Raw genomic sequence first — 288,358 nt, 5'->3', positions numbered from 1 at the left:
CAACAAAGGCCAATTATGTTCTTTTTTCTCTTATTCACACAAAGAACACTTTAAAAGGTGAATTGCTGACTGAGGCACCACTCCAGCTGGGATGAGGATAATTTGGGGTTGGTAACTGTAATAGCTTCTAAGTGAAATTCATTTGCTGCCAGTAGTGCTCTAACTGATTTTCATCTGCACTTTTAATAAAGCAATTACAAAACAGCATAGTCTCCGGTATGTGAAAGTGTCCAAAGCTGGGACAGAAATTAATAATGTAATAGGCAAGGTACCTAGGGTCTGGATAAGTGTCCTGGAATTAGAAATGCTAATGGCTTGTCTCACAGATAACTGAGTTGGTGAAACAGTGGGCACAGCAGCCTGCCACAAAGCCCAGTCTGCACTTAAGTTGCTCCAGAGCCTGGGAGCCAGCTCTGCTGCACATCCAAGTCTGCCTAGCATCACCCACACTTTTACAGACATGCCAGAAGTAGGACTGCCGCAGCCACTTCCCGAGGTTGATACTCCTGATGCATCTCACCAAAAAGATGGGTTGTGATAAGGAAAATCTTTTCTGCCTGCTTTTGAAAGGATTTGTTGATTCAGGACTAGACCTAACATTTGAGCTGAGACTTCCAGTATCTCAGAAAGGCTGAAAAATCTGAATACAGCTGAGGGGAATGGGGGAAGATTTCAAAAAGCCTTGCAAATTTCAGGAGTGTTTTGTTGATCAGGAAGCACTCTTTCAGCAGTCCATAATTCCATGCAAAATACTCATTTACAAGGAGGAAGAATAGGTCAGAAGGAAGGCGTAAATGAATCATCACCTAGGAAGTTTCCGCTGTGACTTAACATTTCTGGAGAGATCTTTAACTTAACTTCTAATAAACTTCAGTTCTTGGAGTACCCTTCCACTGTTTCAAAGAACATACATTCACTTATTCAGATATACTGGGCAAGTATCTTAATTTTGCTGTGCTATAGAGTACTTATTTGTACAAGCATCCTGCTTGCCTTACACGAAGTTTGCAACTAAATGCCCAGGTGTTTGCGGAGCATTTAAAATACTTGGATGTCAGCGAGTCAGAAACTAAGAGCATTTGGTATTAGTTATAGCCTATGTTCTTTCTGAACATATTTTAGTCATATAACATACATGTAAAAGAATAAAAGCAACTAGCATTGCTTTCCTTAAGACAAGTAGGACAAGCTCACAATCCGGCCCTGCAGCTTTGGCTGTCTGCCAGACAAGTTAGGGCTGGTATCACGTAGGCTAATGTAACTCTTGAATCACTCGACTAAATTTAGCTGCTTGCCTCAGAATTGCCTCCAAACATTTAAACAGACCTCACAAAGATGCTTTTCAGGTTTTGTGGGGTTTTGTTCTTTAAATCAGACACATGCTTTTAATTTAGCTTTTTTTATTTCTTCAGTAAAAATAAGTTATTATTCATAGTTACTAATTCACAAATATTAGTTCTGAATAGTTGAGAGGTGCTCTCCTAGCACGGCATGTGTTCAGCAACACAGATGCCTGAGTGCCTAGGTGCAGGAGCAACATGCAGAGCGGCTGGTTTGTTCTCTCCTCTGGCAGCCCCCGGGAGAAGTGCGCAGGGTGAAAACTGTGCAACTCAGCATTATATAACCCAAACCACAATGGCTGCAGTGGTATTGTCTCTTCAGGGCACATGCTCATCAGGAGAGTGACTTCAGACCTAAGGGAAATCAAAGGGACCTGTCTGGGTTCTCTCCCCTCTATCCTTCCCCTTCTGAAGGTGTGGGAGGTGTCGGAAGGAGGAAGAGTCCAGTGAGGCAGGTTTGCAGTCACACCTCACCACCCACTTTGACTGACCCCACACTTGGTCTTTGAGCTGCCTTTCTGAGTAGTTGATGGTATGGTTGTGTTACGATGAACTGTAACTGTGAGCAGTGTAAAATCAAGCAAGTTAGCCATTATGAGTGGATCCCTGGCAGAGATGCGCCAATTCACTTTTGGGTGGCAGTCAGGCCTGGTGACATGTCTGATGAGCAGTCAGAGACTGAAGCTTGATTGGCACGACCCACTCACTGGTGTGAAACTGTAAGCTAACAGAAAGTCCCACAGACTCACATGAACCACTGGGGAAAAGACATGACTCCAGGGCATTTCTGAGCCTCTGGGAAAGAAACCCCATTTTCTGAGCTAAGCCACGTACCATCACTTTTTCTTTAAGGGACATTAAAACAAAGCTGTCCAACAGAGGATAAGCTCATGGATGTTTTGGAGTTCATTATGCACTGTGTGTAATGGTATCTGGTTGTCAGTGTACAGAAACTTCCCTGCTGCAGAGTTTCAGAAACTGAAAGCAAAGGCTGTAACTAACTGGCATGTTTGAGAAACACCACAGAGAAGAATTGGGTAAGCGACCAGCAGAATGAGATTTATGAGAATATATGTGAAAGCTTCAGTTTTAAACAGCTAGCTATACCATGACCATGCAGAGACAAACAACCCTGCAGTTTAATTAGTGACAGGGGTGTGCAGTCCCTGCTGCCATACTGAGGCAAATGATATGTCTGTGTGAGAAGCAGAAGCAGAAAGTTAGGAGTGAGCTGGAAACTGTGTTGACCTGCTCAAACTCCCTAAATCACTCAGGGTGGTAACAGCTGACTCCACTCATGTTTTGTGTTTTTACAATGCATGGTTAATATTCACTCACTAACTGTGGCAGCTACGTTTGGTTTATTCTGTATAATTAACGAGTTTATTCCAGAAATAAGTACCGTAGCATCCCTTACATTTTTCTCTGAAGCATCTGATATTGGCCAGGGTCAGATCCTGTATTTTTTTGGACCAGCTTGGAAATTCTTCCTTGCTTTATTAAACAAAGTCGTAACATTTTCCTTGCATATGGCAAATAGCCACACTTGAAGCTTAGAAAACAGAATGTCAGCAGCATTTACCCCAAAAGAATCTGAACAAGCTGTAATATATATTTATACATATATATACAGATGTGTATGTACATAAATATGTATCTATTTATACATAAATATATACCTGTAGGAAGCACTGTCTGAAATACCGCTCTCCCGGAGGAAAAGCATAGCAGTCAGCTGGTGCTGAACTCACCCGATAGCAGCAGAAGGAAGGAGAATTTTGGCCCATGTCTACAAAGGCGAACCCCTACAAAAACAGACTTCACATTCGTAGTGTTCATGCACAGCCTCTATCTTGCATCAGGCCTCGGCCAACAGTGTGCAGCATCCCATAGAGCAGCACCCCTAAGTGAGTGCCTTAGAGTTGAGAATGACTGAATTTGCACCAAAAGACTGAAGTGTTGATTCACAGCCAGAATCCACAGAAAGCTTGCGATGAAAGGCATGCGGTGGAAGGCATAACTAGAGGAGCAAGGAGTCAGTGAGTACAAAAGGACAAAACTAGGTCCAGAGATGTCTGACAAACCGATCTCTCAAATTTGCCAGTGTCCATCAGTGTAGCACCTGGGCTTTCTGGGTAGTGAGAAAGTCTCAGTGATGTGGTATGCTTCAGGAAACAGAGGTGAAATGGATTACTAAGGGTAAAGTAGTGGCTTTGTCAGTGACCAGAGGCTTCAAGCATGTTGCCTGAAAACAGCCAGAACGTCAAAGAGAGAGTCATTGGCTTTCTCTGCTTAACTCTATTAATTCTTTAATTACATAATTCATTAATCTTCCTCCTTTCAAGATGAGAAGGTAGAGTATTTAGCTAGAGATGAATGTGAACTTGGACCTCATTTTGAACACACACATTTTACTGAAAAGTGTTAATTTCAATTTGGATCTGAATTTTACTTCCTATCACCTTTAGCGTTTAAAAATACTTAGACGGCTGGAAGAAAGACCTTTACGACTGGCAATGTTTACATGTGGATCTGAATTTAAAATCATAGATGACATGTACCCATAGTCTATGCAGACACTATACAATTACACTTTTCAGGGATGTAGACTTTCCTTTTCCCCATGTGGTCTGTGGTCCAGGCTACAACATAGTGTTTTCCACGTCCCAGAGCCGAACTGTCAGCTTTAATAGTAATTTCACCAGCAAAGTCATTGAACTGGCCAATGTCATTCAAGGTTACTTTCTACCATGACATTCTGTCTCAGATTGAATTTGGTTACCTAAAGCTTTATTGCCAAAGTGAAACAAATCACTCTAATACTGCAAGCTGAATGCTAGCTGAATGTGATGGGTTGACCCTGGCTGGACGCCAGGTGCCCACCAAAGCTATTCTATCACTCCCCCTCCTCAGCTGGACAGGGGAGAGAAAATATAACAAAGAGCTTGTGCGTCGGGATAAGGACAGGAGAGATCACTCACCAGTTACCGTCACGGGCAAAACAGACTCAGCTTGGGGAAAATTAACTCAATTTATTACCAGTCAACCAGAGTAGGGTAATGAGAAATAAAACCAAATCTCAGAACACCTTCCCTCCACCCCTCCCTTCTTCCCCGGCACAGCTTCACTCCCGGATTCTCCACCAACCCCCACCAGCAGCACAGAGGGATGGGGAATGGGGTTTACGGTCAGTTCATCACACGTTATTTTTCTGCCGCTTCATCCTCCTCAGGGGGAGGACTCATCACACTCTTCCCCTGCTCCAGCGTGGGGTCCCTTCCATGGGAGACAGTCCTCCACGAACTTCTCCAACGTGCGTCCTTCCCACGGGCTGCAGTTCTTCACGAACTGTTCCAGCGTGGGTCCCTTCCACAACGTGCAGTCCTTCAGGAGCACAGACTGCTCCAGCGTGGGTCCCCCACGGGGTCACAAGTCCTGCCAGAAAACCTGCTCCAGCGTGGGCTCCTCTCTCCACAGGTCCTGCCAGGAGCCTGCTCCAGCACGGGCTTCCCACGGGGTCACAGCCTCCTTCAGGAACCCACCTGCTCTGGCGTGGGGTCCTCCTCAGGCTGCAGGTGGATATCTGCTCCACCGTGGACCTCCATGGGCTGCAGGGGGACAGCCTGCCTCACCATGGTCTTCCCCACGGGCTGCAGGGGAATCTCTGCTCCGGTGCCTGGAGCACCTCCTCCCCCTCCTTCTTCACTGACCTGGGTGTCTGCAGGGTTGTTTCTCTTACATGTTCTCACTCCTCTCTCCGGCTGCTGTTTCCGTCCGTCCCAACTTTTTTTCCCTTCTTAAAAATGTTATCACAGAGGCGCTACCACTATTGCTGATTGGCTCGGCCTTGGCCGGCGGTGGGTCCGTCTTGGAGCCGGCTGGTATTGGCTCTGTCGGACACAGGGGAAGCTTCCAGCAGCTTCTTACAGAAGCCACCCCTGTAGCCCCCCGCTACCAAAACCTTGCCACACAAAGCCAATACACTGAAGCATGGTCACTTTTTGTTCTTTCAGTAAAGCCTATCTCTTTGGCTACCATAAATATCCTTATAGCATGGTTTGAGATCATCTATACCAGCTGAAGTCACTATTAAAATTATCCTTTATTCAGGCAGTTTCAGGGAGCATCCAATTGTAACTTCGATACACTTCATCTTTAAGCCATGGAGAGGGACAAAAGAGTCCAAAGGAAGACCTAAAAATCCTTGTTTCAGAGGTGAGAAGGATTCTTGCTGACCAGGAGCTGAAGAGACAACTGTAGGGTGTTGTTTGATGGCCTTTCACAAAGTGAACAGTAGAAGGCATAGCATGGCATTGCTGATGATTGGAGACAGGCATATTAGGCTAATTAAGCTACATTGCTGGCAGAAGCCCAAAGTTAAGAGGGCATAAAGTTGGAATTCCTGCAAAGCAAGGTAGAAATGAGGCAAAAAGCTTTTATGATACACCTACCCATCAAGAACAATTGCAATTAACTAAAGATGAGAGCAAGGGACTAAAAATAATCTTTTAAATTTCAGTTAATTTTCTCACAGTATTTTTTCTATTGAACTTCATTCTCCACTACTCCTAAGCTGGGAAGCGACATTCTCCCTATAGATCTTTCTTAGTATCAGTTTCTGGGTAGTGGCTCAGTGTATGAGCTATTATTCCCCTCTGCACTGCCATTTACTGTCCTTTCCTTGAAGATTAGTCAAAACATCTGCCCTAACAGTTTGAATTACCCAACTTTGGAAGATACTGCTGTGTACACAGCATCAAGTATGCACATACTCTTTACAAAGCACATTGAGAATGAACAACTCACTATCTTGCTTGCAGAATGTGATGCACAGACCAGTTATTGTTGGTGAAGAAATCTCACAATTTTTCTTTTCAATGGTAGAGTGTTTTAAGGGAAGATTGAAAGAGATGAATGGTGCTTATAATCTGCAAAGTAGTGGCCTGTTCTAAGTAGAGGTGTGATATAAAAAGAAGTGCAAGTCATAAGTGGGAGAAGATGACAAAAGAAGTAGGCAGCAGAAAATGTGTAGAACAGATTAGGGTTGACTCATACGGCTTTCAAGTCTGTTTATTTCTTTGGAGGACTACACAGAAATCTGTTTGCCTTGTGGACAATTGACTCCTGCACACAGCCTTGCTCTCTGGTTTTCTGCCGTTCTCTAGGTATAGACCTTCCTCATACACAGGCCCTATAAACAATCTGTGAATGTGCGAGGAAGGAGAAGGGTGTTAAGAGACTTCTGTCACTTCCCTGATCTGCAGAAAATTGGAATTAAGCACTCCATCCCTGTGCTTCTCTATTCTTTAACCATATCGATATCAGTGTTCTCCCCACCTTTACAATATCCCCTCGCTACTGAGAGTGAAATCCCTAGAGGACCCAGTACTGGCAGGATCCATATACAAGGAGCAGGGAAACGATAATCCTCTGCAGTTGATGGTCTTTCAGGGACAACTCCTCATCAACCACAATTCAGATGCCTTTAAGATATCACATGGAGAGAGAGTAGGTAGAGTTCGGGGTTAGGTAGCCAAAACCAAAAAGAGCTTTCAGGAGAGTGCTTAGACTGAACTTTTTACAGCCTGGAAACTTTGACATCTGCAGAATGCAATGCTTAGTTATTCAGCCTCTGTTTACATCTCCTTCAGATCTAGCCATCTGCTACACTTCAGCTGTTGTGTTTTGATGCCAACCTCCCTGTAAGCAGGCCTGCATTGATTAGATTCCATCTAGCAGTGTAGCTGCTCCTCTGTGAAAGCCTAGCTTAGTGGTTCCTTTCTTACTTCTGCTTGGATGTGTGAATATTGCTTTCTCATCAGAATCAAACTGACATGTCATACATCTATTAATTTCCCACATCCATTCTTGTAAGTCCATTCATTCACCGGAAATTCCTACTATGTCACTTCATGTTGCACTGCTGCAGAGTATGAAAGTAGAGGCATTCCATACATGCATCGATATGACAGATCTAGCAATTAGAAGGTCACTTTCTTGCACCTTTCACTGGCATCTGTTATATTCTAAGCAAAAGGAACTGTTCAATATATTAAGAGTGGGTCATTTTTAGAGGCTGTACTCATGGGCCTGAGTTGGCTGAGATGCAAAGATATACTTAGACTTTATTTTTTTCTCTGCTTTTCTACTTCTTGTTGTCCTTAAATCTGGGAATAATTTTAGATAATATTTACCAAATGCATGGATAGTAGAGGAACCATTCAGTAAGCTACTAAATAATAGCTATGCAATGAAGTCTAAGGAGTGGGAAGATGAAGGGTAGAAAACCTGAAAAAAAGAAGCAAGTATAATAGGTATAGATCAGTGGGAGTAAAAACTTTGTTCTTCTAAGATAGTTAATGATGCCTTCAAATAATATCTTTTTTAGCTGAGGTTCTGAGTCTTTTCTTGCATACCTTGAAACTGTTATTTTTTCATAGTCAGAAGCGTTCTGCGATAGTTTCCCTAGTTTGCCAGAGCAAAAGGAACAGCAAGTATTGGAAGACTGGAACTGTGTCTAGCTTTAATTTTATGTTTCATCTGCCTTCCTTCCTTACCCTGCATCCCTTGTTTCATTCCTTTTCAGACTATTACACTTTGTAGGAGGCGCTGTGTCTTCTAAGGCCAGCATTTAGTACATTGTGAGCACACCAATAACATAAGCAATCAATAATAATTCTACCATGGTGCAGCTAATCAGTAGAGTATGTCCTGCAGCTCATCCATAGTAGATGTAGGGTCTTAATTCTGAAAACATTTCCACAAAGTTGTCTTACATAAATCAGTTAGAAGGTCTATGGTCGTGAAGAGCAGCACATGCATATGTGCTTTTGGGATTAAGGCCCAGTAAGCAACAGGGTACTGTTTGTTTTAAGCCTGCTCATTGCATTCAGTAAGTAGCAAGACACCATGATTTTGCTTTGCTTTGGTTTTGTCATCACAGCAGCTTCCAAGAGTTTAGGAGTGAACTGCTGGTGCTGTTGAATAAACTGCAAGCTTTTATTGACTTCAGCTAGACCTTTTAATCATAGTGTTTCTTACCACTACTGCTCAGAAATACTGAATTTTTCCACACAAGGACAAAGACAAAAGGATTTCTTCAGGTAACTTCCTTTACCCCCAAGACCCCAGGAATTACAATGTGTATTTTTAACATGGTGATTGGAATCTGGGCTCTTGTTATAAAGCAAATGCAGCTCAATATGGACCCCTCCCCTCATTCTCTAAAAGCTGGTTAGATGTACCAATCAATCTTTCTGTTGAACATACAATGGATAATTGTTCCACTTGTTCACAAATACTTGTTCAGAAATGCTTGATCAGATTCTGAAAATACAAATTTTTATTACATGGAGAGAGAAAACCAGAATATTAATTTGGAGATTTGAAGTAATAACCAGTAATTCTCCGTGACTACAGCACTTAACCCACCAGAGTCCTGGGTAGCGGTCCCCCGCCATGGATTCCCTCAGGTATCATTGTTCAAGGCACAGGTCCCACATGCTGTCTTCATATTACTTCCTTCAGCTGTTCTGTCATAGCTGATGCTAAATTATTGTTTTTCAGCATGACACCATTTGCAAATATATCCAGGGTTGTCTAAGGAACCTTTATTTAGGTCAGACATTTCAGCTCAAGGTATGCTAGGCAAAACTGGCCCCTTTTCACGTGCAGTGAACAGTTTTGGCCATCTCTTATTGCAACATCACATACAGTCATGAAGCTCCTTTCATAGTAATTTGAGATCTCTGTAATTGCAGCTGTGGGAAGGCAACATTTGTGAGGAAGAGGTGACGTACCTTATCAAACCAACCGACAGAGTTGCAGGAAAAAAGCGGACAAGCTTTTGGTCCCACAAGGCCTGATCTCAGAAGTCTTATATGGATGGAACGAATTTTGTGCTAAGCAAAGAGTGAGCTGTGTTAGTGCCACATAACAGGGAGGTCTCACAAAAGTCTGTTCATTTCTTGCAGATTGCTACAGCTTCAAAAAAAACCCCCAAACTAATCAGCTTTCTTAAGCATAAAAATCTAGGATTTCAACTACCCTTAAAACATGGAGGAGACATTTAAAAGTTACAAAACGTTAGCTATTTTGAACAGAGTCTGTGCTTATGATGCTATTCACAGTGTAAAAACTTCCCTAGTTCTGTATTTTTTAGGTCATTTCACATTATTCGTAGGTACACAGATGAGGTTTTGCTATGATGAATCAGTTACTCAAGGCATAGTATAGTTTTAGCATAGCATAGCAAGGTTCTTTAGTCCTGCGATGAGGATAATTTCATTTAATCTCCTACAACGCTTGAATGAAGTATAACCAGATTCTTTCCAGTGGTTTATAAGGTGATTGCTAATGCAAATGATATTATCTCGGTTTCTTCCTACAGTTCATCGATATAGATCAGCTAGGTTTTCCTTGATGTCTTATCCCCAACTGTGTAGAAATTCTCTATAGAATTCTCTACAGAAAAATACTCCTTTACAATATTATTCAAGAGAGCTGCCCTCTCAGAGAGAGGGATTTTGAGAGCAACTGTGGAAAGTCAGAAAAGGAAAGATGAAAAAAAGCATTTGTTTTCTAAGGACTGCCTCTACTGATCATAGTCCAGATTTTCTTTGTAACGAAGCTCCCAGTCTGGAAGGCTGTGTGCATGTGCAAAGGTCAGGACAGCATGTGGGAAGTTTGGGGTGTATTTCTTGGAAAGCTTAAGATGAGAGAAGAGGTAATGATGCGGCTCCAGACCTTCCACCTATAGATACTTTATGACCTCGGATTTCTACACAGTGTTTCAGGAGGCTCTATTAGGGTGGTGGAAAAGCAAGAGTTTTGCTGCTTAAGAGTGGAAATAGATAGCTGCGTGGAGGGGCGCTCTCTCTGTTCACAGATTCTCCCCCTTACTTTGTATCATCCTTTTCAATTCACATGTTAGGGTGTACACATGTGTGATGTACACAAATCTGTGTAGCAGATTTCAGAGGGGTTTGTGGTTTCTAAGGCAAATTGGAAAGTATAATCCTGGCTATTTTTTAACAAGTATTCCCTGACTACAAGACTATTGGCAGAGCCTGCACAAAAATATTGCATTTAAATGCCTGTGCTTAGACATAAAGAAGGCATTTTGCCAAAATTAAAATGAAAATCATTGGCCAAATTAGCATCGTGTGATCTTAGCTTTAAAATGACCCTGATACTGTATAAACAAGATTACATAAGGGTTCAGAGGTATATGAAGCAGTTCAGTAGTGCCATCTTGAGGGAAGCTCCTAGATGTCATCTACAATTCCGGATTTCAGATCATCAGCATTTGCCCATGTTTCATTAGTTGGAAAGAAGTCAGTGAACTACCCCAGAAGAATGAGGTACAGCAGATTCAGATATGCATTAAAACATGCCCTTATTTAGCAGAAGAGAAGTCAAAGCCAGCACTAATGCATTTCTATTGCTGCAGAAAATTATAGTCTGGGAAATAGAATTGTAATGTTTTGCACTTTCAGCTGTTTATCGCAAAGCCACTTAGTAATACGAATTAAGCCCTGCAAAACATTAACACTAATTTAGACCATAAGTACCTTTGTGTCAGAAGGGAGCCAGTGGAGGTAAAGAGCTGATGCCAGAGTCTCACAGAATTCTGTTTATTTTCTGTAATCTTTATTTTCATCTGGGATGCAGAACAGGATCCATTTAGCCTAGTCTGTTTTTCAGTAAAATTATAACTATACATAGGAAATCAGACTGATTAATTTATGAAGTGGCAAATGGTCAGAATTACAAAAGAGGATGCTTACAATTATGATCTGCTTTGCTTTCCATCCATTCCTATCCTTCCCATCACATTGGTCTGGAATTGCCATATACCATCTGGTAGACCAAGATCAGTAAATGTCTAAAGTAGTTTTCATTTTTCAGATCTGTCAGCTGGTGACAAGTAGGGCAGTTTAGAGATCATGCAGATATTTTTTTTTTTTTTAACTGGGGAGGGCTCTCTCCTTATTCATAAACATTTCTGCATTTCCTGACCAGAGCCAGAAATGGCAGCAAGTGATGGTTTGTATATGGAGTTTCTTTTTTTTCCCCTCCTGTTTCCTTCTTTTAGTGAGAACAGATTTACAGCTCTTAAACCAACACAAAAATAGTGCACCATCTTTAATAGCTTAGATGTAGATGACTTGTTACTTGACATGCACAATCACCAGAGCTGACATATGATTTATTGATTGTCTATGAAAGGACAGGCAGCTGTGAACTTTGATGCTTCTGTAAATATCAACATCACCCTAGTGCAAATGCATGCAGTGTGTGATCTTACAGCCACGCACAATTCCTCTGGGCCCTGCAGGTGGGACTAAACATACAAATTCAAGTCGCCTCTTCACAAGATCCAAGCACTTTCATTTCTTGCTGAGTTTACCAGGATCAAGGGCATTTTGCGCCTTTAGGAAGCCCTGACAAGTCATAAGACTGTCTTTGGAAGGAGCAGGAACGGAGAAGGAAGGAAGACACCTTTCCTTTCTAGGAAAATTAAAGGGAGAAGTGAACACCCCCTTGAATGTAAGCGCAGATAGCCTCAGAGCAATTGCAGACTGAGATCCTGATATATCAGCAAGATATTCATTTAAAAAAAATGGCTCTTTGAATAAAGAATAAAAGTTGTGGCAAGGTAAATGCCATCATACTGTAGTGGTAAGATACCTTGCTGTGACTTTTTTGTATCTTGTCATTCTTCAGAGCTGGCAGAGTAGTCAGTCCCTGTATGATACTGTATGCGATTATGTTTTACCCGCGTTCTGATGTTAAGTAAATGATTAATCATCAGCTGAAAAAATAACAAAGGCATAGAAAACTGCGGTTCATGAGTCTCCTGGAATCAATTCTTGAAAAACTGCTGAGGAACAATACTTTTGCGTGTATCCTTTTGAAGTATAATTTGCTTGAAAGATATGCAGAAAATGCATATTTCTGATGAATGGGGAACTGTATATTGACTGTGCCCAGGGTATCAGCACATGCCTTCCTTTTTTTCGCTTCCTCCTGCCTTACATCTGTTTCGCTCTTCACCCTGAATCAGATTCTTGGGAATAAAATGTCATTGGTAGCCTCTGAGCTATAGCAGTTTATGAAGGTGAGGACCTGCCTTCTGTCTTCATCGTCTTTTATACCTTATTGTTAATCATTCCAGTGTTTGAAGTTAAATTTTAAAATCAATATTGCCATAACAGTGTGAAACTGAAAATTAAGTGAAAGAAATAAAAATGCTAGTGCTTATTAGAAGTGGATACATTTTTCATTGAGAGATATTTTCCTCATTTTCTGAATTTATTAATAAATCTAATTTTCTCTATTCATTGTTTCTCTGGGAAACTGTCAGAAAAGATGAAAGGACTGTGACTGTGAAAAATATCTAGAACTATATTTCGAAGTCCTTGGTATGTGATGATCACTCATATGTGTCAAATCATTATGAACTAAAAGGCTAATAACGTTTTTGCTAGGATTGAGGTAATGCTTTACTTTTTTCTCTGTGGAACTGAAAATTATTTCCATCGTATACTTCTCCATCAATACAGCATGTGGATAAACAATCATCAAAATTAAAAAACACTAAAACTAAAAAACATTATGTAGTGTTGCTTTTTCACACGGTCCTCACTATAATTAAAAACTCTACTTAATCCTGCACTGGGAATAAGGTTTGAGTGCATATACCCCACACACACATGAAAGGAGGAAATCTATGGGAAGGCTCTGTATTTCTGTACTTGTTCCTAGCTTCCCTATACACATACACATGTGGAAGGAGGCAAGGTAGAGTTAATTTTCTTCATAGTAGCTACTATGGGGCTATGTTTTGGATTTGTGCTGAAAACAGTGTTGATAAATCCACAGGGATGTTTTCGTTACTGCTGAGCAGGGCTTACACAGAGTCAAGGCCTTTTCTGCTTCTCACCCCACCAGTGAGGAGGCTGGGGGGGCACAAGGAGTTGGGAGGGGACACAGCAGGGACAGCTGACCCCAAGTGACCCAAGGGATATCTCAGACTGTATGACATCATGATCAGCATATAAAGCTGGGGGGAAGAAGAAGGAAGGGGAGACGTTCGGAGTGATGGTGTTTGTCTTCCCAAGTCACCGTTAGGCGTGATGGAGCCCTGCTTTCCTGGAGATGGCTGAACACCTGCCTGCCCATGGGTAGTGGTGAATGGATTCCTTGTTTTGCTTTGCTTGCATGTGTGGCTTTTGCTTTACCTATTAAACTGTCTTTATCTCAGCCCACAAGTTTTCTCACTTTTACCCTTCTGATTCTCTCCCCCATCCCATTGGGGGGGGAGTGAGCGAGTGGCTGCATGGTGCTTAGTTGTCAGCTGGGGTTAAACAACAACAGGTCTGTATTTCTGCACTTTTTTGTAGCCTCCCCGTTTCAGAAGACTAAAAATACTGTTCAGAAGATCTTTTGTGCTACACTGGACTGCTGGCCCATCCCTTGGAAGAAGGAAATTTATTGATGGAGAGGGTATGGCAAATTAATATGGTTTACTATGCATATTTTGGAAAACAGTTCATGGATTACAGCAGGATTTCTAGCCCTCCTTACATATGCAGCCCAACCACAGAAGGCTTTCTAGAGGGATGAATAGGGAGGTGCAGTGTACATTGGAGCTGGCCTTCTGTCCTTCTGTGCCCACTGGGGTAAAGCTTTTGTTTACCTCTGGAAACAGGCAATGATTTGCCATTAATGAATAAACTGCCTCTGTTGTTGTTTACACTTGCTTTCTTTTTCTTGTATAAGCAAAGCAAAAAGACCTAAAATGCAGGTGTGAATAGTAGCTGTATGTATTTATTCTATTTCATTTTTTAACTTGCTCTCTTCTCCTTAATCAGGCCCAGTTCTACAGCCCAGATCCTACCAAAGCCTGATACTAGATCTGTGGTGGCCAAGAAAGTATCACAGGGCAGGGGCCACTCATCTCCAGCAGAGCTGTGGAAAATACTTGCAGTGAAACCTCTCAAAGACTTTTCCTGTTTATCATTTTCCTGTTTGTTTTTTTCCTTTTCCTGTTTGTGATTTTGCACTTCTATGTAGATGTGTCTGCATCTGAATAAATGGTCATGACTGAACCCAATCTGCATGCAAAAATGGCTTGCGCTTTGAAAATATATGAAAATTTACATTTTCAATTTATCCTGTCCATAGAAATTACCCAAAAAAAAAAAAAAAGAAAGAAAAGCTTAGGCTGTGGAGATGACACTAAATGCAACAGAAATACTTTTTTAAAAAATACACAGAACAAAGAAGGAGCTTTTCTTCAGTTAAGTATCTTTATGGGTATCCCTCACTGCATTTCCCATTATATGCTATCTATCTGAATAGACTGCTACGAAATTGATATCAAAGGAGTATTTGTATCATCTGAGTTTCCTTTAGAATTTTCTTTCTCTTCAATTTCCAAATAACTGGTTTGTGATTTGGCAGTTTCATTTAACTGCAGTTCTTAAACTCACCAGCCAAGCTAGTAGGTGAAATGAATTTTCTAAACTATAAAACACAAGGTCCCTGTAGTAGGGAGTTCTCTTTATGCTTCTCTTGCCATTTATTTTTAATATTAAATGTCCACTCTCAAAGGAATTGGGTGAAGGATGAATATGCCAATGTGTTTCCCTGACCTACAGTCCAACATCACTGCCTGAAAACTGAGAATCATCTGCTTTACAACGTTAACTGGTCCCACCGTAGCACTGTTTCCCAAAATCAAAGTCTGTCACAGGTTTACTGTTTCAAGCAGCAGTAGGTGTGTTACTGCAACAGTAAAATATCTGAACAAAAATTAAGCTTGCACTGATTTTATGCACGAGAAAGTCATTCTGCATTAGTGCATTAATTTAGGAAAAACATTTTTCGACTGATTTGTCCTACTGAATGTGTGGTTTGCACTCCCCTTCCACAGAATTCCTGTGAAACTTAGGGCACTGCCTGTGGAACCCCTTCGCATCATCTCTCCTCAGCCTGACAGATATTTTTTGGACTCCTTATGCAGGCAAGACAGCCGAGTACATATGCTGGACAAAGTAGCATGTACGCATACTGCTTTTTTTTCAAAAAGGAGCCACAGACCAGCTTATCCCCTTGCTAGACCATCCTTTATCTCAAATGGTCCTACTGCAGGAGGATTACCTCTGTTGTTGGCATGATGTTCTTATATTCAGCATTCAGCACATTTGCAGTTCTATAACAGCTATAAAGACATGAGGTATCTTCAGATTTACTTCAACCAACCTCCTAAACCACTTTTGGCAGCACAGAAAGATAACAGCTAGATGTTACTCATAATTTGCAAAGGGAAAAAAAATACAAACCTTCTTTCAATTTCTACTTTAACTTCCAGGATTTACTTTCCCCCAAAAGAAAAAAAATCAGGTTGCCATTTCATCTTATTCATATATTTATGCTACAGTCAGAAATTCATACACATAGTGGTGATATCTATTTTGTTGGTACCTAAGTATGACTTTCCCTTGCAGCCAAGAAGCTATTTCCCCTAGAAAGGATCCTGTGGCAGCAAATTTGCTGTGCCAGTACTGTGCTTTGCAGCCGTTCAGAAAAGGTGCTGAACAATGTGAGAAGAGAAAGAGAAAGCACAGGGACAAGAAAATATTTAGAGCATATTCTAAAAGTACAATATGATAAATACACCATTTTTCCCGGTGAAATATACAGATTTTTGAATAACCCAGAAAACTTCTTAGGACTTTGTTTATATCTGACTGTATCTGCAAAACATAATATTCAAGATATGAACAGGCACTGTGATTCACTGCAGGGAGGAGTCTACAAGGCTGTACATAAATCTGAACAACAAAATTACACACATGTTTAAATGAAGACTTAATTAGACATAATGTTTTAACTGTCTCCGTGAAATACTGTATTTGATTTGCAATTGCATTTTAACATCAGTTATTTCTGACTCTACGTACATTAAAGCCTTATTCATTCATGACTGGTTGCAAACAATAATCTGATAAATATCAGCTTTAACCCCTTGCATGACAGCCTAAGAAAATAAGACCCCGATCTTGACTAAGGTCTTAGTAGGCTATAATAAGGCAAAATGATACAAGTTTCTCCTATAATTTTTTGTCAGAGGTCATCAATTTCTATTCAACAAAACCATTATTGATATTTAATGTCGATGAGTTCCTAGTTTACTGGCTAAAAAAAAAAATCATATGACACATTAGGCCTATTCTTTTTCTTATGTGAGACCCATAATTAATAGGGCCAAATCATTCTCTACAGATAATTAATTCTCATATAATTCCACAGGGTGACTGACATTTCATGTAAATACTTCTTTGCATAGGAGTATGCAAAGAAAAAGGGCTTAACTGCTGAACACAATATATTTTGCATCTAGCTAAAGCTCCACATCAGTGTGCTGTTGCAGAGATGTACCAGCACACATTTCCCTATTGAGTCCTCCCCCAGTCCCTTTGCATATGGCTGCAGAAACAGTCTGTAATTTGGAAGAGGAAAGGGTTTAAAAATGCTTAAAGAATCAGAATGACCAAAGCCCAAGATTACTGCAGTTTTGAAACCATATCATGAAGTGTAATGTCTGTGTAACCCTCCTGCAGTGATAACATCTCAACACAGTCTGTTGCTGTTTTTAAGCAAGATGGCTGAGCCAATCCTATACACCAGTGCTACCAAAATGTGCAATCCCATTCCCTCTTCCTCTTCTCTGGAGCAAGCTCTGGTATACATCAGACTCTTCACTGAGCTGATTGCGTTCACCAGAGCCATAAAAAGTAACAAAATGCACTTAAAATGTCATGTTAATCAGTTGAAACAGCCCACTGCAGGAGCAGAGGAGCACCGGAGTTTGCCACATACACGGCAGGTGTAAGGAGAAGGGGACAAGGGCTTCCCCTCCTGCCAGCCGTGACCTGGCCACTGAGCCTACCTCCTCCAAACCTGCCCACCAGAACCTAATACCCAGGGAACATGCTGACAACCACCTTTCCCTGCCCCGGAGAAGAAAAGGAGGCTAGAGGGGACGCAAAGCACTCACATGCTTTCTTGTCCCATCTGTCTTCAGAAGCAGATGGCAGCACTTTGTTTGCACGCCCTCATAGAGCAGGCAGCTGTGCAATTAGGCGGTTGCTTTTTCCGCAGAGCAGCTTCAAGTTGAAGTCCTAAAAACTGCAGGAGCATCCCCTGTGAGGCAGTTTATATCAGCTACTCTTGCTGTGGGAGAGAGAGATACTCTGCCTTACCTCCTAGTCATCTGGGGACAGAGAGCTCGTAGGTGCAAATTGCTTTTACTACAGGACCTGCAATGAAATCACAGCACGTGAAAGCTGAGGGTCTGAACCCATCTTAGCCAGTTCTTCTGAAGAAACAATGTTAGCGAGATCATGCAGTATGTGTGCCTGCACGTCTATCTGTACTTCTTTTTACCTTTTTTTGACCACTTCCAACAACATTTGGGCGAGGGACAGTGGTCTCAGGGATGTTAAATTCCCACAGCCTCAGGCTAGCAAGAAACAATAGTGTGGCTATTAACCAAAGGAAGGGCTGAAGAGTGAACATTGTTAGACATGGCTGAGGCCATGTGAAAGCTCAATCTCAAAATACAAATGCAAATATGAGGGTTCATTGGTTCTACTGACTGCACCGAACCAGCTTCAATGTATGTCTTCACAGAGGCTGACTATATAAGGCTGACTGCAATATAAGTCAGCATTTTAGCTCTATAGACCAAGAGGTTTAGTTCCCTGCTTACGGGAAGACAGGCAAACAAAGTAATAAATTATAATATTGTTCACCTTTGCAGACAGGTTCTTTCTTTTCCTATAAGATATATGAATAAAATACCTCATAGATAAAATACAAAAGCTTCATCTCAATTGTGTTTTTACAGAGCCCCCAGGATTCATGCAAAATTATAGCAAAACCCAAGCATAAATCACAGGTTTTGTGATAAGGCTGCCTGATACTTAATGTGTAAATTTTTGGTAACAAAGAATGCTGGATTTAGCACCATCCTGGTCAATATAGAGCTTTACAGTTTTACTAACTGCCTTTTGGAAACTATCTAAAAATTGATGTGAAGTCATGGGAGTAAAAAAGTAAGAATACAACAGACCTATTAGGTCACCAGATCCATCTATGTGACAGACCAGGACAGTTCTCTGTGACAAATCCACCCAGCTGAGTTTTAGCAGTCTTAGGCAATTGGACAACTAGCACTTTCCCTTACATTATAATTTTTTCAGACCGTATGTTGTGTGCTTCATGTCATTAATTCAACCATATTTTTTCCTCTTCCTTTTAAATAAAGATTGCAGCACTCACATGTCAAGCTGAAGAAGACATTATTCTAACAGTAACATCTAACATCTGTTTTGGCAGGCACTATGGGCAGTTGGCAGCAGCTCTGCAGTTCCCTCCTTATGTAAATGATCATGTGCTGGTGGCTGTCTAAGCTAACATTGCTGGAAGACAAAGGAAGAAAAAGTCCTTTTCCTTTTACTTGATGCTCACTGTTTAGCTAGAACATAAGGAGTTTTGCATGTTGAGCAGACAGCTTCATTTTCACTGTATGTGGGCCAGATCTGGCTTCAGGGGAACCAAAGAGAGCCCTGTGCAAGCAGGAATATTCACTGAAATATTTATGAAAGAGAAACAATTTTTAGGGTCTTATTTATGCACAGATTTATTTACTGGGAAGAAGGAATGCTAGGGAACGCTGCCTGACGCAGGGGCAGGGAAGAAATCACAATGTGCACCCTTCAGTCAACACAGCAGATGTATCAAACCATTCCAAGATTCGAATGCATTTCTAAAAGGTAGGATCATTGGATGCACAATGATTGTTCAGACCTTTTTTAATATGCCTGTAAAAGATAGCAAATATACAGCCCCACTTACTGTGAAAAATCTGGCCTTTGCTGGGCATCACATAGGAAGTATATTATTTACAATTCTCCCTCTCATTTTGTGTGTTGACCACTTGGTATATGGAATAAAACCAGGATAACTGGAGAAATTCTGCCCTGTGTTGTACAAGAAGACAAACCAGAGGGTCCCTTCAGTTTATCTCTATAGATCTCTGACATGCAGCCTGTGAGATCTCAGCACTTTAGCTCCTGCAGGGATACAGTTCCTGAAGATACCACCTCTCTGAGGTGTTCTGGGGATTCTGGAAATGCCTCTGCTCACAGACATTGGGACAGTGCTGTCCAGCCTTAATTCAACTGAAATTTTACTGCTGGCTGCGGTGAGAGCTTGAGTAGACCTAAGGGACTACCAGGACTGCACAATGCAGTTGTAAATGAGGTCTTCAGCTCAGGAGCAGGTGTTGGCCTGAGAGCACAGTTTCATGGTCATTAGCCCAAGGTGTTCTGAGGCAATACTTCCATGGTCCTGCCTTCCCCTCTGTCTTGCTGCATCCTACCACCTTGTATTTTTGTACCTGCACTGGCACTTCCTCAGGTGCATTTTAAACTGGGGCAGGCAGCTCAGATGGCCAAACATTGATTCTACAAGAAACATGGGCTCTTTAAGCCTGAGCAAAGCTCTGTGCTAATGTAGCAATACTGCCTGTCCTTAAGTCATTTCAGCAGCTCGCATTTCTTGCCTCAGAACTGCATTGTGCCATGCTGATACACCTCACTTGTATTGAGGAATACACCACTTCGCAGCTTCAGATTCTGGCTAAGTACCTCTAATAAAGACTGTGCTGTCAGCTACAGATGTTTTTCCCCAGCTCTCAGCATACAGCCTTGCCATCACGAAAAGACCTCAAAGCTGTTACAACCATGGCTCTGGGTGGCTCTGTGTAAGTGCTGCCATGCAGTTCAGCCAATCCTGTTTTAAACAAAAACAAGCAATCCTAGTGTTTGATATCTGAGTGACATAAACGTCAGTATGAGAGGCCAGTTGTGATGCTATGTAGTAGTAAGAGCCCCAAAAGAAAGAGGAAACCATAGGCCTTGAAATAGTAGATGAAGGTCTGTTTAGATTTGAGTCTTTCTATGATGCTGCTCTTTGTAAAAAGAAAATAAAAACATTTTACAATCTGGTAAAGTTCATACTTCACCATGTTCATACACGGAAATTTAATCTAATGGTTAAAAAGATAAATTTGATGTAGCTTTAGAGTTGAGGTCTGGGTTCTGTTTTGGCTCAGTTCTAATCTGCAGGTTAATTTTCAACCCCAGATATTCTACATTGCAGGAAACTGAGTTTCTTTGGTTAAGTGGTCAAATTTAAGAGATATAGCTGCTGAGTATGCTGTTCCCTCAAACTTCACTGGTACAGTAAGTATGCCCAGTCACTTGTAGGACTAGGCTTTAACCTGTTTGCAGAAATTAGTTCACCTCTTCAGGTGAAAATGCTGCTAATTTCTCCGTTTTCATGAGGGACGTTAGGACACTGTTGTTGTCTGTGCGTTGGAGAAGCCTGGACATTTCACTGTGAACTTTTTCTGCATGTTTACACCAATCTTTCTATCTTAATGACATCTTAAACTATTCTGAACAATAGTGGGGACATGCTGTGCATACTGCTGCGAGAAAAGAGAAAAGAACGAGCAGAAAGACAGTAGGATGCTGAATGGTATGTGAAAACGAGAATATGACTAAAAGTGACTTACTATTCAAATTGCCTTTTACCAAACAAGTGTAATCAATTCCAGTGCAGTAGGGATGGTTAACATTACAAAGGCTCTAATCATGGATTTGTCCAATATCATCTTTCCCAAGAAGTAGCCTCAGATGCCTGAAAAGCATATGCATGAATTTAGTAACAAAGACTTGAGATTGGACCACTTTGCCTTTATAAAATGGTTTGTATTCCAGATTTTAGGTGTCCCTGCCATAGTGATTTTATTCTCAGGGAGCAAGTGACTTCTTAGTACTTGCATAACTATGCCTACAAATTGGACTGAAGGCAGTTCTTTGCAACAACTGAGATAACAGTACTAAAAGAATTTTGTATTTTATTGCATTTGAGTTTTATATAGAATGTAAAATAATAACACTCACAAGTATGCCTCACAAGGAAATGAAACTGCATTTGGAAAAGTCACCAGGAAAATGATCTATTGCTTTCCAAATTAATTCATGTCCTCTGACAGCACAGAAGACAACCACTTTAGATTTTTTGAGTAAAGGGGAAAATCCCTGTATTCCAGGTTGCACTAAAAATTATAAGCCAAACATTTGTGGCCTTTATATTTAATTTAACAGGGCCAGAAGATCTGTGAGATCTTCACCAGAACTGGTCTAAAATACATTAAATCAGCAACTTTTATTAATTTATAATTTTATAACTACGTATTCTCCCTTTTAGGGAATTTTGTGCTCCCTCAGAAATCCAATTCTCCATTAGTTGTTTCAGCAGAAAAATTCCCACCAGCTCTAGTTCACATCCAGAAATTGCAAACCAGCTCTGAATCACTAAAAGAGGAAGCTTTTTGTGTAATTTCTAATTAAATGTATTTGCATTTCTACCTTGAACTGGAATACTGGAGAAAAAAGCCTCGGGGACATCTAATCTGTCCCAGCTTGTTCCAAGCAAGGAGAAGATGTATATGAGCCTTTAGCTTGCATATAGAATAGTCTATAGAAATGAAAGATGTTTAGAAAATATGCTAGTTTTCTGAAAAACTGAAAAATAGAGGCTCTAAGCACTGAGCAACTATAGGTATTCGGTAACAATCTAGAACAATTCCTTTGAAATTAATGGAGTTTCTCCCTATTTATCACACTACAAAGTAACATCAGAACTTGGCCTAATTTCTGAAGTACTTCCAGTACTCATTGCAGAGGGAAAAATCTGTCATTACAGCTCTTTTAAATGAGTTCAATATAATTACATCACAACCTTAACAACATATGTCTCAATAATTTTCAAGATTAGTGAAAAACATGGACACAAAAAAAGAAACCTGAGCTTCCTTACATAACTCTTCTATTGCCATTTTTCTATTGTCATAAGTAGCTGCTTTTCGTTGCTGCACTACAAAAGAAACCTCTTTAGACAGCTTTCTGCTGACTACTTCTTTTATCTGTAAATGCTTTCAGTGACTTGTTCACATATCTTTTTTTTCTCCAAGCAAAATAATCTTCTATAGCTTCAATGAACCTGACAGTGAAAAGCACTAAAGTTGGACTACACAGGGTCGTATCACAGCTTACAGAGAAACACAGGGCCACCAAAAGGAGGTAACTGTAGACAGCACAAGGGTCCAGGATGGCTCCTGCTTCGGTCCTGCCTCAAGGTAGCATCTCATGAGTACCCACTTTCCATTTCAGTAATCCATCTTTGTATAATATACTTATTGTTTATGGCCATCAAGTAAGGCAGGCAGCCCTCATCCCATTACTATTTTAGCTCCAGGGTAAGGCTTATTTTTCTTATCTACAAAGAGGATATTAAGGAGTGGAATACATACACATACTTCTCCATAGGTTTATTGTGTTCAGCCTACTACCCTGTCAATCATGCTATTTTTGTTTTGTTATCACTTTTCTTAGTTTAGTGCCATAACCTCGGGCTCTGATCTCATCAGATCTCACAAGCTAACTAGGGTCAGGCCAGGTCAGTATTCAGGTGGGAAACTTCCAAGAAAACTCAAATGTTTGCAGGAAGGTGTACTTTCCCACCCCTGCTGTATTTTTAAGTCTCAGTCAGCACCCAGCAGTACTGAATCAGCACCAGTGAATGAAGTTAGAAAGTTACAATAGAAGATTTCAAGACAATTTCAGTGTTGAATAGACTTCATGTCTGGAGTGAAACCCAGCTTGAGTACACTCAGTGTAAAACAACAACAATTATTTCAGTGAGATTTTTCACTTACCCTACAAGTCTGTGGTTGCCCTCATTACCTGTCTGCAGACCTTTCTGTCATTACTGTATTTTCCCTTCATTGATGATGCTCACTGAGAGCTCCTAGCTCTGACCCAGTATCATCCCTCCTTCTCCTCTAGGTCTACCATAACTCCTAATGCTACAGGATCAGGTTCCTCTTCCAATTACGCTAGCAATGACTGCCTCCCTCTCAGGACATTGGCATTTCACTACATTTGCTATACATACTTTTATTCCAGTAGCATATTTTGGTTCTCATTTTATGTCATCACCTGGTGTTCTGTTACTCTGAACTGCTAAAAGCTTTTTGTCCCATTTCTGAGTTGGCTAGATTTATGTGGCAAATAAAATAATTTCCACAGAAGTAGTTGTTAAACTATATTGAGACCTTTCTGAATGGAAGTAAATTACTTCAGTTATTAGTTTAATTGTGGATCTTTTTATCATTAGTAGCTTTTTAACCAACTTTATGTTTTATTTGGTTAGGACACCATCCCATGACAATCTATGGTCGGTAAAACCACTACAAGGTAAGGAGGAATGAAGTGACATCATCTGCCCTCAGTTTTTGCATCACTGATTGTCTTTTATTGCCATTCTGAATATTAAGCTCTACATTTCTTGATCCTGGTTATGACCTTCCCACCTCATCAGCATTAATGTTTGTCTTATTATCATGTAAGATTTTTTTTCCCCCCCAGATGAGAACTATAAGTCAGGAACGGTAAGTCAAGCTCCTTATGACTTGCTGAGGAAACTTGTACAACTCAGTGTTTCCCTTAATGTAGTGGATAAGTCAGTCAGCCCTTTAGTGATTTATTTAAAAGTTAAAGCCATTGTGGATAATTTGGAAAGCATATATCACCTTTATTCACAAAGGGTAGTACTGTCTTCTACACAGGAGTCATGGGAATATTCAGTAAAATATACTTAACGAAGTAAGAGTAATAGAACCTGTGCTTCTGATACCATGACCTGATGCTGCTTATATACATTATTCTCAGTTTGTATTTTCAAAGGATAAATAGATGCATGAACAGTAATGTCACTGTTGTCTTGGACAAATCACTGTTTCAGACTATGACTTCCAGCTTCCGGAGCTTTAGTTACTCACAAGTAGGTAGTCATAGAGTTGGGGAAACAAATGGGCTCATAGACCGTGCTCTTAGGCACATCAGCCTTAGCCAACATCCTCACAACCTTCCTTCAATTACATTTAGACCATCACAAGAGAAGAAGTTATGTAGTGACATAATCTGCCATCAGTTTTTATGTCACTCAATACCCCATCTATAAAATGAGGCTAAATATACTAAACAAATACACGTTGGAAAATCCTGTGAATACCCTAAATCAACAATTCTGTGTAACGTAGTTTGTGCGTACACAATACATCCCTCATAGATAGATCTGATGTGTTCGTGTGCTTATTAGCATCTTACTCTTTGGAAAGCATTACAGACTAAAAATAAGAGAGTGGGGCCAAATACAGAGGAAAGCACTTCCTAAATAGGTCCGAATTTAGATAACATAGGCTAAACAATTTGCCAAGGATTGCAAATAATTTTTAGAAAAGAAGCAGGACTACATTAATTTCTTTTAGAATTGATTCTTTGCTTGATTTAGGTTCTTTCTTTTGAGTATGCAGTAAAACCATGATATTAAAATGTTACATAAATTTTGAAATTTCTGGAGTTATAAACAATGAACAGTGAGTACATCATTTGAAAACAAAGGGGAAAAATGGAAAAAGTACAAAAAGCTTTGTAAAATATTTGCATAGACGTTATGCAAAATGTGCGTTAAAGACGGTGCATGTGATTTGTTTTCTTAATTCAAGTTTTCTCAGTATATAAATCCTGCTAGAGAGCTTATTGTTTGTTTACGTCAAACTTCTGACCCAGTAATGGAACTTTACACAATGCCACAAACAGAAATAGTACTGAAAGGCGTGAAAAGAATGGTTCCACTGGGATTTATATTTATTCTAAATAGTTATATACTTCAGCATCAGTCTAAAGTTACCAGTTTTTATCCATTAATAACCACTGACTGTTAAAATGTGTCACAGATTCTGATAGCTTCCACACTGCAAACATGCTGCCTTCTTTTGTCAAGAACCACTTTTAGATAAGGGCATGTGGCAGATTACTGTTTCTGCTGTTCCTTCCCTGCCATTATGAATCTCAGCATGTAGTCCTCATGACTTACAGAATTTCACAAGATCCTCTGTGTGATTGTCCTGGTTTCAGCTGGGATAGAGTTAACTGTCTTCCTAGTAGCTGGTAGGTGGTGAGCGGTTGCGCTGCGCATCATTTGTACGTTCCAATCCTTTCGTTATTGCTGTTGTCATTTTGTTGGTGTCATTGTTGGTTTCTTCTTTTCTGTTCTATTGGGCCGTTCTTGTCTCGGCCCACGGGTTTTGCTTCTTTTCCCGGTTTTCTCCCCCATCCCACTGGGTGGGGGGGGAGTGGGTGAGCGGCTGCGTGGTGTTTAGTTGCTGGCTGGGGTTAAACCACGACAGTGATGCAAGATTTTCACTTTACACGGACTAAACTACCCCACAACAATTCCCAAGGGACAAACCCTCATCAACTGACAACACTTAAATGTGAGATACAGAATGGATAAAACTAATACAGCTCCCATCTTATTTTCACAGCTAGACTTTTATGAATTTTTGACCTCAGTCTGTTAGACATTAACAGGACTGATTTTTGAGTCAGTGTTTAAGCGTCACTTTGACTTTTTATTCCCACTGCCAGGTGATTACTATCTCTGATCACATATGTAAGTTTACCAGTCAAATCCCTATAATGTGTAACCTTTATACTCCCTTGATTTACATTAATCTGATCTAGCAACAAATGGACTCATCCATTTCATTCTGACAAAGTTGATTTATGTTGACCTGTTGACTTTTGTGCTTTCTAATGCTACATTCCCTTTGTTAGGTTTCTGACTTTGTGTCAGCTAGACAGGGCTGCCTTTCCTGCATTTTTTTATCCATCTGGGAGATATTTCAGTGCTTCTAAAAATTAGGATGCTGAACTACTAAAATCAATACATTTGTTATTAGTGTGGACAGTACAATAAAGTCCCTTTTCACATCCTAATATTTCAGTGGTTTGATTTCCTTCTCACTTTGGTTCATGTAGATCATTAACAATGCAAATAAAATTATTCATATTACAGTGGTGGAAAGGCAGAAAGTTAGAAAGAATTGATGCCTAATTATTTTAAAATATTTAGAGCAAACGTTGGTACCGAGTGGCACCAGAGTGCAAAAAAGAACTCTGCACTCTGTTCAATGCCTGCCTTTGCCAGGACAGGACTCCCAGCTTCCGACAGAAAGCCACGCTTTGTGTCCTGCTTCCACTCCTTCAGAAAGAAGAAACATCTGAGCCAAGGCTCTCACTGGGGAGATCATACCCTGATAATAATCCCAGTTGAGCAGAGATTTATAAGAGAACAGCAGAGGTCTGTACTTGGATATTATCAATGCAGCATCGGGATTGTGTGGCCAGGCCTCCCACAATGGAAAAGGATGAGGCACAAATACCAGAGATATATGCATTTTCACATAAAAGTGAGATAAAGAACAGCTAAAAATACTTTAGTGAGATGAGGACTTCATGAAAGCTTCTATTCCTGGTAGCTAAGTGAGATGCATTTTTCCACAGCTGAGTGATGGAGAGAAGCACAGAGAAACCCAGCTGTCTGTACATTGTGTTGATGACAGCAAAAGCAGTATTTTAATTTCTAAGAACTAAGTACTATACATGGAAAAGGTAGTATGTGTTTTTCAGGCATAACCAAAACAGGCTTTGAACAAGATTTTGTAATACCATGGTCTGGAAAGCATCTCAAGAGATCATCAAGGCCAATGCAATTAAACCAGAGGTTTTGCTCCAAGACCTCGCCTGATGTATGGGCATTCAGTGCACAGGACCAGATTAGAGTAGTCAAAGTAACCTCCCTGAAATTCATTTTGTGTGGACATTGGATCCTTAGCTCCATCCATTTTGCTCTTTTCTCCCAATCCTATTATGTCCCACTAGTTCCTGACATAGGCAGAGGTTAAATGTAACACTTTGCCCTAGGACTATTGAAATTGTGGATTTTTGGTTCGATGATTATCCTGGTTTCAGCTGGGATAGAGTTAACTGTCTTCCTAGTAGCTGGTACAGTGCTATGTTTTGAGTTCAGAGCGAAGAATGTTGATAACACTGATGTTTTCAGTTGTTGCTCAGTAGTGTTTAGACTAATGTCAACGATTTTTCAGCTTCTCATGCCCAGCCAGTGAGAAAGCTGGAGGGGCACAAGAAGTTGGCACAGGACACAGCCAGGGCACCTGACCCAAACTGGCCAACGGTGTATTCCATAACATGGGACGTCCCATCCAGTATAGGAACGGGGAAGTGGGGGGCAGGGATTCGCCGCTGGGGGACTGGCTGGGTGTCGGTCGGCGGGTGGTGAGAAATTGCACTGCGCATCATTTGTACATTCCAATCCTTTCATTATTGTTGTTGTCATTTTATTAGTGTTATCATTATCATTATTAGTTTCTTCTTTTCTGTTCTATTAAACCGTTCTTATGTCAACCCATGGGTTTTGCTTCTTTTCCCGATTTTCTCCCCCATCCCACTGGGTGGGGGGGAGTGAGTGAGCGGCTGCGTGGTGTTTAGTTGCTGGCTGGGGTTAAACCACGACAATGATCAAATCAAGAATTGTCATAAAATAAAGCAAAATTTTTATTTTAATTAAACTGACATGAAGCAATTTATTTTTAGCTTATGTAACCATTTTTAATCCACCAGTATAAGAATAGTAGATGATGGAGATGGAATAGAGGCGGAGGAAAATGTCTGTTGAAAATAGTTTTGCATCCCCTTTCTCATTTTTTTTGATGAATTACTGTTTGCTTAAAAATGTTGCTATTTTTAGTACTCTGCTATCTGCATTCCTGTTTCTCCTCTAATTTTACTCTTTCAGTGAGAGTTTCTTTCCATATTCAGGGATTTCTTGAAAATTTTCAAAATCTGTAGAAAAAAGCAGCTTGGGGAGGATCACAGGACAGAGTTTTCAAAATTACTCTACTAGGATCACCCAGCCGTGCTCTGTAACCTCACCTGCCTTTCTTATTTTAAAACTGCAGAACAGAAGGACCAAACCGGTAAGGCACGTAGGCAACGCCAGGACACGCAGAAGCGGCTGTGATCCTAAAGCCAAGCGTGCCATCTAGTGTTGGGTATGGCTTGTCAAAGGGAAAGCGTTAATTAATCTCCGCAATGTTTACAATATTCGTAATATATCCTTCATCACTTACTGGACAGGCTGCTGATACCACGCTTGGGTATTAAATGTAAGGCTCAACAGTAATAATAATTTTTCACCTCCACGATGTCCGGGCAGTATGTGAGACGAGTGTGTGAACGCCCTGTGTTTGAAAGCTGCCAATCAACATCTGATAACAAGCACATCCAAAGAGTAATGAGTCTTCTGCAGAAACAGCGAAGCGGTACGTTTCAGCGAATAGAGCTGCCCATCATCACAGTAAATTACCTTGAATATACTGTGGACACGCAATGATCACTTATTTCAGTAAACTGCCGGCACTGATAGCCCAGCTTGCTGTGCAACAGACTGTAACAACATGCTATACTGTTCCTGAAACTCCAGTAAGGAGGACAATATAACCCAATTATCACCCTCATACAACAGCAAAATAGGTAATGAAAGTTGAAGACATGCAGGCTGGCATTTTTTGTTCTTTTGGTTCTTGTCAGCTACTCCATATTCAGTGATGAGATAGCAGCAACACAGATATCGACAGCCAAACCCACAGCACCACTTTCATTCTGGCAGTTCTCTCCTAGCACAAATACTGTGTTATCACTGAGGAGCATAAACTTCTAACGTACGTTACCATAAAGTTCTCCTAAACAATTGAGAGAATCTCTCATAGCACAGTAAGGACAAGTATGAACACCTGAAATCTGGTACATTTCCACAAATATCAAAATGTAAATTCTTTGGGATATGGTGTCATTTTTTCTTCAGTTGTTCCATTTTGGGGCCCTCAAATAGAGATGCCAGAAAACATTGGTGGGTGAGCAGGGTTGGAGGCAAGAAGTTGTATCGCAGTCAGAGATGTAAAAAAGATTGTCTGTGAAAATATATGGGAACAGTTATTTTAAGCATCTCTCATCTTCTTGATGTATTGCTAAAATTAAGGCTGATGTGAATGCAGGCACTACACTGGTGGGCAGAATAAGGGGAGAAAAAGGAGGGTAATTCAGAGATACTAAATCACATTTCCCCTGTTTGTTTAGTGTAATAAACCAGCACTTTTACTAACTGCAAAGTGACTTCATGATACATCTTACCCTGTGTAACTTGGACTGTTGCCAAAAAAAGTCACTCAGATTGCCCTCCTGTGGTGCCGTGCTCCCACCACTTTCCTCATGTCAGGTCCAGTGATCCTGCAGCATCAGATTTTGCCTGGTCAGTGAGCTGATCCAACTGAAAACTAACTGGGGGGAAAAAAGTTTTCTATCAATCAGATAGCCACCAAAAATGACACGCTGCAGCAGATACTGGGGCAGGAACAGCAGCTTGATCATTCAAGGAAAATCACCCCTTTTAGCAGCAGCCCACAGTTCAACTGGTTTAAGAACAACTGAAACGACACCCAAGACTGCAGTACTACAGACCAAAGTATTCACTGATGGGCGTGAGGTGTAGCCCCTCAAGAAGCATAAAATATCAAGGCAGGGGAGTAAAGTTTATTTCAATATATCAATACTAAAATTAGAATTATTTATAGTACAGAGAAAGTGATATTTTTAATGTTTAAGCTGCATCCTTTGAAGAAAAAAGCATGCTTCTTTACACTAAGACTAAATCAAAAGACAAAATGTGTGTTTATTCTCAACACACACATTTTTTAATTTCATTATGTGCCTAAAGGTTTCCTTGGTTGTAAAAATGCATAGAATAGTGAAACAATTAGAAGTTTTCTTCAGTGAGGGACATCAGATTTATCATCTTCGGTTCAATAAGTAATCACTCAAGACTCCTGAGTCTGAAGCTGAAAGCAAGCAGACACATTGGGAGACACTGAATCTGCAGTGATCTTCTCTGATTGAAAGAAAACATACCTCCATACAGCTAGGAGAGCACCCACACTAACAACAGCTTTATTCTCCTTCAGGAATAGGCTGGGAGCCCAAATCACTCCCTCAGTAGGTTGGAAGTTTCTGTGTATCCTTTTCCCAGCAGTGATCCAGTTCGGAGTTCCTTACCTGTAGTAAGCCTGCATGCCAAGGTCAAGTAGGCAATGCACAGCAATTTGTAATGTTCCTCCCAGCAACTATTTTTGAAACATGTTACAGCAGGACAACTCTGAGAGCAGCACACCTCCTGTAGGAAGCACTATTTCAGACTTTGATGTGCAGCAAAGATATAGGAGAACTATAATCTCCTTTCTCAATTTCACCACAGATGATCACAGTAGTAATTCAAAGACCAAACTGAGGACTCATTTGCACTGAATATTAATGTAGGTGTAATAGATAAAAAAAACTGGCAGGAGTAGTTTTCAGAACAATGTATCTGCCAGCCACAATCTTTGAAACAAATCCAAGTCTAACAGCAGCTTCTTTCCCTTTCTTGAAAAAGGGACTCAATATGATCAGCTACATCTTCTCAAAAGAAAACATTTGGACTCTTTTCTTTTACAGACTTTGATCCAATGTCAGAATGGCAATGATTTCAGTGGAGGTAAGCTCTTAAATAAGGCTCAGGCATTTAACTGTCTTTGAAGCTAGATGTTTGCTTTTGTGAAGGGACGTACTTGACAGTCTGAAGACGAAAGCCTCTTTTCATGCCAAAAATAGAATAAATGCACCATTTTGGAAAACTGCTCGCAAGGCCCTGCCAGCTTGCCTTGACATTTTGGGGCAGGCATCACCCTGAGTTTCACAAAGGAGCTATTTCCCATGTTGTTCGCCTCCTCAGTTCTGCTAAAAAGGCTAGTGCAGGTGCTTACATTAGGGGGGGGGGGGGGGGGGTATGTGCTTCAGATCTAACTGTTTGCTGGACAGAAAGCAGGCTAGTAAACCATTTGTTAAATATCAACAGTCACTATCGACTTATAACCAGATCCTGCAGAGATATAACTCCACTGAAGTAAATGGAGTTCTGCAAGCAAAACACTTGACCTGAGGACTGATTTCATCAATGATTTTAAAGTAGTCTAGTATCAGCCTTCTGAGTCATTCAATCCACCTGGAAAAAACTGCTTTTAACCCAAAGAAACTATGGAACTAAACCTGCCTACAATTTCGATTTTCATGTGAACATACATGTTCAAAAAGCTACAATGTTTAAATGTGCAATTTCAATGGTAAAATAGTGAGAATTAAATTGCCATTTTTATGCATGGATCCCTTAAGATGATACTTCTAGCAAAACAAGACACCTTTTCCTGTCAATATCCTGAAGTACCCTTTCTCTCTCTCGTTATACTTCGGTGAAAGAACACTTCATGTCCTCTCCATTACTTTCATGCTTAATGGCATTGCAATGAAAGAAATGACACCTTACAGAATTAGGACCCAGACTAGCATCCCTTGGAGGCTGAGTTTGAGATCATTATTTCTGCTGACACCGTGCAGCTGTTGCAGAGGGTTTTTTTCTAGGAGCAACTTGGGGTGTTTTTTCATCTTTTTTTTTTTTTTGCCACAGAAGTCTTTAGTGGGAAGAGGAAGGCATGGCTTGTTGGATCAGTGATGTAACACCAGCTGACAGGTGGGTTTCAGGGAATTCTCTGGGGCCATGGCCTCTTTAGTGGTTTTACTACTCTAAACTCAATTACAGTGGAGTTTCACGCTCCACAGCAAACTCCAGTCCTTTTTTGATAAAAACTCTACAAAGTAAATAAGTCATGATGATGATATGGGTCTACCATTTAATATTCATTGAAGTACATATGTTTGAAAATTGGAAGCAGAGTTTAATCCATTTTCATATTTATATCAACATGAAGCTTTAAAACAGATATCTTTCCTTTTCTCGGAGAATCTTGACAATTTCTGGTCTGACAAGATAAATAAAGATGTACAAAACTCACTTTGAATACAAGGAGAAGACCCAAGGAGATTTAAAATGCAAATCTTAAAGTATATATCCTGAATCTACTCACTTTCAAGAGGGAGCACATCTCCCTTCTGTGTGATTTTCAGTTTGATTGAAATGACATAAAATACTTTAAAGGATCCATAATTCTTGACGCCGTGTGCATAATTTGATCACAATCTACTTATACCTTATTGCACAGTGCACTGATGGTATAACAGGTAATACATTTTATAAAGGGACTTCTACATTTATGACCAATTTCTTCTCTCATTTAGATATATCAGCTTGAAGTAACTTTTCTGTCCTTGATATATGTAAAGTTACAGCAATTATCAGAATTTGGTTGTGTATAGCTATGACAGTTAAATCAAAACATACAAAATGAGTAGTCTATACGAGAACTACATATAAAACTGACAAAATAAACAATATCTCAGTCTCAAATAACTTAAAAAATTCTAATTTGCAAAAACCCACCTCATATAGCATTAAGTTTAATCATTATTTTATAACATCAGACAGGTTTTCCTGCCCATGTTTATGCACTTTAAAGAGAAATTAAAGGAAAGGTGTAGCAAAGTTTTCTTTGTCTTAGGATTTTATTTCAGATCACTGAAAGATAAATGAAGTTGGTGAAAAAAGAGTTAACATAATGATGTCGTCTTTTATTTGACTGAATGTTTAAGCATGGTGTTATGGCTGATGGCACCTTGTTTAATAATGCAGTACATAGCTTCCTAAGGGGACAGGGCTTGATCTGAAAACTGAATATGGTGCACTCTAAATTCTCTTCCCTGAGGAAGGCTGACTAACTGATAAGTGCCATGAGCTAGCGCAGGGACTGATTCTGTCAAATCAACCTCAAATGGAAGGCACAATGTAGACTCTTCTCAAGTCTTAGTGAAGTAATTTGAGCAGACATTTGTGACATTAGACAGTGCATCAACTATGGAATGCTGTAAAAGTTCACTGTCTTACTACAAGGTGGTCTTTAGATGACAGGATAAAGAAATCAGTGCAAATTTGTTAATGTAACAACTTGGAAAAGCATGCTAAAAATGTCACTCTATTGGGATATGTGATAAAATGTATAGGGAAGTGACTGCCAGTTGGGTTTCCTTGTGAATCCTTCATTAGAACTCATGTAAAAGGCATAAAAATAGGGAAATGCAATAAATATAAAATTTGTGTTAGTTGCTATCAGCTAAACTTCTGTTTTTCCTGAGCTAAAAAATTCCAATTGACAGCTAAGGCAAGCAACCAGGAAAATCCATTGTTCAGCTGTTTATTTCTCACTTTGGGATTATGTAGTGCTTCTTTTAATTAAGTCATTCAATTCAAACTTCCGGTACTGAAGTCCTCGAACATCTTGTCTAAATGGAGACTGAAGAATAACAGTCTTTAATGTCAGGAAGAAAATTGAACAGGTTGAGAAGGAGATAAAATCTGTTAATCAGACATAAATAATATGATAGCATGCAAGGACTAAATTTCAGCAAATCAGCAAGAAAGACTGGAAACAAATGGAAATTCCTCAATAAATACAATGGAAAATGGCAGAAAAAAATGATTTTTTCATATTCATGTTTGCCTCACCTTGTTTTTTTTCTTCAAGTAAATAATGGCTTCTGGTTATAAGAAATGAGGAAAATCTCTGCCAGGTTTCCAGTGAAATATTTGACAAATTGGTACCTGTGAAGGAAAACATGTTACATAAGGAACTGATCCAAGAGGATATAATAGCAAACAATGTTGAAAATAAGCATTTCAAGTTGTAGAGAGGTTATTAGTGGGTATCTTCCAGGATAATTTTAAAAACAAACTTTGTCAAATGTTCTGTGACCTTAACAGAGAAATGACAGTGTGCTGATGAGATGTGTTGACAATGCTCAGCTAAAAGGTACAGTAGTACAAAAAGAGTCCACATGTCTCAGAGAAAGACCTGATGACTGGAATAATAAAACTGTGAAGAAATGGTGTATCACAAAATGCAAGACTGTGCATTTGGAGACTAATAACAAAATCTTTGTTGTAAGCTGGGAATCCATCAGCTGGATAAGGAGAAAAATTTTGGTGTAATGAGTGATCACAAGAGGAGTTGCAGGTGATAATCTGATGTCAGCGTGAGAAAGGCAAATGATACCAAGATGGTATCAGATGAGATTTTTCTGTTGAAGAACTACTAATAGCATTGCGCAACACAGCTGGTGAGACCCCACCTGGAAGCTTTAGGTGATACCTTACTACGAAGCTTTCAGGTCGCCTGGTTCAGGAAAGAACTCCTCAAACTGGAACAGTCCTGCAAGAAGAGGCTATCTGATGAGATAATATGAGAAGAGAGTGACCTGTTAAGGCTGATTACAGCTATCATTTCCTTTTAAGAAATATATCAATTGGGTGCAGAAGGAAAAGAATTTCCATTTAACACCACGACAGGCAAATGAATGACTGGCTATACACAAGCCAAGGGGCTGCTGGAGGAAATTCCCATGGCCATCCCGTTCTGGAATGTAGCTTCTCATCTGACTGGTGGAAGCAAAAGGGCTGCTCCCCAGCACGATGAACTTCGGCAGGGTCAGGAAAACAGTTATGTGGTGTGGTATGTGCAGTTGTGTTTGATGTGAAGACCTAGGAGGTCCTTTGCTTACATTATCTTGGGCTGTATGGATCTCTATAACAGCATTTTTATCAGCACTATGCTCACAGGTACACTTTAGGCCAGTATCTCAGAAGTGTCTTCAGCCCAAAGTACTATACAAGTAAATACATTAATAATTTTGTATTAATGGACCATGGGGAGATTTTTCAAAGGCATTCGGCACCTGTAGAACTTTACAACCAGCGATATTAGTGGCATTAAATAAAAAATTTGGAAAAGGGAACCTCAGCCACCTTGTTCTGCAGAGACTGAGTAAAGATCTAAGCATACTTCCAGTGCAGGTGACACTGACAACTTTTGACTCACATTCAAGCTTTAAATCTTTGAATTCTACATCTTCAGTGTGCAAAAATGTCTGGTTTTCACCACTCTAGTGATCCTGACCACTTTTAATCCAGGGAAGAGTCAGTAAATCATACAACCTTTTAGGAACAAGACAGACCTATACCAAATCTACCTTTTCCATTTATAGTAGATATCACCTTACTGTAGACCCATGTGTGTAAAGATACACTGAGAGGTGGGGAGAGAGGCTGAGGGAGTGATGATCCCCTAGCTGAGTCTAATTATTAAAGGTCTAACTCAAAGCACCTACAAGTAGTGATGCTTATAAACGGTAAACTGGAATGCAATACTTTAATTAATATAGATAGCGAGTCACATGAGATAGGGAAATCTTTCTTTCTGCATTGTATTGCAGGATAGTTACTAATATATATTTCATAAATTAACGCAATACATATACACCTATTACACTAATTTTATTTTGTGAAAACAGTTCAACTATACAGCACTTTCAAGATTTCCATAGATTCAACAGATAGTATGATCAGATTAGCCTGGCTAATCTTTTGAAGGGAGTTGCGCTACAAAAACTTTAAATCATTATTTTCAGAATAAGGATTTATATTAAAATTGATCAAGTTTTCATTGCACTCAAAGCCTTCCCGTCACTGAGTCTTAAGGGACAAATACTGAAATGCAATAGCCTTTAAAAAAAAAAACCACCAAGACTCTTCCATCAAGCGTTCTTGTGAACACCTGAAAAACAATTTGATTAAATAACTTTACTATAGGGCTCAAACTCTGCTGCTCAGCTTTTACTTTAATGCCTTCCTCTTCTTAGACCATCAACCCAATGGAACTGAGTCCTGTCCAGCCAGAATGGAGGATACTCAGCAATAGCTTTCTTAGGAAGCTAAGGGAAAAAAACCCACAAGCAGCTTTCTATTTAAGTAGGAAAAGATAAGAAAATTGCAGTACTCTCCAATCAGAGGAATAACAAGGGGGGAAAAAGACATTCTGATTTTTTGGGGACTGAGGTGGTCTCTCTGTGAAGCAATATGAACCAGCTTTTATTCCACATTTTCAGGTTCCGAAGCAGGATTCACCGGAACTGGTTTCACTGTTTCATGAATAACATCTGTCCTGCAAGCCCCACTAGCATTTGCAGCATGGTCTCAATACGAAAAGAATAAAATAGTCCTCAGAGGCCTAATATTTAAGTTAGTAAGATTTCCTACCCCAAAAAGCTGACAGGCCAAGTAATTACATTGACACAGAGCTATTTTTAAGACCACTGAGATTCAAATAAATCAGAATTGGTTCTACACAGACCCCTGCTTTCTATTTTCTTTAATTCATTTACTTTCTTAATTCTGTTCATTCCTTGAGACACAGCGTATCAGTGCTAATGCTCAATTCAAAAGTAAATGCTCAGTTTCAGGTAGAGCATTCTGACTTATATCTGCAGCAAAATGAACTGTAAGTTATGCTGTTACCTAGTGTCAGGATTTCCAAGGTAATTATATTTGGAAGTACCTACATGGCAACTGGTATTAGCTAGGGACCCATTTTGGAATTTGATGTGTGATCATTCTACTGCCAACTAATTTATTTAACTTACTTAGAAATGAATTGTTAAATAGCTGAAATAAGGAGCATATTATAAATCATGAAACAACTCTAATTACTAGATGATAAAATAAGCATGCAATGCACAATAATGACATATTTGTAAAGAACAATTTCTCATGTTTGAAGTAATTTATGAATAACTCGTACATGAAATTTTACTTCGTTGCTTTGCTGCAGAGAAGGATGTCCCATGGAGCACAGGCAGAATTCTAAAGCTGCAAGTCTATAAATGCTAAGTGATGCTATATACGGGAAACCTGAATCAAAGTTTTCTACAATAAGGACATAAGGCAGTGTACCTTCTACAAATGAGATGTATATTTTACACTGATATGTAACTATGCCACAGATACTTTTACTAAGGGCTGCCTTCAGCCCTGACCAATTTTAATATCCATTCTTACACCTTCTATAGCTTATCTATCTCAGACTTTTTGGTACAAAGAAATTGCAGTGGCTTTCTAGTTAATAAACCCCATCGAGACTTTCTTCCACAGCTGGCTGAAGCAGAAGCCAAAAAATCAAGACAGCTAGTACAATCAAGTTATAAATATACCAACCCCATTTAAAGCCAAAGGAACTTCACATTATTGTAAAGATCCATCAGCTTCGATTAGCTTTCTCATATCCATGGCGCAGAGTTTAGATCAAACTTTGGATGCACCTATGGGCTACAGTTATAATAGAGTCCGGTGTGTGATTCTTATTGCTTATTATTCATCAAGACTGCCAAATCTTTTAGCAACTCATGCAATGTCTCTCCTTTGGCTTTTTGCTTATGAAATAAGACTTTTCTTCTTGCACTAGCAAACCTGAATATCTGCAGCAATGGGGAGAACTTTTCTGTACCCTTCTGTTTGTAATATTATGTTGGAGGTATAAGGATACTGACATTTTAAAATATTTCTCTGCCCATTTAAGATAAATGCTTTTAAATGCATATCTAGAAAATTTGGAATGGACTTATCATCAAAACATAAAATGTTCATCATTTATTTTAGAAAGTCATCTAAAAGTTATGTTCACATATAATTGTATGTTATTACAAATTATAAGGGTCATAATATTTAATGCACTACATTACGCAAAAGGTCTGATGATGTTCACATCAGCCCTTTCCAGCTAACCTGAAGTGATTTTCTTTGAAATCCTGAACATCCTCGTAGACTACCACTCATCTTCCAAGGAAAAACAGTGCAGAAGTGATGACAGCATCATAAAAGTTTTTCCTCATACTTTCACCAGTTTGATAATGCAGTGTTTGATAATGTAGTGTCATTTTCTTTCACCAAAATAAAATGGAAGCATCCCAAAGTAATGCCAGTGGCTACCCTTGAGGCATTTTGCTTTAATATCTCTATGCCTCAGTTTTCCTATTTTAAAAAATGTACATAATTTTCATTCACACCAGCAGGGTGTTGTAAAGCTAAATTTATTATTGTTTGTAAAATGCTTTTAGAGCATCCAACTGGAAGAATGAGAGATATGCAAAACAGAACCACTTGTAGCTATTATTCTCATACAATTTCTGTTGAATTTATATAAAAGAAATACTGAATATTCTCAGACAATTATTCTCAAACAATTTGTGTTGAATTTATATAAAATGGCATACTATATTTTTTTAACAATATAAAGAAAACTTGGCCATTAACCATTAAAATAGTATGATGCCCTCAGATTTTTTTGCAAATAAACAATAATAAATTAAACTGAAAATACATCAGATATAAACTCAGCCTCTGTTAAGATGTAGACGCACTGAACATCTGTGTCATACTGACATGTGTTACACAAACACAGGCCCACAGTCATCCTTGCCTCTTCCTGTCAGTAAAACATGTACAAAGCTTTCTAAGCATGTTTTGCTTTGTGCACCTTTCAGCTAAGGAGAAATACAAGACACTGCCCACTAGTTTTTCTTTCTGGCACTTGTTTGTGAATGCTGTCAAATTCACACTTTAAAAGGAGCATCTGAACATAGTTTTCAGAGTGTGAGGAGACCCTCACTTGCTCATTCCAGTCATGTCCGGATCAAATCAAAAGAGACAAGATCTGCTCTGGTATACGGGACTGGAAGTCAAACCAAGTCTGTGCTTAGCGCTGCCATCCACTCTGCAACTTTAGTCACAAAACTCTGAATTTTCATTCCAATGACCATAAATTTACTGCTACAGTTCCCATAAGACAGCGCAACCTCCTCCCATACAAAACAAGAGAGTCCATCCCTCTCCTCAGATGTTGACATTTAGGGTACTGTGAATTAGCCAACACCTGGGCTCTGCATTTTAATCACTTGCACCGTCCATCCTTACCACTCCCAGTTCTGCACAGGCCCAGAATGGCTCCAGTTTGATCAAAACTGAAATTTATATTGAAGTTTTTAGCTCCTTCTAGGCCAATGTGTAAACAGGTCAGACCGATATAGAATATAAACTATTACTGACATTCAGAGTAACACATGAGTTTCTGTAAGGTCTTACCTGAATCAGAGCTACTTGCTACCGTAACGCACATGAACAAAAGGAAATGGCCAGAATGAATATATGCACTCCCAATATTTGCAATAAAAGCTGGTGATCCAAAGGAAAATGTGTTACTCAAGACCAGAATAAGGAGTTGTGACATTTTCAAGAAATCTGAGTTTAGAAAAATCTGAATAGCCTTATATTTATCTATAAATGTAATAATTAATGTAAAAATAAATGGGTGAACAAGACTGATTTTTTTTAACCGATACACCATGATCTCACTACCTGCAGGTCTGAAGATCTGGATCGGCTTTGTCCAAACCACAACCCTTCCGGGACTCTTCATACACTTCACGAGCAAGAGATTCAGTTCTATAAAGCACCAAATCAGCCAGGCAGTAGTAATTATAATGTGATCCAGGATTATCCCTTCCATTCAAGCTCTCACTCTAAGTCATCACCAGGCTGGGTACAAGATGGCGGACACGTGCATGTGGGCACATGTGCGCAGATGCCTCTTCCTGCTCTTTTCTGGAAGACCCGTGTGTGACGCTGGTGGCAGGAGTGGGGAGGAACCTGTGCCAGAGAGACTCTCTCTGCTTGGAGCTGGAGAGAATAACCCCCTGCAAAGTTCTTAATTTAAAGACGTTTGGGGAAAACCAATAATGAATCAGAAGAAAACTAAGAGAGAAACCATATTTCTTAGTCCCCAGTCCTTTTATATATTTACACAGTGGGGACAGGCAGTGGCGGCTCTGAAACCTTGCAATCTAACCCCAGGCTCTATTGACTTGGCACCATACTACTTAGTTTTCCCTAAGACCTAATGAAATGCCTAACGCTTGCCAAAATGTTTATGTTTTTAGCTTCACTCAGTTGTTTTCACATTCAGACCTATTTTCTTCTTCTGCCCTATCCCTCCGATTAGATTACATTCCTCTTAGTTGTGGGAGCTGGGATTACGGCTGAGCTGGGAACTGGAGGGAATACAGTAAAACAGTCTAAAAGGGAAGGGGGAATATTTCTGACATTCCTCCTAGTGAAAGCAAGCAGCAATTGACCAAACACGCTGTACATCCACACTCGGCACTTACACACTGGGTGAAAGGGTCAGCCCTTGATCTCTCTGTGTTGCCTTATTGCATTTCCCACAAGGCATTACCTTTGTTGACAGATTCCATCCTTCTCCTCAATGAGGACTGTCATCGGGTCCCTCAGGCTACACTCTCGACTGCTTCAATTGATCCTTTAGTTTGCTTTTATTTCTGGATGCCATGTTATCACTGTTGCTGGGAGTTTGCATGTGCAACTGAGTATTATTATAAGCCTAAATCATAGGTCCTCAATTTTAAAAAGTAAATACAAATAATTTAAAAAAAGGCCATGCAAAATCCTCTAGCTTTTCTTTTGATTGTGTTTAATGTTTCTAAACATTACATCCCTCATTCTCTTCATTCCCCACCCCCCGCATCAAGTAGCTCTGAGTGACTTTCAACCTCACTGCCAACTACTGCAAAAAGAATAAATCAGGTAGCAACTAGTTTCAGCTGAAGTCTATAGTGATTCTTACTGGCATTGCAAAGCTTACTTGAATTCACAAGGGGCTTAAAAAGCACTGAGATGGCAGAGATTATTGTGGCAGAGGCAACTGGAAAATGTCCTGAGATTGAAACACAGACATATTAACATCACCCTTGTGGACGCTAATGACTTGCACTTTAAAATGCCAGAGGCTCATACTGCCAGCTAAAACAAAGAAAAAAACACATTTTTAGTCTCCAAAGACTTTAGATCTTTCCAAACTCTGAGGGCAAATTCAGCCATAATGTATTTTTGCAGTAGAGCAGGGCAGCTCATGCATGCCACTGGGGGAATCATTGCCTGGAGTTGCTGTAGGCAGTGGAGTCGGTATAGCTAAATAAAACAGCAGCTGAAAACCTTTGAGAGGTTAAACTAGTAATGAAGCATTCTATAATGCAATGCAATCAAACCTAAACAGTTTGAAGGCATATCTTGCCACCACTCGCAACCCTTGTCTTTCTTACTGAAATGCATTTAAGGAAACGACCAGCAAACACAAGGATTTCAACAAGAGCTTTACAATTTAAATTGACACGGAATTAGAAAAATATTTTAATCTTTTGATGAAGTAACAATGTCCTACTTAGATGTTTCTAGATGAGGAATTCTTTTAAGAGCTTAGTAGTAATGGCAGATTGGAAACTTTCTGAAACTGTAAGTGTTTAAAGAGCTCTACTCGAAGAAATGGAAAGGTAACAGGAAAGGAGGAAAAAACAGATGCTTACAATAAAGAAAAGGCTAGGAAAAGGCTTAGAAGCAAATGTTTGGAATAAAAAGTGAAAAAAAGGACTGGTTTGAGTGGGAAAATAATTGTAGGATAGGAAAAATACAGAGGCCAAATTAATCCTCAGTATAAATCTAATGATGAACCAAGCCCAAGAAACTTTAAGTGGACTGGAAAAAAAATGTATTTTTTTCTTTTTTTATTCTTTTTAATTTGTAAAAGAAATAAATGCCAAGTTTTATTTGCTCACATTAGAAATGTGAGCCACATGTGCTTTTTTTCCTTACAGTTTCCATGAATGGCTAAACAACGAGCAGGATAAGATTTGTGTGCTATATGGATTGTGTTGAACCTGAGTAACCAAGAAAGTAATTCATACCTTGCCTAAGTGAAAATAAATTTTCTTCTTAAGGACAAAAAATACTGACTAACTAATGTTTCAGAGTTTCCTTAGGGATCTACTCCTACCTCCAAAAATTAAACAAAACATCCCCTTCTATAAATTTTGTGACAAAGCAAAAGAACTAAAGCAAAAGGGCTTTCTTTCATTTCCAAATTACATTTAAAGTAACAGTAATTCTCATAATAGAATGAATCTGAAAAAAGAATGTTTTGTCAAAGTCAAGTGAGAAACTATTGTAAAAGAGGTGAAAATGCAAAAAGATATAGAAGAAAAACTTTGTATGGTCATCCCTGTATCAAATATTCATAATGGAATTCAGTGTTGGTAAGGGAAAAACATTTGCTCAATGAACTTCTGCGTCTGTGCCCCACAAATGCTTAGGCACGTCTCTATCCTCACATACATCTTAGTAAAGATAGGCACATTTAAGCCAGTGGCTGGAGTTGTCAAGTTAGTAGTTAAAAAGGTGAAATTAAAAGGTGAAATTGTGAAGTGTATAGGCAGAAATGAAAACAAAAACCAAAGCCAGATGAAAACAATTAATTTCCTCCCCAAAATGACAAAATAAAGTGTAGTTCAGGGATAAAAAAAGTAACACATACACAAGACTAAAAATCAGAAGAAAACGGTTAAATTCTGATGGCTAATATTGAGGAAAAAAAAAGAGACGAACTTGCCAAGATCCTTGATACAAGGGACCAGCTCCATTCCTCTTTTGACCTATTCTGCCCACAGGTAAACACCTTCCTATTGGAGTCCTAATGCATTCCAACAAATTCACTGTGCATCTTCTAAATTCAAATTTAGATTTAAGTGTTGGAAGTGGTCTTCTAGGTAAAAAGTTAAGATTCCATTTGTTCTTGTCAAAATCTTTTATAGATGCTTGAGCTTGAATTTTGTCACGTTCAGATAATCTTTACTAAAAACTCTGGGAAGATGGAGAGCCTTGACAAAATAATGGGAGTTAACTGTAAATGAACCTGCAGGAAAGCAGGCATGCTTAACATGGTTGTAATTCTAGTCGGTCTTTAAACTGCGAATGAACAAATTATCCAAGATTTGAACACAACCTGGCCAGAAAAACATATACTAGTACCAAACTGAAGCAAGTGAAGTAATTTAAACAAATATAAATGTTATTGAGCTGATTCATAAGTCCTTGCACACCCTAAAATGCTATTGAAGTCCTTACATTGAAGTTCTACAAGGACCAGAAACACAACTTTGGGCCATGACTGTACAGATTTCTCTGCGTGTTTTAACTTTTTTCAGAACAGAGAATGTAAATTTAAAGCACTGTATATATCACTGAATAAATCTTTGTGGAGTCCCCCTTATTCTCTACAAAGCGTGTTTTTACTCTGAGTTTAAGCTTTGTATACTTCAAGGAATTCTTACTCCAAATTAAAATTTTTAAAATTATATTGAGCTTACCTCCAGAATTGTGTTCATTGCTGAAAGAAGCAAAGTAAGAACTATTAATAAAGATCATGCTGTGTAGCCAGGGAATATCTAACACAGGAACCCTGGGTACAGATAGCTAACAGTCAGCAGTGAGATCCTTCTCTTCAGCTCCCCTTCTGCTCCCTAGCTAAGAGTCAGGAAAATATTCTACTTGGCCTGAGCATTATAAAGCACTGGAACCTGTCAGCAGTATTTGCATCAATTTTAGTATTGTTCTACTAAAATTTGCTCTTAAATAAGGACTACTATCTCACTAGATCATATTTTAAATACTGAATTTAATATCTAACTTTAGTTTCATGAGCACTTCAAGACAGGATAAAACAGCATCATTGCTAAAACAAGACGTCTAGCCACCATCAGTCTCTTAGCTTCCCATGTCTGCACAGGGCCACTCCTTGTCATCACCTTGTGTTGGCACAAACATTTGTGTGGCTGTGGATTGTAAAGGGCTGGGGAGATATCTGGCTTAAAACTAACCCAGACTGATACACCCATCTGGTTCATCAAGCAGCTATGTAAACACTTGTGTCAGCACAAAAGGATGGTGCGGGTGAGGACTCAGAAGCAAAATGCAGGTTGAGGGAAATATTTTTAATATATCCTTCTTGCTACCTGTCTCAGAGGGTTTCTCAGCTCTTGGTGACAGATCGATTCCCGCACAGATATCAGACTGCGTTCACATGACAGCCTCACACTTTGATACATACTCCATTGCCTCAAACAGAGCAACCACTTTTCGATGTATAAAGATCAGGCTAAGCTTATTTATTTGATTAATCAAAATTCTTTCAAACTTTCATATATTGCCCTGACTCCTGCTCTGTCCTTGCCTTTCCTCCATGAATTTTTGGGGCTACACAGTAAAATTGGATGGTAATGTTCATTAAATAAGAAGTGTGTTGAAGAAGGGTTTAAGCAGAGAACTGGGGATAGATGTGGCATGGCAATGTCCTAACACACTCTCTAAGCAAAGCTACAGGAGCTAATACATGCACACGTCAAGCCAATCACAACACATGATGGTGTTCTCAGTGCCAGCAACATCCCCCTCCCCATAACCTAGTGCTGCCCTGACCCACGTGGAGGACAGTCACAGGCAGGTCTCATGGAGGTAACTCCGCATCTCTAGGGAGGGTCCCCTTCCAAGAAAGTCCTCTTGAGCACCGACCACTCATTCCAACACATGTGAATTTACATGTGCTGAAATAACTTGGTTACTGTTCGTCTGTACCAGCTGACAACACGATCCAAGTAATTTTTTATAAGCGAGCCATTTCCATCACTTGGTGCTCCATGATTTTTCTCACTAATTCAGACTGTGAATTAGTTTAGGTTTTAAGCACAGCTTTTTAAGAACAGTTTAGGTTTTAAGTAAAGTACTAAACTGAGAATGATCTTTATGTAACCTCACTAGATTATAATTTATTTTGCTAGCTATTCCTACCAAATACATTTTGAGTATTACTAGTTAACCCATTCTGAACTTACTGTTGTTGAATAGCAATCGTTTTTTAATTGGTGTCACTAAGTCACACGAAGTCACATGCCTTACAAAAGTGTGCCAACACAGTTGTCACCTTTATCAACCAGACTCATAGTCCTGTCGAACAATACCAAATTCATTCAACAAGACTTAATTTCCGTGAAATCATGCTGGTTAACATTAACTGTATTCTCAGCATTTAATTCTCTACTGATGAAGTCCATCATCAGTTGACCTGCTACTTTCTTGAGGCTCCATGCTAAATAGCTGTCTTATATTTCATTTCCTGAGTCAACCGTCTTACCACTTATAACAGTGGCAGATCATTCCCCTGATTCTTTGGAACTTCTCAGATTTTCATTTAAAATCAACATCATTAGTCCAGACAGGGTTGTTAAGAACCTCTTGGGATGACTTGTTTCAACCTGCTTACATAAAAATATTTAATGCTGAAAAGTAATCCTTTTATCCTCTTCACTGTGGGGCAAAAAAGTTTTATTGTTCATATATATATGCAGGCATCCAGGTTTGTTGTACATTACAACCACGACAATACTAAGTACTTCTACATTTTCTGCATTGTAGAAAATTCTGCCTTTTACGCTGAGAAACTGACCTTTTACTAACAGAATTCTTCTTTTTTCATGTAATGAAAAAATTCCTTGTCCCTACTTTTGTGCTTAATGAGAACAGTCTCTGGGATGAGAGTTTTAATATAACAACTGGATCCCAGCCATCAGGTTGTATAAGCAACCTGAAACCTTTTTGGCTAGATAAACCAGAGAAATGTCTTCATTCTGGAGTATAAGTAGTTGAACAAAATCTATGTTTAAACCTGACAGTTATGTTGCTATCATTAGATAGCAGTAAACATACTTCTCTTCCTTGCTTTTTGTTTGCAAATGGTGACTACAGAGTACCTGCATAACAATAAGGCATTACATCAGGTATTGGGCCACTGAGAAATTCTGAATAACTGAAGATTATACAGTGCCTAACCTTCAAACAGGATTCAAGGCAACATAGCATGATTTTCACCAAAGCCGCAATCCTAGCACAGTGCATGTTGGAGAGACATCTGGTTCCTTGGATGGAAGAGAAATTTTCCAGGGATCAGATGTAGCCAGAAGCTCATTTGCATAAAGCAGAAGAGTGGGAAGAATCCTTCAATCTCAGTTTGTCCTGCAAGTTTATATACCTAGCCATACCACTTAAGAACTGCTTATTTTGGGTTTTTTTCCTTGCTAATGTTTATTCAGCTCAAATATCACAAATATGTGGGAAGAAATTCTCACTGTGAAAGATGCAATATGCTCTTCCCTTTGAAAATAAGCAACTTTTACTGGTACTTTCCAAAGAAGAGCAACAATCAAGAAACAAAACAGATGAGGACAAAGCTCTTTTTAAAAATTTTATTTTAAGGCGAATATTCAGTGTATAAAATCAGATTTAGTGGAGCATGAAATTCTTGTCCGAGTCAATGATTTAGTAAAATAATCAAAAAGTGTTTCATGGCTTCATCATGTTTGCCAATAATAAGCAGACGATTTTGAAGAGTGAATCCATGTTTGTAATATTTCTTTCCGCACCACTAAAAATAGCATCTCTTTTGCGTGCTTTTGATTAATGCCTTTAAAACACAAGTTTACAGAAAAACACAAATATTTTCATGCCACAAAGTCATGTGTTTAAAGTAATTTATTAAACAAGTCAAGGAAAAGTGAAAGGGATTTTTTCTTAGGAGATATGTTTAATATGTTAATAACTTTTTCTTCCTTTGCAGGGATCACTTGTGCTGCACCTTGGATAGCCCAATATATTCGACTGCTATTTTATCTTGATTTATCCAGATAGTACCTGCCCTATGGGAAATATTTGAACTTTCCAGCCTTCACACATTGCAGCAATGGGAAAATACTAGCAACACAACCCATGCTGCTGAAACAGGTTACTCTATCCAGTTAAATGATACCCATTCCAGTCATCCTAATTGAAGTTTATGAAAAAAAATGTTTGATACAGTCTGCAGTATTTAATGATAAACATTTATTTTGAGTAGTATAAAAGTGAAATAGCTAGGAAAATATAAAGTACTCAGAAACCACAAAGAGAATTCAAGCTGTTTGTTAAGCAAATTTGGAGTTTGTACTTGGATTTCACTTTCATTTACTGAAAATTTTATTTCAGTTGATCTGACATTTTGTCCCTAACTCACTGTGTGCATGCACAGGTCTAGCTAGAAAGGTGTTTTACTATAAATGTGCACTTCTTGAGAAAAAATGGGGTTTTTCCATGACACAACATAAAAATACAAAACTCATTCAAGGGCCTAAAGCAACACGGACAAGGCCACCACTGAACCCTGCTTATGGAAAGTATATTTACTTGTTTTTTTAAAACTCAGCAGCTCTCACATTCAGGAGGAAATGCTTTCAGAAAACAATTAAAGCCAGGGAAATATACAAATTTCCCCTTAATTTAATCTGCCAAAATTCCTCCTCTTTGAAGACAATGTCTAGCAAGTTGTTCAATTTGTGGAAATTTTCTACATGACTAATGGACACTGGAGTTATAAATTCTGCCTCATAACACAACCAGTACTTGTGTTTAAAAAAAAAGTAAAAACCCAGTTGTTTCTGTCCTGCTTTACAAGTGGAAATATTACTCCTCGGTTAGAGCACAGCCATACCACCATTTAATTTGGCACCAGTGGGGCAGAAATGTCCAGCAGGGATGATGGGAAAATAAGCAGATCAGCTGCCAAAAGAATTGAAAACTTTTTCCATCAGTGGCTGATCTGCTTTAAGAGGTTCTTGCTCTCTGCCCTTCCAAATACTTGTTTATACCTCTCCAGATATTTCTGTTTTCTTGGTCAGTCAGGTTTGTGGCCGTACTCTGAGGGAAGAGAAATAAACAGAAAAATGGGAGTTCTTAAGACAATAGAAGCCAATTTGATTATTGTTCATAAAAACAATCTAGCTATCATTTTAGACAGGCCTATCATATTTGAATAACCTGAATGAAACTAAATCAAGTGTTGTGCAGACAAACGAGCTGTACAAGTTTATTGTAGCATGCTGTATCTGTCCCTGGCATGTATACCAGTGAGATAGATAGACATATGTGAGGTATACATATACTGTATGCATACACCAAGGGACTTCTTAAAATTTGTTTTAACGTTAGTGGATTAGGTTTTGCAGACTCTAAGTGGCCTCTGGATTAACCCTTCTAGATCACCTATAACTAATTGCCCAACTCCTAAAAAAATACTCAGTAACCATTAGGATAAATCAGAACATCTGTAAGAAAACCTCAAATATTTTGAACCAAAGCAGAAGCCTAGACTTTAGATGCTCTCACTTGATCTCTCTTATATCCAGATTTACAAAATTTTTTCATTGTTTGGGATAGGGGGAGATTTGGCAGAAAGAATCAGCCAGCATGCCCACTGATATAAAAACAGCATAATTTACTTATGTAAAGTAAACCCTGTAAGCTTAGGAATCATGTTTTGTTATAATTTCCCAGTCCAGCTAGCAATCTGCATGATCTCTGAATCATTCCATTCTTGTTTCCAACCAAAAGTTAAAGCATGCATCAAAATCTGAAAATGGTTTATTATATATGGGAGCTCCAGGCAGCTGAAATACAGTTTTACCATTCCTGAAATTTGTCTTACTACTTTCTCCCCTGCAACATTCATAATAGCCAAACCCTGGGACATGATATTCTTTGCAGTACAGCATGCCCAAAATTAAACATGTAAAACAAAGGCAACGAGAGAAGAAACTCAACATGTGATGCACATGCATATATATCTTAATTATTACTTCGCTATTATTTAAAAGCAACAGATTTAAGATACTGAAGGACTACCAATCAGTTACAGACATATGACTGTTTTGCAGTTTTCAGTAACAGTACAATATGCAAATCTCTCAATTATATGATTCACTACAGCTCTAAGAATATACCTTCTGACAAAAGCAGCTACCTCAACTTCTCATTTTATGCAGCTTATAGAAAAATTTCAGATGTGACCCAGTTATGTCACAACCATTTTCAAATTGTGATCCTCTGAAAAGTAACTATATAAAAAAAGCACCTTCTTACTCATCATATCTACTCCCCATAGATAGCCAGGATAAGATATGCTGACTTGGTTAGAAAAATAAAGGCTCTACTACTTATTAAATTTTCTACTAACCTTGCAAAACTAACATAGCTGAGGAGAACAGGGAGCTAAATTCTTTTGCATTTTCAGTGGAAATAATTATTTTACACTGCAATACAACTCTAAAAGAACTCATAAAAGATTTTTGGGTGGGATCAAACAACAGCAAAGGCATACTTTTGCCTGCAGAAACATTTTAACTAACAGATACATACAGTAAGGAATTAATTTACCATTTTGTTAGAGATTAAGTCAGTATTGGCCCTTGGAAAGGAATTGTTTTACATGGAAACTGAGCACGATATATGGAAATCAGTAGGACTCTCAAGCAGCAATTTTCCATTTAAATTGTCTATTACCCATCTTTCTCCAGTTCTTGGGTTTGCCTTCTTACTTGTCATTTTGACAAGACACTTAGATATTATCCTACAAATCTTAAGACTTCGCTCTTTGATTTTTTCCTTACTACTGCTTGTTCCTTTTCCAGTACCTCAGTTTGATTTTATCACCCTGCCAGACCCAGAACACAGCAAAACAATATGCCATACCATCAAAGTATGCAGTTAGGCTTCCATAAATTCTGAGATTGGCTTAAATTTAAGCAAACTTAGAGCATGGATAAGGGGAGCTTTTTTTCTTGGGGGGAAGAGGAGAAACAGTTGAAACTTGAAAGACAAACAGCCCCCAAAGGCATCTGAGCAACAAAATTTAATCTTAAAAGTCCACGAAAAACCCCGATGGATCTTCCCACTAACTTCCTGAAAGTGAGCTGTGCTTACTTTCATCTTGTTTCTGGGAGTTGAACAGGAATCCCTTTTTGTCGTGGTTTAACCCCAGCCAGCAACTAAGCACCACACAGCCGCTTGCTCACTCCCCACCTCAAGCAGGATGGGGGGAAGACAACTGGAAGGCAAAAGTGAGAAAGCTCATGGGTTGAGATAAGAACAGCTTAATAACTGAAATAAAATAATAATGATAATAAAAATAATAATAGTAATGAAAATAACAGAGAGAGAAATAAAAACCAAGAAAGATAAGTGATGCAAATGAAAACAATTGCTCACCACCAACTGACCGATGCCCAGACAGTCCCCAAGCAGCAGCCCCCTGGCCAACCTTCCCCCAGCTTTATATGCTGAGCATGATGTCATATGGTCTGGAATATCCCTTGGGTCAGTTGGGGTCAGCTGTCCCGGCTGTGTCCCCTCCCAACTCCTTATGCCCCCCCAGCCTACTCGCTGGTGGGGTGGGGTGAGAAGCAGAAAAGGCCTTGGCTCTGTGGAAGCACTGCTCAGCAGGAACGAAAACGTCTTGGCACTATCAACACTGTTTCCAGCACAAATCCAAAACATAGCCCCATACCAGCTACTATGAAGAAAATTAACTCTACCCCAGCCAAAACCAGCACACTTTTACATCCACAGTCAGCAGCCTTACCAGTCACATAGCTACTCCCATCTCACAGATCTCTCCTTCCTTTCTGTCAAGCTATTCTGTTGTCACCCTTGTCCACTTTCCTTCTGAACAACGTATATATTTGTACCATCTCCACCTCACTTCTATAGCTCTTGAACTTACTTCATTTTCATCCTCTCAAAATGAAGCCTGACCAGTTCAGAAAACTTGTTGACTTCAATCTTATTTGCAACTAGAGAGTTTTCGTGGAGCACCTGCTTTGCTCTATGTTAGGTAACACTGGCCAAATTACAAGACCTGAAAGACACTGAAGTAATAAAAGCTGGAGGCAATTTTGGATCCTGGAAAATGCTCCAAACAAGGAAATCACATTATTGCTAGCATTAAGCAACTCAAGCTCTAAAAATCACACATTTGTTTTAAAAAACACTCTTTTAACATATTTTTTCTCTAAATTCATGAGATGTTCTCAAGTTATGCTGTAAGTTTTTTTGCAAATGAAGCTGAAATACGCATTTTCACAAGGTCTGAGAAATATCAAGAGATTAAGCAGAAAAACATGAGGGTTTGCAATAGCAACCATGAGAGTACTTCAAGCTGATCTCACTTTCTCCTCTCAGAACAAAATGGAAATAAGATATTAAAAGTGTACTAAAACTTCAGCAAGCATGGCTTTAGACTTATGTTTTCTTTGCTGTCACAGAAAAGTATCTGTATATAGATCTATCTATATCCATAAACATACAGAGAACCACATTCATTATTATCCTTCTTTTACTGCCTTGAGAGTCATCTCTTTCAGAGGTGCTATTCCTTCAGCCTGAACTGCATACCTGAGATTAGGCAAGAGGCTTAAGCCAAAGCTTTCAGTCAGGTTTAGAGAAGAAACCATAATTTTCTTTCCTGTGTTCCCTCAAGATATATTAAGAATGTATATTCTTCATACCAGAATCTCTTAAGTACCACATTGTCTGAAATCTAAGGTTGTCCTTACTCAGCCATCAGAAATAAAACCAGTATTGATACTAACAATACAAATATGTGTGTATCTCACCATCTTCCCAATTCCAAGGCCTACCTTCCCCCAAAGTCTCAAGTAAACTCCGCAAATTATTCTCTCCATGGCAGACCTTCCTGATGATAGTCCCATTTCCCAAGATGAATGCAGCCACTAAACGAATGCTGGGAACTATGTTCCCTCTCCCCATTGTGCAACACAGACCATGCACCACACTGAATTATGACCTTGGTGGGAGGATGGATTGCTTACTGCACTGGTGCCATCTGCACAGGGCTGCCTCTAGATGAGGCCATGTTAATTTAAGGAATGGGAGAGAACAGGCAAAAGTATCAGGAGGTTAGGAGCAAGAGGTCCCCCCCTACACACCACAAGATGTTTTGTGCCCACTTTAAAACCTCCTGCCTTGAAAACTCTCGAAATGAGGCCCACCTTTCCAACAGGGATTCAATGGCTCCATCAGACAGCTCAAGCGAGTAAAGGGCATCTCAAAGACCCCTGAAGGAATCATGGCACTCACCCAGACCCCACCACACAGCCTGCAAGCACTGACCACATTTGACTTTTTTGAAGTTTAACATCTCATAAACCTCTTATATGAGATAAAGGCAATTAGCTGCAATCCCCGTTATCACCTTACCCTCTGACACACAGCAGCCCATCTAAACTGCCTAAAGGCAGCAGTCCTAGGCCAACGTTGATTCTCTTCTGCATGTCCTCCTATGTTTCCTCCACTGTTGCAAAGGCAAATGCCTTTGACACAACTTGGATCATTCACTCCGAAAGTTTTTACTGCTCCGATTCTGGGGACGCGTGTATAGTGCAACTTTAACTTTGGATTTCCAAATTTTCCCAAGCCAAATGCAGCACGAGCTACTTTTTTTAGCTGTTTCATACATGGGGGTTTTATTTGAAAGACAGGAGAGTGAGCAAAGAAAACTCTAATTACCGCAGGTTATTTTAAGTCTTGCTTTGGCAATTTCCATGTCACACTTCATTTCAGTTTTAAAAATTATTAAGAAGAAGAAACTCTCAATGAAATTAGCAGAAACCTTATCAGAAATTACAAGTTCCAGCAGAGGTAGCATGCACGTAGGCAATGCTGATCTATTACCTTAAATAACCAGAACCATTCTGTGGTCTTCAAGCTGACCAGGAGAGCTTGGCCAGGGTCCTTACTTTTAAATCCTCCCACCCTCCAGCACAGCATGGCCATCACCAAACCACCTACTGACAACAGGCCTGAGATGACTGATGCAAATTCCTCAAACTATGCCAGGCAATTGTCTGGCATGGTCTGAAACTGTTGTAGAGAATAGAAATTCAGTACTAGAGACACAGCTCCAGAGCCCTGGAACATAACCTGCCACTGCTTAATTATTATCCCCAGGGATAGTCTCCTGGGAATTATTAATGGTACGAGTAAATTCCCAGGGCAGAGTGAATCAGGCCAAGCAGTAACCTTACAAATACTGGCTCACTAGCCATAACTCATGCCTTACAGCTTGACAAGTGTTGAACATCCAGGACTTTCTTACAAATAACAAAAATGGGTGTTTGTAACTTTTAAAAACCGGGCCCGTCGCATTTTGATGAGGAGACTTCACAAGTCTTTCCAAGTAAAGTGTGATCAGAAATGGCTGATTGTAGTCGATTTGATAAAAATCAATCTGTTCCCCAGAGCAAGTATCTGCAATCTATGGGAAAAACAATTCCAGTTTTTGTATGAAAACATGCACTTTAACTTAGATAAGTACTTACAAGTTATGTTTTATGTCATGGGAACCAGCTTAACTTGCATGCTAAAATGAAACATCAATGCAGAGAGCATCTTAGTAGACATAACCAAGCTCAGGCAGAGATTTACCATTAGAGAGTTTTTTTAATCAAGGTCCTTCCCTCTGCCCCCCACTCCCATTTTGTTCCCAGAAGGAAGTAGGGGGTGACAAGATTTCGGAGCCCCCCCCTCCCCTCCCCGTAGCCCAGCGAAGGCTGGCCGCCACCACGGGCTTCCCCCGCCCAACTACGCAAGTATTGCTTTCTTGGAGCGACACGTGCCAGCGCACTAGCGGCACGCTGATGACGGAGTTTTTCTTATTATCGACAGGAGCAGGCCGAGGGATTTTTTGTGTGTGTCGTATTTCCACGCCACCTGCCGCGTTTCTCGTGCCGTCTGACCACCCACAGGCAGCGAGCGGCAGCTCCGTCCCGCCTTAAACCCTGAGCGAGCGGGAGCCGCCGGGAACCGCCTTCCCCGCCCCGGACAGCCGCGGCCGGGCTCCGGGGGGCCAGAGCCCCCGGAGGCGCGGGCCGCCCCTCCCCTCGCCGCTCAGGCCCAGGAGAGGGGCGGCGCAGCGGGACCCGGCTGCCCGGGGCGAGCGCCCCGCCGCGAAAGACAGCGCCGCGCGCCCGCGCGCGCCCCGTCGCCCACGTGACTTCCTTCCGCGAGCAAGGGCGGGCGCTACCCGCCCGCGAGACCCCGCCGGGCCAGCCGGAATTGCGCGGAGGAGCGCGCAAAGCGGTGCCCAACTCCTGGGAGAAGCTGCTGAGAAAGTCGGTGCTTCCCCCCTGCTCCCTTCCGCCTCCAGGAGCGCGGCCAGACGCGCCGAGCCCGCGCACTTCCCGCCCTGCCCCCCCCCCCCAACAGCTAACAGCGCCCTCCCGGCCGCCTTCCGCCGGAGCAATTCCGGGTTGGTTGCCGACCGACCCAACCCGGGGTTGAGGCTGCGCCGCCGGCCTTGCGTGGAATGTCCCACCACTAGCGCGGGGTGGGAATTAGAAGCACGCTGGTGCCTGAGCGGGCCCGTTCCGATAGCGGGGCCGGCGGCCCCCCCCCTGCGGCGAATGGTTCCTCCCGTCACGTGGGCCGGCGGAGGAGGAGCGCCGGCGCCTACCACCTCCTCGCCCCCTGGTGCGCGTGCGCCGTAACGCGTCGTCGACTCACGTGCTCCTCCGCGTCCGGCGGTCATGGCTGCGCTGCTGAGCTCCGCCGGGCGCCTGCGGGCGCTCTGTCCGCGCCTGCTGCCCCTCCTCCGCCCGCCCGCGGTCCCCGCCAGGTGAGACCCTGCGCCGCGGGGCTGCCCGGCGCTCGCCGGTGGCGAGGCGGCGGGAGGCGTGGCGGGGCCGGCTGAGGCGGCAGTCCCCGTGCCCAAGGGCACCGCCGGCGGGGCCGCCTCGCGCGCCCGCGGCCGTTGGCCCCTGCTGCGCCGCCGCCCCACCCCCACTCCGGGGCTGCTGGCGGGAGCCCCGCGGCCCGGCCCGGCCCGGCCCGGCGGCCTCTCGCCGCCTGTGCGCGGCAGGGTTAGGTCAGGGTCGAAGGCCGCGGGCGAGCCGCGCTTCCCTCCGGCGAGGGCGGCCCGCTCCTTCCGCAGCGCCACTTGCCGCGGTCGGGCTCAAACGAAAGCAGAGTGCGCTCCTCTCTGTAAAGAGCAAAGGGCGCTGTCCTCTGGACGGTACCGCTGTCGTGGGACAAACGGTGCAGAGGGGGAGTCGAGGGGGAGACCCGGCGGAGATAATCAGCGCTAGAGTGCAGATAGCCGCACAGCTGGAATCTGGGCTTCTTCCCCGTGCCCGTCAGACTGCGCTGGGTCTGTTATCCGGAGGAATACTTTAACTCCTTTGCTGTGGTTCTCTCTTTTCCATCACGCAGGTAGGGTGGAAAACTCGCCCCACCTGCGTGCATCCCTGTCGTTGTTTTGACCACGCTCGCATGTGGTTGGTGCCCTGCAGGAATTCTGGAGACGCAGCCCTTCCTTAACACGAGTACATCTTTTTTTTTAAATGAAAAAACCGTTAGTTTTGGGAGAATGAGCTTTCTCTCCAGTGGTGGTGCACTGCAGCTCCACATTTGGGATGTGTTTTGTCTTGAGCACATGCTTCTTGGATGCAGAAGTGCAAAAGGTTCAGCCCTGAATACATGAACAAACAGGTCAGAATCCCTGTTTGTAGGAAACATGATATTTCATGGTTTTTTGCCTACGCTTTTTTTTTAATAAATCACCAGGGCGATGTTAGCATTCTGTTATATAGGCAAACTAGTTGCTTCCATGAGTTTTTTCCTTAGTTACTTGTCCTAAGAAGGAGGCACCTTGTGCAGACTATAGCTATGTCAAAGAGTTTGGTATTTATTTTTTGTATTTCGTGTAGCAAGTATGCTGTTACAACTACATGAAGATCTGTGCAAACTTTTTTAACATTAGGGGTTACTTCATTGTCAACAAATTCTCAAACAGTCTATGAATGACAGAAAGGTTTGTTTATGATTTCTGAGCCTTGATGGGGTTAGATTTTTGGTTTCCACCATGTCCAGTTTCTAAGCCTTAAAACAGGGAGTTGGGAATGAGTTGAGATGCTTAGTTTTCATTTATGTTAAGTGACTTGCTGTGATTATAATAACAATTGTTAACTAAAAATTTGTATAAAATTAAACAAAACAATTATAAATAATTGTGAATATAAATGCCTAGCTAAATAGAAGTTTAGATCTGTTTACTCCAAGGATGTGAATGTTTGCTGTATTTCTTCCAGTGTTTGCCAAACTTAGTGAGGATCCAGTGCGAGTAGGTGGGAAGGAGCTTGTGCCTTGTTATAGCTCTGGTGGTCCCACTTAAGTCAATGTAACTTAATGCCTGGTAGAAAACCAGAACAGTGTTCTGCCATTCTAGATAAATAAGTATGTTCAGCAGAGGAATTGGTGAGTTCCAGAGCTGATTCGGGAGAAAGGATGGGAACAGATGAGAGTCAGCAAGAGAACTGCTAGAGGGAAGTCTCACCAGCAAAATAAGGAGGTTATTGCTACCTGCACTAGCTTTAGTGCTTATCGAACCTGTTGTGAGCTGATTTTATGCAGTAGCCTGACAGAAATCTTACCTAAAAAAGTATGTAGTTTTCTGCTGGTTTTAGTGGTTGAAGTGTAACAGATTGTTAAATGATGAAGTTGATGCGAAGGATGCAGCAGACCTGTGCAGGAAGGACCAGGAGCTGGGAAGACATCTGCTGTATGGTTGGCAACAGAGCCACACATATAGTTAGTGGCAAATCATGAATAAACTTTTCTATGTTGTGGTAATTCAGCTGATTTTTGTTTTCTTCTTAATTTCCTAAATTAGCTTAATTTCCTAAATTAGTTTGTTGCAAGATGTAATGTTCACAGAACTTCATGTATGACTTGACGAAGGACTAACAGCACTTTTTTTTTAGAACTGCGTTTCTGGAAAGAACTTGAAAAGTGCTTTATGTGATGATAATTTGGCTCCAACAGCTGGGGTTTGGATTTTAGGTTGATTCCCCCCCAACCCCAATGATACTTTTTTCTTGCAACAAATTATACTCTTCTATATTTTCATGTATAAATGGGGTCATATGTGGGATAGCTTAGTGATCATGCTAAAAACTCTTTTAATTCACAGGCTAGGTTTAGTTAACTCTGAGAAAGGTGCTTGGTAGAGAACACATTCACAGGAAACAGCAGTGGTATTTATTTCATAGCTTTTAGGTTTCAGTCTAAACTGTGAATTATATTGGAGTAAGACTGAGCAGCACACCTAACTTTGTGCATTCTTTCTGTCCAGTAATTTAATTCCTAAGATAATTTTTCATCTAAAATCTTTGTCTTACTCTCACTTTACTGTATGGGTTTAGGCATCCTAGCGCGCAAGTGATGCTCTAGGACCAAAGTGTAAAGCAGAGCTAACATTTATGAACTGAAATTGCACATATAAGCATATACTCTTACTTCATTTTTTTACCTTAAGTAACTATTCATTGGGGTTTTTTTTCTACCTAAGCTTTACCCTCTGGAAATGGACCTCTTTTGAAGAACTAGAACGACATATGGACATCATTGAGACTTGCTGTACTTGCTCTTAAGGTCTCGAGATGGTATTTTGAGAGTGAAATGCAGTACGCTGCAGCAAATTCCAGAGACTATTGAAGAAGTTCTAATTGTAATAGTGGGGAAAAAGCCCCACAGTTTTAAGAGTAAATAAATAACAATGAATAATCCAGCATTTTGCAAGAGAACTGGGTAAATGACTATATGTTTATATGTACTTGATACAGTTGCTTTAGAATACAGTCAGTTCAGAGGCAGATTTGAGACTTTCACAGAAAAGTTGCAAATCTGTTCATTTTTTTAGAGATGTGAAACAGCAACCGTTCACATTCAAGCAGAGATTTTATCAAAGCATTATATTGCTTCAGTTTTTCCAAGGAGGTCCTAAATACCGCTGCTGAACTGTAGAATACAGAAATGATGGTCGGGCTACTTGTAATTTTAGAGGCTGTGTAATTTTAGAGGCTCTCAGAGTATGTTGCTTTTCTGCTCAGAGACAGTATGATATGTGCTGGACAGAGAAGTGGCTCTTCATGCAAATAAGGCTTCAAATTATGTGTCAGTACTTTCAAGTACATCTGTGGTAGAGTGATGACTTTGATCACAGTTGGGCAGAGTGGATATGCTAGAATAAGATAGTCTCCCTGCAGTGACCGATGGTTCCTGTTGCTCTGCTGCGTGTTGCTGCACCGTAGTTGAGCCAATGGAATATACTGTGGGAGTGTTTCCCATTTAATTTTTTGTCAGTTTAATCTAAACTTCTTCTGAAAGTGGGTTAGGACAGTAGATGGAGGTCCAATTGCATTGGGTGGTTGAGTAGCAAATTGGATCTAAGGCAAATTTACTATTTCACTTTTCTGCGTCTAGTATGAAATCTGAAATATGCTGAGCTGTATGACATCACTCTCATGCCATGCAATGATAACAAGATAAATAAGCTATGACAGACCAATACAACAAATTTCAGATCTACAACAGCACGCTTTAGCACTGCGCTGATTTATGTGGTACAAGTTATTTACTGGAACTTTGTTCATAGAAGCTTCACTAAGGGAAGAGATGCTTAAATTTGCTGCTCGTAGCTGTCTGTCAAGAATGCTGTAACAAACCTCTCAGTTGACGAGCGTTCAGAGTAGATTTTGAATTATCAGAATATCTTTTGCGGACTTTATTCTACGTAATCTAGGTGACTATGTTATGATTTGATGTTACAGCTTGCTGCTGTGGTAAAGCTAGTGTTGGGAGGAATGGTATCTGCTCCATTTTTCTCACACTGACCACCTTCCCATTGCTGGCCAGCTTGTCCTGCTCTAAATCAGGGTGCTCCGTGGACCTATTACTGGGCTGATTTCATTTGCTAGACTGTGAGGAAAAAGTTTTCTGGCAGATGGCCAGGTTTTATTGGATCAGGTAAGGAACTGATGAAGTCTAGAAGGGTGGGACCACGGGCAAAAGAAGAGGGAACCCTGCGTGATGACTGTGTGATATTAGATCAATTCAGCTGTATTGCTGAACTGCACTTTCAGATGTATGAGTGCTAGGATACTCATCCTGATGTCAACACCCTATCTGTCCTCAGAGAAAAGGAGAATAATTAGTCTCTTAAGGCATAGATCATAAAAGTATAGCTAAGCAGGAAGATCAAGTGAAATCTCTATTTGCAAGTCTCGCAAGGCATCTTTGGCCTTGCTGTCACTTCTTTAGTTTGAGATTCTCTCCAGTGAGTTTAAATATCAGTTTTGATGTGTTCTGTTCAGAGGAGTGATTGCTGAGGAAGTTGATAAGAGGGTACCATGTACAGTGCTTTTCAAGTTGTCTTTGTAAAGACGGTTGACTTTTGGTACGTTGTGGTGTGTTTGTACAAGACTGAAGCAAGTGGGTGAGATGGGAAGGAGAATACCCTTTTAAAGAGTCCTATTTCAGATCCGAGGGATTTGATTTGAGCTTTGGGTAAGCCATAAATTAAAAACCCCAAATGATTCATGGTTTAAGGCATGGTACTTGTTTTTTTTTAATTGGCTGCAAACAAGTTGCTTTTGGCTATCGATTGTCATACTCAGCAGTCCATCACCAGTGGACAAAAATCTAGAATTGAGTGCTTAATTACTTTATATTAGCAAAATGATAGAATTAATGGGCTTTAAATGCAGAGGAGGCATTGAGTAGACTTGCTTTTGGTAATACTGAAACAATGTTCTGTCATAGTAAAGTTTCACAAGCTGCACTGTTGTTGTAGTTGTATGTGTTTTACCGATGGACATAAAATGTGTAGAGACTTCCTAAGAAATAGCACAAAGCAAGGTTTTTCTGCTTTGCTTCTTGTGAATCACTTAGGCAAAGTTTTTAGATATTCTCCAAGAATATCTAAGTAGATATTCTCAGTCTACATAAAAAGCATAACATTTTCTCTCTTCTTGTAGGATCCTACTGTATCTCATTGGAACAAGGATACAGTGGCCTGAACATTGTGGCCTTTTTTTTTTTTTTTTTTATGTGACCATAGCTAAGTTGGTGGAAATACTGTTTAGCAGTCATGTGAATCATGCTGGGATCTCAGGTGGTATATTTAGTCTTATGTTTAGTAAATTTAATGACTGTTAAGTCTGTAGTGCTTTTATGTATGGTAGTGAATTTTAACTCCTAAGTTTACCATTATTCTACTTAGAGTATGGCTTGTATTTTGAAAACTATTTCCTACACCTTTTGCCTGTTTAGTTTAGAAAGAATGTAACAAAATATTCAGTACTTTTCTTAGAAAAAGTGTAGCAACTACATTAGTGTGGCTCTGATAAAGGGAGGCAAATATCCGTATGGTAGCTCTGTAATCCTTTTTTGAATGTTTGGAATTGGTCAAGTTTTACAGAAAGTAAACTCTCTGCTGCTACCAGGGAGATCACCGAAACCACCTACTTTTTGAGTTTTGGGAAAGATGGGACACTTTTTACTCAGACTGGTGAGTAAGATTTGTTCCTTTAGGGAATCAAAGGCACCGCCTTTAGTCTGCTCTAGAAATATGGAAACCATGTAAATACATGTGAGTATGGTACTGGGATTCTCATAAACTCTTGCAAACATAGAAATATTTTACTAGTTAACTTAGTATAAATTTCCCCATGCACACTTCATCTCAGCATGAGTTTTTTATGAGTTTAGCTTCATCTACTTTCCAGACTTTGTAAGCTAAATTGGAGATCAAAAGTTACGGCTAAATGGCGAGTGGTTCTGTGTTGGGATTACAAACATATAATTGGTTCTTTTCTCCTATGTAGGCAAGGTCTAAATTTTTAATCCTCACAGTTGTAGAGACAAAGCTGAAAATGGTGTAAAGGTACAGTTATGTAAAGGCTCAAATACTGGAAGGCTACTTCTAATCTTGTGATTGTGGGAGTAGGAGAGAGATCACTTTATAGGGCTTAATGTATCCTTTTGAGCTTCTCTGGGTAGGTACAAAGAAACAGAGTTCTGAAGCATAGTAAAGAGAAATTGCATGTGTTGGGGAGGAATCAGGTTGCTAATCCAAACAGATCTGAAGTTTATTGTGCAGCTTCACATGCTTGCAAGTATAATGTTTCACATGGAGAAAATCTTAAAGTACCATTTAATGGTAATTTATGAAAGTAAATACTTGGCACCCATTGCAATCCTTGGAGAATTGTCATGCATTTTGCTGTGTAGCATAGCATTTAATTCTGAACAAAGTTAGTTAAAATAATTGGAAAAATATGGTTACATCATAAGATTATATACTCTAACATCTACCACTGAGGCAGGATCAGCAATGCCAAGGTCATGTGCGATAGTTCCCTCCCCCCCCAACCCAATCTTATTTTATAAGCTTCCAAATGAGAAGATTTGACTGTCAAGGTATCCTGTTCTAATATTTAATTATAATTAATATTAGAACAATTAATATTACCAGTGTGATGTCTGATGGATTAGGCACAGTTGCTTCTTTATTTGGAGAGTGGGATGGGGTAGATAGGTCTTTTAAACTTGTGTTTTTCTGAGTAAACACACCATGACAAGCAGAATCATTCTCTCTGTATTTTATCTATGTTGCTTTTGTTAGGAGTTGAAGAATTGTTTTCTTTTTTGCTATGTGATGTTTCATGTTTATCAGTGGCTCATTTTCAGTACTTTTTTGGTTGGACTGTTGTCTAGCCAATTGTACACCATCTTACATTTCTGCCTTTGTTTTTTGTCCAAAACTTAGAACTTTCTTTGGTCTGTATTGAATTTCCTTTTTGTTGATTTCAGACCATTATGTCAAGTAGTCAAGATGACTCTGAAGTCTGAGGCTCTCCTCCTAAGACTTTGCCACCGTTGTGGTGTTGTCTACAAATTTTATAAGTTTATTAACTCTTCTGTCATCCAAATTGTTAATGAAATTATTGAATGGACATGGGTTGTACCAGTCTCTTCCCAGTTGGGTCAGGAGATAGCTTAATTTAGAATCCTACGAAATATGTTCCCAATTTTGCAACAAACCCTGATCAGCACATTTTATATATTTTTAAAATTTTTTTTATACAACTACTGCACCTATATTTTTATAACTAAAAGTACATTGTATCTCCTTGTTTTGCTTATGAGATCGACAGGTAACATGGTGCCAAAAGCCTATACATCAATCTGTATATTTTATTGATTATGCTTCTGTTTTTCTCAAAAATTTCATGAGTTTTTGAAGGTAATTCCAAAGGACTGGAGGTTGAGTAAGGCCCATTAATGTATCTTAAATATAACATATCTTAATGTTTCCAGAAATTATTTAGTTCATTCATTCTTCCCTATTCTTACCTACACCCACATGTCCTTGTTAAAATTCAGTCATGGCAAAATGGTTAAAATTTACATAGTATGGTTGCAATTAACATTTTTTTGAAAGCTAAACAGTGTATGATCTGTAATTTTTTTCCATTTTAAGAGGTGTGTGTATTTTCTAAAATCATCTTCCTTATATTTAGAAGCCTTTCTTGCTGCCTTTTTGTGTGACTTATGTGACTGAAATGGTTAACATGGCCTTCTTGATTTTATCCTTGGTTTTTTTTTATTCCCCTTAATTGTGTGTGTTTTCTCAACTTCTAAAAATTAAAGAAGAATCGCACAAGGTTGTTGAAGATTCCTGACGCGTGGATAACTGCTTATTTTGTTAGCTTCTTTTTCTGTTTCTTGGGGAGGTTTTGTCATTAGTATAAATTTTCAATAAGTATGTAGTCTACTGCATTCTTCTGTCCTTCACGTGATTGCCTGAATTCAAACCTGATCCTGTGTTACTTAATTTAAGTTTGTGTTTCTTTGAAAGCTGTCTTTCTGGTCTGCTCAGTCTTTCATCTTTTAGCATAGTGAGCTCTTAGCATTTTTTTTTTTTTCTCCCAAGTACCATATTTGATAATATCTGTGTGTGTAATTGGAAATGTCCAATTCTGCTGATCTTTCAGAAGGTTAAGTTAGTGTATGAAAATAACCCTTCATATAAGAGTATAATATTTTACAGTGTACAACTGTAGCAATTGATATAGTATAATATTCTAAACTTATAAACAGCATCATGCTAAACGCTAAGCAGGGAGAGCTTAGGAACAAATGTAAGTGTAGAGTCCTCTCATGCTGTTAACCAGCATATTTGAGCATGCACATACTGTTTTTATCTTCATACTTAATCTGATGGAGCTATGCAAGTACTTTAAAATGTTTGTGACTTTTGACACATGGAGAATCTTAGAAAGATGGCTTTCTTAAAACAGCTCAGGACTTAAGAATTGTAGATACCAATTAATTTATGGTTACAAGTGTGCTATGTGGCATAAGATATAGTTCAATAATCTGCAAGATACTATAAAAGAATAGCAGATTTTTATAGAAAAAGACAATTTTAATCTGAAGCACAGGAGTTTTGTCCACTTGTGCTTTGATTGTTAAGGGAAATCAAAGTATAAATTTCTGTGTCACAAAGACAGTAAGTCCTGTGTTGCTGCTTGCTTCCAAAGAATTTTTCCAACCTGACTTGAAGTACTCTGAAAACCTTTCAAGTAGCTTTTTTTAATGGCTATATAAGAGTGGATGATACTATTTTCTTTCTTTATCTATATCGTTAAGATAAAACAAAGAACTTGCAATCTGTACTGTTTGATTCTTGCAGCTATCCAGTGGTTAGCTCATAGTTGAGTATTGAAGTTATCTAAATTGTAGACATCTCATTTGGTTTTTACACCAAGAGGACTTAAGATTTAGTATTTTACTGTTATTCTTACCTTGTACTACTGGATTTTACTCTAATTAGTCTAATGATTCCTGTTTTAGGGAAAGTACCCTGTCTCTGGTTATATGATGAGGTAGAAGGAGAATTGGAAAAGGAAAGAAAGAATTGGGGAAAATGACACCCTGGGAAATACTTCTAGTGAGAGATGGCATTATTAGTAACAAAAAAAGAAGTTTGATAGCATTAATCTGATGAGCTGCTTACCACCAAAAGTGGTGTTTCAGTTTCTTCTTTTTCTTCCTAGTTCCTCTGATTCTAGCCACCTATTCCTACTCCATTTCTTTTTTTCTGGTCCATTCTGTTGACTTTTGGACATTGTGAGCCCTTTCCACTCTAACTTGATGGAACAGTAATTGCTTTTTTGTAGAAGTGGCTGAATTGGTATTGTGCCAGGTTAGTGAGTTAAATAAGCTCACAGAGGGGTCTGAATAAAATGGGAGCTAGCCCAAAGGAATCAGTGGGAACTTGCATCTAGAAGGAGGTAGAACTCAGACTGAAGGAGGGGATCTCTCCTTTTTTGGCAGTCTTTTTTTCCTCTTCTCCAATTCTTTCTTCCTTGTCCTTTCCCTAGTCGAAATGCAGATAATTTGCTGGCATCTGGAACATTCTTCAGGAGGAAACTTGAGGAGATTAGGCAGTGTAAAACTTGCCTGCTTGTAAAAGATAATGCCAAATGGTAGTAAGGTTCCTCATTATTAAAGAATTTTTTTAATGCCTTCAAAAATAAAACATCTTCTAAACTTTTCACAGCTCTATTAGGAAAGAGATTCTGCTTCAGGCTGGTTTTATTTAAAGAATTTTACTCCTAGAACTTATGGCCTGCTCAGTTATTAAATCAGGATTTCAAACAGCAAGGAAAAAGCTGGTCTTTGGGCTACTTACTACTCACAAGAGGCAACCAGATAGTAAACCACCAGTCTGTTTTCCACCACACTGATATGCATGCACCCCACTGATGATTTTTCTGCCATCTAGCAGCTTGCTGCCAGTGCTGCTGAAACACTGAATTGCCAGCAAGCTTTTTCTCCTCCACTAGGTTTCCTCTCCTAGGGCCTTAAACTAAAACTGGTTGGTGAGAAACCAACCAGCAGACATACCTGTGAAAAAGCTCCAGGTGTGGAAAATAACTTTGTAGAGAGTGCCAGTACTCCTCACTTCTAGGCTGCCATTTCAACAAAATGTGCAGCTGTTACTGCATGGGATTCCTGAAGCATCTGTTAACAGCAGGGAGTACAACTAGGTTTTTTAAAACTAGTCTAGAGACCTTACAGAAATTTAGCTGAAGAGGTGTCTACAGAGCCAGATATGAGGGAGGGCAGTTTCAGAAGTTGCTGAATCTTCCTTTTGCCATCCAGTGTGTATTACTTCCTTCGTATAGGATTCTGGAGGAGGATAGTCTGTTTTATTTTATGCAGTTATAAGGATAATTGAGAAGAGACTTCCAAAAATGCTTGTGTGTAATGATAATTTTACCTGCACAGGCTGTTCACAATTCCATTACGGCACAAATACTATTTTCTTATTCTTATGTACATCAACTTGTTCTTTTAAAAAAAAAAGAAAAAATTGGCAAGCTGTTGTTGTTTTGGTAGGAATAAGAACACTTTCTCATTATGTTTCTGGTTGTCACACTTTATTTTGAGAAAATAAATATTTAAACAAATCCAGTGTTGATGTTTGCTTTACATTGCAGAATGGATGCTTCATGCTCATAATGTAAATTCTGCAGAATGGGGAATGATCTCATTGTTCTTTAAGCCATTGTTTAAAACGCAGGCCTCTCGTTAGTTTTTGTGTATTTTAATTGAAAAGAAAGGTAGTATTTGCTGCCTTGATTTGCTGTGTTCTGGAAGAGATGTCTGTGACTGTTCTTGGAGTGATTTTCAAAAGCACGTGAGAGCTTTTGTGAGAAGCCGTAATGGGACAATAGACTTTCATAGCACTTGGATGACTTCAAAATTTTTATTTTTGCGGGAATAGTATTTGAACCATTTAACTCATGAGGTGAATCCAACTGAAAATCTCAGAGAAATAGTTGTCACTGTGAGAAAATATACATGACTATATCTTTTTAAGTAGAAAGACACAGAAATGAATGACCGGTATTTGTTTGTTTATATCAACATGGAATGTGTTTGAGAAAGTGTTCATCAGCAAGAAGTGCATTTTATCTTTTTGACATTGTGTGACTAGTGTCGTTGCAAGATGACTTACAGAAGTGTAAACTCTGGTTTTTTGTTTGTTTGTTTTTATTCAAGCAGAAACATTATGTACCAAATACGGTTCCTTACAGTTGCACCTCAACAGGAGGGAAGTGTTAAAGAAGAACCAATTTCAGAAATTCAAACCAGACGAACCTGGCAGTTTGACTGGGCATTAAATAAACTGGATAACTCTGTCAGAAAAACTGGCCGCATCCCTAAAGTCCTTCTACTAAAAATCTTCCATGAAATATGCAAGACAGGTAAGTTCCAATTAAAACAAAATAAAAGCTAAATTTAGAGCTGCAATATAATGATTCATCAAACCAAGGAAATTAATTGAAAGAGTTCTGATTTATATTTTGTCTTTGTTGTTTAATCTGCTGCATATGTTGATCAACAGACTTTAAATGCTGTAGAGATGTTATTTTGCTTTGAATGTACATGTTTACTTTTCCAGGTTTTTTGTCTTTGGGAATTTGAAAGTCATGTAAAAATTCAGTGTACTTTTAAGAAATCTTATCATATTGCCTTGCTTATTGTGGATTTTTAATCTGGTAATGTTACACCTTCCTCATATAACTGTATTGTGCACTCTGAACAGGGATCATGTCTATCTATTTTACACAGTGTATTTTGAAAATGTCTGTAATCAACCATGCTGTCCTTAAGAGGTTATTTGTTTTAAAATGGAACTATACAGGGAAATGTGGAGGTGATCCCCAAGTTTCCGCATTCCCAGGTAGCTGTGGTCATTCAGTACAAGAAAGCTGTATTTTTTTTGATACAACAAAAATAAACAGCTGAGGCATTGTTGTCATGGTTTAACCCCAGCCAGCAACTAAACACCACGCAGCCGCTCACTCACTCCCCCCCACCCAGTGGGATGGGGGAGAAAATTGGGAAAAGAAGCAAAACCCGTGGGTTGACATAAGAACGGTTTAATAGAACAGAAAAGAAGAAACCAACAATGACAACGATAACACCAACAAAATGACAACAGCAATAACGAAAGGATTGGAATGTACAAATGATGCACAGTGCAATTGCTCACCACCCGCCGACCAACACCCAGCCAGTCCCCCAGTGGCGAATCCCTGCCCCCACTTCCCAGTTCCTATACTAGATGGGACGTCCCATGGTATGGAATACCCCGTTGGCCAGTTTGGGTCAGGTGCCCTGGCTGTGTCCTGTGCCAACTTCTTGTGCCCCTCCAGCTTTCTCGCTGGCTGGGCATGAGAAGCTGAAAAATCCTTGACTCGAGTCTAAACACTACTGAGCAACAACTGAAAACATCAGTGTTATCAACATTCTTCGCATACTGAACTCAAAACATAGCACTGTACCAGCTACTAGGAAGACAGTTAACTCTATCCCAGCTGAAACCAGGACAATTGTTCATTCTGACAGATTCAATACCCCTTTGGCTAAAAATAGCCAGACTATATTAATATTTTGCAAACCAGCTATCGCAATTGATGAGGTTTGTTACTAGTTAGGATGAATCAATGGAGATATTTGCTAAATATACTCACTAAGTAGTACTGCCAATATTTATCAATGACAGCATGTGTTGTTTTGTTTTAAACTTTGCTATGCATTGCTCTGGACTGTTAATGGCTTGTATGCCTGGGATTGTGCTTTTGCAAGTTTGGTGTTTTACTGTTTATAAACTGAGTCTTCAATTCGTGCTCTCTTTCTGTTGAACTTAGTTTTTTCTCTTTGCTTGTGATATCCTTTCTGATTCTGACTGCTTTGTCTTTTTTGGGTATAAACTTATAATTTGCAAGTGTGGGTTGGCAAGATTTTATGTCTCTAAGCTTATCTGCAAATCACAGTTCTTCATGATCTTTAGTTACAGGTTTTAGGAAGTCATATTAACAAAAAGATTAATTGCTTATAGTGGTTTCCTTTGGCTGTGTAAGTATATTTAAAAAAAAAAAGTGTAGAACTTCACAAGAGATTTAACTAGGATGGTATTAAAATAAATGACAAATATTTCCATATGAAAAATTCAGTCCTTTTTTTATTAATAATGTTGAAAAAATGAAATAATTTAGCAAAAGTGTGGGAGGTTAGTTACTATTGATTTCTTAAAAAGATTTGTCTGTGTTTGTATTGTTCTTCCATTTCTAATTACAACACAAAAAATGCCCAAAGAAGGTTCTCGCTCTAGATCTCGTCCTGCATATTTCCATACTCATACTGCCAAACCTTTTCCTGTTTCTTTTGCCTTTCAAGGTATTCAGTCACTAGTGTACCACTGGCATTGTGAAACTGGAGATGTTGGTGTTTTTATTGCATGAACTAATTGTGTGCAGGGATTTAAAAGTTAGTAGAGTATGACTTATCTCACCACTCTATTATGTCTCCAGAAGTTGAAATCCCCATTTGCAATTTGTACCTATGCCGTCTCAATGTTTTAACTTATTTCTCTTCTTTTCTCATTATTGCTTATTTTTTCCCTCACTACTACCTGTGTCTCTTCCCAGATGAGTTTACTCTGTGTAAGAAAACTTTTCTGCTGTAGAATGTGCTCTTGAAACATAGTTTACAGTAGTCATGTGGTATCCTAGATTTGCTGGTCCTTTTTGGTACCTGAAGATCTAATTCTAGACAGCATATAGCTTTCTGCTGTTGGTTTTTTTTTTTTTTTTTACTTTATTTTGCCATTATTTTACAGCTGTATAGCTGTTTCTACAGCTCTGTATAATTAAAAATTGCACTTACAGTGATCATCACAACTGGAGATATCTTTACTGGCAACAGCTCCCTCTATGCTGGGTTGCACACAACTTTGGAATACTGGCATGATGATTTGGAAGTAACTTACAAAGCATTAGTGATGCTTCAGACTTCAAGTCGTTTTGGAGGTCTTAGTCTTTCAAGTCTGCATGTATGTCTCTGAGATAGAAAACCTTAGAGATTTTTCTTCATCATTTATGTTGTATGTGAGCATTTATCTTGCTCCTTGTTGGATGAAATTACTTATGAAGTTTACCTTTCTCTGTGATAAAGGAATAGAGAACTTTTTTTGCCTTTTTTTTTCTTTACAGTATGCTGCTTTCTAAATAAACTCTCCTTTTTATTAGAAATTGCTGGGTTTGCATATAAAGATGTGATTGAAAAAAATATGTCTTCAGTTTATTGGGTAATCTGTGATAGATGCTGCAGCTCTGTCTTCCTTTGCCTCAGGAGTAGTAGTGAAGTTCAAGAAAGACAGATGAGTTTATAGTTACTTCTTTGACATTCTGGGGTTAGTGCAGAAGTCAGAGAAGGTAGACATTCTTACAGTTTCTTTCACTATTCTCTAGATGTAAATTATCTCATTTATTTTATATTGAGCATGAGCAGAAGTGGAAATGGAAATTTAAATGTGGAATCTCTCTGAATACCAGTTTTGGAGTAGTATGGAATTGGTATGAAGTATTTTGCCATTTTAGAAATTTACCAGAAAGCTATGTCCCTCTTAGGATGAAATGATCTATGGATCTTGGATTGGGAAATTTAAAGTACAAGATCATCTGAGTTTAGTATTTTGTGTTGTACTTGTAAAAAATTTCTGCTCCGCTGAGGTTGTTGTTGTACTGAATGGCATGTTTTATTGTGAATCTTTTTCATGATAGCGCATAATAGTGTCATTGTTTAATCATTTGGGTATCCTGTTCAGTAAGAATCTTCAGTCTTGGAGAAGATTCTATTTTACACAAAATGCTTAAATTCAGTGGGTCAGTCTCAACTCTTTTTTCTAATATTAAATGCATAATTATTGCATAATTACTTATAAAGAAATTTGTGGTTGTGTTCTACTTGCAGGGTGTCCAGGGAGTAACCAGACCTTGCTTTTGTTGCGAAGTTGTGGTGCTCTTTTACCAGAGGTACTGTCACCTGAAAGAACACAACTAGCCCATATGATATGGGACAAGATGAAAGAACTAGGTAGGTTGGTTTTGCTAGTCCCTCTTTCAAGAACAGCTATGTGCTTTAGTTACTTTCTTTGTAATAGAAGACTGAATGTATTTTAATAGTGTTTAAATGTTAGATTATAACAGCAAATATTCATTACTGAATAAACGTTAGGTTTTAGTATTCAGGTGAGAGACCTATTTCCTATTCTGGGAGTTATACTGACATCTAGGGGTGTTAATAATAAATCTAAAGAGTTGGTTTGGTTTTTTTTTTTTTGTAAGATGCTTAAATTGGACTTTTGCTTGATTTTGATTATTGTAAGAATGTATTTTACTTTTCTGTTAGATGTTACCTTGATATCTGGTGGGCTGAGTATTCCTAGTGCTGCCAGCTATTTTAGCAGATGATTTTTTAAAGTTATTTATCTGTAGATGTTGCATAGCTGAACTGCTTCTTGATAGTAATATTGCTGAATCTCTAAAATAAATACAGCTGTAGATGCTGTGGAATAGCATGCACACGAGCATTGATGTTACTGTGCTCTTGTTATGTTTTAGCCTTTTATAAACATGTGTGCTGTTAAATAGATGTCTGATATTTCAAAGGTGGATAAAAGGAAGCAGTCCATTAAGTTCATACGGAATAAAATTGATGTGAAATTAATTACCTGAGCCATAAAATCATGTTGAATTTGGAGAATCTACATTCACTGACCAGTTGAAATATTTTCTTAGGTGCTGTGTATGATACAAGTCATTATAATGCTTTACTTAAAGTCTACCTTCAGAATGAGCACAAATTTTCTCCGACAGAATTCTTGGCTAAAATGGAGGAAGCTAATGTGCAGCCCAATCGAGTAGGTACCCTTTTATGATATCTTCGTTCTTAATAGTAGTATCCATCTATTGGATGGAAATTGTTAACTTCCCCTTTTGTTTTCTGTAGGTTACATACCAGAGGTTGATTGCTGCTTATTGCAATGAGGGTGACATTGAAGGAGCGAGGTATTCTTTTGCATTTATGTTTAAAGGGATTTCCACAAAACCTGTTTCTAATATTCCTTACCATTAATGTTAAGACTCATTTCAGTGTAATTCTTATAAATTGAGCAAAGCAAGGAGGGACTTCAACTATATTTTAACCAAGCACTGAAGAGCAGTTTCTTAGAGACAGATGGAACCTGTACAAGCAAAATAAAAATAAGTGATAGACCAGTGTGTTCAAATCAAATTGTATTCAAGTTGCTCAGAAAATAACTTGTTCTAGAGCCAGTGTGAAAAAGTGTGAGGTTATGAAGGCTTACTGCCTATGTGAGAAAATGGCTACTGGGAAAGGCATTTAAGAACAAAGTGGGCTAAGGAGCAAATAGGAGTAATTCTGGTTTTTGTTATTGTCGTTGTTACTCAGGGCTTGCTGGATATCTGTTTAACATTTTAATTTTAGTAAGGTTAAGTTGCAACAGTGTGATTGTTGGGCATGAGAAATAAGTAAAAGGAAGATAAAAATAAAAAAGCCCAGCCGCACCCTTGCGTCTGCATATTTCAAAGTGACAAATACAATTCATCTGAAAAAATGAAAATGACCAAATTATGAGCATGTTATGCAGCATCCCCAAATGTAATTGCTCGGCGACATCAGGATTTGGTTTTGTTTGATGATATATTACTTGTCCAGCAGCACAGCAATAGGTCAGTAGTTTATCTTTTCAAAAGAAAAAAAATCTCATCATTCATTGTCTTGTATTTTGCAGTAAGATTCTTGGATTTATGAAGACCAAAGATCTCCCCATCACTGAGGCAGTATTCAGTAGCCTTGTGAAAGGTCATGCAAGATCAGGGTAATGTTTAATACCATTTTATTTTGTTTTCTTTTTGTTTTACTACAGTATAAAGTGATACTGTACAGAAAAATTACATGCTGCAGAATAGTGTGATGGTTTTGAATAAAAATGTATAGAAGACTGTCTATACATTTTTGAAGCAAAACAGGGCTATTTAACAAAGGAAGTAGATTTTTCTTGTGTCTAAAAATCTTGAAGTTCAAGATAAATTACTGTACTTTTGTACTGTTTGAAAAAGAAATTTACTGCACTTAGTTTTGAACTTTTTCAGGTGTTGAAAGAGTATGTTAAGTAATACAATCATTAAAGGATTTGCACTCTCACCTTTCAGGATTTGCTTACTTAAAATAAGTTTCTCAATGCTTATTGCAGTCTTTGTTTCCAATTCTAATTAATTTAATGAGGAAATGTGGAAGTCACAATAAACATCATTATGATTAAATCTACCAAAGGTTTTCCATTTGAATTCTTTTAGAGATATGAAGAGTGCAGAAAATATCCTTTCAGTGATGAGGATGGCAGGTGTTGAACCGGGTCCAGACACCTATTTATCACTGCTGAATGTGTATGCTGAAAAGGGTGATGCTGATAGCATCAAAAAGGTATTGCAAGTTTGAGTTTAAATATAACTTGTTTATCTTTTGTTCAATTTAACTTTGGAATGCTTTCTATCCAGGCAGGAGGAATAATACTGAATTTTATAACTTGTTTCCTCCTAGTCTGCAGCAATTAAATAAATTTTTTTTTTACCTGAATAGCTGGTTAACTGAAAGCAGCCTCATACTCTATGAAAAATACTTGTCTTTTGATAGTTGCCTTTCACTCTGAGAAGATAAGTTTGCCAGTGAGTGATTTAATAATTCAGGGTTTTATTAAAGAGGCAAATAATGCATGTGAGATAGTTATATATTTATTTATACAAATAAATAAAAAGTAAACCTTGATTATTTTTCTCCCATTGAGCCATTCTTTGGCTCCCATTGAAGCCACAGAATCTTTCCAGTAAAACTGAATTTTTTTTGAGAGTTCACACCAACAACTTAGGTATTCATGAAGTGCGGATAAGATAATGCTGCCTTACAGCCCTTTGTGTAGCTGATTTTTTTCAAGTATTCTCTCTTACTTTTTTTAAATCACAGAAGCATTCAGAAAGGAATGAGAAAAGAAAATTGGTTTGAGTTTAGTAAGTAGTATCAGATGGAGAGGACTAAATCAAGGAAGAGGATGTGGGAAACGTAATATTGTTCTGTGACTTACAAATTAAACAAATCTTCATCAACCAGCCTTCTTCCAAATACTAACAAAAAGGTTGATTAATAGTTCTCCCTTTTTCAAAGTAATTTCTTTTGAAAGTCATCTCGCAATGGGAATACCTCTGGTGTTTTCATATATTATTAGATATTAAACTATCTATTATATCCCTTTTATCTGTCCCTTTTTTCTTTTTACAGTCTAAAGGTGTTTGAGGCCCTCTTTATAGATCTTGGGTATGCTCTCTACCATATTCCATGTATCTAAATGCATGGTTTTAAAAAAGGAAAAAAAACCCAGGTCTTCGTGATTTTTTTCTTTTTCTTTTTTTTTTTTTTTTTTTTAATTTTAATGTATCCTGTTTTGAGTCACTTTGGGGTTTTTAAAATTAAGTTTATTCTGGTTTACAGACTCTAGAAGAGGTTGAGAAGACTGAAGGGTACCTTATGGATAGGATTTTGATGCAGGTGATTTTTAGCCTTGCGAAGGCTGGATATCCTCAGTACATTGAAGATATTAAAGAACGCATAAGATTTGAAGGGGAATTAATTCCAGGTATGTCCTTGGTTACTACAGCAGTGTTTTGCTACTTGAGGTAGAGAGGGAAAGCATTTTCTTTTTTCCTTTTTTTTTTTCCTCCCAACAATAACTAATGTTATCAAAAATAGTTAATTTTTTACTTTTCTCTTGAATACCTAGGGAAAATACTATTTTTGCCATTAGTTTGTGGATTCATTTGTGCTGCTTTAAATCACATTTTACAAAATTTAAATATAAAACAATTTCAATCATTTACATACAAAAATTAATATATCAATTTTTTTAACTTCTAAAATTCGTTAAAACTTTATAGGAAAGCAGTAAGTGTGGAGTTGTTTCTTCAAACAACACTGTTGTAATTCCTGTTGTGACAGCTCTTTATTAATATCATAAAAAGGGAGACTAAACACCTAATACAGTTTATCTACAGTTAAAGTCACTTTTGGATCCCAGTATGCATAATCCGATTGATAACTGTTAATTATACTTCATCCACTTTGTTTTTTTGATGTGTCTAGAAATGTGTTTCTCTTATTTAGCACCCTTCTGTCATGCTGCAGTGGTGATGCTTCTGTAATTTTTGCCATGGTCTTCTAATGGGAAAAGTGAATTTCATCGATAAATGTAAATAATTCTGAAAAAGGTAGTCTCAAATTTGATTGATTAATCATGTTTAAAAGTATGCTAATGATACTTGTAAAACATTTACTTTCCTAGCTTTCACTAATTTTAGTAGTTTAATGTGAAAATAATTATATGCACTTTTTAAATTTTGTTGTTCTTTGTTTTTCACTTGCTAGATGCAATGAACCTGTGTTTGACTCTGATAACTCATGGCTTCGAAGATATAAGTTTCTGTATTTTGAAGTCTTTTAATCATTTATCACGTGATAATATGGACCAGGGTAGCTTCTTCTTGCAACATTGTGTAAATAAAGATATGGTATGCAATGTAGTAATACTTTTTTCTTAATATACTAATAACAGTATATTTATTTAGTTTAATGCAACTGTGAAGATGGAAAATGGTAGGGTTTGGGGTTTTTTTTGCCTGGTTCTTAAAGAATAAAAGAAGGATTTTAATATTCTGTATCAATTTGCATAGTAAATTGAAAATCACAAGAGAGTCATGTTTGGCATGTGTAATAGCCATTTCCTAACCATTAGAAGAATCTTAACATGCTTAACAATTTGAGAAATTGAAAAATATATTAAATTAATTTTTAAAATTCTTTGCAGCCTGTGAACAAGCTGAAGCAATTTTGTACTGAGTTAAAAGAAGCAAAAATGCACTCAGCACCGTTACCGTTTATTTTGCGTTGTGCTTTGGAGGCCAACAAATCAGGTACTCTGCTTATTTAGTTATTTTACATATGCTTATTTAAAGTACTTGGTTACTGTTTAATTAACTTATGAATGTTTTTAGCCTTGGCCATTGATGTGATGAAGATGATGAAAGAGGAAGGTTTGCCACTCAGACCTCACTATTTCTGGCCACTGCTAGTTGGGTTCCAGAAACAGAAGAATCTTAAAGGTTAGTTGTCCGATAAATGCTCCTCTAGCTTTGTTGCAAACCTAGTGTACAAAGCTTTATTAAAACATTGCTATGAGAGTCAGCAGGCTCTTGAAAGTAAATGAAGACCTTGCTGCATGTCTCACTTTGTTGTAAACAATTTTTCCTTCAGAAAGACTTTTTTTTAAAACCTCCTTTCTTACTTAATCATGGTACAGTTCTACAAATTTAAAGTCTACCTTTGCTTAGAAAGATGAGAGGGTGTTTAATTATCTTTTTAACTCTTCACATTCTTTCTGTCTTCCGCTGGTTCTTTTTGCTGCTCATTACATTTTACAGAGTTTACTCTTGAAGTAACTGAAATCTAAGAGAAGAATTTAAAAGTAAGGTTATGTTATTGTAGCTCTTTTAGACTGCAAACCCAATCCTTTTTTCAAGCCAACTTCTTATCTACCTGATAAACCAAACATGAGTTTCATTACAATAATAAAAACTGCAGGAGAACTTACATTGCTGAATGTGAGAGCCTGACCTGACAGCATACTGATTGAAGGACAGAAATGCTCAATCTTTGGGATTCTTAAGTAGGTTTAAGCATTTAGCATACTTTCCCCTGTTACACATGGGGATGTCTACAGGATATGAATAAGAATTGAACAAATATTAAATTTTAGAGTACAGTATCTAATTCTTTGGTTTGCGTTATTGGTAATTCAGAAAGCATAGTATTGTAAAAAGATGCTTTTAACAGAAGTACTTCCCCCTTGGGGAAACAAAAAACTGTCTTTTTCATCTTATCTCACAGTATAATGTGCTTTAGAATGAGATGCAGAGTTGTTAGTGTGACACTGGGTGACAAACAAAATGCACAAACAAAAAAAAAGTGCTTTTAGCAGACTCTTCATATCGCAATTTTATCTTAAATACACAGTCACATTCCAGTTTGGAAGAAATGCTGAAACAAGTATTCCCTAATTGTTTCTGGCTATAAAAACGTCTCAAGTCTTTTTCAAAAAGCCTTTGTGAAAACAATATTCAGTTTTTATTAACTCCTTAGACTCTGTTCCTGCTAGACTACTTCCCAAGTTTATCTTCTCCCAGGTTTTCAGGTGCTTGAAAGTTCTATGATATTTTAGAAGTCTGGCAATGTCTTAGTTTGGTCCTTTGTGACTTACTTGAAGTACAATGTTGCCAAAAATAAGTAAATTGAAATCAATGTCATACTTCTCTATGTGGATGCTGCCTGCTGAAAAAACATGGTTTCTGTTACTCCATGGAAAATTTCAGCTCACTAACACAATTATAAGAGGTGTTGGAAGTATTTTTAGATTTAGACTTAGCTCCCAAAACTGAAGCAATATCTGACTGTTGAGAGAAACTTAAGTTTTCGTATCTCTTTTGGTCTTTGGCAAGATCAGAGGTTGCCTTAATTTGGACTCCTACTATAGAAATTGACTATGCTTTGGCTAGTAGTTACTGCTGGAAGTCATGTAAACAACTTGGGAAGAAAACTGATGAAGGAACCCTGAATTTTGGCTTTCTTTGTGATTCTCTAGAGAACCTTTCTTCTTCTATCTGCAAAGGCATTGGATACCTAAACTTCTGTATGGCTGTATAATACTGTGGATTTGCAAACATGTTGTTGTAACCTGGTGCTTAGTCTCCGAGTTTGCATTGTCAAGTGGGAATGTCACTATTGTGTGCATACCTACAAAAGTCAGTGATTTAGCAATTCTTAAAATACATAAGAAGATAGTAAGCAATTTCTCCTGCAGTAAAGAATCAGTGGAATTATTCTTGCTGCAGTGAAACAAGTTGTCTTGTTCTTTCCCATGTGTAAGCTCACATTCATTTTTTGAAGTTTAATAACAAAAAAAAGAATAAATGAGATCCACCATCTAAAAATACAATCAATATGCTTGAAGGAAAGTAAATAGGGGAAAAAACCCCCACCCACCCTGAAACTGTTTAGTAGAAATAATAGAGCAAAAAATAATGCTGTAGTGAGAACCTAAAGATGACAGCAGATAGTAAACGAACAGAATGGTGCTTTCTAGCAGCAAAAAATAATAGAGATGTGTGAACACAAGTATAGATAGACACTGTATCACATCTCATACCAAAAATGAGGTGATAATTCCTTTTTCTATGAAGTAGTAATGCCCAGTATGTAACTTTGCATCTCGTTATATATAAGGCTGAAAATGGAAAAGAACTTTGAGGAAAAACTATTAAAAATCTGATAGGATGTAGACAGTGGACTAAATTATTAAAGAACACAAATATAAGCAACAACCTATCTAGAACTGCAGGGTACAAATGTCAGAATCAGTATGTGTAATGTGACCCAAACATTTACATAACTACTAACAATGTTTAATTATACGTTTATCTAATGTTTACTGTAACAAAAGCTGACACTGGATATCAAAGGAGATTCCTTAACTTCTGTATTATGGAATTGAGTTTGAAAGAAAAGTAGCAGTGAAGTGGTGACTAATGAAACTAAGCAAGGCCATTTTTAAATACACCTTAGAGAACTTAAGCACTCTGAAATAGCAAACAGCTCTTTTCAGTCATTTTACACAGGCAGATAATTTCAGATGGGGCTTTCTTGCTTTTATGTTATCTGTTATATAAGTTGATAATTACTTATTTCCATAGTATTTATCTAAGTAAAAGCTGTTAGGCTTTTAGGAATGGAAAGTGCTTGCAGGGTTTAAGAGATCAATATGCAGTGGATGTGAAACTGTTACTGGCACTGAGATTCATCTTGTATCAGATTATACACTAATAACAGGAGGGCCTAGTATAAATAAACAGAAATGTTTGACTTACACATTACTGAATATTTTGTAGCTCCCCTTCATCTTTGTATAATCATGATGTTTTTAAAGACAGTTTTTAGAAGTTGGTTGTGTATTTCGCTTTTGTTTTCTACTAAATTGTTGTTATATATGCAAAGCATGTTTAGTGAATGGTAATTCAGGTTTTACTTTGGGGAAATAAGAGTCTGAGTCCAGAGAGGGATGAGTGGTGATTTCACAAAGTAACTGCTTGAAATACTGTTTTGTAGACAGACTTTTCTGGCAAAGAACTTTGAGTGCACCTGAAACTAACAGCACAGCAAAAATATGTTAACTATTATGTTGTTCTCCTGAATGCAACCTCACTTCTCAAAATGGAGTTTTATTTTTTTGTTTCCTTAGAAAACTGCTTAAAGCCCAATTTTACTGCCCTTGCACATATGCAGCTGTACGTAACTGCCTTAGAAATCCCCCTTGTTCTGATGGGACTGCTTTAGGAAGAAGGCACGGCTTACTGTGAGAAACTTAGGAAATGAAAGGTGGACTGAAATGCAAGTCTCACTTTTCACTTGAAAAGCAGCAGGTTACTCTGCTCTATTACAGAAATACTATGACCATCTTGTAATTCATCTGTTCAGTATTTGTTCTTGGATATACTGATTCGAGGCCAGAATCTGTTCTGTTGCGGTGTTCGAGTGCTGTTTCTAGTATTGACAAAAAGGAGAACAGAAGTTTGGCTGGTTTTTGTTCTCTGTTTCTGTCCTCTTTCCACTCAATTATTTGATTTTACATACTCAGGTCCTGCAGTCCTTAGATATCTCAGCCCAAGATCTCAAAAACCTGATTCTGGATCAAGCAGGGAGGTGGCCGGAAGAGTTTACTGTGGGTTTTAGTCATACCCAGTCTTCTGGATCAGTGGTCTCCAAAGTGGGGTGTGCAAGGCAATCCATTGGGGTGTGAGCAGGCTGTTAATAAGTAAAATAATTATTTCATCCTTTTTTACTTTCTGTTTGTGTGTGTGTTTTATAATGTGCATAATATATCAGTACAGTGGTATGTGTATGTAACTTCTAAATAAATATACGTGTACTGGGGATGTGTTCTCAAAGAAGGTTGGGAAACCAGTGTTATAGATAAACGTGACTGCACTTTTGTCTCTATTTTTAGTCTGTTCTTTGGTTTGGGGAGAGAGAAGAGCTTAGTGTATTTTCCAATATGAGGAACAAAGAATTTCTAACAGTCCACACACATAATGCTCAAATCCTATTTCATGCATATATTTGACAATTTCATAGTATTTTGATTGAAGTGGGAATGTTTCATTGCTTTGTATCGTGAAAGATATTTATGTGACAATAAAGTAGTTCTGCTCTTGGTGAGGTAGGAATTGTATACAAAATTGTAGGATTCTGTGTTGGTTTTCATTAAACTTCTATTCCCCCCAAAATTGTACATCAGCCATCTTAGAAATGAAGAAATGTGTAGCAGCATTTTTTTTTAAGTTTGTGATTAATTCGGCTATGTGCAGTATTATTACTGGTATTACTCCTTAATCTGCATCTCACTGTTGTCTTGGTGTTCTAATCTTCATACATGCCCTTTCCTAGTCAGGAACTGTGCCCTAGTAGGCATTTGTGACAATGTATGCTACAATTTGTGACACTAGTGTGCCTACTAGTGAATGGGGATGCTTAACAAACCTGTTTTCTGCTCTGTTCTAGATACACATTTGAACTAAAATCTCCTGAGTTTACCACACCTTGTTCACTATGGTATCTAGTTCTTGGTCTTCAAACTACTTTCTAGTGATACAGATACAGTTATTTTAGAAAAGGTTTCGGCATAATAGGACTTAGTGTATTTTCTGGGAAGTTGAATACATGAAATAAAAACTAGCTGTAAAAATTTGAAAGGTATCAAGAAAGACTTACTGTAATTAATTCTTTATTCATATTTTTGCAGATTCTGGGCCAAAATCAGAGTTTTGTTTAAGGCAAACTTGAACAGATGATGCGACTTTAATCTAGTGTGACTTGCCTGCATGTATTTTCAAGTGCTCAAAGGGAATTCACATTTGATTATTTGCACCATAGTGCACTGCATAAAATATTCATGGAAGTGTCACTTTTCCATAGGTGGCACTCCAGGGCAAAGACAGGGACTTTGGGAAACTTTACATTTTTAAAGTAATAAGTATGAAATGCAAGTTGAAAAAAACATATGCTGTTTGGTACTGGTGTCCTGCAGCAACTGACAAATCATTTTTAGACCAGCAAAAAATGATAATACCTGTATTGGTTTTGACAGGGGTTCAGAGTTTGCTAGCTAGGGTTACTGTAAGAAGTTTCTGCAAATCAGAGTGTGATCAATTAAAAAGCATGACATATGCTCTAAAACCCTACACTCTAATTGCTGAACTATTAAGATTTGCTATCTGCTGTCTTCAAATGCATATCTACAGTAGTAATATACAGTCTAGTTATGTGAATTGATCTGAACCCTGTAAAAGTTACAATCTAGCTTCACTGGGGCTTGAGGGACTCCAGCCTTTCTCTGAATTTCCAGTTTGAAGCTGATGCATTGATAAAGTAATCAACGTATTTGCTTACAAAAATGTTATTTGTTTTAAACAAATCTAGAGACAATCTTGAAATCTTGCCTTGCTAATCAGGGTTGGATACTCGGAACAAAGCTAAGAATGTATTATGTATTGAAGAATGCATTTGTATCTTGAATTTGGTTATATACTTTACACCAAACTTCAGATTTTTTTTTCATGCACAATAATATGGACATTTTGATATATAGCTCTAAAAGCTGTTTTGCAAACATGACTAAGAGTAACTGTCTTAGATTCACTGTGTTAGAAAATAACTTTGTATACTAGCAATTTCCAAACTAGCCAAGAGTTTCATGTTTTTGATACAGCACAGAACAGGAAGTTTAATAAATCTATTTTAAGTTTCACAATTAAGATCTTATTAACACCTAAAATAAGAATGCAGCTTTTTGCATGGCAATTTCAAGGACGGAATTGAGGAGACAAGTTCTTTTTTTGAAAAGCAACGTTTATTTTTAAATGTTGAGTCTCAAGTTTTCATTTTTCTGAAATAATTAGCCTTACCAATTTTGCCTTGATAGGTATCTTTGAGGTCCTCAAAGTGATGCATGAGTTGGGGGTGGAACTTGATACAGAAACATACACAGACTACGTTTTTAAAAATTTTGCTGATACTGAAACTGCCCGTGCCCAGCTGAAGGTGAGTTTACATTTAGAATTCATAAAAACAACTGTTGCATGACTTGTTTTTCCATGTTCTCTGTGAAGGCTTTAGATCCCAGTAGTGCTCTAAACATGAACTTGGTATGATGAAGACTGTTCAGAATATTTAGATTACTTTTGAAACAGTTGTTGCACTGATGGTTTGTTTACCCTGTCTTTCTTTCAACTTTTCAGAGCTAACCAAAATATTTTGCTCAAGACTTACTAGCTTTCTATTTTCTGAAGTGGAAAACTAAATGAATGAATGATGTCCTTTTTTAGTGGGGATTAGAAGTATTACAGTTGTTTCTAGAGAAGTTTCTTTTTTTTACTTGCTAAAGAATTCAGAATTACAGACTAAGTTTCTGTCCCACTCTTTCTGCCTTTGGTAACTTTGTCTCTTGCAATTGATTTCAATACAAAAGCTGGATAATTTTTGATCAGTAGCAACTTACCTGGTTAGCCATGCAGACTTCTGTAGAGCACCTTCTATGTTCTCAACAGCTATCAATACAAGAATGCCAACGTCCTTTGAGAAAGAAGTGTTTAAAAATATGAAGTATCAGAAGGTCTTCTCTGTGTGTACTTCCAATGATTGATTGCTTTATCTCTAGAAAAATGACTGCCTGTTTGAAACTGTTGGACTCTCTGTAGCAGAAATAAGATACGAAGCAGCACATGGAAGACTGAACAATGTTCTTTCTCTATGTAAGTATTTTTCATGTATGTTACTACGTACTTGGTGGTAGTGTTGATTGGTTGTAGGCTAAGAGATTTACATGTATTAATATATGAGGTTTAAAGGTACATGGGAAACTTGAGCAAAGCTTTTATTATGTGAGGTCCTCTATGATGAGATGTCAGACTGTTTGAAACTACCAATTCTGGACAACATATCATGGTTAAATTCTTTTTTTGGTATTGAACCTGGACATAAGATTTACCTATAAGATATTTACAAATCACAGCTTTGCTGTGATTGTGATAGGATTATAATCCTCTTGTACTTAGAGGGCTTAAGGAAACAATTTGCCTTGCACAATGTTAAGCTGTTGGTGTGGGGATTGTTTTTGTTTGCAGCATCAATTACAACAGGATACTAGTCTAACAATATGGCTCTGAAGTACTGCAGAATTATTAATGAAAGAACCAACTTTAAAGAACTGATTGGCACTGATGTTAACCTGAGAGTGCTCTGCTGATCTGTTGGTCATGGAAGTTATGTGTATAAATTTGATGGGTTAAGTAGGTGATGAAGTTGTAAGAGCATGTATTAATCACTTCTAAAAAGTTTTCTCCAAAGATTGTTCTGATGCTCAGTGCTTGCAAAAGTTAATACATGTCATTGACTGAATGTATGGGATGGGATGATTTGCTTGGTTAAGTAGGAATATATGTTTTTCTTCAACATTTAAAACAAATACAGTTTTCATTTGCCTAGTATACTAAGGCAATAATAAAACACCTAAATTTGGACTAAATCTGATACAGAAAGATCTTTTTTTAAACAACAGTTTTATGTATCTAAGGTTCAGGGAAAAGCTTAAGCAGTCTTCTGCTGCAATTGTCATTAACTGTTTTATTCAGCAAATATAGAAATATCTGGTCTATGCACCATTACTCTGGGAAGCTGTTGTGTTGAAAATGAGAAAATTAAATGAGTAGTAACTAATCAGTGATTTAATTTTTGTATCGGAGATTTATCAATTAGTGAATCTAAGATTCACCTTACATTCTGCCATTATTTTGTTTGTTCTTATTACAAAAAAAACCTATTAACCATGAAAACTGAATAACTCTGAAATTTTTTTTTAAAGGATAACTATTTATTAGGAGCAGTGACATTCCTTCTGGAAAGTGAAATAGTTTTGGGGGTTTTTTTGCCTACATGAAAAAGTAGACCTACCCCTGCACACTCATTTTGGTTAACTGAAATAGTCAGGGTTTAATGTGTTATAAGACACAAATATGTGTGTGCCTGGTATATGGTAAATGTATACAATATCAGTATGATACAGGCACATGTAGTAGGCTGCATTCTGTCTTACTGTCAGGAAATTAATCTCACATAGTGTATTATTTAGCTGTTGTCTGTGTATTGAATTTAAATCTTGTAGTGATATTTCTGTTTATAAAGACTAGGGTTAATAATTCATGGAGAGATTAAAAATTTCTTTTGAACTTGAGCTTTAAAGGAAGGTACTCCTGTAAATAGTTTACCAAGCTGAAATGAATGCTAGTAAATCTAATTAGCACCTATGTAATGATAAGGCACACATATTAAACAGCTGTTTTGTTTTTTTTTTTTTTGCATTTGGCTCCTTTTGCAGTATTACAAAGAGGGAAAAATAGATGCAATATGGAAAATAGTTCAAGATTGTCTCATCAGTGTAGTTGCAGGAGGCGAAGGTTGGTTATTAATGCTGGTTGCTATCTAGGTGTATTGATTCAGCTTCTCATGCCTTATAATGTATAGATTTTTGCTACTGACAAGATGAAGACTACGAAGCATCAGCTGAGGAATCTGGGCGCATAAGGCAGTGTACATGAGAGCCGCTTTTCCCCTTTATCATGCCGTTCCATTCCACTTCATTGTCAGCCCCTTGATTTTCTCAGACTTGTTTGTTGCTAAGGAAACCAGGTTGCCGATTGCCAGCAGCAGCTGAGCATACTAAGATGCTTTTCTGCTCGTCTTTTCATGAGCAAAAAGTTTAATATACCACTGGAGGAGGATTTGGATTGAGGGTTTCTTGAAACCAACTTTACCTGAGATATTCAAACTAAAATAAATGTTCCAACATTTAAAACTTTTATTTTCTAAATGCCTGGAGTTAGACTAAGGAGTTGTTTTAGCATGTTGTTGTCTTTTTATTTCACAGGTTCCTATACAGCTGGTGTTTTTATTTCAGTTCTCTTCTACCATATAGCATGTTGTAGCCCTTGCTGAAAGGGCCCAGTGCATTCAGGGTTTTACAGGGGTTAATTCTATTGTGATAGTGAAATCAGATGATAACAACTTCATACAGGACTTAAATGCATCTACTACTGTATTTTTTCTTTGCTGAACTATGGTGCTGGAATGAGAGACAGCAGTTCTAGAGGAAGAAGGTAGAATGATTTGGAATATTTAGCCAAGAAATGATGTAAAGATGAGGACATAGGGCATAACTGTAAATGACTTCTCAGGGATATCAAATTTTAAGTAATTTTACAGTGTCCTTTGTGTTCAACCAATATTGTAAATGTCAACATTTAGAACTGTGTATCTTCCTCTCTTTTCCCCTTATGTTTAACTTAATTCAGTGCATAGCACTTTAGATGGAACTACTTTTTCTTTCTTGTTAGGCAATTTACACAAGCAGAAGCAAACACTTAAAGTGTCGTTATTGTGTTGAGGGTTTTTTTGGGGGGTGGTGTGGGTGTGTGGTTTGGTTATTTTGGGGTTTTTTCTTTTTTAATTAAATAAAAGGCAAAATTGTAAAGGCTATTTTAAGGCAGGTATTTAGTTTGAAGCAATTATCAAACCATTTGTCTCTGGTGGATCTTTTTTTGTTCCAGAGCTAATATCTCAAGTTTTCTTGATTAGGATTGTTTGGGTTTTGTTTTGCTTTTTGGAACATATTTTCTTCAGTCTTGTGCTTTTTTACAGATAAGATGCTTACTCCTATTACTAATTTGTATAAAAGACTAATGTATTAACTATTGGCATTAAAGGCAATGAAGAGGGAAAAATCTCTCTTTTAGAATATTTGATCCCTTTTGAAATGGAGCAGATTTAGAGCTGATAAAACCAGGACTGTTTCAAATACCCTGGTATTTGAAAATTTGATTTACAAATGTTTGTCAACATTTACTAAGCTAATGAAATAGTTCTTCTAATGACACTCTATTTACGTGACCTACTGACTTGTTGCAGTTCAGGGATTTTTTTTTTACAATGACTGCTTAGAAACATTTCTTTCATTTACAGTGTCTTCAGCAAGCACACCTCCTATTGATATTCGTCAGTTTAGAAACAGCCTCATTTGGGGTTTTAAAAGGTAAGGTTGCTATACGAATACCTCCCTTTTTCTTCTGTAGCAAAGTTCCCTCTCTTTTTTGCCTTATTGAGCACAAGTCTGCGCAGTGTTTTCTCCCAACTCTATGTTTGAATATTTAAAAGTAGGGTTCCAGGTTTAGCAGTTCCGAGGGATATCTTTGTTCCTCTTTGCTCTCCCTGGTTTCCTTGCCTCTGCTATATATGAGCATACCTTTGAAGTATTATATCTAGTAGATTAAAAAGAACTTCGCTGTTATTGTTTGTTCTGTGGTATTTGACAGTATATAAACTTCTCAGGGTAGTAAACATTCAGGGTTTTATCTTTATTCACTTTTTTGTTTATAAACTGCTATGCTAATGTAAGGTTTCCCTAAAGATTATCATTATTAACCATTAAAGTAAATGGGTGCTTAATGAAGATGAAATACCAGTAGGAGTCAGGTATATTCTATTACATCTGATAGCTTTCTGTGCTCTCTGGGTTAATACAACTCCTGAACGCTCACATTTAACACCTAGTATTGTGCTACATTGCCATGGCTTTATATTCATAACCATATGGTCCCATATTGCAAGGAGGGTTCCTTGCTAACTTGCAGGGTTGTTTTAAGCTTATGCAAGTATATGTGAATTAATAAGCATTTCTATCATTTGCTGTTTGCCTCGGTCAGACGTTTAGGACTGTGAATTAGGTTTTTTTGCAGCATACCTACACCACTGGGAACCAGAGAGGTCACTTAATATTACTCAGGACCAGAGTTGGAAGGCTGATTTTGTTGACCAAGTTATTTCCTAAAATTCTGTAATGGCTATGAGATATAACTATGTTTAGGTTGGATATTAGTAAAACATACCAGGTGAATATGACTAAAATAATTTCCTAGTAAATTGCAAGTTCTGTCTAGCTGATCCTGCTCTGCCATGGGAAAAGGGGGAGAAAAAGCAAACCAGTGTTCAAATTGGGTTTGTTAACTAGGCCATAGCTGACCTTGACATCCAAGGAATAAATGAAATAATGTTTTAGATCCAATGGGCTATTTTACTAGTCCTTTTAGTAGTCAGCCCCAGAATCATCTGTTTCAGATATATTAATTAAAGTAACAGATTTTTGAAACACATTTTTCTCTCTAAGTATAGATAAATTTTCAATTGAAGTAGGACTTGTGCTAGAAAGGAAGCCATACCAATGTTTACCAAACACAACCAATGCTGGCATGAAATACCGCTATCACTGGAGAGTTGTGCAGGTGTTCAGAATGTGATTTAAAGTATCTTTAAAATGTTATCAACTTGTATTGTGAAAACTAGCTGCTGAAGAATTGTACTATCCTAGAGTGAAACAGTTACTCTCTTCAGTGGTGGAACAATTACTACTGTTGTGATTTCAATAGTTGTTGGACATTTGGGCTAAAAAAATCAGAATTCTGAGGGAAATTAAGGCTGGGGGTTTTTTGGTGGGTTTGTGTGTGTGTGTGGTTTTTTTGGTTGGTTGGTTTGGGGGTTGGTTTTTTTTTTTTGCTTCAGCTTACTTTTTCCCCCCCCTTTCCTTGCCACTTGTAAGTGTGGCATAAGTTTTTTTACTTTCTTTAATCTGTCTTGTTTGCCTTTATTGCTACCTCGCTTCAGAAGCTATGTACAAGGTTGGCTGTGCCCAAATTTCACCCTTATATTGTTTCTGAAAGCATGCCAATTCATGTTTCCTTTTCTATTTTAAACTTAATGGCTAGAACAGCCTGAAAATGAAGCTTGAAGGTATGGTATGATAGGATAGAAGAAAAGAATATTTGTACCTTTTGTAAAGACCACAGCAAAATTTTATGACTAAATGCAGGTCTTGAATGTTCAAATGAACGGAGTTTAAGACTGGCGTACAAAAGTACAGGGTACGGATACCAGAGACACATGAACAATGTCTGTGGCAGACTAGTCTATGGATTTCTGTTGAAGCTGCTCTTCTCTAGTAACTGCTTCGAAGTATTCCCATTCTATCTGCCTGATGTACCATTACTGTTTCAGAGTCAAGTACTTTAGGAAATTGATGCATTTGATATCTGCAGTTCATTGTCATGCTGTCAGTGGTGGAGCAAGTTCACCCAGGAAAGCTTAACTAACCTCCCAGACAGCGTTTTATTTTTTTCCTCTCTGTGTGGATCTGCATTTGACTCGTTTTCAAATACAAGTGGCAGCTGCATAAAAAGAGTAAATGCTTCATAGGCTTGAACCTCCTAAATAAAATCCTAAACCTCTATGAATGCTTTTAAGTTTCTGTGCAGCTGTTCAGACTGACATCTTATTTTCCCCTTATGAGAATTATACGAAGATAAAATAAGGTCCAAAGTTTTTGTTCCCTTAGCCTTTTCTAGGTTAATGCTGCTTTATAGTTCTTGAAAAGTTACAGCTTCTAGTGAGAATTTTGATGTTCTACAAATTATAGGAATATGTCACATTTTTTATACTTCAGTGAACTGGTTAACATTTGATCTTTATTTGTAACCTGATGATGTACAGAGAACTGCTCTCCGTCAAGTTATGACCTGTTGTATGAGGGGAGAAATTAGAGTTCTTCCATGTTTTGTTTTCTATTTTTTAAAATATTATCCATTTATCTGACTATAATAAACATTTTAGCTTAAGTAAGAGATTAGATTACTTTCTTTTTTGCATGGTATAAATCCATTTATAGCTGACTGTTGTTATCTGTCTATACTAAAAATCTAATTTCAATCCACAGGAGTCTAGATTTTTGCTCTAGCAAATTCCACATATGGAGTGTTTGCTATGTAAAGCGTGACTTGTTTGAGTGAAGCTTATTTTCTTGAAATGCTAAACAGATTGAAGTATAAAATAAAAAAGTACAATTGGGACATGTTAAAAGATCAAACTAAAAATAAAACTAAAATATATTCTTTGTAGTCTTAGTTATCTGTTTGGATTGCTGCATTATTTTAAGTTATTTAGCAGAAACTATGACCATGTGCAGTATAGTAAAAAGTACAATACTTATTCTGTACAAAGTTGGTTTAAACAATATGTGGCAATTACTGTATTTTAATTTTATTTAATAAGATCCTTTGTGTTAGTCATCTGTGTTTTTTTTAAAAAAGATAAAACAGTAAAATCATTTTGTTGCTTTTAATTTGTTATCCTTTGCTGCCCTCTTCAGCTCAAATGATGTACATCTTTGGAGCAAGGTAAGTGGAGATGATAGTGCTGTAAATAAGATCAAGTTCTTTAGGTGCTGCATGTTTATGATGCATTACTGTAAATCTGAATTCTGAGCCCAATAATTGTAGAACTGATTAATTCGAGCAAGACTTTTGTCAGTGGCAGATTGTACAACTGTATGAAATAAAGTTTTCAAATGGGACAGTTAAGTGTAATTGTGAAAAATCAAATGTGGTGTTACCATGTAGTATAGCTTATGCTACGCCAGTTTCTAGATCGATGTTGTTATAGCTGAGGGTAGTATATAGTTGTAGCTTCTGGTACAAAGTCTGCCGTGGTTGTGCAATCTGACATTGTTTAATTCCCTTTCCTGCCTGCCTTAAACTTTCTTCCTATTCCCCACACTAGTACTAATAAAATAATAATGCACAATTAGAATTTTAAAGTTTCTGTCATATAACTTAAACCATTGAAGGTAAAGCCAGATAAAAGAAATCACCTGGATGAAGTCAAGGGGAAATGACTGATTATCTTGCCCTCCCTGGTATGGACTACATTAGAAAGACACTGTAATATAACTTGGTCAATAAATTTTGTGGAGCACTAGAATAGAGATATTGGCAGATACTGCCTGGGATGTGGCTACAGAATTTGGGAAGGGATGCGCTGTGCTTTTTGTCCTTTTTTTCTTCAATACTGTACTTGTTGACTAATAAACTAGTACATGGCTTGCAGTATATTTTAGATTTTGCAAAGAAATCTTGGAGTGAAATGGAAATTGTATTTGGAAAGTCATTCATTAATGGTTTATAGAAATCAGGTACAACTTGTGAAGTGAAGGGTTTTTTTGTATTTTACTTACATTTTCTGTTGTGTGAAGATTATGGTGAGAGGATGTTTTTGTCCTCTGCCTCTATACTCTCTGTTTTGCATTTAAAAATAAAAAGGGAGTGTGGGGAGAGGGGAAAAAAGGGGATCTCTTATTATTCCCATTATGAAATTCATTTTGAAGGACAGTCAGGGGACTGAAGTAATGGTGGTCTGCATGTGAAGTAGTATCTAGAATTACTTCTGCTGTTCTCCACAGTGGAAGAAGGATACATTTTGTTGTCTTCGCTAAATTTATGAGTAAATATGTTTATTAACCTTCTAAAATAAGAAATGCTAACTTGGGAAATAAATAGATACTTAGCATTAGAAATAATATCACACATTCTTTTTTTTTTTTCTGTAATCCATCTTTTTTTGAATTCTCTGAGATTTGATTCAGGAGAACTGTTATCATTATGTTCTTGGATTTATTGTAGTTGTAGGTTCTTCTGTGTGTTGATTTGTCATAGGAGGATGAGGGCAGAAGAAAGTTGTTGTTTAACTGTGCACAGTGTCCATGGTGTTGGTAGAATGAGAAGTGGTAGGTATGGTATTCTGTTGCACATTGGGTATTTTCTGGCTTTGTTTATCCATTTTCATTAACAATTGAAGGTGACAGTTCCTTTTCTTTTGTCATTACTTAAAGCACAGCACTTTGACAGTGGGAATGCATGTCCCTCTAACTTTGAGATTGCATTCTAGAATCACAGCAGATAAAGCAAAATTCTTGAAGTACTTAATCTCAGGTTTTAGCTAAAGATTATGTAATTTCCATAAGAACAGTCAAATGAATTTTTAAAGTGAGCTAGTTTAAGTATTTCTGGGTAGGATGTGGGGGCTTTGGGGTAAATGCTTCTTTTCCTCTGATGAAGTAAAATCTACGTATTCCTTCAGTTCATATGACAAATATAGTCAAATACAATTAATTTTTATGGATGTATATTTTGTCATTCAAAATTGCACTTATGTACAACAGCTGTACTAGTTATCTTAAATCTAGCAAAGCATGATAAATTGTGTTCCTCTATTTTCTTTATGTATTTGCTTCTTTCAAAATAAAACAAACAAAAAAAAAAACCCCAAAAGCTTCATGGGCCAATTTCAGCCTTTCAGTAAATTTGAACATAATTGTAGCATCTCCAGGAGCAACACTGGTTAATATTTGCTTTAAGCAATGTCTTACAATAGCTAACTTTCTGTAGAATGATACGTAAACAGAATACTAGAGTGTCTGTCTTACTGCCATACCTCAGAAAGCACTTCTGTTTGCAATATTTTTCAAGGAAAAACCCTATTATTTACAAAAAAACCTTCTTTGTATTTCTTAGGGAATTACTATGATGTGGTAAAGAATAATACTTTAACAGAGAAATGCTTTATTATTTTGAGAATTCAATTTCAGATACTATTTGTCCTCGCTTGCTTCTTTTGGCTGCAATGTACGATTATTCTGTCTTACCAGATAACAGAACTGTTGTACAAGGATGAACGTTATTGCCTGACGCCTCCAGGACCAACTGGTAGAGTTTCAATTTCTGTGATTGTAACTTATCCACAAATCCGTTCTTCTGTGTAATGATGGGTTTGAGGGATTACAACAGTAAACACTGATTGCTTCTTTTTGAAAGTGAAATTTGAAAACATGTTGGGTAAAATCCTGATTCAAATAATCAGAGCATATTTTGTGAGATCCATGAGATCTTTTTTTTGAATTATAAGCAAATCTTTCTGATAACGATTCATTTTTCTAAATTTATTGACCAAAATAGAGATTTAGAATGACCACAGTATCAGTGCTTAAATACTTTAAAAAAAAAAAAAAAAAAAGCAGTCTTTCAAGATAGTTTTACCTTCAATAGCTCTTCTGATTTTGTGAAGCAAAATGGTACTTAACGTCCCATACCTCCTTTGAAATAAGTATACTTTTTTAGTATAATCTGATTTTTAAAAAACAGGGGTGTGTTTTCCTCTTGTTGGGGCTGGAGGGGCAAGGGTGTATGGGGACAACTAACCTTTGAGAAGACAATGATTGATGCTTTTCCTGTTCTTGGCTACAGGACACTATATATTTTTACACTTGCATAGATAAGAAGCTTAGCACTGTTTGCTAACATCTGTTAATCTTGATTTTCATTGGCTAATAGGCAACTTCTTCAGTATTAGTTGATCTAATGCTTAAAATATTTTTTTATGTTTTTATATTAATATTACAATACTTAATGTAGCTTGGTAATGGAATAGAATGCGTAAAATGTACAGAATAAATATGCAAAATGTTAGAAATCTCTTTTTTCTTTTGAGCAGTGACAAAATATTTGTGGCAACTATTTGGGGAAGCGGTCAGGAAAGGGGGGGAAGGCCTTGGGCAGTACCACTTCTGTCACACAGTAGTGGAAAAAATAGATTGAAGTAAGATTCTGTACTGAAAAGCTGTCACTAGGTCTGAAAATAATTAATATTCCTTTCACTCACCAGTTAGATATGTGCTCCCAAACCACATAATCTCTATGCCTCAGTGATCATTGTTGCCATTTCAGAGCCTCTCATCAGGGTGACATCTCACACCAAAATGATTTCTTATAAATTAATCTTGATAACATGACAGTCTCGGTAATTTTAGTGGAATGCTTTCTCTTGTTTTTTTCCACAGAAGCTGTTGGCTATTTTCTTTATCACTTGATTGACAGCATGAGTGACTCGGAGGTACAGGCCAAGGAGGAGCGTTTGAGACAATACTTCCATCAGCTGAAGAAGATGGTACCATTTCATTTTTTGCTACATAATGCCTGTCCTGCCTGACATGTATCTATTAGATTTGAAATTGCTGCTTTTAAGTAGAACCAGACCACTTCTCAATGACATGCAAGAGCTAGAGACTTGAATTACGTCTGAGATAATTTGTTAGACAAATTTCAGTTTGGTTGTGTTTCAAAACTCATATAATTTTTCCCCACCTCTTGGTACAGAATATAGTTATCCCTGCAACCCTCTACAGCGGCATTTGCAGACTGCTGGACTCCTCTCAAGTTCCTGAATTAATTAAGGTCTGTGGTTCTATAGCAATTACTTTGAAGCTAAAAAATGGAGTATCTGTACTCTGAATATATTCTCCTTTGCAAAATAAATATCTTTATGCAGTGATTATGTGTAAGCCTTTTAACCTTTCCATGAATTTTCAGTGTTGAAGCTGTTTTCATTTCATATGTGAAATGGATACATTTAAAAAGTGCTTTTTCAAGTCAATGTAATAATGCTGCAGAATACAGCTTTTTTTAACATTGGAATTATATAATTAACTTCAACATTTTTAGCATGATATGGTTACTTAGAGATTGAACTTTTGGGGGGGGGATTAGTGATATCTTTGTCTTACTACATTTTAGGATGCAAGGTTACTGTCTCATAAAAAATCCCTGTCTACAGACAACCTTCCCGAAGTAAGTAAATTCACAGATAGCTATGCTTGTTCTTACTCTAATAATAATGTTTGGATATGGGTTTTAGATGAAGTGTAATCACTAGCTTTCAGATCATGGAAGTATATTAACGTTATTTAAATCTACCATTTGAAGTTCAGAGGTTACTTTCCAGAGTAGGAGTAAAGGCTATCCAGATTTTCACATAGACCTGATACTTGACCTTGGAGTTGGCTGAGGTTTCATGCCTCAGTTTCCCTGTCTAGTAAATATTTTTTTGAAAGTTCTAGTTAGTTAACAGTGGTGGTGTGAGGCTTAATTCATGCTTGTAAATTACAGTGATCTGCTTGAGTGGCAGGAACCATATAAATCCATACTGCTTCTAATGGTGGAGCATCAAGTCTTTACATCTCTGATCTGAGCAAAGTGGAGATGGAAGAAGAAACAGGCTTCTCTTCCCTACTTCCCTGAATACAAAGAACTGAGTATGAGAGAAACAGTAATGTTGACCTTTGTAGACATGCTACTTAATGCTTTTTTTGCTGTATTCTGACTCAAATCTTCAATTAGTATGTACTGTTTAAACAGATAAAAGCACCTTAAATGATTAAAAAATTTCTTAGAGCATGAAAGAAGAGGATTGTTTTGTCTGTCTTTAATAAAAGTGATCCGACAAGTTGTTCAGGGAACGATGTTTTTGCAATTGACATTCTTTCTGTTACCTCCATTTAGAGTGCTAAATCTGACGTGTCTGCTTTGGAGAAGAAACTAGAAAAGCGAAAAGCTGAAAACCAGCCTATTACAGATGTCTTGAAACAACTCATACATGCTCTTTGTGAAGAAGAGGTATCTTAAGCAATGCAGAGATAATTGGAAACACATAGCTATATTTTTAAAGGGACATAAATGACTGTATTATGGAAAGACATAGTTAAGCAAAGACAAGTGCAGTGCTTGAGGTTCCGTGGTTTGATGCTTATAAATCAAACATAAGCGCAAAAAGCAATTAAATCAAAAGGTTAACTAATTTCAGCAACACCTTGAATGGCATGTTTTGGGGTTGCTGAAGTTTGTTTACAATAATCTGCAAAGTGAATGATAGTAACAGCTGTGATAGGTTTATCATACATGCCAAATGTCCTTTCAAGCCATGGCTCCGGTCTCTTATATCTAGATTGTCAAGCAACTGATACATGCACTAGTCATTTGCAATTCAAATATTACTAGGTTGTTAATGCAGGGATTGAAATTCCATTTTCCTGCAGGAGGAAAGCTCTTCTGAGATAAAGGGTCTCTTGCCTTCATTCGGCAGGCGTCCAGCTGTAGTTTACATTCATTTAGTGTGTGTCTGTAATTTGTGGCGTATCACCACACTTTTATTCAGTATCCTGTTCAGTATGATCCTGCCTAAAAAGCTGTATATATAGGAACAGGAACAGTTGTGCAAATGATAGCACAATATTCTGTGTTGCTAAGAATACGATTTAGAGTGATTCTCAGCTGTCTGTCTCTACAGTTTTGCATATGAAATAAGACTAGAAGCAAACACCATTGTAAGTTCAAAGTGGTCAAATGTATGAATAGGAATGTATAAAAAAATAAGCTATCTATGGGATCATGAGGTAGTTTCTTATTCTTTAGAAAGTAGTTTTGGTTTGTGTTTGGCAGTGTACCATGTGAAAATTGTTATGAATTCCAAATAAATAAAAACTATTTTAGAACTTGGTTTAATCATGTTTATGGTGTCTGTCTGGATTAAAAAAAAAGTCTTACATTAAAACATGCTAGAAATATAAGTGCAAAGCAAGAAAATTTATTTGGAAATCTACTCTCAAAATCTAAAAGGTATTTTAGACAAATACTCATTTCTGCTAAATAACTTTCACTCTTAAAATTTGCTAAAGCATTACAGCACTGTGTTTTCAAACGTGATCTTATAATACTAAAAGCACTAAAGCAGTCATGTAACTGCACACTGAACATAGAAGAATCATAATGTCATATTGACTTTTCCTCTAGTTCACATCTTTGCTTTGTTCCTTTTTTTAGAATATGCAAAAAGCCCTTGAAGTGAAAGCCAAATACGAACCGGACATGGTTGTCGGTGGCTATGCAGCCTTAATAAATTTGTGCTGTCGACATGATAATGTAGAAGAGGCAATGAACCTGAAAGAAAAAGTGTAAGTACACCGGCACTGAAACATGTCACAGAGATTTATGCTGATACACAGACCTTGTTGAATTAAGTAGGTTGAGTATTAACCCCCTCATCCATTTTTAATTAGTTTTCCCCACCAATGTATGTGCATTTAAAACAGTGATGGGTGTGGTTCTTTGAAACAAAAAATGTTCTTTGTATAATTGAACATCAGAAGCAGCTACTTTGTATGGTCAGTAGTTATCTTTTTTTATTTTTTAAAAAGGCAAATTGCTATGTAGGGTCTGTTTTGTTTTTATTTTAAACATGCATAGTGTCTAAATTGAAGTTTGGCTTAATTTAAGGGGGAAAAAATGTACCTGTATTGTGTGTTAGAAAGCACCTAGAATGTGTTTAGAATATGCTGGACCTATATTGTCTTTAGAATAGTAGTGTTTCCGAGTGACGTTATTTTAAGACTATCAGCAAGCATTCTACTTAAAATTATTATTTTCAGAGCTTTGTATCTTGGCCGTGAAAATTAGCTCCCAGCTAAAACATGCTATGCGTGACTTATCCCGGAGCAAATTCTTACAGATCATCTTTCTATTTGCCCCATCCTTTTTTCCCTTGAAAGCCTCCTTTTGGTCTGATGCTACAGTGAATATAGAACAAGTTATGTGTTACTTTCAGATTCTCTCTCTCATATGCAATCACAAAGTATTTGCTTTGGTTTTATAGTAGGTTAGCAGGCAGGTGCTCATTGCACCTTGCTAGTGTTTGAAATTATTTGAAATGATTGAGCTACGAATATCAAGAAATTTGCCACTCTGCAAATAATGGTAGTGTGTTGGTTTTGGCTGTACTACCACTCTTACACAATCCCTATAGTGAACTTGCATGAAGTAAAATTGAGTCTTCTAGTGGAGCTTCACTGCAGTAGCACATTTTTACTGATCTGCCTCAAGTGTAGCATAATATTGCTAAGAAGTGACTCTTTGAATTGTCACAATAAGAAACAACAGAGAAGGAATTAATTTTAAAACTTCCAGAAAAAAGAAAACAAATACATAGCAGAAACTTCAAAATAGTAGCTTTTAACTTGTTACTATAGGCAAATAGTTTCATATTCTTTATCAAAAAGAATATAGCCTTGCCCCAGCCATGTGGACTGAGTTTTCTTCCCAGGCTTCTGGGAAGTACCCTATTTTATGCAATAACTACCAAATAATTAATTAAACTATTCGGCTCTTTAAAAGACAACTTTTGGGTTTTGGGGGTGGGAAGGTGTGTGGATAATATTTTTAAATCACATTTCAATGGTGCATCTTCTAAAGTCTGTGAGATTTTTCCTTTAATACTTACTGTAACTTTTAGCACTCAATGCTGTTGTTTTGTTACGCAGTTTTAAAAATCAATCTTTAAGCTGAATCTGTAAAATGTGAACTTCTGTTGATACACTTGTTAATGTTTTAATTTCTAGCTTCCCTAAGAATTCACCTGTTGCTCTTGACACCGGAAAGTACATAGCGCTGGTAGAAGTCTTAGGAAAGCATGGTAGACTAGAAGGTAATCCATTTGCTTTCATTGTGTGTTTCTGCTATATAATAAAGGTATCTTGCCTCAAAAATAAAAATGTGAGTTGATATTAATGGTATATCATGTCCTGAAAAGTGCTTGAACATTTTGCATACAAATTTGCATGTGAATTCAACCAGAGGTGCTTGGACAGTGCAGGCCATTAGTTTTAATGGATTGGCAAGCTTGTCATTTACATTTGCACAGCTCAGTGCTTTTTGCGTTTCTGCAGCTAGTTTTTATTAGCATTGCTGTTTGGATTGAGTTTGAAGATCATGACTTATGGCACAAATTGCGTATGTGCCTAGACTAATGGCTTTGTTTTTGCTTAAGAAGGTCTGAAGGCTGAACATAAAACCTATAAACATAACCTTCTCATAAGAGCCAAGTACTGCAAAAAATCATTTAACTTTTTATAAAGTATATATTTTTCTGTTAGTATTCTTTTATGTGTTTGTTAGTGAATTTTATAGTCTATCTGTCAAACTGCCTGGAAATTTTGGCTTTTAATGAGTGTTCTGCAAACTGCCTATTTTGTATTTCTAGATGTTTGCATTAAGCTGTTAGCTTTAATTTCTGTAATTTAGTCTAATATAATTCTGTAATTTACGTTATTCGGTTGGTCTTTAAAGGAACTCTAGACTATGATCAACTTTAAAAGGTGGTTCTGAATATTGAGTTCTGTGATTTTGTAGAAAACTTTACACCATAAAAGCATGGTCCAAGCCTACACATAAAATGATATGTTTTAATATAAAACACTATACAATAAAATATAAAAGCTAATGTAACTTTTTTCTCATAAGATCTTTTTGATATTTTTCTTGGCCACTTACTGAACTTACTGTTAGAAAAATAGTAAACACAGTTGATGTTTTCCAAATCATAATAAATCAGATCATGACCACCTCTACATTAAAGCAGTTTGAAAAGATTAGCTTGCTTGTAAGAGCATAAATGTCCCTCAGAAAATAAAATAATTCATAAATGTAGCCAAATGTAAAGTGGTCAAAACATTCTGTCTATGTAATAATTAAGAACATTATAAAAATGCACTTATTTCATATACCAAAATGTTTGTTTCTGCCTTACTAATGAAGCTTAATGAATCTAATGTTTTAACATGCAGTCTGTTAGAAAGCTTTCATTGGCTCTCCTTGGCTAATTAGTATCGACACAGCAAACAGGCCCTATCGGTATCAGACCATTAGTCTGGCTGTATATACAGTGTAAACATATCTTTATTATCTGGCCTCGTGACAAGCCATCTGCTGAAGAAACAATGGAGTGATTTAGCAGATGTTAGCATTGAACGATAAAAGCATCCATTTAGTAGAATCTTGCAGCTATAGGGCAGACTATACAGGGTTATGTGGTGCAGAGTGGGCACACAGTTCCTATCTATAATTTGTAGTCAAAGTTGCAGCAAAATGATAAAACCATGCTATTGTGGATTTATAATTGTAGTCTCGTTTAGAAATGCAAGTAGTAATTAACTTGAAATCGGCATTATACGCCAGAATTTACATTCCTGCTGGGTTTGAAATGCTGTTTTAATAGCAGTTTGTTTTCCCTACATGAAATTACCTAAGGGTCTTTTGTGTTGTTTCATTGTAGATGCTATTAACATTCTAACAGAGATGAAAGAGAAGGATGTTCCTATCTCAGACAGAACAGTTGCATCTTTTTTCCGTGTTCTTAATGCCGCTGCCATGCGAGGTGAAGTTGAAACAGTGAATCGATTACATGAGACCATTGTGAACCTGGGGTTGGCAGAAACTGCTGCCCTTCATTCCCCTCTGATTACAGTTCACCTTGAAAAGTAAGCTATGTTTGGGCTTCAGATGAAACAAGTTATGATATTTATTTGTTATATGACCTGTGTATGCTATACACAGCTGCACATTCATGTTTCAAAGTGCTCATGCTCGTGCACACATGCATGCACGTATAATACTTAAGTGATCTAGGAATAGTAATGAATGAATATGTTTTCTTAATTTAGGTAAGTCTGTTTTCATTAGTTATACATCACATCATTGTCTCTGGGAACAGCAGCTGTGTTTTATGGACACATCAGAGATGAAGTGGCTATATATTGGAATATGCTTATGAATTGGTTCTAAAGTCTGTTTGACAAGATGGCTATTCAGAGCGTGATAGGTATATTCTCAGCTCTTGTGGTTAAGTAGTATGTATTTTCCCATCAAAACAGCATTATTTTGCGGTGCCATCCAGTACATCTCAGGTGAGTTGAAAGGTGGTTGAACACTGAAATATTCTTAATTCAAATAATTTGATGTTATTGCCAATAGACTGCTATGTTGCTGAATTTAAAATTCAAAGAAAGTACTGTCTGGTTTGTCTATTGTGATATTTTTTTCCCCCCATCTATACTTTTAATACCATTTAATAGAGAAAAGGAAGTTCATACATTCATTCTGGCAGGAAGTATCTGTAATTCCATGTGTCGTGTTCCTTTGTATAAATTTTCACTGAGGTGTAGGATATTTGAATTGGTGTACGTATGAACTATATAACAATTTCTTACTAAAATTGTGCCAAGAGTCCCTTTTCACTTCCTTTACCGTATGCACAATCCTTTGGGGTTTTTTATGTCATTTATATGGTTGCTGGATTTTAACCTCTTGCAGCTAGAGTGATACATTTCTTGCAGTTTGGTTCAGGTATATGAGATGTTCTTGGCTTAAATATAATAGCTATGAAATCAGTGAATTTTTCATAATATCATGTAAGTCAGCCTCAAAGATGCATACTAATGTTCTGTTAACATGTAGAGGTTTTTAGTTCTTTTAAGTATTCTGGGTGTGCAAGGTCTGTATAACATTTTCCATATTCAAAATTCTTGTCAAAAAGATGTAACTCTTGGTAGATGCATGTACGTTCTCTTCTAAAAATAGTATTTTAGTGTAGTGGTCAACAGTTAAGAATATAGTGTACATCTTTTCAGTTAGCAACACTGCCTTGGTTACATCACAAGACAAGGCAGATGTTTATGAAAGTAATTTAACTGCAATCATATGTAACTAATGTGTCGGAAAAATACCTGATACGCTTTGCACTGTGCAGTAAGAGCAGCTGCATTTTACATAATTGCTTTATGCACAATGACATGCAAGTTGTACATGGTGCTCCTTGGGTTCTTTTCACGTGAGAGGTAGTATATGATGATGTAAAGAGTGTTATTTTAGTTTGATTCCACATTCTTTTGGATTATAAATGTTTGGTAAAACTTCTTAGAAAGGTTGTTTTTTGTTTGTTTGGTTTTTTTTTTTTTAATAAAGGGACTTTTGATGAGACTAGATTTTTAAAGGAGAAGGTAATTCCATATTGTGGAACTGTATAGCTAGAAGTCATTGGTACTCACCTCTATAAGTCTTAATACATTTCATATGTATAAATACAATACAAAGTAAGCTCCTTTGCTATGTTTTTTTTTGCTGCCTTATGGGTGGAAAGACTTGTTTCCTCTCCAATGTTAGACAACAGAAGGGGGAAGCTTTTTCCACATAATTTGCTTGGGAGGAGTATCTGAATTTCACTGTGGTTTTTTGTTTGGTTGTGGTTGGGGTTTTTTTTGTCTTGGAGATGCTAAGTTTTTGAAAGTTATGAGTGACTGAAATAACTGTTAGTCATTTCTTTCAGCAGTAGTGCTTACTATTTGCCATCCTACAGCTCAAGTATCATGCTGAAATGCTGTCATTTAGCTGCAGGTTGTCACCATGCCTCTAAAATTAGCTCTGGGATATTTTTTAATGTTCCACAGCAGTGGTGGTGCTAGCTAGTGTTTTGTGTTCTTAATTTATTTCAAACTTTTTAATTGCTTGCAAAGGAATCTGTGATTTGCTTTTGAAGATTTCAGCAATTGTAGGTGTAAAATGTTTTCATCTAGCCCTTTTCTCTGTACCCAGTCCTGAATATTCTGAAATTCTTGTTAAGTCCTAGCGCATGTTAAAAGTGACAATATGCAGCAGAGCATGGAAAAGAAAAAAATTGTTGATGATGAACAGTATAACTTGACAAAAGCTAACAAAATGTAATATTCTAGTAGAATGGATATTTTGCCTTCAGTGTTTTGAGAAATATTTAACTGAAGTAACTAGAGAGAGAGCTCATACTACCTTGGGTTATCCTGAGTAAATTTAAGGGAACCAGCCCCCTGCTTTTAATTGTATGATCTTTATTTATGACTCTGAACAGTTTCTCAAGATGGTGAAATCACATTAAAAATTGACACAGTCCACATGTGGAATCTTGGTCTGTCATTCAAGGTGAGAAACCTGCTTTGGCCAGTATGACAAAAATCATAGTTTCTCAAATCTGCAACGATGTGAAGAGCTTGTACTTTTTCTTAAAACATGTCTTACTTTTGAACTGGTTCTTCCAACTGCTAATAATTGGAAAAGGTTGTGTTACCTACACCATATAAAATTTCTTAGGATTTTAAGGATTGTAGTTTTGGCTTTTACCTGGTCTACCAACTGTCAGGGGAAACCTATTTGAATATGAGCCGCTTTACAAAACTGAAGAGGTTTGTGAAGCTAACCTGCTCCTGTGCTGTACGATACTTTGGTAATATCTATTTACAGGATGAAAAATTAATGGATACAGTAACTACTGATGATTTTTTTCTTCCTCCAAGAAAGCTGCACAAGCCAACTTTCGTACAACCAAAAATAGGAATACACATCTTAAAAACTCGATGTGGTTCCTGTCTTTTCATTAACATAAATTTGTTTCTGCTCTCCTTGAGTAATAGCGCCTCTGAGAAGAGAAACAAAACAAAACATCTTCAGGTTTGAATTTACTAATTCCTTATATCAGAAATGCTTTTAAGCAGAGGGAAGAAAATTTGCAGGTAAACTATGAAAACATTGTTACAGACTGTATGAACAAAATATTGAGTCAGTGAATGCAAGCAGTTAATATCTGTATTTTAAATGGTCAAAAGGCTATAGCTGGACTGTGTTTCTTTAAAAATGGTCAGTGTATTTTAATACAGCATTGTCCAGTAAAGCATTATGTGCTGGTTTATGATTAATCTTACATAAACCCATTTTATTTAGTTTCTCATGTAGTAGATATAGTGTGAATCCAGTGCCTTGGCAATTTTTCTTCTGTTATTTTCATGGAGTTAAATTCACTTATGATTTTGTTTGAGATGATTCTCTAGCACATACAAGTTAATTGACTTTTAAATTTACTTTTAAAAATAGGCATCTTTTTAAATTAGGTGATATTTTTAGTGGGGGGAAATTATCTATAGTGGGGAGTTTGGGTTTTTGTTTTGGGGGTTTTGGGGGGGTTTTGTTTTTTTTTTTAATTTTTAGCGGCTTTATTTCAAATATTTGTATTAAAACTCTTTACATGTTGCAATGAAATTAGGGATGTTTGGCTCTCCTACTCCATTATTGCAATTAGGAATTTATCATCATTGGTGCCAAAGGACAAAAGTGTCTCATTTGCCCTATGGGGACAGGACAGTGATAAGATGATTTTTCGTCAAGGATCATTGGGTCGTAATTAAGTTACATTCATGGCTATTGCTTTTTGAAGGATGATTGGTAAATGACAGGCTTCATGTGCTTGGTACGGACAGTGTTCACTAGGGTTTTTTCTCCCTCTGTCAGAAAATCCTGTTGAGTCTGATAATGTAAATGTGGCATTTTATTCTGAACAAAAGAGCAGGGAAATGAGCTATCTTGTCTAATCATTCAGTTGTTTAACACCGACTTCCAGTTTAGACTCAATTGGCTGGAAAGCACTTGACATGTGAAGTTAGTGCTGTTCGGAACGCATGTTTGAGTAAATTTTAAAGTAAGTGACAGCTAAATTGTACCTAGGGAAATTACAAAGCCTTCAACACAGTTAATTTTTTGGGGAGGATTAGTTGTAATTGCAACACCAGTCTCCTTGAAGATTCCTTAGTATGGCAAATGAACAGAAAAACATTTAGCTCTTTCAAGAGCCCGTTCTCTTTTAACAGAATAATTTTTGTAAAGCTGATTGTACCTTGCTGAATTGACTTCCCTCTACACTAACATCTGCTTCAGATTTGTAGAGAAGGATTTGTTTTACTAGTCTACCCTCCACCCCCACCCCAGAGAGTCCCTTTTTTCTTTCTACCTCTCTAGTGATTTCAGGTTTGAGAGCTTTTCAATCAGTAAACCCCTTAGGTAAATTGCCACTTCACTAAAGCTTTATGCATAATGTTGCAGCACTTCATTCCAATTAAAATCAATATTTGGAGTCTTATTTTTATCAGGCAGACTCTCTGGTTGGGAAAGTTGTTTATTACAAGTAAAAGGTTAGATTTAGTGCTATGTTCTTGAAGCAAGAGGGGAGTGGCTTGTTGAAATTGACGGGGGATGTTATATCAATGTGCGTTATAGCCAGTCTTGCTGCAGAGTGTGTTCTGCAAACACTCAGACATCCGAGTAATTTTGTCTCTTCAAATAGCTTTGTGTGAGTAAAATAGCTCACGCAAATATTTTGGAAGATTGTGCCCATAGTATCTTGGACTTCATAGGCATCCTAAACAGAAACTGAAGGAATAAAAAAACTTACAATATCGTAACCCTAGCATCAGTTTAGTTGAAAAATAATGCCAAAGTAGGACTCTACTGCGATTACATAAGGACTAAGCATAATACAGTGATGACTGAGGCTCCTTCTGTCATTCAAAATTAATAGTATATCTTCTTTTTTAAAAGAACAAGTTTCAATGAGAGGAAAAAATACACCCAATCTTTAAGTGGAACAGGTATTAGCTCTGAACAGATAATAATTGCAAGTGACTTAAAGCTGTAGTATCTGGCCAACTCAAAATGAAGCATGGATCATCTGCGTTCGCATTTCAACTGTTCTGTCCAGACTGACACTGGAAATCAGATTTTTCAACATGGCTATGAGTATATGGGCTTTATTTCCTTTTTGACTCAATCCATATTAATTAAATAGTAATTTTGGACCAGGCTTTTAATGTAGTAGTGTAGTAAGTATCCTTTGGGAAGATAAAAGGGTGTTCAATATGCATAAGTTTATACAGAAAGACTGCCAAATATTTTCAAATGTATGGCTGTTTGTTACCTTAAAATCCTTTTGTCTAAATAGCATTTTCTTAAAATGTGGAAAATCTTTTTTGTGCAGGTTGTTTTTTTTTTTAAGTTAGTGAGTTCTAACAAGAAACACATTAAAATGTTACCTATACTCAAAATTTGAAGCCTACACTAAGTTTCTAGTTTTCATTTTCATTTATTTTCTAACAGGATTGTAAAAACTGCTTGCAAAAGTAGTTGGTGGTACTTATTTGGAATTAACTGCAGTTTGTGGCAATTAAGAAGAATACGGCAGGTTGTTGAATAAATCATACAACTCAAGTATAAGCATAAGCTCGATGGTTTTTTCTTTGTAGTAGTACAAACAATTTTCTTGTAGGGGCTGAACTTCTATACCTTTTATTGGTTTATAGTTGGTTGTTGTCAGTTTTATCATTTATCTGTTTTATAAACCCCGTTCTCTAGTAAACTGTGGATGACTGGTTGATTGCTTGAATGCAACTGAACAAATATATCAGATTTCGATAGATTCAAAACAAATGTCTAGTAAATTAGTGTGTAAGATACTGACCTCCTTAAATGCAGACTTATTGAGGCGCCTTTGAGCAGTATGTACCAGTAACAAGTACAATATTTCCATTTTTATCTCTGTTCTTTGCTGACTTTTTTCTCTGCATATACAGTATTAATGCCTTCAGAAGTATACATTTAGAGACTAGAAAACTGTTAATGTGCCTGTTTGAATGACATCCCAATTATTCATTCATTTATAGATAGCTTTGACCTAAAAACAGTCACTTTAATCCTTTAGGAATACAGCCGAGACAATACTATGGCTGTTTGAGCATCAATCTGAAAAGCTAGATTTATCACTGAAAACTTTAATTTGAATGTATAAATGTTGTTGTGCCTCCTTAGAAATTGACTAGTTTTCTGTAAAACTGGGTTTTTTTAGATGTTAACTGAACTTGCATCTAAAGTAGGAGAAAAATACTGATTATATAAAGCTTTATATCTGTCTATGGTAACTACCATAGTATTTCTCTTTTATGACAGTAATCTAGCCTGCAACATCTACTTGCAGTTTTGAAATTAACCTGTAATTTAGTCTTCACCCCAAATGACAAAAATTCAAATGACTCCATGGGGTGCCAGAAGATGCACTGTAAACAGGGCTCAGTAAGGGGGATAAGGTAGAAATCCATCATCTTAGGTTCATCTTCGGAATGCCAGTATTACTGAACAAAATTAATTCTTCTTCTGTGTTTTACTCTTTAAATTTTTAAAATATTAGCCTAGATGAAGATAGTAGCATATAATAGTCTAGTTCATTGTCTGAAAAAGCAAAATTTATGCTGCACAAGAAATGCAGTGTGAGGAGAGGACATGTGGCTTGTTTGCCTTGTTTTAACAGTAATATCTTGATTTGTTAAGGTTCAGTTGATCAATAATAAAGTTGCTTTGGGAATGTAAAATCATTATTTCAAGTCAGTTTTATTATGGCCTTCAGCTGCTGCTAAGTGATTTTTTTTTTTAATTTTTTTTTTTTCCCTTGCCTGCTTCCACCACCATTTATTTGGTAAGCCTTTTGAAATCTAAATGCAGTCTTATTGACTGTTTGGCTACTTACCACATTTTGTGTGTGTTGTCTTGGTTTGTTTCAATTTCAGCTTAAACCTTCCCCTTCAAAGAATAACTTCACATTGTTTTACCAGTGTTTCAGTGGTTGTCCTCTGTTGGCTTTGTTTTGGTTTTTTTAGATTGGGTTGTAATCCGTTGAAAAAGGGTCTGCAGCAGATGATTTAGTTCTGTTAGTTGCACAATATAGAATGTTAATTTATATTTGTTATTATTTTAAGTTCCAGATCTGATTGTTTTTATGGCTTTTCAGTTTTGTATTTTAACTATGTATACTTCTGAAGGTGTTAATACTGTATATGTAGGGAAAAAGTCAGCGAAGGACTGAGATAAACAAAAATGGAAGTATTGTACTTGTTACTGGTACTTACTGCTCAAAGGCTCCTGAATAAGTGCATTTAGGAAGTCAATGTCTTATGCACTAATTTACTAGTACCTTGGATATATACTGGTGCCATGGCTTTATGTGACATGGAATAGGCCATCATAAAATACATTTTGGTACCTTAATCTATTGTTGAATTAATTGCAAAAATTACATTTTTATTGCAGAAAATATATGTTGGATTCTGACCTTTATATAGAATGGAAAAATGCTAGCCCTTCAATTGTGACAAAATGGAAATCAATAGATAGAGCTAGTCTGTTAAGGTGTAAAACAAATATAAAGCAATCTGAAGAGCTGTGGTTATCTTAGTTAACTCTGGAGATCTATACTGAAATAAAAATGCTGTGGAAAAATTGAAGAGCTTAAAATCTGAAAGTGTCTAAACAGACATTTGGAGGTAATATAATGTGCACAATATTACTTATTAACAAGAAAAATAGAACTCTTAAATACAAACTGAAATTTCTGTGGAATTGGGGTTTTGTCACAATAGTATCTAGCAGAACTTAAGAATTTTACTTCAAAAATTAAGTGCATCTAATCATGAAGAGCATTCACACCTTTGGTTAATTTGTAGTGAACAGTGGTCATGCAATCAAAAATTATACAGCCAAGAGGTTTAACTATAAAACTGCAGTTCTGTTTTCATTTCGCCTCTCAAGCATACATGGTGTTTGTCTGTAGGAAAACTTTACCTGTTATTTAAAAATAACTGTATCACATTGGGGAGGAGGGGGAATACACTCTTGGATCATAAACTGCTGAATGAATTTGCCTTGAAATTTTCAAGACTAAAGTGGGTTTAGCATGCACTGCTACTGTTGGGAATGTTTGATTGTTTTTATTCTTGTTTTGTTTCATTCCACAAGGGATGATATGCCTGCAGCTCTGGAAGCTTTAATCAAGTGTTATAAGAAGTATGGTAAAATTCTTCAGCTTCATAACATCTACTGTAGACTGATAGAAAAAGGAGACGCTGATCTTCTGCAAAAGGGTTAGTTGCATGTAGTCAAACGCTGTCTGGTTATATGGGGTGTTTTCTGGAGGCTTTTCTTCCAGGACTTGTATATCATTTCTTTAAACTTAAAGAAAAAAAAAATGGTTTGTGTTTATATGTGTAACTTTAAAGCACTTAAATGATGCCTACGTTCTTCAGATTGAAAATTGATACTAATTTTAAATGTAGAAGAATCCTAATGTTTGGATAATACAGCATTGAACTCTCAAAGGTTATTGCTAATACTTGTTCTAGCTATGTATATTATTATTAAGGAACAACTTAATAGTAACACAACACATCTGTTTTTCAAATAGTTGTGCAGTTAAGAAATCCTATATACTCACCCTATACAAGTAGAGAATGCCAATATATAGTCTGTTTTGTTGAATGTAATTCAAAATAATAGTGCAGATAAACAGAAAAACATTTTAAATATGCTCAACTGCAAAGTTACAAGAAATTGTGTAATATGTTGTAATCATTCCGTATGTTTCAAAATATATCTCCCCATAGCTTGTTCTTGGTGTTCTGTGATGCTTGGAAAATATTAGTATTAAGAATATTTGACGTCTTTGTTAAAATGCTTCAATGTATTTAGTAAATTAATGAGTTTTATTCTCTGTTCAGTTTCAGATTTTATAAGCAGAGAATATGGAGACATGATGGCTCTTTATGATCTCTTCTTCGCCTTCTTGCAAACAGGAAAATACAGAGAGGCCAGGAAGGTCATTGAGGTGGGACTTTAACTATAGTACTCTGATCATGCAGCTATTTAGACTCTTAATTAGAAACATTTAAAGTTTTTAACCTTTAATTAGACTTGTTCTGATTCATGTTAATAGAATTCAATCCCAATAATAAAAAAAAACCTCGACCAGCTTTATTTTGTATAATTACAGTTCAGAAGAGAGACAGTCTTGTATATTGAAATTGTTTCCTTTTTCAAATTCACTGTTATATATCAAAATGATATTTGCATATTAAATATCGGATTGTGGAACAATTAAATTAAACTGGCGTTCCTGGGTGTAAAGTTGCTAATCCTCTTTCCGAAGGAATTCTTTGTTCTTAAAAGCACTGGAATTTAATTTGCTGCAGACCATGCTCAGATTTATTTGTAATGCTTGTCTACAAGTTAATCAGCCAAACAAGCGCTGTCTGCTACTGTTTGGCATTTAATTTAGCATTTCTTCTCTCGCTCTCTTTTTCAGGATAGTAAGCAGCTTATAGGAACTGGTAGGTGACAAACTTGGTCTATTTAGGATTAGTATATTTTATCTAGACTTGATTGAAATTGTGCTTACTGAAATTGATAAGTCAAAGGGGCAGCTGCAGAGTCTGCCTAGATTGTGATTATTTTTCTTCTTAACACAGTTGTATGTTTTTAAAATGCTGCATAAGTTTCCGGTTAATGTGTGGGAGGAGGCATCTTGCAGAAAAAGTAATACTTTGTCCTCATCGTTTTTGTTACATACATACACAACTCTGTAACCTCATTTTCTGGGTTTTTTCCTTCCTAAGACAAAGTATGCTTTTTTCCTAATTCCCCCTAGAATATTTGAAATACCAGTTATCCCTACTTGAATTATCTAACAGAATTCTTGTATTTAAAAAAATCTTGGTTTTTGGCTTGTTTTTCTGTGGTGGAACGATACTGTCCTGCTGCGGGGTGTGTGGAAATTGCTAAGGACAATGTTGAAGCATTGGTATTTTTGTTCTGAGAGGTTTTTTGGAGCTCAAAGTCTTATAATACAGAAGAATAGAAATAATCAGTATCTGACAGAAGACAACACTGAGGAATTGAGTTCTTTTTATAGTGATTAAAGCATATAGGAGCTAAAATGATGAAATCTGAGATTTGGAAGTAAAATTAAAGCTAAATGAGTAAAACTGGTACTTGGTGTGATTCAGCAGCTGTTTCTTTGATACTGGCATTTAATTTCTCAAAACTTATATTGGTGTCTACAGCAGTGATGAGTAAGATGGTAAGCAAATTATCAAATTGTTGGGGCTTTGAAACTTTTGTCATTTTCTTAATAGGTGCCAAATTATCCTGCAAATATTCAGTATTTGGTGATAGATCATAAATTATTAGTAACCACAAACAGGCACTTAGACGTAAATCTGAACACCTGATATCTGGAGACTAAATAGAAGTTTTCCTGGCTTTTTATGCTATTTAAAGTAGGTTTCTTGCTCTTACCTAAGTTCTATGAAATATGAATTAGGGCTTTGTATATGCTGTTGAGGAAAAAAAAAGGTTTTAAATCCAGGATTTTTAGGAGTATAGGAATTTTAGCTAGGATGTATTTTACTAGTGGGTAAAGTGACACAAAATCAATTACTATATGGTGTGTTATATTTTAGGTATGCTTTTATTATGTAACAATATGTTAAGTATTTTCAAATAAATTTTTTTATACAAGGGGGGGAAATCTTACAATTGGTATTTTGCTGAAGAAGAAAATAGCTTTTATTGTTTTAAACAATAAACAAGTTACTATTTGCTTTTTTTTTTTTTGTTGGGAAGTCAAAGCCTTAATCAGTATAATGTGGAAGATGGAATACAAAGTATATGTGTATCCTTTTCTCTAGTCCAGTGGTTTTTGTGACTAAATTACTTCTCTTGTTGGTCATCTCAGATTGTTTTTCTGTTTTCCTTTCTTGTGAATTAATACTCAGTGAAGGTGACCAATTGCTGCTGCTTTCTCTTTTTAGACACTGTTGCATATTAGATAGAGATTATCTTTCAGCGTGTACTTTGATCATGTATTGCTGATTATGGTGGTCAATTGATTTTAGAGATATTATTTGTTTTGAAAGTATCTACGGAGTAAATAAAGAGGGTCTAAAAGGGTAGTAATGATGCTGGAAAAAAATTTCCTTAGGAGTTAAGGAAGTGAAGACCATGGAGGATGTCATCATTAAAATGCGCTGTAACTCACTGTAGACCACTGCCTCTGCTTGCTCTTGCTATTGTTAGAAATCAGAGGTACACTAGATGCTTATGTGAAACTTAGTGACAACTGCTGCTTTGAAAAACTTGAAACTCAGAGCCCCAGGAGTAAGGAAATAACTCTTAAATGTCAATCTTTGTTAAAACACAACTAGGTGACAATAGTGGGAAAGATTTGAGTGCAATTATAAAAATTAGGTCAGAGTTCTGTGTGTACGTTATCAGGTCGCAAATGTGTTGTACATGCATATATATAACTTCGTGTTGTGGGATATCATCATAGCAAGAGAGCTGAAAGCTCTGGAGCTCATCTGCTTGCTGGAAGGACAGCAAGACTAAGCAGACAATGATAGCATAAAAGATGACAAAAGGTGACTAGAAAGGAGGTGAGGCAAGGAATACACCTGACTGATGCTAGAACAAGTAAACTGAAGCATGTGGTAGTCTGGTGGTGTGAGTCTCTTTTGAAGTGATGCTAAGTGGAAGAGAAGCTGTGATTGAGAAGACTACGGGGGGAATGCAGCTAAGTTCCAAGGCTTCACACAGCTTGGTTGATCAGGTAACAGTTTGCAATGTTGCTGGACTGCGTTGTTAAGCTTTTGAAAGTCTGTTCTCATTTGTTCTGTGGCAGGTAGCTAGAGAAGAAAGCCTCTCTGAGACAATACCTCCAAATGAGGTAGCCTTGGCTGCTCTGTAAAGTAAAAGTCTATTTTATTCTAGCTGTGCCTGGAGATTCCTGGACCCTTGAAGTTATGCTGGTAGATGGATGTGCTGGTACATGCTCTTTTGCTTTCCATTTGGAACAAGTTCTACCATTGGGTGCTGTAGTACATCAAAGCATGATTTAGTCTTCAGTTCTTAATTGCACCTCAATCGATAAGTTGGCTTTTGTCTTGCGTCCTTCAAAGGTGATCATGTCAAAAAAAAGTTGGCACATCTCTCTTCTTTCCCCTTACCATAAGGTCACATACTAGCTTGCCTTCCCTTGAAGTGGCATAGCATGACTTCTATGTCACAAATCTAGCTCTAGTTACTTAGGATTTTTTCCTGCTTACTTGGAAAAGCAGTTTAATTGCCTTTTTTCCTTCAGTTTTGTTTTTCATAAAAAAGAAAAAAGGAAGAAAATTAAGTAAATACTTTTTGACTTTAAATTAAACTACATTAAAACCAATGTAGGCTAAAAGAAAGGGATACAAATTTTCAATAAAGAGGATTAAGGAAAAAGTACCTTCTAGAAAAATATGTTCTTTACCTGTCTTCTAAACTGTTGCCTTATTTTGAAAATATCTAATCAGATTTTCTCCTGGAGAGAGGTCTTATGTAATTCTTCATATGTGTGTCTCTAGAGCTCCAGGTAGTAAATCAGAGTCTGGAAGAGCTGCTTGGCCTAGTATTCTTTCAAGTCTGGTATAACTAGTCCCCCAAATCCCTCCAATCCACAGCTTGCCTGTTGCCAGAACTGGACAATTGGAATTCCCTTATGTTTACTCAGTTGTTGACTGCCACTTTATTAACCTGATTGAGCTGATGGTTAAGAGCTGGACTGCTGTGAAGGTCATCCAGGAGAGTGAGAATGAAAAAGGGAATGTTATACCAACCTTGGAGGAATCTACTTCCTCCCCCTTTCACCTCTTAATTCTGTTAGTTTGTTTGCATGCTGCATGGAGATTCAAAGATTTCGCTACTTAAAGTAGTTAGAATATAGTTGTTATCTGTCATTTTGGTCCAATTTTAATTTTTTGGTCATCTCTGAATTTTGCACTGAGATCTCATACTTGCAGCTGTTTTACCTGCAAGATGGTTGAATATTTCTAGACTTGCCCTTTTTCCTTCATTTATTATTCATGCTGAATGCAATTATCAAAATACTCTCTGAATCTGTGTGTAATTAAGCCCATGTCCATGCTTGGCTCTTTCTGGTAGGGTTAAAAGAGTTATATATCATTAAGTAATGTAACAGTCCTGCAGCAGAGGTTCAAGCAAGCCCTTCTATAAATCTACTTAGCAAAAGTCTAAACCAGTTTTTCCTGAAGTAGAAATGAACACTTTACACCTCTGGCTAAAGTATGCAAGGTTTTAAACTGGTGTTAAATCCAGTTCTGCACTGTATTGATAAAATCATTACACCTTAAACTATACTTCATTGGACAGCAAAATACTTCTGTAAAGAAACCAAAACAAGCACCACATTAAAAAGAGTATCAGGTCACTGGCAATTTTGGTTAGGAGCTTATGGACTGCTCTAATAGGAACTAGGAGTTGGTAGAGATGTTCAACCATCTTTTGTTGTTTGACAGATACTTCTTGAAATCTTTCTAGATCAAATCACATCAGCTATTAAATTAAAATTTTCTTTAATGAAAGAGTAAAAGCTCTTGTTTCTGCTCTGTTTGTAGTTTTACTGGAAACGAAGGCTAAGAGAGGATTACTAAGAGGGTATCTTAGGGAAAGATGCCAGAACTGTACAGCAAAATTTTTCAGTCAAGACCAACCTGTACAAGTTTGCTACCACTAGAGGAACCTCCCTTGAAAATGGCAATGCATAGTGCATGGCTTCAGATTTCTTTTAACCAGACTTTAATTAAAGTGTGGTACTTTCCTCATCTTCCGCTCTCATACTAAATATATCTTTTATATTTAATAGTTAAATATATCATACCATATCTCACATATCAAGACATTTATGTGAAGAATTGAGGGGACAAATGGTTGTGAAATATTTTAATGAAATGTTTTCCAATGTGAATAAATGCAAGAAAAGGCATTAGCTGCTGAAATTCAAGACCTGACAAAAGAACTGTTTGGGGTGAGTTTAGTATACAGGAATATATCTATCAACAGATGTCAAGTTAATTCAGGAGGTAAATAGATTTAAGCAAAGAATTGTGACATCCACTGTCAGCAGACCTCAAGATACTGGTTGCCATTGGATTTAATCTACCATAAAAACAATGAGAATATTTCTACTTGATATTGAGAGATTACAACCTTCTTTCATCCAGATTGCTTTTTTAAAGAGTCTACATCATAAAATTGAGTCTTGCTGATTTTATGCTGGAGATAAACTATGGAGGGAAGATCTTTCTTGATTTGTGACAGCAGGATCTGGGGGGTGGGGGGGGGTTATGTGTAATTTAATGATGATTATATCTAATGTCTGAATTTACCTACAAAGACTAATTTTTGGTCCCGTTAAGAAAAAAGTAGAGGTGATTAGAAAAAAATTTAAATGTTTGTGAATGTTGAATGCAAATTGTATTAGGCAATGGTGGTCTGAGATTGAGGAGTAGTTTGTAGGGGGTGTAATAGCTTTTATTAGAGTAACTGTATACAGCTGAGAGGGAGGGGAAAGGCTGGAGAGCTTTTAGGCACACAAGCCCTATAATTACAAGAAAAGATTATTCTTTTTTTCTTACTATTGAGTCCTATTAATCTAATAAAAGCATTACTTCTCCTTATGAAACTGGACTCTGATACAGCTATTAGCGAAGGTGGATTTTATGTCCATCCATAAGTGCATGTGTGTATGTGGGTTAAAAAAAACAGTGCTTACTAGTTCAGTGCATGTTATTTAGAAGTTCTTAAGTATGGCTTTCTTAAAAGAAACCAAAGGAATATGTTTCAAATAAGTAAATTTGGTAAAGGAGATGACTACTGAAGAAATTCCTTCCAGAAAGTGAGAGGGTAATGTGTTTGGAATGTGGGATCAAGGCAAGAGCTGTTTGTCCTTTCTTGGCTCCAGGGACTTTGTGTTAGGAGGAGGACACTACTGAGTGTTATAATGCTTTTTTCATTAATCATACAACATAAAACCACATTACAATGCAAAGAGCAAATTCTTGCTCTGTTTTGACTCTAGAACATGCTTGAGGATTTTGTTTTCAGTAGGGTTTTTGCATATTTTTGATGTCACCTTTTCTTCCAGACTGATTATTGTTATGAAGTTCTCTTATTGTCTAATGATTATTTTATAATAATACTTTGCTGCATAATTTATCTTGGAAATCTTACTGGTAAATGTAGAATATTCCAATAGTGCTTAAACATACATCAGTCTCGATTATCATGAGTAATGCTAAAGTTGTAAAGCTCTTTCCTATTTTTATTTTGGCATTTTTGGAAAATAATCAAGTTTCCTTACATTTTTCTCAATGTCTGCCTAACATAAAGTAGCATATATTCCTGTTTCAAGTGAAATAAATAAAATCACGCGTATTTACTCAACAGATACTGTTTTGATAAAGTCAGTGAACTACGTAACTGACAGAAGCTTTGAGGCAAATACATACTTCAGGGGAAAAAAAAAAAACGAAACCAACAGTAAAAATTTCCCCAGTGGAGACTGTAAGCTTTGTATTTTCTTAATATGAACTACTGCTGCTTTTTATGTAAAAAATTAAACTAGTAGAATTAGGCTCGTTGCTACCTTGGGTGCTTGTAAGATAGCTAGAAAGGAGAGCATGAGCTTGAATTCTAATCACTCCCAACAGGAGAGTTAGGGAGGATAAATATGTAGACGTGTGTCCCTTTGTCTTTCATTAAATATCTGGTAGTGCAAATAAAATATCAAATACACTATAATTGAGTAGGTTTTGAAGGCATAACTCGCAGTGGAGCAACTCATAATTTTCAAAACTCTGGTGCTGCATTAGAGTACTTGCCATTGTTATCAAACATGAAAAGTAGTCATATTGAAGGTACAGGTTTAATTATATTCAAGCTTTCATACAGTTATACCTTGCCCCAAAAGTTGTGCAAGTGTCTGGAAGTTTCTGATGAGATTCTCATTAAAGAAAACAGTGTAATGGGGGTTGGGGTGTGTTTAGTCATATTTATTTATGGGCAAAGTTGCTTACAAAGAACAAAAAGCAATTACTTATTTTTTAGAGAAATCCCATCTTGGTTACAAGCAGTTTGCAAGGTTTTCTTTTGTTTAGAAAGAATAAAGTGAATGAGGATATTTTTCTGTGCCACCACCAAAGAAACCATTTTCGAAATCCACGAGAGCTAAACTTCTTTCAAGGTAAACTTGTAGAAAGAGTATTACATTGTTCCCTGCCATATACAGGTGTAGCTCTACTGTCTTCCTGGTAGTACAATGACTTAGAGAAAAGCTGAGCTAGAGAGAAGTAATGTGTTTTATTAGATAGCTGATATGACTGCAGCAGTAAAGATGCTTTTTGATGCACAGATTACTTTTAGATCCCTCAGTCTTTAAAGCTGCATCTTTTATAAACTTCTGTGCTATTTTGTAAAAGTTAGTATGTTTAGGACCAATAATCAAAAAAGAAAAAAGTCTGTATTTTCTGTATATCCCACAATGATACTTCACTTACATTATGCTATAAAGATTAGAATGTAAGAAATACAGCAAAGTGGTATACTTGTTTCATACATATTAACACAGATGTAAGATTATTTTTAAAAAATAATGTTAATGTAGATGTTTTAATCAGTATTTTTTTAAAACTAGTGCATTGCTATTTGAAGGTGAAGGAGTATTTAATAAAAGGCAAAAATATAACAGAAGTGTAAGATAATTTTAACCATGTCACCTATCAACTAGACTTAGATGGCTACATAAGGTACAGAAATTTTATATCTGCATCTTTTAACTTTCTCATTAAGCAGTACACGTACTGCTTAGTAGAAGTGAGGACTTCTGCCAAGAGTTTTAACATAGGGGAAGATTCAAACACAGCTTACAGTGTTTATGTTGTAAAAAACTTTTGTTCAAGTAAGCTGCCATGCAAAAATATTCCAGGCTTCGTCAAAGCTGCATGGAAATTGTGAGATGTTCATAGACATTTTTGTGGAATCAGGGAAAAATCTGTCTTTAAATTAAGAACTTCCCATCAAATGTTCTGTTTTCACTGATGCTTATGTTAGAGTGAGCTGTTAGAAATGACATACATCAGTTCTTATAGCTGTCTGTTCAAGGCTGTCTGTTTGGAGAAGTAAAGCATTTTCTTGCAAGACATTGCTTTGGCATCTAAATCTCAGTAACTGGTTCTGGTACTGGTAACATAAGTCTGTTATGGCTGTTGATGTAACTCATCATGAAACATTCTTCTTCCTTTAGCAGCATTAGCTGTCTCTTATTATTACTGGCTTTTTTCAGCTGCAAAGAGAGGAATGAATGGATCTACCTGTCTAAAAAATACCATCAGAAAGTGCAGTATGGATGGCATTTGTAAAATTTGGCTGTTTCTTTCCAATATGTTTGAATCGGTGATTATAGTAGAACTGTTACCCTAAGAAAAGATTGAACTTTGGCAAGAAAATGTAAGGATTATAAGGAAACATAAAACACTTAAGGAAGGTAGAGTTAAACTTGAATGATTAGGATTGGTGTGTTATTCACAGTGAAGTTATACCGTGAAAGGCTAGAATAAGTTGTCCAGGATATGTAACAATTATTTTGCCAAACAGTGCACAGTAGTAGTTTGTGGAAGTGCCGTGTTGGAAGGTTAAAACAAGAGTCATCCATCTCGTGTCACGTATATGTCAAACAAAAAATACTTCTGCTGGCTTTTAAATAATTATGCATCTTAAGCCAGCTATAGCAAAAGTGGTACTGTTCTGGGACATTCTCAACTCTTAGTTTTCTGAAAGTCTTCTCTTTGAACAGTACTACAGGGTTTCTAGTCTGTATGTTAGTTTTTGTGGTTTTTCTCTTAAGTTTTGTGTTTAAAGAGAAAAAAGTTGCTTTAGGCAACTAGAGAGAAGTAAATAAATATTTTCCATATGTCTTCTGTAAATTACTTAACTTTTAAAAAGTTGTTTTGAAAGTAAAAAGAAAAGTTATCGGTCTGTTAGCTGTATCAATTATGGAACACTCATGTAAACAGAACTTGAATATTTCTATCATTGGCTAAAAATCTGGAAAGACGTTGAATAGATTCTTCTCTGACAGGTCAGTATTTTGCCAGACAATCTGTTTTCTTTCAGCTGTAATAGGTAGAAATTAGCTCAAATAAAAATGTTAGTGCAGAAAAGATTTTTCTGGTGATTGGACCCCTTCAATCACCTGTCTTAAGTGATTGGTTCTAGGAAGGAGGAGAACAAATCAAATGCTTTCAGTGTGTTAGGATTGTTGCATTCACATGATTTTTGAGTGCTGCTTGGCAAGAGTTCCTCTGAAGATGCAGCATTTTTTTTTTCCCTTTCTGGTTAGTTTTCCTTTCTGTGTGTGAAGGTATAGAATCAGTGAGTAAATTAGCGTAGGGTTGTATGTTGAGCCTCAGAAAGATAGTAACAAATGGGATCAAAAGTATAGGATGGTTTCTATAGGAGGTATGACTAAATAGGTGAGTTCTGCTTAGTCTGGAGAAGAAATAGTGAAACAGGGAATTATTATATATACCACTCATGAAATGGAGAGGATAAAGAAAAATCAATTGTGCATTGTCTTCCTGTACAAAATCTAGGGGCTTCAAATGAAGCAAGTAGAAGCTAGGCTGAAAACAAACAAAATGGTAGTATTTTGGTTGTTTTCTGCGGAAGGTAGTTGAGGCATTCCTTTGCCAAAAGATCATATGAATGATGAATCTTATGGGGTTCCAGGGGCAACCAGAAAAGCTCATGGAAGAGAAATCACTTACTAGAAACAGTGTGACCCACTGAACCTGAAGTAGTTGGAGAGTGAAAGAACACTAAGGGGGAAGTATTGCTGGGTCTTCTGTCATTTTATATTCTCCTGTAGGCACTGTTAGGTAGAGGATAACAAGCTAGATGAACCTTGGTTTGGTACAGTACAACTGTTGTATATTCCAAGAAAATGTAAAAGCCAGAAAACCTCTATGTTTAGTTTATGTGCTGTATGAATTGCTTGAGACTCTCAATGGTTATTTCATTCTTTAAAGCAGTGGATATCTTAAAAAAAAAAAAAAAAAATAACAGAAAAAACCCAAACAAAACCAGCAAAACACTAAGACTCAATAGATTTTTTTTTTTTTTAGTCCATTGGAACAAGCAAGATCAAAATTGTAAATGGGAATTTCGAAGAGTAATTAGAGTAACAGTTTTTTACTTTTTTCATTATTATTATTCCTTGCATTTTTTTATTCTGTATTTTAGTCTGCTGTATTGTAGAAAGTCTGCTTCCTGCTAAATGCAATGTTTAAAATTCCCTAAGATGGTAAGGGATAAGCTACAAATATGGACTATCAGGCAAGCCCTGGAGATTTAGTTAATCTGACCTAGATGTTCTTTTGATGATTGAGACCTGCAGTATGTGAAAACACTTCTCAATTTCAAAATGAAACACGAGGATATCTGTTGTATAACTCAGCTGTCCTTGTAGTGACAGACACATCAATCATTTCTGAACAGGAAAGGATTTACTATAAAAAGTTTGTAGCTTTGGAGCTGTTGAGTTCGTTGGCATTCGGATCAGCAATGATATTGGAAGTTGTAAGTGAATTCAGCATTTGAATTTTACCATGCCCTAAAGAGGATTAGCTACAAATGCAGGCAACATACTTTTTTCTTTTTCATTTTCAAGAGCCTGTTGTGTAAGATGTTAATTCTTGACTTAGTTTTCAGCATATTTTACGTGAAACTGCTTGATAGCTCTTAAAAAAGCACTGAGCAAGTACCTATAAACATATATAGCTGTGGGAAAAAAAAAACTAATTGGAAAAAAAGCAAGTACCTGGAAAGCAAAAGTGTGTTTATATATACCACTTTTGAATACTTGGGAACCCACTATTTTTCTGTAACATCTTGTATCGAGACTATCTTTATAGTACAGTTTAATACATGGAGAAGCTTCTCCATATTGAAGAACTGTGGAGTTAATGTCCTATTTTTTTAAAAACCTTACAATGATTGCATATAATGGTTTCGATGATTGGTAGGATTATATGGCCTAACGTTTACTCTGCAAAACACTGTTTCCTATATATTTAGCAAATTTTAACAGTTTCGACTGAAGTTTTGCATGCTAGTTTTCTGGTGTATGCTGAATTATTTCAGAAAGATGTAATTGTAATAATTCTGTGCTTGGAGAATATGAGAGAAGGAAATTACCTGTTTTAAAAACACAGAGGATAAACTGACTTTTTCAGTGGTAATTGTTTCCACTGTTTTGGAACTGACACTCAGTATTTCTCACAGTTTTTTGTTCAAACTGCCTCTTTTTGCAAAGTTGTGTTAAAATTTTGGAAGTTGCACTTCACATTTAAACAGTAGAGATTTCTTACAATATTAACAGCTAAAAGCCTTCAAGAGTCAAAACACGTTTCTCTGTAGGGATGAACAGACATTTCCTTGGAACCACTTTGAGCTATGTTGATGTGAATCTGGACACCCGAAATGAAAGCAGAGTCCTCTGTAAATGATCCTTGTACTAAAACAAGAGTATAAAGAAAGTAAATCCAAGTATTCTGTGGGAGGGAAAGGGTAAGAGGTGAAAATGGTGGATGGTTTGCGCACAGGTTTTTTTGTATCTTGTTTTTTACACGTGTCAGACAAGTCCTGGCATGCCTGTGACATGTTTCTTTAAGAACTTTGAATTTTCCTATGTTTCTTTAAGAATTTATTTAAGTGGAGGAACCAGTATTTTGATTATGGCCTGTGGTGCTGAGAATGCACAATGTGGTAGTCTATACCAGATGAAGTTTCCAAGGATTGAAACCTTATTGAGAATGTGTATTCTGTAGCTGTAGTCTGCTCGAAACAACAAAGGAATGAATAAGGAAAGGCTCATCAAACCTGGGAAAATTAATAACAGAAAGAACTGTGGCATATTGACTATTATACATCAGTTTCTCCATGTACACACACTTAAAAGTAAGCCTTTGCTCTGTTCTGGGATAGGAATTGCCTTACAGTTAGTATACCTGCCATCTGCATTGGCAGCACGTTATAATTTTAACAGTTACTGCTCCATAAATTCCTCGTTTTCTTACTGAGCAGTAGCAAGAGAAGTCAATATCTAAAAACATTTACTGTTTTTAGGTATTAATAGTTGTAAGAAAATGGCTAATGTTAGCAGAGAAGGGGTACCAAATGCTGATGATGTGGTTGAGAGGCATGGTTTTCTAGGTGCTAAGACATTGCAGTGGTGTTGAATGCAAACATTACATTGTGAAGACAGTTTGGAAAAATTTGGTGTAATTCTTTACCATGAGTAATACAAAGGATTACTATGGGTAATAGCAATAATACTCTATTACTGTGGTGATAAAATTATTTAACGTTTCAGTTCATCTGAAGTGTATTTTAAATCAACACTTTTGGCAGTGTTTAACTAAAAAGAAAAATGTCTTGAAGAAAATGACTGCAGTTTTTAAGTTTCTCATAAATGCAACCTAACTTGATTATTTCTGAGCTTCTAGTCTCATTCAGATTTCAAAAAGCAAGCAAAAACTATGAACTTTTATTACGAGTACATGTATTATGTTTATTTTTCCTTAGAATATTCTATGTGAAGTAATGTGTTTCTTCCTGTGGAAATATTTTACAGACACCTGGCTTGAGAGCGCACTCTGGAAGGTTGCAGTGGTTTGCAAAAAAGTGTATATCAAGCAATCAGGTATGTGGCTCATATGATGTCTTCTATGTAACTGTCATTATATTCCAAGAAAAATTGTTTTGAAATATTTCATTGCTTGGTTTTTATGTTTGTGAAAGGACATGTGACAGGCTGATGAGGTGAACTTAATGCTCCGTGTAAATGGTGGTGTATACTTAAACAGAAATACTATTTTAGCTGAATGCACACAGCATGTAAGTGCACATATATAGAAAAAAATAATTGTTTAGCTGAGGTATAACTATGTTCTTCCTTTCTTTTTAAAGATGGAGACTTTGGAACACTTGGTAGAATTAACTCAAAACCTATTTGAATGTGATAGAGATGAGATGTACTACTACCTGCTTCAACTGTGTGGTAAGTGAGCTTGTGATCTTTTTCGTGTTGTAATCTGTTTGCTTTTGTGGTTGGAGATAGGACATAACCCTGAATTGGAGAGGAGTTTTATCCTGATATGCAATTAGCCTGGATAGTGTTTCTGAGGCATTTTGGGCAAGGGGAGAGTACAGGGTTTTTTTGTTCTTTTTTTTACCTGCAGACCTGAACACTTACATAGAACTTACATAGTACAAGTATTCAAATCCATGCTATTGTCTTGTATCCAAATTTGAAAGTTGATTCTGTTTTGGTTTTTAATAATGCTTAAAGAAGAAAAACTGCTCATTTGTTGTATCTTCATAACTGATAAAGATCTGGTGTTTCCTGTGATTGGATCTGGTTCTGAAAGGTGCATTTTTAAAAAAAAATTTACCAATTCTTCATCAGCCACAAGTAACTTTTGCATCACTTATAGGAATGGAACAGTTTTTAAAGTTGAAAGTTCCATTTCTATGCTACAGACTTGGTGTAGGATGTATCTATAGTGTTTTTCATTTCCTCTTTCTGTATTTTTCAGTCTGTGCTGGTTTTGTTATTCAGTGTATCATACTGTATTATACATAATAAAAATTTTGGAAACATTAGTTCTAGTTCAAGTCTTGAAAAAACATTCTGTGTTAATGGAGCACTAAATAGTAAATTGGGACATTAAAAAAAAGGCATTACAGGGATTGCTGTGTACTTTGGTAATGTGTGTGTGTATGTGTGTATTAATGAGCCATTACAGCAATTTGATATATTTGGTCATGGGAAAACTTGCATTTGAGCTTAAAATAATTTTAGGCTGTTGCCCATGTATATGGTTGACTAGAACTAGCTATGTTTTAATGCTAAATAAAATACTATTTGAACCCTCTTTTTCTTTTCATATGGTAATGCAAGAGGCTTCTTACCACAAGCAGAAAAGATGAGTACTTCCACAAAAAAAAGACCAGAGAGCCATTGAGAACTTTGTTGCTTTTCATTTCCTGAACAGCCTTAGAAAGCTTCAAAACCAAACTGTAGCGTTACCCAATTCTGGCTTTGCACGTGCTGGTTCACCATCAAAAATCAAGTAGGTCTGAAAAGCAATCTTGTCTCAACAGGGAGGGAGCCTTCCTGTTTCTCCACTCATCCTGTTCACCTCTGGCAGTGACTAAGTCTGACAAGTGTGCCTACTAGGAAGAGAATCTAAGAAGATACAATTTATCAAATTCTGTCATGCAAAATCTTCAGTCTTCTTTCAAAAGACAAAACCAATTCCATCTACTCAAAGAAGCGGAAAACATTTGTGGGTTTCTGTCACCATAAAAGACAAAAGCCACGCACATTCCTGCTTTCAGCCATTTTAGATGATCTATCAAAGCTGCCCCATGTACAAGTACAGTAAAGAGTTGTCATTGTGCACCTAAGCCATAACTTCAGATCAGTTTTAAGCATACAAAAAAAGAACCTACTATCTAGTCCAAGCTGTGATCAAAAATGTTGAGAACAATGCATTTGGTTTTTTACAATCACAGAATAATTTATGCTGGAGAGAACCTCAGGAGTTTTAGGCCTAGCCCTTTCCCAGAGCTAGGACAGCTTCAGTTATATCGCATCATGGCTGTGTCTAGTAAAGTTTTGAGTGCCTCCAAGGGGGGAAATCAAACAGCCTCCCTGGGCAACCTGTTCCAGGGTTTGATCATCCTCAGATACTCCATTGCTGCAACTTTTAACCATCACCTTTCATCCTTTGCTGTGCACTTCCAAGGAGAGACTGACTTGCTCTTCTCTAACTGTCAGCTAGGTAACTGAAGACAGCAATTAGATCCCCTGGTAGCCTGCTTTTTTCCAGGCTGCTGAAAACTCATCTTCTTAGACTTCCTTTTTTACTTCATCTGCTCCAGCCCCATGTCTGTATTGATGGCTGAATTTGCTCCAGTTGCTAGCATCTCTTTTATAGTTATGGAGCCCAAAACTGAAAGCATGTCCTCTAGATGGGCCTCACGAGTGTCAAACATAGGTACAAACACATTTCTCTGTCCTACTCTAACTGCCATAATAATCTGCTTTAAAATGTTATCTGCAGTATTTATTCCTTAAAACCAATCACTTTATTTGACTTTGGTAGTCACTAAGTTTGCTGCCTCGTCTAAAAAGCTGAAGTGATGCCAGAACCTTGTTGAAAGTGGGCTTGGATCTTGAACCAGCCCAGTTACACATCCATGTGTTTTCCTAAACCCATGCTGCTCCTGGAAAGAACAGAACATTGCACTGTTTTAGTATTGCGTTGCAATATTGTTTGCAAAGCTGTATATGCTGCTTTGAAACACCAACTTTATAACAGTTCTAGAGAATATTCAAGTGTGTCATGCTGCTTCCAGCTGGCTGCTCCAGCTTTTCCGTGTGGTATGACTTAGTCCAGTGGAGCCTAGTCTACAGAAAAGCTGAAGTTCCTTAACTGAACAGTGGAAGAATAGCTGAAGAGCTGCTGTTACAGGCTGGGATATTCCCATGTGAACATTTCATTCCATCATCTGCTTTCTGACTCTGCCTTCTTGCCTTGCATGTCTTAATTTCTGAGATTCTGAATTAAACCATGGAACAGACAGGTCATAGCTAGCCCATGTTGGGTTTAGGTAGCTGTGAATAGGATCTACAACCAGAAGTCAATGCTGTTCTGGTGACTTATGATAGGAGACACAGGAAACCACCTGCTGTATGTAGTTAAATAGCAATTAACTGTCTTCTTTCACAAAGTCCAGCTTTCTATTTATTTGCAGTTATGTACAGCGGTGCATATATAAATTGCTATTCTTACTGAAAACAGTTAAATTATTCTGTGAATTTGGTAGCAATTTATTAAGTTTTTCTTTCAGAAAACTTAGCTTTTACAGTCTTCAGATAGGCATTTTTTTTCTTAGCAAAATGAGAGCCTGGAGGCCTAGAACACTTCTTTGACTTGGAAGTGGTAAACTTCTGGGATGTAGATGCTGTAACTCATTAGTAACATAACCAGAAGATTTCATTTCAGGAATTTCAGAACGGAACTTAGAAGTGGTACCGTAGAACGTTAATGTTTTGTAATAATTTAGAATTTTTTGTAATTGTTTTTACAATTAACAGTCAAGAATATTAGAACTGATGAGCTAGGATGACCACTTCTGTAATATTTTTGAACTAATTTCTCATTCATTTGAAAATTCATACAATCCTTCTGGGTTTTTTTTCTGTTTGCATCTTCTGGTGTTCTCTGTGTATTATAAGTAGTTTATAGCTTTTCAAGTTGATGATCACATGAAGCAGAAGTACATGATTAATTGATAATTATTTTCCAAAGATACCTTTTTTGAATCGCTTTATGTATGCATACTCTAAATGTGCTTTTATCTGAAGATTTGAATCTTGTTTCAGAGAACAATGGTGACTGGAGAAAGGCTGAAGCTGTTTGGACTAAAATTCAAGAAGAAAATGTTGTCCCTCGTGAGAAAACACTAACCTTACTGGCTGATATACTTGAAAAAAATGGTCAGGTTGTTCCATTTGAGGTACCTAAGGTAATTGGAGTTTAACTCTCCTAGCTAACAACACTTCTGAATATACCTCTTTCCATTGAAAAATGTTAACAGAAGGCATTACAGTAACTTAAATTTAAGTTTGTTTGTTTTAAAGGTTGGACATGAAGATACCGGAAGTTTAAGTGCTTCTGATGTGGAAGAAAGAAAAATAAGGATGCTTTGCAAGAAAAACAATGCAAAAGGTAAACTGAAAACCACTGGGTTTTTTCCCCTTTCAGCACTAACTTTAATGTATCGATTAGCTATAGAGCAATAGATGCTTGCTGCTGCTTTTTGTTGGTTTGCTAGTATGTTAGGAAAGGTACACGATAATGTCAAGTCAGCCTGTGGTAAAGTTGCCCATTTTAAAATTACCAAAGTATTGTTGGTCTGCAGTTCACTTCATACTGTTGGATTAACACCATGTTTTAGACTTTTCAAATGTATCCATTAAACACCAGAAACTAAATTTATATACAGGATTGATGCAAAAAAATACAATTTTTATGGTTCCCAGAAAATCTAGCTGTTTGGTCACAAGTTTTCAGGTGTGAGACATGAGAAGTGTAGTGAGAAGAAAGATTAATATCAACTGAAATAACTGGGGCATGTTTATGGGAAGGCAATTACCTATTAAAAGTTGTTCAGATATTTTGTATTTTTCACTGCTGTTGAGGTCTTAATAATGAGATCAGATATGGTTCCAAAGTATACTTTAGGTACCTTATTTAAGCTATGGGCAAAGAAATTAGATGACATTAAATGAGTTGGGACTATGTCATGGAGATAATCATTGCTCTTTTCCTATTTGGCTTTTATCTCTTAGTCTATTTTCTATTTGTTGATGTTGCAAAACTATATTTCTATTTGAAGGGAGGATTCAATGTGTTATGTAGTGTCTTAAGCTTCTTTACAACTAAAATTAAAGTTGTCCATGTTTCTCTGTAGAATTTGGAAACTTTCCCTCCTGTTGTTCCTCCCCGAAAGAAATACACAGACTATAAACAGAAGATTAAAATCTGTGTCCCCACAGCTTACTGTTTCCAAACCTCTGTGCCTGTGGGTGCCACCCCACAAATAAAATGGCCTTATTGAGAAATCACTTCAGATCAATTCTGCTATAAAAAATGAACAGCTCTTCTGTGCAAACTTCCCTGCCTCAGATAAATACAGGATTAACTTATAGATGGGTATTTACCTTTGTATATACAAAGGAGGAGTGTAGTTCAGTGCAGTTCCTTTGGCTTAGTCTGTGTTTAAATCATTGGAAACCCATTCCTAGCCATCTCATCCCAAAGCAGGGGCACAGAGTCAGAACTAACATTACTGGGCCTTTCAAAGCAGGGAGTGTTATCAGTATAATTTAGAGGTTGGACACAGATTTTTAAGCTTTGAGTTTTTAAAAGAAGAATCTGTCAGTCGTTCACACAGTTAACTTCTGTTGTTAGTGAAATGACCCTATAGAGTTATTCAATCGCAGGAGCACTTATTAGAAGTCTAAAGTGGAGTCTGGATATTCTGTATGTAGGGAGTGCAACCTCGTGTTATGTATATGAATTTAAGAATCGTGTATTATGGCAGACATAATGTTTGCATGAAATTCTTCATGCTGGTAAATTTTGGAAATTGGAAGAAAATGAGAAATGCAGAAATATTTTCACTGAAAACCAGGCAAAATTAATGCAATGCGTTTTATAACGTTATTCCTAGAAAAGTGTCCTGTGCCTTTGATATCATAAATCATCAAGTGGAGAGCAGGAGGAAACTAAATATGCCTTGGACTTTGCAGGGAGACTAGTTTAAAACAAAAATATAAAATGTAACTGCTAACAATCTATGAGGACATTTGATATTGAATTTCAGTAATTTATTTCAGCATATTCTTTTATTTCAAGGTGCAGTATTTGAGAGGAGGTGGTCTAGAGCTATTGGGAATTAAGGGAAAAGACGACAAATGTTGGGAAACAGTTCCTTGTTGGGAAACAGTTTTCTTTGTCTTAAAAAAAAATCTATAAAAACTAAGTTGTTGCTTTTATATAACAGTATAATGTAATTTTGATGTGAATGTAATAGGGTAGAATAACTTTTTATCAACATCAGCTTTTTGATAGAAAAAAGATTGATCTAGTTATGTAACTAATTTAATGAACTTACGAACTCTGACATGGAGGTATTTTGAAAAATCTATTATCTGAAGTGCTTGATTTATGCAAAGTCATATTTTCATTTTTATCTTGATTCCTCAGTATGAGAACTTGACTATAGGGGATCAAGTTACACATATCCCAAACAGTTGCAATTACTGAAACAAATTTGACAAAAAGTCTTGAGAGCTGAGACTTTCTTGGCAAGTTGTCACTTTTCTAACAAATCTTTCTACTTGAAATAGCTAGTATAACACAATATGATTTTGAAACCAAGAACTTTCTCTTTGGAATGCTAATATACTTTAGTAATTTTAGATGCTATCTGAAGAAGTAATAAGCTGATAATACCTGCTCAGGCATATGTCTCAATTCAAGACTCATGTACATATACTTCAAACATGGTACTTGCACTGATGTAAAATAATGTTAAGAAAATAATCTGAATAGGATAATCATTCTGAGGTCAGGACTGACATACACAACAAAACATCCTAGAACAGGAAAACAATACTGATACAAAGATTTTTAGTTCTTCATTGAACTAGTCATTACAAAAAAGATTTAAATATATTTCCTTGTAGAAATAGATCTTACATTTTTTGGACTGTGATAATTGATGGTAACATACACTTGACATCATGTCTACTGGTGGCAAGGTCCATTTCTGTACCCAGGCAATGGAAAGCAATATTCAAACACAGGACAAAATCCTAGTTCAGTCTGAAAACAGCAGAGCTTTTGTAGGAATCTCCAAACATAAGGAGTTTTTGGCTTTAAAAAATAGAATTTAAACAGGCTTTCATGACTGGAAAGAACCAATGTATCACCAGTCAGCTACATTTTTGTAAATAATTGGTTACACTTGTAATAGGTTATACCAGTGAAAGGGTTTTTGTTATTGTTGAATGTGATTGCTAGTCTACTGGTACCTCAGATTTCAGAAGAGTGGAAGAAAAAATGCCTTTCCCACTGAATTTTAAGTGTGAACACTCTATGAATGCTGGTGTTCAGCATCTGAGCAGTCAGGAGGGTTCAGGATGTTGCAGCAGGCCAAGCTTTAACCTCAGACCTATAAGTAAACGTGGTTGAGGGTTTGAGGACCTTTCCTGTGTTGTCCTGTTGTTGTTTCATTGGTCTTTTGGTTGACAATGCAATCACTATTGTAATGTCAGACATCAGTCATATTCTGTCTCCATCTCTCGTGTCTCTCTTGTATACACGAAATTCGCATACACAGAAGTGGATTTAATTTTTGCTGTGACATTCTTATCCGTTATCTCTATTCACATATATATATAAAGTAGCTCCAAGTGTCCAAAACAGATTATGGATGGCAGTGTTAATTCTAATTATTAACTCAGTGTAAGAGTTTGTTGTAAACAATAAATTTTATGCATAGTCATTTTTGTGCCTACGTTTCAGGAGGTTTTTATGTATACTCTTTGGTTGAAGAAGTTTAAGATTCAAACCAAAAGGCACACCAACAGTGTTGGTCTGGGGAATGCCAGCTTAAAATTCCACAGCACACTGTAGTAAGTGCTATTAGTGTGATGCCTCTTGTGACAGTAAGATTTAAATGAGTTATCGTCGTCTTTACTTTAAAAGTATAAGAAAAAAAAAATGCTTAGCTGGGAAATTTGTAGTGATAGTCTAAGTATTTCTGAAAAGTTCTAAAGGTAGTTGTGGCTATGATTTGAATTAGGAAGGGGATTATTTTTTGAGTTTCATTAAATGAAACATGCAATCACAGTTTAGATGTAAAAGATCATTTGTGGTTCTTAACACAGCTTTCTAGCATATGTTACAGCCTGGATGGCAGTTTTAGCTGTATGTTTATAGCTGCATAATCTTGTTTCAGAAAAATAAATGACTGAAAAGTGTGCTTATCATTTTTCCCCCTTTTTGGTAACATCTTTTCATACACTGACAGTTATTGTGAATGCATGAAATAAAACTGTTAATCAGTCAAACAAATGCAGCGTAGTTTACTTGTTAAATATCTGTATATTTGTAAATTGTATGTTTTGTATAAATCTTGTCGTAGCCAAATAATTTGATCTCCCCATATTGGAATCACCTCCTATATTATTTGTTAAACGCTGTTGTGATCATGCACCAGACACTGTAACTATATACCCCAGAATTAGGTGTTGCTTTAAAAATCCTGAGTCTTCCCCTCCTAACCAGCTCTGTCGGTATTTAAGCAACAGCCACATATATAAAAAGAGCAGTAGCAAACTTTTTGTTCTGTGGAGTTATGTGTGAATTGATTGTTGTATACAAGCAGTTTTGAACAAGCTGTGACCAACGGCTTCAGGCTCAAAGATGTAAGCAGAGGATAAATAGATTTAAGATGGACCTTTTCAATGAATAGGTGATTTCTTTCTGTGATCAACATCATCGCAATATGACATTTCATTTTGGCTGGGTTTTTTTTCTCTTTTAGAGGCTTACGATATTTTCCTGAAAATGCAAGGGAAGAACAAGTTTCATTATCGTTCTTATACCACCCTTATAAAAGCATTGTTAACACAGAATTGTCTTGAAGAAGCCATCGAAGTGAAACACATGTAAGGCTTTTCTGTGTTTGGGGGATTTTAATTGTTTGGGGAGGTGTTTTTAAATAATTTCTGGATAATTTTCAGGTTAGTCCTTATCTTTCAATAGGAAAATGGGTCACGACTGATAATTAGGAGTTATGGTAAGAAATACACTGGTGTTTCATAGGGTGATATGCCATATATTAAAAAGGTACTAGAGTGACAGTATGTATTGCTAATAGCTCGTTTCAACTAACAGTATCAACAAATGTACTTGGCATCAGAGCTGAAAGTCTACCCTTCTGGCAGTCTGCCTTTTCCTCTTTAGAGCAATATCCAAACAGACAGGATTCCTTGACTTAACTGCCTGTGAGCATTCCCCTCAATGCCCCTCCCTGCTGTTGTCCTACCCTACCCACACACCCTGGCAGCTGGCTCCCTGCCAAATGCAAAATGGTACGTTTGTGATGCCAGTGGCTAGGAGATGACCATAAACCTTAGATCCAACTCTTACACTTCTGAAATAAAACCAACCTGCTGTCATGTATTATTAGAATCACCAGAATCAAATTAACCTTTACTGTGTTGTATGGTATGCCACTTGCTTTAATTATTGCCTGTAATGTGTGTTCTGGTCAGATTATAGGCTTCAAAGTAGAAGTGTTACTACTCATCAATGTAGAGGCAAGAAGAACAAAAATTTAAGAAATTTAAGTCTTTTAGTTTCTTCAGCTAAAACAAGAACAGTGGTTGTCATCAAATGTTTTATCTGACTCAATACAATGAATTTGAAAGTCCCTGTAGGTAACTTACATGATGCATAGAGCACTGTAAAAATCTAATAATTTTTAGAGGCAACTTAGTTTTTGTTGTCTGGGAACAGTATAGTGTAAGATGATGTTTATTATTTTCACATTTTCTTTAAAGTGTTTAGACCAAAGAAATGTCTTTCATTGAAAAAGTATTTGAGTTCTGCATTCAGAAGAACAAATAATGTTTTTTCAAATAGGTAACTGGGCTTTATGATAAGGAATGGTTGTGCTTGATGGATATATGGCTTATGTCAAGGAAAAACTAAAACAGTTTATCAAATTAAGCTCCCTGAAATGGAAGTAACTGATAAATCTTTGTAAATAGAAGATGGAAAGGAGATGTTTCAGAAGTACAAAGAATGTTGACAAAGTTTAGGTAGTTTGTTAAACATGCGCAGAAAATATTAATGTATCAAAAGATGTATTGAAAGATTCTTCAGGGAAGAAGTTTGAAACTTTCTAATGAAGATTTGTACATGCATTGACTGCTTCCCTGCTCCACAGCTCAAACACATTTGTAAGGAAGATGCACAAAGTATTGCATGTTATCAGCAGTAATTTGCCGATTGGAAGAGTGGTTGCTTGTTCCTAGTATTTCGATGATTCACAATTCCCACTTAGATAAGTGTTTTAGTATGTAAATTCAAAATGCAGGAAAAAAATGAACAAAAAAATTTTAAAGACTAAAAAAGTTAGAGATGTGTTATAAAGGTCTAAGCCTCTGAACCGTGATATATTTAGGAAAAAAGAAAGTAGGATTCAATAAGAGGTTCTATTTTTGGTCACTGGTCAAAGCCAACTATCATAATAACCCCTGTGCTTTTCAGAACTCTCATACTCCATCTTGCAGCATAGAAATGCCAAATAATGACATTCTAAAAAGCCTGTAACAGCTCACTGTTGCATCAAGACAGAAAATGCTTCATATTGGTAGGGCTCATGGTGTTTATCTGTTTCTTTTTTCTAGTAACAAAATGATGCTTACATTAAGCATTTTCAAAAGTCTGTAAGTTTTAAATTATTCACTGAAATAAAGTGATTGTGTATGTACCCATGGTTGAGGAATAGCAAATCTGTGTGTTTCGCACACATTTCTGCATGCTTGACAATTTTTCCAACCTCATACTACAAAAAGATTACTTCTCCAAGGCTTAAATGTGTGCAGTGGCCTGAAACTTGTGCAACTCCTAATATTTTCATAAAATACAGGAAAGCTACCTTCATTTATATAAGCTAACATCTTGTTCTTTTTACTCTGCTTGAAGCCAAATTTGAAATTTAAATAATATTTAGAGAGCTTTACTATGAACATTAGCATAGGCAACAAAATAAGTAATTTTTCTATTTAAAAAGGTCAGGTAATTTTAAAACTGGCCTCCTGTTACCAGAACTGAGAAACTTCTATGAGGAAGTGATGTGGTAAAAGGAAATTGCACTCCTACTCTGCATTTGAAAAAAAAAAAAAAAAAACAAGCAACCCAGAAGGTTACTGATCTGTTGGTCAACCTTTCACATTCCAGCACTGTTTTGAGGAATATTTACTGCATTTAGTCCAAGAAGTTTTAAATAGAAATTTAGGAGCATTGGAATGATGGATTAGTTCTGTAATAGTAGCTAACATCTATTTAATCACACTAAAGATTGGAAGATTGGAGAAAGTAAATCCTTTGTTATATGTAATTTACAGTCTCATGCATGAATTGTTGACTTAAGGGCGTTGACAGATGGGACAAAGGGGAAAAAAAAAAAAGGCGGAACTGAGCAGTGGGTGCTTAGGCAGGGATTAAGAGGATTGGTTGGGAGAGTAAGAAAATCCTGAGTCCAGTGACTGCATTTGTGAGCCTGGGAGGCTGGAAGTGACTGAGAGGACAGTCATATTGTATGCGATGCGAAGGATTTTCTTGGGATTGAGGAGAATAATTTAGCAATGACCCTGCTTACCTCCCAATCCGCTCAGCCTCTAAGTTCAAGTAGGTAGGCTGCTCAGTTGTTTGCCACAAGATGATCAGTGAGGTTTATCTTGATTGCTGATATGGTAAATGGCAATGCCCCCCTTTTCTGTGTAGAGATTTTGTAATCTAGAAATGAACGTTTGTAAAGTTATCCTTATATATTAAAAATGTGGCTATATGTCATTCAGGAACGGGAACATTTTGTAGTATAAGATCAATGTGATTGCTGGTTAGTCTGTCTTGACTAACTTCCAGAGTGTTAGAAAAGCTTTAGCAGTGTTATTAAAGTAAAGATTCTCTTTGCTATAGATATGTGAAGTTTTGTATTACAGGAGGTAAAGAATTGATAAGCGAAATGCAATTTTAACATGGCTAAGGAAGCAAAAGCAGTATGTTCTCTTTAAAACCTGTATACATCTAGATGACAGAAATTTGAAAATTAATCAACCAAATGATACGGTGTTAGTTCATAATATGCTTTAGTTTATGTTTAAAATATACAGTGCTGAAAATAAATGTTTCATTTTTATTGCTGAAAGAATAGTTTTATATTTTATAATTATGATGACTATTGAAAAAAGAAGAAAAAGTATCCAGCTTAGGATACAACAGAACAATGCAGGGCATGCAGTTATTTTAGTCGTCTAATATGTCAGCATTCAAGAATCTGAACCGATTGTTTAAAAAAAATCTTGTACTTTGTTTCTTTTGTTGCTCACTTCCAACTTTGTCATCTGTCAGAATGCAAAAAAAAATTATCCTTCTATAACCATTGACAGGATAACACAAAAGCTGTCTCCAGGTCGATATTTTGCAGCAATATTTTTAACATACGAACAGTAGTTTTTATAATTTCACCTTGGTGCTCAACCATTTATTATCGTATCAGAAGCATGTCAGTAATTCCTTTCTAAATGTCTGCTTCTTTTAGTGCTGAGACCCACATCAAGGGCTTCACACTGAACAGTGCTGCCAGCAGCCTCCTCATCATATCGCAAGTTAGGCGGGATTATTTGAAAGGTATGTCACAATGCTTGACCTTTACGTCACATTAATGCCTCTGCAGATTTTTCTTGTAACGCCCTTCGAATACTTGGATAAAGGAGTCCATTTAGCAAATTACCTGCTTATCAAGAGCCTTTTGTGGTAGCTGAGAGACGTAAATTACTGTACATGCATTTATAATACAGCTTGAATATGAATGTACTTGTCATTTGACCACTTAGTCCAGTTTCCATTCCATTTAACACAAGATGGGTTTTCTTAAGATGAATCACAGCTCTTCAGACATGCAAAATTTGTGCTCCAGAACGAGAGAAAGTACAGGCTTTCAAGTGTGTTAAAATTCACAGCACAAGTCATTTTGCTTTGGAAATTAACATACTTTAGAGCATCTGAAACAATTCCCAGCAGTTGTTTCTTGCATATTGTGTTGGTTGTGAGAGATACCAGATGAGTTAAATTGACTGTTAAATGTGCATGATTGTGCACTAAATGATTATAATATTGATTTAAAAACTTAATCAGATACTTTTTAATAGTTCTCAATATCAACAGTAACAAAACATTCAGTTTGGTTTTCTTTTAATGTAACAATGATGATAGAAAAGAAAATGGTGGCTGAAGAGTATGTAAGGATACCCAACAAGATGGTGGATGAAGTTTACAAGTCTGTTATTTTAGTTCTCGGCATTAGTTATTTTGCATCCTAGAGTTCAGCTCCACAGCGTTACATTTTACTTGTTTAGTTGTGCTGTAGAACTCTTGTGAGAGAAAAACTCCGCAAGCACATAGTTTTGCATGTAGTGCTGTGTCTTTTATCCCTGTGCAAGCATAGGTACAGTGTTGATACGTATTTTTGTCAGTACCTTTAAGCATTAAAGCAGCTATGTACAGAGAAAATGTATTATACTGAATTGGGTTTTATTTTCATACCAGAAGGCATACCAGAAAATCCATTTTTGATTCTGCCATCAGTTAATTTTATTTCATTCCATTATGTGTAGCTGTAGTAGCCCATACCCATGTAACATCAGCTACATTAGAATACCTAAGATAAGCATTTAGATGCATATTCTCACTTGTACTCTTTCCTGCAGCTGATAAACTTGACTTCTTTGAAATTCCTTCCCCTTTCAGTCTCCAGTCTGATGTCACTGCCAGGCGTCATTGACTGAAGTATTTGTGATGAATACAATTGCTTCTCTTGCTCTTGTTTTTGCAGCTTTCAAGGCCTTCACCTGACTTTCCTGTCTGATTTTATTCTAATAAATTTTCTGCTTTTTCTTGTCCAGTGTGCCATGAAGTTTTGCCAGTTCTTCCTAAATATTACACACCAAAAATCTTCCCTTCTTCAGAACATCACTGATGTCTCTTTATTCTGCTAATCTCTTGCATTAACTACATGATTTCTTTTTAGCTAGCATACTAAATTCACTGCCATGTCAACCCTTTCCCTTGCTGTACACTAAAAGTGTTTCTTTTTGCACAATACAAAGTTTCTCAAGAAGTCTGTGGAATTACATTGCTTTGCAAAATTGTATTTTACTTTATCTTGTGCATTGAACAAGCTTTACTTTGGTAATTTACTTGAACAGTCAGACTTGATCCTTGTTTCTATTTTAATTTGAAAGATACTGCTTCTCTTTTTGTAAGCGAAGCCTTGAAAATGCAAGCTACTAAATATTTCAACCATACCGGTTATTTTCTGAGGCTCGTAGATTACCGAAAAAATTTTTGGGCACAGTCTTTTTGTAATCTTTTGTTGGTGAGCTCCATTTGACCTACATTCTGTGATGGCTTTCACTTGTGTAAAACTTGCTTTTTTTTATCACTTCCTCATATAGTTCATCATCATTCTTTGCTGTGTAGTGTGGTATAGTTAAAAGTTTTTATGTAGGTCCACTCATAAGAGCTCTAATATCTTCTAGCAAGAACTTGGTAAAACCCAGGTTACTTTAAGAGTTAGAACTTAAGAGTCAGAGTTTCATGGTAGGGAATTTGCAAAGTTTATAGGAAAGCCTTTTAAAAGATAAATGATTGGTTTTCACATGCACAGAGTTACCTGCTTTTAAGTACTGAAAAATCAAGGGATTAAATTATTAATTTAGGCTAGTAGTAATGAGTGCTTTTGAGTAATTAAAAAAAAAAGATACCGGCAGAATTATCCAGTATCCTACTATTACATAATTTCTTGCAGTAGTGCTGCACACATGCAATTTTCAAATGTTTCTCTGTCCTTGTTCTTGAGAAGGCTGGTCATGCTCCATGCTAAAGGGAGGTCCACGTAGTTGGGAGAGAATTTGAACTTGGCATGTATTTTAAGTTTGCTTTTTAAATTTTGGGAATCTTGCCCCTGATGTATTTTTCCTTTTTTTCCCCTAAAAAAGAAAGGGGGGTTGGGGAGAGATGTGCAGAAAGAAAATTTGCTGTGAAAGAAAGTTAGGTATACCGGACGTTTTTTTGGTCCTCTCTTGTAAAAGTTAATATTTGGTTTCTGCAGGACCTGCATATTGAATTGGAATGTTAAAGCAGTGGAGTGTATGTTATGTTAGAAGTGTTATCCCTTCGTATTCTAATTATTATCTGTGATTAATCCTGCCTATGCTGGTAAGGAGTAAGAGATTTTTACCAGAGGGGCATGTCTTTTTCTGTGTGTTTGCTCATGTATAATGTAAATTGACAAGAATTCTGATTAGAGAAATGAGGGTTTTTATGTAGGTCCACTCATAAGAGCTCTAATATCTTCTAGCAAGAACTTGGTAAAACCCAGGTTACTTTAAGAGTTAGAACTTAAGAGTCAGAGTTTCATGGTAGGGAATTTGCAAAGTTTATAGGAAAGCCTTTTAAAAGATAAATGATTGGTTTTCACATGCACAGAGTTACCTGCTTTTAAGTACTGAAAAATCAAGGGATTAAATTATTAATTTAGGCTAGTAGTAATGAGTAACCCATCTGCAGTGGGTTTGGGGAGTTTGTGACAGATGGACAGGAGATTGATTTTTGTGTGTTTTTAACATAGGTAGTTGCTATAATTTTAGGAGTTCTTGAGGTAACTGTCCAGTTTCGAGTTTATTTTTGTTCTTGTATGGAGACTTGTTTCCCGTGCTTTTATTTAAAAATTAAATGTTGGTAAACAAAGTTTTGATGCACACTTAAAAAACCAAATCTGAATACTAGACTTTAGCAGTTTCAATAATGAATTACTTTTTTAAACTATATTTATTGTTAAGTGTGCAATATTTTTGGTTTTTAGTAAAGAAAATTGATTATAGTTTGGAGAAAAAAAACTGAAAAGGTCATGACTTTAAGGTCATAAGGGAGGACATTTATGACACAGCTGCTTTCCTTGAGCTGGCTACTAAAATTAATTAAATGTTAAAAGTATATTAATACTTTTTATTGAGCAAATGTTACAGCATTTTAACCTGAAATACTGTTGAAAGTTTTTATTCGTGTGTGTATATATTAAAGTTATAATTCACTATAGCAATTTTGGGGCTTAAGTTCAGCAAGAGAATCATTTTCTGTACATGTTTTTAAAAGGGTAGTGTTAATGATACTAACAGCATGGTTGCCTTCTGAACTAAAGTCTGATTTCCTTTTCCCTTATTTCTTTGCCATTTTTAGATGCCATGGCTGTTTTAAAAGGAATGCTTGACAACGGCTTGTTGCCTACTAGACCAGCAGTTACTGCGCTCACTCAGACTCTGGCAGAAAAAGGAGATCTAAAGAACCTGCAAGCACTTAAAAACATGCTGGAAGACATCACAAAATCAGTTGGTGTATCTGCCTCGCTAATTGCTAATGCTATTGCATTGGCTCATACTAAAAAGTAAGTATTTCTAGGACTAGTATATGTAATTATTTTACGCAGAGCGGCAGGAATTCACTTGTGTTATTCATTTTATTCTATTTCATTCTTACAGTGTCGTAGATCTTAAAATTCTGGTCAAGTTGAGCAGTGTGCTGTGCAGTTCTGTTCTGGTATTGTTTCCCAAACACATTTGGGGTTGAAAATCATTTAATGAAATACAGGGATAGCTATGAAGTATCTGGGAGAGCATAAAGTCTTCTCTGGTGGTGTAATTTAGCTTTGATACCTTTGGTTTAACATACGACACCTCACGTGAAGTGTTCTCCTTGGTGTTAGATCAAAAGCCCTATGAAATCTGAAAGTAAAATTGAATTACTTCATCAATATAAACATAAAAAATCTTGAACTTAGCACCCACAGATTATGCATATAACACTTGTTTGAAAACAAAAATCTGCTACCTGTTCCAGTAGTTGAAATGACAAAATATTATTGTGTTCACCCTCAAAATGTGAAAGCCAGACATATATCTGTGGAGTGGTTTTATACTTTTTTGTCAGTGTCCTGGTTTCAGCTGGACAGAGTTAACTGTCTTCCTAGTAGCTGGTACAGTGCTATGTTTTGAGTTCAGTATGCGAAGAATGTTGATAACACTGATGTTTTCAGTTGTTGCTCAGTAGTGTTTAGACTCGAGTCAAGGATTTTTCAGCTTCTCATGCCCAGCCAGCGAGAAAGCTGGAGGGGCACAAGAAGTTGGCACAGGACACAGCCAGGGCACCTGACCCAAACTGGCCAACGGGGTATTCCATACCATGGGACGTCCCATCTAGTATAGGAACTGGGAAGTGGGGGCAGGGATTCGCCACTGGGGGACTGGCTGGGTGTTGGTCGGCGGGTGGTGAGCAATTGCACTGTGCATCATTTGTACATTCCAATCCTTTCGTTATTGCTGTTGTCATTTTGTTGGTGTTATCGTTGTCATTGTTGGTTTCTTCTTTTCTGTTCTATTAAACCGTTCTTATGTCAACCCACGGGTTTTGCTTCTTTTCCCAATTTTCTCCCCCATCCCACTGGGTGGGGGGGAGTGAGTGAGCGGCTGCGTGGTGTTTAGTTGCTGGCTGGGGTTAAACCATGACAGTCGGAATTATAAAAAATTGGCTGCTGTGCTGTTTTAGGCCACAGTTTCAATCATGATAAATATCCCCACACTTTAAGTATCCTTGATTTCAACTGTTTTAATTCAGTATCATGTTCTGCCTAGCGTTTTTGGTTTAGTTGATACATTGGTACTGTGCTAGTTTATCCTTTGTATAAAACTGCATGGGGGAAGCACTTCTGGGAGAAAGGGCATACTATGAATTTCTCAAATATCCTTTGCAGGAGCCAGTCTTCAGGAATCCTACATATTCCATTATTTTATTTCAAACCAGTTTCATCAGGTAGAGCTCCTGTGTCTAACTCGGCAGGAAAGCTGTAGAACTGTATAGTACATAACAGATACCTGATTGCCTCAGGCATGCCAAGCCAGAGAGAATAGTCACTGCAGTGTTTGGAACAGCAAGAGCACTTGAATTGAAGGAGAACCATGCAGGCCAGTTCCAGTAGTGAGCTCACTATGTTTTCAGCCACTGAAAAACAATCTGTCTATAAAGGACTGATCCTGTAAATACTTAGATCTTAGTGGTCCTTGGCACAGTTTTAGTGCATTGACTTTAGCTGAAATTAAACAGTCCAAATAGGAGAGATACTTCAGAATTTGTCTCATAAGCTGCATATTTTCGTATATTTCCATGTTATAAAAGTGTTGCAAAGTCATGCTATGTTCTTAAGATGTAGATTGGTGACAAGAATAAATAAATAAATCACTGTATGCAGGCACAGGTTATTTAAACAGCATCAACTTTTCTTTTGCTATACTGAAACTAGCTTGGATGTATGAAAAGACTTAGCAGCACAGATAATATGTACCTTACATATTCTTAAATACCTGCAAGCTGTACCTTGAGAACTATGAAAAAGAGATTTTTACAGATATTTTTAATACCTGTTCATTTATTGGTAGAGTCATGTTTCTGATACAGTTTTCAAAGCATTTTTCATAGCTTTCCAATGTGCTGTGTTTCTGCTTCACCTAAAAGCATTCATTGTGCTCCAATGTCTTTTTCAATTAAATTAGTTTTTAGAGTGGACTGATAAGAGATGTTGTCATTTGAACTTTTTAGAATGCTATAAGTAGAGTTCATACTTTGGTGAATACTTCCTGCGTTTTTTTATCAGCATTTGCTATACTTAAGCCATAAGATTAAAAGTGTTTAGACAAAGGTACTGACCAAATGACATTTAGTATTGTCTTTTGCATCCAAAAAGGCAGGCATGGGAAAAATTGGGTAAATAATTAATTGAAGAGCATTAAAAAAAAAATACTTGAGTTGCGTGCATTAATTATTCAGATACCGTCTCTTAATGTTTTGATTTTGCCTTCTAGATTTGCAAAACACATTTTCCCAAAGCAGTTAGCTGAACTCTTCTTTCCTAATGAGGAAAAAAGTGTGTCAAAATTACTTAGGCTTTGTACAGGTCAAAGGTTATAAAAATTTATTTATGGGTTAATTTATTCATTCAGTCATAAATGGTTTCGCTTTTACAATATCTGAATGAAGTCATAGGTACTCAGCCATTCCTGGGAAATACAACCTTAATGTAGAAAACAAAAACTTTAATATAATTGTTTCTTTAGGTGTAGAAATCTTGATTTCAGAAACTAAGCTAGTTCAATCTCTTTTCCTAGCAATGACCTAGATGCTGCTGTGGAATACCTTGAGCCTCTGCTTATCTCTGGTGCACAGAATCCTGATCAAGCTGTCAAAAATATTTCCTATTTGTTAAGAAAGGTGTCTGAGGAAGGATTAGAACCAGGTTTGGAAAAATGTAAGTTAATTGCAATGATGCTTAAATATTCTGACTAGACAGAGGTGTTATGAAAGAGCCATTACATGTAAAACCTGCTCAGTCAGCATAAATCATGCCTGTGAAGTTTACAAAAGTGGCTTTTCAATCAAAGATTTTCCTTACGTACTCATAATTTTGCAGTTGGTGTGATGGCAGAACGACTGGCCAGTCAGTTTGGAATTTACAGACCTGTCACAGATCTTTTCCTTCAATATGTCAGTGCAGACAGAGTGGATGATGCCAGATCGCTGATACAGGTAATGACATAACAAGAGAGGTACAGAAATGCTTACAGCTCTTCAAAGGTTAACTGAGAAATTGTCAAAAAGAGGTGTTGTATAGCATAGGCTAGTATTAGTATGCTTTTGAATTAGTGTAAGTAGCAGTAGCACAGTTTAGACTACTCCAAACTGTGAGCTAGTACTCTAGTACTAGTAGTAGTAGTGGGTGCCAGAGTCAGAAGGTTTTTTGTCTTCTAACAGCCTGAAGGAAATAAAGGAGGATTTGTGTATTGCATGAAATTCCGTCCAAAGCAAATATTCTTTTATAAGTTTTCTGCTAGACAGCAGTTGCTTCTTGCAAACCATTTCCTTGCAACTTCTCACATAATTTCTTAAGTGCTATAAACATAGAAGTGCCTTAACAGCTGTACAGTTTGCAAACCAGAAGCAGGCAATGTTTGCTTTTCATGGACCTTATTTCACCTGATTGCTCTAATATTGTATATGCTGTATTCAAGGTTTATTAAAAGCTGAATTTGCTTTCTATTCCCTTGAGTGTCACAGATGCATTAGAAGGACAAATGGTGGTCTCTGGGCCACAGTCTCAGCTGAGTTAGCAATCCTCAAGGAATGAGGCAGCTGTATTCATGCCACTTGTACAGAGCTAAAGACAAAGCCGAGCCAGAGGTGGGATGAACTGTGGGTGGTGGGAGCTGCTGCTGGCAGTGTGCACAAACAGGCTCCATCAGGAAGGCTCATCCCAGCAGGTGGCAGTCCAGCAGTCACCCTGATTCTGCAGATTGTTCTGTATGCTAGGCTCCTGCCTCAGATTGAGGCCTCTTACCATCTCCTGGTAGTGCATACTACTCATTTACCAGTTCCTAAGTATTTTAAGCTGCTAAAGGAAAAGTTCTGCTTCATCCACCAGATCTTTTATGATAATCCAAGACCATTTTTTGAGAAGAATGCGTACCAACAAATGCGTTGTTACTTTTGCTATTAAAACCATATTACATACATAGTATATTCATAATAGCATAAACCAAAATTTCTTGTTTACATATGTCTAAAATACTAATTGAATGTAGTAAATTTGTGGTATGTGTATTTTTCCATGCACAATATTCTCTTCCTGTGCATTTTGGTACTGATAAAATATCTTACAGCTGGTAAAAAGCACTGTGCATTGTAAGAATTTTAAGACTGACACCTTTGAGGAATATACACTAAAATATTGTCTTGTATATTTTATTTTGCCCTTGTTTCTAAAGTAAGATAGATTTTTGATTTATCTGGTCTGTCTTAAACTTTTCTAAGTTCAACTTCTCCCTCTCAAACACTGTCTATTGCAGTGAAAGCCTTTTATAAAATAGAGAGATTGAAATCAGTCCTTTGTATGCATAAGTGTAGGTAATTATACTTTAAAGAGAACTTGCTTTGTACATTTTAATTTTTATAAAGAAACGAGCAGTTATCTCCCTGACACCTTATTAAATGTATAATTAACCTTATGATCCCTAGCTCACTTGTGAATGCTTGGCAGTATAATTGGAGAGGAATAGTGTTTCTCTTTTTCATTCTTTTGCAGTCCTAAACCTCGTTTTTGTGGTATGTTGAAGTATTAGTTTAATTCTTTCCCCTTTTGTTTTAAAAAACTTTATACTACCATTTTAAAAACAATGTTTACCAAAATGGTGCATGAAATGAACTTGTTTCCTATGTTCAGTGGTGGTGTTTCGGGGGGTGGGGGCTGGTTTTTTTGGTTTTGGTTTTGTTGGTTTTTTTTTAAACTAATGGTCAGTTATTTACCTTGTAAATAGGTAATATATTAGTATATTATTTTAAACATCTGTAGTTTGAAATTTTCACCTTAGTCATTTTGTTTATCACTAACCTACTCATGACTGCTACATTATTTCTTTCTTTTTATTCAGAGGTGTGGTGCAGTAGTTGAGGAGAAGAGAACTTTAGTGAGTTTTATGGCTAGATCAGCATCTAAACCTGGACAGGTATAGTATTTTTTTCATGTATATCATTGTATATGTAGCAAAATACTATTTCATCAACCTTTGTTGAAGTGTTTTGGATATTGAACTTCACAGTTGACAGCTTTATGAGGTTTCTTGGGGAGGGGGGAGGTTAGTTTGCAGAGCTGGTTACATTTAAAGGAACAGTTTACGGAGCATGATGGAAAGAAGGGTGTAGTTAATATTTTTCTATTGTTCCAGTAATTTCCTGCATTTTTGATGTTATACTTTATATCCTACAGACATTGTGCTTTAAATGTTTTACTGCACTATCCGGTTCAGTATCACAACCTGAAAGTACTTATTTTGTTGGCTACATTGTAGGAATACAAATGCAAGTTAAAAACTCAGCCTCTCTCTCATGATAAAATACCTCTGTGTTAACATTAAAAGACAGATTTCATATTATTGTTATGGTGGTTTGGGCATGTATCTAGTTTGAGCATCTGTTTAGATTCGTGGCTTTGTGCTCATTCCCTATAATTCAAAATGCTCTCATTTATGTGTCTGTTCTACTCCTGTCTCTCCCTCCTCATATGCCCCCCTCAAAGTAAAAAACCAACCAAACAAACAAAAAAACCCCCAAAACGCAACGAAACAAAAAAACCACCACACACAACCCCCCCCCCCAAAACAACCCCCACAAACCCCATCACTGAACAACAAAAAAACCAGCCCCAAACACACACACATGCAAAACCACATTGATTTCTCTTTTATAGAGTGGCAGCATCAGGAGGCAGTTAATACACAAACTAGAATAAATACTTTTCAAATGAGGGAAAATGCATATTTATGGTTTGTGGAACTTGCCTTTAAATACTCAGAGATTAAAAGTTGTTCTGTTGAAGTGATGATGATAAATACGATGATGATAATCACCATCTTTTGGTGTCTTTAGAAGAAATTTAAAAACTAGAATTTTTCTAGCTTTCAAGCTGAAATTCTAATAACACATAGAAGTTAGTAGCATGTGATAAAGATGTTAGTAATTTCTATAAACTTTTTTTAATTCAAGACCTGAGAGGTTTTGAAACTGGAATCAGAGGTTGAGGGAGGGAGGTTCCGAATTTAAGCACATTAGTTAATGATCTGACTTCTTTTAAGCACTAATCATAGCTACCATTGACCTCTAGGTCAGTGAAGGCTGCCAAGTGGTTTGCATTTTTTTTTAAATTGGTTGAAATCCTGACATAGTCTCATTAATACATTAATTGCTTCCTTAAAAAAAAAAATTGAGAAACTAATGTTTGGCCTGCTTTAGTATGGATATTAGTCCCGCATTTTGTTTGTTTTATTTTGTGCCTAATTTCTTTGACTATTTGATATCTGCATATGAAATTTTGGGAAGGACGTTATGATGTCTACTTTCAGTTGCACAATCCATTCCTTGTTATCAGTACAGTTCATTTCACTTAAAAGTTCTGAAATTATTCTAAATTTGGCAATTTTATTTTGTTGTTTAAGATTTGAAGTTAATGCTCTTTTTGTCTGTGCATTAAATTTCATAGGCAAAGAAGATAGAGACACTTTTAGAACTGATTCCTGAGCATCTAGATATGGAAATTGCATACCGTTACCTCATGAGATGTTATGGTAATTTACTCTCCTTGGAATAGTTTTTTTTAGTAAGAACTCTTGAGACATTCAGAAAGGTCATGGAAACCCTTAGAAAGGGGAGTAGGATCTACACTGTGTACCTTGCTTTACAGTTTGAGCCACAAAGAGGTGGCGGGGTTTGTCTGAGGTTTTTGTTGTTTAAGTCTGTTGGATCTGTATACTGTCCTAGCTATTAGGTTGGAAAAGCAAACAACTGATGCAGTCCTTTACAAAAGGAGCTATATTAGATTAAAGGATACTGCTACAATAGAGGCTAAGTAGGAACTTTGTGGAATAAAAAAGAATCCATCCTAACCCATGGAGAGGAATACTGTAGAAATGAATGGCTTTTAAAATGAATCTTGCTTTTTTTCCCCAAAACATGTAATAAGTATATTGTTTCCTTTTATGTGTGTGTTTCAAAATCATGATTACTTTTATCAGTAATGATAAAGGACCTTATTGTTATTAGTGTAGATTCTTTATACCTGTTTTAATTTAGCCAAAGTTAGTATTCCAGATGCCTTCATCTGGGTTTACCTAAATAGTAGATTTGAAGTGCTAATCAGTTCTCTTTATAGTTGAAGCCAGAGAGGAACAGCTCTAAAAAATCAAGTTGCTTATTTAAGTATGTTTATCTGCAACACTCACTCTTGAAAAACCAGGACATATAGCCCCTATGGCAACACTCAGTTGGAAGCTCGCATCTCTTTGCTGTAGTGTCCTTTGCCTTGTGTACTCCGATATGGTACTCCAGTTTTATTACAGCGAGCAAATATTCTTCACATGTGTATTACAAGCAAAAAGATACAATGACAGAAACCCTTGTGCTCCAATCTATCACAGAAGAGATAAATAGGAATAACTAAGTAAAATACTTCAACCCCAAACCCACGGTATGGTGTTAAAGGAATAAAAACTTCACTGTATTTGAATCAAGTTGTAGAATTTCTCATGATGTAGTATCTAACTTAAAATCACTTGCTTAGTAACGTTCAAAGCAGCAATCACTACCAAAATTGTTTAGCCCTACAGTTTCTTTCACAGCAGGGTAAGTTTTCTAACACGTTTTTATAAAACAAAAAAATGCCCTTTGTCACCAGCACTGTACTTGCTGCTTTATGCTATGATTAGCCCTTTACTGCTTTTAGCTCAGTAAAAATACCGTAAGTGAACTAATTAATTTTTTCAATATCCTTTCTAACTACATCATAGTACAATGATTTCATAAAGAGATTGCAGAGAATCAATCACTTGCTCTATTATACCTAAAACAGTGGTTAGAGTGTATTCAACATGTGAAGCCACACTGTATGTGAACAGATGGTTGCTGTAGTTTCTTTAGGCAGAGATGTAGCTGAGTCGTAGCAAGTTCTAGAGGAGACATTCAGTACCAGCATGAAGAGTTTGAAAAGCTGTTCCCAGGTTATTCTGTACAAGCATCTCACCTGTATGAGACATCGATTCCACTCCTGTATCAGGTAGAAGAGTGCACATCAGTTACTTGATCCACTTTACCAGGGCTGGGCTGGGTCAGTTGTACTAGGGTATCTTTGCATTTTCTATTACATCTTTCTGTTTTAAAGAAGTAAGGTGTCCTACTCTGAGGATATTCAGGGGCATTTACTATGTTCTGTCCCCACCATGTATAATATGTACAGACCTGTACACATGAACAGCAATTCAGCTATGTCTTCCCCTCATCCCTTCTCTTCCATTTTTGATACTTTCTGCAGTGGTGAGTATGGTAGTCTCATTTGGCTGTTAAAATGATCATCAGCAAAATATTTAGCACAACTGAAATTTAGAAGGCTGTGCTTAGGTTGTGCTCAAGCCAAGAGGGCTAGAAATAAGATCTTTTTTTTCATTTCTTTTTTTTTTCATTTTACAGTTAGTAAGCTTTAAAATGTGATTTCTCATTTTCGTCCAAGTCCAACCTTGTAGTATCATCATTTTCTAGGAAACAAATTATTCTCCTGTCAGGTACATTGTTTGTTATTTCTAATTAGAAAGGGGAATGAAAGATAACAGAGTACTGTTACTACAGTTAGTTACTGTTGCTAGTTATCAAAATAAATGGACAAATAAAATAAGTGTTTATGTGTTTAGCAAATATATAGTAGAATATAGATCACAGCTGAAAGAAGTCTGATCGTATATCAGACATCCACAACTGAACAAATAAAGGCACATTTACTCCTTTCTTTGTCCTGTATACCTTCTAGAAAAAGAAAATATGTAAAATCACATTTGCATGGTCCATTAAACACAATCTAAGTATTAGCTCTTTTTTGTTTGTTTTCCATACAATAAATACAGCTATTTCTTTAAAACAGAAAGTTAATGATTTCTCTTAGGCTTTCATTAAACCATCACTTCATGCAGTTTCTGCGGTAGCATCCCACATTCTAAAAGGAGCTCAGCCGCTTGCCAGACGTGAGTGGGAAGCTTTTTCTCATGAGAAAGGGACACAAGCTGTCCATTTCTGCGTAATTAAATCTTTTTTTTCTTTTAGAACTATTGGTTTTATAGCCCCTATGGTTGTGAAGATGGTGTTTCCAAATGTGAACAAGTAAGAACCTGAGACAGCTCCCATACTGCAGATGTTTGCATTTTCCCAAGCAACAAAATGCATTTAACTGGACATGATGGCTTCCTTGTTGTTTACAAGGTGCTAGGAACTGTTGTACTGCTTCTAGGACCCTGAGGACAACAGCGAAAATGTCAGGGGTCACTTCAATTTCATCCTGATGTGTCTCAAGCAAATATCTGAGCAGCAGAAAAGTCTATGGTTAAGCATGAGTCAATGTAGAAGGAGGAGTTTCTGCCCTCTCCCACTTTAGAGGAAGGAGAAATACACTGCACTTTTCTACAGCTAGAATTGAGCAGTGCTTTAAATAAATGAAGAACGGATTGCTTAAAACCTGTTACAGGGGATGGTGCCTTTTATGGAATATCCAGAAAAAATGTTATTGGTTACTTTAGCGGTTAAGGTTTGTCATAGTGTTAGTGGGTCAGCAAAAATTGTCTCCTGCTCAATAGGATGAAACAGGTTTTTGTTTGTGTTCTAAAATGAGCATCTGACCTTTGTTTTCTTTGTTCCTTTAGGTTATAGTTTTGATGTACCCAGCACCTGTAACTGTAACAATATTCTTCCCTTACTTAAGGGATTGAATTCTGTTCTAGAGTTCTCACATGCTGAACTTGGGTGGCTTTTGTTTTAGCTTTTGTTTTTATTTTTTATCACTTGCTTAAGAAAGAGGCGTATGGCTTTGTATTTCACATCCTAGAGTGGTGTGTTCTCACTGTGCAGCTCCTACTCCTTTGTGGTTCCAGCACATGCTTGAAGGAATTGATCATCCAGCCTCAAATAAAAAGGAAAGCTAGAATGGCTGTATGTTCTGTTCTTTTATGTGAATTGTCAGTAGGATATGAATAATATCTGGAATATATGGACTATTGTATATTAAAATATTTAGAATAAGTTTTGGCAAGTAGTAGAAATGTGTGACATCATGGAGACAGGTGAAAAGAGGAACACTTTACCAATGGGGGGGTTTATTTTCAGTTTTGTTTTTTTTTTCCTCAGAATTGGATGGGGATGTTGCTTCTGTAAAGGCTGTGTATGAGAAAACAAAAGCAAAGAATATACAGCTGCATGAGCTATCTCTGAAATCTTTAGCAGCTTTTCTGAAGAAAGTAGGAGAGCCTGTCCCTTTCACTGAACCCCCTGTGAGTATTTCTTAATTAGGAAATAGATCTGCAGAATTGTGTATGTTCAGTGTTAATAAAACAAATTGCATGAATAATTACATAGGGATTAAATCTCTGCAGAGACTCCTCAAAGGAGGTAATGTATGAAGTACTGAGTGTTGTAGGAACTATAGTAATCTTGCATTGGATTTGACTTGAAGAAATAAAACCTCTTGGGGCTTGTGATATTTAAACAACCTGATCTTTATCAGGCACTCATCTACAGGTGTACTTCTATCAAATGTCCTTGGGACATTTATCTAAGCCATTAAACTTAAAAAGGCTTATAGAATGTTTATTTCATTAACAATTAATGGGTTTTAGTTTGCATTAATTACCTGTTTTCTATCTAGTACAAGTTACTGCTTTAGTAGGATGGGATTTTAGAACTGTAGGAATTAACTTTTTTAATTAATAGAAGCTTTGCCTCTAGCTGCCTTGCCAGCAGATATATGCAACTGTGCAAATATATCTTATTTGAGGATGACAAGTGGCATGACACTAAATCTGTCAAGACTGTAAATACTTCTTTCACATCATTCCTTTGACTAACAGTCTACTAGTACCATTTTAGCGAAGCAGACTTTAAAGACTTATTCTGGTTTTCCTCTCTAAGCAAACTTTTTATTGCCATTTTCTAGCCACTTTTTATATTCTAAAATAAGTGTTTTTCTATAGTTCTGTGAAGACCTGATTATATGTTGTTTCTCTGCATTGCTTCATGATAAATGTGATTTTCTTTTCTTAGTTTGCAAAGAATTGGAGAAAATTTTGGCATAAAATATTTGGTTTAGCTTTTTAAGAGCTGTGGATTTTTTTCTGCAACCTTGACATAATTTATAATTGAAATTTTATTGGACTGTATAAGTTTAAAACCTAGAATGTCTGTTTCTTACATGTAGCTAGTGAAAATAAGAGTGTTTTTTCAAAGTCACTGAAATTATTCATTTTTTGATTTCCCTGTTCAATTTTTCTCTAATGCAGCTTGGTCTTTAAAAATGTCTCATAATCTTTTTGGCACAATTGCAGATTGCAGTTAAAAAGTATTTTCTTTTTAAAATGAAATTGATTATATTATTGCATTTTGTAATAGAAGCTTCATTATGCATTTTTTGCAAGGTTTTCCTTTTCCTTTTATTCTCTCTGGTGTTTCTCTTAATTATACAGACTTCAATACAGGTCTAGTTTTGCATGACAGAGAATAATAGATTTGGCTTTTTTCGGGACATAAGATTTTGTCCAGAATTAGTAACTTTTCAGTTGAAACAATGTTGAACTTGTTTATTCCACTCTATTTATAGGAGACATTCAAGTTCTATGTGGAAAAATGGAGGAAAAGAAGATTGGAAGCATCATGAGCAGACAGTCTTTTATGCTTTAGTTGTTTATGAAATTGTTTAAATATTACATTCAATAAAAATGTAAAAAAGCATGTTGTTCTGTGTAATTTTTAATATAAATCTGTGTTTAAACAGCACCTTCCATAGCTGTAATTGATAGGAACATTCATTAATAGAAATGCTTTAAAAATTGCTAATGAAATATTAAGACACAGCTTTCTAGGCTGTTCTGGTTTGATGTATGATCTGCTGTAACCTGAACTGTATTTTGGCTTCTGTTGATTCACCCAAATACATGTATATCAAGAAAGTTGCTAGAGGTGTATGTAACTGTAACTTCAGCAAACTGTCTTATCCTTTGTTGTTCTTTGCCTGATCAATGTACTTGAGGTGGAAGTATATGGGTAAAGAACGTCATCTCCAGGATTCATCTGTATCTACACAGAAAATAAACACCTTTTTTAGATTTCTCCTAAATGTACTTCTCTTGTGTTATCTTGTTAGGGTGTTTGATATTATAAGTAAAGACAAAATATTTCTACCTTTTACACTAGCTTGTGTGCTGTAGTTTTATAGCGTCTTCAATTCATTCTCATAACTGTTAGTCCAGTTAATTTTATGGTGTGGTAGGTTGACCCTGGCTGAATGCTGGGTGGCCACCAAAGCTGTTCTATCACTCCCCCCTCCTCAGCTGGACAGGGGAGAGAAAATATAACAAAGGGCTCATGGGTTGAGATAAGGACAGGAAAGATCACTCACCAATTACCATCATGGGCAGAACAGACTCAGCTTGGGGAAAGTTAACTCAATTTATTACCAGTCAACCAGAGGAGGGTAATAAGAAAATAAAACCAAATCTCAAAACACCTTCCCTCCACTCCTCCCTTCTTCCTGGGCACAGCTTCACTCCTGGATTCTCTACATACCCCCCCAGCGGCGCATGGGGATGGGGAATGGGGTTTATGGTCAGTTCACCACACATTATTTCTGCTGCTTCATCCTCCTCAGAGGCAGGACTCCTCACACTCTTCCCCTGCTCCAGCGTGGGGTCCCTTCCATGGGAGACAGTCCTCCACGAACTTCTCCAGTGTGGGGTCCTTCCCACGGGCTGCAGTTCTTCACGAACTGTTCCAGCGTGGGTCCCTTCCACAACGTGCAGTCCTTCAGGAGCACACTGCTCCAGTGTGGGTCCCCCATGGGGTCACAGGTCCTGCCAGAAAACCTGCTCTGTGGGCTCCCCTCTGAACAGATCTGCAGGTCTTGCCAGGAGCCTGCTCCAGTACGGGCTTCCCACGGGGTCACAGCCTCCTTCAGGAACCCACCTGCTCCGGCGTGGGGTCCTCCCTGGGCTGCGGTGGATATCTGCTCCACCGTGGACCTCCGCTCCACTGTGGACCTCCATGGGCTGCAGGGGGACAGCCTGCCTCACCATGGTCTTCCCCACGGGCTGCAGGGGAATCTCTGCTCCGGTGCCTGGAGCACCTCCTCCCCCTCCTTCTTCACTGACCTTGGGGTCTGCAGGGTTGTTTCTCTTGCATGTTCTCACTCCTCTTTCTGGCTGCCATGTCTGTGTGTCCCAGCAACTTTTTTTCCTTCTTAAATCTGTTCTCCCGGAGGCACTACCACCATCGCTGATGGGCTTGGCCTTGGCCAGAGACAGGTCCATCTTGGAGCCGGCTGGCATTGGCTCTGTCGGACACAGGGGAAGCTTCCAGCAGCTTCTCACAGAAGCCACCCCTGTAACCCCCACCCCCCGCTACCAAAACCTTGCCACACAAACCCAATACATATGGATACAAGAACTGCATATCTATGAAAACATGCCTTTTAAACAAAGCAGTGGCCATTATTTGCAGGGGTAGCATTTTTTACTTGCTGGGAGACTGGTGGGCATGCTTTATTTGTATAAATGTGGGAGTAAACCTACTCGGACGTGACATTTTACAGTCCAGAGTTGTGGAATGATGAAAATAAGACACTTATAAATTACAAAGATTAAAGAATACATAGAGAACACATCCATTATCTCTGTGAATAATGGTGGAAACTCACAAATGTGCATGTTGGTATAACAAATGGAATATGGTGCCTATGCAGTACTTCAAACAGGTTTTAATGAAATGAAAGCTGTGCATTTGATAACTTTTTTTATTAATCTTTACATTTTCAGTTAGCTAACCTTATCTTTCTTAGGTTTTCCCACATAGGCAACACTGTGGTAATTAAAAGTTCACGTGTGCCCCCCAGGTTTTGGCAAAATTTTGAAGATTTGTACTGTAATCTGAATGTGTCAAAGTTAGAAAGAAATTTGGACCTAACTTTTTGAAGTAAAATTTCCAGTTCATTAACTAGTATATTTACAAATACACAGAAAATTCCTGCTGTACTTAAAAAATGAGGCATGACTAATCAGAGGCTGAGGAGAGTGGTGAATTTTGTTTTCCAAACAAACTGGATGAATCCTGGCTGTGTCTGCTCCACTGGTGGTGTGGTTTTACAATGACCTTCTTTACTTCATTTCACAAATTGAGATGTTTCTTTTTTCTAAAGCTACAGCTATGTTACATGTGTTTCAGTGTAATAGCAGCATGACTGAAGACTGTGTCAACTAGTTGGCAACCCTTTCTCTAGTACCACAGCTTTTGTTTTTAGAGGTCGTCTCGTGAATCTCTCAGTTGCACAGCGATAGCCGTGTTGCAGTAAGTGGGGTCGCATCTGAGTGTAACTGGAGGCAATGGGCCTGTATGGTTTTTGAGCTAAGGTCGTACATAAGGTAAGGAAGAGAGTATTACTTGAAGCAAACACCAGGTCATCACAGAGGAAGTTAACAGCAGATCTGTAGATCTTTACATTTTTGGCAAGGAGGTGGAATCTCATGTGGTCGTGGACCAGATGTGATTGATTGTCAGGTGCTGCATCCATCATTAGTCTGTGCTGTGATACTGGCAGGTTGTGTTTGCTGGCTGCTGCCTTCTGAGGCAGAAAAGCAGCATCCAAGGCCACAGCCAGATGCATGGCTGCAAGTTACTAGTGCCCATACATGAGGTCTGACCATGCAGGATTACTACTAGTTAGCATCTACATGTTTTTCTTCGAACAGGTTTGACTTGAACTCTAACAGAATAATGCCCTATAATTTAATAGCTGCAATTGTGCAAATAGAAAGTAAATTTGATAGCCTGTAACTGAAGAATATAAATTAAATTGTTTTCAGCTCTGAAATTGCATTTTGAGTGACCTCATGGAAAGTTAAGGGCTGAATGAGCTGGCTGCTGAGCTGATTAAACATCAGGGAGGCACTGCAGGAGCATGAGACCAAAGAGTACCAGGCTTTGGTGCCAGCAATGCCAGGGTAATGGGTGAAGGTGCACGCTGATCGTTTGGGATCATGTTGCAATAGCCTGGGCCCATGGAGACTTGTGGCAGAGGAGGGAAGGCAGAGATTATTCAAAGGATAGGCAAAGGCTGCCATTGTATGATAGTATGTCTGATTTTCTGTTCCAGTAAATGTTTTGTGTACAATGAAGGAATGATTACACAGAGGAGTGAAGTCTCTCTTGTCTTTAAAATGTGGGACAATGAGGGATTTGTGCCACTCTGGGACACAATCATCTCGGTCTGAAACAAGGTTATACCAGGAAGGTTTTGTAGACCTGGCATTTGTGCTGACTCTTCTAGAATACGCTTGAAATGATACTATTTCTTGTGCATTGGTGTGCTGAGACTCAGCCATTTCAAGCATGAAGAAAAACACAGTTTAGAAGGTTAGCGTTTCTTCACCAAGTAAGTAGGCACTTTCATTATTTTTTTCATATTCAAAGAAAGAAACTTGTAAGGTGACAAAATGCAGAATGGCAGTCTTGCAAACTTGTCACGGTAATTTATATAGTCCAGATACAAAACGTACTCTGTCATACGGACTATAGCACGCACCCCTTTAAAGCAGAAAAGAATTATTTGCCACCGGCTAGTGGATAACTGGGATTGTGCAAGATCCAGGCCAGGTGCAGTGTCTGTGAGATAGGAGCACATGTTTCCAGTGGCCTCCGTGGGAAGCTGAGAGTGTGCTGACATGAAATGACCTGACGTTACTGTAAAAAGGAAATTGTGGGAGTGTGTATGTGTTTGCATAATAGTGCGTCTTGATTGGGGTTGAGAGGACTGCAAAAAGCTTGCTGCTTGAAGTGAGATGACTTAATCTCACTTCTGTGCCCTGCGCCACATTGTGGACTCGCCTCTTTCCCCCACTCCCCTTAAGGTAGGGGCAGGAGGAGGGTGCTTTTTGGTTTTTGAGCTCAACATGGGAAAAGTTTCCTTTGTTAACTACCAATATAGTCATTTTGGAGCATGATAATTATATGCTGTAGTTCTATCCTTATCTACTAAAACAGTTCGTTCAACTCATTGTCTCTTGAGACCCTTTTCTATAGCAAGAAATGTAGTTTGGTAGGTTAGTAGCTGTCTTTAGACCTTCTTAATACGTGCCCACTGTTGAAAATGGAGTAGCTGAACAGACTGTCTTTGGCAGTGACAGCTCAGAAGGTTTTTATAGGTTGAATGCCTGAGTCAGCAGGATCCCAGCGGCAGTTTACAGTAACGAGCGAGGATCGTAACAGTGAAGTTAGGATCATGAGTGTATGTATTGACAGAGAAATAAACTGGAAGCGTGTTCACCAGAGCACTACAGTATCTATTGCTTCTCTCAAAGGTGTGATGCTTCTGGACTCTCCAGGAACACAGCAGAGGAGGAAGTGACAGAAGTGATAAATGTGACCAGGAGGTCTTGCTGTTCAGTGTGAGAAATCTGTCAGCATCTAGAATGAATGTCCAATTTCCTGCACCAGTATATTGTTGCTGTAAAGGTGAAAAAAGTGAGCATGTAAGAAAAAGCTGAGACTGTCGTTGAATGTAGCCTTTTTTAGCAAAGATTTCCCTACATTTATTAAAATTATTTTCATAATTTCTCTGTAAAGGTATTTCCTTTCCAGAATGGCTGCAGCTTCTGGTGGTTTGCCAGTACTTCTGTGAATCAATAATCAGAGGATACCCAATATCCTTTTAAGTTAGTGGCTCCAAATGAGACTACAATGTAATCCAAGGGCATCTTTCAGAGTAGGAGTGTGCAGATCCTCAGCTACAGGAGCAAAGTTCTGGGTTTCCCTTAGGTATGTAAATAAGAACAGATACGGAAGTTTGAGGTTTTTCTACTGTTTCCTGTAATTAAGAAAATGAGATAGTAGAAACTGTCTTATGCAGTGCCTGCTATAGACAGGGGTTCCACATTGATCTACTTTTAGATAAAACTATTAATGCAAGGTTTCTCTCTGATACTCTTAAACCTATATATTACAATTGGCTAATGCTTCACAATTTCTCATGTGACTACCCATATAACACTGTGATAAAGCAGTGGTATCTATAGAATTGCTATTGTCTGCAGTGATAGCTCCAAACCTCTTTGTAGTTCTGCGTGTCTCGTAGTTATTTCACTCAGCTATAAGTGCCAATGAACCTCAGTGTCTCACAGTGAAAGTGATGTGTCTTGAAAACCAGCAGCAAACTTAATTCTTGGTTTTGCAAGTAGTTTGCAAGTAGTTTGCATCTGCTGTTCTTCACATAGTCTGTGAGACCAGGGCAAATCTGAAAAGTGGCATTATGGGAAGAGTTGTAGGTAGCGGAGATGAACCTTCAGGGCAGGAGAGGAGGGTGGACTTTCAGATAGAAACCAGTTTGGGCTGGAGGGAAAGCAGGGGGGTATGGACAGGATGAGGTTGGCCTGGCCAACCTCCTTCGAGGTTGCCAAAGAAGGCTCTGAAAGGCTGTTTTACTGGGTGCTGGATTTTTATTTATGGGAGAGGGCCTATGAAAAGTGGTTGTCAAAATACAGGATCGCCACAGAGGAACTCTGACAGGATTGGAAGTACTGGGAAAATACCTAAGTGGGAAGGATGAGAGTTGGTATTGTGGGTGGCAATAAGAAGACCTATCAGTTTCAGCATGGTGCCTTAGGCCTGGTTGGATTAAGAGTCAGTGACTATGAGGGGAAGGAGCAGCCCTCAACTCGCTGGCAGTCAAGGTCAGTGACACACCACTGTGGATCTTTGCCTTTCTCATGGCTCCCACTGTCTCCTCCTCAACCGCTTCTCCTTGAGGTTCACTGGAGAAGAAAACGGTGGCAGCAGCAAGGGCTGCTAAGGGTAAGTTGGCTGCTAAGCCCAACTCGATGAAGGAAGAGGCTGTGAAGGACTGGTTAGAGCTGCTGAGCCAAGCCTGGTCCTCTCGTGCCTTACCAGCATGGGGAGTCATGATGGTACTAGTCTTGTAATGACAGCTGGGTAACTGAAGAAATGGGAGCATCATCATGTGCCAGAAATCCCAAAGGAAGTTTGTTCTAGCAGCAGCCTCTTAAACCTCACACTTCTCAAATTCAAAAGCAGCTGTAGGACTAAGTGCATTATTAGTGTAATTTGGTGTCGTTCTAAGGACGAGTCTGAATATGGGGTAGTGTGTAGCATTGCAGCTGTTACGATTTCTGTGCATGTTCTGATACTGAAGTTGCAGCCTGAGGTGAGGCTGTAACCAAAGCAACTTTGTTAGGTTGCTGAGCCCACTACCTAGCCATACTCTGAAAAACTTTCTGCCTAAACCAAAAATAAATCAAGCAATTGCCCTTGTTACTTGCAGAGTTCCCTGGGATTTCCCTCTGATTAGTTCAGCTAGTAGCATGAACAGTTCATGTGTGGAGGTTAGCTCAACTTCAGATCTTGATTGTCTCTAGCAGTTGTCCATTTTTAGGGCCCTGAGAACCCTTGGTAAATAAAATTACACTCTAAAAATTGGAAATAAGATAGAAAGTGTATGCTCATTGGAAAATACATTAGGAGCCATATATCCGTAGATTTTGCTTAAACAAGGTTTTTGCTTTCCTTCATGATTTTGTTGACTCAGCCTGTATTTCAAACATTAATGTTCTGAGTGAGAGAGCTAGTAATATCACGTGTTGCACCAGGTTAACTGTTCAGCAGGAGGAAAAACCCCCGATCAAGTGCAATAGCTGAAAATAAATATGTATATCGTGTTAAATTAATTTAAAAAAACCAATCCAAAACCTTTAGTTTTCCATCTTTTTTTTATGTTTTAATGACAGCTGAATTTTTCATCACCTGTAGTACGTATAAAATATTGTGCTCCAATTGTTTTTATGCCCAGGAATACAATTTCTGCATTTGAGTGTCTTTCTCACTGTCATCAATAACATTATAAATTTGTCTAAATTCAGCAAGTAAAAACAAGGTTGAAAACTATGTTTCATACCACTAGCTGCAGGGGGCATAAAATTACGGTAATTTGTGGCTTTACTATTGTCAGTCATGTTCAAGAGTTTTTTCCAGTGGAAATTTATCACGTGCCTGGCACGTGATACTACAAAGCTGCAAGGTGTTTTTCTAATACATAAGCACTGAGAAATTCCCTATCAAGTAAATAAAGCTAAAAATATTCATTCACCTTTCTTTTGCCTTGCTTTTAGAAGGGACAAACCTGAAGCAAGTGTGTCCAAAACATTTGGCAGTGCTGAGCTCTGCTGTAATCAGACAACGCACTTTTCTAGGTAACAATAATACTTGGCCAGAATGCTTTTTTACATGACTACTAGTAGGAGTTGTGGGGAAGGCAGGGAAGCAGGTACAGCATGTGATGCGAACAGCCAGAGTCACTGTGCGCAGAATTACTGCAGGACTGGTGGGATGGTGCCAGCTTTTTGACTGTTCCCGCTGGCCTGAAATGCCCCTGCAGCTCTGTGTGGGGTGTCAACTCGTGCCTGTATTGGTAGGAATTACAAGCCAAAAAGTTTTTATTATTGTATTAAGGGGATGCTAAAAGAGCAGAAAAGTCGTTGGTGCTCTGCCTTTCTCAGCTGAGATCAGAGTCTCTTGGGGTGATGGCTACCACAGGTTTGATCTCTGACTTACCCACCTGGAAATCCAATGACTGCCTTGTGTAACATAACATCCTGCAGCTGGTGGCAGCTACTTAGGGCAGCACATGTCCTGTTTTTCAGTTTGTGCAGCACATTTTGCTGTTACCTGGTTTGGAACTCCATTTTTTGGCTTTGTGCCTTTCTACAATTAGTTGAAGCACTGCCGCAAGGTGATTAGTTATTTTTAACTATGAGTAGTAGAAGATTTGGGTGTTTGTTGAAAAGCAGTCATTAAGATAATACTCGGTTCTTCTAGGGCGCTCTCCTCAGCATCGTGACTTGCATCATGAGAAGGAAGATGTTTACTTGTGTCAAGGAGGAGCTGCTGGTGGAGACTAGACTGGCATAACAGTGGGGCTGCTTTTTTTTTTTTTTCTTCTGACTCTCAGTGAAACATGAAGTCTTTTTATTTTGAAAAAGTTTCTGTTGTTGTTTCCTAAACTCTTTGCCAAGCCCCCAGTAAATGAAAGTGAGCAAAGGTACTGTCTTGAGGAATGATGATGTTAACTGTTAACTAGTATGGTTATGTATTGTTGCGCGGCACTGGGAATTTATTGAAAATTACATGCTCTGTGCGTTTTGCATTTGACTATTTGTGAACATTCATAGACTTCCAATTGCTATGCATTTGCTTGAAAATTCAGTACTGAAGTAGTAGATGACTATTTTGTGGGCTAATTTGCTTGTGTACAAAATACAAATTATTTTTGAGGCAAGTGGCATTGTTTGTTTACTCACCATATGGGTTCTGGCCAGTACTTTAACTTTTATGCCTCTAAACCCACTCATTAAACATGAAAAATTAAGGTGAGGCAGAAACAGTACTGAGATATGCTAGGAATCTTAGCAAAATCTGATTAGATGCTTAAAAAGGAGCAAAAGACCCAAATGTCTTGTTGATGGCAGATGCTGGTACTGGAGCCATGATGTGAAGGTTGAGGGGGTCTGTTAAGTTGCAGTTTTTCATCACTGGAAGCATTAAAAATATCTAATTGTGACCATGAAAGCAAAATAATGCCAACAAAATTTGCAATTCAACACAACCGTAAGTTTGATTTAATGAAAAACATCAACAAACAGTTTTATAATTCATTATATAAATTGGCAACAGCACTTTTATAATTATGAATCTGAAAAAAATTTGAGCTATCATAGTGTGGTGGGTTAACCCTGGCTGGACGCCAGGTACCCACCAAAGCCATTCTATCACCACCACCACCACCCCCACGCCCCCAGCTGGACAGGGGAAAGAAAGTATAACAAAGGGCTTGTGGGTCGAGATAAGGACAGGGAGAGATCACTCAGCAATTACCGTCATGGGCAAAACAGACTCAGCTTGGGGAAAATTAATTTATTGCCAATCAACCAGAGTAGGGTAATGAGAAATAAAACCAAATCTCAAAACACCTTCCCTCCACCCCTCCCTTCTTCCTGGGCACAGCTTCACTCCTGGATTCTCTACATACCCCCCCAGCGGCGCACGGGGATGGGGAATGGGGTTTACGGTCAGTTCACCACACATTATTTCTGCTGCTTCATCCTCCTCAGGGGCAGGACTCCTCACACTCTTCCCCTGCTCCAGCGTGGGGTCCCTTCCATGGGAGACAGTCCTCCACGAACTTCTCCAGCGTGGGGTCCTTCCCACGGGCTGCAGTTCTTCACGAACTGTTCCAGCGTGGGTCCCTTCCACAACGTGCAGTCCTTCAGGAGCACACTGCTCCAGTGTGGGTCCCCCACGGGGTCACAGGTCCTGCCAGAAAACCTGCTCCGTGGGCTCCCCTCTGAACAGATCTGCAGGTCCTGCCAGGAGCCTGCTCCAGTACGGGCTTCCCACGGGGTCACAGCCTCCTTCAGGAACCCACCTGCTCCGGCGTGGGGTCCTCCCTGGGCTGCGGTGGATATCTGCTCCACCGTGGACCTCCGCTCCACTGTGGACCTCCATGGGCTGCAGGGGGACAGCCTGCCTCACCATGGTCTTCCCCACGGGCTGCAGGGGAATCTCTGCTCCGGTGCCTGGAGCACCTCCTCCCCCTCCTTCTTCACTGACCTGGGGGTCTGCAGGGTTGTTTCTCTCACATATTCCCACTCCTCTCTCCTGCCTGCAGTCACTTAGGTGTTTGGTTTTTCCCCCCTTCTTAAATCTGTTCTCCCGGAGGCACTACCACCATCGCTGATGGGCTCGGCCTTGGCCGGCGGCGGGTCCGTCTTGGAGCCGGCTGGCATTGGCTCTGTCGGACACAGGGGAAGCTTCCAGCAGCTTCTCACAGAAGCCACCCCTGTAGCCCCCCCACTACCAAAACCTTGCCACACAAACCCAGTACACATAGGCATTACAACTGTGTGTGTATATACATATATACATAATCTATTCATGCAGATACCTCTACATATACATGTTAATATGAACACATGCACATATAGATATGCTTTTTAAAGCTCATCAGTTCTTAAAAGGGTTAAGTGGTTTTAAAATTACCTCAACCTGCTGCTTAAACATTGTTGCCTTAATTAATAGCTGCTAACATATGAAGGGCTTGTCTTGGCTTTTGGAGTATAAAAAAAAAAAAAAAGCAGCATGTCACAGAGCTCCATGTACACTGTTTCTTGTCTACTGCCATTAAAATTAGTCATTGTGGCTAAAACCTGAAAGGTTTGTTATTTCTGGTACAAGTGGACATACCAACGCCTGCAATTTCTTACCTGCATAGAGTCTCTTTGCGTAGTGTGTTGTCTGTGATTTTTTTTTTTAAAGGAATTTCATGGTTTGTGTTTTTTGTTTTTTTAATTAAAAGGGATGGTTATTGATACTTGTTACTTATTTAGCATTTCTGAATGCATTTTGCAATGAACAAATATGGGATGAAACTTTCAACAGCCACTTACTAATTTAGCTTAGCCATAGTGAAAGCTAGTCCTTTCCAAACAATGAGTTAAAAGTATTTTGGAGGACTGCCACTACCCATGAGCCAATATGCAAAGCAGTGTTTCTCTAATCCATTTTCCAGTGCTAAAAAAGTTTGTCCCATTTGCCAAGTGGAGAGAATGCATAAACTTGGAATGGAGGTTGGGGAATAACTTCCCACCTCTCCTTGTATTAAACACTTTAAGTAATAAATTTTTCTTACCTGTTCCTTTACAGATAAGACACCACCTCTAGTACATAGAGGAGGTGTAACAACACACAGTTCTGTTGTCCACACAGTACATTACAGTATCCATGTAACCAACACAGATATTTTTTTTTTTAATCTAAATTTGGTGAATTTTCCTCACAAATATCATCATTGCCTGTATTTGACATTCCCATTCCCAGATTTGTGTTTGTATGCAGACAGAAACCCCATAGCCTGCTGCGCCATTCAGGCAGCGGTTTGGCACAACTTCAAAACTCTGCAACCGATTAAACATGGTGCCATTTCAAAACCAGTTTTGCACTGACTTGGTTGCCTGCAGCAGCAGGGACCATGACTCACAGCTGAGGAGATCTTTTCCAAATCTGGCCAGGGAGGATACAGGAGAGCAAAGACAGTAGTGGGTGAATCCTTGGGACAGCGGCATTGTTGGACTGGCGGGCAGTGCTCTGCGCGAATGGCAGATCTGCCTTACTACAGTGCTTAAGACTATAACAAACTAAGTGTTGTCATGTGTGGAACGGACACTATGATGAGTTTTGGGCAGTGTCTTGCTTGTGATCTTTAGTCTTTATATTGAGATTGTTGTGAGCTGCTGTAACTTTGGTGGTACGGGGAGTGCAGGCAGGAGGGCACACTGAGCTGCTGCTGACACAAGGGAATCTAAGGAAAAGGAACGGCTACTCTGAAACTTGGAAAGCATAGCTGTGCTGAAATTAAATTATAACATTTAGCCTTGGTTAGAACTCCCGGGAAGATTTCTCTTCCCTCGCTAACCACTTGTTTTTGCAGCAGCAGCAGCAGCAGCTCTTGCTGTGGAAGTGTGAAACCTTTTCTGCACAAAACTAACATGAAGTAGGACATGAACATAGAGGCCAAAGCATACAGCGTGACCTTCACTGGCCAAGAGGTGCATAATTCCCTTTAAATGTGTGCTATTTATCAACTCCCGGTAGTGTGAGTGGGCCAAGTTGTGTGTCATCCACCCACTCATCCCTGTGCTCTTCTCTGTACACAGCTCCACAGCATGCTATTGTTAGGCAGGAATGCTAATTGCTGGTATTTCAAGGCACCTATCTTCTTATTGCTAAAGCCTGTTACAATAATCACAGCCTATATTCCCCATCTCTAGGCATCAAGGAAACAAGATATGATCATAGGCAGTGTGCTAATGTAATTGTAGTATATAGAATATGAGCTTTTTCTATGTAAACACAGGCCTGGCCACATCCTATGATAGCTCTTCCTACACTCCATACGGTGGCTGTTCCTAGGCTCACCGCTCAAGTCCCCATTATGTATACATCTACCCTTGTCATAACACCACCTCTGAAACACTCACACCGTTTGGTCCTGCTGCATAATGTTAAGAGGGTGGAATTTTAAATTGAAAAAGGCTGTTTAAGTATTGTCAGCAGCCTGACTAATTTCACAAAAGGAAGGAAATTCAAAGTTAAGGCTATGGTATATTCTTATCTAGATGCCTGAAGATTTCTGTGCATGACAATATGCCCCTAAAATTCAGAGCTGTCCCTTATGTCTTTAATTTCTCCCATTGTGTCTCTCCTTTTTTTATTAAACATCAAAGTGAATTCACAACAGAGAGTCAGCCTAGAATTTAATCCTCTAAATACCTTGAAAATAGAGGTTTAGACTAGAAGTACCAATATATACCCTTAAAACTTCAGTGTAATATAAAAGAGATTCTAATCATAACAGATCATTACAAAGAAGAGTAAACCACTTTAAAAAAATTAAGTGTCTTAAATATAATAAAAAGGAATAATTAAGAATCAAACAGGAAGCTGCTATTCTGACAATTTAATGATGCTGAATTGGACAGGAAGAATTGGCTTTGCCGTTAAAAGGCAATGAAAATCTGATAATTTCAAAATGGCACTAGGATCAGATCGAGTGGGTTTTTTTCGAAATCAAATGCAGCAGCACCAGAAAGAAATGGTAGAATTCACCTTAGAAGGACCTTGGAGTGGTTTGGATTTCTACTGCTGCCCGGGGCTGAAGCTGTTATTTTAACAGACCTGCTTAACATCTTTAGACTAGGGTCTTCCTGGGAATCTATTACCATGTGGAATCCGTGGAAAGTAATGTGGCAGTCCTAATTGCCAAATAGAATAATAAAATACTGATGTTCTTTCATTCTTATTTCTTAAAAAAAAAAAAGGGGGGGGGGGGAACTTACATAACAGTATCAGGGGTGTTATAGCCAATTGCTGAAGGAGTTTTCCACTGTGTGCAACATGTAAATGAAAGTCGAGTAGGTGATGTGCTTTGGGTCTCTGTATATAAGCACAGAGATCTGCATCCAAACATTTAAAATCAATCAAGGTATCTTATAAAATGCTCACAACAACTATACACCTAATTTGCACATGCACTTACTATGACTGCGTGTGAATTATAGCTGTTTATTTACTGACTCATTTTCTGAGCCTTTCTGTCTTATGGCTGAGCATAACTAGGTGCACAATTACAAGCATTTTGTAATTGCATCATTAGATTTTTAATTACTGGAGAGGCAGTTTGGTATTTTCTACCTGAGAATCTTAGGAACCAAACTTGGCAAATTGCTATGATTTGTATTGCCATGGAGAGAGATGTGAATAATAACAATCAGTAGGTATGTGTTTATACTGTAAAAATAATCCAAGAAGGTGAGACAATTTTAGCTGTTACAAGAAATCATCTATCCAGTGAGTAAATACCTATTTGGGGCATCAACAGCATCTAAGTGGAACACAAAGGCAAGGCCTTAAACAACGTAAGCTATTAGAAACAGCACAGAACAGTTAACAGTTGTGTTTTCCATCCTTGCACGTCCTCCCGAAGCATCAGTGAAACCTTCTGCGTTGCTTTCCTCTACACTGTTCGTCTGAGCACCGAATGTTATATACGCTACAGAAAGTAGTGTCTGGTGTGTGCTGATCCTGTTCTCTTGGAGCTCCCCGCGTTAAGTACGTGATCACCGCATGTTCAAACGCCGTGGGCTAGAACATCAGCTACTGCAAAGTGGGATGGGGCCTTTGACACCGGTGGCCCATAGCTCAGAATATTTCCAGGTGCGGAGGACTCGTAAGCGCCCGGTCACCTATAGAAACCGTATGTCAGACAACCACCACCCCCCCCGACCCCGACCCCAGCCGCAAGCCCGACCCCAGGCCGAAGCCCCACTCGCCGGCAGGCTCTGCGGCGGCGGGCGGCCCGCCTTCCCACTGCCGGTGTTCTGCTGCCATCCTGTGGCGGGCCGGGTCGGCCTCGCCCGCCGCTCCCCACCCGCAGCAGGTACCGGCTCTCCCCGGGCGGCTGCCGAGGTGACCACAAATAAGCCTGTGGGCTTTCCCGGGTCTCTTGCGAGGGACGCTGTAACCTGCTGCCCCCTCTGCGAGGTTTGCTGTTACCAGTCTTGGTTGGATTTCTGCTTGATGAACCTCAGAGATAAGTAGTACAAGAGCAGGAAGCTGCAAACGATACCCGCCAGGACGAGGTAGCTTACGTAGAGAGGATGGGCGTCCAGGTCCAGAGCCTGGGTGACCTGTAACCGTGGAAGACACAACATTAGGAACCGACACAAGATTTTCACGGTGGATCTGTGAAGCATGTTTTACGCGTGAGCTTCCCTGGCCCCTGCCGCCCTTCCCTGTGGTTTCCAGCTGGATGTGACTTTCAGAGTGGTTTGACAGCTGGTTACAGCTATGCTATGTCTAGTGGCTGTGGAATTTCAGAGGAAGACAGTTCGGCTTCTGAACAATTTCAGCAAGCACGTAGTTGGGGCTTGTGTAGAAATAGTTGCCCTTCATTTTTTTTCTTTTTTTTTCTTTTTTCTCTTCCACTAAAAAGAAAGGCTTAAAAGGAGTGACATCTGTAGGGACAAATTTAAAATACACCAAGTATAATGTGACTTCACATATTGATTTAGTGCTTGCCAGATTTGAGGCCTGCAAAATCTACTTAAATATGATGGGCATTTAAATGGCATTCTAATTGGTTATCAAACGTTTGTAACAATTTTTATTAGTGACTTACAAGTTTCCCTGGTATTTGAAAAGTAGTATTACCAACAGTCATTTCGTACATGAGGTCAGTGAACTGAATTTGCATCATGCCTTGAAAATTCCATCTGAGAAAAGAGATTTTAGAAACCCAAAATGGAACTGGAAAAAAAAAATGGCAGAAAAAAAGAAATTGATACACATACACAAAACTTCAGACCTCAAGAACTGCTGTGTTGCTGCCAAACACAGCACTTTTTTTTTTTCTAATTTCTTGGCAAACAGAGGCTGTAAACATATAACAGTTTATTATTGGACAAAATGGCAGATATACTTCATATTTTTATGTGGAGATGGAAAATTAGGAGAGCGCTAATATCCATGTCTGTCAAACAAGTCTCACTGGAGCTCAATCTTCATCTACCGAATATAATTCTTTTTATTGAAAAATTTAGCAACCACGTAAGAATTGAGCCTTTCACTAGTGCGTTTTTGACCAGACTTCTTGTTACCTCATTTTCAGATGGAGAAACTGATGTAAAATGAATGACCTGACTCCACCGTCACCACCCAGGAAGATAATTGCAAAGGTAGGAATAAAGGTGAGTTTTCCTGCACAGGACACACTCAGCCTCACAAAAACCAGTTGCTGATGAAAGCCATCGATGTTTCAGTTCAGAGGAATAGTGGGAGCCTTGTCTTACCTGTCCAGAGGTTTTCTAGGCTTATCACAAAACCACCACTCAGGTAGAATGATGTGAAAAGGACATTGCCGAAGAAGGCTGAAAGCTGTAATGTCGGTAACAGTGCTGCCACCCAAAGTGCCATCGCGCGGGCACTATAGACAGCCAGCCACACCGAGAGGAAGTTCAGCAGGAAATGTTCTGGTTCAGGAATGAGGTTTGCCAGCCAGTAGATGGGAACCCCATAAATTATAACAAAAGCACAGTGTTCTGGGAGCTCCCCCAAAATCTGTTTAGGAAGGAAAAAAAACAAAACAAAACAACAGAGATTAAGTCAAATGATAATTACAAAACCACCTGAGATGCACCTTAATGTACTTATGGACTGTTTATAAAAACTACAGCAAATACTCCCTTAGAATGCAATCATCTCCCTGTTTGGTGTTGTCAGTGACATGCAAAACCAATCCACAACAGAAATTGAAATCTTCACTAATTTTTTCTCCAGTTGTGACAATTCCTATAACTAATTATTAAATTGAGAGGATTCTTGTTACGGATTAGATCTCTTATTTTGTTACAGTTTTGTCAGCGTCTGAGAATTTAAGACACTCTTCGTGAGAACTGGTGTGCTTGATAACAGTAACACTCTTACTGACTCATGGCAACTGTATGTTTCGTCCAAATTTGGTTGAACCTAGTGTGAGATCAACTTTGAGACAAATTTGACTGTTCGTCACTTCCCCACTTTGTCCCAAAGGCAGGCCAGTTAGTAACTACTTAACTCGTTGTAAAACAAAAATGTACTTAGGATTTTCTCAAATATCTGAAGATACGTATAGAGAGTATTATGATTAATTCTTCCAAAGAGGGTTGCTACTATCTTCTAATACTAAGGTTGTAACAAATTACATCGATTTCTCTATGAATAATGTGCAATCTTTGTGACACAATGCAAAGAATATTTTTCTCTGGCAACCACTAATAAGCATTTAAAATCTTGTGCAGAAATGGAAACCTAAATTACAGATGCCATGGCAGGCAGAACTCATCTAACAGTGGCAACATCACAAAGAAGGGATTATTCTAAACCCTTGTGAAAAAGAGAATGTGGTTTTTTTTTTTTTTAAAGTTCTAAATTTATTTCCAGAAACGCTGGCTCTATATGCACTTAATACAATTGTTTGTGTCTGACCAGTACAGGCCCAAACAACTACTGGAAATATCACAGTTAGCATTTTGTCATGGTTGTTTTACCTTTGCTTCAGCATTTAATAGGAATATTTTGTTTTACAGATCAAGACATGTAACCAAACTTTCAAAGATGCTTCAGCGAATAAAATATGCGGGTATGTAAAACTGTTTAAACCCTCAAATTTGAGTTTGAGATTTCTCAAATTTTGGACAAACAACCCAGTGAGAGATTCTTCCTTGGCTTTTCTGGGGTGGGATCTCAGCCGTGACTTATGGCAACAGATCTAAAGTAGTGTGAGGTTTAACCCATTAATGCCAAGGAAGCAAGAATGATAGCCTTAGCTGGCAGACACAAAAGAACAAAATCTGATATGAATGTGATCATTTATGCAACAAGGCTTTAGTTGGTTTGTGTTTTTTTAATGTTAAAGCCAGCTGTTTTATTTCCTGGCAACAAAACCAATTACCTTAGCAAAGAAGTATGGACTAACAGAATACATTCCATCTTCCAAGTCATGATAAAGCATAGCTCTTTCTGAATGACCTGCAGGGTAGGAACGAACAGGTTGGTTTCATCCTAGGGTTGCATTAATAAGTATAATATTTTCATTGATTTAGGAATTTTCTGATTTTGATTGCTTGTAACATTCACAAGAAAACTGACACTTACATTTGGCAATGACATCCAAAATCACTGTGAATGGGATTAGTGCACCTATCATGTACAACAGTGCTGTCGTGTCACGAATAGAGAGTCTGGTTTTGTCATGGCCATAGTACAAAAATCCAATTAATAATGACATGAGAAGGGCCTCAAATCCATGGATTAATAATGTTGAAAGATCTCTGAAGTCATTGGAGACCTGACGACTAGGAAAACAGCAACATTGACCATAAGGTATAGTACTTACTAATGCCGGTTATATTCAGATACATTGCCCCAAACGCTCTGCTAAAATCAGTTCGTGGAACTTGCCGACTTTGAGTAGGATGGGAGGTGGGCTGTCTGATTCTGTAAAGGATTTTACCTAATCAAAGCTATTGGGTGTCTGTAGCTGCCTAGTATTTCAGGTCTGAAATGCTGAAAGCTTGAAGGAAGGCAGTGGGGGTGGGACAGTCTGATTTCAGAGACGTAGAAGCAATTACTTCAGTTATAGAAGTCTCTCTGTTAAGGACCTGTAGCGTGTGCTGTACGGCTGATGCTCGTAGTGATGTTCTACATGTATTAATTCAGTCGATCATGTTTCTTTTGAGTACATAAGCATGAAACCCAACTACAATACTTACCTGTGCTGGCTATAATCAGTGAAGCCTCCTGGCTTCAAATCTGAGGCAGAGGTGTGAGGATGGCAATGCCTGAGCCTACCATGCGGCTGCCTGGGCTTGCTGAGGGTTGAGTCACCACGCTTCAGCATGGGTGTCAGGATGGCAGTACCCAAAACTGGGATGCACAGTTCCGGAGCCTGGAGGCTTCTGCTGCTCCTTAAAGCTGCAGGCTCCCAGAGATGTGAGCTGGAGCTGACTGTGTCTGGAAGGAACCCTGGGGCAGAAAGCTGGGGCTGTACATCTGGCTGCTGTCCTGCTCAGGGGGCTGGGGTGAGCTGGTATAGCAGCACCTCTGCTCTGTGACTTGCTCAGGCCTAGCGCTAGCTCTGCACTTTCAGCATGCACTCAGTTCTCATTTTGTGCTTCTTTCTTATGCTTTAAAACACAAACGGGCATGATAAATACTGTTTATGCTGGAGATAAGGTTACCTTAATAATACAGTGAACTGCTTTAAGACTCCTGGTAACTGGTCACTTGAATGGTGGGGCATGTTGATAGGCTCTTCTGAATTTAAATGGGACCTGCCCAAAAGAAAAGAGAAAAAAATCAAGATTAGCACAGGCTGTAGCTGTTATTCCAGATCTGCTGTACAACACTCTTTTCTTTACCTTTGCTTGCTGAATGTGGTTGCAACATTGTCTCCATCAGTAACTTTCCATAAGAAATCATCAAAATCTTTGACTTTTTCTAGGAACAAGTTGGCAAGAATATTTGCTCTTTTTTGGCTTTCCATCTCCTTTTCTGCAGTCTGTTTATTGATACTGGTCAAATCAACTGCAAGACATTATTTGACATGAGCCCATGTGCTACAGATGTGATAACTTTATGATGTGTTTAGAATCAGAAATTTCATCGTGAACAGACAGTACGACCTGTGGGCATGCATTAGCTACAATGGTTAAAACTTTATCAGTTACTTTAGGTAATTAGAGAAGAACAGATTGTTAATGTGTATTTTGTCTTGGGAGATGTTTCTTACCTAGTCATTCAGTGAATCACTGAGAGATTTCATAATTGCTTATTATAGTATTTTAAACTACTATTTCAGATTTTTCTAAAATTAATAGTGGCTTGAGAGGAGTGCTGAGAATAAACAGTTTGAATTTCCTTCCTGGCATGTAGGCATTTACAGTCTGTTATGTGACTTTGCTTTAAATCACATGGTTTTTTTCTCCATCTGCAAAATGCTAGGTTTTGTTTTGGGTTTTTTTTATATCTTACAGAGGTGCCATAAACTTTACCTGATACTGAGAAAGCCCAAGAAGATTTTTATCTATGGACAACATAGTAGCAGCAACAATAGTTCACTTAGCATTACTTTTTTACTTAACAAAATGATTTTTTTTTAATCTAAACTTATAATAGTATTTTCCAATGCTGACCTTTAGTATAGAGTTACAACACATGACGTTTTGCAGATGCTTCTGAGAGAACTATCGCTGTGCATTTCGTAACTCCTTACATTGGGCTGATCATCTCTGGACACTCTTCAGTAGGACCCCATCAGAACTGAGTTGCAATCTGTCCTACCTCTTCCCTTCTGCCATGGTCTCCTGTTTCTCTATCATCAGACACACAGCCAGCATTTGTGCATTTCCATCAGGTGCTCCTTCTTGCTGTGGTATCCTCTACCATCCTGTCCCATTTCCACCTTCCTGTTGCCCATATTTCTCTTCTATTCCTATGGGTACTGACTCTGTGCACACTGCTAAATGATCTTCCACCTCCCCTTCTCATCCCTCCCAGCCTCCATGTCGTAGGGGTTTGCCTCTGTTACCACAGGCTGTAGCTACAAGTTTCCCCAGGACTGCCTCATATTCTCCATTCCCATATGGGGCTACTGCAAGCCTTCCTCAAGGCTGCATTTGGCTGAGGACTGCTCTAAGCCATGGTGGTGACAAAGGTCTTTTTGCAGGGCTTGACACTGAGGGTAACTTCTGTTTCTCTCTGCACAGCTGATACCACCTGCCACATAGGCACAGCCGAAGAGGTTACTCCAGAGCATTGCAGTTGGTGTCTGTACAAGGTTTCCTAGCCAACTTGAGTGCAAAGACCTAAGGGCTGGAACTGAATCAACCTCTGTGGTAAGAGACTACTGCCATTAGATTAACAGGGCCAGGTTCCCTTCACATGTTGCAAAAACCAGAAGAATGGATTTGGAAGCATGTAGTTAACTTTCCTTGAGAAAAGAAATAAAAGTATTGCTGTTCTGGGTTTGGCTTTTTTCTCTTCCAGTGTGCTCTGTTGGGCAGCACTCCTCTTTCCCATTTACTGTTCCAGGTGTGTATTATTCCTCACCCTTGGAAACTAGCTTTCTATGTTTCTTAATTCAGAAGTCAGAGAACTGGCTACAGAAAGCAATTGATCAGTTCCTCCCAATGAGGGTGAAAGTTTAACCAGCTAAAACATGGGAATAAGTGTGCTAAGCATGTGGAAGAGTTGCTACACCTGGCAGGGTTAGAAGGAGGATTATTTAAAATTGATTCTGTCCATACCTCTTGTTTTTGTTACATTTCCTGTACTGACAAGTAAGGATCTTATTAAAAACTGAACTTGCTGCAGTATTGATTTGAGTCAGTTATAAGGCATTTCTAAGACAGTTATGGTCAATAAAAATCAATGTTAGCTGATACACTTATGAAAGCGAATGATTTCCAGTAACCTTTTTTTATGGCAGTGCTTGATACTAACCATAGAAATCTGCAGGATTGCTGTACTTTGGGCAGGGATAGCCTAGTTCTGTGAAATACTGGACCATGTCTCTAGCTGTTCCAGAATAGACAGTGACTCCAGAAGTCATCAGAAGAACTAAATCAAACAGTTGGAAGATATCTGACCGGGGCTGATGAAGTGAAAGAAGAACTAATCTGTTTCCTCTGGCCAGTCTGGATAACGTTATCACAAGGTTATGTGCAGTAAAACTGTCCAGTCCAGATGTGGGTTCATCAAGTATGAGTATTCCTGCCAAAGACAATAAGTTTAGCTGTGGAAAGCAGCATGTTTGATTTGGAAAATATGTTCTAAGTGAAATGGTGCTAGTGCATGAAATCTCACTGATAGATTCCTTTTTTTTTTAAAGTCCAAAGTATATTTCATACCAGCATCACATAATATTCAACAATGGCAATTTCTTCCACTAGCTTACTGAACATGATGACCAAGAGTAATTATTTTAAATCTTATCTTGCTCCCACTGGAAACAAGAATATTTTTTTTATTTTTCATTGGGATGCAGATTTAGGTTCCTTATTAAATTTAAATTCTTCTCTGCAGTTTTGCACTGCTTGTACAAATATCAGGTACATGAATATTAATTAATACAATAGTCTTAGTTTTGTATCCTGCCTACTGAAATATTTTAACCTAAATGCTCGATATTTAAACCTCTTGCATTATTCATGTGCAAATACTTATACAGTATTAATTTAGACAGCCTCTCCTCCTGCCAACCTGTGCTCTATTTTGCACCTATTTGCACATATATATTAAAAGATATGCATATGTTTGGATTTTTTTGTTTGTTTGTTTTGCAATGGGTTGTTACAAATTTGAAAGTGTTTTATTACTTTGCAGTGTTTGTGTTATAGAACTTAATGGCCTCAATCAGCGCAAGGCAATGTCTGTACACAGACATGGTTTCTGTGCTGAGGGGTGTAACACATGTTTGAAATGTAAAGAAAGCTTTACATGTTTCTCCTAGAACTAATTATTTTTTTACTTCAGTACTAGCACATCTATTCCTGAGCATCACTTCTTACAAAAAAGACTTCAGCTTGCCCCACAATTACGAAAATACAACTTTATACAAGTAAAAAATTCTCAGATCCATTTCCCAGTGGAAGAGCTGATGGGAAATCTTGCTCAACAGGAGGCTCAGCCAAGATTAGTAGTGCTTTTGATATATATAAGAGCAGATGGGGGATTCAATCTTGCAAAATCAACTGCAGATTTAGCCTCATGTTTGTTTCTACTGAAGACAATGAAAGTTTCTAGTTCATCTGCGGCATGAGCCAGCCACGTCAGTGAGTTGCACAAGACCACAATGACTGACTATCCAGCCAAGAAAATGACCTCCCCTGTTAACATTACACATGTAAATGGGCTGGGTTGGAGGAAAGGAAAACAATTCTCCATGTTATAATAGGCCAGCAGCCTTCCAAAGTAACTTGTGGCATGTGGTCAGATAAAAAACAAACCTCATGCTGATATGCACAAACCAGAGCACTGCTGTGAGGGTGACTTCAGGCAACTTTCGGTAGTCTGTGTGATGGTGGTTTTAGAGAGCAGTGGGTGAAGGGTCCCGGGGGAGCTCCACCTGGCTCTGTCACCACTTTTCCATTGGCAAAGGTGACAGAAGCAAATGTGGGCTGGCTGCTGAAACACTCCATTTACAGAATTATTACTGTAATAATTACAGTATTATCTGTGATCAGCGCTGCTTTCAATTTAAGCAAATGGACCCACACCCAATCACTGTGTCTAATTTTGCTAGGGAGAGGTAACCTCTGGCAGAGGGTGGTGCAAGACCTGTTAAGTGTCCTGAGTATGAACTCCTCTAGCTGCCCCAGGGGCAACTGTGTGCATGACTCTTCCCTGAAAGCTCCTGTCTTCATTTACTGCCCCATTTTCCCCAGTGGCCTGTGGTCAACACAAGGAAGGTGTCAGGGTTTTGCTCACCCGGGTTCCAGAGCAGCTGCACGCCGATGCTCACTCTCCGCCTCTCACCTCCCGAAACGCCGCGGAGGTACTCATTCCCTACTCTGGTGTTTGCACACTGACGCAAGCGTAGTTCTGCTATAACATCTTCTACCTGGGGGGATCCAAAGGGTAACAGAGATAAAGCAAGAGTTTCTTTGCACATTCATGCATAGATAAAGCTGAAAATATGATTAATGTGGTTAAAATTCATCTGGATATTTCAGTGCTATCTGATGAAGAGACACTTGAAAACAATTCTTGGTTTTAGAGATAACATTAAAAAAGACTCAGCGATCAGCAATTCAGTTCTTTCAGCCTCTTTAATGCTTTCTCTAGATTGTCATTTCTTTATGAGCTTTGGAACAATTGCTGGTTTCTATCTTGAAAGAAGAAAAAGGTTTATAATTCATAATCTACATTAAAAAATGCCAGATTAGCTGTTCTGACTCCAAAAACACAGGATCTCTTGGATAATTCCTGTCAGACACATTTTTGACAACTTTATTTTTTTCCAACAGCTTAATTACCCTTTTTTTCCTTTGTGAGTCTGAAAAAAACTTTGGAAGGCGCAGTTTGGCAACGAACAATAGTGTTTCTCTGACAGTCAGGTGGGGGAGCAGTCGGTCATCCTGCCGCACGTGTGCTATGCATTTCTTAACAAGCTGGGGAGTGCTGGGTTTGTTGTTGATCGTGATTTGACCAGACTTGATTTTGCCTCCATGATCACGGCAGGTTATCACATCAAGCAAGGATGTCTTTCCACCAGCTAGATAGAAAAATCAAAATTGAAAATTAAATTAATTTCCAAGGGATCATTTTGAAAAGTGATTTAGTCACAGACAGAGGATAGAAGTTTTTGTTCCTTAACGTCTTTTCCCCAACCCTTCCTGAAGCTTTTCCAAAGCCACAGAGACAGAATGGTCTTGAAAGAAAATACTGACTACAAGCTCACATTCAGGAAATCTCTCTCCTCTGGAAGGGAGTACGTGGCTTTAAACCTTTGTCATTTCTCAGCAGAATTGGGTAGTTTGGTGTTGAGGAAAGCTCCATGAACTCAAGAAGCAAGATTGTCTTCTTGTTACCTCTCTTTCGTTTTTGAAACATAGGTGAAAGGTCGTGTCCCACGCTGGCTGCAGGGCTGGGATCTAAATGCTCAGCAAGAGCTTGCTTTGTGGAGGGAATTGTGAATTCAGAAATGGCAGCTGGAACAGCTGCATGACTAAGGCTCTGAATAATTATACAGACAACAAGAATCTTAATTATGATTGAAATAAAAATTATTATGACTTAAATAAGACAAAAAGTCATTTAAATAATTAAGAAAAGCTGGCTCATACTCTGAGGTAAGAAAAGTAAAACAATGAAAACAACACCTGATTTGGAATTAAATAGCAAATGACTTTTTCTTTTTTGCTGTATGATACTGTATGTAAACACACAGACCTCTCTTATTATGATAAGATGTCATTTATTTCTAGTCTCCCTGTTGAAAGATTAACTCCACACTTGTTTCTTAATATATACATTTTAAAAAAGAAACCCATCCATCTGTAAACCACATATTGCTCTATTTAAGAGTGACATATTGATTGCCATTGACAATGTGAAACCCATCAGCAGTTTAATCCATTTTACTAAGGCATTTGATGAAATAGATGATAAACAGCTTTTAAAAATAGTTTGACTAGTTTGCTGAAAGGGGTTTGTGCTCAGTGTATGTTACCTTACAAAGGTGCTATATCTGTAACTCAATATGTTATTTCATCACAAGCTTTTCCTTTTATTATCAGGGGAATCTCTAAGGTACAACTTCAATTACATTAAGGATATGTGCTAAGAAAAAATTCCCATGGCAATGGGGAAGACAAACCTCTTTTGTAGAAATAAAGTTAAAACTTCTTTGGTAAATATGCCTTGCCTTTGAGAGAGAGCATCTTCACTGAATCACTGAGCTAACCTGATGTAGGAGTCTAGTGAAGACACAGCATGGGGGTTTTTACCTCCAAAGTATGGGTACTTTTTACTTCAGTTTGACAGGTGACACATCTGCTTCTTATACCGCTAGATGAGCTTAGACTCAACTAACCACGTGGGGTAAAGGCCATCTCTCCATTAGTCAACCTCACCCTGGAGAAGATTAAACCAGTTCCACCAGAAAATGAAAGAAAAAAAAAAGATGTAAGAAAGCAGAGACCCATTTTAAAGCCAAACAGAAGAGGAACTGTCTTTTTTTTCCTCTGTAAGTTTCTCTTAATTAATCCAAATGAGGTTTTTTATCCTGTTAGAATTGTTACAATCTGAAGGAAATTCCTGCTTATGGCTATGCATAGTTGCCACTGATCTTTCTTACGGGGTCTGGCCTCATTTGTCTGCTATGTTACTGGGTGAGGTCTGCAATTGGCCTGTTTTGAATCTGAGCCATGAAGCTGATTCTTGTCCAGCAGAGCTGGGACTGCAGGCCACAGTTATAACAATACCCCATTACACCTCAGGAAACAAATAGCAAATGTGTACAAGTCATAACAAAATTGGTTTTGAAAAGAAATTTTAATTCCCCCCCCCAGTATCATTTTTTGTTTCCTCATACATTTTAAATAATGTATTTAAGTGACACATTTCCAATAGTTGTTTCTCAGCTAGATTTTGCCATTCATAAGACTGCAGAGTATTGCAGTGTACATTTTACCGGAGAGTTGGTCAAATAATGAAATTTGGTTGCTCTTACCAGTGCTTCCTATAATAGCTAGCATCTGACCACTTTGAACTTTTAAATTCAGATTCTGGATTATTGACATGTGAGAACAGGGATCTGATGTCCAGGTCCAGGGCATTTTCATCTGCACGAGGTTTTCATACCAGGGAATCTGGGATGCCGTGTTAACCTAACAAAGAAAGAAACAAGTCCCTTCAATTCAAACAATAAACTCTTTAGCAATACATACCTTCAAAGTTATGATGTTACAAGCAGAGAATATATTAAAATAATACTGTTAATTTTCAGAAATACATGGAAGAAAGTTCTTTTACAACCAAGTATGGTTTTCATGCTTTGCTTCTTATTCTGTTAATCACTAAAGCTGTCTCTGTCCTCTGGTGATTTATTGCTATTGTAAATTTCAAATGTTTAAAATTTTCAATATAATTTGAAATTATGCAAAACTGAAAATTGTGAAATCCACTTCAGATGCCACGGTGGCACAAAGGGACATGAAAAATTTCACTGGTTCCCTGAAATCCTCCTTGTTAGTCATCCTCTCTTTGTCTCCTTCTACATACTCATTCTTGCCAGCAAGGGCTCCCACCGTCCCTAGCTAGACAGAAAGTCCCTCTGCCCCAGCCCTCAGAGGAATAATTTGACTCAACACTGAGAAAAAACAGAGCCTAGAAACAGATTTCTCCTGTCTTATCCCCTAGCTTTACTAGATATATTTACAATGGAGCGTTTAGCCTGCTGTCAATATTGCGGTCAAGAGCATGATTCTGCTCACAAGGCTTCTGTGTATTTGACTGTGCAACAGTCATGCGAACTTTGTGTTTGAACTTCAAAATTGTTTGGCATTTAAAATGGCTTGCATATAGAAACAGGCATTGCTAGATATGCTTCCTGCTGAAGGGAGGTATATAAATTACAACTTTTACCTGGTAGTTGAGTTCTTTGACCTCGAGAACGTTTGATTTTCCGCTATATGTGAAATACAGGCTGTTATCTTCTTCAGAGCAAAAAATAGTATCCTGGGCCTTGGTCTGGAAAAGTTATTAGGTTAATTACAATAGTTAATTACAATACCTAAGGTGCTGTTGAGGTTTGAGTTCAGAAAAGGCAAAGCACAAAGGGAAATATATTTTATGGAATATAACAGTATTGTTGGTGAGTTACTGTAGTGCAAAAGTCTGAAGCGTTCAAATAAGTTATCTGTTAATCAGTGTGAAACGTACTTTGTTCTAGCGGCATGTATGAGGGCCAAACATGCTGTGCTATGCTCTTCTATTTGCTTTCAGTTTAAATGGGATCGCTTTCAAAATGGAGATAAATGTCATGCCACTATAAAGAGATTGGACTCTATTTCTATTTTTGAGGGAAAAAAGTACTGCTTCAGCAGTGTTAGTCTACTGGATCAAAATGGTGCATATTGAAATTCATAAGTTATGGCAGCTAAAAATTAAGGTTTACTTGAAGTATGTTCGTTATTGAATTCCACAGAGACTCATTAACTTGGAGGCTTTACGAACAAGTAGGTGTGCAACCACGAGTACAGTCTCTTTTCTCCTCTTTTGTTTATTAAATTCACAGTTTGTCAACTGGAACTCAGTGTTCTGAGATATCAGTTAAAATAACAGAGTCTCTGATTGGCTTGGTTAACCTTTTGCATATAGCTGCAATTAAGAAGTCTTTGCTGAGGCAGCTTTCTGGCTTTGGGTTTAATTCTCTGTGCATGCCAGTAGTTTTTACTCCAGACAGCCATACCTCTCCCACAGCCTTGTGCCTTTCCTACAAGTCAGACTCATATCCTAGCCAAGGCAAATGTACCTGTTCCCTGTACAGCAGACCCTATCTTGCCTATGGTATCTTTGGCAGATGGTAACCACAGCCTTTGTGCGCACAGGCTACCCTCACAGCAAACAAGGCTGATTAATCTTTTCAGTCTAGATACACAGCGGAAAGCACCGTGCCACCAAGCAGCCTGAAAAGCCACCCTCCAAGCTCCCCTGCTGCCAAAGCACTCCGCGCTCTTGCTTACATTGAACGTAATTTTTAAAAAAATAGGTGGTCCCCAGCAAATGTGAGGAGCTGGTTTTACAGCCTGAAAGCATGTCCTGGAAAAGCCAGTTCCAGCCGTGCTCAAGGACTTTCTGCTCCATCCATGTGTTTGAAGATCCCCTCCCTTGGCCCCACCACGGCAGCACCTGAGCGCAGCTTGCGTGGCACTGGCCTTGTCCCCAGTGTCCTCTTGTCGGGGCGTGAGGACACTTTCTTCTCCTCGTTTCAGAGCTGAAGGAGATAAGGGCTTGCTGCCTGAGAAAGCCTGGTCAGCAGGCTGGCCACTCACCTCTCCCGGCTCCTGGGCAAGAGCTGTAGCTGTGGGATGACTGAGCCCATCGGGTCCCTCCCCGCTCCCCGCAGGTCTCACTCACCGGTAAGCCCTCGCATGCCACCTGGCTCCAGCCAGCACGGTCCAGAGGGACATTTTCAATGGCTTCCTTCATGCTGGCAGTGGAAGGCCTCGCTCCCTGCGGTGGTTTGACTATTGGCTCTTTGAAAACTGTGGCAATCCTTCTCTTCTTGGTTTTGAGGTCAGCCCTTTGCAGGCACCTTCACTGCAGCACCGTTTCTCATGGCGCGCTGTGTCTCTGCAGCTGGCATGACCCCGTGGACAGGGAAATATTCCTCTCTTCTGGGACAGTAACAGCTCGGGCTAAAGGTACATCAGATAGTGGCTTCAGCTAATCACCTACAGTTGTTCTCAGGAAGAAGAAAGAACTGAGAACTGTTTTCTTTTAGCTGCTTCCCTGGTGGCGACTGCTGGGAGGCACTGACAGTGGGGAGCTGCCCCTGCCCAGTGCCAGGGGAGGCACGGTGGTGGCACTGTCAGGCGCCTGGCCAGCAGCGTGAGGGAGGGAGCCTGTGGGGCCCCAGCACTAGAGGATGTCGGGCAGAGGGTCTCCTGCCCTGGAGAGGAGCAGCAGCGGTGGGCAGACAGGCGAGGCAAAGGCTGTGGCACAGCCCTCTGACAGCGTCAGTGTCCGGGGCGTCTCCTACACCGTCAGGTAAGGCTGGGGAGGGCCCCTGCCCGCCAGGAGCTGCTCTGACCCCAGGGACCAAGGGGAGAGGGCTGTGGGTGTTTGGCTTCAGCCCAGTAAAGAGGGATGGACATTGCCAGGCCGCCAGCCTCATGACGCTGGGCCACCCACCACAGGGGTAGAGTACATGGCTTGAGGGAGGCAGAGCCGGTCTGTCCTCCAGAAGGTTCACCAGTTTTAATTCACATGTCTCTGAAGGAGGTGCTTTAGAGGCCTTTTCCAAAGATTGTGCCCTTTCCCACTGCCTTTCTTACTGCTGCCAGAAGGATAACGTGAGGCCCTAAGAAAATGGTCAGGTGGATTAATGGCTGGCAAACATTGTCAACAAATACAGCCTCAGTTTAAATTTCCCCTTTTGGTTGTAGTCTGAAAGCCCTGTAGCAGTCATTCTGAGAAATCTGTTCAGAATTTGTTTTATCTTCCAGACAATGAAGAAGTTAAAAACTTAAAGACTGGGGGGGGCGGGTGGAGGGAGAGATTTTTTTTTTTTTTTTCAATATTTTAAATACTGGCAGGCTCCCAACCCACATGCAAGTAGCTATAAACCATTCACTTGCTTTACACAAAATTTTAAAATCTTCCTTATTTAATCTTTTTTGATGTTTGTTTTCCAAGAGAACGTGTTGGCCCATGGTGGAACATTTCTTTATATCATAAAAAATGGACCCGGCAAATACTTAAGGATGTTTCTTTTCACGTAGAGAGTGGCCAGATGATGGGGATTTTAGGAAATTCTGGTAAGTTGTTCCAGTACTTTAAAAGAAATAAGATCAGAGTTAATACCAGTGACTTCCACAGTGGTATGAATGTGACTGAGGTCTGTGTTTTAAATAATGAAATTGCAGCTGGTTTTAACCTCTGCTTTGTAAAACTGTGGTGCTTGGTTTTCAGAGTTCAAACTTCTGTCATCTAACTAACAATTACAACTTCAATAAAAGATAAGGTTACTTCTAAACCCAAATGTTTCACTATGCAGTGTGAATTTGTAAAAAATAAATACTAATTTACACACATTCTAGGCTTCCCATTTACTTCCCCTTAACTAGCTGCATTTTCAGGACTTATTATTTTAATGTTACTGAGAAAAAAAATACTTTCTTCTTCTCATATATCTCCATCCAAGTGAGGCTAGCACTCTTGAAATCATAAAATTCATCTTGTCACATGATTAATTTCTTTTGTTTGAAAGGATCTGGGAAAACAACACTTCTGGATGCAATATCAGGAAGACTGGGACATAAAGACAACTTTGGTGAAGTGTACGTGAATGGGCGTCAGCTGAAGAAAGAACAGTTTAGAGATTGCTTCTCTTATGTGCCACAGGTTGATTTCTACATTTATTTTTGTGCATTGTGGTTCCTCTCACGTAAAGAAAGTAAAGTTGCTAGTGTAATGGAGTAATGTAATCTGACTGTGATTTTACTAGTAAATTTGGTACAAAGCAGTTAATAAATTGTATGAATGAATGAAGGTTGTGCGAGCAGGAGCAAGATCTTAGTTACTACAGGACTAATTGCTTCTTCCTCTTCACCTTTTTTTTTTCAGAGTGATGTTTTGTTAAGCTTCCTCACCATACAAGAGTCTCTGACCTACACTGCTTTACTAACTCTTCAGAAATGCTCTGACAACTTCATCAAAAAGAAGGTCTGTATTTTATCATCTTCCACCAGAAAGGTAGAGATGATGTCATGTGATGCTTTTACCAGCAGCACTTTCCATCCATGGCTGTGTTTTATGTTTATAAAGTTATGTAATCCGCATTCTGCAAATGGGGAGAAATTGTCCTGCTGAGGAGTAGGACACGAGCTCTCTGGTGATCCCTGCCTCTGCAAGGGGCTTGTGCTGATGCCCCAGGGAATCACCATTATGCTGGGACAAAACTCTGCCACCCAAAGGTGCAGCAGTGACTGCTGCAGGAGATGCTGCTGTTGGTATTGAGGTCAGCTCCCCTTCCCCAGATGGGAAAGCCAGTTCTCTGAGGTGTTCAAGGCCATCTGTGCTGGCACGTCTCATGGACAGCAGAGGTGACTTTGACACTATTCTGTCTCCTGCAGGACATGCTCCCTAGGCAGAACAGCTCCAAAAAGCACTGGTCTAATAAGCCCCCTACAAGCTACTTACTTGAGAAATTAGGTGTGTGTCAGATTGTGGTGGGTTGACCCTGGCTGGACGCCAGGTGCCCACCAAAGCTGTTCTATCACTCCCCCCTCCTCAGCTGGACAGGGGAGAGAAAATATAACAAAGGGCTCATGGGTTGAGATAAGGACAGGAGAGATCACTCACCAATTACCATCATGGGCAGAACAGACTCAGCTTGGGGAAAGTTAACTCAATTTATTACCAATCAACCAGAGGAGGGTAATAAAAAAATAAAACCAAATCCCAAAACACCTTCCCTCCACCCCTCCCTTCTTCCCGGGCACAGCTTCACTCCTGGATTCTCTACCTACCGCCGCCAGCAGCTCAAGGGGACGGGGAATGGGGGTTGGGGTCAGTTCACCACACGTTGTCTCTGCCGCTCCTTCCTCCTCATGGGGAGGACTCCTCACACTCTTCCCCTGCTCCAGCGTGGGGTCCCTTCCATGGGAGACAGTCCTCCACGAACTTCTCCAGCGTGGGGTCCTTCCCACGGGTTGCAGTTCTTCACAAACTGCTCCAGCATGGGTCCCTTCCACGGCATGCAGTCCTTCAGGAGCACAGACTGCTCCAGTGTGGGTCCCCCACGGGGTCACAGGTCCTGCCAGAAAACCTGCTCCGTGGGCTCCCCTCTGAACAGATCTGCAGGTCCTGCCAGGAGCCTGCTCCAGCGCGGGCTTCCCACTGGGTCACAGCGTCCTTCGGGAACCCACCTGCTCCAGCATGGGGTCCTCCCCGGGCTGCGGTGGATATCTGCTCCACCATGGACCTCCGCTCCACTGTGGACCTCCATGGGCTGCAGGGGGACAGCCTGCCTCACCATGGTCTTCCCCACGGGCTGCAGGGGAATCTCTGCTCCGGTGCCTGGAGCACCTCCTCCCCCTCCTTCTTCACTGACCTGGGGGTCTGCAGGGTTGTTTCTCTTACATGTTCTCACTCCTCTTTCTGGTTGCCGTTTCTGTGTGTCCCAGCAATTTTTTTTCCTTCTTAAATCTGTTCTCCCGGAGGCACTACCACCATCGCTGATGGGCTTGGCCTTGGCCGGCGGCGGGTCCGTCTCAGAGCCGGCTGGTATTGGCTCTGTCGGACACAGGGGAAGCTTCCAGCAGCTTCTCACAGAAGCCACCCCTGTAGCCCCCCCGCTACCAAAACCTTGCCACACAAAGCCAATACAGAGATCTATTAAAGGATTCCTTTTGGCCTCTGTTGAGAGTAAAGATTGGGTATTGCTGACCAAGGCTCTTGCTCTCTGTCTTCTCTCTTTACCTATCTTCTACTCAGTATTTTATACTTCCTCAGAATTCATGTGCCTTTCTGCTCCCTTATTTTGGAAGCCAGACCAGCACATTATGCTTCATACCTAAACTTCTAGTCCCACCTCTGAACTCTTCATCTCTTAATGTCAACTGAAGCTAAAATTCTACCCATTTCAGAATACATGAAAATAAAATTTAAAAAATAATAATTGAAATAATGTATTAAACATAATCAAATAGAAAGGAGGCCAGATACCTTCCAAATAGAATGGATGCAAGCAGCATATTGGAAAAGCCATGGCTTAAAATTACGTCTTTTTTTCTTTCATTTTCATCTTGCGCACAGGTATCCGAGCTGGACGCTGTTTAGTCTTTCTAAATTGTAATTATTTTTCAGGTAGATGCAGTTATGGCTGAGCTGAGTCTCAGCCACATTGCTGACAAAGTAATTGGAAGCCGTATTCTTGTAGGAATTTCTGGGGGTGAGAGACGTCGTGTTTCAATTGCAGCCCAGCTATTACAAGATCCCAGTAAGTACCACTGCATGGATTTTCAAAATAAAACAAAGCAGTGTCACTTTGTGCTCCTGCCATGGACCTCCATAAACCACTTCAAAATACAAAAGCATTTATATTCTTGTCCTGGGTTCAGCTGGGATAGAGTTATTTTCACAAGAAGCTGGGAGGGGACACAGCCAGGACAGCTGACTTGAACTAGCCAAGAGGATATTTGATACCATATGACGTCATGATTAATATATAACTGGGGGAGCCGGCCAGGGGCAGGAGGGATCATGGCTCAGGAATGGGCTGAGCATCAGGTTCCGGGTGGTGAGCAATTGCACTGTGCATCACTCGCTTTATACATTCTTTTATTAGTATTATTGTTATTACTACTACTACTCTCCTTGTGTTGTGCTGTTAAACTGTCCTTATCCCAACCCACAAGGTTTTACCTTTTTCTTCTGATTCTCCTCCCCATCCCACCGGGGGGGAGGAGGAGTGAGTGAGTGGCTGCATGGTGCTTTAGTTGACAGCTGGGCTTAAACCACAACAGTTATGTAATTCAGCAAAAGCTAGTCTAGTAATGACAGAAGAGGATGAGCAGTAAGTCAGGTCTGCCATTAAACTATTAGTTGATCTTCTAAAGTAGACAGTTTTAAAATCTTAGGGACTGAACATAGGTTTAGACTTGTATTTATCTATTTTAAGTCTTTCTGGGCTCGCCCTTCTTGTGTATGATATATTGGTTGTGGCACATTAATTTACAGTTTTTGAGCACATCGGAGCCATACGTATGCAAGCATTGAGCTTTGTAGTGGAGTAGCTGCCATTGAGCCGTGTATGTGTAAGCGCCATGTACATTGCAGAGCCAAAAAAATTCCAATGAATGAAAATCAAAGCAGAGCAACTAGAAGGATTAGTCATGGGAAACAGCACTGTAAATTTTGTCAGTTTTGAGATAGTTTCTTAAAGGTGCCAGAATCTTATGGAGTGAACGTATAGCATGCATTTATTGGATTCTGGAGTCCTCGTGGCAGTGCAGATGTGGTAGGACTGCAAACCAGGCAGGAAGGAGCATTTAAATAGCAAAAAGTGAGGTATATCACTGCTACTGGTGACTCCTGGAGAGTTAGTTCATTGGGTGTAGCTAGTGCTCAGTAAGTTCCATAAACTCTATAGTAAACACTATAGTAATTCTGTGTAGAAGCTCTCCTCCCCCCTTATCCTGATCAAGGTTGAACTGCCCTCTTCTGTGCTGTGTCTCATCTATGTAAAAATAATGGATATGACTGTAAGTTTTACCCTTCCATGTGCAATAAAATAATGAAGAAAATGCAATAAAAACCCCCACCTCTCTCATCTATGGAATTATATATGCTGTATTTTAACAACTTTTAGTTTGTTCATAACAAATTTTGTGTGTATATCTAGCTTTAATTCAGATTATAACTTCTAGCTAATTATGTCAGTTATATTTAGATTTGTATACATGCTGAAATTTATCATTATTGTTCTTAGAAGCAGATGTATACATCAAATCTATTTTGGTAATTTTCAGATTTTGCCTGAACTTAGAAAAAAAAAGATTGTGCTCTGATCCTGCAGTAGTTTTTTATGTTCTTATTCCAAGTTGTTGAAACTGAAGCACTGAAGCTAACTAAAGCTGAAAGATCACATCATGGCAATATCTATGCAATATTCTGCTTTACATGTGGAACTTCACATCTAAAGTAATTGCTATACTATTTGCCAAATTACCTTCAAAGGCAGAAGCTATAACATTTGCTCCCCACTTACCTGAGTTTTAATGCTATTTCTTGTTATTTCACAGAGGTCATGCTACTTGATGAACCAACAACAGGGTTGGACTGCCTGACTGCAAACCAGATTGTCTCGCTGCTCTCAGAGCTTGCACACAGACACAGGATTGTGATTATTACAATTCATCAGCCTCGCTCAGAACTCTTCAGGGTAAATGATGTCTACTCACTATTTGCTTTTTTTTACCAGGCTTTTTAGTACCCAGGTTCTTTGCAGGATAAAAGTACAAGATCCAGGATAGCTGCCTTCAAAGGCTCTCTTCCCTCCCCCTTGCATAAAATACAGACTTGTCTTGAACTTTACAGGTCTGTCTTTCTGTCAGTCACAGGGCACTTTGGGACACACACTACCCTGTGAAAATAGTATGCACACTGACTATGTGCCTAACCTTTGTGTTATGCAGCTACCCAAATCAAAAACACTGGGAGAAGCCATGTAAATCCCCCATGTGTGCAGGCACTGTAAAAACTAGCACTTAATTGATCTTTACATATTCATATTTCAGTAACACTTGCAACTTGAGACAGATAAAGCCATGATTTGGAATGGAAAGGAAAAAAATAATAATCTTTTTTCTTCTTTGTGTCAAGTGATGTGGGTACACCTTGGTCATGTGGTGGGGCAGGCCTGCCTTGCCGGGTTTGAGCTGGGGAGATCATTTCTCCCTTCCCATTTACTGTTTTGCACTTTGGTCTTCTGACACATCCACCAGCCACCACGTGAATGCAAGGCACCTCTTCCCTGGCTGACTGAATCAGCTGTAAGTGGTCATGAAGCCAAAGCGGAGTCACAGTGCTTTTCTGGACTGAGAGCAGTCGTGGTGCCTTGGGAATATGCATTGATCATAGCTGGTGGAAACCCTGCCCTGGCAAATGTTCATCTGAAGAGCAGTGCTGTTAAAATCCTTAAGCACTTCAGGATAATCTTCCCAACGATTTGGGGATTTTACAGACTGGGGCTATTAAGTGCCAAAGGAGGTCAGTCAGTAAGTGAAGGTGCATTAGAAGTGAAGTCAGAAGTCCACAGTCCCATCTCTGTTTGTGGATCGCCTCTGTATGCTGCTGTCACAGACAGTTTTGAGAACCACTAGTTTTAAGAGCTTAAAGATGTGTCATCTTGCATAACCACCAAGAGGAGTGAAAGAAAGGACAAACTTCCTTTGAGAGAAATATACTAAGTAAGTTTGACCGTGTCAAAACTATTTTTCCTGTCAAAGCATTTTTATTACCAAGACAGTAGCTGTACTCAAGAATTAATGCACTTCTCAGCACATATTGCTAATATATTAATTTGTCCCCCACAGTTATTTGACAAAATAGCCATCATGAGCTTTGGAGAAATGGTTTTCTGTGGGAACCCTATGGAAATGATCACATTTTTTAGTGACTGTGGCTATTCTTGTCCTGAGCAATCAAATCCTTTTGACTTCTATGGTAAGTTTGTGTAAGTTGTTTTGGTAAAAATATGGGTTTCCTTTAGACATACAAGTTGTTTTCTTCCCCAAATTAAAGTTTTTCCAGAGATAGAAATGTGTTTGAATTCTTCCCCAACTTTGTAATTATTCTCAGCTCAGAGAAGAGAGAGAGCTGGGCCAACGTAACTGCCACTGGCTTCATAAAACAGCAAAAGTTTGCAGTAGGTCTGAAACACAGCAGAAAGGAGTAAACTACAATAAAAAAGGAACCTCAGCTTCATGAAACCTGTGGATTCCTGATGGCATCTCCCTATGGCTGTCTACTGGACGTTGGAAAATCAATTTGATCCCCAAACTGTGGAAAGTCCCATGCTCTTACGGACTCTGTGATGCCAAGCAACTGAAAACAGTTGCCTGGAGGGAAGGATGTAGAATAAATATGGGATGACTTGAGGCATCTATTTCCAGAGATGCTGGGTTAGAGGTTTCCAAAAGTTTGGGGAGTTGCTAATACCAGGGTGAGCTACTACAGCAGAACATACAGATTCTTCAGGAGCCGATGATAGCAAGCCGTTGGCAAAAGCTGAAGACTACTGTTTTACCAATTCAGGATGAAAAAAAGTCTCAGCATGAGACTTTAGATATGAGGCTTGGTTTTGCTGCAGGGCATCTGTGTACCTGATCCATGCAGATACACGTTTGAAGAGCATGTGTATGTGTTTGTGTGTGCATGTATGTGTACACATATACATACATGTATATGTCTCTCTTTAAATCCAGTATGTATGTAGACTGATTTCTGACAATGCTAGCTGCACATTAACCAGGGAATTTGACCAATCCAAAAAGCTGCATTCAGAGGAGGCAGTGTTTTCCTATTGTCTAGATGGCATCCTAAACTTGGCGAGAAGAGAGAATGGTTGTTGACATGAAGCTGGAATGGGATGAAGCTGAAAACACCGGTGTGACAGTGAGGATAATTTTGCCTTCATGAATTTGAATAGTCTTGAAAAGCATAGATGATTTGAGATTTAGACCCACTTTTAAAAAAGCTTGGTAGAGAGAGTACTGCATTCTTCAAGTGTCAACCTTTGAATGTGACAAGAAAAGGAAAAAATACAGTTTAGAGCAAAAAATCATCAGAATGTTTAGTCTTTGGAAAATTGTTAGTTTATATTTTTTGTGTGATTTAATGATGTGAATGAAGGGACAGATTCTGATATCATTTACACCAGAGGAAAATAGAACCTATGTATTGAGTGTGGATTATATTATTGTAATGTCGTATGTTGTTTATAAAAAAAGTACAAATGCATGTAGACACTGGCTATTTGGTCTAGTGACTAGTCAGTGTCACCATTTTTTTAAAACACACCTGGTTGCCATTTATTTGCTGTGCGAGTTCTAGCAAGTCACACTGGCCAAGTTTTAAAAAGTGCAAAATTTGCATTTCGGATGTTCATATTTATGAAAGTGATCATTTTGGATATGTTTACCATTAAAGACAATTCTGCTGAATTCCAGCTTTCAGAACACCAGGGAAGTATTCATAAGCTTAATTCAGGTTTTGAGGACAAGTTAAGAATCTTGGACAAGGCCTCCTTTTCTCTTGTTCAATTTGTATTTTGAAGTTGAGCATCATGCTGTAAAACTGAAATCTAATAATGACAGAAACCTAAGGAATAAATAACTGATAAAGATGTCTTATCAGATGTAGAAGACTAATATAAAAATCTGTAAGAACAGCAATTCCTGAGAATGACAATCTAGCTTTTGAAAACTTACTTAGATAATTTATTGCTGTTAGGGAAAAGGGAAATGTCTAATGCATTTTAGCACTATTGCTGAGTCCATATGATTTCTACAAATAGCACACACAAAGTTCCCATCTGCCATTAAAAGAATTGCTGGTGTCAGGAGTAGGTATAGGTGGTTTTATTAGAAAGAAACACTAACTCTGTGAAGTATTTACTTTTCGTAAGTTCCACGGCAGTAAGTAATATTTTCTTCAGCTGGGGCTGAGCCTGCTAGGGGAATTTGGCCTGCTGAACGTCCTCTAACTTCATATTAAAACAGAAGTATGTCTGAGAAGGAGGTGGGTGAAACCCAGCGCAACAATGCAGCAACATCTCAAGTAGAGAAGAGCAGTGTCTCTGCAGCATGAGCTCAGACTAACTGAAAAATAAAGCTCCATGGTTATAGAGGAGCAGGCAGAGGACAAGGAGGAATCAGGGAGCCACATCTGAGCATTTGCCTGAAAACCTGAGAAATACATGACCAAAAAGTCATCTCTTCATCCTCATCAATGTTCATCCTCAGTTGGTGCTCTGCCTTGCTCTTGGCAGCAGTAGCGCTTCACTAGTGGCACAGCTCTGTGCTGAGCAAGGAGAATGCTAAAGGTCTGACCAACCCATGCTCAGTCCTTGTGTTTCCAGATAAAGGACTCAGACTTTAGGGTCCTACAGAGGCCACAAACACAGAGATTTGTTGTGGCTGCAACAGTTATTTGTTCATGCTGCTTCTAATGGAAGGCAGGAGTAAAAGAAACCTTGAATACTTTCAGTGGACCTTTTCTTCTTTGCAGATTTTAGGATAGAGACAAGGAAAGGTTGGTTGCAAGGGGGGAAGAGATATGAAGGTAAAGTGATGTGTATATATAATAAACACTTTGTAAATTTACAGTGGATCTGACATCTGTGGACACCCGAAGCAAGGAACGTGAACTCGAAACCTACAGTAGGGTTCAGGTAATTGTATCAGCCTACAAAAACTCGGAGACCTTTGGCAAAGTACTGGCAGCCATTGAAAGAACAAAGGGTATGAAAGAGCTGCCACCAATACCGTTCAAAAACAAAGACTCACCCAGTGCCTTTTACAAATTATGGATTCTTTTACGGTAAGACTTTTTTTTTTTCCTTTGAAAAAAAAAAATCTTTTTTCTTATCCACTAATCTTTCAGGTTTTTCTCCCATATATAATGCACTTTCTTTTGGTCTACCACTGTACTTGTCCCTGTCTTTTTTATTATATCACCTTTTTGTGGAGACTCTGTGTGTAAGATTTGTTCAGAGCCAAATAGCCTACCAACATGTTGTCAGTCATAGCTAATAAGTATATTGTTATTGTTTTTTTTCATTATCAGGAGGACAACAAGAAACTTCTCCAGAGATAAGATGGGCATCATCATGCGTCTCCTCCAGAATCTGTTATTTGGCTTGTTTGTAGTATTTTTCCTTCTTAGACTAAGGAATGACCTGGTAAAAGGAGCCGTGCAGGACCGTGTGGGGCTTGTCTACCAGTGCGTGAGTGCCCCCCCCTACACAGGGATGCTCAATGCTGTTGCCCTTTGTGAGTTTCTGTCCTGTATTATGTGCAGCAGCATGTATTGCTGCCATTATTTTGTAAATAGGAAAAAGTCTTTTTTGAAGATAGTAATTTAAAGTTTCTTAACGGTTTTAGGTAATGTCAGAGCTGATATAGAAGCATGAAATTCAAAGGCAAAGCAACAGAAAGCTTCACACCACAGAAAAAGATTAGCCCATCAGAGGGGCTCCAGGTCCACTGCACTTAATGAAGGAATATGCCCTGGTCCCTGCCTCTCCCTTTTACAGCTGGCCTCCGACGGAGGCTTTATTCTGAACTGTGCAAGAGCCCTTAACTTGCCCGCGTGTACCGTTATAAAGGCAGCACAAAGTCTAGGTCTGTAGTTAACGTCTTAAGTGAGATCAAAACCAAAGACATGGAAAGGATGGAAGTACAAAACAGCTTTGACAACAATTAAGCATAATTATATTTAAGAGAATTATGTGATGATTACATTTTTCTTAGAGGGTGTTTCTTTTACAGCTGCCGAGGACCAACAGTATTGTCTATTTACAGCCCTAAAAACTGTTCTGCTCATGTAGGGAACGTACACTGCTGTCATCAGCTGGAGATCAGAGCACCTCGAGAAATTATCCAGTCATGGCAGTTTTTTTCATGTCTTCCATTTGTATCTGCTAAAAGAGAAGGCTGTCCTGCATGCTGCCTAGTTAGGCCTTCTTCATTAAGCTTACCAACTTTTGCAATCTTCTGGGAGTATGTTTAGCATTTATGGTGGGGGAAAAAGTGATCAGACTGGTTGAGGCAGAATGTTTCTGATATATTCTCAAAGTTGTCTCTGTGCTTCAGGTCATTTTTGCTAGCAACAAGTCTTGGTGTCTTTATTCAATGGTGAATGGTGATTTAATTTATTTCTTATGTATTTAATCCAGTCCCACCTTTACGTGCTATCAGTGACCAAGAAAGCAAAGATGGCTTGTATAAGAAGTGGCAAATGCTTATAGCTTATATAGTACATTTCCTGCCCTTCAGTGTCATCAGCGTGGCGATTTTCAGCACCTTTATATATTGGTAAGCTCTTGTACCATCTATTGGATTGTTATTTTCTTTTTGTTATCAGTTTCAATTCCCACGTCAGCAACAGGCCTCCTGGCATGGCTTCCTGCTATGGTCTCTCAGAATGATTACAGAGAAAGATTAAGGAAAGTCAACAGTTTTAGCCCTTCTCTTTCAGGCAGCGTTAAAACACTTTCTGAGTAAGTAAGTTACCAGTTCTCTAGGTAACTTGGGAAGTTTTAATGGGCCTGGGATATTTATCATTCTTGTGTCATACCAAAAGCAGGAAGTGTCATTTTACATTACATTTAGAAAGACAGGAAATTAGAGAAAAAAGAAAGACAACAGTAGGTATGTGACAGTAACAAAGCTTCATATTTCCTGGGACATTTGGGGCTTAGCTACAACGTATGGAAGTGATGAGATGTGGATCCCTCTCTTCTACTCTCCAGAGAAAGGCACTAAAGTGGATTTCTGATAGTGAAAGAAAGGGTTTGATTGTAAAGCATGCTTTTTTCCCCTCAGTACAATCATTTTGTTGCATTATTGTGAAGTAGTACCTCAGAATGGGGTGATTAAATACTTCCTCTGTTCATTGCCTTATCTATCATATAGGTCTGCTCTTCTTCATTTCTGTTCCATTGATTTCTCACCTTCCACTTGCTTATTCTGAACTTAATAGAGTTCATGGCTGCTTATGTAAGCTAATAGCAAAGTAATAAGGACCCATTTCTGTCCTTCAGTCTTTTTCTTTTTTTTTTTTTGTTTGTTTTCCTGATTATGAAAGGAGAGGTGTGTAGTGCACTAAAGTTAATTTTTGTTTTCATGTGACAGTTGATAGTAAAGTTGCAATCAGATGGCAGTCTATAGTAAAATGTGTACAAGTGAATAGCAAGCTTGGATTGTGTCCTGGACGCATGTTCTCTGGTTAGCTGTTGAGAAATGGTAAGTGGATAGACCCTTGTAAAAGAGATAAAAGTGCAGGAGCTATTCTGCTGTAGCTGTGCATGTTAGTGCTCTTACTCTGCAGTAAGATGCCCTTGGGCAGTTTGAAAATGGATGAAGTAAAACTGCACCAAATCGCTTGGACTACTGAATAAGAACTTCTGCACAGGGTGCTAGTCTGCCATGGGAATTTTGCAATAGCTGTTTTCCCATCTAGGAAAAACTCAGGAAAAACGATCACTGTTTTCTTCCTCCTCCTGGTCTGTAGTAGGTAATGAGTGGAAGTGCTCAGCATTTACCTAATTCTTTCCATTTGGGATCTCGGTAACAGTCAGCTCCTAGATGAAAAGACAAAAGCCCAGAGAAGGAGATTCCTGCTTCTCCAGATGTGAGGACTTGGGTGCATGGGTTGTTTTTTTGTAGTTTGGTGCTGATATTAAAAGTAGCAGTTTTGTTCAAGCAAGGCCATCCTTCTCTTTGTCCCCTTAGCTACCTGGGCTTTTATTTCTGCAGGCTGTCAGTGCTGCCTGCCCTGAGAAGTCCTTTTTCACAGAGAAGCAGAAATTACTCCTCCTCCTCCCACTAAGCATTTAGAGGATGTGCTGGGCTCACCAGAGCCCTTCTGTTTCTGTCTGCTAGTGAGCTGGTTGCCGAGAAGGCAGGCATTTGGAAAGCACGTTTTTCAGGCTCAGTGAGGGAAGGTTTGTGGAGCTCCTGAAGATCATGAGCCAGTTTGTCACGCTCACTCCTTAACGAACAGGAAATTCATACGGGCAGACTTTGCCCTTGTGCTTTGGTAGCTTCAAACACAATCAACAATAAAGAGTGTGGTTTCAGTTAATGGGTAATATTTACAGATATTAGCCTCCGCATATCTTTGCTATCTTGTGGTTGTTTGGAAGCCGTCAGCGATGTGTCAGAGTGATTTCACAGTGCCCTTAGACCTCTTAGGGCAAGCAGTTTCTCTATGAATTTTTGAAGATTGTATCTGTACAGGAGTAAACTTTCCTGGACGGACTAACTTTGGGGGAGGCTTTGATAGCCTCTGGTATGAGAGAAATGGCTTGTAAGAACACAGAGTTTGTGTTTGTAGGGTCAGACAGCTTGGGTCAGACCCAAACTCTTACCCAATCAGACACAAGGCAGGTCTGGCCAAGAACAAGTACCGCCACTTTTGCAATCAAGTAAACATACTCTGTTTATGCAGATTTTCCTAGCTAAAGATGCCTCTGGGATATTTTTTAACAGTTTATGTCATCTTACCATTCTATTGCTGTAATTTCCAAAGGTTTTTTTTTTTATTCTCTTTAGGCTTTCTTCTCTTTCTATTCCTACCCCAGATTTACTAGTCTGTATCTACATAGCTCTGTGTACAGTATTAGAGCACCTCAAAGAAGGTAATACTTTTATGCTGGGACTTCGGAAAGCTGTTTCTTCTGCACCGATCTGTGATTAAAGGTTAAATACCTGCTAGCTCATTGAATGTCTAGTACTTGAAGAGTCAATGTTCAGCCATCTATTTGTAATAGAGATTATTTTGGTGTTACACACACAAAATGCTACAGGAAAGCCAGTGAGAAAATTAATACTTCTATTTTAAGACCATGTTTGAACATGGTGGATTAAAAAAAAGACATAGGGCCTTGCATTGAGCAATGAAAAAGAAAATAAAAAGTTGAATAGCTGCTTGTTAGCTGAGCAAAGCATGCAGTCTGCACCTAGTGTGAGGCAATTTTGGTATGAGGTATTTTGGAAAAAGAGTAATACGTCACTATGTCATGTAGGTTTTGTCATCTGTCATATACACTATAAGGCTGAATTAAGTTTGCCAAGCAACTGCTGGGCTTTCTTAACTTTTTAATCTTTAGTACAGATTCGGAGGACTTTTTTCCTTCGGGTAGCCAGGGAAAAGCTGGGAAGAGCGTGTTGTATTACAGAGTGCAGGAGTATGGAGGAAATTGCATTTGGATGAATTACATGGGTGGTGAATTCAATTAGTCTTCCATTTAATTGAGTATATCCATTTTTACATTTGCATGCACAGTATCAGAAGTGCAAAATTCCATGTTAATTATCTGCATAAAGATGTTCTTTAAATATGTGACTTACATAAATAACTCCCACTGCATAGACTCTAAAAGGAGGATGTTAGTTTAAGGGATTGTTAAAAGCCACGGTGGTTATCTTGAAACAACATGGATTTTTGCTACAATTACATCTTTACATAACCCTCTTTAATCTAGATGGAGAAAACCTAACATATCTGCACTTTTGTCACGGCATTAAGTGGATGTCCTTTATGTTAAGGCTCCAAACAACATACTAAGGGTTAAGGCATAAACTTCGTTTAATGAGCTGTAATTGCAAAAAATAAATAAAAACAAAAATAAAAGCTATGTTCCAAGTTTAGTACCCAAATACTGTTTTTTAAATGTTATTTTTGTACAGGACTGCAGGGTTGTATCCTGATGCTTCCAGATTTGGAATTTTCTTTGCCGTTGTCTTAGCATCTCATGTAATTGGTGAACTACTAACGCTTGTTATACTTGGTGTGGTTCAAAACCCAAATATAGTCCAAAGCGGAGTGGTGCTACTTAGTTCAGCAGGTGTGATAGTGGGAACGGGACTAGTAAGGTAGGAAAAAGTTTTAATTCATTATGATGGTGTTAATGTTAAAATAATCTACCTACAGAAGAGTTTCATGAACAGTCTGTATTGCAGAAGCACAATAATGCAAGGTAGCAATGAAAGAAAGAAAGAAAGTGCAGCTGTTATCCTTCAGAGGTAGACCTACCTAAACATACAGAACAGACACTTAATAACTTCAGATATCAACAAAGATACTAACTTTTTTTTCACTTTTTGCAAATAAATTGAAGATAAAACTGAGCAATTAATACCTATCAGCTCAGCTGAATTCTTTTACTTATGCCAATGTTATGACATGAAATGCTATCCTCATTAAAGGAGCCTACCAAAAAAAAGTTCCTACAACTTTTAATAACTGCTGGAACTTACCAGACATTAAACACTGGGAATGATGGTTTTAAAAAAAGTTGTGCTCAGCTATCTCATTAGTGTTATTCTCCAGTTTAGCCGCTGAACTTTTCAGACACTTTTTCTACCTCTGCAGACCAAACTACCTAAAAATAATAAGTAAAAAAGTAGTGTAGTAAATACACAGGAAAATTATGATCCACTTGCTCTATTACTGTGCAAATAAGTGGTTTTGCATTGTAATTGCACAAACTTTGAACAGTTTTCCCCTTGTATTTGTCAATACTGAAATTACTGTTTTTTGAGAAACATACCAGAATAAATGTATTATTGTCAAAAGTAGTTTTCTTGAGATGTTGAGCAAATAGGATATGCTCACCTGACATCTTTTCAATGAAAATGAAGTATGCCCAACAATAGATGACGTCAAGCTGTCCTCAAGAAAACCATATGAGTCTTCACAAAGTTGATGATGCTTTGTCTCTTCAAAGATCTCAGCTAATACTTGCTTATCAAATAAAACTAGGTTAATATCTAATTATTTGGTCCCTGCCTAATTTCAGAAAGATGTATGTTTATAGTGACAAGACAGTTACTCCCCTGACCATAGTCTAATGCCTTAATGATAACTTTTAAAAAGTATTAGAGTGGTTTCTAACCTTATTTTACAGTAGAGACATTGCTAGTTAATATTGTGAATCTCTTTGATTAAACTTCATAGGCAGTAAAGGATATTAAAAATAGCATTGAGACTTGCACTGCTGGTTTTTTCTGTTCATTTGTTTGTATAAAGTCTTGCAGTATTTTAGGTGCAGAAATTGCCTAGTCTTGTTGAATAATGTAATTTCAAAGTTTTTGTAGTCTGTTTCTCATTATTTTTGCTTCATTTTTGTTTTGTTATTATTGTTCCAGTGAATTGATATTCAGTCTTTTTTGGTTTTGAAGATGGACTGAGGGGGTGGTGGCTTCTTACTTTGGAAGCAGCACATTTTTGCAACTAAGGTTTATATTGGGTCTTGTCATTTTCAGTTTATCACTGCAATGCAAATAGCAAACAACATCATAGAATTATTTGTGACTGTCCATAAATAAGTCAGGGCTGAATGTTATGACACTGTACCAAAGTCAGAGACAGCCTTCATGGTTGTCTCCTCAGTAAGCACTAGAATGGACTTTATGTTTGAAAGCACTACAGCCAAGAACTGTTTCTGTAACAGGCTACAACCAAAGATGAGACCTTGTTTTAATTTGAGGTGGAATTGGCTTTTGGAACATGGCAAAAGCCAATTTAACTTCTCTGTTTCTTTAAGGACCATAGAAGAAATGCCAACACCTTTTAAAATACTCAGTTATCTTACCTTTCAAAAATACAGCAGTGAAGTTCTTATAGTCAATGAATTTTATGGCTTAAACTTCACATGTGGTAAGTGTTCAAAAGAAAAAAAAAAGCAGCCTTTAAGTCCATTGTAAATAATTTTAATGAGGTGTCAATGCTTATTTTCCTTCTATGTACAATAAAAGTATCCTGATAAAATAAAGATAACTTGCGAGTTGTTAAAAAAAAGCTTTTTAATTAGTAAAGACTATAACGCCATATCAGGAAGCTAGACAAAAGTTTGACTTTTTTTTTTTTTTCCCAACCATTTCTCATTCTTTCAGTTTTTCATTTTCTCTTCTTCACCTGTTCTTTTATCCCTCCTTTGGGGGCATTTTGGAAGGTAAACTCTGCAGCCCCTTATGAGCTTATTGGAGCAGTGTTACACAAATAGAAGATCAATAGAATTGCACAATATAAGATCAAACATCAGTGCAGGGAGCACTGACAGGTAACACCTGACCAGATGTTTCCTCTAATACTAGTAAGGCTTCAGTTCAAATACGTTACCATGGCATATATTAAGCACCTTGGATCTGTCAGGCTATGCTTTGCTGGTTGTGAGCAAGATAACCAGCAAAACATCAGAATCAGTCAGGTTGGCAGGGTTAGTAGCTAACATCCATCAATGGGGGTAAAACTTACTGCTTTGGACCTACCCCAAGACATTTTGGGCTTTGTAGCCAGGTGTCTGTGCTCCTCTCCAAGGCTGTATATTCTTTATCCATTAATCTCTCCTGTCCCTCTTTATTACAAGAGCATAGATGGCAACTGTTAGAAAATGAATCCATGACTTTGGTAGTGATAATAAACAGCTGATTTTTAATGTGCCCTTCAGACAGTCTCCATTTCTTGAATTTTGGAAGGACTCAATAAATATGAACACTTTAAGTCTAGTCTACAACATTGGGCAACTTAATTCTTGAGGCCTCTCCAGACAGTGTGTTTGAAAAGCCATAAATCTTTCTCTGTTTGGCATGAGCAAAACAGAAAGCTCCTAGTGACCCTTTACTCTTCCCTTCAACAAATATAGCATAGATTAACTGCAGAAACATACGGCTTATCTGTTCTTATTGCAAAATGATGAGACATACTGCTGTGGGTATAGTTCATTATTAAAATAACATTAGGGCTAGGTATATTAAATGTATGAAGCCTGAGTTTTAATTTTACTGATTCACCTACTAAAGAAACTAATTTTTTTCTTTTGACAGGTGGAGCCAACAGTTCCACTGCAATTAATGCTGCGTGTATTTTCTCTCATGGCATTGAGTTCATTGAAAAAAACTTTCCTGATGCATTGTCCCGGTTCACAATCGATTTCCTAATACTCTATGCTTTTCTACCAGGACTTGCCATTATAGCAATTCTGAGCTTCAAAATAAGAGACAGAATTATTGGCAGGCAATAAAAAAGTAGCAGTTCTAACAATGTCTAATACTACACTTTCAACTTTATTATGGTTGAAGGCTTAAATTGTTGGATTTTAGATAGATAGAATTTAAGTGATTATACATATAGAAACACATTCATCTTCTCATGTTTGTTTCTAACTGGATGTTTTCCATCTTGCAAAACAATGTTCCCTTAAGAGTGTGAATAGCTTCCTGCTATTGGTATTCCCACCCCACTCCCAAATCAGCCATAATCAACAGTATTACATGTTTTAAAGGACATTTTGAATTTAATTTAGTCACCTGTTGCTGTCAATTTTTAACAATGTAGCAATGGTGCTCTAATTTTTTCCCCAGTATTTTGGTTTTTAACCATTACCAATAAGCAGAGGGGTACAACTGCTAGTAAATCTCATTTCTAGAATTGTATTTTAAGTCCTATGCTTTGTTTTAATACTATTTGGGGCATCTGTAGAAAGGGAAAAAACCAAATATATGTAAATAAAGACAGAATCAAGAAATCACTTTAATTTTATGTGTACTATACAACCAATAAGTACAGGATCTTTAAGCAATATAAAAGTTACCTAACATGTTTTTGTCTTGTAAATGACGGTAAATCAGAGAAGACAGTTATGTTATTTATCTCTTCCTTCTTTTCATTACCAAGTTCTAAACCTTGTTTTGGAAGCAGTTTGGGAATTACTAGAATAAATTTTTGTTTCTTAATAAAATGTCAATTTAACTAGGGGGAAAAAAAACCCATAAAAGTTGTTTGCCAGTTCTTAGAAGCGATGTAGTTTGCATCTTTGGAAGTTATTCTCATGGGCTTACTAACATCCCAGAGAGACTAATTTATCCATTTAATAAATATAAGTACCTCTCCAAATTGAAAGCCTAACAGACATAGAATTCCTAAATTTTGTAACTTTTTCATATTCAGTGAAGAAATTTATTACAGAGGCATAGCTAGAGATTTCTTCAAAAAGGTAAGTACATTTGTATCTTGAAATTCCATAATAATATAATTAGTTTAATTTGATAGTTTTGAAATTATGCACTTTGTAACGAAGAATTTGAAATCCTTGAGTTAATGCAAGTTCTCCACTTAAGTGCGAGGCCAACATTTTTTTGTAATATCTTTATGTATAATATTCTGAGATAAAAATGTTATATCAGAAAAACATTTGGTGAACAAATATGTTAAAAATAACACATAACTTTAAAGAGCTTGAAAGATACCACATTAGTTTGTCTTTCCCATTTTTATGTGCATGTAGGGTTGCTCACCAGGGAACATTCTTACGCTCTGGTCTGCCAAGTGACTGTTCAGACATTGACTCTCTGACAACAAGTCTTAGCTCTCAAAAGACACCTCTGGCTTTAATCTAGATCTTGTCTTGCCTATTTTCAAAACAGTACATCTCATACTAGTGAGGATGTCCATGGACAAAGAGCTATACCTAGTTTAGGCTAGCATTTCACCAGCATAGGCTGAATGTGAATCAATTATACTTCTACCATTAACCAAGTATCTGTCAAATTGATTAGACTGACTTCCTAGCATTTGAATATTTGACAGAAATGTCTGTCTTCTAAATTCTGTGCAAAGTTATTACAACATTATATATTGCAAGAATTAATTCCCATATTAACTCTATGATACTGAAACAGAGATAAAGCAAACTTCTGAGTTCAGGTCAAACGCGGTTTTAATTCCACTTTATTCTGCCAGTTTTTGTGGACCTGTCCTATTGAAATACATCAAACAATGATGCAAATATATTCTTAAACTTTGCTTTTTGAATTATATATGCAAAGAACTAGGAAAAGATGCCTAGCACACTTTACTATGCAGTTTCATATTTTGGGTGTGAAAACTTGTTTGTATTTAAATACATGTTTAGGGCAGAAGCATTCAAAAATAAACCAGATAATGTGTTATAAAATAGGTAGAACTGACTAATGCTAGTCTTCATATTCAAATCCATTTCTGACCAACCTGGAATTCCTTTCTCACCACTTTTTAAAAGTCTTATGTCAGTACTAAGATATAGTTAAATTTGAACTGAATGAATAAACAGCTCTTTTTATTAAAAATAATAACAGGAATGCTTAATAAATACTAATTTTGTAGTTTCATATTGTATATTTTCTACTGCATCAGATTAAATTGCTAGTGTAATGTTAAAACGATTAAAGTAATTTTGTAAATGTTAAACTGAAGACACCTATAGCAGGTCATCAATCAGAGTCAAAATCCATTTCCTTCCAGGATTTAGAGGCATTTCTTTTGTATTGTTCAAGTTCCTAAAACAGAAACATACATACATATTAATCTAATCTCCTCATGACTAAAAGTTATAAGATACATACATTAGCCACTTGAACATCTAAAGCATGTACAAACATTTTTCACTGTAGAAAAAATGTACTATATATATTCTTATCTTTAACAAAATTATACTAAAAGTGCTATAAATTTTGTCACATTTGTTCTCATATAGGGAGCTGGATTTTATTTATTTATTTATACCTAGATACTTTCTAGGGAATAAGAAATTTTGTCTTTTCTTAGACATTCAGTTTGAAAAACCAGGCTCCCTATGAACATGCAAAAATGTAACACTACATGTGTTTTAAAAACAGAAACCGGAATTATCCAACAGAAACTACTGTTTCACACACATGAAGTCAGAGCCTTTCAAGAAGCAAAATGGATCGGTAGTTCCTTAAGATTACAGAAAAGAAACTAGAAGAACAAAAGAACAAAGCCTACCTTTTTTTTTTTTTTTTTTAAGCACAGAACTGAAATGAACTTCTGTAAGTTTATATGTCACCAGTGTGATAACTTAGAGAGCTACCAGTGGACCTCAGAAACCCCTGCAGAACACAGGCTTGTCCAGAAAGCAGTAAGCAGAAATATATTTGAGAGGAATGCAATGGATGTTTAGGAAATCGTCATACCATATCTATTCAATCTATAGTACTGGATATTTGTGGAAATGTTATTCATCATTGTTTGAGGTTTTTCAGGAAGTGTATTACTCATGACAAACAATGATGCCATGCTTTTACTTCTGTTTTGTTTTGGTTTTCAATTAGTAGTTAAAATATTCTTTCAGGTGCTACTGTTTAGTAGATTGAAAAGTTAGCATCTCTGTGTAAAAATAAAATGCAAGCCCAATGTGGTAATTAAAATTATGCATCTTCTAGATAGTAATTGGATTATTAAAAGCAAACAGAGGCTCAAGTTGTGGAGGTATAAATAAAGCTAATTAGGTATGAAAGATGAGGCAGTCTACATTGTGCTATACTTGACATCAGCTGAGTACTACCAAGGTAGACAAATTACCTCATTTCAGTCAAAGTGCTACTGGGAATTTTGAAGCCTATAATAAAAGGTTCTAGCAATGTTACCAAATAACAATTTCATCTTCTGAATTTTATGTAGTGGTGCACACTGTCAGAAATTATTTCTGAAGATTTTTTCAGCAAAAATTAATTTAGAAAGCACTAAGATTGCTTTTCATTCATTTAAGAATATGAAGGCTTCCAGTGTATTTGCAGGAATATGATACTCTAATGAGGTACTGTTAGACCTAACCGTGTACTGCTTGCAATACAAAAAAAGTCATCATACCTTACTTAGATCAGGAAGAGAAGTGGACATAAACCAGTGATTAGTATAAATGTAGCAAAGACCCTTAAAAGTGGGCATGTGCTTTATATAATTGATATTCTGATTTTTAATAGAATGGACTTGACAGAGTAAGGGAGGTTTCACTGTAGGTATACAGATACCAGAACTGACAAAAATGACAAAATTCACACCAGGTGAATTTAATAGAAGTATTAATTCTCAATCCGGAGCACAGAGGGAGGAAGAAGAAAATAAAGGGCAGAGCAACAAAGAAACAATCACCTAAAAATTTTATGGAGATAATAAATGGGATTTTCTCTCTCTCAGGAAATAACTTCAGCAACTTTGTTAGCAGTGCAAAATTTTCAGAAAGCACCACAGATTTATGAGCAGTAAGAGGATTTTTAATTAGTGCATATTCTTTATGATGCTTGCAGGAGTCTAGTTTTACAGTTGAGTAACTCATAGATGACTGACACAGAACATACTGTGTCTAGTCTAAATCTAGTAAGTTGCATTATTAAATACAGCTCTAGTACTTCTGAACTGTTCTCTCTCTAAGCCAGTCTTTACTCAGTATTTTCACCCCCTCGTTATTAATATAAAGTAATTATGATCTTGGAACATACTGAACTGTTGGAAACATGCCAACAGTTAGGAATAGAAAGAATACTGTGATGTTTTAGGGAGCACATGTAACCTGGTTTATGCTAAGTAAATAATTTCAATTCTAACAACTATCTCAAAGGCTAGAGGAAGGGGTAAAATTAGACAATGAAGTTTTACATATAATGACAATGCTGTCTGGAGGTTGTGTCTACAGGTATTGCCTAAATAATTAGCCTTACAGATTTGTCATCTGACTAAACTGTTTCAAGAAAGAGGCAGATAATTTAGCAGAATTTATTTTGCTGTAATTTTAGCTAGCTAGAAGGCAATTCAGTGTAAAGGCAATTCAAAACAATACAGAAATGCAAAGTATCTAAAACCACAGTATATATTAAAACTGTATAGCTATTCTGCTACATACAGAAGTACAGAACAAAGAGATAAATATTTGTTTTGGAGACATATCTAGGTAAGACTAGCATTTAAACAATGAGGAATGAAAGAAAGAAAAAGGGATGAAATGGGAGGATATTTAAAAAAAATAATCTTTAACAGATTCAGTGATTCAGGAGGAAAAATGCTGTCAGGGAAGTATACTTCTTTAGTTTTCATGCAAAACAGAAAGTAAAATAAATCCCCATCAGTCAGAAATGTAATGGAAAAATCTCTCAAATGCAGTTTAAAGATCACTCCAGAGACCCTTTTGAAAAAGGGTGCCTTCCTGCTCATAAAGTCCTATACTACAAACATAAGCAGAATTCTGGAATATACTATAACTATACAATCAGCTAAGAGATCCTCTCCCCAAACTGAAAGAAGATCCTACGAAAGAATGTATCTCAAAGTATGCCAAATGTTCACACTAGCATTATGCTTCCTTTGTTTTCCGGGTACCAAGTGTATGGGGCACAGATCAGATTCACAAAGAATTAACTACTGCAATTTAAATATACTTTCAATGTAAACATTATTAGTGCTAGCAACTTGTCCTAGATGTCTCAACACTGGTATAAAGCAGATTTTAATTTTTTTTTTTAACCTTAATGCTTCTGTATTTCTGTGTTTCTATAAATTCTTCAGCTGTCAAATGGAGCAGATCACACCTAATCTCATAAAGGGATTGGGAAGAAAGACTTAACTGATGTTTGTGAGGCACTCAGATAAGATAACATTACCACACATTCTCAGTGAAAAAAAATTAATACTTTTGTGTTCATTGAAGTGTCTGAATGGCAGGTTGAGAAATAAGGTACACAAAGAATAAGGATGATGAAAAGAAATACTGAACAATTGAATTGAGACATCAGCAAAATAGTATATGATCATGTAATTAAAGACAATACTATAATGTCTACAAACAAGGAGGAAAATTTAAGATCGTAGGAAAAGCCTTAATTGTTGCATTTCCTCAGTTCTGAGGGACTGATATGACTTTTAACTTTATTTTTCATGCAGTTTCTTATTGAAAGTGCCCTCAATCTGGAATGTGGTGAAAATAACCAAGTACTGAAGCAAGGATTAAAAATCTTAAGCACTTAAACTTCAGTAGGAGATTTAATAACAGTGCTCTAATAATGCTCTTTAAGTCAGTTTAAAAAAAAAATAAAATCTTTTGTACCCATTTAGACATGCTTTCTTGTGAAAACAAGAAAGCTTATTCTTGGCAGCTGAGTAAACACCCTAAATAACTTTTTCTCCTCAATATGAAGACTAGCACTTCTCCCCCTCTGGAGAAAGATGCTACTGCTCTGCTACCCGTGTTAAGGTGCCTGTTGTACTTCTCTGCCCAGTAACACTGATCTGACCAAGGAGGTTCGTTGCACAACGTGCAATCTTCTCTTTTGTTGAATGAGACTGAAATTGTCTCCTGAAGTTCTGCAATATGGTCACGTCAGCAAAGTATGCTGAAAAAAATACGGCTCTCTTTCTGTTGGCCAACAGAGTCCCCACCTCAAACAGACAGCTGTGGATCTGACACTGAATTGACTTTTAGTTGTGAATGACATGGTTAATTAGGTTACTCCTACTTTAGGGGAAATAGGACTATGCTTCCTTGCGAGATGTTATAGAACCTTCCCTTCTTCTGTTTATGACTTGCTAAAGGCTTAACAGTTACAGCCCTGTTCATTGAGATCTGCTTCCATTACTTCTTGTTAGCTGACACCAACCTACACCAGGCATCTACTTTTTCTTTTTTTTTTTTTTTGAGTATACTTTATGGCATTAGGCTTCAGCTAAAACTGGCACCAATCCCTAAAGAAATACCTCTGTGTAACAAGGACCAAGTCAGTGTGAACTTTGGCATTGTGTGACGCTGACTTCCTAAGCACCTGACTGGGAGGCTAACCAATTCTTCGAGCTCAAGGTGCAGTCAAATGTCCAGATGAAAAAGGTCCAAGACCTATTTTAAGTATTAGCAGTACAAAGCATAACATCATAGTTAAGACCTGAAACAAACAAAAACCTTTGAGAAGACATCTTAGAGTACTTGCCTCTGTGGTAGAGAGCATTTCTAAAGGAAACAAAGACACCCCCATGAGCCATCTCACTGTCACAAACACTTAAAAGGAACTAAGTAACAAGACTTTCATGCACTCATAGGTGCTCACAGATGCAGGTGGCATATGTGCAGCTCTGTCAACAATATTGTTTTAAAAGATCTCACTCTTATTCAAGTTACGTGTGTACCTAAAATGAAATTAAGTTGACCTTAAAGCATCACAACTCAAAAAGCTAGCAGAGAATGGAGAGAAACTGATGACAAGTTTGCCATGTTGTTTATGTTTTACGTGGACTGTATGAAGAGTTAACAGCAAGCTTCACGTTTAAGGCCTAATAAATATGCAAAATGAATGTTTTTCTTCAATCTTGAAAGCCCTGCAAAGAGCACAAAATTCCAGTAATTCCTGGAGAGAATCTGCTAGTTAAGATATACATTAAAAACGTAAATTCCAAAAAGGTCCCCTGGTGCTGTATTCTCTCTCTCAGAGCTTAACTCCAGAGAATGAAAAAGCAGTAAACAATTGCAACAGCACTATCTGATATAAACCTACACAGTGTATGCCTGTGGGGTAAGAACTAGGAAAAGAATTCAGAGAAGACATAGTTGAGAGAGAGAGATGTGCTCTATCTTGAACAAAGGTACAGTGAGGAAAAGGTAGCCTCAGACAGCTTTCCAGAGCAAAAGGGTCTAGAAATGGAGTGGTACGTCTCATAGTTAACTCTGAAAATATTAAGGAGGCAAAATAATATGGTCTAAAAGAAAACACTTTTGTGGCAGAATGCTGATGAGCTGGAGTCTTAACTTCTACAGCCAAAAAGCATTTCATAAATACTAGCTGACAGTACATGGGAGTAAGCCAGTTACATTCTTGTTTCTGTACTTTTTTTTTCTAAACTGTTTTCTAATTTTATACTTGAGAATTTAACCTTTTACTCTGCTAGAGCATACAAACCGTAGCTGCAGAGAAGCCCTTTAACCAAGGTTACAAAGTTGGAATTGATTTAATAGATTGCCAGTTATCTATAAATCTATTACAGTATTATTGAGCAGTTCTGATGAAGACTGAGTCAGTCAGGTATGCTAGTTCTTCTATCAGACTCAGTGACAGGGGCTGTATTTTGTTTCAGTTGCTATGTTTTTGTGTTTATTTTGCCTTTAAAGCTTATCTTTGAGATAAACAAGCAAACTGTTATCACCTAGAGTCCAAAGTGGCATATTCATTAACTGAAAGTAACCAAGGGAAATAGTAACATGCACTTCAGTGATTTTAAAATATACGCTGTTGTCATATGAAATTTTCATTTTGCATTATGTCCCATTAGCAACATGTTGCATATTAAACATCTTAATATACTATTCCTCCTACGCAACAGATACCATGAACTCTATAAAAGAGTGTTAGACTTACGATGCATTTAAAATCTTCCTTTAAAAATAGGATTTTTTTGCCACTTTTTGTATAACTGGGAAATCCAAAGACACTTCAAGAATCACTGCAACTACAGAGTTCTTTTCTTTTAGATGTATATTGCTATCCTGGTGCATTCCAAATTGAATGAAAGTCTTGGAGTATAAAACATTTTAATAATGTGCAAATAATCTTGTAAAAATTGAACTTCATGATAGAGAAGTTTAGGAAATAGCTCTAGATAACAAAAGTAATTTTCTCTTTAATGCTCAAATTACTTGTAGTAGTCCAACTAAAAGAAGCTACTGGTTTGCAATGCCCTTGAACTGATTAAGATTCTAAAAGCCTGTCTCTTTTGTTTAAAACCAAAAAATTAATAATTTCCTGTATGATTTAATCAACACATACCAGTATCTTCTTTTGCAAGACATAAGTATTATCTAAAAATAACAAACCTAGTACACCATACAGTTATTTTGAGATATATAGATACACTGGGTATGAGATTACATTATAAATTCCAAAAGCAATGTGCTTTACAAATTTTAATGATTTCTAAGACTGCTCTTGATGTAACCAAAATTCAGAACTGATGCCTACATTAACAGGATATTACAGGTAACATGCAAGTTCAAAGACTGCAGGGGATTCTTGAAATTGCTTTATTCTTTTACATTATTAATGTATTTCTTTGGATCAGGTAACTATGGGTTTACTGCCTTATGCAATCTAACTAAGCTCTACAAAAACGTGACAGCGACAGCAGTAATAATCTAATCCTTTGGCTTTCTTTTACAAGCATGCAAAAAGATGAAATTTGCTACGGTATTTTAGGGTTAGTTGAGATTAACTGCAGTGCGATTCAATAAAACTCCCTTTCATCTTAAGAGTGGGGGTCTGTAAAAGCATGTGAGATCTAGATTGGTACAATCCATCATCTTAAAGCACTCTTAGAAAAAAACCTCCTTTAACCACAGTAACTTGGTCCACAAAGAAGTTAAATGGTGTACAAACAGCCCACATACATATAAGCTGTGAGAACAGAGTGGAATGTTTCTCAGTCATTCTAGCAAAGAATTTTCTGCGTGTGAAACAGATGAATCTATACGAAATAGAGTTTCCAGACTCAGTATGTGATAATTCTTCCAAACAAAGAAAAATACACAAATCTTGGATTGATTTTAACAGACCCATACGTATGTTATCAATAAGACTGTATACAGTATTTCTACTCACATGATGTTATACACTGATATCTATAAGGCAACGTTCTGAACTTCATCTAGTTTGCCATATATTTTTTCTGTAAAATTAATTCACCACAAGCATAGGGAAATGCAGAAACACTTCAAAATTAGTAAAGAAAAAATAAAAGGCCCTTTCCCCACTAAAGGTCTTTCCTGGAATTCAGGGGTAAGCCAAATATCACTCTGTGGAATAACTCTGTTCGCTCTGTTTAAGATAAAAAGTACATAGCCTGCAAACTCAAGTCAGAAATGTTATCATCTCAGTACCTTTCCAGTTTAAATAGTTTTGAAGTAGAAAGACAAAAATAAAAAAAGTAAACAGCCCCCACCCCAAACCTTGATACCACTTCCTAGACTTTCTGCTAGTCAACACCCAAATGAGAGCACAGGGTGCAGAAGTGAAAAAATTACTGCCAAGAAAGCTTCACAGCTTTGCTTCAGTATTATTTTAGTGAATAATTCTGGAAAAGAAAGGGAAAATTTGGATTATTCATTTCTAAAGAAACCACAGAGCCAAAACTTTGAGATCTAACAATGCTCTACTGGCTAGAAGTGTACCAATGGAAAAAAAACCCAACCAACTACTAGGCTGAAAACGAAAGTTGAAGTTATTTAAAGGCAAAAAGGGGACTACGAGCGTATTCTACAATTAATTCAGCAATGCCGGTGGTTCTGGAATACCTGACTGTGAACAGCAGTTGGAGAACTACCACACACCTGGTTTTTCTGAGCTCTCATGATATCGACTTCATACTCGACGTATTGCAAATCCTGTGCAGGGTCCTTGGTATCTTGTAAATCACAGAAACTCTAAAAGAAGAAATGACAAACCCCCAAGTAATAAATTTTAACTTCTGTTCTTTTAACAAGAAAATGCCACGCTGCAGATCTAATGGAAGTATTTGCTTTTAATACAAATGTATTAAAATCTTGCATTTATGGAAGAATTCTGTGCTATAGGACACAGATTAGATTAAAAACCCCAAATCTTAACATTGGTAAAATGATCAGAAAGTAATAGTGCAGTTAGATCTTAAAGGAAAGAAAATATTCTCATTTGGTAGTTGTTTATTATTCTCTCCTCAAAATGAAAATATCCTTTCTGGCCCATGACATTTGGGCATAGTTAAGGTTGCTCTTGCTAGAGCATTTAACACTTAAGACTAGAATTCAGTTCTGGTTACCAGAAGCGTTACTTCAATAGCTGAGAAATTCATTACTATCTTTTTGCCAAATACCTGAATTTTCATTGACTAACCTTGAAGGAACTATAACTTTAATTCCAAAGAAGCAAATACACTAATAGAAAGAAACACTATCAAATAAAGAACTTCTTTTAAAATGTTGTCCTGCAGTTTTTTCCTTACTCATTACAAACAGAAAGTAGCAAGAAGGCAATCATACAAATGATAAAATAAAATAAAGCAGAATTAGACTTACTATTAGATGAGGTGATGGAAAAAGAAATTTACAATGCATAAAAATAGCTTTAAAGTTTAAAGCATATTTTGGAACCAAAACAGAAGACTGAGAATCTACTTGGAAAATCTTTAAATCTTCTTTAGACTGATACCTTAGAACACTGATGGAGCTTGCAAGATGAGAAATGTATTCATTTCTCCAGCTGCTTCAGGGGGAGTACAGCAGTTATGGGGGGCAGGGAATGTTTGTTTATTGTGTTTTAAAAAGGCTATGAGGAAAATTAACATGAAAAATAACAGCTCTGTATAGTTTCTGAAAAGTAAAGTTTAGTCTTTATCATGTTGGGCCATACTGTACTGAGAACGGCATCTTAGTGATAATTTATTCTGGTCACAAACCACCTGAAATAATTTGCAGGCTTTGATATGTACCAGTCAAGCGAGCGGGAAGGAATGAATTCAGATTCCTTCTCACCAAGAATGGAGATCCATAGACTGAAAATTAGAAAAAGCCCAGTTTGTGCACCATTGAGAGACAGTTTCATAGCCCTGACTGACTTCCTTGCCTGCCCAGGTAAGCTGCAGAGCAGGAAATGGACAAGGTTAGAGAACCGTGATACAGTCTAGTACACAAGGAGAGAGCAGCAGCCTGTATTTGCTCAGGTCAAATAGAAAAGAATTTTGATTTCCTAACAACAGCAATTACTTTTACTGAAAAGAAGTATTTGGGGGTTTGCCTCTTGGGACCAGAAACTTCTGAAATATGTGCAAGATTTATCACTACATAGGCGCCAAGGGATTCTAATTACCTTGCAAATCCAAACACTTCCCAGAGCAAAATGACAGATTTTGGCAAGGAACTCTAACACGCTCGCCTCATTCAAAGCCTCATGCTCTAGGAGAACAAGGACCAGCAGCTTGCTGCAGCCAGGAAGAGCTCTCTTCTTGGAACATCACTGTCATTTGGTTTAGATATTAGGGGACATGTGACCTTATAAAATTCCAAAAACACTGAGTATAGCTTGTGTCTCAATATAATGAAAGGCAATGGTATAACTTTGGAAAAAACAGAGGGTTACATCAGTACTTCCATTATTACTAAATCTAGGAAGGTGACTGAAGATGTAGAAGCTAATGATCAAAGCACTACTACATACAAATCTGTATCTTTTAAATTTATGAATTAAAAAGGTTAGAAGAAACGAACTGCTAAGTGAGACTGAAATTCCAGTCACCGGGCTTGAAAGAAAAAAATTAGTAGTGATATTACTACTATTCTGTGTGAAAAGAAGCTGTGCAGCAGACATGTAAATACTTACCTTGGGAGGAAACGTTTTCTCAAATACTTTTTTCCACAGTTCCAAAGGTGTGTTTGCATGCATCTTTCCGATATCACTATCGGAGGCAGGTGGTGGTCCTAAGGATTACAGCACAGCACAAAGTGATACAAGTATGTTGTCATAACAACATAAATTATCAAATCATTTTGGATTATGATCTACCTAATTTAATATTTTATCTTCTACAGTGACAAGCTGCAACAAGTTTGAAAAAGCATTGATCTCCTACCATGAAACGAGCTGAGTGGTATTGTACATTATATTTTCTTTCAGATTTAAGCTTGTTGGTACTTCACTATTTGAAGTAGTCCCAATACTTTATTAAACTGTCTGACAAACCTGCACAAGTAATTCTCAATAATATAAATATTGAATGATAATTTTAAACTTTCTAAGCCATTTCCTTCAATAATCTGTTAAAACTGATGCTGATGTGCTATAATTTATTTTTTATTTGCTTAAATTTTTTTCTTGTTTTCAAAAACAATTAAGCAACAAACACAATGAACAGGAAATGACCTAACCTATTTGGCTCAGTGAATCCAGGCCTGCTGGTATAAATAGAGGTTTGCTGTGATCCACCGATACAGACTTGCTAAACAGAAAAAAGAAAATGTATCAAGTGAGCATTTAGCAATCAATGAAAAATTACATTCTTCTAGCAAAGACTAGACTCTTACTGGGCTTTGCATACAAATACATGCAAATAAAAATCTACTCAATACTAGTGGTGACCATGTTTCTAATCCATCAGTTTTGGAATCAAAACCAAGGAGTTACCACTGTCCTGTGCAGAGATAGGCAGCTGAGACACAGGAGTCAAAGTCCATGAACAGGAATCTTTCAGAGATCACATTTAAGAAAAAAAAAATGTTTTGGTGATTAGAATATTTTTATTAGGTACTTTTAGACTCTGGGCAAGATATTTAATAGTTAGACAATAATTACATTACCTTTTATCATAGCCAAATGCCAAATGATTAATAAGAACACGGGCTTTCAGCAGGAGAGCCTCAGATTTACTGGTAAACTAAATGAATCAGAAAACAAAATATACATTATGATCTTCCATCACAGAAATATTACATTATGTCGTCCACATAAAGGATTTCAGATAGAGCCTGGCTAATTCCTGACTTCAATAAATTTGGTATGTATTCACTGAATTTACTAGAATAAAAATCTCACCCTCCCTTTCCAAAACATGAATGTACTTGTCACTGAATGTATAGATCAAGAAAGATTAAATGAAAAATAGTATAAAGATTAAAGAATAAATTCTAAAATATTAATTCAAAACTTTTGAAGTATGCACATTGAGACACAAATCTTTTGCCTAAGACTAATGACTTATTAAGATTTTAAACTACATTAAAAATTATCCAGAATACCATAAACATTTAGAAATGTAATGAATAACTATAAAATTGTTCACACATCACAAAAGCAGCTTGATAGTGGCAGAACTGGTACAGATTTATCAGAAAGCAGCTCCCAGCATATCTTCTCAAACAGCATGCTTATTCCTGTCTTTTGTATCCTATATCCTATATCCAGATTCATGTCTTTGAGAAAGAAGTCAGACCCCTACTGTGGGAAATGTAAGTTTCTCCCACTCATTTCAATGGGAATCAGGATTGAGCAGCCAAAGTTTTAGGCTCCTAGCTTTTAATTTTTAATTACAATAATGCTTAAATACTTAAAAAAAAAAAAATTAAATTAAGACAGTTGTATTCTCAGTTAACAAAAGATGAAATCATGTGTCAAAGTACAAAAGCTGTACAATTTTACATGGATACAAATGGACGCGCTGTGATTATAACAATTTAAAGCAAACATAAATTGTCTGGTAATCAAAATAAGCCACTATTAAATATTATTTATTACATAAATGATGGTTGATACAATTGGAACCATCTTCTGATGTAGAGAGAGCCCAAGAGGCAGCTTTTTTGGATTGTGAACTTGAGCATGCATGTTTCTGCCTTTACTCAGAAGGTGATCTGCCAAACTCAAAATCAATTTATATAGCCACATAAATACTTCATTGTCCTCATGGTTGGCAGTTCCTACTCATTACTGTAAAAAAAATTCCTGCCTTTACTCTTCAACACTCTAAGTGTGATAATCTGGTATGCTTAACTGCTGTGAAGATGAGCCCTTGGTTCTAAGTTTTTAAATCTGCCGAAGCCAGGTCGCTATATATAAGTTCGTGCTTCTACCAAAAAGGCCAGTTCTCTAATTCTATCTAGGGTGATCAGTTTTGCCCATCCTCCTTTCTTGTACCAAAAAAAATCTGCCAGACGTGCAGTAAACTCAATATGGGAACTGAGTTGCCTAACAGATAACTATTTTTATTTAGTTTTTGCTGATACTGGGAATTATGTAGTTTGTTCACAAGGTATATCCATCCATCCCCTGCCAATACCTGTAACCTGTTTGACAGATTCGCCCATGAAGAAAGCTACTGTAAAACCAATTAAATCCCGTTTTCTCTAGGAGTTTTATATTCCTATTTTTTTAAATTTTTTTTGTAACACAAATATTGCTCATCTTCTCTATCCTTAGTTAGAAAGTGAATATACACACCACTAATGATGCTCCATAATAATGTGAAACAAATCGAAGTGTCTTGCTTATTATTTTCCTCATTTCAGAGTCAAACTCCTGAAAAAGTTGATATCAGAACATATACATAAGAAACAAAACCCAAAATATTACAGCTAGAACTTTTCATTTTTTGTATAAACTGCAATGCACTTAGGCTACAATATATGAGGCTTTCGGCTGTCAGCATAATTATATCTTAAGACAGAAGCAGTAACAGCCTACTCTGAAAAGAAATTTCACAATTTCCCTTTGTTTCTTTTTTACAGAGGGAGCCTAATTCAGGCAGTATGTTAGTCCAGAAAAAGTTTCTTAGTTGGGAATGTGTATTCAATTTTCAATTGATTTGTTTCATTTTGGTTTAGATTTTTAGAAGTAGAAATACTGCCTACTAGAAGAATAAGGATTTTTTCTTTTTGTGAAAATAGTTAACTTTCAGTAAACCTTTGGGTATATGCTCTCTAAATTGTAATACCTGCAAGATTTGAAAGATGCATAAAAATACCATTTCATCAATGTTTCTTTAATATAAGATCATACAGACGGCCTTCTCTGAATAAAGTGGGTGAAAACCTGGTCCCAGAGAAGCCTGCAGGAGTCTGTCCATGGACCCCAAAGGAATTAGGCTGTTATTCTCTGCTTATTACATGAAAGTCACTGATTTTTAAAGAGGTCATGGCTCAGCATAAAGCCTCAGTGTGACAGAAGGCACAGTACCTTATTAATAAAGAATTAAGTAACTCAAAGAGTCAGCCAACTATCAATGCACTATGTAGTCACCCAGAGAAGCACAGGCTGTCAGCACAGGCTGTCAGCACGGCAGCTAAAAACCAAACATACTGTTCTAGTTTCTCATGATCAAGTGCTGCTTATAAATTGAGTATGCATTTGTTTGGATTTTTAATGTCCTGGGAGAGAATCCAGCAGTACTCTGACATTTCTTTCCTCTCCCCTCTAAGAGACGCAATTACTCACTTGTCTCTAAAAAGTTTGGTACTTAAAAAAACAGTTCCAGACTGAAATGATAGTTTACTGTTCATGCTGCCACAACTACCAAAAAATCTGACCAGCTGACTTGAGAGATGCCCCTCTTTCACTGCCATAAACTTACAGCTCCTGTCAGAAGGAACACATGGAGCTGAATTTCTCTCATTATAAAAGAAAGTCATCAACATGATGTTTTCTTGCTTCCCTCTTTGGTCTGCAGCAACTTGTATCTCAACATTTTCCAAGTACATCTCAAAAATCATCAGTCTGAGAGTGTTTTGTGAAGGAATGACAGTATGCCTTCCATAATGCTGTTGGATGGAAAGATTTTTTTTGTGGTAGAAGGCTGACTGGCCGTACTTTTCTTCAAATGATTACTATTATATTACCAAGATTTTAGTATATAGGATCTTTACCAGGAATCTTTTAATTATTAAAAAAAAATTAATTATTACTTACATGAAAAATATCATATTTGCTTCCAATTATCACCAAGGGTATTGGAAAAGGGTCAAGTAGCTCATAATCCTATTAAACAGATATATGACAGTTAAGCAGTGTAAACAAACTGTAGCAGATTCCAACTGTTAAAACAACTGAAAGGGGTTAAAATTAATTCACAGAAGACAAGCTCTATTTTTTCAAAACCTTAAGTTAGATGAATAAACTTTAATGCAATATCCATACCATATTCTACAATTTTCTCATTTTCTTCATAAATGGTCAGGAAATAATCCCTCCGAGCAGTCAGAACACTTACTGGCATAAAAGGGCTCTTACACTACATACTCCAGCTCCAACATTAGATGGGAAGGGAAGAGAGGAAAAACCTCATATATTCACAGAACTGCCAGATTGGATTAGTAGAACTGGCTTTTTGACACATTTCCCATCCTTGCATCATACCCAAAGTAATACAGACAAAAGCTCAAGAAAATTAAGCTGAGTGATTTGCTTGTGTCACATGTCTGTCCTCCCCACATCACATTTTCCAAACTCTTAAAAAAGATTTAATGTGATTTTCAAGTGTTTGATATCAGCAGAAAGAGGAAATGTCACCTAACAACCATGAAAATGCAAATCAATACCAATGGACAAAAACAGCTCCGTGGGTGTAGATTTAACTGTTAAATAGCTAACTTCCAATAAAAGTTTTAATAAGTAGATTACAATAATTCTCAAGTTATCTGGAAGGTTTTCCTGTAGTCCATATGAAATGAGACAATCCCCTTGTGTTCATGCAAGCATTTAGTCAAGCTGCTTTGGTTGCAGCAGAGTGGAAAAGAGATGTGTTGTAGCAGAGGTTGAAGTAACTGTTCCCTTCTAAAACCAGTTATTTCACATACAGGTTAAATGACAGTCAGTATATTAGGAAGAAGCTGCACATTCTGAAAATCCTCTACTTTGAGAGGAAAAATAATGGCTTCACTCATACACTGTCAAGGCAAAAGCTTTGAGCAAAATTATCATAACTTAAAGTTGGGTGTATGGTATATAGAAGTGGAAAAAAAATTAGTTTTAGTTTCTTAACTAAGAAAAAATTAATTCAGGATAACATCAGGAACATTAAAATGGCATGCTGAACCCTATTTGTCTTTTGACTATGGAATTAATTTTCGACTATAGACTACTTTAAGTGCATCCAGCCTTTGTTAAACAAGGTCTGCAATTGATATACTAATGCTTTATCATCACAGCCAATAACTCTTTATCCAGGCCAATGGAATATGTCTAATCCTTAAAAAAAACCTCTAAGAACCTCATCAATTCCTGTTTATCACAAAAGTATGTTTAGTGATAAAAAGGCAAATAAAAATCTGAGTAAACTGTCATTTATTTTGACTGTAAGACAGTATTTTCTCCCACAAAATTGACATACTTTTTTCTTGAAAAATGATGAAAGTAAAAAGAGAACCAAGGAGTAACATACATTTTTGTTTGCATCCTTTCTGTTTTTGATAATGAAGACTAAATAGAAATTCTAGTTTAGAAGGTACAATTGTGTTCCCTACAGGGCAAGTACAACAAGTCTTCTCTTCTTAACAATTAAGAAGAGAATTCTATTCTTTTTACTTATTGAAAAAAGCTTGCAGTTTTCCAATATGTAAGCCCCTATATGTAAACTTGACACTGTGGTCATGATTTACTGCCGAGTGTGCTTGTAGGAATTTTCTTTTTGTGAATTACCTTCTCTAAAAGTAAAAAACAAAATCATAATCCAGCAGATCTCAAACCCTATACTCTACATTTACTGAGTGTTGCATATGTTGCTTTCTCATAAATTTAAAGTTACTTTTAAATTTTTGAGCTATATAAGCATTTGCTGCATTGCAGCATTTTATAGAAGTTACAGTAACTAGATTTATGTGCCAAGTCTTTGAATTGTTGAATACTTATTTATGCATTATATACACACAACATTTGCAGAGGTTTAATGCACAATGACTTTTCATTTCTATTGCACATAATCTAGTTTAGCTTTTCCAGAGATTTAGTTAGCAATTATGTTTAAAGGACTGATGTTAACATTTCTGAAACTTTATAATTTAATTAGTTGTCAGATTATCAAAAGGCATTGAGTTTGTGATAGACATTTAAATAAATGCAAAGTATATAGTCATGTTGATGGCTGTTATAACTATATTCTTTGCTTAAATTTGTACCTTCAGCTAGTCTCTTGCTAGATGACTTTTGCACATTCTAGTTTTCATCTTCATTTTAAAAAGATGGGGGGGAGGAAGCAAACTGCTACTCTAAAACTATTTCTTTTGATTGGTGTAACATGCCATAACAATCACATTAGATATCTAACAAAAAGATATAAGAAACCTTTTTTCCTTGTTTCTGCTCTTATTGAATTTTTATTAAATTGCTATAATTTTCCAGTGAACAGGTTCATCTACATCAAATGGATTTTCAGTCATGCATAAAAATCCAAAAGAGTTGTTTATGATTTTCAAAAGCATTATCTTTAACTGTATAAAGGCCTGTGACATCTGGAGAAAATATTAGAAGTAACTTACTGGATGATCCCTCTGCAGATTGTTCCACATCCTCTGTTTAATTTCAGTAGCTACTTCGGGATTTGTCTTTTCTAGTTTGGTTAAAATTTTGTTCATGTGGTTCCTGGTGACCTGCAGAAGTTTCTCCATAGTAGTCCAGAGTTCGTTAGGTTTGGACAGATCCAATACAAGAACTACAGCAAATGACCTATTAAAAAGGCATTATTTGGTCAAATCTTTAGCGCATCAGACAATCAACATTTTCATATACAACAACACCTGTAGTACAAATGCCAAAAGCAACAAGTGTGAAAATACAAATGCTAAGATAGAATTAAATGTGACAGCAAAGGAAGATGGCTTTTAAGGATACTCTGAGTTCTGAAGAAACCTTTCCCTTGTCTCTTGTTCAGAACTATTACTTTAGCAACTTTCCATCAGAGGTTTTGGGGGGACTGTATATATCAAACTTTGTTTCTGGAGACTTTGTTTCAAAGCAGTAAAGTATGCAAATATCCTGAGACCATTTAGCTCCTTCTTCCTGTATGACTGGGCACTTCTACTATCATGTATCACTGCCATCTCATAACTCTACAATCCCAGATGAAGCAATGTTAGCAAATGGTTAGGATCTTTCTTAACCATTAATGTATTAGAAAGTTCTATACTTCCATTATTCTTTTGTAATATGAAATGGAAAAAAACGGTTACAGGCAATATTCTGTGCCATGGACTGCACCAGTTAGCTGGAACCTCAAATGGGTGTATGAGAAAGTCTTGTGAAAGATAAACGGAAGAAGTCAGAGTACTCAAGACATACTTGGCAATTACCAGGCTTTTAAAGGTGGATTATGATGAGAAATGCTTTAATATAAACTCCTCTCCTTCCAAAACCCTGCCTCCCCAAACTCTAACTCCATTAAAGTGCAACTGTAAAGAAGAACACTGCAAATGCAGCCATTTGAATGGATGCAATCATCCCTTCACATTCCATCCTGACCTGAAAAAGGGGATTCCAGACCAGAGTGGTATTAGAAAGACTACAAAGCAAAGTGAATGTCCAATTTCACTTTAAAATCCTGTGGGGAAAAAAATCTGGTGAAAAGTCTCTTGGTGAAACTAGATATAGTTCATGGAACTTTTAAATAAGCAAATTGCTTGACTACAGACAGATGAGAAAACCAGTGAAAAGCACTTAAGCTGAAATGGTAGAATTTTTGACTAGCATGTTAGAATACTGCCTTATGAACAGAAGCGGTCTTACAGAACAATGTTGCTACCCATTAAAGAATCTTAAGACCATCCACATCAGAAGATTCCTTATCAGTAAAAAGAGAAGAAAAGACTGATGGAGGTAGAGCTTAGTTTAGTTCATTTAGACAATAGTTGAAAAATGATAGTTGATTCCCCCCCCGCAAGCTCTTCTAGAAACAAAAAGCTTCACATGCCAGAAGTGAGGTTTTTTTATTCCTTCTGTCTTAGTCTCTCATTAAATAATGGCATTATCTCAATAGTCAAAGCAGCAGCAAAAAATCCAGAGATCTTTTTGGTCACAATTTTTTGCCTTGTTTTTCACCCCAAAATACCGCCCTTCACAGAGATAGCATCTGCATTTGCATACAGAAGTAGGAAGCAAGTTTTTATTTTTCGTATGCCCCCAAGTTGCTTCCTCTGCTCTTTCACTGAGCATAAAGATACTATGTCTTCTCTTTTTCTGTATTTCTTGTTCTATCTACTTAAGGCCAACCTATTTCCTTCATGTTATCACTTTCTCTTGTTGTTGGAGATTGCTAAGAACTTGGCTTATTAGGAGAGAACCATGAAAAGAAAGGTCAAACCAAAGTATCAGTGGTATTACAACAATTCTTAGAAAAAATCATAAATGTTCTATCTTACATTTTGAAAGAGTTTTCCACATTAAAAGGTCTAGAGATTTACTTACATTTGAAGGAAAGCTGAAATTAACTTTGGAATTCTAATATTAATCGCTTACCTTATGTTGTTGCTACTGATTGGTATTCGAATCAGTTCCAGTAATGAGGTTCCACCACCTAGTTCCCAAAAATGAGCTATATCTTTAGGCTGTGAAAGAGTTTCTTTATGTTAGAAATGTGTGCTTCCATGCAACACCAAGAGAAGATCTTCATCTGATAAACTGGCTTTTCATGCAAGTGACTCAGAACAAGAACATATATTATTACACTAGTATTTTCTGAAAAACAAACCAAATAATAAACTCCCCATGTTCAAGAAATCCCATACAACACTTACAAAAGACTCCTGGCATGCCTATGACTGTCTTGATAAATTACTACAGTAGAGTAAAAAAGTCAGGAAGCATGATTAATGATAAACATAAAAAAAATCAGGTTCTCTTCCCTTTCTTTTTGTTTATTGCAGCTCAGGACTACTGCTTTTTAAGAAGTTTGCAACTGGAAAAATAACTTTCTACCTTTGCATTTAGTTTCTGGGAAAAGCTTTAAGTGATTTTTATCTTTCAGTCAGATTTTCCACTCCCTGCTTCAGTAATAGAAACAGCAATTACCTGCAGCAATACTTATTGCTGCTGGACAGTGTTGTGCTGTGCTGTGATGGGAATGGGTTCAATATTTCTGTTAACATAATCTGCAGTGCAAAATTTTGCAATATGGACAAGTAACCCAAAAATTTAATTATGATTTAACATTCTCCAAGATGACTGCTTCTCTCACAAAACTGGTTGTAAAGTATTTTCATCAGTTTGTACTCATTTTGTGTATTAAAGTTAAAGGCATGCATACAATGTTACAATGGGAAAATAAAAGCACTCAAACTCAACAAACAAGGTAGTTTTTATAAATTAATCCGATTGCTTTGTGTTATACTTTGGTCTCTGATCTACTGTGTTTTAGTGAGAAGGAAAAACATTACAGATTAAAATACAAAATTAAGCTAGCTAATTTAAATAAAATTATATTAAAAACCCCTTTTTGTTTCACAAACAATAAACTAAAAAAACTAAGATTCTTATACATAAAAATAAAACACATATATTATTTTTATGTGTGCGTATATATATAAAGATATAGTAGACTATACTTTCTGAATACTCACTGTATTGTGTCTCCTCGCCCTTCTTCCAAAAGTATATTCCAAGGCTAAAGTTGGCTTTGAAATCTCTTCCCTATGCAAGGAAAAATAACTTCATTTTGTCAAGATCCTCTAAATAAAGCAAGCTAATTCTACAGTTATTAGATTATATTTATCAGTCAGTTCAGAATTTGGCTTAGAAACAGCAGCACAGAGAGGATGCTTTAAGGCAACAGATCTCACTTGCTGAAGACAGAAGTAGCAGCACCAACCTGAATAGATGGCCATTTAAGCTCTCTAATACTGGAGAAGGATTGAAGGGGTCAGACGACAGGTAGTAATGAAGGGAAGTTAAGTTTATCTGTAAGTGATCAACTGGTCACAGAATACAACATCTGTATACATTTATTATGAATCATCCCACAATATAACTATTTATATAAAATTCTAATCCACAGTTGAAAACTACTTTTAAAAATTTAACACATACCTCTCAAGACACCTCAGTATAATAGTGGTCTTTCCCTGGAAATTAAAAACAAAGAAGAACCCTAGTGTACTGTCATTAAAACATAAAAGTTGTATCACTAAATGAAACTCACTCATTTAACATTCCAATAATAAAGTACTGGAAAAGCATAAACTCAGGTAATTGTTTGTAGCCTTACAGTGGAAACTTAACAGCCAACTTTCTGTCAGAATCAAGTTACACTACCATTATTATAATTATAAACTAATAGAGATGACAAATACAGTAATAGGAATAGTGGGCTTAAAATTAGACATTAGTGATCAACTTGGCTAACTCTGTTAAACTGCTTAACAGTTTTTAATTATTAATAATACATTTATGTAACGTTTGGTTTCCACTGGAATTAATTATTACCAATGAGATGGAAATAAGAATGCTTAAAATACAAATAAACATACATAAAAGTATGTCTTTACACTGTTGAAATTCAGACGCTGAGTACCATACCACACTGAAGGGGTTAGCACTTCTACAGTTTACTCTGGTGTCCTTTCCCATCTCAAAAAATAAGTGAATTTCAGGTAAATCTGAAAAGTCACTGTATTTTCTCTAAAAAGATATTATAAAAGTGCTGATTAAGAGGTTGCACATATACCAATCCTTCTAAAATAAAACTTGTATTCTTAAAAATAGGACTCACTTGGTCAAAAAGGCAAATATTTCTTTATTTACTTTACAAATGAATGCTAACAGAAGAAAAATATGAAATTACTAATGACCAAACTTATGGGACAATAAGGCTTGCGGAATCATGAGTTTGCAATCACTGGTGAGGCATGTTCAAATAGGTCTGACATAATACAGACACAATTCATAGCAGGATGTCAAGGCCTCTATCTACAACAAAACTGGTATCAGTACACTCAAACTGAATTGTTACCAGTTAAACCTTTACAAGGCGAAATTTGACATGTCAAACAATTAGAGAGTAGAATTATTTACGGCAGTTACTTTTACAAAAATTAATGAAGCCAAACCTCAAAGAATTAGCACATCACTGATAACAATGGTTGAAATTTTGACTCTCCAAACCATAAACTTGAACCTCTGCATTGTAATAATGTCTCATTGGTCCACACTCTGTGGAATGCCCACTCTGCAGAATCAGAACATGACATATTTTGTCTTTAGAAGAATTAAGTGGACCTTCATATCTGAAAATATCAGCTATTTTCCCTGCCACAAACTATGTTTGAAAAGCACAGAATTGAACAGTATTTAGCATTACCCCATTTTTATTTCCCATAAATAATATTGATTTTTCCCAAACTTCCACACGCTTGCCATCGTCATCGGGGTTTTCTCTCTTCTCCACTTCAGCTATAGCAAGATCCCATAAAGTATCACTAGTTGGAAAAAACAAAGAAAGGTCATTAGAGAAAAACAATGGACGCTAGGCCATAATTCCTGCAAATATCTAAACGGATAAATGAAGGGTATTGCCGTTTATTATTATTATTATCTGTTATTATTATTGTTTCATATCACATGCCCTCTGCTTGTCGAAGTACTTCTAACAAAACCAGGTTAAGTAAAATTCCTCAGGTAACCCCAACAGCCGTTTGTGGCACACACTGAGTAAATACCAGCTGTGTGGCGGGAGGTTTTCTTTTGACTACGTTTAAGACAACTTTAAAAGGTTTTCTAACGATTAAGGCTTTTCACAGCACCCTGCAGCTCAGGCTGGCAGTCTCTGGAGTGGGGAGCTCCCGGCCGCCGGCACCGGAGGAGCCGGTAACGGGTCAGTGGACTCGGGAGGGCTCCGAACCTGTCCTCGGTGTCCCGGGGAAGATACTGCTCGGGGAAACGAGGGCTTCCCCTTTTCAGGCTCCCCCATGGCCACCTGCGGGGTGGTGGGTTAGGCCTCCCCCTTTTCTGTGGGGTCCCTGACAGGAGCAACCGGCTCGTCGCTCCAAGGGCCAGGCGTGCCCCCATCCTGCCCCCGGCCGCGCTCGCTTTCGGGGACAGAGGCCGAAACGGCCCCTTCTACGCCTGCCTTCCTGCCTGCCTCCCTCCTCCAGGCTGTCCTCCCCGGCCGCCGGCTCCTTCCCCACACGGCAGCGGGGGCGAATTCCCCTTACCGAACCCAGACAGGGCCCCCCGTTACCTGGCCTTGGGCATCGCTCCTCGGGGCCTGGGCCTGGCTCCCCGTCGCCATGGGAACCGCGCAGGGCACGCTGGGCGGTGTAGTTCCGCGGGGAGGGGGGCGGAAGGGGACGGAGCCCGCTTCCCAGCGGGGCCGTGCCGCGGCCTCGCCCCGCCTTCCGGCCCGCCGCTGGGCTCGCCTCAGCCCTCCTCGCTGCCGCGGCGCTGTCCGCCGCCAGCCTGCGCGGCGCAGGGGCGCCCCCCGTAGCCGGCAGCGGTGCGGCGGGCGGGAGTTTTGTTTCTCTGCCGGTTGCCCGCCCTGCGGCGGGCTCAGCCGCCTCGGGGGCCGGGGCCGCGGCCAACGCCGCCGCAGCCGCCGCCGCCCCTGAGGTGAATTAGAGGCCCGCGGCGCTTCCACCGAGGGTCCCGCCCGCCCCTGGGGCCCCGGAGTTGTTCGTGGGACCCGCAGCTGCCTCTGTTTTTCGGGTGCTGAAAATGGCGCCCCGCCCTACTACCAGAGTGAGCAGAGCTGGTGTGAGGGGTGGTGGAGCCGCTGGGTCCTTGGGAGACCTCCGCTGTAGCCCTTGTTGTGAAGAGACAAAATACTTCAGCAGCGGAGAAGGCCAGGGATGAATAAAGTCATAAATGGCGGGAGTCTTTTCTTCTACCTCAGCCTTAAGCGTTGGCTGCTAATAAACTCATGGTCCCCAAGATAGTTTTGTTAACAGTGGAGGGAGTGAAACAAGGCCTGAGAGAGTTCCCAGCCCCTAGTAAGTGAACTGCTGTATAAGAAAATAAGTGCAATTATTTTGTAGTTACTGGGGCATACAAATCAACTATTATAAGTGTAACTAAAAGTAAGATGCTGTAACAAACAGGAGACAGGCTAGATTATTTCAAATATGATCTATCAATCAAACATCAAATCCAAAGATCATGTTAGGGTTGGATTAGAAAGGAGGATTTAAAGGGTGCAGTAAAACAGCGGGATGACCCAGCATATCAAAAGGGATATAGGATGTAGGTGAACCTGACAAAACAAGTCAAATATGTCCCCTATGTCAGCAAAGTGACCCAAAATCCAGGACAGCAACTACAGCTGACCTTCTGTAGCTGACTAGCTGCTTCGCCTTTTGAGAGACTAGAGAGAGAAAAATCCAAGTAAAATCCTCTCTTATCTGTTTGATCAAAACCAGGAAAGTGGCTTCATTCATAATGATTAACTCAGAATTAATTTTAACTGTTCTTTCTTCCTTCCCCAAAGAAGGCTTATGTAACTTTCTACAGATCCTGAATAATACTTGTTCTTTAAAAAGAGTTTTTTCTAAGTTGTAACTTGTATAATCACTCAGTTCCAGTTCCAGTAGCTTTCATATGGTTATTTTCGCCTGTCTTTATTTACTTCCAGGTTTTTACATGGATCTTCTAAAGTATTTGCTAACCCCCTATGGAAACCATGGTCTTGCTAATTAAAATCCAGAAAGAAACTGCATTGTTTAGTGTTGTACTGTGGCAGGTCATGCGGATGCCTTTCTAAGTGCATTTCTTTCAACAATTTCATTTCAACGGAATGTTTCTGTTATCTTGGTATATGAAGCCAGTGCTGATCTATAATCAGCAGTTAGAGGTAGTAAAAACCCTGGCCAAAGCTTCTCTTGCTCTGACAAAGATAGCAAAACTAAGGTAGGAATTGCTTCTGGCACTGATCTAGGCATATATTACTGCAACAGCAGGAGTGTAAGACTAAAAAGCGAAGTATTTTTATAGTGATTTACTCACTGGCAGAGAGGTGGCTAATCTCAAAGATGCTGCAGTACAAATCTGAGCTGGGCAACACAATATAAGGGTGTACAATTAGTAAGTTGTACTGAAGTCCAATCTGGAAATTAAATTGGAGTTTTCAGTATTTTAAGTTTCACCTTACTCAGTTTCATTTCCTTTGCCCTAAGAAACTGTAAAAAAATACTTTTGTCTTCCTAATTCATTATTACTGAGTTACTAATCACCATAGTTAAAATTCACTCAAACTAATGGATTGCACTAAGCTGTATGGACTATTAAAGCTCTACCTAAAGCTTTAAGTGGTGCATTCCTTTATGCAAGGATGAATTTTTTCCTTCAGGAAAAAAAAACCAAAACCTGTAACTGTGTTAGTTTGACAAGGAACTCCAACACCAAATGCCTACCAGCCTTCTTTTATAGGGAAATATATGCCTCTATTTTAAATTTAAATATAAACCAAATTTAAATCTAAAGTAACAGAAAACACTAATTTTGTGGATTGTATTAAAAACTGAAAGCTTTATAATTTTTCTGCTGTACTACAGGAGTTAATAGGTCTTGCTTGTTTTAGAAATGAGCAGTTTGCTTACTAATACTGCTGCACAAAAATTGACAAGGCAAAGTGAAGTTCAAGTAATATATTAATTTACATTGCATTCCAAATACTATTTGCAAATCAGTGCGATTGTTTATACAGTTACCAGTGATCTTTCAGTGATTACCAAGCTCAGATTCATTGACCATTTAAACTGACTGTTGATACTGACCACTAGCTCAAAGCAAGCACAAAAGATGTTCTGAAGTTCATAATAGCAGGTGAAGTCTCCTTGCATGTGCTAACACGTTAATTTCATCCTGAGAATATTTTTACAACATAGGTTCTGCAAGCCTTGAGCATGGGAAGTTCTTCAGCATCAGTCCCAGAAGTCGCTGCTCATTTGACAGCTCCCATTGTATCATCTCTGCTAAAGATCAGAAGGTGAGAAAGGTCTAGTTCCTACCTGGGCTTTAGTCATGGATTAGGTAGCAGGGTATGAATTGTTTTGGTGGATGACTCAAGGTTAAGACTGAGATGTGGAGCACTCATGAAGCTCAGACTGGGTAGGGAAGGCAGAACAGATATGTGCCTGGACTCTGAAATTTTCCAATTTGCTGTCTTATGTTGTGTGGTATCCTCTAAGTAGCTCTGGAGCTAGACTAACATGGAACAAATTCCCCTGAGACTTGCATAGCTGTGTTTGGAAGTGTGCTTGCATGTGTAAGAGAGTACTTCCTGACTCTGTTAACTTGAAGAGAAGTGTCTGCTTGAGGAGGTTACTATCGCTATGGAAACCTCACTCTTGCTAATAAAATCCTGGAAGAAACTTCATTGTTTAATGTAGTATTGTAACTGTGATTCTGAGTGCATTTATTTCATAAAAATTAACACAGCATTTCTGGTAATGTGACTATATGGGATTAATGGTGACCTGTAATGAGCCGTTAGTGGTACTAAGTCTGGAAAGTGCTGCCAAAAAAGGGAAACTAATGCATTGCTTCTGGCACTATGATGTAAGGACATACTGCAGCAGCAAGAGCTTAACACTAAAAAGAAAAGCAATGTCTAGAGGCAGGAAGGTCATACTCTACTTCATAGATTGTATACTGCTTTATAAAACAGCTGTTTGTAAGGTTGCACATGTTAATGAAAACTGTTAAAAGACATCACCTGTATTGTGTATCATGTTGTTTCCAAATTTAACAAAGATTTTAAAACTACATGAACAACCTCAGTAGCAAAATGCTCCACTTTTTTTGCCTTCTAATAGAACCTGACCCGCCACATTCATTTAAAACTGGACAATTAGGAAAGAATTACTAGCTGGAGTGTTCTAGGTTGACAGTTACCATCATTTCATGGTGACGTGAAGATTTTTGTATTTATAAATTGAAGTTTCTAATCATTGTATTTGAGAAGCTTTACACTATGACCCAAGTGTAACTGATGTAGTAGCATCTGTTTGAATTTACAAACACCCTGCCCCCCTGAAATCTCTGAAAGTTAACTATTCTGCTGATTGGAAAGGGATGTTAATTCCTAACCCAATTTCACCACGGTATCTGCATTACTTCATGTAGGGTGCTGCACAAAAAGATGCTGCAGTTGGTGTCAAGGTCTCTTGTAGCTTCCAATATGCTTTCCTTGATGATGGCAGATCGGCCGCCCACTAGGAGGTAAACCTCCTGCTGCTGGCCCTGCTTCATGGAAAGAGAACGATCTAGTGCCACAACGACCACCAAAGGGTGAAAGTTACCAGGAAGCTCTTTCTGTATTGCAAATGTGAAAGCATCTGGATATAGTATGTTTGTTATTTGCTTGTAATTTTCAAGACAAAGCACTGGCCCATAGTACCATTCATAAAATGGTGCTTGAGTCCTGCAAACTTAAGTAGCTGTGGCAGGACTTTTGAGACCTTTCAGAAGAAACATATTTAAAAAGTCAGCTTGCCAATTTGTCTTTCCACTTTTTAAGAGTATGATCCTTTCACCACCTGTATCTCCCTTCCAATCTATTTTAATTCTTCAGGAGGATACTCCCTACCTTTCATAGAGGGCAAACAGCTGAAAATTCCTTTTCTCTCAATATGAATATGTGTAGCTCATAAATGTTTAAATGTCATAAAACAAAGGAGATTTTCAACCTTCAAATATTAAAATTAATCATTGTGAAATTACTTCAGTTTTAAGTAATTAAAAGAAAAACAGATGATGAGGGCTAGCAGTAAGGGATTCATGATCCATGATCATTAGCATGAGCAGCATTGGAAATTGTGAAAAGTATATAAATCAGTGACTTATATTTGACTACCTTCTCTATGGTTGGACCTAAATTATCTATTAGAGTATGCTGCTGATCCATTTCAGAGCCTGCAGAAGTGGTTTATTTGCATGGAAACAAAAATGTGAGGATTGGAAGAAAAAATGGGTGTAATTTCTATATATTTGACCCTACATAGCACTGAGGATTGCAGTTGAAAAAGGCAACTGGAAAGTGGTCCTAGGTCCAATAGTGCAGAAGCAGCATTATGTCTTCTGTGTGCAACAGCATTATATTACTATTATAGTATGAAATGTACAGATACAAATGAGAAACAAGAAGTACAACTTTTACAAAATATTATTCTGAATCAATGTATATACATTATACACATTATACATCAATTCTGTATGTCACATGTCTCCAAGTTTATTCACAACAGTTCAAGCAATGGCTTTCTGTGTTATTCTTGTGTTTTGGATTGTGAGTCATTCTTGCATCTGTATTATATTATTGTTCTGGATTAAAGAAGAAATTAGGTACGGGACCTTGTTTAACAAAACTGTACTAAATACAGTGCCTGTCCAATTTAGATTTTTCCAAAAGGCTGGGGCAGAGAGGAATTATTTAGAAATTTACCAGACCAAGGCTGAAGATGTGCCAAGTAAAATAGCTGTATAACAAAGGCTAGTGTGTATCATGAGAATACTCTTTAAATTTGTAATAGTTACATGATGTGCTTATGGGTTTTTTTAAAGGAGAAACAATTATACAAATCAAACAGTTCATTCTTTTTAGTCCCATAGTGCTTGTATTGCAAATAAGGACGGGTGCTGGAAGTGGAAAATGTTTTGTATTTGACTGTTTTTTTAAAAAAAAATTCCTTTTCAAAATGAAGGTTATACAACTTGTATAGTTTTGAAAAATAGAGGTGAAGAGTTGAAGAAAGTTTGGTCCCTGAGTAAGTATCTGGAAAACTACTAAAATCTATACAATTGTTCCCAAGGCCACCTTTCCCCATCACTATCAACAGACACATTTATTTCTGAGCTGTAGGCACAAGCCACCACCAGTAAAGCATAATCCTTAAATTGGCTCATCATCATTCCAGTTCAGGCCAGGGCTTTAATTAATGGGCTCCTCCTGTTATATACCACTGAAATGAATGTAAACCTGTCCGCTTTATGGACTCGCTTATGCTCTACATCTTGTAGGTCAAAGTTTTCAATCAGTGTAGAAACCCTGTAACAAGGATTCATTATCATTATACATAATCCTCTCATAACAAAGTGGGACATTTAGTTGGTCTGTTGTTTGCAAGAAGGGGCTGACTCCCCATTTCCTTGAGCTTCTGTCTGCTTTGAGGTGTCAGTAATGCTGGAGCAGAGAGGTGATGAGCAGCTCCTTTCAGCTGATGAAAGTTGTTAATATAGCTGGCAATCAGTAGAGTGATCTCAAGAATCTATAACAGGAACACACAGAACTCTCTGAAAAATACAGTGATGTGTTTTGACTGCTGAAAAAATAGCTAACTTTTTAGCAAGTGACAGTCACCAACTGGGAAAGTAGTTTTACTTTATCAAACAAATTAATGATGCGGAGAGAGGAGATGCCTAACAGAACTTTTTTCTAGTGCTCCTTGCAAATAATGTAATGTTATTTCCATCAGTATGCTCGATACTTTGTCTTCCACAATCTTAAATGACTCAAACAGATGGCTTCTTTCACTTTGAGAGAGATTTTGAAGTCTGAAAGATGACGCTCCTAGAAAAATTTTCATGATGTGTTCCCTCAGTTTTGCTAGAAAATACCTAGTGCTCACAGAACTAAAGATGCTGGTAGATAAAAGGAGTAAAGACTTCTGGGAGCTTTTTACCATATTTTCTCTTTGCAATCCACACAACCTTGCCTGTAAGGGCACAATCTGAGGGGAAACTTGAACAGATGTATTTTACTATGCTTATTTGTATGAAGAGTCATGTTTTGACCCAAATTTATATGTGGAATTTTGTATTCTGTTTCATAAATTGTTCTGACTAACAGCAAAAGACTTTGAAATCTTTGCTTTTTAAAAAAATACAGTCAATCTTACCTGTGAAGGAGAGACTAGATTTAAAAAGCATGAACAATTTCTTTACCAAACATAAAAATATCCTAGGATTTTTAAGAAAATTTAAGAAATTTTAAGAAAATTTAAGAAAGGTTGTTTTTTTTTTTTTCAGATCTTGTGTTCTACAATTCCACTGTAGAACACAAATGTACCTTCTTAAAAATTATCTCTGGTGCTGATCAAGCAAACAGACTACTTTTTAGGTACTGCATATAATTCCTGTCCTTAATAGCCTTCTTTGTCCTTCTATGAAAAATTTGGAATGTTATTGACAGGGACATGAAAAGAAAACGAACACATCAGTATTGTCACTGTTAGCTCTTATATTACTAATTGTTTCACTCTCTAAAACCATCTGGCAAAAGTCAATATACTGAGAATGCTAGGAATAAAGAAGGTGTTTCATCTTTCACATCTGTTAAGAATTACCCGCTAGAAAAAGTAGAAAAGTAGCAGATGGTAGGAAACTGTTTCAGGTAATATACCAACCTTTGGTTTTGTCATGGCAAAAAGGTGTTTTTCAGTTGATTTGTCCTTTGTCTGAGCATTGTTAACAACCAACATAAAATCATCTTGATAGCCTCCGAAAGTCATCAGACTCTTATATGTATATGTAACTGTTAATCGCTTAAAAAAGAAAACCCAAAAAACAAAATGCAAAACTATAAGCAGGACAATGCAGGAAAAGCAGATTATGACAAGTACTTTTGAAAATATAATTGCACATGTATTTTTCCAAATGTTGTTGTTAGCCTCTTATGAATCTCGAAATTAATTGTAAATTTTGGGTTAGCTTCATTCAGACCTTCACTATGAGGAATTTCCATTGCAGATGATAACTCTTTTAAGTTTGACCTCTGTTTCTATTCCAGATTAATTAGATCAAAGATATTATAAGCAGGTTTCAACTCAAGTGTGTAATTCAATTTACACAAATCTTGACTGACTTTGAGAGAAGTAAATCTTAGGAATTCCATTTGAAATCGAAGCAGTGTCTAAATAAAATAAATGGCAGAGTATCAGACATCTAAAGAAATTTAACTCCAGGACTTCTTTTTGCGCAGTGATGTAGGCTGCGTACACACAAATGAAATTAAATTCTGTTCTTTTTTTTTTAACATTTCTGATGAAACGTAAATGCTCTTCAAGGCTCCTCTGCTTTCCATGTCTCCGCTCTTATTGTTCATTGTTCAACACCACATTAGTGGCCTTTGAGTCTATGATTAGCATTTAATTTATCATTACAACTTATATTAATTTGCTGCAGATGTTCATATTTAAAATTCATCGTAAGACAATATTTGTACAATAACTGACTTAACATCCTTCGGTTTCTAAACCTCTTTTTGCCCTTATTTCAAAATAGTGTTTTCTCTACCCCTTGCAACATTTCTGATACCCCGATCCTTCTTACAGAAAATCAGAATATTCCCTGGAAACTGAGCATTTCTTGAATAGGAAGTAATGCCTGCTGATATTGTAAACTGACAGTGCTCTGCAGAAACGCCATAGCTAGCTCTATGAGCACATAGCGTTTATAGAGCTTTCTGCAGTCTGATGCAAGCTCATTGTGCTTGTTCTTTGAACAGAGCTGCTGTTTGCTCTCCTCATGTTCTTTGTTATTTCTTTAACTGCAAAGAAACATAATGAAAAGGCCCATATCAGTACAATTATAAAGTTGATATTTTAATTTTCTGATACTCAATATTAGCACTTGCTAATAGCGCCATGCCATTCTGTTTCTTTGCAGGATATAAATTAAAGAAGGGATCTTCTCAGGCACTGCTTTTTTACACTGATTACCATGAGTCGTTTTCTGTGAAAACTTTTATTGCAAATCAAAGAAAAATCAGAGCCTAAAATGACATAATTAAATAACACTGGGTTATATTACCTACTATTAAACAAAAATAATACAATGAAAATAACAATCTTTTACAGTAACTGCTCTTTGCAGAGTGTATGTATTATGAATAATAATGGAAAATGAAGTCTCCAGGAAAAGAAAATTAATGTTATTGTAAGAACTGTAACTATGGATCTCCTGACATCTGAATGATTAAAACATTAACATTTCATTAAGATATAAAAACTGTATCTGATAAACAAAAATAAATTCTGTGCAAAGACTTCATTACTTATTTCTATTATTAGTGCTACTATTATGATGATAACATTAAAGTGTTTTGAAAGGATTGAATTTTTGCTTTAAGAGAAAGACTAGATAACTTAGCATGATAGGCTAATGCCATCTTTTATGTAGTATGGTGGTGAATCTCTCCATATACTCACTATTAAAATCTACTTTGACCAAAATTAAAAAAGAAATTTCACTCACCATAGAGCTGTAATCTAGGATGCTTATGCCATCTTCATGTACAGCAAACCATATGAAGGACTTCTCAACTGAGGATGTTGCTAAAGGCTACAAAGAGAAATGTTCTTTAATTACTACTTCAAAATGAGGCAGTATGTAAATAATTATTAACTCTCAGCTATTATAGATCTCTCTCCACCCACAGATCTTACTGAAATTTACAGTGGGAGGGAACTGATGTAAAGGAATTGAAGTAGCTGCCCAAAGCTATGTAGGTGGCCAGTGGCATAACTATGAACTCAGCTTAATGCTCTTGGAGCCTCCCTTAGTGCTTAGTCCAATAAAATGTATAGTCTCATTAATAAAATAAAAAAAAAGTCAGGCGTTTGTTCACTAGCACGTATGTCTACATATGCAAAGAACAGAGTGCTGATAAGCAATTTTATATATATATATACTGGGATTACTTAATAAAACATAAGGGGTGAGGTGACAGTTCTGTTTAACATAGCTGTTGAATCAAGAGAATTAAGATACTAGTGTTTTAAGAGAAATCGAGAGAGGCCAGCACAGGAGCGACCGCTCTAAACATCCTTAACAACATTTAGTGTTTCTGCAAGGTTCAACTTTCACAGGCAGTTAATGATGCCTCTTCTATATTCTACTAGTTATCAGGTAAAAAAAGCCTGAAACAGAAAGGCTATCTCAAACTAAGATGTAACAAAATGAAAAGATACCACCTAGATTAATAATGTAAAACAAGCAGTAAACGTATTGGAAAGTTACTATTATGGTATACTTAGTACTATGGCTATTACATTTCATCAGTTTATGGCTTAAACAAGTTAGTAATTTGACAAAAGATTCAATCAGCACATGTATAACACACTCATTTTCAACAAAAGGGTATTACTATTTGCCAATTATATTTATATTAAAAAACCCCCACCACTCAAACTCAGTAAAGTTTCTTACTTTTGCTGCAAACAATTTAGCACCAAAGAAAGACCATTTTCTGGCTACAGTGAGATAAATGCGCACACAGTCTGCAGCACTGTGCCCTCGGAGAGCCATCCATCTTGTAGACAATCGCTGACAAAGCTGTCTGTTGAAATGAAATATGTAATTTAGTTATTGAAAGGAATTTAAATGCTTACCCATAGCAAGTTTAATGAGCAAAAAAGAATCCATTTGTTAAAAAGATAATTTAAGTTAATACAACAACTATCACTTATACGGTATTAAATAAATCCAAAATGGCATTTAATATTTTTATGCACATGAAAATTATGAAGTATCTTCTAATTTCTGCAACATTATGATTAAATATTGATGTAGCAGTTGCAGTATAATGGGAAAAAGTCTAGGACAGCTTTTAATGTGTCTCTACAGATAATCAATCTACCTTTATCAGTACTCAACAGCTATGCCAGTTGTCATTCCAAAAATCCATCCAGCTTGGCACATATCTTTACCTGTGGCTAGTAGTAGATGTGGAAGATATGGCTTAATACTACTCTTTTTTAGTGTATCTGGGCGCTACTAACCAAAAAGGATGCTTCTGATGCATGATGTGTTCACACTGGCTCTCTTCTTTTGCAGCCCTATGGTGAGTTGGTTCAATAAAATGATCCTATGGAAAACTAATCCTCCAAAAAAACCCACCCCAAAATACCTTTCTAGCACACTGACCTGCAGGAATGACTCACCTGGCAGCCACAAGTTTATTAGATGTGGCCCATGAAAAGGGAGGGGGAATGTGTAGTAAAGGAAGATCTTTCACTTGCAGCTTACTCTTACTGGAAGTTTATGAAGTCAAACTGCACCCTTAGCAAACGAATACAAGCAACACAGCAGGTATAGAGTGACTCTTTCCCTGCCACAGACTTCCAGCTCTGGCAATTGGTAGTTTAAGGACTACCTGAACAGTTCAACAGATGTTTGACTTATCCTCCATAAATTATGCTAATCTAGGACCTCTTATACTTGTACTTTGAAATTAATTGCATAACTTTGTATTTGTTGTGTGTATATTTCTGAATGTCCCTATTATCTTCTGACTATGTAATAATGTTACTTTGTGCATATGGTAATAGCTTTAAACTTTCTCAACACTGTAGTGAAGAATGAGGAAAACACTTCTATGATGCTTAATGGACTTCAAAATTGCTGTATCATTGACTTTGGATAATTTATTACGCTGTTCTGCTCTTCTTCATGTTAGTAGATGTTGATTGAAAAGACTTGCAGGTTATTCATTTTAAATTAAGTAATACCTTACTAGCAAGTCCACTAAGTTAACATATTGCCAATTTGACTGGCTGCCAGAGATTACATATTTGAACAGGAAACACTCAGATCGGTCCTCATGTCCTTTACTTTCAGTAGTTCTTTAGTCTGTGCACAGACTTAATTTAGATTTGCTCAATAAGAAAAGTAAGAATTTCAAAATTGCTGGGTTTTGTAACACCATGTAGTAACTTGTACAGCTTTTGCTGGAATGAGTGCTTAATGATGGTCCTCTGTTCAGATTAGAAATAGACAGAGGAAATGCGTTCTTCAGTTTAGTAAGAAAATGAGTTTCAAACACAGGTTTAGGCAAATATGGCAAAACAGTAAGTTGTACCTAATGACAATTTAAAACTTCCTCATTTTACTCCTAGATTTCTAGAGAATATGAATTGCAAGATACATCTCACCTTAATTGTTCCTCTGAACAACCATGCCTATATCTCTTAGGGTAGAATCTCTCCAAAACTTGTTTTAATGTTTGATTGGACTTGGACTGGGAAGTGACTTGCCCTGCTGGAGTTGAGAAAGGTCGTTCAAAATCTCCAATCTCTACCTAAGGGGAAGACCACAAAGAAGAAAATTTTTTGTTACTCCAGAGTAATTTTCTAGCTGGGTATTATGAGCTATCTTTTCCTCTGTCTTACCAAGTATAAAATGAAAACAGTTTCTCAATTAATGTATATTTTTCACTGATATAAAAGTCATGCAAGTAATTTTATATTTATTTTATATTTACCATGGAAAAAGATAAATATCAAGTATAAATTGTACAATTATAATGTTTACTAGTTCTGCTCTGAGATTGCTAGATCTCCAGCTGACACAAACCAGTTTAGATGTATTAAGTAACACCACCAAATAACTTTCTCAATAACCTTTCCTTAAGCCTTAATTTTTTTAAAATAAAACAGATCTTATCAAGACCATGTCTAGTAAAGTTAAGAGTCTTAGGTTTTCATTAAACAGCTGTTACTTTGGTGTATTAACATGCAGAAATCATGTAAGGAACAGTGAATGAAGAAATGGTACATGATGACATGATATTTAATCAAAGAGGGCCTGACTGTGTAGGAGGTAAAGCACATTTTATCTGTACTGGTGCCAACAGCAGCATATGCTGTAAAGCATTTCCACTGAAGTAGAGTTAGCCTTACACAGCGATTCCAGCCTATTTCCTGCACTATCATCTGTAAAACGTGGAGGTCACTTGACTGTCAGGCAAACCTGGACCAGTTTCTTTATTCAGGTTTTCATCTGTAAAACTGCTGTGTGAGTCGTTAATGCACAGGGATTACCTGAGCTAAAAGAGCTGTCAATTCCATTGCTAGTTCTTTGTTTACAGGGAAAAGTCCATTGACTATTTGATCATTTGTCTGATATACTAGCAGCAGCTTCTCTCTGTCTGTCTCCCCATGGACTTGAACTGAAAAATAAAGCCTACAGAAAAGGCAGAAAGTTATTAAATAAAGAAGATAGGGATATGCATTAGCCCTGAGGATTAGCAGTATCGGCTCTGAATGTGACATGTTTTCGTCAGCATCAAAACACATTAGCAGAGCAACACTTGTACTTGAAACAGTGGGCAAATATTTAATTTCAGTCTTGCCTTTTTTTTTGTTTTGGCAGCCCTGCTCACCTCTTAAGAACTAAAAAAAATTAACTGTATTTTTTTTAAAAAGTTCCCCAGTTACACCCATTTACTAATTTGTTGCAAGCTTTGAGTCAGTCAATATATTTCAGATGAAGAAACTCTGCAAAAATTAAAAACAGATCTTGGGACAAGGCAGAGATGTTATACTTGCTAAACAAACCTATTTTTGTAAGTAAGGCGGACAGTCCTTGTGCCTTCACATTTCCCAGGGTGCTGTTCTTTGGAGGCTTGCTCCCATTTTGAAATAATGTCACAGATCTAGAAGGAAAGCAATACAAAACTGACTTTGCCATGTATTCCTCTTTGAAAACACCTTTGAATAGAAATTGTCAAATTATTTTAATATCTTGTACCTATTACATATCAGAAACATACATAGCTCAAATTATTAAACTTACTGAAAAATAACTTTACTTGCATTTCTTATTTGGAGCATTTAATAATTAACGTTTTTGTTGTTTGTTTATCCTGCAACACACACACACTACCTTTGGAAATGAGCCATAACATGCTTATATGGAAAGGCCAGGTACTTGATTTAGCAGCAGCCAATGAATGTGTAATTATACAGAGTGAGTTATTACATAATTAATCAAATGCCTTTCACAGAATCATAGAATCATTTAGGTTGGAAAGGACCTTTAAGATCATGGAGTCCAACCATCATCCATGCCCACTAAACCATGTCCTGAAGTGCCTTGTCTACGCACTTTTTGAATGCCTCCAGGGATGGTGACTCAACCACTTCCCTGGGCAGCCTGTTCCAATGCCTGACAACCCTTTCAGTAAAGAGATTTCTCCTAATATCCAATCTAAACCTCCCCTGACGCGACTTGAGGCCATTTCCTCTCGTCCTATCTCCAGCCACCTGACAGAAGAGGCCAGCACCCACCTCACTACAACCCCCTTCAGGTAGTTGTAGAGAGCGATAAGGTCTCCCCTCAGCCTCCTTTTCTCCAGACTAAACAACCCCAGTTCCCTCAGCTGCTCCTCATATGACTTGTGCTCCAGGCCCCTCACCAACTTGGTTGCCCTTCTCTGGACACGTTCCAGCACCTCAATGTCTTTCCTGCAGTGAGGGGCCCAAAACTGAACACAGTACTCGAGGTGCGGCCTCACCAGTGCCGAGTACAGGGGGATGATCACCTCCATGCTCCTGTTGGCCATGCTATTTCTGATGCAGGCCAAGATGCCCTTGGCCACCTGGGCACACTGCTGGCTGTCAACCAGCACACCCAGGTCTTTTTCTGCCAGGTAGCTTTGCAGCCCCGCTTCCCCAAGCCTGTAGCACTGCATGGGGTTGTTGTGACCCAAGTGCAGGACCCTTGTTGAACCTTGTACAGCTGGCCTCTGCTCATCGATCCAGCCTGTCCAGATCCCTCTGGAGAGCCTTTCTACCCTTGAGCAGAACAACCCTGCCTCCCAACTTGGTGTCATCTGCAAACTTGCTGAGGGTGCAACTCGATCCCCTCGTCCAGATCATTGATAAAGATATTAAACAGAACTGGCCCCAATACTGAGCCCTGGGGAACACCACTTGTGACCTGCCACCAACTGGATTTAACTCCATTCACCACAACCCTCTGGGCTTGTCCATCCAGCCAGTTTTTTACCCAGCGACGAGTACACTTGTCTAAGCCATGAGCCGCCAGCTTCTCAAGGAGTATGCCATGAGAGACAGTGTCAAAGGCCTTGCTGAAGTCCAGGTAGACAACATCCACAGCCTTCCCCTCATCCACTAGGTGGGTCACCCGGTCATAGAAGGAGATCAGGTTGGTCAAGCAGGACCTGCCTTTCATGAACCCATGCTGGCTGGGCCTGATCCCCTGGTTGTCCTGCACATGCCATGTGAGCACACTCAAGATGAACCACTCCATAATCTTCCCTGGTACTGAGGTCAGACTGACAGGCCCATAGTTCCCCGGATCCTGCCTCCGACCCTTCTTGTAAATGGGTGTCACATTGTCAAGCCTCCAGTTGTCTGGGACCTCCCCTGTTGACCAGGATTGCTGATAAATGATGGAGAGTGGCTTGGTAAGCTCCTCCGCCAGCTCCCTCAGTACTCTTGGATGGATCCCATCTGGTCCCATAGACTTGTGAATGTCCAGATGGCATAGTAGGTCACTATTTCCTCCAGGATTAAGGGGGGTATATTCTGCTCTCCATCCTTGCCTTCCAGCTCAGGGGGCAGAGTACCCTGAGGATAACTGGTCTCACTATTAAAGACTGAAGCAAAGAAGGCATTAAGTACCTCAGCCTTTTCCTGATCTCTGGTGGCAATGTTCCCCTCTGTATCCAATAAAGGATAGATATTCTCCTTGGCTCTCTTTTTATTGTTAACATATTTGTAAAAACATTTTTTGTTGTCTCTTACAATAGTGGCCAGATTGAGTTCTAGCTGAGCTTTTGCCTTTCTAATTTCCTCTCTGCATGACCTAACAAGATCCCTGTACTCTTCCTGAGTTGCCTGCCCTTTCTTCCAAAGATGGTAAACACTCCTTTTTTTTCCTGACTCCTAGCAAAAGCTCCCTGTTCAGCCAGGCCAGTCGTCTTTTGCGGCAGTTTGTCTTGCGGCGCATGGGAATAGCCTGGTCCTGAGCCATTAAGATTTCCTTCTTCAAGAATGTTCATCCCTCCTGGGCCCCTTTGCCCTTCAGGACTGTCTCCCAAGGGACTCTCTCAACCAGTGCCTTGAAGAGGCCAAAGTTTGCCCTCCGGAAGTCCATAGTGGTGGTTTTGCTGACCACCTTCCTTGCCTCACCAAAAATTGAGAATTTTATCATTCCATAGTCGCTAAGCCCGAGACAGCCTCCGACCATCACACCTCCCACCAGTCCTTCCCTGTTTGTAAACAGTAGGTCTAGCAAGGCTCCTCCCCTGGTTGGCTCACCTACCAGCTGTGTCAGGAAGTTATCTTCCACACACTCCAGGAACCTCCTAGACTGCTTGCTCTCTGCCATGTTGTATGTCCAGCAGACATCTGGAAAGTTGAAGTCCCCCACGAGAACAAGGGCACACGACTGTGAGACTACTGCCAGCCGCTTGTAGAATGATTCATCCGTCTCTTCAACCTGGTTGGGTTGTCTATAACAGACTCCCAGCACGATATCTGCCTTGTTGGCCTTCCCTCTCATCCTCACCCATAAGCATTCAATCTTGTCATCACAATCGTGTAGCTCTGTACAATCAAAACACTCCCTAACATAAGAGAGCCACCCCACCACCTCTCCTTCCTTGCCTATCCCTTCTGAAGAGCTTATAGCCATCCATTGCAGCACTCCAGTCATGGGAGTCATCCCACCATGTTTCCGTGATGGCGACTAAGTCATATCTATCCTGCTGCACAATGGCTTCCAGCTCCCCCTGTTTATTGCCCATGCTGCGTGCATTGGCACAGATGCACTTGAGCTGGGCTATCGATTCCACCCCCAGCATTGGCATGCCGCCCCCAGGCTCACCTCTGTTGCGCCTAGTTTTATCTCCTTCCCCCTTCAAACCTATTTTAAAGCCCTCTCTATGAGCCCCGCAATCTCATGAGCAAGAATCCTTTTCCCCCTTTGAGATAGCTGGACTCCATCTGTTGCCAGCAAGCACGGTGCCGTGTAAACCTCCCCATGATCAAAAAACCCAAAATGCCACCGATGGCACCAGCCTCTCAGCCACGTATTAACCAGGTGTGTTTTCCTGTTCCTTTCAGTATATTTCCCTGCCACTGAAAGGATTGAGGAAAACACTACCTGTGCTCCCGATCCTTCCACTAGTCGCCCCAGTACCCTGAAGTCCCTTTTGATTGCCTTTGGATTTCTCTCTGCAATCTCATCACTGCAAACCTACACAACCAGCAACAGGTAATAATCAGAGGTCCGAACCAGACCAGGGAGTTTCCTGGTAATGTCTTTTACCTGGGCCCCAGGGAGGCAGCAGCCTTCCCTGTGGGATGGGTCAGGTCTGCATAGTGGGCCTTCTGTCCCCCTCAGAAGGGAATCGCCTATGACAATTACCCTCCCTTTTCTTTTTTCAGAGGCTGTCAGAATGCATGGGGCTGCCTGACTGAGCCTAGGCACACCCCTGGGTAGGGCTTCATCTAAACCCTGATCTTCACTGGCCTGGTCCTCAAGTTCCAGAGCCCCATACCTGTTGCGTAGGGGCAACTGGGAAGGTGAGGGAGACCGGGAGGGGATTCGCCTGCCTCCCCAAGCAGGGACCTGTATCCATTCCCCTCCATCTCGTAGGTCCCCTCCTGCCTGGTGGCAAGAGGGCAGGGGAACCTCCGCTTCTTGCGGAGCCTCCATCTGCTGCCTCTGCCTCAGGGATGGTAGTGTGCAGGTCCACCAATCTATCTCCCTCTCTCTCAGACTCCCTGGTACTCCTCAACCTTTCCACTTCCTCCTTCAGCTCTGCCACCAGGCTGAGCAGATCATCCACCTGGTCACACTGCACACAAGAGGTGTCCCCGCTGCCCTCCGGCACCAGTGATAGACTCAGGCACTCCCTGCAGCCAGAGACCTGGACAGCTTTGACCTCTGCATTCTCTTTCTGCTGCATGCTGTAGTTATTCAGGTCCTTTCTAGTAACTGCCATAAAGTTTGTATGAAGTTTGCTATAAAGTGCATCAAGAGTTGTTCGCAACCAGCGGTGTAGGTGGGTAGGTGGGCAGATGGGGAGGAGGTGGAACAGAGGTCCTGGGAGCTCTGCTGGGCTTCATGTCACTGTTCCTTCATAAAAGAGCCTTCCTGGAAGCAGTAATGTGAACAGCTTCTAAAGTTACATTTACTAAGAAAATAAGTACATTTTTTACACATTTTGCTTTCCATATGGTTATTAGTCTGGTAGAGGGGGACAGCTGATCGTGGTGACCTTGCTTGTTTGTTTGTTACTCAGGCCTGGTTGTACTGCACCTTGTAACTCAAAAGTGCAGCTGTAAATATTGGCCAAAGGGTGCAAAAGACTATTTCGTAGAAGCACAAAAAATTCAGTATTCATTAGTTGCTAAAAGGCTTGAAAAATATCCAGTATTTTACTAAAGTATAGATTATATCGCATTTTGCCACTCTTTACTGCAAAGAATTTAATTCTAGAAGTAGAGGGAACTATAATTCAGAATTCAGAACAATGATAAGCCAAACATTAGAAACTTCCTGAATTGAACCCTAATTATTCTGTATTTAGATAAGGAGCCCTTTCTTTTTTTAGTTCCCCAGGATCTCCACCCCAATGACTTTTTGGACCTCAAATGGTCATCTTTTGGAGCTATACTAGAATGTTAACTGAAATCTCTCTAAATGCATGTTGGACTCCCAATTGCTTTTTAAAGAACTGTGATTAGTAGCAGCTTACTTTTTCTTTTTTAACCCAGCTGTTACTTCTCTGAATAATATCAGTCTCCTAGACAAAGCTTTTAAATATAGTTCACTGAATGAATTTCAGCAATTGAAAAAGTGATATTTTTTAAAAAATCTTTCCTTTTATGTTATGAAGAAAAAAAACCTAGACAGTTTTCAGCCTGAAAAATGTTTTCCTTTCTATTGTCTGAAGAGAGCTATGTAAAATGAAGATATTTTTATACGCAGAACTCGTTAAAGGTTTTTGTTTACCTTGATGTTTCCTTGAAGACAGTGCTCTATATCCTTGCCAGAGGGATCATCAGAAAACAGTGCAAATCCTGACTGAGCTGGTTTCCTCATCCCTGTATCCTGGTTCAGGGTGTTCAGAAATTCCTCCACTGTGGTAGAGGCATCAAACCCAACAACCTAAAAACGCAGCCAAAATGTATTTTGCTATCAAACTTATAACATCCCCCTGCCTTAAATCTAAGATTTTGAAAGACAGTACCTCTAGAATAACAGTGGGAATATAAGACCCATTCCATCCTCTGTGAATAACTTATTGTCATTGGAAATTAAAAATTTCCATAAAGGGTCTGGAAAAGATTTAAGATTTTCAAATGGGAAGTCAATTTATTGGAGTTTTTCTCCATCCAAAAAATGATTATCTTCCCAGCAGATTGATTTCATAAACAAAATGCAGTAAGGTACAAAGTACAAAATGCTTCCAAATGTAATATTTTTATTTTCTTTGTTTGTACTGGTTTCTTCATACTTGCTACACTTGAATTTCTGCTACAGAATTTATATAACAGAAAGCAGCCTAGTATCTGAGCTTTTTATGACAGATACCACTTGAAAAATGAAAAAAACTGTAATTCCCCACACTTTTCAATATCGTGGTGAAACAAATGAGATCAATTAGTATTTTTTCATCATGTGCAACATCAGAGGGGTATTCGATGGCAGATCTACATTGGAAGATTTGAAATATTTTACAAATGTTGCTCTGTCAGTACTACTTATGTCAGTAATATATAGAGCTTTCTATGGTTTATTTTCCCAAATCTTAATTTTTGTCTGTTGTTACTAGTATTAAAGTGTTTTAGCAAGAAATGGCAAAGGGCTTTTATATAGATACTAGTTGCTGATGTTCACTTAAATCTGTTTTGAGGGTGTTTTCCTGTATTTGACATGTTGAAGATGTTTTACTCTTTCCGTAAAAAAAGTCTTGAAAATGGATCTTGGACTTCTGTTTTGGGCTTCTCAGTAGTTGAAATAAAAAAAAAAATAAAATCTGCTCAATCTAGCTTCAGAGATGAATACAAGAATTTTCAATACCTCTATAATTGCTTATTTGCTGATCCCACTGAAGTAATTTACTATTTAATTACAATTTTCATAGCCCTTGGAAGTATACATTTTTGAGCAATAAATAACTAATGAGCAGTTATTCCTTTTCTTCTTCAAAATTCAATTTTGAAACCTTTTAGGATGATATAAATACATGTTGTTTTTTCTGTTTTACTGGGCAAGCAGTAAGAAATTAAGAAACTTAGAGGGGAAAAAAAGCAGAGTTCTTCTTTGACCTGACATGAAAAATTTATTCGATATAGCTTTGATTTCATATAAAAACTTGCTTTCTGTCTAGGAATACTGTGAACTGTTAAAAAACTCTTTTCAGGCAGCTCTCCCAGCAACACAAGCCAGGATGTGAAGCAGTGTGCATGGAAGCCCATGGAAAGCTTCCTACAGGCTTTGACTGATGAAGTCCCAAAAGAGTTAAGAATGAAGCTGTGTTCTGTAACAAATACAGTTATCCTTCATGACTAATAATGGGAGTTACAGCTGTGCTTCCAGGCCTTCACTGAGATATTTAACTTTCAAGATATCTGATGAAAGGAAATGGAATTTAATACCTTTCCATTTTCTTCAGTCTAATTCATTCATCTGGTAGTCAGGTTACATCAGAAACAGAAGTTCAGTATTTCTCACTCTTAAGAGGTTTTAATTTTTTTCTCTTTTAAAGATTTTTCCCCAAACTCTTTGTTGATCAAATCAGATTACAAGTACCTTGTGCTTTTCATTGCTAGCACTGGCACAGGATGAAACTTGAACCATGTTTACCTTAACATTTACAATTCTGTTTTTGATAGACTACTTCATGTATATGCTAATAGCAAGGGGTTGGGAGAGCTCAGATTTTGTAGTCTACCTGACATTACCTGATATATGCCGTTCATGAAATGAACTGGAATACTAAAGGGCAGTGAATGGTGGTAGGGGTTCCTTAGAAGTGTGGAAAGGATTTCCATTCTGGAAGGTCTGGCTTCTCGGTCTCCGTTCTGCTGGGTACGCTCTACACATCGCTGACAATATATTGCGTATTTCCCAAATTCAGTCCTGTGACAAAAAGAGAAATAAGGCAATTCTTGGGGACTGACTGAAAGGATAGTAAACTGTGAGTAAATCTCTCTGGGGGTGCCGGATGGGAGGAGCAGTCAGATTTCACTCTGTGAGATTTCCAACACAATTTTCCATGTGGAATTATAAAGAGAATTAGTCTACCGAGACCAACAGAATTGTACCAAAGATGAACATGGCTCAGAGTGTTTTGTGTAACTGCCATATTTTTGTTTTCATGGTTTTGCAACATACAGAGTTCCACTGCAGAGAATTTTCAAAACAAAGGATAACTTTCCCAAGTGATGCACAGAAGTAACATGTACTACATTTTAGTAGCACTGGAGCACAATTCCAGTCAAATTTATTTTAAAAGATATGTCAAAAGATCTGAAATATTAAATGAAAGATTGAAAATAAGGTACTTCGGAAAGACTAGTTGACTAGCTGGGTAGTAATATTCAGGCATACCTGGAATCTGCATTCTTCTTTAAATGAAGTTTAAGAAGCCAAAGGAATGGGTGCTGGGGCAGAAAGAGTCCAACGCAGAGAGCCAAGAGCTGCAAGCCCTGGACAAAAGGAAGACATTGACTGTTTTAAACATTTTACAAAGTAAAACTTCCTGCTGTGGCTGCTGGCCAGCAGTGCAGCTTACTGTGCCAAGTCGAGTAACAGACAGCTGTAAATAGGAATAAAAAAACAAAACACAGAGAAAAAGCTGAGTAAATAAGCGTCAACTCATCGGAAGGCCAGAATGCTCTCTTTCTATTTACTTGTGTACAGCAAGTTTCTTTTGGGGCTGGAAATGGGAAAGCCGATCAGTTTGTATAAAAAGCAGTTAATACACAGGAAAAAAATAATAAGGCTGCAAGGCCAAGCACTAAGAAATGAGGAAAAGCCTGTGCAATTTTAATTCAGCTCTCCTGTTACGTATATTATGAAGCAACCCATAAGACATTTTCCTCCTACCAAGCAGATGGTAACTATCGAAAAAACAATTATTCAATATTTTTGTATATTTTCATTGCTCAATATGTATCCATAGGCTTCACTTAATACAGACTGCTCTCATGTACTCTGGATATACATTTACTAACATTGCAACTACTTTTCTCACAATTGTATTAATGCATCATACTGAAATTTAGAAAATGGGGTTTCTCTATCTTGATTTATCTGACTTGCCTGGTATTAAATAGAAATTTGACAGCACAGGCACAGATTTTCCCTTTCATCAAATGCCTGTACTTTGATGGAGGATAGCATTGGCTCTGTTTCCAGGAAGACACTGCAATAGAAGCAAGTGTGGGAGACTACAGCATGAATTTAGGACTTGAAAAAATTAGTGAGGCTGCAAACGTTTTACTGAATGTGTTAACTCTTAAAAATCATGCCAGTGGATTACGTTAGCAACAATTTATTTATCTGTATCAGAGGGAAGGCCTTCCCAGTAGTACAAAAAGTACCAAAGAAGGATTATGGTTAGTTTAAATTCCATTAGCCGTATGTAACTTCAGTGTGTGCTAATTGACATGAACGTGCTATGTCTGTCATAAAAGCTTTGTGGATGTTTTAGTGATGCACATATACTTGCCATATCCCAGATACAGGCTGTTTCTAGATAATAGGTATGTCTGCTGGTCATGTTCTACTTTCTGTGGCAAGAGAAAAATGTGTCTTATTACAAAAGCCTTAATATGGTAATTTCCTTTCTCATTTTCTGATCCATCTCCTAGTTCTGTAGGTATTGCTCCATCATAAGCACTATTGTTCCAGTTCTGTTAATTCTATGCAAACTGTAAGTACTGGCTTTCTTTTCAATTTCAGTTCATTTGTTACATATTTGGATACCAGTGAATAGCTGGCCATGGACAAAGTAAAGAATTTTAAGTATGTATTTATAATCTAGCATGCAGGGTGCATGCAGAACAGTGTGACATACAAGAAGTGACATCTGTCAGAAACCCTGAGCGTATCTGAGATTCCACAACATGGCACTACAACTTTTCTTCACACTCATGCTGTGGAGACATCTGCCATGTGGTTTAGCCCACCAAACTTCCTGATGCAGCACCTCTCTTAGGAAAGATGCAGTAGAAGAGAATTAGGTTCCATACATGATGTCTTACTCAACACTTAACTTGAACATAGCCCATTGTATGTCCAGCTTTTAAAAACAGCACAGGCACAGATACACTCTATCACCAGACACATGTACTTTGATGGAGGATAGCATCAGCTTCGTTTCAGGAAGACACCGCAGTAGTAAGATGTTAGTTCAGGTTTTTATCTGATTTTAAGTAAGCAGATGCTACAGAAGAGCAAAGCCCCTTTACCATTCTAAACAGTCTGTGTAGTTCCTTCACTGCTGTTGAAATAGATACCATTAAAATAAATACTGGGTTACCTGTATTGGTCCTGCCTGGTTTTGTGGATGTCGACGTCTCGTCTGCTTAATAAGCTGACAACAGATCTCATTTTGAAGTTCAGGATGTGTGAGGCAGATCTGCAAAGCACTTTGGGCCAAAGATACATGGTAATCAATGGCAGGAGAGTCAACTGCAGCATTTATAAACAACTGGCAGGTCTAGATATAAAATAATAAGCAAGTGAGTTTACATACAAAAAGCTCCAACAAATCTTTGAGATGTTCTGTATAACAAAAGTGTGCTATAATTGAAGTCACAATTAGTCAGTTTACCAGTAGACTAAGGAAACCCTGCTGGCCCTGCAAAAAGGGGTGAAAAGGGGCCAGAATGGATTAAAAACTATACAGGCAGACTTAAGATAAAAACACCTCTTAAAAAACAAGCTTTTCACTCTGTATATAATGGAGTGACCTCTAGCAGGAGTTGCAACAGTTGTGGTGGTAGGGAAGTTTAATGACATGCTGAACATAGCTTACCCCTCTACAGGACTTTAAAATGCAAAGTGTACAGCTGTCAAAGGCAGCCAGTGTAAAATGCTTGCGCAAGTACTGAGCACAACATGGCAGAATATACACAGATAAGAAGACCATAACTCAGAGCCATTTGTTTTACATCTTGGCTTTCACTGGTATTTTTACTGTGGGTAAGTATAACCTTTCCTATCCCCAGTACTGTCTTAAGGTAGCCAGGTGTTAAGCATTTGTTGTGCTCTATTAGAAGAAAGCTTATGTATCACTCATTGCATTTACTCTATATAATAGTTGATGAATTTTCAAGGTATACAAACAAAATGCAAGAAATGGATGGAAGCCCATCTATTTCTAGTCTATCTGAAAATATGTGGATGCACAGGACTAATTTTTGTCAGCAGTGGAATAATTGAAACATGACTTCATCTGTTTCTAAATCAATTCCCTACCTGACTTTTAAACTGATTTATACAAAGTTTCAATGAAGGTCATACAAGTCATCTCTTTCTCATTTATTTATTTTAGGCAAGTGTCTGTGATTTGAATTTGGTCTGAAATTATTTCAGAAAGTGATTTCCAAATAGGTGTAAATTTATTTTTATCAGAGAAGTACATTGCCTTTTAAATTTTTATGGTGCAGGACTGCAGAAAATAAGATGGATGTACTTCTTTAAAGTGCTTCAAGCATCTCAGAGAAACAAGCTGGGAAGTTTGCCTGCAATTGTCTGTGACTGAACATATGGTGCTTTTCTTTAATTCCTTTCTAGATCTGAACCATTACATCAAAATTCTCCAGATAGTTGATACTTCAGGGAATTTGGTCTTTAGACTTGTATAAGTTCTGTGGAGGAAGTTCATTTATCCAAGCTCCATGCTTCCCAACTTGCACTTTATTTCACAACATACAGAAAAAGGAACAGCAAGATTTTATTTTATCTCTGAAATAGACTTTATAGCCTGGCTATTAATTAATGTTCAGGAGTAGTTTTAGCTGGGTGAGGGCAGGAGAGAGGAGAAAGAAGGTTAGTGGCATTGCAGCATACTCCCTCTCATAGATATCAACCACCTATCTGGCCTTTAACTGGGAAAGATAGGTGGTCTTACTGGCATACAGAAATCCTCAAGAAACTAGCTGCAGCACAGCAGTTATGAACCATTATATGTCTTTTAATCATAAAGCCTTTTCAATACTACTGGGAGATATACATATCTGTATTTTTAAAGGTGTATGAAAATCTTTTAAACTGAATTAACAAAAACTGTTGTGAAATACTTTCAATAATTTTACTCTGTAATATTCTCTCTATTTATATTACTAGAATACCTAATCAGTCTTTTAAGGATAGCTACTTCATATGAAGAAAAGATTTTCTTTTTATTAAAAAGAGCAGTGGAACCTTTGCCTTCTATCTCAATTTGAAATAATCCATGACTTGCTTAAACTTAAACTTTGCTTTGTTTTTCTTCCATTTTTTAAAATGTCTTCTAGCTGATTTATCTACAACAAAACTTTTGCCTACCATTTGTTCTTCTTGAAATCTAACTGAAAAAATAGCATTTCAGATACAGTTCTCTGAATACAGAGATCCATCCATGCTGTTAGGTTCTCTGGGGCTTATGAACTTCATGACAAAATTATTATCATCCATGATGGCCGTGGATTTTTCTAGTAACTTGCCCTTTATCAATTACTTCAGTAGAAAGGTCAAAAGTGGAAGCCTAAACTGCTCCCTCACAACTAAAACTGATCTTTTTACATTGGAAGTGATAGTCTTCAGTGAGGTAATACGGGGGCATTCTGCTACTGTCATTACTCACCTCCACTAAAGATAAGAGTAAACTTTTCTTTTTTCTTATCTGTTGAACATCTCTAGTAAGCCAACTAGTAGCCATTCTTCAGCTAAGAGTTAAAATAGTAAGTCAGTTAATAAAAAAGGCACCTGCTATGGTTTTACCTTAAATAATTTAATTGCTTCAGTTTGCAAGGCTTCTGATGGCAATGTTGTAAGAGGGGAAGTAATTCCTTCTTTGCTGTGGCAAAGGGTGGGATGTCTCCAAATCTGAGAATCTAAACGGATGAAATATATAGGTTTTGCAATTAATTCAGTTCATAAGTACATTCAGTAAAGAAGTATTAGAAAATTAGTATGTTGAAACAAACCCAAACTTACTGGCATCGCCTTCCATATTTAATAATTTGCAAATAAGTTGTTCAAACTCAGATCCAACATTTACACTGGTACTTCCAGCAGCAATTGTCAGATGATAAAGCCACATGTCCTAAAGCAGAAAAACACAGCAGCTCACTCATTCCGTGTTGGAAGAAGCTGCTTCATCAGGATTTTGCTCTCAACCTGAAACACTACCATGCACTGCCGTTGAAGCCCAAACGAGTTTGCCTTGAATACACCTGTATTCATGGTCTCTCTGTTACAAATATTAAGCAAGGAACAGTGGACAAGGCTCTCTTCAGAAGTCTTTTACCCTCAGAAATCATGGCTAATTATCAGGGCATTCTTGCTTTCCTCTTCAGAAAGCTTAAGTGCCTTTTTATCACTGTCCAGTCCTGCTAACCTGGGGATAAGGCCAGAAAGCAAAATGAGGTCTACAAGATTACTTGAGAACAATGAAGCAATAATAATAAAAATGGTTTTAACCATACCTCTCATTTCTCCTTCACTTCAGTAGGGCAGTCTTCCCTACTGTTAGTCTTATCAGTGAAAATGGGTAACAGTATCTCAAAACCTCTCAGGAAGGTCTGCTACAGGTCTGTCTACAAGTTAGTGTAATGTGAGCAAAATTCTCCAGTTACCACGTATTTGATATTATGCACCATCTCCCGCTTATTTTCGTAAGCAGCCTGCTTATTTTCATTTGTTTTAAAAAGGATTACCCATGATAGCATTAGTTTGCAGACAAACTCTGATCTATGTTAATGAAGCAGGACCTTCTCCTTGCTTATTATATCAAACTACAAGCCAGATGACTTGCAGGTCCCCCTCCTCCTCCTCTTTAAGAAATATTCATATCACAGCACCATTCTCACAGACGTGTTACTGAAACTCAATAAAAAAGTCCTTTTATTACCTTCTCGTGTTTGGATCCTATAAGAAGATAAGTGGGTCCTTGATCTTTGGGGTGGATAACAACAGTGTAATGTGTTGATAATAAACTGCGACCACTAGCCTCATAATCTTCATCAGAATCACATGATCTATCAACTTCTTCAACCTTTGCCTCAAAAAGCTTGATTTGACCAAGAGGAAACTAAAAGTAAATATCAGAAGTGGTGAGAACCTAGCCTAGAAGCTTTAATTATAATCTTGTTATTTCAGAGGACAGCAGTGTATTTCAGAGGACAGCTGTTCAAACATCAGGATGTTCAAAAGAGTGTTATTTAATGGTGTAGTGAAGAAGCCTTGGCTACTGTTTCTGTGTTGTTTGTGATGTCTAGCAATGCTTAGTGATTCAGCAGAAAAACCGGGGTGTTTGTTTCCCTTCGGTAAAAGGATAGCTGGGCACTACAGTAACTAGCATCTTATTTGTGCCACATTCAAGTGGAAGCCTGAAGTAAGTTGTCTTGAAATATCAACACCAATGAAAAGCAGATGAGGCTTCTCAATAATACTGTTTAAAAATTGAAAATACCATACTGGAGAGTAGCTGGCAAGTTTAATTCAATCTGGGGTGGGCTTTTTGAATAGTGATTTGATAAAGTGAGCTGTTAATATGATCATTTTGAAGAAAACATCACAGTGGTGGCTCTTTATTCCAGTGCTCTCACTAGTAAGGATTAAAGATGCATGTGGTGATTTGTATTTTCTGTGGTGCTTCTGAACCATTCAACTTTTTGAACAAGGTAAGATTCTGAGAATCAATAGATGCCATTTCACATACAAATAGTCAAGACTGATTTATTCATGAAGTTTAACTAAAACACAGTTGGCTGATTTTTTAATTTGATTCCATTTTGAAAGGAGGCCACTTAAGTGGACTCCATTACTGTATTAACCACTGCAGATTGTGTAATTTGTTTCTGCACTGACACATTCAGCTACAGCAAAGATGTTTTTAATTAGTGAATTGTTGAACATTAGAAATAAACTAGCTTTGGAAAACTTTTCATACATATTCTGCTTACAAAAGCTAAATTCTTATTCTATTACAAGCTAGCAAATTAGTTTCAATTTTGCTTTAAAAGGGCAGCAAAACTTGTTCCAAATGTGAGGGAAATACTCACAAGAATCCAGCAAAATTCTTAGATGCTTCTAAAGGGCATGCTAAACTCCCAAAATCTTCAATGGTAAAAATGTGTAAATTCAGACACTTTAGATATTTCTTCATAGGAGAAAATGCAAGTTAATTTTAATATCGCTGTAAGATGAGCTAGAAGTTAATAGTCCAGTCATTTGATTCCCTAGCCCTATATTACACTTTTTAAAAAGTTAAAATAAAATGTTTTGATGGATGGTTACTGCTATTCATATAGTTCTAGAAATAAGATTTAGTTGAATGTTTAAAAATGGCTAAAAGCGGAAAGGATAACAAAGGGAATAACTAGTTTTATACAAAGACTATGAATTACTGGGTCCAGTGTGATTATTTGGTTAGATTAGAAGTAACAAATAGATTTTCTGTATTTATTTGAACTGTTGTTTATAATGGCTCAGTGGACTTTTACCATTTTTTCAAGTGTCAGCAGTCTTTTTGGTAGAGCTAGGTAATACGGGTATGAATCAAATACTCATAACCTCAACGGTATTAACAAGAATTCTTGTAGAAGTTTCCAAAATCTTGTTCTTGACCCACCTCCACTGAAAAGATGTTTCTTGATGACAAAATACAATGCCTTGGGAGCAAAAGGACAGGTGAAAAGTATGACTAATAAGTGTCCTTTCTCCTGTCTCTGTAGGTAAATGTGACTGGAAATATTAGGACCAGCAATATTCAGAAGGGTGGGTAGAGAACTAAATGTCAGGCCCAATGTGGAAGAGCTGGGTCTTGCTCTTCCTTAGCTCCTTGTGTCCTACAAGATATAGGATGTTGGGAGGTTAACTTAAAGCTGATTGGATCCCATTTCTTTCTTTTCTTCCTCAAACAGTATTTTCCCTAGGTTTTAGAAATAATTTTCTCATCCCTTTCTTTTGCTGTCCTCCATCTCCGTTTCTGTCCACCTCATCAGTTGTAGACAGTGAGCTCCTTTTCTGTAATCCTGATGGGGAATGGGAAAAGATCCCCTCCACAGACACACATCTGCAAAGCAGCAAGCTCTGCATCTTGCTAGGCTTTTTTTTTTTCCTCTCCTGCAGCACTGTGGAGGTACAGTGACATTCCAAAGAACACGACTTGGAAGTCAATTGAGGGATAAAAAGAACATTTAATTTCTTGAAACTTGCAGTCACTGCCCACTGCAAACATACATTAGAAAGGGTCAGCTTCCAGAAGTAAATGACAGCAAGGTCTTTTCTGGTAAGTCTCACACCTGTCAGAAAGGGAGACTTGAACTGTTAGCAAATCAGTGTTCCCGTTCGGCTAGGGATAAGAAGATGCAGAATATATATATCATGTCCTGTAGGAGAAGGAGACCAATGGGCGTGCCCTGGATTACTGTCTATTAGATATGAACCTTCCAAGTTGACAACCTGTGAAGTCTAAATGTTTGGCAATCAAGATAAAATGGGCGTATACTACCCAGGGCAACTGTACCTTAATAAAGCTGTAACTTACTGTTTAAAGTCTACTTCAGTATGTTATCTTCCATTCACTAAGGAAACAAGTAAGGGACCTACCTTGTCTTCTTGATTACGGAAATAATACAGAATTTTTCCAACTAGGGTACACCAAACTCTTTTGGAATATCCATGTTTCACCTGAAATTACAGAACATTAGGAACAAGCAAAGCCAGAAAAATACAGACTACGTTTCACCATCTCTGAACTTTGGTTATGTTGGGAATAAATGCCTTGGTTCAAATTCCTTTCCACATTACTAAACAAATAATTAAAACTGCATAACTCTATTAAGGGTATAGGAATTAAAGCATTAGATGCTTGTCTAAAGCCTAGTAAGGCCAATATGAGTTTTTCATTTGGCTTTGGATCAGGCCTGAATTAGTGGAAGCTAACGAAATGGAAGAATTAAAAGAGAAAAATTCCTTTTATATAGTATTATTATCTTGAAATAATCTGTCCCAGTGAGTAGTACAGAAAAAGAGAGCACTCCACTGAAATAAGGTACGTCAATTAGGTACTGAAACATAAGCTGAACTAGGATACCCCTGAAGTGCAAATGGAGAACTCATCACAGGAACTAATGAATTAAAAAGACAAAAAGAAAAACCAAATTAAACCAAAGAACCAGAAGAAAAATATTGGCTGAAGTAGGTGAGTTGGTGGTCCTTCTGGATTGTTCACATTGTAAAGTGCTGGGAAGGCAAATGCATGTCTGTTTTGCTTATATTTATTTTATTGTAGGGCCATTTTGATCTAGATCCTATTCTTAAGAAATATGGAATAAAGCATATTGGGGGAAGAAAAGTGTTCCTACCTTTGTAAGTAACCCTTTCATGGTTGGCTTGATTTCTGGCTGTATGAAAAGTGGGCTGGCAGCCTGTATTTTAAGAACATTCTGTAGTACTTTGATCCATTCTTCTAAGATGTTGGGAGAATCTGCAGTCAGGTAGTATGTTCGTTTTTCTGTGGTCAGCTATGTAGTAACAGAAGAGTTGAGCTTTAAGAACATTATACATTTGACCGTACAGTGTGGGGGTTGTTACATAGAATCATAGAATGGTTTGCGTTGGAAGGGACCTTAACGATCACTTAGTTCCACCCCCCTGCCATGGGTAGGGATGCCTCCCACTAGACCAGGTTGCCCAAAGTCCCATCCAACCTGGCCTTGAACACTTCCAGGGATGGGGCATCCACGTCTCTGGGCAACCTGTTCCAGTGCCTCACCACCCTCACAGTGAAGTTCTTCCTTACATCTAATGTAAATCTACCCTCTTTCAGTTTAAAGCCACTATGCCTTTTCCTATCACTACATGCCCTTGTAAAAAGTCCCTCTCCAGCTTTCCTGTAGGCCCCCTTTAGGTACTGGAAGGCTGCTGTAAGGTCTCCCCAGAGCCTTCTCTTCTCCAGGTTGAATAACCCCAGCTCCCTCAGCCTGTCTTCACAGGAGAGGTGCTCCAGCCCTCTGATCATCTTCGTGGCCCTCCTCTGAACTCACTCCAACAGGCCCATGTCCTTCTTATGTTGGGGGCCCCAGAGCTGAATGCAGTACTCCAGGTGGGGCCTCAAGAGAGCAGAGCAGAAGGGAAGAATCACCTCCCTCGACCTGCTGTCACGCTTCTTTCAATGCAGCCAAGGACATGGTTGGCTTTCTGGGCTGCAAATGCATGTTACCATGTCATGTTGAGCTTCTCATCAACCAACAGCCCCAAGTCCTTATCCTCAGGGCTGCTCTCAATCCACTCATCGCCCAGCCTGATTTGTGCTTGAGATTGCCTCAACCCATGTGCAGGACCTTGCACTTGGCCTTGTTGAACTTCATGAGGTTTGCACAGGCCCACCTCTCAAGCCTGTCAAGGTCCCTCTGGACGACATCCCTTCCCTCCAGCATGTTGACCGCACCATGCAGCTTGGTGTTGTCAGCAAACCTGCTGAGGGTGCACTTGATCTCACTGTCCACGTTGCCGACAAAGATCTTAAAAAGCACTGGTCCCAATACCGACCCCTGAGGAATGCCACTCCTCACTGGTTTCCACATATACTGTAACATATACTACCCAATGTAGTTTCACAACTTTGGGGGCATTATTTTCCCCAAAGTACTTTTCATTAATGAAACATTCCGTGGCCAGGCAGAGCAGACAGACCCTTTCTAGGGCTTTATCTGAAAAGTTCCAGGACAGCAGAGTTGAGAAAACTCAATTTATCTCCTTTCAGACAAACAACTTCTCTCAACCCTAATGGCTGGCCCCAAGACCACTCTATTTATATCTCAAATGTGATGACTTGACCTTTGTAGCAATACAAACAAGACTACATGTAGGCCTTTTTATAGTTTCTGTAACTGAAATGATTTTTTGGTTTCAAACAAAGGGCACTGATTAATTCCAAGTCCAAGCTTGGACTTCCAGTGCAATAGGGACTGGAACAAGGGGTTGGTTTTGGGGATGGAGGGAATAGATACCCGCTGAAACACAGATGAGAAAAGCAGGCACCTGAATTGTTTGTTTTCCATCACCCCTTTCAATGTGGCTAGATGCATTTAACTCAATTTGACCTTGAGGTTTTCGAATGACATCACTCTGTATGGAAAGAATGGAAAAAGAATATTTTAAATCTACCAACAAATAGAAATAAATAGTTATAGAATTCATTTAAACATTAACCTTGATAAATAGTTCCTAGTTAGACATTGAGTACCTTGTACACCTCTTGAGGAACTGAGTCCTGAATCACTCTCTAACATCTCAGAAACCAGGAATACATTTATTTTCCTTCTAGCACCCCTAGATTCTCAGTGAAAACAATCTAATATTAAATAGCAGATAAGTTACATGTACTTACAGGAGATTTGTAGTATAGTAATTCACCTCCTTTAAGCACAAACCACCGTCGTTTCCAGGTCTTTACTTTACCACCCATTTTTAACAGATATCCAGATTTTTCCAAAGGTTCCTGATTATTTAGAAGTTAGATAAAAAGTAGTTAGGTACAAATATATACATATACCCCTCAGAGATATGTATAAATACACACACAGAGAGATATTTTAACGACTTAAAAGCATGCTAAATAATAATTACAGTATTTGATGAGACTTCTAGTCCAACGACAAAGTTTTTACAAGCATCATTAAGACAAACGCCATGCATGTGGGATAACTAATTAATATCCCTACTTACAGTTATAGTACATGAAGGGGAGTAAGTGATTTGCCCAGAACTATATAAAAAAATGAAGAATATGATGATTCCTGATTTTACTTTCTAATTATTTATATTAAACAAGGAACAAAATGAATACAATGTAAATGTATTTTTTTTCCCAACTTCAGGGCCTAACCTACAAACCAGATATAGAGCACTCTAATTCAGAGCTCTGCACAATACATACTTTTAGTGTGTACACCTGTAGAACAGAGTTCACAGTTTTGTTCTGTGAAGAAAGCTTAAAATCACCATCTATCTTCATCACCAGGCAGTCAATCCACTTGTATGTTAAGACACTAACTACTAACACAGGCCATTAAAAAATTCCCAGAGACAGACAAATACCCCACAATGGTTTGGTTTCTTTGACCTGTCCTTGCATGTTGCTCTACTTATGATTTCTCTGATGCGTAAAGTTTTCCCTGTATGAGGAAACTATAGAAACGTATTACTGCACATAGATTTCTACTGATGCCTCCAACTCCTTCACTGGAATGCCATTCTATTTCCCTGAATATTCAAATAATAATTTTAAGCTGATTTTAGTATTTCATATGCAATCTGATACCAGATCTTGTTCCAAGAAAGGAAAATCTTAAGTGCTTTGAATTGTCTTCTGGAGTTGTCTACCTGCTTCCACTCATTACACAGAAAGCTTGGAATTATCCTCCACTTTCCTTCAATCATTATAGCCTTATATGGCTAACTTATTGTTGGTATATTTTGCTATTTGTACTCATAAGGCAGTCTGTGAGTCAGCAAGACTGAATATAGAGATTTGGTAGCAGTCTTTGAACATAAATACACACACAGCACCACAGGTACACTTCTTCACAGAACTTCAGTACTCACATTTTTTCCATTATCACTAGATGAGGAAGAGGTCTTAGGAAGTTTCTGCTCTGGCTCTGAATAGTCTGTATCTACTGAATATGCATCTGGAGGAATAGCATAGTCACTTTCTGAGGTCACAGAAGACAGAGACACACCTGCGTTAAAAGAAGAAAGATGTTTCTTTACTTACTTAAGATGTTACTTTACTTACTTAAACATGTTTCTTTACTTATTAGAAACAAATTAGATCAGAATATCCATGCAGAAAGAGTATCTGAGTAGGATCTGCAGGCAAACACAAGTATCAGCATAAATCCATCAGGAACCAAGCATTTTTTTAAATATGAGTATATCAAACTATTAGCACAGCGCTAATACCTGAATCCCGTTTTCTTCATAATTAAACAGAGTTTAAGTCACTTCAAATGAAACACCAAATGAATGTCTTCTATATATTATCACTTTCTGTTATATTACTACAGCTTTTTTAAGGAGGGAGTTAGTGCTGTGCATCTTACTCACTCTAGAAAACAAATACAGGATCTTTAATTCAACTAAGCAACTTTCCCCTTCCCCTTTCTATCATTCAGTCTAGTATCTGAATTTCTCATGCAACTGCTTGTGTATAAAGAAGCTGTGCTAAAGATCTGCTATATGTTGAAGCTGTAGGTGACTGTCTTTATTTTGCAATTAGTATGAATTTTTATACTGAAGTTTTCTAAAAATCTGAATTTCAGATTTCAGGATTTTTTTTAGAGTTTATTAGATTTAATCCTGAAAAAAAATGCACCCTGTTTTCAGTTCTAGTGAATCAGCAATAAAAATTCAAACTCCTCCTTATTCATCATAGAAATAATTATTTTCAAACATGTGAACATGTCCTTTTGTAAGGACTAGTGTTCTACACTGAAAGGTTACTCTCCAAGATTGAGGTGAAGATGCTTTGTTTCCTTTGTTTCATTCATTTCCAAACTAATTTGCAAATTATATTTAAAAAAACCCCAACTTTTCTCATTTATTGCTTTGGTAAGCCACCTCGGCTTTCAGAGTGGGTTCTTCTCTTCTCATGTAGGATCTTTAATAACAAATATGCAGCAAACTAATTATGCACCTAGTGAAATTTGTGACTGCCTAGATTTTTAAACAGTGTGTTCTCAACAAAGATATGTACATTTGTGTTTTGTGGTTAAGAAAGGCTTCCATGCATGAAACAATGCAAGGACTATTTTATGAGAAGAAAGCATGAACAAAAGGAATGGTTCCATTTTACAGACACGGATATAAATTGTAGCTGAAACCAGGTATTACATTAGCTAATTTACCTTTCCTGTTGTGCAAGCATGTAACATGAGATGCCTCTGCAGCCACAGCACTGGTTTTTGCTCAGCAAGAGGGAGCTGCTGGGAAGCAGGAACTATGGGTCCTTTTCACACTAATGTAGCAAAACCGTAACTGCACCACTGGAAACAGGACTCCAGGCCAGGTATGGCTGGCCCTGGAAAACTAGCGGAAACATGGCTATATCTACCTGCTCAAGCGTGACTGAGCAGAGCTCCTGCTAACTGGGATTTTAACATGTGTAACAGAGACTAACAAATAATGTTATTTTGCATTTCTAAAGCAATGTATAATGAAGGATCTTAACACTTGGCCTCACTGGGATCTTAGATTTTAGTCTCCCTTGGTTTACCCAGTGAAGAAATCGCAGGGATATAACATTGATACTGTCACCCCATGAGGAAGCATTATATCTTTCAATGTTATGAAGTTTATTATTTTCATTCTGCAGATGGAAACCACACAATTACCTAGAGCTGTGAGATTTGTCTTCCACAAAGACAGAACATTACTGGATTCAAGTGATTTAACTAAATCTTTGCACAGGACCTTGAGACAATCACTGTAAAAATGAAAGAAGTCCTTTATTGCATGAGTTGACAGAACCAAATACTCTGTTGAGGGAACTTTTCCACCTGCTTTCTGATCACATGAAACTGGTACTTTGTTTTATAAACTTGGATATATATAGGTTTTTTTTCTGATGGCAATTACTTTTTTCTACCTCATTTTTACCTACCTACAGTTAAAGGTCATAGGAGGTCCTTGGCATGAGAGTATAGATAGAATTGAGCTTCTTGCTTTAAATGTACAAGTCACTTTTCCCTCATGACAACAGCCAGCTACTAGATTAATGCCTTAAAAAAACATCTCTAATAACAGCAATAAAAAGAAAGCCATGTATAACAGTCCTTTCTCCTGCTTGAATAATAGATCTAGGCTTTGATAGCTGAGGTAAAAGCCTAGATTTAAGATGTCCATGCTATTTAAGGAAGAAATCTATTTCTAAGAAGATCATGTAAACTACCTAGTCTTCCCAACTTCCCAGAAGTTACTCGTTTTTATAGTTTTTGCCTACCTCGTTTCATAGCCCGAGGACTACCCGGACCACTTCTACTTCGAGAATCAGACTCAGAAGTCCTTGAGCTGGACCGAGAGCTGTCTTCTTCCTCAGATCCTGACGACTCATCTATAAATGGGCTGTTGCTTATTTGAGTTGCTTTCTGCAGAAATTAACACAACATTCTTTGATACCTTGCATAAAGGGTATCAGTTATTTCCTTCATAGTGTGACAGAGCTCTACTGGCTTCATAACATTCAAAGCTGTTCTTACTTGGGTTGTGAGTTTTGGCACACAAATATTAACAGAAAACTGAATTTCCTCTGCCCTCTGTGTACTCAACCACCCCCACACTTTAAAACAGAAACCTGAGGTAGCTCAAGGGGTGGGTCTTTCCAAATCACAAAAGGCTGCCAGAAAACAAACAATGCTGTGATTAGTTACTGCTGGCTATCTGACTATAAACAGCTTTGGCACTGACACGAAGACATTTCTGCACATAGACGCACTTTTAATTATGGCATTGAACACCATGTTTCTCTGTTTAATAATTAACAAGCCTCTGGAAAAAATGAGCAAGGAACCTAAGAAGAACTGACCTGGGCTAGTAACATTTTATAAGCAGCAGTAATTTTTTTTTCCAGCTATTTGACATTTCCATTACTTCTGGGGTTCTGTGATCTCTAAACATCATCTTATGACATATTTGGCATGGTAGCATCAAATGTGAAACAGCAAGTTCCTGAATGTGAAACCTAATGGTATTTAAATATTTCCTTTAAACGTTAATACAGTTACCCCTTTCAAAGTGGTGTAGACAGGAGTGGTCATGTTCTTATATATCAGAGATGTATATAATCCAGATATGGAGTATGAAGTTAGTGAAACAGCACCTAAAAAAGCAACATATTTCATAAATGCAACATATTTCCTAATTTACCCCTCAATTAACCAAATTAAAATGTAACTTTTTGCATTGTATAACTGCTATAAAAAGCAAACTAACTCAACTGTTTTAGATGTGAGATTTATAGCTTTTTGAAATTTACAATGGTTTTAAGGAGTATAAATAAATTGTAGTCATGACCACTAACCCTTTTTAAATTGGAAGTTTATTCTCTTACCTTGGTACCTGGTATAGAATCTTCAAAATGAATTGCAAAGAAAACTGGAGTGAACAAAGTACAAATTCAGCACAAAGTCTAGAGGCAAGGTAATAGAAGACAATGGAAAGATAACCAAAGATCTTCTAGGTTTTAAATAGCAGATAACTTCATCTTCATAAAAATATCTTAGAAGAACATGGGACATTTGAGCCTTGCTTATAAATCACCGTTAAGAAGAGAGTTCTTGTTGATGAGAGAATGAACAGCTAAACCACTTACTTTTGTTAAGATATTCCATGGTGAAAGCTTCAGACATCCTTAAACCAGATTTGGCTACAGCATAAATTCTGCTTTCCTATACAAGCAGAATGGATTTGATGGTAGATAATTAAAACACAACAATTACTTTTCTTCTGTTTAGCCTCCCCATAGCCTTCTAGTCTTTGTGTTAGTGCAACAATGTGATAAAATGGTTGACAAAATGGTATTATCAGTAGCAGCTGAAAAATGCATTCTTGTTTTATATGCCATACCCATCATACCCATAGTCTGTTTCTTGCCCTGTAGGTAACTTATTTTTAAAAATACTATTATCAGAGGCCAAAGAAGCTATAGTGAGAATATTTTTCAATGGAAGATTGTATGTTAAGAAGAAAGAAATGCCATTAGGAGGCAACTTTTCAACCATTTTGTGTTAAAAGGCCAGGATAAGAAAAACTATAATGAAAAAACATGCAGTAAAATATATACATAGAGAAGATGTTATATTAAAGCATTATTCATTTCTGAATCATTAATACATCTCTGACTGTGGAACTGCAGATTCAGTGAGTCCTGACAGAGTTAATTTTAGATTTTGTGTAAGACATATTAACATCTATTTTAATTCCCTGATTGATGGCTTTAAAATTTTACTTGGAAATGTGATCAATAACTTCTGTAACTGTAGTTTAGTCAGTCAGTCTGAAGTTAAGTCTTCTGCCCACTTAATTGTCTAGATTGTGGTGGTACAATGGTTATAGCAAAGGCATTGACACCAGTACTCTTAGGCTCTATTGGTGTTAAGATAAATAAATAAATGCAGTCACAAACATTATCTTCTTTGATACACTCAAAAGGACATATGTAACTTAGATGTGACATGAAAAATATTGGTCCTATCTACAAGAATAGTGACTATGTTTTTCAAGGGCAGAAATACTGCGCTTCAAATCAAACTCGCCTAGTTCCAATTAAGGTAACACCCTGTCTTGTCATCAAACAGAGAATAAGAAAGGTAGACGCAACAAAAATCATAGAAGAGAGGCACAAGAATGAGTTAGTTTCACCAGTAGGAAAAATAATTACACTTACCCAGGACGGAAATCGATGTAATGGAGGGGTTGGAGGTTTGTTGCTAGTACCCTTTTTTGCCGTATCACAAGGTTCCTGGGCTTTAGCACTTTGTGTTTCAGTGCAGTCATAGGTAAACACTCCTTCATCACAACCTATCTCCATTTTCTCTAAAATATCAGTATCTTCTCCATCCACCAGATCAATGTCTGTTTCCTGAGGTCTCCACGGACGTATCATGCTTATGGCATTTCTATTTCTACCAAACATCCTGTCAGAACTCAACTGGGGCTGGCTTAGATGTTTCTTTGCTAATGCTGAATTTATACTAAACACATTAGGAGTCCGTAACTTTGGAGGTGACAAATTTGAGGGAGAATCTGATGGCATTGTGCGTTGAGAACCTGCAGAAGTTGCTAGAATTGGGTGTTTGGGTGCCAGAGAAGGGGTTAAAATTGGACTTGGGGTATTTGCCTCACTGGATGAGGATGAATAATCTAGCCTCTGAGACTGAAATTTCTTATTCAGCTCATCTGAAGAACTATCTTGGTCTTTCTTTTTACTTGTGAAGTCAGAGTTGCACTTTCCACCTGGATTGTTCTGGCCTTTTCTTTGGGACCCTTGCTGCCAGGAGTATAACTTCTTCTGCTGAGTCCTCTGAACACCAAAACTCTCTTCTTCAAATAGAGAACTACTGTCATCAGATGCTGTCAAATACATTTCACTTCCCACTCTACTGTACCTTGCATTCTCCTCAGATGTGTGGCTTGAAAGAGTCGATGCACACCTGGATTTCAGTCCTTTATGGTCTCCTCCATCCTCGTCTGAGCTCCAGTCACTCCCGGTAGTGCAGGAGTTCTTTGACATGTCGCTGTCTATATCTTTGGATGAACAGCTTGTTCTCACATTCTTGTTCTGCTCTGATCCAGAGGAACTTTGTTGCAATGACTTCTGACCTTTATTGGCCTCGTGTGCAGGACCAGCAAAGGTAGTTTCCAGGATATCCTTCTCTAGAGGAGAAATATAATGAACATGAGAAAATTACTTTAGCAAACTTGACTGCTAAAGGATTTTGTCATCATTTCTGCAAGTAGTAATTAGGTAATAATTTCAAATGCACAAGCACATTTAAGTTTTAAAGTATTGTAAATAATAAACCTTAAGAAAAATATTATAAATTTTTGAATGCAACTGAAGTTGCAATGATGTTTGCCAAAAACTGTACCAGACATTACTCAAAGTTCTAGCCAAACTAAAAATGGCAATAAATGTAAAGATAAGCAGAGTGGAACCATATTTTAAGGTAAACCACATATGTATGAAAACAAACAAACAAACAAACACACCCCCCCCAAACCCCAAAGAATTAAGAGGGCATATAAATTTAGCTGCTTTATTAAATCTAAGAAAAATCAAAGTTTAATAAAAGCTTGTCAGAAAAGATTTACATTAACGAATCAAGTATTCTGAGCATTTCTACAGTGTTTATACACAGAAATTTCTTCTGCAAGCTGTTATTGTATTCCCAGTGGTGAATGCTTAAGATACACAGGAGAGGCTCATGAAAGATGCTTAGGGAAAGATGCTGTATTAAAAAGAGTTTTGCTTCTGCTGTTCACTTTTACCTGGTTTTGCAAGACAGAGCTATAGCTTGCAGCACATCAGTGACATCTATGTGCTCCCCCTGAGTTAAAACAGATGCAAGAACTAGGGCTTTTCTACACAGACACTTGGGAAAGTTAAGGTTAAATAGCTGTATGAAGTTAAAGTGGATTAGATAAGCCAAAGATTTTAATTTAGTCCACATTAAAGTAATGAAGTCACAAAAGTTGATCCGTTTCCATCTGGGCAAGCCTAAGGTTCTACTTCTTATACTTTCCCTTGAAAAAAAGATTCTTACTTCAATTCCCTAATCTACAAAAATGGAAATAATAATACATACCCACCTTTATAATGAACTTGGTGTAATATAAATATACAAAATATTAATAGGAAGTACTTCAGTGTCTGATTTTCTACAGAACTCAACTTGCAATTTTGGGTACCATGATTAACTGTGGAGAAAATGCTGAGGTCATAAATAGTACTGTGGGACTCAAATGAAGGACTAGAGCAACAGTCTCCTTCCTGAGCTTTTCACAGCTTAAGGGAAGTAGCAAACTGCAATGGACTTGCTTACGCTTATAATAGCATAACAGCACACCAATTTGCTGGCATCACCAGACTTCAGGGCTTGTTGGGGAAATTGTATGAACTGATCAGGGAGCTTTCTCCTTCTCTGGATAGGAAACAATGGTGTGAAAAGACGCCTGAGACGCCCTTCTGTTATTTCTGACTTTGATCATACTAATGAAAGATTACTGAGTTGATCTTATTGAGTTAGGGTATAAAACTAACACTGGGACATCAATGATAGCATAGATAAAATATACAGAAACTGGACTTACATGAGACTCTACACAGGCATAAAAATTAACAGCCCTCCCTGGGGGACCGAGCTGTAAACTCCTTACGCTATTGTGGAGCAAACCTGGGCCACAACAAATCCTTTCCTTTGCAGCCAAAGTACCTGTCAGCCACTGCATGCTGCCAAACAATGTATTAGCGGTATGATGGAGACTCTAGTGCTCAACAGGATTTCTTTCTAGTTATAGAGACTAGCATTACAGAGGGAGAGAGTACTGCTATGTACTTTGAAAATAGCTGGTTTGGATACACTGACATAGTTGTCGATTTTAGTTTTCCACCTGTGTCAGAATAAAATGGCAGTATTGGTGACTAAGTACCTAGCATGTTTTTGCCTTCAGTGTAGTCTGAGTCTTTAGATGAAGACTTGCTTATTTCTTCAAACTTAGGAGATGGTTGAGGACTTCTTGCTCTATTTGAAAAGCATCCAAAAGTCAAACTGCTTAGTCGCTGACACTCTCCAGGTTTTTGTGTTGAATTAACCGATTTCTTGCCTGTAGCTTCTGAAGAATATAATTCAGAAATCTTGTGTTAATGGGATACAGCAAGCTATGCTACTTGTCTCTTTACTCTGCAGTGTAAAGTGTGTTTTTTAAGATAATTAAAATTTAGCAAAAAGATAATAAAAAAATCATAAGAATAAAAACCTACCTGATACCTCCCCATATCAAAAGAAACCCAGAGCTACATTTCAAGTTCTTAAAGATTGATTTTTTAGCATACAAAGAAAGAAAAATTCTCCCTTAACAATTTCACAGCAATAAGGTATAAAACATGCACTTAATACAGAATGAAAACCTAGTGGAAATGCCTGATTTTATTCTGCTGTGACTGAAATTAAACCTGTGGATTGGTTTAGGATATATAATATGGGAAAGACTTTAGAACAATAGTACTAAAATATGTGATGGCCTTCCCTTCAGATAAAAATATTAAGAGAATCTGTAATAGATGCTGCAGCAAATATAAAGGAATAAGTTAGCAAGCTTAGAAGGTATATATGGAGGACTTCAAGAGAAGGTGAAAGCATAAAATGTTTAACTGCCTCGAGAATATGAAATCTGTCCTTAGGGACAGCTATTCTGCCAGAAACTGATAGGAAACAATGCTATCTATCCCTGTTTATAAAAAGTTCTGTGGCAGATCCAGAAACAAAAGGCCCTTATCCATACCTGTAAGCTGTTTAAAACAGTACCACATGATCATAATATATAGCCTGTTACCAGCATGGACACTGCAAATGGTAATAAATTTCTTAATATTTTTGAGCATATCAGGAAATGTGTGTTGAAACCAGCTGACAAATTCTTAGTGTCTCAAAAAGCCTTTGAATAGATCTTGCAGAAGAGGATGACTAAAGCTGTTAAGTGCTGAAGTATATATAATTGCTACTGATCAAAAAATAGCAAAGAAACAAACCAATCCAGTTTCCCCATTAACACAGAGGTGCATCTTAGTTTAAAAGCTTCATATTGTCTATGTATGTAATTGTCCTGGTTTCGGCAGGGATAGAGTTAATTTTCTTCCTAGTAGCTACAATAATGTTGTGGTTTGGATTCAGTATGAGAATAATGTTGATAACACACTGATGGTTTCACTCGTTGGTAAGTAATGTTTATACTAAGGCAAGGATTTTTCAGCTTCTCCTGCCCAGCCAGCAAGAAGGCTGGAGGGGCACAAGGAGCTGGGAGGGGACACAGCCAGGACAGCTGACCCAAAGTGGCCAAAGGAATATTCCATAGCATATGATGTCATGTCCAGTATATAAACTGGGGGGAGTTGGCCAGGGGAAGTGGATCGCGGCTTGGGGCTTGGCTGAGCATCGGTCAGTAGGTGGTAAGCAATTGCATTGTGCATTGCTTGTCTGTCTTGGGTTACATTTCACTCTCTTTTTATCTTCATCATTATTATTATTATTACTATTTTGGTTTTATTTCAATTATTAAACTGTTCTTATCTCAACCCATGAGTTTTACTTGTTTTCAATTCTCCTCCCCATCCCAACCAGGGGGGGAGGAGTCAGTGAGTGGCTGTGTGGTGCTTAGTTGCTGGCTGGGGTTAAACCATGACAGTATTTTGTAAATATTTGCATTTTCATATATTATGCATATTACGAGTGCACATGCACGTATATATACACATATACATACATTTCTAAATGTCTGTGTATGTACATATATACATGAGATACCTTATCAAGAAATGAGGGCTAGGTAGCAAAGTAACAAGATTTTCAGTTGATAGTTAAGTTGTCAGGTCAACTAAGTATGGAGAGGACTGTGGGAACCTTCAGAAAGACTTAAGAGTGAACAGGCAACATGGTGGCAAATAAAATTCAACTTTGATTAATGCGAAATAATGCTCCTTGGAGGTGATATTCCCCTTTCCCATATTTACATTTTACTATTTTTAAATTAACTATATCCACTTAGAGAGGAACCTGGTGATACTGTGACTGAATTAAGGTTTTGGATCACTGTAGTCAAATGTAGTAATTAAAAAAACCTGATCAGAATTCTGATTTCCAGCTGAGCATTTGCTAGAAAAAGCAGATGCAGACTGACATTCATCTATTCCTTAACAGTGCTAGGACCACCTATGCTATAAAGAAGTGAAACCAAAGATCTGACATAAATCCAGTCAAATCTTACTACTTGCAGAACCTCTTAAATAACAGATACCTGTTCACCCAACAAAAAACAAGCTGCGATTTGTCTGTGAGTCTTTTTAATAAAAATTAAATTATTGCTTACCTAACAGCTTCATGTACAGTCACTTTGATGTTAATTCAAACTAACTGAAATCTTTGTGATTTCACAGAATATTTCAATTATGCAGATGCACAAATTAATAGGGAATAGAAAGAAGTATGCCAGATATAGAAAAGTTTTTAAAAGATTTGTACATTTACCTTGCAGTTTAGATTGTACTGTTTTCATCTCTTTGGTTTGCTTTTGGTTGATCAAGCGAAGGTTCTGATTTTCCACCTCTAACTAAAAGCATATAAATGTAATCTCATCCATCAGTGAAACAATTTTTAAAGTCATTACATCATTCAGATTTTCTATGAATTTCTGCCTGACTAAGGATAAAGCTAGTTCAAATGGTAAGCTCCTCTCAGCTACTTCTCTTAATGCCAGTCTAGGCATTTGTTTATTCTGAACAATGAAATTCCCTGCAATGATTATTTGCTCTACTTCTGTTAAAATCATTCTCCTGACCAAGCAAACCCAAGACTGCTTTAAAAAGCCTTAATAAGAAAAAAGAAATCTGTATTGGCATTTTTAATGAAGGCAGAGGGCTAGAATTACAAACTTTTATGCCACATGGCAAACCTAAGAGCAAGCAGAGGAATTAGAGGAAATGATGGTGCTAATGCCTCCTACCACTCCACAGCAAAGATTAAAAAAAAAGGTACCGAAAAACTTTATACAGAGCAGAAGACCTTCTACAGGAAGAAAAAACCCAAGAACCCACTGCTATAGCCCACTACCAGGAGGTAAAAGATGTTGGTTCAAACTCCTGCTCTGAATTATGCAAAGAGAAGGTCTGAATCTGAGTATCCCATATCACACAGATGGGAGCCAGCAATGCCACTTCCCATAGGGTGGCACCTAGCCACCTCTGTGAAACTAGCTTGAGATTCTCCATGTTTCAAACTAAGTGAATAGTTTGAGTCATATTTAATTTTTTCTAAACTTTTTCAAGATAATTTTAGCTAAACTTAATTGCAGTTTTATTCAATGATTTCAAAAACTCCCCTCACAGACTAATAGTAAATGTTACTTCTAGTTTCCTACTTTAAAAATAATAATTTCATTGTTTTTCAACTGCAGTGAGTATAATTTCCAGTTAACCACAACAGAGTAGGATTTTAACTTTTACAGGCAACTTTAAATTCTATACACACAAGGGAGGAGAAAGCACAGCTGCACACCAAAACTGGCAGCCATAGGCAGGGCAAAGACATGGTTGTGTCACCACAGCAGAGAAACAAGGGAGACAACTGGTTTCTTTTGAGAATAGAGCTGGTGCCCCTGAAACTGTTCATGACTAAGAGTACTGTGGGCATTGGAAAATAAAAAATGATCAAGTCCTTTTTTCTGCCAGGCCCCAGCAGACTTGGTCGGCTTTCTGGGGATTATTCACACTTCAGGCATCTGCTTGAACAAGCTCAGTTTGCCAGCTAATCTCTCTCAATTAGTGGAGATAAGTAGACCTTCCACAGAGCAGTTACAGGCCCTTTCTCCATGAAGAGGACCCAGATATATTAGCTGATCAAATTAGATACCAGAATTCAAGTGACATGGATACTCTGCCCTCTGTGCTATTGTTTTCATTTTTCCTCTTTCAAGCAAATAACTATATAGATCAATGAAACTGGGAAGCCTTTTTTTTTTACTACGGCACAAAGCTCTTTAACAGCCAAAAAGCCTAAGGGATATCCAGTCACACCATTATATTTTCTGTATAAGTATTGTAGCAAGAGTTATACCTCATGGAGCTTGACTGTCACCCATTCTTTTATTTTAGCTGCTTTTTCTTCTATGATTTTTGCTTCTTGCAGTCTTATTTGCTTCTGGAAAAAAATTGACAAGCATATTTTTTACTGAGTATTATAGTCTGCCTGAGTAGTATCTTCAGACACAAATGCTAAGATTGCTTGAAGTAAGTCAGTCTCCTGGGCAATACATGGTGATTTAAAAAAAAATGATGAATATGCCCTTCACAAAGGCTGCCATTCCTTTTTCCTCTAGGAAAAATGAAAGCTCTTCAGAGGAGACAGTGAAGAGGAAGAACATCTTTCCCCTCATAAAAGTCAGATGTTCTTTCAAAGGAAGCCAGAGCATAATTTGCAAGTGAATAAACCTTATTCAGATGATATACTTCTAATGGGAACCTCTTTAATCAAACAACAGAAATAATGCTAAACTTTTCTGTCCTCTATTGATCTTAATTTTTATTTTCCTTTTGTGCAATTAGGAATGGAACTGATGCTCATCTTTTATAACACCATTATTTCTAACCTGTTCTTCAAGTTGTTGCTCCAATTTTTGTATTACATCATTTTTATCTTGTATCAGGATCTCCAGATCTTGACATCTCTTATATAACCTGGTTTCTGATTCGCTCGTTTGAACATTAGCTGCTTTTAATTTTTCTTCCATGACCTGCACCTATTTGGAAGGTCAAACACAAGACTTTAACAAACATAATACTCCAAGTTAAGGTAGTGATTTAATCACAAAATGGACTGTTAAAATTGCCCCCACACTTAAGATTCAAGAAAACCCTGCAAAGTTCTGAAGCCTATTTGAGAAGAAATTCCAGAGTTCGTTATGTCACCCTAGGCATCTCATACCAATAGGACTAGCAAAACACTGATAGACCTTATACAGATTTTGTTACTATCAGTGAGAGGCTTCTAGGTTTGTAACACAGAAGCTGTTAGAAATGCCAATACGGGAAGAATGCAATGTATGTATAGGGAGTTGTTGATAGGCTTAATAAATGATGTTTAAATAAACAAACAATTGCACAGTGTGAAAAAACCCAACAAATTAACACAAGCATTCTAAAAAATGGCTAAGGAGTACTTAGCTTGTAGTCAGGAACATTTTCTAACTCCACATTAGTACACGAACATTTTTATTCTTACAATTTTCAGCTTCTATCTGTCTCACAGTAAGATACAAAGGATTTTTAGGTAATACCAGAGACATGTTTATAAAATGTCTGCAGTAGCAGTATCTGCCATTTGGAATCAAAGGCAACTTTGGTTAAATATTTAGCCATGATCTCATTCTTTAGATGATTTAACTTCTACAAGAAGAACAAACAACACAGAATAATCCTATTTAGAGACTGTATTGGATAGCCTCGCTTTATTTTCTTACAGATTTTCTAAAACAGGTCACTGTTCCTCTCCTTTTGCTTCCATGTGCGTTGTGTATCAAAGACGCAAGATGCATCAATGAAGAAGCTATTACGTGTATCGATTTTTGATTTGTGCTGTTAGCTTTGACTTTATTGAACTGAACTGGATAGTGAGCAGAGAAAGGTGTTAGAACATCTCTGTAAGACCAATTAATAGATGTAAAAAGAAACTGTATTCTCCCTTTTAAGCAATACTTAAGAAAAATAGCAATTTTCTGTATTTCCTTTCATTAAAATAACATGCACATAGCTAGTGGAGATATTTTTCTATTTATATATATACCTGCTGAAAAGCTCTTTCTGCTTGACGATCAGCATCTATAACTTGTTTCTCAAGCTGCTGCATCTGTAGATACATAAAAACACGTAGTAAAATGGCCATGCCTTCTGCCAGAAATACCACAATGAAACATATTTTCATGGTCTGTTTTGAAAAAGGAAAAGACAGGTTGTGGGCAGGAGCATAAAAATAAATAAAAGGATAAACAGTGTGTCAGACTGGGAAAATAATTCATCATTATGACCATATTAAAACTTTAAGATTCTTCTACAGAAAAAAAAATTAATACAACTTTTCTTCATAGTGTAATTTTGTGGCTGCTATATGACATACCACTTTTTTCCCCTGCTACCAAGAGTAGACATTCCTTTGACAATAGCCCTGAAACTTTCCTCATGCAGGCTCATAGTCTTAGAAAGTGCTAAGCTCCTTCATGTCCTTCCAAAACTGGCAAGAATACAGGCTACTTGGCACATTATACAATATGGCTGCTAATTCTTCTGAAGTTGACAAATTTAGCTCTTGGGAGGAATTGTGCTACATGGCCTGTCCCAGACTCCTCCATCCTCTGCATGAAAGAAGGAGGTATGTGGCTGAAGAGACATGGTGGACTCAGGTGCTCCATGGAAAAAAACGTGAAAAGCCACAGTAGAAACAGACGATGACAGAGACCAGCATAACATGGAGGAGTGCAGGTCCCTTTTGAGTGGTGAGAGACCCTGATCTGTTACTTTATAATGATGCATCATAAATCACAAGCTCAACCTTTGCCCTGGGCCTCGGAAAACCCCTGCATTTTACATGATTCATTTTGAAGGCTTTTCCAACAACATGGAACATAAGAGGCCAGAAAGAAATACTTTGTTTATATTTTGTTACATTTTGTTAAGAGCTCTCTAGTCTGCTTTTGGTGAACAATACAATTATCACTTCTTTAAAAAGTAAACTGTGGTTTGAACTAACACTAGAAGGTACGTAAGGTATTCCATGACTTAAGGACTCACTGGTTCTCAGGAAATACCTAGCTAAGACTTCAGTTCATCTGAAGAGGACGAAACATTAAACAATTAACATTGGGATACTCAGTATTCAGCTTCAAAATTGTTCATAGAAAAGCATATCATACAAATAATGCAAATGAAAACCATTTATTACTTTTCCAGCTTACTGCTTGGTTTTAAAATAACCAGTTTCATTCTGTCCTGTTTGTACTCGATTTCTGGCATCTTTCAGTTTCTTTTTCACTCTGTCTCTTTTTTTCTCTTCCCAATTATGTTGTCAATCACATGGAACAGTTTTGTGTACTTTTAGCACCTCAGCCAGACAAGGACACAAAGTCATCATTTTCTATCAATCAAAAACTGAAAATGGAGAAAACGAGTTTTTGCCAACATAAAAAAAGTTGTGACTGACCTTCTAGTACTTTCCCATATAAAAAAAACCCAAAGTCTACATCATAATACCACAACACACCATTAATACAAGAGCAACAAACATGTCACAATACGCCTGGTTATGGTCGGGTCCCCACGAGTTGTTTTGCAAGAACACTTCTCAGGAAATTATCATCCCAGTCATTCAGGTACTAACAGTCTGGACAGCTGGACAGAGATATGAGCCTTCTTTGTTCCTCTCTGGTCACATGTATTTAATTTCGTATTTATATGACTTCATGTTGAGATTTTAACTTTGAGTTTAATTTTTAGAATTTTGAATTCTAAGGTTACTTTCCATCTGTCTTTCTGATTTTACGTTCAAATAGAAGTTTGGTTTGCAAGACTCACTTTAATATCGTTTTTAAGACTTTCTTTTTTAGTTAATTGAGGATTCAGAAATCAAGGTTATTTCTGAATATATCGTCAGCTAACATTCAACTGTAGTAAAAGCACTATGCTAAACCAAGTAGAAGTGCAGCTATTATATAAATAATGAATGCTGTTAATATTCTATAGTATTATGACAGAAAACTCCTTCAGATATTTATAATGTGAAATTCATTGTTGATGAGTAGCAAGTTGTTCATCAATTTTCACAGTCAAACAATTTGTAAATGCACGTGATTGCCATGGCAGTAATTGGCAATTTATTTATGTCCCATAAGTAAAACTAATTTCATCTGTAAGGTCGTATCAGAAACCTAGCAGATTTAATAAATGGAAATAAAACCTGAAAATGGCGCTTGCCAGGTCCACTCAGCTGCCACTGCAGCACAACTAGCTCTGACTCGGCCTAAACCCGAAAACAACTAGTCTCTCTAGCAGTATCTAATAATCACTGAATCACTGTACAAGCATTAAGCAGTAGCACTGCTCTTCTACACAACAGTTTGAGTTCTGGATAATACAGTGCACTAGAGACCTAAGTTCCTTCCATGTTTCTGCACTGAAACTGCACAATGCACCTCTTGCTAGGAATATATACTATTGCACAGGACCAGGAACATAATAATATGTTCATGTAGACTACTGGGACAAAGAATATGCTTTGAAGAAAGCTGTTGCTACGATGAATATAAAGCTAGGAGCCAAAGGAGCTGAAATAATAATTACCAAGAAAAAAAGCATTCAGAGATTAAAAATGGAAGAACAAGGTTTATTTTTGCTTCTTTAAGAGTTAACTATTTCAAGAAGGTATGCTAAGAAGCTTTGCGTAATCTCACAATATGGATACGTCAGTCAGCTTCCTGGCAACAACTTAATGAGGCTTTATTTGGAAAATTTCTAAAGGGTCTTCAATTTATTTTAGGAGGCTCATGTTAAAAAAAGCGCAAACTATATTATTCAGCAAGAATGGAATACCATAGTTACCAAACATGAGCGCTTCTATTAAATTGGCCACCACTTCAATAATTTGATGCTACATAATAATTACTAAGTCCTGATTTTCCCTTTCTTTAGAGTTTATATAGGTTTGTTTTGCAGTGCCTATTGTTAACAATAATGAAACTTTAAAAATATGTAATTTTTTCTCTATTTGCATAATCTCTAACCAATCCACAAAATGGTTTTGCCTGAAAAATGAAATTTAAATCTATACTCTGACTGCTTTGCTACTCTATAGACCTGTGAGTTAATGAGAAAAAATTATTGCTTTGGGATACTCTGAAGGTTATCAAACTTGTTGGGCAAAAGATCGGAACTAGTTCCAAGGGAAGGATTTCTCTTCATGAAGAAAACCTAACCTTAAATCTTCTTAAGTTAGTAAGAAGTTTTGTAGCAATGATCACAGCATTACCGAGAGAGAGAGAGGAGAGAGAAAGTGAAAATACGTGATTGGACTAATAGCTAATTGTTTAAATCAAAAGTCATGCTTTGAACTTGTCAAGAATGAAATGCAGTGGTAAATTCTCTTTACCCAGTGACTATAAAGACAATTTCGGATCATGGATAGATAGCTTCAGATCCTAAAATAAATTAAAAAAAAAGGTGAATACTACCTAAACTTAACCTCACGATGGAAGCGGCAGCTAACTGTAGCCATATCCACATTTGGAGGCAAAGGTCAGCGTGCTTTACAGATGCCGAAGAAAGAACTCTCACCTATCGCTGCAACTTGAATATTGATGACCAACCCTGACTTTATATAGAAGGTGATTTGAAAAACAGAAAAGTCTGTTGAATTAGACATCTGTCCCACCAGCCTCCTTCTATATACATCTATGCAAATCATCAGTATCACTGGAATTAAATGGTATATACCAGCTGTTAGGCTAGATATTTCTTGACCAAACTACAGTCTGTAAAATATCAACAGACATAAAGTTGGCTTCCCAGGAGAAACGTGGAGGGCCAGCATGTCATTGATTACATTTGGCATGTGCAGTATATTTAAGCTTGATTTTCTATCATGTCCTGAATTAGATATCTTGAAATAATGCCCCAGTTCAACAAACCTCTTGTAAGGAATATTCTTGTCATGCACATCTATGATTGGCGCAGGCTCTTCCCAAAATTCATTAAGGAATCAAAGGTGTCCTGTCATAATCTATACTGGTTTTGGTTTTACAGTCTTAAATACAAAGAATAAATGTTTTAGGCCCATGAACAAAAAATACATGCATACTGACTAAAGAACAAGATCAGCACAGGTACAGAAGAACAGACTGCTACTTTAACCTACACTTTCTCCTTCTTTTTTTAAGTGTAAAAATCCTCTTATAATTTTCAGAAAATGTGTTAGTGCATGCTGCATCAATTATCTGAATTATGGAAAACAGTATTTATTGTTAGAAACAGATTTGTTTTTAAACTTGGTAAGGAAATAACCACTCTACATCTGACACTCATCAAATTGAGCTATTTTTGTTCAAACAATGAACAGAGAAATGCTGCATGTGAATAAATACTGAATGCCTTGAAGAAACATGGTAGCAATAAAAACAAAGAGGTGTACTGCCTTGGAGGTCTGGACATTGAAGCACAACACACAGTCACTGGGAATTTTTTTCAATACAAAAGCAAATCATATAGTGATTCTTTTTCAAAGGTCACCTGGAAGTTTCTTGACTGTATTCAGAAATGTTCAACATATATTTTTGTGCACGTAAAGAAATTTTCATTTTATTAAGACACGTATTGCATGAAATCACCAAAGGGTATAAACTCAAAAGTCAGCACTCATAAATTTCAAAAATACTCTTTTTGTATACATATATGTGTATATATACTTTCATTTATATACATATATATACAGATCATTGTTCCTGTAATGTGCATTAAAGAGAAATTACAGCACTAAATGGATATTTCTCCTGATATTTGAAATAGTTATTTAATAATTTTAAAGGAAATCTTTTATTTTATAAATAAAAATTGTTGGAATTAATTCCTTTTTGAGATCTGAAAATGTATGTTATTTATAGGAACAAAAACCTGATTTTTTTATCCAGGTCAATTTTCAACGTAATAACTTGTCCCATTCACATTTAAAATTTACATTACAATGAGTGCACAATACACTGTCTCCTCATTTTTAATATTATAAACAACACAGTTGTATCACGTAGACTTTTTGGAAATTTTTTGAAATAAATACAGGAAAAAATACGACCATTAACGAACAAAAAGAAAAGCATCACTTCTCTGTAAGCCTTTCAAAGCATGCTGATAATAGGTCAGAGTTTTCAAAAACAAAAAATGAGTTAAAACCTAAAGTTTCTGAAGCAGAAATACAGTCTGTCTATTGATTAAGTGCAGAACCTCCAGTGACTTGAGAATGGTATGTTTAGAGTCTTTTTTCCTTGCATTTCAATTTTTCAGTTCTTCCTCATCTGAAAAAAGGCCCAAACCATCTGTGGTTGAAAAATTATGTTCCACATAAAAAGAAAACTAGTAAATCTGTCCATTTTTAGATTTCGTGACCTATCAGTCCTCACACCACATAGTACTTACAAAACCAAAGAAACATGGGTATATGGTTGCTTCTATAAATAAACAAATAGGAGAAGCAGGTGAGGGCTACACACACCTACACTGTCTTTCAAAGGTGCAAGCAGGTATAAACTGGTGATGAATAAACATAGGCTGGAAATTAGAAGACCCTCATTTTCCACATTGACTAAAAAAGATTTTGGAACTTCCTTCTAATAGAAGCTATAAAGGCAAAAGATCTTACTTTTTATGTGGTGCTTGATAAATTTATAAATGGTTTGAAGAATATGCCTGCCAGCTATTCCAGAGCACTGCATGTGACCAAGATTTCCCCTTTTGGTTCTATATTCCTATGTTTAAACCCAAGTATTTCAACAAATCTCTGCATTTCCTTAAGAATAGAGCCAGTACTACTCAAAAGTCATCTGTTTGGCAGTGGTTTTGACAACCACCAGTTTTCATGTTTTAAAATACGCTATGCCCAATCTATACATGTATAAAGCCTTGCATACATTTGTTAGTTAAAAGCAATGGTAAAACAGTTTTAGAAGAATGACTTACTCTTTTTACAAAAAGGTCTCTCTTCTGGTGGTTTAGCTTAGGAAAACAAAGTAATATTCCTCCTACTTCTGTAATTCATTTATTAAAAAGCTGACTGGGTATGTTCCATCCATATTTTTAAACATTATTCCTTCTGTTTTGACACTCATTTCTCTTCTACGTATTATGTATCTTCCATAAGGACAGTGCTAAATCTTTATAAACTACAACAAACTTTAAAATATGACCTGACCAATTAAGCCACATAGACAAAGCACCTAAAGAATAGAGATGTAAAATCAAGATATTAGTATTTCACAGGAAAAATAAACAAGAAGATAATTTGTAAAGAAGGAATTAGCGCATGCCTTGGCTAAGATATATTTTGTTCTTTACTGGATGATTTTTTTATCCCAAAGGCAACACAGTAATTAGAAAGACTTATCTTTTATAGAACAGCTTTGCATTTTAACTAATTAATAGAAATCCATCTTGTCTTATAAATCTAGGAAGTGATACTTCAGACCTACCTATGCTTATAAAATTAAATAAGCCTTCAGTAAAAAATTAATACTTTGGTACAAAAGCTTTTCCCTAGAACAAGTTGAAACCTATAAAAATATTTCTCAGTGGTGTGGATTTAGTCATCAAAATGAAGAACTGCTTTCTGAACCCAATCTTCTTTTTGTCATAGATCTTCCCAAAAGGGTTAATGCTAAAGGCTAAGTCTTAAAGGGGCTCAAACGTTCCTTAGGCTACTCACAGATCAAGCATGATGAATTTTCTTCACTATTTTACTGGTTCATAGTATATGGAATTTTACTGTTTGTTATTATTTCCTACATGAAAAAAAAATCTTTAGATGAATTAGTTATCAATCATCTGGCTTAAATGCCAAAAGCTACAGCCTTCTTCTTCCTTCACATCCCACCTGAATGCCCACCTAGGTTATGACTACTGCAAAACCCAGCTGACTGCTCACAACCTGGCAGCTCACAAGCTGCCACCTTTCAGTGCACTCCCATTTTTTCCTTCTCCTATCTTCTCCATTTTTAATACCAATTAAAAGGTAAAAGGCTACAATTCTTCTCAGGAACAAAGCAGCATCAACTATTCCTCTGCAAATTTGCCATCTAACAAACTCCTCCTCTTCATTTATCACTTTCTCTGTTCAGACAGTTCACCACAGGGATTAACTCTTTTCTCTGCCTGAATCGTGGTCAGAAATATGGAGTGTAAAAGCAATTTGGGTCTTTGATGACAACTTTATATATGTATGTATGTATGTATGTATAAAAACACACACATACATACACATATATAGACTCCACCTGCTGCTTCTGAAGATGGCTAGTAGTTCTGCAGTCTTGATGTGCAGAATCACAATCCTGTCCACTTCCAACTACCTCAACTTCTGGCACTGCTCTCCTAGTTAGGCAAAAGGTACTTCTTACTTGCACATCTCTCTTAACTCTTGTTTTTAGCGCTTCAGCTCATTCGCATGAACTATGTTTAGCACAAAAGCCTTTCCTTGGAACAAAATGAAACCTACAAAAATTATCAGTCTCCCATCTGCTCAGTTTCCAAAATGATCAGGCTCAAAATTTTTATCAGTCTCCGTGATATGAGACCAGTTTTACCACTGAGTTATATTTTACTTCTTTCAAGTTCTTTTCAATATTTGAACATGATTTTAAGAATAATTATTTAGCTCGAAAGGTGTTCCTAGTGCTCGTTAAATGAGTGAAAAGTACATATGAAAAAACAATCTTTCGCATTTCAGCTGAGTTCATTGTAGTAAAATTAATGATTTCTTCTGGAAACTATATAAATTAAAAATATAGAACAGAAAAGACCAGGGAGGAAACTCTTCCAGAATTAGTAGTCTAGGACAGCTGCCAGTAAATATACAAACTTAAAAAAGTTAAATTCAGCAGCGGGATTTGGGGAGGCAGTATAGTGAAGGACAAATGAGCAGCGTTTAATGTTGGCTGAATAATTGTGCTTTTCCCAACGTCAGTCATAGGACTTTCCTAAGCCTGGTAAAATACTAGGAACGTTCACTCTTTCTGGCTGTTGTCTTTTCCAACTCGGATCTTGTCTTGATAGTTAAACTGCAGAGACACAATCAAATACAAATTATGTAGACCACCACTCTAGCACAAACAGACATTATCATAACATTAAAAATCTTGAAAGAGTGAAGATACTGTTTAGCAAGATGGAAGAATGTACCAAAGCACTTTGGCAGGCAAGGAAAAAAAGTCTCACATAGTGCATAAAATGAAAAGAGAAATTTATCAACAACTGGTTGTTTATCTGTATTAAAAGGCAGCTGCCTGCTTTGTTTTGTTTTGATCATTGTACTGCAACTGTGGAAATTCTGCTACTTCTGTCCCACTGAATTGTGAGTTCTGATTAGAGCCACCAGATGAACATCTGAAATAGAAGGCCTCTTTTCCATGTCACTGCCTGAGAGGTGATGGCTTAAGAATCAAAGGTCCCGCTCACTGCCAAAGTTTAAAAAATTGAAAACTTCACTGAAACTGAATTTATTCATGAAATTAAAGTGTATAGGAAACACAGATCGTAAAGCAGCAGGAGAATCCAAAAATACATGCACAATGCAGTTTGAAGACATGACAACGGATATTTAAAGCCTGAAAATACTCTCTGAGGGAATGAAAATTAAATGCATAATTTCTAAGAGCAAAAAGAGTTCCCTCCATGAAAAATGGAGAAAAAACATCTTGTAGCTCCTACAAGTGAAATGCTAAACAAGTATTAGATCAGCTAAGGATCTGCACAGGTGGCTGCCCACTATGACAGCTTCCACAACTTCCATCAACTTCCCCATCTCAGGTGGGCTGGAATAGTATACAGATGCCCTCGTCTGTACCACCAGAGGGAACATACTCATACTCTGGCCTCACAGCAGGGGCTGTGCTCTTCATGCCATTACCCAGCCTGGCCTCTACAAGAACAGCTAATTTATTGCTTCCTGACTTCTCTTTTTTCTACCCCCACCCCCATCTTCAGCCTCCTTAGAAAGAATGTACGTTTAAGATGTACAAAACCAACAAACAACCCCACACACACACTGTTATAAAAAGGCATGGCATAAACCTAATAATAGACATGGGATAAAAATGAAATTATAGGACAAAAGGTATAGGTATTAAAAAGGTGTAAACAAACCTAAGATTCTAACCATATAAACTTCTAACTTTTATTCTCTTTAACTCTTGCTTTCTCCTGTTTCTATCTTCCTAATTGCATCTGAATTATCTTCTATGACAAGTTTTTTAAGAGCAACTGAAATAATGAAAAATAACCTTCATTTGAATAATTTTGGTACTATGGTACTTTGCTCCCTTTTACTTTACCCTTCATAATCCTTGGAATGCAAATGGAAATACTCATGGTGCTTTTTTACAATTTTCATATTGGCAATCACTGCACAAGTCAAATGCGTTAGGGACTTTTCCTCTGAAAACGTTAATCTTGAAATTGTCATGAAACAGATAACAAAACACACTGCATCTGCTTATTTTGAAATGTAAAATGACATACCATAAATATGACTGCGAAATGAATAAAAATACAGTGGGACATGGATTTAGCTGTTGGTTTGTAAGACAAAGTCAGGAATGTGTTATGCTTTGGAATATATTGGAAATAGTATTTGGCCTAAAAATCAGTTATTATTCAATTTCCATAATCTGTACAGAAAGTAGAAATATTATTGCATTTATCATGTACACACTCAGTTCCCAGCTGAGCATATACACAAAGAATATCCAAATGGAAGGTTAAAAGCAAACAAATCAATACATACATGAAAATAATCCTGTCTCTTAATCATTTATATTTGTTGAAAATCACTCAAAGCATAAAATAATCACCCTCAGCACTGCAGGAAACAAACTTGGAGACGTTCATGTGAATGTTGAGTATTACTGGACAGCCCATAATGCAACATTTGGGATAGTGCCATATTCAGTCCTTATGGGGTCTGATGAAAAAGAAATTCAGTGGAGGCTGCCCAAGTGGAAATTTAACACAGCTATGGAGTTCTTCTACTAAAATGATTTTTAGTGGTAGGAAAAACATTAACTTTATACCTGATGTTGCACACATATTTTAGGTGAAAAATGTACTTACTATGAAAAGAATGAAGGTCACCAACTTTTCCTATGATGTGAAATGCTAGCTAGGAGCTAAACTTGCAGTAGAATACTGTAATCTTTTATTCAACAAAGGTTTTTTTAGTAAACTCTTCACATACATAGGACTCAAGCTGCATTAAAATAAATGCTTCTACTTAAAACTCAGTTCCACAGCCATCCTAAATTTGGTGTACTAGGGACACTTTCTACATCATTCCTTAAATTCCTGTAAAGACCTCTCCCACTTACAGCAGCAGCTTCTGCTTAAAACTCCAACAAGGTCTCTTTCTTTGCATGTTAAGATCTATAAATATAGACACTACTTGGCAAAATGAAAACAAATAAAAAACCCAAACAAATAAACAATAGTGAATGGATTAGTTTTCTGAAAACATTGTATATTCCTTTGCTCCGCTCCCTTCTTCTCCCCAGGTTCACTAAAAAATTTAAGTTCTGGTAGCTGTACTGCTGAAACACGCTTACAATGCAAATTCCTCAAACTCCTCAACCACCGAGGTTCAAGGATGAGTACTTGCTAGACTTACAAAACCCAGTAAATAGTTTGTTTTTCTAAATTAGAACACATCTATTAGGAAAATATACTGAAAACTTCCCATGTTGATGGTTCATTTATTTGCAGGGGCACTATTAAATAAAATAATTTTGCAAAGGTATTTGATTTCTAGTGTGTAAGAAAGTATTTCAATTAATCCACTGCCCGAATATATTTACAGAAGCACATAGGTTAAAGACACAAATAATGAAAACGGATAGATTCAAGCAAACCCTTATTAAATTCTGGTTTTAGACTAAGTTATAGAACAAATATAAGGGGAAAAATCCACTGGCAGTTTCTGACAAGTCATACACACAGTGTAATAGGATGTAAACTCCTTTTCCTGATTCCCTGTCTTGAAGAGATACCTCTCAAATACATGCAGAGGAGGAAGGCTGGAGAATTACCAACAATTCATTTCTCTTATCTTCTTGTAGATACCACTTGTTTTGTCACAGTATCACTCTCACTCTGTTTTCTACAACAATTACATAGTTTAATACCCATGAGGGTTTTATGTCTGTCACACCATAGTACTGTGATTTCTGTTGCTATTTTGAAGTAGAACACTGTCTGGTGCTATTGTTCAATGTTTTAGTACACACTTCATAGCATAAAGATGATTGCAAACAAAACCACAAATAAAGGCCTGTGCTAATCAAAGTATGAGTGAGAATTATTTGTGTGCTTTGTGAATTTCTTTCCTTCTATAACAGGTAACAAATCTAGAAAGTACCTATAAAGGCTGACATCAGCTGTATTCTCCTCTTGTCATTAGTATCAGGATGCCCATCAAGTACTGGCCAATCAGGTTTTCATTATTCACTTTGCTATTTCCCAAATATATTTTTCAGTAACAAATGCATGCAGTTTAATTTCAAACTAGTGTATCTTTCCTTTTACAAATACTGAGAAATGTTTGTATAATTTCAAAAATAAAAATATGTGAAAAATAACCACTGGTTTGTTACAAATGAAACCAACATATGAATAAATACAGCTAAGACTTTAGTGCCCATTTTGAAAATTGTTGGGTTTCAACTGTGCAAGACTGATAAATTTGCAGATGAATATGGTGTAATTTTGTTGAGCTCTGACCAGTCTTTGATGCATGTCCCAACAGAATTCCAGTTTATGAATGAAAGATTCATCTTAAAAAGTCAAAGACGAAGTGAGAAGAAGGATCATTTTTCATGAAGTCTGCTAATGCTCTGCTCTGGAGAGTAATATATCAAATTATCCCAACTGAATACTTTTGGACCTGTGGTCTTCAAAAGAAAATATTTCTCCCATTTTTACCTCCTGTAAACACTTCACTTTTTCTAAAATTTCTGAGAAAGCTAAGGTAAACTAAAACAAGAGGGCAGTAACGTCACAAGTTCTTAAGATTTTTTAGCTATTTTGGAGTTGAGTTTCTCACAGATGAGAGAGAATAAGTGATTTTCCTTTGAATTCTTTGTTTCGGGCACAGTGCTGAAGATTTGTGATTTTATCCCTCTTATTCTGTTTCTTTTTAAATGCAGGCTTCTGAAATTATACGATTATGCATACATTTCTATTAATTTAAGAGGATATTTCTAGCAGTTAAGAGCCTGTAAATGCAAACGGTAAACGAACAAAGTGAAAAGTCAAATAGAAAACATTCAAACTTCTAAAATCTTTTTAACTCAGATAGTTTTGTGAAGTGCTGTTCATGGATCTTAACTTTTTGGTTGCCAAAACTATAATCATCAGCAGCTGCATAAAACATGGTAGTTACAGCTGCTGGGAAGTCCCTAGAAAAGTCATGTCCAGTGTTTAGCCACTTGACTTCCATCCTTAAATGTAGTGATCCAAATGGGGTGAAGAGACAGAAGAGATATATGACATCTAACAGACCCGACTGTGTAAGCATCCAACAATCTTTTGAGTGTTATAGCAGACAGTACTGTACTCTTTGATGTAAGTTCTCCTCCAAGACTGATGATGATGATTTATTAACTCATCTGTGGGCCTTGCTAACTGGAATGAAGGACCGAGTAGTTTTCCTTTTTTTTTAATTTTTAAATGAAATTTCAAAGGATGGCATTTGTACAGCTGGTTGTTCTTTCAAAACCCAATATTCTGCAGTACCTGTTCAATGAGAGTTTGTCATACAGAAAAATTGCAGGATTGATAAAACAATTGAGAGTTTTCAACTACACTGCCTTCTAACAGTAATATTTTTAGTCATGCCAAAGCAGAGCTATTTGGAGTACTAACTGTAAAAATATGATTCCAGTGGAACTTGGTATTATTCAACAATGATTTTACATTGCTGTAAATTTTCATGTTCACTTTAATAAAAAAGACCTACTTAATGAAAAAAGTCTAATCCAGAAAATATGAAACTTCTTTATTCCATTTTTTTCCATCTCAAATTGAGGTTTTATACCTCCATAGAAGAGATAAGGGCACGAACAGATAAAATGAATAGTAAAAAATTGCCAAATGATATTCAGTCAAAAACTGGATGATATAGTTGAACCAACTATTGATTTCTAAGTCTGATGTCTGTAGTAAGCAAATTAGTGGAAACTATAAGAGCAGAATTAGGCAGCATGTGGATAAGTATGACAGACAAGGGAAGAGTCAAAGAGGCCCTTATAAAGAGGTGTGTTGGCTCACAAAGGTATTGAACTTCTTTGAGGGGATCACCAAGGCTGCAGATAGGGTGGATCTGGTTTATATAATTATTTGGATTTTGGAAAGTGTTTACAGGGAACAAACAGCCATGGGGTAAGAGAGAACGTCCCTCCATGAATTAAAAAACTGGCTCAATAAAAATAGTAGGTTATTGATTACTTCACACAGTGACCGGCAGCTGTCAATGGAGATCTGCAGAGATTGTTTGGGGTGCACGCTGTTCAATGTAGACATTTGGTAATGAGCACTGGACAAGGATTTTGATGGTATTTTGTTATTCAGGATAATAGAAGCTTTCTGACAAGAAAGATTTACAAAAAGGTCCTTACAAGATTTAGTGACCAGTCAATAAAATAACAAATGACACATAATATAGAAATCTAAAGTACTTTGAGAAAGATCCTGGAATTAACATAGGTATCTCCATGAAAACATACTTGGTGGTTAATTTAGCTGTCAAAGAAAACAAAGTATTAAGCATTGTTAGGAAAGGACCGGAGCACATAACTTTGTACATCATCCACTGCTCTTCATAAATACAAAAACATATGTTTCTTTCTGATTTAATACTGTTTAGTTCTTGTCCCCACCGAAATATAGTAAAATGAAAATGATTGAGAGGGGGCTAAATGTGGATGCTAAATGTATTTATGGCTCCAAAGGGAGAAGAGATTAACAAAATTCACAAAAGAGAAGCACTAACATAAATGCATAAAATAAAGGTATTGTCACTCTAACATACTATAAAATGATCTGAATTTTATTTTTGTTTTGCAGGGGGAGCAAGTAATGGAAAATTTAGCTCTAGGGTAGTTTTGACAAAATAACTTTTTTATGAGAAATTAATTGAAGTGAATATTAATGGTGACATAGTTCCTTCCAATGATTCTCTAAAATGTTTTGTCCCCTGTACTCTTTTAATTGCCTTGTTCTGTCAAAATGTTACCAGGTAAATACAATGGTGGTTTTTTTATATTTCATATATGGGCTCAATTATGGTTGACTGTTGGGATACACATATTTGAACATACCAAGTGAAATGTTTCTCTATTGCAAAACAAAGTATATATTTAAACAATATTCTTCAAATTAAATTATATAATACTTTTCAACTTCCCGGGTCCCTAGACTCAGATGACTAGCCATAGTTGGAGATGTCTTACTATAGGAAAAGGAAGTCTCGTAAATTATATGAGTCAGTAAGGAATACTGGGGAGAATAATACTTTGGATTTTCTCCCCAGTGATTTCTGTGTGTTAAATCAGATCTTAAATACTTAGGAAAATGTGTTAAACATTAACTTAGACATTGTAAAAGTGAGTACTGGATACATATTTTTCTCTGCAGGAGAGTTGCCAGTGTGCTCTTATTTGAAAATAAACATTTCTTGCTGGCAAAAATGATGTGTGAAATTCTTTCACAACATTAAAAGATACCTGTTTTCCATATATTTTGTTTTAAAATGCTTTTTTTTTCCTCCTGAAAAAATCCCAGCACTTGTAATCTCAAACCGTGACATGTGATCAGCCCCCATCATCAAATAAAATCATTTATACAGCATTAAAATTCATACCATGAGACCTACCTTTTCTGCTAACAATTCTCTGATCTTGCTTGCCTGGAGACGAAATTTCATTAACTGTGACTCCAGAGTTAAACATCTTTCCTTCCAGTTTACAGTACCTTCTGGCTCTGAAAGCTCAGCCATATTTATGCTGGAAAAAGAAAGGGAAAAAAAATCCCCATGTCAAATTGAGTCTGTATTTAAAGTCTGACTTTTTATTAATATACATAATAACTTATTTTATATAAATCTCAAGAATGCCCCCAAACTTGGTACATGTACAGCTTCATAAAACTTAGTAAAAGTACATTAGTCTACAAAGGCCCTTATAACTGGGAGCTTTCCGAAATCTGTGTTGATAATATTTAGGTTTATCATATTTTAATTTCTTCAATTATTTTGGGGCTGCAATATGTTTTCCTTGATAAGCAGAGACACATCACACATTTTAATCTTCAGTTACTGTATATGTCCTTTCTTACATAGAAGAGGCTTGTAGAGAACTGAGCTTTTGCTAAGAAAATACCTTATATAGATATAACTACCTGTGAGTTAGTAGCACATTTGGTTTTATGCAATTTTAATGTTTGGCAGATGACTCTTCAAAAAGTGTTTTAAAATTCTTATGCTTAATCAAATTGCCTTTAAAATTTAATATCCTCAATGAGATGCAAGGGGGAGATTATGGTTCCAAATGTAAAGGCAGGTGAGTAAATGGTCCCTAATGGATCTCCCACATGAAAAACAACCCCTTTACATGAGCTGTTGCAGATCTCAGGACATCCTGGTTCATGCATGTTTCAGGTTCAGATCTGTGCTTTTATCTACATTTAACTGCTCACGCCTTCTGGAAATTAATCTCAGTGCCCTTTTGGACAAGCACTGCTGGAAAAATTATGCAGGATGAGAGCTGGCTCATCATGGTTTGAGTCTGAGAAGCCAAGAAAATCATCTGTGTGTAAGCAGAAGGACTGGGCTCTGTTGTATTCCAACTATTTGTAGACAGCTTAATAAAGATGAAGTAGATGGCTGAATGTAACCATTCAGTCCAAGAAGCTCCCTTGCAAGCAAAGGCCCTGGCCTTTGCAAGGCTCTGAGCATGTAGGTTTGGCTTTGAAAATAAAGCTTGACTTTCCCCTAAGTATTCAGTTTCTCTCTGAAATAACAAACAGCCACAAAAACAACATTCAGGGGAAGGCAGCTGAAGATCACAACAAACAAAAAATTACCAGTCATAAGGTTATGCTCTATGTTTGTCACCTTTGTCATGGACAATGAGACACTGACAAGGAAAGGCAAGTAGCAACCATTTTCAGTGTGATGAAGGAGGCTGGCACAGGAAAATCATGCATAACGTAGATCTCTATAATGCAATTCCTGACCCACTTAGCATGGATTAATAAGCAACATCTCTGAGAGCCCCCCCCTCCCCATGACTACTCCAGTCCTTCAAAAGCCCAGGTTCAAGCACTCCCTTTCCTCCCACTGTCAGAGGCGGCAGCCCCAGTTCCCCTCTTTCCCCAAGCTCTCATCACCTAGAGGGGAAGGACCTACAGATTCATCTTTTCCACTGTTCCTGACACCAGGAAGAAAAAAGGAAAAGGCAAAGCATCACAAGAGAGACCAAAGTCATGAGTAGTATTGCAAAAAGTCCTCACATTTTCTTCAATACATTAATATTTTCTAATTCTCTTCTAAATTTTCAATGTCTCAGATTACTTTCAAGCTCATCATAGCTAAGCAGGTGAAAAACTCTGTCTCAAAACTTTCCTTCCTTTCACATACCCTAATTTTTTATTCCTTTCATTCCATATCTTAAGTTAGAAGAAGAGGATCACCACAATCACTTGTCTGAAGGTAACTGCTCCATTCTTGACTCTCTCTTCCTCTCGGTCCTGCACGCTATGATTCCAGCTGTTAAGCCTGAGGTTCCAACCACCCCTATTCAGGAACCCCCCCACTCAGGAATCCCCATGGAATTGCTAGGATTTAAGCACGTTATTAAAATAGTTTCCTGAGCCGATCCTACAACACCTGAATTCTAAACTTTAGGCATACAATAATTTTGACTGCAAGCCTTCTGGGTGACTGGTGTCTTTTACCATTTCCCTCCATCTTTTAATCCCTGGACTGTCAGGGAACCAGGTTGCTCACCATCGTCCTGTCCCTAATCCTCGCTCCTCTCTCCTTGTGCAGAGTCCCCATGTTCAAGGGAGGAAGGTGGCACTTCCAAGCAGCAGCTTCTCCTGCTTTACAGAGGAAGCAGAAGTTTCACCTGCAGATTGATTTGGACAGACAGCCTGGATTCTGCTCTCCTAAGTAACAAGGAATGGGAATTTCCTATTAGACTGTCTATTTAGGATTTTTTACAATGTTTTTCCTTTTTGACTAATTACAGCTACGTAAGACAAGAGATGAACTCAGCCAACATCTGGTTAACAGTAGGATATTTCAGTGTTTGTGGTAGTGAAAACACAAACAGATCAAGTAGTGAAAGAATTTTTGCTTTTTGGTAGGGCACAATATTACAGGGTGGAGTTAAAAATGTTTGTCTTTCAACAGACAAAACATTTGAGTAGATGGATTTCTGGCAGCAAACAATGTGTCCAGCCAAGTAGTTTCTCAACGTCCAAGCTAACTAATATTCTACTGTATAAACATTACAGATAAAAAGTTTGAAAAGAACTCTTTTTATTGTGGGTTGTTTGTTAGAGATTATAATAATTTGCTTCATATTTTCCAACAAGCCAATGGGTTCTGGAAATATTTACAGGCACATAATACACTGTTTACAATTGTGGAGTGAATGATCTTACTTTGAATCAATGACTTCCTGTTTCTTGTTTGATTCCCCAAGGGAGGAAAAAAATGAGTTCATCTCTCTTGGCTTAATAGAGTACTCTGAATCAGCACTCAAACCTACACAGAGTCCTCCCCTTCTTCCTGCTCCAGTTCCCACCGTAAAGCCCTCCGTTTTCCCTAAGTCTTTAAAAATAAGATCTTTTGAAAAGTAAACTAAAAAAGCACACATTAAAAGTGGTAAGTTCTAATTATGCCATCAAAAATTAACTGAGACAAGTTTGACAAGTCTGGAAAGATTAAATTTGTCTTTTTCATTTTTTAAGTTTATAAACTTCTTCATAGGCTTCAAGAAGTCAGAATGTCACATTCTCCCCAAAGGGATTGATATAATTTCCTTTTCTTTGCTGTCTGCTTGGAAATTTTCAAAATACATTTCAAGGAGGAAGGAGGGAACAATGTTGTAGCTTTTTGAAACACGTTAAAAATTTACATGTTCCTTATCGCACTGTCAGTGTTTTCCTCTGCTTTTAACAAAATGCTGTGTTTAACTAAACACTTTATATTCTGTCTGTATGTTCTGTATGTCCTTTCTCTGTTGGAGAAAGCTTGGTAAGTCCTTCTCTTTCGACAGGAGTGGGTTTGCACGGTACATGGTGGGCTCCCTACACCATCCTAAAATGTTCACCAGCCCAAATGCATTTGGACCATACCTCTCGAATTTCAGGCCCCTTTCTTCCACCCTTTTCACCCAAACTCAGCACTTTCAAATAGTTTTGGATCCATAAATGTTGGACTGGAGAAAGGAAATGATGAGGCACAAAGTGGACCTGTTTGGGAATCAAGGAAGTCATTCTCAGGTTTGTTGCTGGCAGGGCCCTTACTCATGTCGAAACACTGGTAACTTTATTTTCCATTTGACTAATTTTGCATAATTCTGTGCTCAAACTGTAGCCTAAACTATTAAGAACTTCCTTCAAAATCTGATTTACAAATGGTTTTTCTGCTGCTTCCTAGCTATTGACGAGGTTGTTCCCATGAAGCAACACGTCAGCCAGGGCTCCCCCACTCCAGCACCAGGTGCAGACCCCGGCAAACCCTCCTGACTTCAGGGGCCAGGCTGCCGCCTCCCAGCTCATTACGGAGCCACTGCCTGCGCGGCTTCCCAGGGAAGTGGCACAACCCATGGCTCATCTGCAGAGCAGTGTCAAATGCGTGCAGCAAACGACATTAAAGCACAGATCATTTTACGTCCCTTTTCCCGATGACAGCGATTTTAAAGGTTGCAGTGTGACATCACGTTAGGTACAAATGTTTAACTTCTATGTGACATTCTGAAAGCTGGCGGTGTAGATTTTTTTAAAATATCTTGATTTTGCATGTTTGTTTGGAAGTTGTGTTCTTCTCGCTCTTGTTTCGGGGGGGGGGGATAGTGGGGATAGTGGCAATGGCACTGCCAACCGGACGAGAGGAGCCTGGACCTTAAGGACCCTAAAGCGACCTCAAGCTCATCAGCCTTCTGCTGCGGGGACACCGCCTGACGCACCCCCCCGGGTACTGCACTCAACGACACCGCGGTGACCTAACAGAACGTCACCCTCCACCGTGACGGCGCGGCGTGACGCCATCCGACGCCCGACGTAGCCACCCGGGGGCACCGGGCCGGCTGTCCCGCCGCGCGCCGCCGCCGCCCCGCCGGGGAACAGCCGGGCACCGGCCCGGGGGCCGGCCCGGGCGCTGCCGCCCGCCCGGCGCGGCCCGCTCGCAAAGGGAGGGAAAGAAAGGGGCAAGGAAAGGGAGGTCAAACCTGGCCAGCCGTGGCTCGCCGCGCTGCCGCGCCGGGCGCCGTCCGCGCTGTGGGCGCTGCGGGGCCGCGGCTGCCCGCGCCCCTCGGCGCCCGCCCCACCATCCCCGCGGCGAGCGGCGCGGGCGCCTGAGCGACGGCCGCGACGGCCACTGAGGAGCGGGGGGCCGCCCCCGGCGGGGCGTCCGGGCGGGGCCTGCGCGGCTCGGCGGCAGCGGCGGCGGGGGCGGGGGGTGCTCGGCGCCGGGGGGGCCCGGCCTCGTAGGTCTGCCGGCGGGGTGGGCTGCCGGGGCCCCTGTCCCGCCGCTGCTTCCTCAGACGGCCGCTGGTTGCGGGCCGCCGCCTCACCCGCGTGCTCTGGCCCCGACGGGGTGCCGGGGCGGGAGGGCCCGGGCGGAGGGCGGCTGGCCGGAGCCGCCGGGCCGCCCTCCCGAACCGCGGCGCGGCACGGCCCGGTCTGTGCGGGGAAGGCTGGCGGGAGCCTGGCGGCTCTGCCAGGCGGAGGGGATCCGGGTGGGTGCTGCGCGGGATCGGCCGCAGCCCAAGCTTGGCCTCCCTCCGCTCCCCTCGTCGGAAGGGACGGCCATGCCTTGACCCCCTCCCCATCCCAGTTTTTTAAGTTCGTTTGTGAAGCAGGAATTGACCTTGCGTCGGTTTCTGAAGGGGAGACTAGCTAGGAGGAAGCATCCACTTGTCGTGAAGCTCGTCACCTCCAACACTGGAGCTTACTGCAGTTTAAATTTCACCTTTTGTGGAAGGTCATTTGTTAAGTGTAAACCGGAGGGTTGGAACCGTGCAGTCACGGGGGCAGTGGTGGGGATACTGTGGGATGAACGGGTCTCGCAGAGCTGCTGTGTCCAATAGGTAAAGACACACTTTGCATTTTAGTACTACAGAGGGTGAAGCAGCAGGTGCAAGTGCTGGTGAGTCATGTTGGCAGCAGGCTCTGTGTCCCCTCCGGCTGAAAAGACCTGTGAGTATGTCTCCAGTAACCAGCCATCTCTGTCTCTTCTAAAAGACTGCCACAAGTATTAAAAAGTATTTGGAAAAAGTAATCAGTGTGTTGCTTGTCTGGCACGTACAGGGGTCTTCCTCATGTACACGTCGATTTGGACTGAGATTTAGGGATTGTATTTTGTTTGGATTATGATTTAGGGAGGCAAAACGTTTTACAGGTTCTTGTGGCGCATAAACAAACCACACCACCATTTTTCTGGCGCTTATTTCTAGTGTAGGTGTGCAGTCGTCTTGTGTAAACTGCTCTTTCACAATCGTCTGTGAGTCAGTAAAAGTGCAATTTTTTTTATTTGAAAAATAAAAAAGGTCTTAAAAGCTCAAATATTCCTCATCTGGTTATACACACAGTTTCATTTTTTCCTATTCAGTTCAGCACAGCCTCCAATTTTCCACTTGCAGTGACCTTAAAGTATTGAAACAACTTCACTGAAACTGCTTCATTTGCTGGTGCTTTCTGAAGGGCTCGTGTTTTTTAAACACTCGTCGCTGAAAAACGTATTAAAAACTTGATTGCTGGTATAGCAAGAAGTGAATTGTTTTCTACCCCATACCTCCTGTCTAGAGTGTTCAAGCTACATTAAAAACAAATCCACTGAAAAAAAAATGTTTAGATTAAAAGATGTAGCCAAAAGAATAAAAATCATTTGGTTCCTAACAAATGGTATACAAAATGATTTAGCGTTGGTGTTTGATGAAAACTTTGGCCATACCGTTTCCTTGAATAGTGACACGTTCTCTCTAGATAGACCCAAGAGTGCAGAGAGCGTTTGAATGTAGAGTGCTCTGAGCTAAGGAAAAGCGAAGCCTACATGAATGACATGCTTAGACCGCAAGAGGGAGAGCAAAGCCTGTTCACTACATGAGCGTTTCTTTGAGAGTTTGTTTTGTGGATTGACATTTTCTTTGGTCTCAGATAATAAAAATGCTCTGCAGTCACGCAGCTCTCGATACTCATGTGTAAAGAGGCATGAAAAAATACTCTGGAGGAAGAAATAGGGATATTCAGGATTTTCTCTCAACTACCCTTATCTGTAAAGTCTGTAGAGGTGGCTAGAATCTGTGTTCAGTTACTGAAGGGAATAAAATTACCAGTAGAACAACTGGGAGGCATAGAACAAAATACAACTTTATTTTGTAATTGGAATGCAAGAGGGAAGGCCATAGATCTTCCTGTCACAGAAAACTACTGTACATGGATGCGCGGTCTCAGGAAGAGAGTTGTTTCTCCTTGCTGTTGTCACTGATGGAAGTTACATACAAGCAGTAATAAATCCGAGGTGGAGTCTTGCAAATATGTGCAGAAAATGCAAAAAAGTGGTGCACAGTACGTTGTAGAAGCAAACTGCAAGACCAGGTATTTGCACCTTGGAATGATCATCTGTTAGCTGGGTCACTACAGAAGTAAAGCAAAAGCAAAACACCATTAAATACTTGCCTCTCTAATGTGGACTAAATATTAGCATCTAGGTGTGGGCTGAAGATGTGTGTGTTGTGTGGTTTTTACTGTTCATAATTGACTTCAATGCAAGAAAGTAAGTTCTAAGTTTCTGGTTGTCTTACTAAACAAT

At 37.9% G+C, this 288,358-nt stretch overlaps 5 protein-coding genes and 1 long non-coding RNA gene across 13 annotated transcripts; 3 read left to right on the top strand and 3 right to left on the bottom strand.

The window, feature by feature from the left end:
* The first annotated feature begins 54,596 nt into the window (after positions 1 to 54,596).
* Positions 54,597 to 148,429, top strand: LRPPRC (leucine rich pentatricopeptide repeat containing). Of its 2 annotated transcripts, none has more exons than XM_052806343.1 (38): positions 54,597 to 54,732; positions 66,033 to 66,235; positions 69,789 to 69,911; positions 70,616 to 70,737; positions 70,827 to 70,885; positions 71,632 to 71,718; positions 72,197 to 72,323; positions 73,383 to 73,527; positions 74,313 to 74,455; positions 74,752 to 74,857; positions 74,939 to 75,046; positions 80,974 to 81,092; positions 81,709 to 81,802; positions 85,065 to 85,134; positions 88,297 to 88,324; positions 90,631 to 90,688; positions 91,819 to 91,925; positions 92,135 to 92,212; positions 92,552 to 92,605; positions 93,317 to 93,430; positions 94,634 to 94,764; positions 96,205 to 96,290; positions 97,917 to 98,121; positions 106,274 to 106,398; positions 107,032 to 107,138; positions 119,832 to 119,900; positions 120,167 to 120,257; positions 123,654 to 123,796; positions 123,912 to 123,999; positions 128,390 to 128,513; positions 132,179 to 132,267; positions 135,877 to 136,081; positions 138,852 to 138,991; positions 139,154 to 139,269; positions 141,168 to 141,242; positions 142,772 to 142,856; positions 146,449 to 146,591; positions 147,914 to 148,429. In XM_052806343.1, exons 1-38 carry the CDS (start codon positions 54,644 to 54,646, stop codon positions 147,968 to 147,970), a joined length of 4,113 nt encoding a protein of 1,370 aa, XP_052662303.1. In that variant the 5' UTR covers positions 54,597 to 54,643; the 3' UTR covers positions 147,971 to 148,429. The 2 variants fall into 2 exon arrangements, with proteins under 2 accessions (XP_052662303.1, XP_052662302.1); XM_052806342.1 differs by having other exon boundaries at positions 54,602 to 54,732; positions 66,030 to 66,235.
* Positions 148,430 to 160,867: 12,438 nt separating this feature from the next.
* Positions 160,868 to 176,499, bottom strand: ABCG8 (ATP binding cassette subfamily G member 8). Of its 2 annotated transcripts, XM_052806351.1 has the most exons (14): positions 176,104 to 176,499; positions 174,610 to 174,714; positions 173,696 to 173,852; positions 171,498 to 171,736; positions 170,950 to 171,082; positions 168,964 to 169,233; positions 166,881 to 167,046; positions 166,701 to 166,793; positions 165,616 to 165,815; positions 165,413 to 165,489; positions 163,773 to 164,040; positions 163,103 to 163,230; positions 162,478 to 162,611; positions 160,868 to 162,167 (listed from the first exon to the last, which is right to left on the bottom strand). In XM_052806351.1, the coding sequence occupies exons 1-14, from the start codon at positions 176,173 to 176,175 to the stop codon at positions 162,164 to 162,166; spliced, it is 2,046 nt and encodes a 681-aa protein (XP_052662311.1). In that variant the 5' UTR covers positions 176,176 to 176,499; the 3' UTR covers positions 160,868 to 162,163. The 2 variants fall into 2 exon arrangements, with proteins under 2 accessions (XP_052662311.1, XP_052662309.1); XM_052806349.1 differs by lacking the exon at positions 160,868 to 162,167 and having other exon boundaries at positions 162,433 to 162,611.
* LOC128150286 (uncharacterized) lies at positions 163,552 to 168,352 on the top strand. Its single transcript, XR_008238009.1, has 3 exons — positions 163,552 to 163,670; positions 165,048 to 165,100; positions 168,228 to 168,352. It is a non-coding gene; the product is annotated as an uncharacterized LOC128150286 (long non-coding RNA).
* Positions 176,500 to 176,509: 10 nt separating the features above from the next.
* On the top strand, positions 176,510 to 195,465 carry ABCG5 (ATP binding cassette subfamily G member 5). 2 transcript variants are annotated; one of them, XM_052806353.1, is made up of 13 exons: positions 176,510 to 176,736; positions 177,385 to 177,506; positions 177,959 to 178,092; positions 178,315 to 178,413; positions 180,559 to 180,691; positions 182,496 to 182,635; positions 183,789 to 183,918; positions 186,582 to 186,795; positions 187,042 to 187,247; positions 188,153 to 188,291; positions 191,670 to 191,855; positions 193,529 to 193,641; positions 194,808 to 195,465. In XM_052806353.1, the coding sequence occupies exons 1-13, from the start codon at positions 176,615 to 176,617 to the stop codon at positions 195,002 to 195,004; spliced, it is 1,935 nt and encodes a 644-aa protein (XP_052662313.1). In that variant the 5' UTR covers positions 176,510 to 176,614; the 3' UTR covers positions 195,005 to 195,465. The 2 variants fall into 2 exon arrangements, with proteins under 2 accessions (XP_052662313.1, XP_052662314.1); XM_052806354.1 differs by lacking the exon at positions 191,670 to 191,855.
* Positions 195,466 to 195,489: 24 nt separating this feature from the next.
* On the bottom strand, positions 195,490 to 219,654 carry DYNC2LI1 (dynein cytoplasmic 2 light intermediate chain 1). Of its 3 annotated transcripts, XM_052806371.1 has the most exons (14): positions 219,463 to 219,651; positions 218,584 to 218,701; positions 217,803 to 217,904; positions 217,314 to 217,348; positions 216,848 to 216,917; positions 215,748 to 215,836; positions 213,776 to 213,962; positions 211,212 to 211,280; positions 209,748 to 209,825; positions 208,112 to 208,188; positions 207,683 to 207,753; positions 207,138 to 207,235; positions 205,115 to 205,207; positions 195,490 to 197,297 (listed from the first exon to the last, which is right to left on the bottom strand). In XM_052806371.1, the coding sequence occupies exons 1-14, from the start codon at positions 219,474 to 219,476 to the stop codon at positions 197,232 to 197,234; spliced, it is 1,167 nt and encodes a 388-aa protein (XP_052662331.1). In that variant the 5' UTR covers positions 219,477 to 219,651; the 3' UTR covers positions 195,490 to 197,231. The 3 variants fall into 3 exon arrangements, with proteins under 3 accessions (XP_052662331.1, XP_052662332.1, XP_052662333.1); XM_052806372.1 differs by lacking the exon at positions 209,748 to 209,825 and having other exon boundaries at positions 219,463 to 219,654; XM_052806373.1 differs by lacking the exon at positions 217,803 to 217,904 and having other exon boundaries at positions 219,463 to 219,644.
* Positions 219,655 to 221,845: 2,191 nt separating this feature from the next.
* On the bottom strand, positions 221,846 to 285,894 carry PLEKHH2 (pleckstrin homology, MyTH4 and FERM domain containing H2). Of its 3 annotated transcripts, XM_052806117.1 has the most exons (31): positions 285,777 to 285,894; positions 284,683 to 284,799; positions 281,192 to 281,321; positions 266,312 to 266,374; positions 265,119 to 265,268; positions 264,587 to 264,670; positions 263,003 to 263,084; positions 260,412 to 260,594; positions 257,647 to 258,635; positions 256,573 to 256,648; positions 255,986 to 256,080; positions 255,205 to 255,349; positions 252,807 to 252,943; positions 251,590 to 251,700; positions 251,241 to 251,327; positions 249,563 to 249,721; positions 248,805 to 248,885; positions 246,103 to 246,282; positions 245,187 to 245,295; positions 244,971 to 245,083; positions 242,524 to 242,703; positions 240,588 to 240,685; positions 239,939 to 240,116; positions 237,984 to 238,139; positions 232,550 to 232,647; positions 232,034 to 232,175; positions 231,146 to 231,291; positions 229,422 to 229,551; positions 228,468 to 228,554; positions 226,619 to 226,756; positions 221,846 to 225,481 (listed from the first exon to the last, which is right to left on the bottom strand). In XM_052806117.1, exons 3-31 carry the CDS (start codon positions 281,312 to 281,314, stop codon positions 225,299 to 225,301), a joined length of 4,503 nt encoding a protein of 1,500 aa, XP_052662077.1. In that variant the 5' UTR covers positions 281,315 to 281,321; positions 284,683 to 284,799; positions 285,777 to 285,894; the 3' UTR covers positions 221,846 to 225,298. The 3 variants fall into 3 exon arrangements, with proteins under 3 accessions (XP_052662077.1, XP_052662076.1, XP_052662078.1); XM_052806116.1 differs by lacking the exon at positions 284,683 to 284,799; XM_052806118.1 differs by lacking the exon at positions 285,777 to 285,894 and having other exon boundaries at positions 284,683 to 285,068.
* Positions 285,895 to 288,358: the final 2,464 nt, after the last annotated feature.

Source organism: Harpia harpyja, chromosome 13 (genome assembly GCF_026419915.1).
Source record: "Harpia harpyja isolate bHarHar1 chromosome 13, bHarHar1 primary haplotype, whole genome shotgun sequence".
NCBI lineage: Eukaryota > Metazoa > Chordata > Aves > Accipitriformes > Accipitridae > Harpia > Harpia harpyja.
Note: the sequence above shows the minus strand (reverse complement) of the source record. Positions and strands in the feature narration are given on the sequence as shown.

Excerpts from the sequence above, each read along its gene's own strand:
- LRPPRC (XM_052806342.1), top strand. The coding sequence starts at position 54,644 with ATGGCTGCGCTGCTGAGCTCCGCCGGGCGCCTGCGGGCGCTCTGTCCG. Across the intron at positions 74,858-74,938 it reads TTTGGAGGCCAACAAATCAG|CCTTGGCCATTGATGTGATG; the intron begins GTACTCTGCTTA and ends GAATGTTTTTAG. Across the intron at positions 132,268-135,876 it reads TAGGCGGGATTATTTGAAAG|ATGCCATGGCTGTTTTAAAA; the intron begins GTATGTCACAAT and ends TGCCATTTTTAG.
- ABCG8 (XM_052806351.1), bottom strand. The coding sequence starts at position 176,175 with ATGAAGGAAGCCATTGAAAATGTCCCTCTGGACCGTGCTGGCTGGAGC. Across the intron at positions 165,490-165,615 it reads TTTGGATGTCATTGCCAAAT|GTCATTCAGAAAGAGCTATG; the intron begins GTAAGTGTCAGT and ends CCTACCCTGCAG. Across the intron at positions 162,612-163,102 it reads TTCAAATACCAGGGAAACTT|GTCACCCAGGCTCTGGACCT; the intron begins GTAAGTCACTAA and ends CCACGGTTACAG.
- ABCG5 (XM_052806353.1), top strand. The coding sequence starts at position 176,615 with ATGTCGGGCAGAGGGTCTCCTGCCCTGGAGAGGAGCAGCAGCGGTGGG. Across the intron at positions 178,093-178,314 it reads GCTTCTCTTATGTGCCACAG|AGTGATGTTTTGTTAAGCTT; the intron begins GTTGATTTCTAC and ends TTTTTTTTTCAG. Across the intron at positions 180,692-182,495 it reads CCAGCTATTACAAGATCCCA|AGGTCATGCTACTTGATGAA; the intron begins GTAAGTACCACT and ends GTTATTTCACAG.
- DYNC2LI1 (XM_052806371.1), bottom strand. Across the intron at positions 211,281-213,775 it reads ATCTGCAGAGGGATCATCCA|GATTATGAGCTACTTGACCC; the intron begins GTAAGTTACTTC and ends TCTGTTTAATAG. Across the intron at positions 197,298-205,114 it reads TGAGAGCTCAGAAAAACCAG|GAACTTGAACAATACAAAAG; the intron begins GTGTGTGGTAGT and ends TTTCTGTTTTAG.
- PLEKHH2 (XM_052806117.1), bottom strand. The coding sequence starts at position 281,314 with ATGGCTGAGCTTTCAGAGCCAGAAGGTACTGTAAACTGGAAGGAAAGA. Across the intron at positions 263,085-264,586 it reads TGACAGTCAAGCTCCATGAG|TTAGAGGTGGAAAATCAGAA; the intron begins GTATAACTCTTG and ends ATATGCTTTTAG. Across the intron at positions 232,176-232,549 it reads CGCCTTACTTACAAAAATAG|GCTTTATTTTTCAGTTCAAG; the intron begins GTTTGTTTAGCA and ends CCTTTTCTGTAG.